This window comes from Haemaphysalis longicornis, unplaced genomic scaffold (genome assembly GCF_048455015.1).
Source record: "Haemaphysalis longicornis isolate Haplotype H1 unplaced genomic scaffold, Haemaphysalis longicornis Haplotype H1 scaffold_10, whole genome shotgun sequence".
In the NCBI taxonomy this organism is placed as follows: Eukaryota; Metazoa; Arthropoda; class Arachnida; order Ixodida; family Ixodidae; genus Haemaphysalis; species Haemaphysalis longicornis.
Window position 1 is genome coordinate 154388038 of NW_027526204.1, and position 247500 is coordinate 154635537.

The window sequence follows — 247500 nt, forward strand, 5'->3', positions numbered from 1 at the left end:
TTACGGCGGTTAGTCCGTTTTCGTTTATTTTAGTCGTTATAGGAACCGGGCTGCCGTTGTATGGCGCCACCGTCGCTTCAGCGAACAGCGCCGCCCGTGGTGATCCGCTCATCAGTAGAATGCCGATGGCGGTCAGCGCAGCGTAGCTGTGCATGGCTTTCTGTCGTTCTTCTACCGTGCGGCTTGCAAAGCGTAGATAACCACAAGGACTTTTTTCCGATCAGTAAATCTTGAAAGTAGAGGTGACCTTGACGCATGCCATGTGTGTTATTACGCCCATACTCTAATTACAAGTAGCTTGAAGTCTCAGCTCGAAGTCCAGAAGCTCGAAGTTTCTCAAAGTCTCAAGTTTCTCAAAGTCTCTCAAAGTTTCTCAAAGTCTCAAGCTCGAAGTCCAGAAGCTTCGAGCTTGAAGAAGCTCGAAGTCCAGCTGGAAGTGCAAGTCCATTCCTTCGTGCAAATTTTTTATGCCTGCATGCGGTTGGCGTATCGAGGAATATATTTCAGCTAAATGCTCCTACAAAGCCGGTGAGTGCAGCCGTTGCAGGAATGCTGCGGCGCTGTCCTTTGGCAGTTGATGACGAAACGGCTTCGTGCACGAGCGACAGGCAGTTGGAAGGTGCCTTCTAAGATTCACCGCAACACAGATATTGTGATAGACGACGCTCCGTAACTTCATTGACTACGGCAGAAACGTGTTTAATTTCCCAGAACTACGTTTACTACAGTAATGGGAAATCGTTTACAGAATAAATACCGCATGATATATAGAAGAACGTTATTGCTTGTCGTGGAAAACCGCATTGCTTTATAAGACTTGCAATGGTTGCTGGCTAGTTGGTTAATGGTTTTTCAAAAAAGCAATTCCTGCGTGGGCGAAGGACGAGAGACAAGAGGGTGCCCAAAAACCTGCCCTCAGTTTCACAACTCAATGTTGCGGTCGAGGTTTACAAACTGCCACCTGCGCTTGAAAGATCATGCACTCCTCCGTCTAACGACGATGGCGGTTTATCCCAAAGCTTTCTCGTGTGGGTTTTCTTGGTTGCCTTCTGGATTGAAACTTTGACTAGTTGAGCTTTCAATTCGACCGGCACGGAGTCTTTTGATCGCAGCGTTTTTTATTTTGACCCTTCCCAATTCCATTTCGCCCAAAGAACATTCAACCATCGTCGTCCTTATACAAAGGGCCGGATGATTTTGCTGTTTAATTTTCAACTTCCATGCACCCCTCTCTAAATCCTAACTGCTTCCAGCGTGTTTGAAATGCGCCTTTGCTGGAGGATTCGTTCTGACGCTCCCCTATTTGAGGCGATTAGTCACCCGTTTTTGGTTTCTTCAGGAGGCATTACAACGACTTTTTAGATACCCTGCAAAGAATATTTAAGCATTAAAAAACACAGCCTGGCGTTAACACCGCCACATTTTTTTTAACTATCGGTGCCAGCCTTTACTCCACGCAAGTGGTAAAATGGGGAGGGGAGGGGGGATAGTTTTGAGTTTGGGCTGTTGAGTGGTTTAATTTCTTTGGCCCTTGATAAAATGACTAATACAAACGTGGGAATTCCGCTTGCGTTCTCAGGTTCCCATGCTGCCACTAACGAAAACCGAAGGCTCAAAGATACAGTTACTGAAATACAATGTAAACTGCTGCGACGTTTCCACGGCCACACAGTAATACTTAAGTGCGTGCGTGCGTGCGTGCGCGTGTGTGTGTCTCTGCTGACGTTTCTACGTGAAACCAATGTGATGTTGTATATATAACTGGTATGCCGTAAGGCAAACTCTCGCAAAAAAAGAGTACGTTACTGTGTGTTAGCGAATAATATATGGAAGTAATAAGCAATAACTGCGATTTTAGACCAATTACCCTGCTTCCGGCTAAAGTCTTTTCCGAGAGTACACGGAGTCATTTCTGGGAAGGGGGGGGGGGGGGGGGGGGTTACCTCCGCAGCTAAGCCCTGGGGAGAGGAGGGGGGTGTATCTAACACCGCCAAACACAACAAATGCCCCCGTATGGGTTGAATTTCGGCGCCAGTTGGCACTCGCAAAGCGTTGTCCAAACGAATCCATGGTGCACAGCCTTTGAATGCCCTCGCACACCGCCCTGGCGCGTACATAACTTCAACTTTAACCTTCTTTTCGTAACTTTGACAAAAAAAAACTTGAACTTTTTATTTGACAGAGCTCCTATGATGATGATGACGACGACGACAACGGCTATGATGACGATGATGATTATGATTACGATAACGACGATGATGATGGTGGCGACGACGCTGATGATGATTGTTATTATTAGTAGGAGGAGGAGTAGTAGTTATTGTAGCATTAGTAGTAGTAGTAGTCGTAGTAGTAGTAGCAGTATGATCTTAGGAGGTCAAGCATACCCTTAAAGAAAACTTGCCTTCGTTTTAAGTGCTCTCTCTGCTCACGTTGAAAATAGAACAAAAGATCAGTCAAAATAACCTCGAAGCGGTATATAGGGGTTATTTCTCGTCAGTGGGAAACATCTCCCAGCAACAAAGGTGGCTTGGCCCTCGCATAAACTTGGAAGCATATCCCCTTCTTGGCAAGTCAATATTTGTCGGCTACCTTTTGGAAATATATCCGGCATAAAAACAGCCAAGCTGATCCTACGAAAACGTACCGTCAAGTTACACTTTTTTCTCTCTTCCTGAAACGCCACAATTGGGCCCCTTGTGCGTCCAGGGGAAGAGGACGAAGATGCTACGGGGCAGGCGGCGGGTGCGCGCGCGATTCGGGGATGCGGGGTGGCCAGTGGCTGCTGAGCTGGGCCTAGACTGCCGTCCCAGCGCGCTGCCACTGGGCCCGCAAATCCAAGTTTGCGCCTACTCGCCCCGAAAGTCAGCATCTCCCGAGGTCTCCCACGGGCAGCGACCCCGAAAGCTTGCTGTCCTGCGCAGAACCAATTTCCAGCAAATAAGGAAGTCAAAATCGCCTACTCACCTCCTGGAAGCGGCGTAGCGACCAACGATGCGGCAAGCGCCAGAATAACAAGGTAAACAGAATGTTCGCCTCTCGTGAGCTTTTGATACGGGAGAGAGATGCAGCCTAGCCGATAGTAAGCTGGTACGCCCGAGTGACAACCGAAGAAACTCGCGTAGCGGCACACTAGCGAATGCGAGACAACCAGACTAGGCACAGAAACTATGCTAGGAATGTTGCTCTTTCTACCTGGTTCACCTTTCCACGGGGACTGTGCCACAAGTACCTTTTAGGGGTCACTGCGAACAATCAGCGCCTTTTGACAAAGTAGCTGTTTGTGAGCTAGCCATGACCTTTAGAAATAAAATGTAGGTCAATAAACTCTCCTAAAGCGAAGACATCACGTGAGATAATACAAAAGTCAGAACTGAAACTCTTCATCTCTGTCGCACTGTGTTGAACCTTGAATAAGATTCCGTTAAGTTAAACTTAGACCGGAAGAGTGGCCTGTTCATTAGATGGCCCAACTGTGAAGCATCCCTTCGAAAAAAATGATACCACCTGATTGCGTCGTGAGAAATCGCGCTAAGTGTATTTTTCCGAAGTCCAATACGAAACGACGACACTCGCGAGGTCGCCTTATGTGCGCCGTTAGTACACACGTTGTCCTGCTTTTCCGAGGGCGGACAACGGTTTGCAAAGTTCCGTTGGCTTCACAGCAAGAACTTTGTCCGTTACACCGAATGGCGGTACACGGGACGACTGGCCGGGTAACACCAAACCCGCCCCCGCCCCATTGGATCTGAATTCCAGATTTGGATGAGCTGGCCAGTTCGCGCATCGAGCAGGAGTCGAGCTGCGGTCGGGCGGCGGGGAGGATCGAGCGACTCGCGCAGGCCGGCCGAGAGTGCTAGCGAAGCTGGGAGATGCTGATAGCGACCATCGTGTCCACGCTAGTGATCATCGCCGTGGTGAACTACCTGTGCGGCAGGCAGAAGAAGCAGGGCTCCCCAGCCTCGCCTCCCCCAGGTGCGCCCAGTGAGCCCGTGAAGGCGCAGGCGACCACGTACACCGTAACCTCGGCGCTCTGTTCTGTTCCCGAGGAGGCCAGGATGGCGGCGCCCAGCATGGCCACTGGTGACGTGCCGCCCGCCGAGGCGGCCGTGCGGGTCGCGGAACACGATGGCGGGGGCGCTGCGCCGGATGACAAGAAGGACGCCGCCAAGGAGGACCCCGAGGTGCTCAGCCAGGGAGAGGGGCTCCAGCAGAGGCCCAACCGCGGTGAGCACGCTTGCGCGGACCAGTCAGGGTCAGAGCCAGGGAGGATTTTTTCTTAAACAATTGAAAAATTACAAAATCTTTGTATACAGAAGGATGTCCCGTAGTCAGAGACTGAATCAGGACCTCTTCTATTAGTGAACATAAAAAAATCTAATCGAAGCAGCAAACAGTAGAACTGAAAAACAAATAATAAAATACATCGCAGGCAATGCAAGGTATTTGACAACAAAGGTATTCGACGAAAATGAAAAGAAGCGAAAATTATACAGGAACAAAAAAAAACAGTGGTAATTGAACATTCCTAAGTAATTGTGAGATTGTTACAAGTTGGAAAATAGTAAAAATGAGAACGCAAAAAGAAATCACATTCATTTGCAGCGATATACAGCCACCACCGCTGAAGTAATTCATCGGCAAAAGGTTTTGGAAATGTTGGCATAAAAGAGTGAGGGAGAAAAAGTATGAAGGTAAAAACGCGAAGAAAAATAAAAACTAATCAAAATTGTGCTGATTGTGGAATGGATGTGAGAACCGTTTTCAGTTCTTTTTTGAATTTCCCAATTTCAGTGTGCGTTTTTTACGCGTACCGACGGCAGAGACGCGCTGCTGAACCGAACCCCAGACACCCACTCCGCACAAACCCCCAGAAGGCTTTCCGGGCAGACAGAGGTAGTCCTCGCGCTCTGCCCGCACAGAAGTGCCCAGACACCGGACAATACCACCAGGAGCACGCTCATCTCTCTTCCGCAGGCAGTATCAAGCTGCGATATCGCGTCTCTCCTGCGCGCTAAGGGCTCCGGGCCAGTGTACATACGATGTATCTAACTTACGCTGCCTAAACTAAATATGAACCAATCGAAGATAACCTTCAGTTTCACTACTGTTGTATGCGATTGCAATTATTTATATTCAGTATTAGTCCAGTCACCATCTGCAGCGGCCGCGTAATAAATGTAACAAAAACAATTTAGCAATATTATGACACATCTCCCTCAGCTGCTAACATGATTTTAAAAAATATTCCGAACCTAATTGCCCCGAAAAAGCGCTATAACGCGCAAAAAGACCACTTGGCGCTACTTATTCCGAGGAAATCGGCCCTGCCAGCCTTTGTGACTTTGGGCCTTTGTCAGAAAGGAAAAACTAGGCCCCATTGCAGTTCTTAGCTAACTCGTCAGCAATACCACGGCATGTGGTCTTGCTGAAGCCGCTTTTTCTTAATCTTGAGGTGCGCATGCGAACGAACGTGGCCTGTATGCAACGTGTTTGGCAGGCTTACGTAAAATTTGATGCAAAGCTTCCCTGTGGCTCGCCGCGATGTCTTCATTTGCTCCAGACGGAGCGGCGTGTGCTTGGAGTGTTGGATAATTGATGTGCGCCCCGCAGGCATCGCGGCCGCCGCTCCCGCTTTGGAGACCTCTCGGTGGACCTGCAACGATTCCAAGATTGCTTCCTTGGATCCGGCTACGAACAGGTGAGATTCTAAGCTCGCACCTTGTGCTGCGGACAGCTCCGAGTCCTGATTTCAATGGGCAAATGCACCGAACATAAGGAAAATGCTCCACTGCGGTGCGCTCTAGTTGGACGCAGCTCAGAGCTCGGTGATAGGCCTCGTGCGCACTGCCGGTTTCCGCGCAGGTGGCTCGTGCAGAAGGTGGTCGCGCTGCAGGCCATGGCGAAGGGCCTGCTCCTGCGGCGCTCGGTGAGCGAGCTTCAGCGGCGTCGACATGCTGCGGCCGCGTGCATCCAAGCCTGGTGGCGAGGCACCCGCTCGAGCCGGCAGTCCGGCAGCTGTGACAGCTGCGACGCCTTCTTCAGCAAGTACGACTCGGTGCTGGAGGAGCCCTACTACCGCGTCTACCAGTCCGGCGAGAGTGAGGTCACCTGGTCGGCCGAGGAGACGGACATGCTGCTCGAAAACGTGCGTTGCTTGCCTTTCCCAAGCAACAGCGCTCGGGCGAGGGGCACCTGCCACCCAGAGCGCCGACGCAATAACGCCGCCTGGCGAGAAGCAGATCCGCAGGAGAGTTGGGACCGTGCAGGCCGGTCAATTCCACGAAGGCCGCAAAAATTCACGAAGTGCAGCATGAAGCACGGCAGTGTAGAGCTACCATTATCACTTGCGCGGTTTACTCGAGCCTATCAGCAACAGTGGTAATTATCACCTCCTAGCGACAGGTTATTCGCTCTTATCAACTAAATGAGCTGCCAGCGGATGTGCTATCTCCGTGGTACTCTTGAACAATTTTCTTTTACGCTGCTACAATATCTGATCACATACGTGGCTGCCTTTCCAATTCATAGCGCGCCGCGCGCCAACTAAAGTCGCCGTAGTAAACTACGGAGTCTGCTGCTGAAATGATCATAAATTGGACTTCAAAAGAGACCCTCCCAATTCCTGTACGGCAGAAAGCGTCGGTATAATTGAATTTATGCATTTTTTATTAGCCTCAAAATAACATGAATTTAACGCGGCATAATGAAATGTAACTAAACAGAGTTACTTTAGTTAGGTAACCTTGCAGCTGTCACACCCATTAAAACTGGCAACAAGAGGCTTGCCGCATAATCTAATTTATTTAGTCGATCCGTCAGTATTTCGTCCCTTTAGTCCCTTCTACTTTAAATGTTGGAAACTTTAAAACCCTAACGTGGTTCAAATGTTATAAACTCTCACGGTTCCTGTGTTAAAACACTACATCGAGAAGTGGCCCATGTACTTGATGGCATTTCGGCTAAGGTTGGGCGGATGGGCGGACAGATAAATAAATCTGTCTGTCTGTCTGTCTGTCTGTCTGTCTGTCTGTCTGTCTGTCTGTCTGTCTGTCTGTCTGTCTGTCTGTCTGTCTGTCTGTCTGTCTGTCTGTCTGTCTGTCTGTCTGTCTGTCTGTCTGTCTAATCTATTCTGCTCATGTATCAACAGGAGGCGGGGACCTTCTAATAGCGTTCTTCTGTGTTACGTGAAGTCCCACTTTGTAAGCAACCTCAAAAACGTTTTTGGTAATAGGCCCTGTCAAATGGGTTTCACTTCTTAAGTTGAATATTTCGAAATTAAATTCCTGATGGGAGGACAGTTCTTATATACACTTTTTTCCGCTTATGAAGTGTTATTAGGTTAACACCTTCACTTCAAATACGTCTGCTTCCCCGCCTGGCGAAGAGTGGAGTGGGAAGTGTACATGGCAGCGTAGCTAAGCCTCAATAACCAGGAGCGCTAGAAGACGACAAACACGCAATCCCGACCGCCCGGTTACGACTGCAAATGCATGCAGAAACGTTTCCCAGCATTTTTTATTGCTTGCTGGCGACAATACAGTCGTGCTTTTGAACGGTGGTGTGGGTTCATTGTCAAGACTGCTTTCTGCCCCCCCCCCCCCCCCCCCTTGCCGTGGCTCACTGCAAGCGGCTACAAGCTGTCCTTTGCTACGACATACATTATCCCAGTCATTGAGCTCACACTCCTGGGGCGTCGCAGCAATTCGTATCGCGTAGCGAGAGTCTTTTTGTTGAACACTTCGTAGCATCTCCAGCGATGTGCTATAAACAAGGGGGGGCAGAATCGCTTCTCGGCCTTTGCTTCCATTGCAGACCGATGACTTCACGGAGGCCGGGTCTGATGTGGACACGACAGTATCACTGCGCTCGTCGCCCAACGACTCCGAGGAGAGCCATCTTATGTTCGGCGACCTGATGAGCGTCACCAACCAGAGCTCGCCACTCAAGTTCGCCGACGTGATGGCCACCATGTGAGCGGCCGCCCTTTCCCTTCAGGGCCCCGAAGGGAATCGGAAAACCGTGTTAGCCTCGTCAAGGTCGTACTTTCGGCCCAGACAACGTCAGGAAGCGGCTTGTTTTCCTTTCACCGGCAGCAGTGGTCACGGAGAAAAGGAAAGGACGTGTTTCCTGAGCTCGAGCGCAGTTATAGGAAATTAGGCTGTACCGTATCAAGCTGGCATTTCTCTCTTTTTATGTATGCCCTGGTATGTGGAAACGTAAATGCTGCGTAGAAAATTGTTGCGACTGACTTATATCATCCGGCATTTTCGTATATTTGTTTGCGCCATTATTGTATGACATACGGAAGCCATTTCAGTTCATTTTTTAACGTAGAGTCCATTATGAGCATTCTAGACAACTCCCGGATAAGCGATTGAAATACGGCTAAGGAAAACGTGCTCTACTATTGTGAAGAAGACGTAATGTGCGACCTTCGATACCACGCTGTAGATTGTGGCGACGCAGCGTAAAGAAAAAAAAAATTCCCGCGCCTTCCCGCGAGGGGAACACGAGTAAATGCAGAGCATTGGGGGTCGTTAACGCCGCGTAAAGTCGCGTTAGGGTGGGTAGCTAGGTCGTAGTTGCGTTGGTGTTGGTTTGGGGTAGAGAGAGGAGAGTAAAGTCGCGTTAGGGTGGAGCGAGCGTCAACCAAGGAAGGAAGGAGCAACGCAGTGACTGAAGCACGAGCGACCGCTAGCCGCTTTATATTTGCAGCGCGCGCAGTAGAGGGAGAGCGCGCATACGCAAGCAGCGCGCGCCCTTCGACGCCCCACCGCGCTGCTATCACGCACCTGTTACACCGAGACCACGACGTAGCGAACGGGCTGACTACGACGCATGCGCGCGCCAGCTGCTGTTGAGAGAGAGGAGGGAAGAAGGAGAGGCGCACCTGCTGCAGACGCGGAACTGTGGACGCCGTCCGACGCAGGAAGAGGCGAGGCTAAGAAATGCTCTGCATTTAAAAAACTGAACTGAGCTGTTTTGCTGCACTGCGTATTCAAGATCAAAAAGTACCGCAAGCGCCGCGGAGTAGACGAGCATCTGAGAGCCGCCTTCGCCTACTGAACTGCACTGAAATGTCTGCTTTGCGCATCCTTGTGTGTAGGGGCGTAGCCAGAAATTTTTCTCAAGGTGGGGAAGAAGGGCAAGAGGGGGGGGGGGCGGATTTGACATTGCACTTCGACCTCCTCTATGTTATTTTCAAGGCATGAAAAATATCTATAATAAAACTAATAACTGACAATATACGTAACCATAACTGGAACTTATAACTATTAACTGAAAACGCATCCCTATTAACTGTCAAGAACGAGGAAAATAAAATATTTCATAAAAACATTTGTTTGCATGTTTCGAGAATTGTCGCAGAACAGCTGTCGCCACTGGCAATTTTCTGTTTGTCTACAAAGAAGAAATATCACTTCAAGAAATATTCAAATGTAGAACAAATATAAACATATATGCTTAACAAACATGGAAGCGCCCGCCGCGGTGGCTCAGTGGCTAAGGCGTTGCGCTGCTGAGCACGAGGTCGCGGGTTCGATTCCCGGACGCGGCGGCCGCTTTTCTGATGGAGGCGAAAAGCAAAAACGCCCGTGTGTACGAGATTTAGGCGCACGTTAAAGATCCCCAGGTGGTCAAAATTAACCCGGAGCCCTCCACTACGGCGCGCCTCATCGCCTGCGTTGCGTCGGCGCGTTAAACCCTACAATCAATCAACAGACATGGAAGCAAAAAACATGGAAGTAGAGAACTAATTCATCTAACACTGCAAAGCATGAAGCGGACATAACAAACGTGAACAAGCAACTAAACAAACAACTTGTGGGTGGTCGTTTTGTTGTTGCTTTGTCATCTAAGAATCTTCTTTTCTTTTTTTTTTTTCAGTTTTGCCCACGTGCCACGATTATGGACAAATATTAACACTTCCGTCTTTTAAGCGAGCATATGGCGTAGCAGCAGCTTGTCAACCGTCGCGTACTGCGGATACTTGCACCAATACTTATACAAAAAATACGTCAAAATGTAGAGTTGCGGTGAAAATGCGAGAAGATATTTGATCAGGGCAACAAAAATGTCACTGGCCACAGAGTACATTTATACAGGAAGCGCATTCTACGTCGTGCGAATTTACCTGCGAATTCGTTGCTTCGGCGCCACTCGTTTTTATTTATTTATTTATTTATTTATTTATTTATTTATTTATTTATTTATTTATTTATTTATTTATTTATTTATTTATTTATTTATTTATTTATTTATTTATTTATTTATTTATTTATTTATTTATTTATTTATTTTGAAATGTTTACCAACAGCGCAAGGACCTTTTCAGGTGGAGCACTGGGTACATGAATATAGGCATAGAAAAGACAACACACAGGAAGGGAAATAAATCAAAAGTGGGTAAAAAGAAATGTGTAGATATATGTAAATAAGGGGAGTGGTCAGAGAAGCGACAACATTTTCTGAACAAGAAAAGCTCGGAGGTCGTGTGAAGAGTATGCCCCAATCAACACAAGCAAGCATAAGCAAGGTGGTGCTTCTGGCGCAGAAACACAAGAACCGAGGGAGAAGTGCTAGCGCGATCTCTCTACAACATGTGCATTCAAAATGTCAAATTTTTCAAGGAGCGTTTAAAAAGACCAATGTCCTTGCAAAAAAAAAAAAGATGTCAATGGAAGATAAAAACACTGTTACAGGCATGTTGGCATCGGTTAGCTGGTGCCAGGCTCAGTGTTCTGTCAACATGAAAACAGCCATGCGGCCGCAGTGATCTGCTTACAGAGCTTACAAGGCAAGGACAGTCAAACTTGGAATGAACGCAGGTAAAAAGAAAAGCCAGGTCACGCCTGGAACACCTAATACATAGTTCATCAAGGTTCAGGAGCTTGAGAAGCCCACCGTGCCTATAATGGCTCACTGGTGAGTAACGATAAAATACGGTTCTAGTGAAGCGCTTCTGAATCCTTTCTAGACGAAGAGACGACGAAGGGCGCAAAAATTCCACATAGCACCGGCAAAGTCGAGCTTCGGCAAAACTAGTGCGAGGTAGAGGGAGACAAAGCATGATCGGTCGGTGAATTGACTGGTGGCCCGGTAAATCACGCCAAGCGTTCGGTGACTGGAGTTGGTCAGGTGGTTCACGTGTGAGTTGTAAAGTAGTTCTACGTCCATCGTTACACCCACCCAAATCACGCACTACTGTAGCGCGTTTTACGGGTACACCAAGAGATACTATAGGGAAATGAGCGAAGCAGTCTTACGAGTATATGATATCACGATAGTTTTGGAGAGATTGAACTTTAAGTAGTTGCTGTAGCACCATGCCGAAACTGCTTTGATGTCATTTTGCAGCGCCGCCCTATTAGGGCACCGCCCTATTTTTGTAACTGTGGCAATAGATCGTTTTGCCGCACGAACAGCGCCGCAGCAGCAAATTCCGAGGTAACTTCGCACTATGTACAGTGGAAGAGACGAAGTCCCAAGTCGTTAGCGCGCTAGTTTCCGGCGGCGGCCCTAGTTGCGTGCAGGTACTGAATCCGCCAGACCTGCTGTGTCGCCCCCGAATCTCCCCTTGTCTGTTTTGAGCAACGACTCTCCGTCGCATTGAGGAGAGTCGCAAAACACCCCCGTGGATGGGTAGGAGTTAGGAGCCTTCGTAAGAGTTACGTATGCCGCGAGGGAAATGGGCCACCAAAGGAGAGTAGGTGCGGTTTCCAAATAGGATTCCCGGTGCTCTAGACAAAATCCTAGGATTGTTTCGAGCGCAGGTGGTTGCCCTGGTCACCGTGCATGACAGCACGACAAAATTTCGGGGTGGGGGTGGGGGCACTAGAGAAGCCCCCCCCCCCCCTCCCCTCTTTCCCCCTCTCTCTACGCCCCTGGTCGTGTGCGGCCAGTCGTGGCTGCCGAGTCGAGTCGAGACACGGGTCGAGGCTGCCCGGTATGTCACGTCGCTTACCTTCGTCGGGATGCACCAGAAAAGCTATTTCCAGGCCGTACTGCGTCCACCTAACACTGCGCAGGAATTGAGGTTCTTCAATGATCTCCCATCGTCTTTACTCTTTAGCCGAGGCCGATACGAATAGGCATGGCGTTACTAGCGGAAGTACCTGAACAGGGCAGCAAATCCCAATTGTGCACAATTTCCGGAGCTCGTTCTTGAAAGGTGAAGTGTAAGTTGTTTATATGCGAAAAAAATCGTGGACACTTTCATAGAACAATGGTTGAAACGCGAAGCTTGTTCCCGAGCAACCTGAGTCATAGTCCAAAATCCAAGCTGCTTTGAGCGCATTCGAATGGCGCGATCTGACAGACGTCGGCTGCATAACGCGAGGGAGCCTTTTCTATTTAGGCCTCAGGAAGAGTTTTTCCTTGAAACTCTTGATACGCCTTCGTGGAAACCTATTGTGTAAGTTGGCTGTCCTGCGACACTGGCTTTCGACCAGGGAAAACTTCTCTCTTCCACCATCTTTCACTACACCCATGATCTTCATCATGCTCAAAGAAGGTTGGCTTTCCTCTCAATGCGTTTCCAGGCAGCGTCTCCATCTGTCAAGCGTAGACAGCTTCGCTTTGAAAACTCTCGCGCCTGCCGGTCTTCGTGGTGCTCAGATATCAGTGGCGTATTCACGCGAACTCTCCCCGACCCTGCCCTAACTTGACTCGGCGGCGTGCGCATGTGCGCAGGAGGGGTGCGCAGGGCTGTGTGAAGATTGCCGAGGGCCTGCACTGCGACGTGTTCCGCGTCCACAGCCCGGAGGGAGTCAGCGTTCTTAAGGTACTCAACGTGGAGTTCATTGTCAAGTACTGGGACACGCTCTACGCCGAGGCACTCATCAGCCTGTGAGTGAAAATTGCGGGAAAGTGGAAAGCAAACTGCTTCGCTTCTCTCTCACCCCTTGTTTATGTTGCATTATTGCTGTTCCCTATGTAGTGAACTCGCCAACTTACGCAAGTGGACCGACTACCACGCAGCTGGATTCTTAGACACGAAGAGGTAAGACGTCTATGTCCCTGTTATCATTCTATTCTGAGTGTAAAAACAAATTGCATCACCAACATACGAATTGGGGCGTGGCATTAATTACGGTATTAGGATCTAGTTAACAAAATACATCAAAAACAAAAAGCAGCATAGCTCCGTCCGCTGGGAGGTGGGCTGGTTGATGGACAGATAGGTGGCCTGTATCATTGATTGATCGGGTGAGTGAGCGAGCGAGCTAGTGAGTGAGTGAGTGAGTAAGTGAGACAAGAACAAATGATGTACCGAACATGGGTGCGTGATTCAGCTAGGCGTCTAGGCATCAGCCGGCGGATTAGTCAACATGTTTATATGCTCAGCAGTTCATAGAGTCCCCGCCACAATCTTTTCTCACAGAAGCCGAAATTGCGCGCTGCGCTGCCCTGCTTTTGTGCGCGCATCGCAACCTACTAGCGGCGGCAATAAAATGCACCCCTTTCGCCGGTTTCGCTAAATCTCGTTTTGAAGCGGCTTCCGTCGTCGCTGACCGTAAACTGCCAGTGGCCGTCGACGGCAGTGGTGTCCTTGGAGCAGCACCAAATGCATTACCGACCCCCGTCGGGCCAGCAGCCGAGCCGAGTAGCGCCCGCCGATGCTTCTTGCCCAAGCCCTCCTCCTCCCACGAATCTCGGTCGCTCGGGCATATATCCACGAGCCGAGCGTAGTCGCCGAGGGATGCCGGGGGAGGACAATTGTTTAACAATTTACGAGTTTAATTTCCGGCAGAGCAGCTTGGGGCTCTCAGATTCGTTGCCATCGCTTTCTCCTTCAACTTGGCCAACCACGCATATGTGGAGGCTCACATTTCCCGAACACTTCGATACTACCAGAGAAGTTCAGCTGTCAATTTCTTCGCTTGGCAACACTTCGCTTGGCAACAACACTTGGCAAGAGGCACGGCCATGTCCGTGCCTCCGTGCCTCGCAGAAAACGGCATGCGTCGACTGCCCCCTCTCAACCCTATTCTCAGCTGTGGTACCAACAGATATGTTACTAACCGCGCCCACATTGAAATAGAGGCATTACTTTGCGTTCTGTGGGGGGGCAGTTTGGAACATCAACACACGCCGTGTGCTTAGCACGCACAAGTATCGTCATCTCGCGGAGCCCGACGTAGCCAGTGACGGCGCACACTCTTGGTTGCCCGCATGCGTGCCATGCCAGTGAATACACCCCATACATTGAGTAAAAATTTACAGCCTCTTCCCAAAGAAAGTTGAAAGAAGCGCGAAAGCCAAAAGGGCGCCCAACCTTCGCTAACCGGGCGTCCAATCTATCGTCAAGCCTTCAAAGACCCAAATCGCAAGCGGAGAGCAAACCCATGCGAGGATTTTTCGCGCACTCAGTAAACGCATCTACGAACGGTCTAAATGCATTCCGTTGCGTGGTTTGTGAGATAAAGGTGTGGCATTGTACTTCTTCTAAATGACCGATGGGTGTTGTGACTTGTCTAGAACCGTTTCCGTTTCGCGATTTTCAAGTGACCGTTCTGGCGCAACGGAAGCCCCGTTTCACGCGCGCGCTGTGTGTCCAGAAACCGTATCGGAGTTTTCGGCCGGCCAACAGGTCCATGGGGAAATGCACCCACTTGTTTTTTGACAGGATGCCATCGTTCCCACTAACAAAACTTTCTCTTTAAAAAGTAGCAGGGTTGAACGTATGGAAGTGTATCAAGGGTGCAACAGAGTTTGATAAACAAGGAGCCAGGGGAATCCGCGTTGTGAAGATGAATCGTCATTTAAACTTTGTCAAGTTCGTTTTTAATTACTTTGTCATCTTCCGCCTGCGCTAACGCTAAATCAACTACGCCACAGGGTGTTCTGCCTGTTGGATCGATATCCGCGGGAGCTGATACAGGCTTGGAAGGACTACACTTCCTGGAAGAGGACCGACCATCAGCACGGACCAGGTGGGCGGAGATGCACCTTCTGGCCAGCCCAGGCCTTTCTTTTATTTTTGTTTGTTTCCCGTAATGCCGAAGTCATTAATTTTCTTACCGCGAATTCTTGTTCATGCCTTTGATTCGTGCGCTTGCGCGGGTTTGCATTTCGCTAATCATGCATGTTTGAATAAAACCAGCACTCTGTTACGAACTGCTGAGGTTCCGGAGCCCCACCAGGCAATGCGTGCCTTAGCCCCTGCCCCTACAGCAAGCACGGTGAACTTTCTGCTGCAAAGTGAATTACCTGTCTTTACTTTACCTTACTTCACTTTACTTTACACTACTCCACTTTATCCTAATTTACTTTACTTGACTTAGACAAAACACTGGCAAACTTTAATAAAGGGGGCGTGAAGACCACATAAATCCTTGAATTATAAAAATATCCTAGATATTTGAAGGTTTCCCCATTTCTGGCTATACGACGTTAGCAATGACGAGAGCAATGACTTACCTAAGATCGCGTAATCAGTGCGTCAAGTTAATGCTAGCTTTCAAGCGGCGCTATCAAATAATAGCACAGGCATGCATACAATCACATCATCGCGTTTAATGGCGGTAGCGTTTTTGCGCGGTCCGCCAATAGCACACAAGAATATCTGTGACGTGATACGGGTAGTGTGAGAAGTGACTCGCTAGTTGCACATGCTTCGTATGTTTTCCTCGCTATTTACATTTATTATGGTCGAACTACGCAAACTTAACCGGATGAGAGGAGGACACATGAGCACTTCTCTCGTTCCGTTAAGCTTGCGCTGTTCCATCACAAGGAATGTATACCAACTAGCCCAGTTTTCGACCTTGTTGCCTCGCTATAATGCTTGTTTATTTATTTATTTATTTTTTTATTTTTTTATTTATTTATTTATTTATTTATTTATTTATTTATTTATTTATTTATTTATTTATTTATTTATTTATTTATTTATTTATTTATTTATTTATTTATTTATTTATTTATTTATTTATTTATTTATTTATTTATTTATTTATTTATTTATTTATTTATTTATTTATTTATTTATTTATTTATTTATTTATTTATTTATTTATTTATTTATTTATTTATTTATTTATTTATTTATTTATTTATTTATTTATTTATTTATTTATTTATTTATTTATTTATTTATTTATTTATTTATTTATTTATTTATTTATTTATTTATTTATTTATTACTGCCACCCCTGAAACAACTGCTTAGGAAGAAGTGGGCGGAACAGATAAGGAGCTAAGACAATGCATGACAGAAAAACACAAGCCACACAAGGCCCTAACAAAAGTTGGCTATACCAATAAAGAACAAAAAAAACGTCGGACATGCGCGTTGCACATCAGAAAACACATTTTATGATAGTACTCAGGTAACAAGAAAAAGTGCAGAAGAATACAAAAGTAGAGCAAAATACTGCCAACAGTAACAGGCAAGCGCACGCTAGGTGCGGAAAAACTGCAGCGATCGTATATCAACCCGTAATTGCACTACGCGTGGAGGAACCGATCCCAGCAAGAGGGGAAAAAAGCGTAACAACGATGCGTGGTGTCCATAAACCCTGCCCACAAATATGCCTCATGTATGAGCAACGTTTTCCCCAATGTTCGATGATGAGCGTTTTTGGCTCCCCATTTAGAATTAACCCTTAGATTATGTGTGTCTTGAAGTGGTATCTTTCGTTGTAACCAAGCCAGTAGTTAGTCTTCATAGTCCCTTTAGCAGCAACGTTTTTCAACTTTAACGTAACTGTGCCAAATTTGCTTCATGTATTTTTAGGCACGACTGCGATATTTTTTCTTCGTCGTACTCATCTCGTGTGCTCTTTTTTTTTCGTATTTGTTGTCGCAGCGCACATTTGACATTGTTTAAAATGCTAAAACGCGGAAATGCGGGTCATAACCTGGAGTGTAAAGACCGCTTTTTGTTATGGAGCTCTCATTTTCCCCAATATTCGATGCTCAGCTTTTGGGTTCCCATTTCTGACTGCACGCCTTTAACTGCTTTGCTTCTGCTCTTAACGAAAGGCTTTCGTTAAATATTTCCTGGCTTCGTCAGTTACAGATTTGCTTACATCGGTTTGTCTTACTTAAAAAACCTGCATTTTTGAAAGCTGGTATTTCACAGCGTATAACTCACTTTGTTACTCTTTGGCGAAAAAAATGTCCCCGCACTCAAGTCCATATGAATGATGACGTCAATGCAACGCAAATATTTTCTTCCACAGGTTTATACCAAAGAACTCGTGTTTTCCTAAATTTTCATCATTCTGGGCACATAGCCAACGGTTGTACTCTTCATTGCGGAAGTTGCAATCACCTGGTTTCTCTCCCCTTCTTTTCATAATATTTGTACTCTTGAGCGCATTCTGGCCACTCTCAGTGAGAAAACCTTCGGAAAGAAGTTGTTTCACACGGCGTGTGTTCATATTCATTTAGTAGGGCTGGCAGGCATGCAGTTTTCCCCGAACCAGAAAGGTAACACGGGATATGCGTTGCTCGAATTTTCTCAAACGACGTATATATGGCCCTCTGGCTTCAGTTAAATTTAAAAAAAAAAAAACTACTCAAGGAATTCGTTCTACGTCAAAGCGAACAAACCAAGCATTGTAAATTTACCATGTGGCGGAATTCCATTTCGTGACCCGAAGGAGAGTGAACGGGGGAGCGCGAGGCGGGGCGTGAGCGCGCGTGCGTGGCTGTTTCAGACGAGCTGGAAGCCGTGCAGCCGTACCTGGTGCTCCGCTCCTCCTACGCTGGAATCCCGCTCACCCAGGCCAAGGTGAGTGCTTCCCTCGGGATCGAAAAGCCGCGCGATCAAAATCCCCGTCAATAAGCCGCGTCAAAAATCCGCGCCTTAGAGCTCAATTAAGGGTAACGAGGGTCAGGAAAGCTGCGCGCGTATCTCAAAGCACTACTCCGCGATAGCGAACGAAGGCGGGAGAAGCTCAAACGATGGTACAGGGTTTGAGAAAGGACGCATTATTTAGGCACGCGCCGCGCCTGCGCAGTGGGGATGCGCAGCGAAAGTCTTGAACGTGCCCCAGAGTTCGGGAGTTAGTGTGTATGCACGTACACGGCCTCCGCGATCAGTAACGGTGCGAGAGAAGGAACAGGCGCATGCCGATGCTGTCCGAGGGCGATCGGCGCAGGAACGAAGCAGTCTCGTGCACACTCGTTGACGAGAACAAGCAAGATTTATTTTTCAAAAGTCATTTCCTCTTCAAAGTGCAGCAGGCCTCTCCACCGCTTCGCTCTACAATTGCCACAGGGGAAGACATCGAACATGTCATCTACGTGTGCTCAGTTCCCGGCGCCCAGGCACACGCACTACTTCTCTATGGAGGCCGCATGACGTTTAACTGGGAGCTGTTTTGATAACTTGGTCGGGTCCAGTTCAGGGGCCACGAGTGACCAGAGCATTTTTGGTGTTCTTGCAGAGCACATGTCTGGAGGAGTCTCGGGGAAAACCTATCGGGATGCGCTGTATATGACTGGGAATATTGTGCGTATCATCCAACGCCTTATTATATCATTTGTTTTCTTCCTACCTGGTATAGCAAGCTAGGCGCAACGGCATGGCTGTCCTTGGTTTCCCCTTTAAATATGATCTCTCCATCTCAAGATATACTTTCGCCAGCGAAGAGACGGAAAGGAAGCAAATGGGGCCTGCCTGCGCACCAGAAACGAACCTGTATCAGGTCGTCCCATAATTTAATTTTCCCGCCTTCGCACTACTCTCGCGCCATTTGTTGGGACCTTTTGTTTGTATTGTGCTTGGAACTGCTCGAGTGGACACATTGTTTTACTGTTTGGTTTTATTTTCTTACTCTCGCAGTGTTTTTAACGCGTTATTTCTTTTTCTTTGTCTTCGCAAAAACCCACCCAGCGAGTATTCCTAAATTAAAAGAACGCACGTATTCGTGGTTATGTATATATATTTGACCTCGAATACCCGTGAGGTTTCTTTTGCGCTGAATAATGGGGACAAGTACCAGCCGTGCCATCGGTTTTAGTTATTTGGAGTGGTCTTGCCCGTATATAATTTCTGTTCAAGCATTAGTTCACCTGTTTCTTGGCCGGTCGGTTGAATCGAGTGAGGCATGCAGACGGAGCAACATTTTCGCCTTACGCAGCCCAGTACCGTCTTGAATAACATTGCGGGCAGCTCGTTCCCCGAGGCGAGCGGGCGTTGAGCGCGCAGTGGCGGCGGCGGCGGCGCTGTCGCAGGTGGAGACGGCGCTGCAGCTGCGGAGCGTGCTGCAGCAGGTGGCGCTGTCGCTGGCCGTGGCCGAGAGCGCGCTGCAGTTCGAGCACCGGGACCTGGGCCTCAACCACGTGCTGGTGAACGAGACCAACTTCCAGCTGGCCCAGTTCTGCATCGGCGGGAAGAGCTTCTTTGTGAACACGTGGGGCGTGCAGGCCACCATCATCGACTTCGCGGCCGCCCGCATCAAGGACTCCGCCAGTGAGTGCCGTCACAGCAGCAGCCGGCACGAGACCTATAAAACAGCACGGCCAAAGTAGATGGCCAGTGATTCCAGAGCAGTAGACAAGCAGAGTGGCGTCAAGAACGGGCACCATTCATTGGCTACTTGTGAAGCAGTTCGTGTCCGTTCCGGGTTCTTCTGGTCCTCGCAAACCAAGAAGCTCGCAGTGTATCAACTGTCCCCCTAAGCGGTCACGGAGTTCTCGACGGGGGGTCAAGGATTGGGAAAATGTGGAGGGGGTGGAGCATTACCCCCCTTATTGTCATACACTGGCGCCAACTGAGAATGAGCAGGAGTTGTTCGTGGGTGGCGCCATAATTAATGACCTAATAATTACTGATGGCCACTTGAGCTGATGCCTGAAAGCGTTTCGTCCCAGTAATGCCAGAAAGTACGTTCAAATTCGTGAACGCAACCGTTCCTCACATGAACACATCTGGAGGTCATGGTGTAGTATCCTGCCGTAATGAGAACACTAATTGCTTGACTGACAGTTCTTGCAGAGGTTATACGGGAAACGTGTTTAGTCATTCGGGAGTCATGAATAGTTACTTTACGCATTTTTTTTTTAAATGTACCTCGGGGATTAGATCAGAAACACGGGTCGAGAGATCCTAGTTTCAAACTAAGCATACAGTGTCTAGAAGAGAAAGGTGTGTCGTTAGGGGCTGATTAGGGGGGTCTCTTTTGCGATGAAAATTTCTGCTGATGAACTCCTGTTGTAAGCAGCGCTCCTGGTGGCCGCTGCTTACCGGTTGGTTTCAGAAGTTTTGTTTGTGAAATTAATCCTTATTTATTTCCCTAAATAGTCTTGTTTCTTTATTTCATGGCATAAAGTTTTATAAAAACCGTCAAATAACTGTTTAGTTTGATTTAAAAACTTATAGGTGGCGCTGGCTGCTACAGGAGTTCTCTTGGGAGCGCCTGCTGCTCCATACAATTTTTTCATCGCAAGAAGGACCCGCGCTCTCCATTGGATTTTCCCCCGCGCGACACACCTTACCTTCTAGTATACTGTACTAAGCGTAACAAGCACGGCTGGACATTTCATGTGATGCGAATTGCAGACAACCAGCAGGTCATTTGCTTAACAATACGGCCACCAACGGATGGATGACAAAAAAATGCGGGGCACTTAAATCTGCTTATGTGCTTTGAAGGCGTAATCCTGGTGATACTTATTCGCGTCTACCATCAACAGGGTGGCTCCGGTTCGGGTTGTACTATTGTGGCGGGTACCTTTTATACACACGTCCATACGTCGACACAGTGGACAAGCAATTTTACCATCTCCCTAGTTTACCGCCTCAGTGCTACAGCAACGACCACACACACCCACCTGTGTACCATCTTAATCCATTTTAATCCGCCTTAATTCCTCCTAATTCACCTTATACCCCGTAATTCTCGATCGATCCCCTTTAAACCCACGTTATTCTGAGAGGCACTTTCCACATATTGTTTGCAGTTGCTAACTTTGCAGCTGTTTGTAGCGCTGGCCGTGAAGAGCACAAAAAAGGGGCGTCAAAAAAGAAGGGGCATATGCAGCCAATCTTGAAAGACGAAAGACTGGAGGCTGTAATGGGAAGACTATTGCTCATCGCCATGTGTGAAGCCCCGGAACACTATTTGTAACATCCGATGGCATAGTAAGCAAACAGTCACCATAGCGATTTAAAATAAGCTACCAGAAGGGCTGCAAAACAGCCGTGATTTTAGTAGTCCTCCATTAGATTACACGATTGTGCCACCAAATTCACAAGAGTTAAAATATGATATTTCTTAATTGCCCACCACCGCCGCAGCCAGTAGTGCCATGCAAACATTTCGCCACACAATAATGGCACCGGAACAGCATGAAATGCTCAGGAGAATTCTGCGCATTCGGTTTCAGATATGGCTAGTAAAATTTGTGGCCCGAACACACAATGCAAACTAGCTGATGAGTGGGGCTAACGAATGCGGAATAGCGGCAGAGAGGAAGGAGCGGTTAGCCTGGAATGTATAGAGCAAGATTAAACAATGAGCGCATGTAAACGCTAATGCTTTTATATTTTTTCTCTGACCTTGCAGCCGGACAGATCGTGTTCTCCAACCTGAGTCAGGCTCACCCAAGAGACTTAAGGCACTCTAAAGTGTACTCCATATACAAGGAAATCAGCAACATCACCAAGTGAGCTTCTTTTAAGCCTGCCAATGCTGCAAGAAGAGGGGGGAGGGGGAGAAACTACTGAGGTAACGTAAGCTTGGTCTCATGATTAGAATTGAAGAACGCCGAGTTCTGTCAGTGGCAGCCTCTGAGTTATGTCACTGAGTTTTGTGTTGCTGAGTTTGGTGTTGTCGACGGTATGATGTCGCGAAACGTTCACCCCTTTCATCTTTACCATTTTCACCTTTGCGTCAGCGCCTTTTACTCCCTCACCCGTTACCATGACTAAGGGCCGCATTCTGAGTCCCTCCTCCGCTCCATTTGCTCCCTCCACTCGTGTGAGGGAAGTATTCCGCAATGCTTATGCACGGAGAAATCGCTTTCAAGGATCTCCTCCACTGGATACTCGAGTGGAGGAAGGACTCAGAATATCAGGGTAAGAAGAGCCTTGGCAAATCGCCCTTGTGAGGTTTGTATTTCGACATAACGTTGAGAAACCTTCACCGTTCCACTCCTCATTTTCTTTTGCGTTTCTTTTCTTTGTTGTTGCATTATTTTCCTCTTTGTTGCTATGGCTAAGAGCAGTTGAACAATCGTATCTAGGCCTGTATTTAGGCTTAGCGTTAGGTAGCCTTAACATTGAACTTAAGGACGTGCCAAAAAAGGGACTCTTCGTACTTCAAGCTGCGTGCATAGGTTGACGTTGGACCCCAAAGCGTGACGTTAGGCCTTATGTCGGGCAGACGTATGCCTGCGCCCCCTTTCCCTCCTTCGGCTGCGATAGGCCGGCTTGTACCCGCGTTCTTGACCGTCGGAGATGTCAGGCTGGCGCATACCCACGCTCGCAGCCAATGGGGACCTTAGGATGGCGCTTCCCGGCTTTAGCCCTAGGAATTTCAGCAAATTCGCGTTTCGCAATACAAGAGCGACACTCACCGCACGTCCTCCACGCAAACGCAAAATCTAAGGAAGTGAAACTATACACCTACACCTCCATTCCCTTACCAGTGAAACGGCCGTTCCTTGCAAAGCACGCTAGGCCTCTTCAGATTGGCATCGCGCAATCGTAATGATACGAAGGCATCTGGATTGCTTCATTGGAATAGTGTTGTGCATTTTCCCGCACAGCATTTACAAAAATTACGTCCACCTCCCCTCGCGGGAACCCTGGTGTGATGCGACGCTGAGGGGGGTTCAAGCGCAAGCGGAGAGCAACCGTCGGCCGAAAGGCCGCCGGAGAGCGGCACACCGGTTATATGCGCAGCGTGCCCGAAGGAGAGGAGACCGCGGAGAGAGAGAGTGCCGCGGCTATGACGCAACACAATGCAACACAATCCACTTTAATCCAATCCAATCCAAGTCAAGCCAAGCCAAGCCAAGCCAATCGAATCCAATTCAATGCCCCTCACGAGAGAGTGTTCGCTATCGGAGAGGAAGGGGGGAGAGAGTGGCTGCGGGCAGAAACAACGGACGCACGCGGACAACAACGGACGCACGCAGGAAGGACAGGGCCGCCGACAAGAGATGCTCTCAGCGTCGCATCTAAAAAGCGCCGCGACTCGCGGGATCCGCGCGGACTTTCCGTTGCTTTTTCCCCCTAATAATATACGATAGAGCTGTTTGGAGGGGAGTCTCCCGTGCCTACACGTGCTCCTCCGGATCCTACATGTGGCTGCTGCTACGCTACGCAGGGGCAACTGGGCGGGCTACTACCCGCGCACCAACGTGGCCTGTCTGTCGCACATTACCAACCAGCTGTACCAGGTGTACCGCAGCAAGTTCATGCGCCCGGGGGACCGCAAGGAGGCCGAGGCCTGGAGCGACATCCACCAGTGGCGCCTCTGTCTGCCCGAGTGCCGGTCCGTCTCCGACTTTGTCGCGGGAAAGTTTTGAGCCAGGGAAGGAAGGAAGGGGCGATGGGGAAAGGAGGGCTCTTGTTGCCTCTCCTCTTCTTTTCCAGATTGCTCTGTCAAGTAATAAATCAATGCCTTCCAAATTTGGCTAACACCACGTTCCTTTCTTACTTCGAAAAAAAATCACCGGTGGTTACGATACTCCCTACTGCGAGATTAGAGGCGCAGCTGCTTGATGTCTTAAATCTTCGGAATACCAAGTCAAAGAATTAGAAATGTGTGCATGTGTGTAGCAAGTCGTGTAGCAGCAGCGGCAGCGGAAGCACCATTCTTGGCGATGTTACGTATACAGCGTATGCATTAATTTACCGAAATTTGTAGGGTCTCTCCACTATACAGCCAAATTCTCAGCAGGAAGAAACTGTAGTGGTCCAAGCAATTCTGGGAAAGCAGGCGATGATAAACTTCGCCTGGAGGCCGACTCAAGCTAGTTATTCTGCAGTCCCATCAAGGCACTGTATCCATCACCAAGATGGAGGGGGCTTCACCCTGGCCTTCGGCCCCTGTCGGGGCATAGCTGCATTTCATCTGTTGCACCCTCGGGGCTCTACAGCATTGCATAGAGGGGTGGGCACTGACAAGCAGTGTATGTCGACAACAACATTTAAACGAGACACTTAAACTAGGACATTGGAAGGTAGCTGTTACCAGAACAAACCGGCGTTGGACTGGCAGTAGCACAAAACACCCAACACTAAATCACACTGGCATATTGTCAACACCAATTATTTATTACGGTTCTAAAACTTCAAGGATCGGCAATGGATGCAGCTGATTGTGGGAGGTAATTCCATTCACGATATGTTTCGGTACAAATGATTGGGAATGCGTGGGTGTCTCGCAAAGAACACTTTCCGCACATGGTCAGGGCGATGGGAAATGCATGGCAGTGGGTTTATCAAAACTGAACGAAGTGGTTGACCCTGTGGGTGCTGCCGCGATTTACGAGGCATCGTCTTGACTCAGTGCTTCACGAACCCTCCTAACACGGCATTGCCATAGTTTTGCCTTGTTCTTTAAAAAACACGGCTCCAATCCACGCTGTGAGGGTGGCTGGAAAGCAAAGCTTTAAACGACACCCACAACGATTGCCCGCGCGACGTCACTTGAATTCAAACACGTGGTACAAGGAGTGAAACCAGAGGTTCTGCCAGGCGTTACCTGGAATTCGCGGGTGCGGCGTCCCGAACGCACCAGCAGCGTCGGCCATGGCCGGGCTGCAGCGGCGGACGCCACCGCTGTAGCCCGGCCGTGATTTGGGAGAAAGAAAACGGAGAGGAGCGTCTTTCGAAGGGTGAGACAGCGGAACCTCGCCATCCTGATGTGCTAGCTTGCGGCTACATCAGCTCACGACACAGGCGCAGACACCTAAGCAATTCGGCATGTAAGCTTAGTGATTCCCATTTATGCCGATTTAAACTAGTCAGTTTAGTAAGTGTGAGAATTGCGATAAAGCTATTTATCAGAACCAGTTGCTCCTTTCGCCTTTTGTAATACTTCTTAAAACACAGCCGAATTGATATTCACCAATTTAGAAAACGGAGTGCCATTCGCGGCAAGCAGTCAGCAAAGGTAGCGTTTCTCTAGCGGCCAGAAGCCTGTATGTGGTTTGTAGATTTTGTTTTCCCGCCCTGCAAAATCCTTAACGTATGTTTGCCGTGCGACCACTTAATTCCGTCGGGTGCTGGTTACACTGGAGGTGCTGTCGAACAAGTTAATCAAGCCATGCGAAGGCAGCGCGCAATGGACGCGAAGCTTCACCAAAACAGGCCCAAAACAACCGTCGCTAAAGTAGACGACAAAGCCGTACCGCCGACGCCGACGCCGCCACCGGCGAGCAGGCAGTTCCGTGCGGGAACGCTGGGTAAATTCGCCGCGCCATCTACAGTGTGCTCCGTGAGTGCTCCGCCACGCCCCACCCCCCTCCCACCCGCAGCCGCCTCCGCCGCTTTGGGAGTTTGTTATCCCGCACGCCGCGAAAGAACCATCGGCTGGTAAAGCTAGAAAGCTTTGCTTTAAAACTACCGACTATACAAGGTCAAGAGCTGTTGCGATCCTCAAATGCATGCTAATCACGTTTTGTGTGTGCGAGGAGGAGGTTCGGTATCTTAGCAGTCGTGAACATTCGGATAACGCGACGAGCTGTAGCTGAACTGACGTCGCTCAGGGCTGGTCTACTGATGCGCAGCATTCTTATGCCGCTTGTGCGGTGTGTGAGTTCTTTAACGCCAATTAGGTCTAGGAGTAGCAAAAGATGTATTCTTTCATTCCTTTTAGGTTTTATTTTGTTTCTTTTCGCAAATTATGTAAATTTATACCATATAGCGATGTAGCGCCTCTACTTAGTTGTTTTTTTTTTTTCGAAGATGCAAAGTGTGCTGCAGAGTTGGCACGTTTAGGCTATCTTTATTCGTATTTCCGATGTTCTGATTGCAGACCGGGGTGTTTCCAAACCCTCAACTGTACAGCAAATGGCACGCGGAAGTCTTTAATCCTAGATGCACTCAGTGCAAGAGCACTGCAGACCTAGTGCACATGGTCGGGACATGCCCTTCCTATAACGACCTGAACAGAGATGCCGAATCTTGGGAGACCTTACTACTCAACTACAAAGCAGAAGAGCAACGCAAAGTCATCGCTCTCGCCCTAACCGCCGCCGCATCCCGAGGAATTCCGGTCGACGGTTAGGGGGATGAACGGGGGTCTAGGCTAATGCCCTCTCCCTCGCCATTTTAGACAGGTGCAAATAAAATCTCTCTCTCTCTCTCTCTCTCTCTCTCTCTCTCTCTCTCTCTCTCTCTCTCTCTCTCTCTCTCTCTCTCTCTCTCTCTCTCTCTCTCTCACTTTCTAATTAGTCGATGGATCTTGGTGTTGGTGCTGGATCGGGATTTGGTGTTGTCGATGAGGTAGGCAGTATATTCCACGTGCATTTGGTACTGACATTGCCCTTCAACTGGTCACAAAACGAGCACCAGATTTGGTGTTGGAGTATTTTGGCATAGTCTTGAGCTTGTTGGGGGAGTTGAGCTATGAGCTACCTTAATTTCTTGTTGTGGCGCTGACATTGCAATCCAGATGTGGAGGAGATGCGGGTCTACGTCAGTGCAGGTGTCCGTGAGGGCTACTTACTGTGTGTGCTTGCGCACAAGTTTGTTGAGTGCTTCCGTCCATGCCGTGATGTCTTTTTCGATAGGTGGAACCGGAGTGGGGTCAGATCTGAATTCGGGCCAGTTGGTGACTCTAGCCTTCCTCCTCCTGGTGGGAGAGTGTGCGACCGTAATTGTAACAGAGATTAAGTAGTGGTCGCTGCCCAATGTGTCCGAAGGCGAGTCCACTGAATGTTTGCTGTGTTGGTCGCAAAATTGAGGTCGGGTGTCGTATCCCGTGCAACACTCGTACCCAGTCTGGTTGGTTGGGTCAAATCGTTGTATAGTCGGACACGGATATATCGAACACGGATATATCGAATTATTGTCTATATCGAACTGTCTGAACATCCCCTTGGAAATTCCTTGCAAAAGTATAGCGCTGTTGTACGCGTGTATCGAACTCTCGATCACGGGCACATTCGATATATCGAACGCTGCGCCCCAAGTGCCCCTGCAAGTGCGCTTCTCCTGATGGCGTGGATGTGATGATGATGGCGACTTCTCCTGCCGCGCTCGGTTTGTGGCATTTTTTCTGCATGCTGGAGTGGTTTTCAGTGGTTGATCGCGCAGGGGGACCCATGTGGCGTGTTACGTGTTTTTGTCCACGGCCCACGTTTCGGAGCCATGGTCACGGAAAAACGGAAGACTTTGGATTTAGAACAGCCTTGTGAACTTATGACGCAGAAGAAGAAGCAAGCGAAGCTGACGGATTTTTTTGTGTGTGGTAAATTGTCGTTATCGCAGTGGTGTGGCTTTGAATTTACCGTGCTGTGAGGAACAAATCGGTAAGGTACCGCTTGTAGCGACTTTGAAAAGCTCTCAGTGATGTGCGGAGTTTTCAGATACGCTTCAGATAGGCATATTTCATATTTCGAATTATCGATATATCGAACTGTTTCGTGATCCCCTCGTAGTTCGATATATCCGTGTTCGACTGTAGTACAAAGCCATGGTTCTGGGAGGCTTGTAACAGAGCCGTCTCCTTTTTTGTGGCTTGTGCGTAGCCGCAGCCGTGGTGTGGGGCGTTGAGATCTTGCGAGCTTCATGAAGGAGGGTGTCGATTTCCTTGAGGCATGCGGATGGTGGGCTGTATATGTTAAGGATGTATACGCTTGGTTGAGAAGAGTGACTGGGGATGATTTCCACAAAGGTGTTGACCACATCTTGAGGAAGATCGTTGGTCTGAGCGGGATGATTGTTGTTTACCATAATGGCAGTTCTGTTTTGGGGGTCTTGCGAGAATGAGACGAAGTTTCGGATGCGGGGTTTCGGGGTGTTTACCTCTTCTAGGGCGTGAATGTCGGGGGGGGGGGGGAGGGGGGATGATGTAGAAGGCAAATTGGTCTTTCTTTCTGTTGTACGATCTGCAGTTCCACTGGTATATGTTAAGGGTCGGCGCTGGTGTGGAAATCGTTACGAGTGACTAGAGGGGGGTAGCGGGGAGAGGCTGCCATCGTCATATGGATGGTACTTCGCTTTTCGGGATGTGCCTAGGGATTGGATCGTGGCTGGGGAGAGGGCGGAGATTGCCTTTTTCAGTTTCAGCTGACGTGCTGTAAGTGCTTCCACTGCGGCGTGTACTCGGTAGGTTGCTTTGGACAGGGCTATTGTAATGGTGTCCAGCGGAGTGTCGAAGCGCTCATCGAGCTGCTCGGGCTCCGGGGATGGGAGAGGCGGGAGAGGAGAAGAGGTGAGAGGAGGGAATCTAGGCATGCCTGAAATACTTTTTGTTGCTCCGAGAATTTGTTTAGGAAGGCTGTTGTGTAGGGGGATAGGGGGGAGGGGTGGTTGTGAGACATCACCAAGTTGAAGAGGTTGGAAGGAAGCAGTGGGAGTGCCGCGTACGGCCGCTGACCAGCTCACCTGGGCCGTGGGTGGGGGAGGATCCGGGACTCCGGCAGGTGGTGCCTGGTGCCACTGCTGCTGTTGCAGACGGGCCAGGAACTGGGCAAGCTGTTGCTTTCGTGCTCGCCGGGGTGGCGGAGTGGGAAGATGCCTTTTGGGGCACTCTTTGCTGGCAGTGTGGTGGGGTTTATCACAGAGTTTGCCCTTTGGGAGACAGGTGTGGTCTGGTGGGGGGCTAGCAGCGCCACAATTGAAAGAGTTTGTGGACTCGGGGTGGGGGCACACGTCCTGGCGGTGGCCCACCTCCCCGCACTGTTTCCACACTTGCGCCACCCGCCTGTACGGACGGCAGCGAATGAGTTCGCACCCCACTATTACGTGGAAAGGTACTCTCGTTCCATTGAAGGTGAGAAGGCTGAAGTTGTCCGGCCCAGTAGCCTCGCATGAATTAGGTAAGGCTTATTGGCAGCAGTCAGTTCGACTATAGGGCGTCATCGTCGATGTCTTTGGGCAGGCCGTGGATCACTCCTCGGGAAGTCCCAGGAGGGGGCTTCACGTAGGCGGTGATTTAGAAGCTGGTTTGCTTGAGAGTGATCGTTGTAATTCGTGAGAGGATGGTGGCGATATCAGGATCTGGAGTGCTGGCTACGACGAGATTCTGCGCCGGTTGGGCTTGGATGGTGACCCATTCAAGGAACTGCGCCCGCGGGAGACCGCTTGAGGTGATCAAACCTTGTACGATGCCTCCCTCGTGCGGTCCAAGCTCCAGCTCGCAGGCCCGTTCTTGGTTGATAGGCGGTGTTGTAATGCGAGTCGGGAAGGCGGGGAGGTGGAATGGCGCGTCCAGGCACGTGAGGCTTGGCTTCGGAGTTGCTGTTCGGTGTCGTTAGATTCTCGGCTCGCGCTTTCGGAGAGCTTGGCGGGTTCGCGCTGCGATCACCTCGGTCCATGGGTTGTGTGGATGGATCGTCCGGCCGCTGGATTCGTCATACCCCATGGCTGCTGTTGGTATTCCGGAGCTCGCCGTCGTGGTCGGTCGGCGATGAGCCTCGGCGGAGAGGCCCGTACCGTTAGTCCTGAAGACGAGGCCGAGCGGTGCTGCCTATTTTAGATGCGACGCATCTCTTTAACTCGCCTTATCCGCCGTAGTCGGCGTAGTCCGCACGTATCTCCCCCATTCTCCTCGCCGCGCCAGCTGCGCGCTAACGCCGCTCTCTCACTGCAGCGCCATGTGCGTTTAGCGCTCGCTGGCGCTCGCTCCCGTCGCCGTGCCAGCTGTGGGTCAGCGCGCGTTAGCGCTCGGTTAAACACATGCGCATGCGCTGCTCTCTCTCATTCCGCTACATATAAACGCGGTAACTGCGCCGCTCCATTCAGTCGTTCCGCCGCCGTTCCACCGCGCTGCTCCCCCGATGACATCCGATGACCACCGATGATTTGAATGGAGACAATGTGGGTTTCCGTTGCGTTTCCGTTATGTTAGCATGCCCATTGTTGTTATGTTTTCATTTTACGCAGCGTGTCCCCCCCCCCCCCCCCTAAGATGCGTCGCATCTACCCATGGTTCCCCTCCCGGGAAGATGGTGTAAATTTTTTCTTACTTTTGTGGTTTTTCAAAATTCTGTCCTACCAATCATCTCCATTTGCGCTATTAGAACGATTAAAGGTGGAACTTCTGCCAAATCGGCATTTTTGTGGAAATGCATGGCGTTACACGGCTTTCGCCTTTTTCGCTATTTTTTATTTCGTATTTTCAACGTTGTTTCACAGACTTTTTCATTTATTTTTTTGGTTTTGGGGGGAGATGTATATGATGCATATTTTTGATTTTGTCGCTCATTTTCGCTAAAAGGTTATTTCTCCATTTTTGTTATTTTTTGGTTTTTCAAAATTCTGTCGGACAATTATTTCCCGCTTACGCTATTATAACTATTAAAGCTGGAACTTCCTCCAAATCCGCATTTTTCGGGGTAATTCAGGGCGTTACACGGTCCCGTCTGGGGGGTACTCGGCAAATAACGCTACGCATTAATAGTGATGTGCGGTATGCATCCTTGCATCTTGAGGCTCCATACGCACTCTTGCGACATTCCGTTCCTTGTCCGTACGATCCAAGCACTTGGCGGGTGTGGATAAACGTACACTTCGCGTGGGCACCCAGCTCCATCTGCTGCTTCGCTTCGAACGCTACTATTCTTTTATGCACAAACGAGTTCCGCTGTTCGGCCTCCGCCGCCGATGGGTACAATCACAGGATTGGGAGCGAACAGCCTGGGTTTAAACACCAGCAAACTTTTTTTTTGTAGCGTAAGCTACATTGGCCGAGGTTGAGCAGTTTCGCGTGGACCTTGAAGGGCCGTGCTGCGCAAGCGCGAGGAGCATTGGATTGGATTGGAGTGGATTTGGATTGGATTCCAATCCAATTGGAGTACGAGTGTGTAGAGAATTGGGTCTGCGCATTCCAGAGGAGTGACGCCATAGCCGCGGCAGACGCACTGGCGCCGGCGCGTGCCCAGCTGTGCGCCTCCGTTGCGCAGTAGCCAAATCTGACGGTGCGCCGGAGCCGCTTGATAGCTGTTTGCGTAGCTCCTGAAGAGCCATGCTGCGCATACGCGATGAGCAGTGACTGGACTGGACCGGACTGGATTGGATTGGAAATCGTTTTAGCAGCAGTAAGCATGATAATCAGCTAATCCTAGACAACCAGGAAAGCTAAGAGTAACCAGCTGAACCTTAGCTCACGCTACGTATATCCTGGCATAGCCGAGCTGAGCCACTGCTAATTTTTTCTCCATGGCCCACGATCTTTTGTTGCAAAATGTCTTCTTAGCCGTATTGTACTCATTGCTTCCGTAAATAAGGCCGGTTTGCCATCTTTTCGGTCGGTGTAGGAATGGGGCGCCGCATATCAACTGGTTCAACCAAACGTTCTGCGTCGCACTGAAGTGCCGGGATTGTGGCTGCCTCGGAACGGAATACCGCCACCCCACAATCTCTCGAGTCACCGTATGTTTCGAAGCAAAGCTTTACTACTCTCGTAGGGCGGTTTCTCTGTCGCGGTAAATTTAGTTTTAGTTTTCCTGCTAGACGTCGCTGTCTCAGTCGATTCCGGCCTCCGTTGACGCCACGCGAAACGTCAGGAAACAGCGCTAGGAATGGAATGCGTTTTTCAATTGGTATTTTCTCTGCAATTGAAGCATCTTTCGCCTTCGAGTAAACGCTGAGAGGGCTTCGGGGCAGTTGAACTTTCGTCTGAGTCGAACTTGCTATTTGCCTTCAGTGTCCCTTTAATACAAGTCTTACAGGGGCGATTGGTAAAATCTCCGTCCTCGTAACAGAAAAAGAACTAAAATGTCGCAAAAGAAAAAGTATGGTGAAGGTCATTAGAGGAGACTCGCGCACCACTGAGCACGTAGTGGCACGTGTTCAGTCATTAACGCTACAGAACGTCACCGCCATGCACAGAATGAATGCGCTGCCTTCCGTGTGACACTTGCTCCACAGATTTCATCGCTGCCGTGTATACTGCGATGGACTCTGAACCGTCTACACCAACAGTATCTGCGAAACATGGCGACATAGAACACAGCACCGGCATATCTGTTCCGAAATTCAACACTCATTCTTTCGAATTCACGTAACAATTAACGAGGGCTTAGCTGTCCTAGAACTTTTTTGCATTTTAGATTTGCGTAATGTACACAGAGCGTAGTCGCGTAGGCGTTCAGTCATGTTTTCCTTTACGGCAAGGCGTTTTCTTCTGACGTCTTGTAGCGCCAGTCGCAAGGCCGGGTATTAGGAATTATTGCAATAAACATAACAAATAAGCCACACATATCAATTCGCCCACCGACGGGCCACGTTATTTTTATGATGCGGAGTCATCAGAATACGAACCAGCGTGGTTTCATTAGCAGTGCGAAGCAACGGCGACTTCTATTTATGCGCCGTAAAAAGCGAAGCAGTTCATTCCTCGTCCTTGAGGAACGAACAGAGCGGTCGCATGACGTAGTCTTCAATCAGCGTAGCAGGCGAGAGCCTCAGAGGCGGCCCAACGTCGCTGGCTGACTCGCGGAAAGCGCTGCGCGAGAACTCCGAGAGGCTGGAGAACCAGAACAGCTGGAACTTCCAGGACCGGAAGGCGTCCCAGACCTCCTGGTCACGCCCGCTGGCGGAGTGACGGTTGTGGGGCTGGTGGGTCCTGTACAGCTTTTGGGCCAGGTAACAGCCGAACAGCACGTTGGTCCTCGGGCAGTGCAAGCTCCAGTCACCGCTGCGCGATTCACGGAGTACGCTACTTAGGACGTAGTTTGGCATGTCGGCCAAGTACGGTGTCAAATCAGCAGGCCATATAGCTCCGTACAAATATACACTAGAGGGAAATTTGTCGCTGCAATCGCGTGCCGTCGTGTGCGCCGCCATAGCAGCTAGAAGCACTCCCCTCCTACATGGCCTGGCTTGCCATGCGGCTTCTTTTCGCTCTTGAAGCCAAAACCAACAAAGAAACAACTTTTTTTTTCTTGCTTGTCTTGCATGAGGCTTCTAAAAATCCGCGGCATATTTGCTATTGACAAAACAACATTAAATATTATTTTACAATGATAGTGGTTTCTTTTGTTTTTGCAGCCTCGGACAACTTTTCAGCCTGTTCATGAGCCATGTCAGGGACAAACGGAACGCTTCTACTAGAGTGACTATTCTAGCCACTGTACTTCTACCCGCCGGTGCATTACGGCACGCTCGCTGAGGCGCGGCTCGCGTATACTATACATTAGTATGAAACCGTATGCTGCAGGATGCTCGGCAGTTGCTGTTCACATCGGATCAACAGGAACCGAATGCGTGAACGCACGCGGGCAGTGTAAAACTGGCCCCCATGCTGCAAATTGAGGCAGTTTTGCAGCAGTAGTGGCGCGAAGACTGGGCAAACAGGGAAGCTTGTGGGCCCACCAAGGCTTGTCGTTGGTTTGGCTAAGTTTATCCGCGGTTATGCTTCAAAACTCGGTCAAGTTTTCTGCGTGGTGTCGTCGTTAGCCCCCATAGAGCAATGAGCACACGGTCATTAAAGTATGTACAACGTAAGCGTGCCCACGGCTTTGCGGTGAAGCTCTAAGAGTAGCCGAGGGCGCAGCGGGACGAGCGTTATTTGCGCGAAAGATTTGAACATCCTTCGGTGGCCACCGTTCGTATTGTGTGGTAAGGCGTGGGGGACGCAAATAAAGAACGTGATTAACGTCGTCGCTTCTCAGCCTTTTGGCTTCTCTCGTTTTGGCATTAATTATCCCCTTTGAATCGTCAAAACTGCACCATTCGTCGCAATAAGCGATAGAGCGAGCCACTCCGTGACGCGTTTCGAAATCCGCGCTTGTACCAATGAAATTGCGCCTCCGACAAGTGGCAACACGAGTTCCGCCCGAGCGAGATGAGGCAAAACTATTCGCCGCGAGATCGACATGTAGGTGGCGACAGCGTCGCGCTGCTAGTGTGGATGCTCCGCTGAGCAGCTCGGAGGAATGCACACTGTGGGCGCGCTTCGTGCCTTTTTTGCGCCGTATGTGAGCATGAAAGGCGCAGACGAGGGTGGTATGCTGTCGTTCGGTTCCTCCACGTTCAATGTAGAGCATGGAAGCGACAATGAGTTTTCATTACTACGCCGAAAAATCGGCGACCCATCGAGAATCTCAGAATGGCCACAATAATGACAATGAACTTGTACGCCGTGGCTCGTAGCAATCTCGATCTTTCCAGACTATGGCTTTGAGCATTCGATAAAAGCATAAATAGAAACAAATCAGGAGGCCTCGATCTCTGGAATTCAGTTTACAATAGCAGTTTCAATCGCTGTCACTCGTAGCATGACGCAGTCTTGCAATTGTGGGATGCCCTGAAATGGTAACACTACTTAACTGCCCAGACATATTTTCTAACAGCTTACGATATTGCCGCGAACCATGCATTGGGTTTGTTTATTTACGTTTTGTTTTTTGTTTTTTCGCCCGACTGCGCCGGTCTGTGTTATCTGTGTGCCAAGGGAAGCGCGTGTTCCAATCTTTATTTCTATGCCGCACGTGTTATCTCTTTCTCTTTTGATAGGGAGAGCGTTTCCAACTAACGTCAACAGCCTAGAATAATATTTTTTCACCTACAATGCTCAGGATGTAAATCGACGGTTCGAGAAACACTCGCACCGAAAGATAAAAGCGTGCAGAACGGACGTGCGACGCGATATTCAATTCCTCGACGCTCGCCTGAGCACGTCACTTTGTTGACTGCTGCTTCGCCGCCTGTGTATTCTTTGAGTGGTTAGGGGAACGCAAGTTCGCTCTAATAAACTTGTTTTTTCTTGAAGACAACTGCGGCGTCTTTGGCTTCGTGGCAATATTTTTTTGTGTTCGAAAGGCAACATAAAATTACTGAATTTTAACCAGCGCAGAGATATAAATGCAACCGTTCTAGATGGTCTTTGCGCGCACCTTTATTTTAAGGAAATTTTAGCGACTCTGACGGCAGGTTTGATAAATAACGGTGTCGGATCTTTCGTCGCAAGTGAACTTGTGAATTAAATTGCTAACGCGCGCAGTACAATCAGCATCTCATGTTTAGCTAGACTTGCAAAGTGACAAGCAGGTTTACAATGTGTAAACCAAGCTTCTGAAACCTCACAGTGAGCACAGATTTTCTGCTGCGGCTGCTCTGTTGACCATTTGAGTTTTTTTTTTTTAATCGAAAAGGTGCCTAGAACAGCGAAGATGTGTTAGCATTCTTGCGCAATGTTGCTTACGAACCATAAAGATGGCAAATAAAGTTGCCCCTTTGCAGATGTAGTAAAACGTTCCTTTTTATTTCTCGTTACGAAACAGCGCAATGGGTTCCCGGTAACTAATTTGTGTTGTAAACTGAGGATGACCTGGCTTTTGTCGTGGCATTTAATTCTTGAAAATTGGTTTAAAAAGGCACAGGTTTTCTGTGCATTTAGTTTGTGTGTGTGTGTGTGTGTGGGGTTCCCTACCTTCCAAACGCAGCGAGAAGAGAACGCATGTAACGCGAAAAGCCAAACTTTGGTTATCGGTATTACTTGCAATTGAAAGTACGCAAGGGTTCATGTTCTGTAGTGCTGAAAAAGCAGTACTTCAACAAGTAGACGCCAGAATTTTCGAAACTGGTTAACCCTATTTTGGCCCGAGATTGCGCAGGCATTGTGGCTCACCTTTTTCAAAATTGTATTGAAAGCGAGCATTGTGGAAAAAAAACAGCGAGTCATGGCACACACCCACCACACATGTGGGCAACAACGTGCATTATATTACGCGATTTTTCCTCCTTCTTTAAACTTAGGTCCGCCTTATTAAGAGGCTAACCCGTGGTCATATTAGGCATTTGGTTATGCTGAGTGAAACACGTTTCTAGACAAGGTGATTCATGTCGAGGATTGAAAACGGGATATATAAAAATGACACACGAAATGCCACAGGACAGATGCAAACTGACAACTGCTTAATTTTACCGAGGAATCCACCCGAAATACTCTTGCGTATCCAAAGAAACGTATTTTAAATAATTCGTAAGATTACCAACACAGTATAAGCAACGACTGTCCAAAAATTGTATTTATTTTCGAGAAGGTACGGGAAGAATTCGATCACACAGACGCTTGGGGGGTAAAATACTTCTCCGGTTATGTATGGGCGATAGCGCACGGGTCGACTGCAGTCACGGTGATTGTTTTTGTTTATGTGTTCTTTCTATAAGGACACAGCGCAATTTTACAAGGGTGTGGCAAATGCACTGGTATGCATGGGTCTTGCCGCTTCTTACCCGTTTCGTGTATTCTTTTATCCTTTAAAAACCCACCACGCCACCTTCAAAAAGCACCATTTCTCCCGAAATAGCAGACGCCTGCACTCATCAATGAAAAAAGTGCAATGTGTCGAAGCGATCTTTATAACACGTTTCACACTCAAGTGGTGACAAAGGCTAAAATGTTTCGTGGAATTGAACCACAGCGTTAACCCGCAACGGCCGCTGATTATTGCGTTTCTAGAGAAAATGCGCAAGCAGAGGAAACTATGTCATTGCCTTCTGCCAAACAAGTGCACTTATTCGTTGTTTATCGTGCAGCACGCGTCTTGCCCCGCACGCAACGTGAACGGGCAGACGACGCGAGAGCGGCATCCACACTAGAAGCGGTTCGTCCCGCCGCCGCCAGGGGCTGACTGTGTTCGATCTCGGGGCGAATAGTAGAGCCGGCGCGCGATGACGTCATCGCTCGGCAAGGTTTTCCTGCGCGCGTTCGCCGGAGCAACCAGAAGCATAAAGAAACCAAGAAACCGCTGTTAGAAACCGCTGTTAGAAACCAAGGATACATATGGCAAACGCGCGTGCTGGGTTGAGGGCAATTTTCGGAGAGCCATGGTGCACGCCTTTTAGTGCAAGTATTTACCTCATCTCTTCGCGGATGCTGCCATAAATGTCCGTCAGTGCGCTATCCTCCCCTTCGTCTTCTGCCCAAAGTGCCTCCGGATCGCAGTGCATTGCATCTCCATCTGTTCAGAAAAGAACGTGCAGAGCGAGAGCGAGGTATGCAACTGGAAGCCACCAATGTACACAAGTACTCGACACACGCACACCTTCCTCGATATTTATTGGCCGCTCTCGAGCCCTTCGTTAAGCTTTGCCTTCACAGAACGTCCCGACATGTGCCAGGAATAGCCTGGACGTTCTCTTCCCCGTAACAAATACTTCGTAGGATAAAGTTCTGAATATTTTAACACTACTTTCTATTAAGGCCCACTTCATTTTGTTTCTGAATGCGGTGTTATGATACTGTCTGTGGAGAAAATGTTCCTTCATTTCGCAGTTGTAACCCTCTGCGAGCCACCTCATCTACCTTCGGGTTGCCGAGATTGCCACAATGTGCAGGTGCACATTGTAAGGTCACACGATGCCCGGCGACGTAGGCGAGATGGTGCAGGTAGGTGGCGTCGTGGGATACATGGTCGTGAAGGCTGCAGCGCTATCCAAGCAGCTTGGCTTAGAAGAACGAAACTGCCTCTGGTCTTTCCCCGAAACTCATCACCCCTTCCTGTACCATATAGACTCTGACCTCACAATGAGGCTTTTAGAGAGGATCCGTCGACTTGAGACGCTTTACCATCGGTTGCGCCTCAACGCAACACTTGCGAGCTCCTACTGACATCGCCTCGGTCAAACCATTATTCCTAATTGGGATAACTGTGGTTTGCCAGAAACTTTTGAGCACATCTTGTAAGAGTGTCCGGCATACAGCCAGGAAAGAAACCGCCTCGCCAAGAAGATCGAACGCCTCAATAACAGACTTTTATCATTGAAAGCTCTTCTTGGACCATGGTCATCTCCATCATCCCACCGAAAAGTGTTAGTTGCAGGTTTTGATTATTTACACGACACCGGCGTCACAGAGACAGTGTAGAACTACATACCCTCATCTTGTGAGACCACCTGGACTTTTACTTCCAGGTGGTCTCACCTTATTTTTTACCTCCTTCCTTTTTCCCTTCTCGTTCGCCCTGCTTCCTTCAGAACCTTTATTCCCTTCGCCCCATCCCCGCAGAGAAGCATGTCAGCGAATACGTGCCAGCTGACCTCTCGGCCCTCTTCTAATAAAGAGCTCTCTCTATATATACGTATATATAATAAGTTTAACTCAAAAATTGGTAACAGAAAAAAACCTGTAGTACTAAACAAGGATAATTTCTCCTAGATCCACGTCAAACAGATGCCGAAGCAGTTGTTGCTAACAGATGCAGCCAGAGGCCAACGCGTTACTACAGACGATGAAGAGAGAAGAGGATATATCTACAAGACACCTTTGGAACATCTTGCCCAACATGCAGGTATCATCCTAACATCCCGATCGGCATCATGCTGCTACCAGATCGTCACACGGTTGACATTCGAGTTTTTTTAGTATCACGCACGCAGCACCACCCAAGAAAACTAGCATACGCTCTTCTCCGTATCACACCGCATGCCCCGCTGGTAGTGCCTTTGGCAAGCATGCGGAAAGCGCACGTGATTGCAGCAAAATCCCCTGCATCATGGGAACAGGTTAAGGAGCCATGAAGAGAAAATGCAAGTTGGTTTTATTCGAAAGATTTCGTGTTTTATAGTGCCCCCAGCGCTTGTCCGGATACAAACGGTGCTTTATTCACTGAGAAATTAAACAATTTAGGTTAAAATTTTGATTTTCCCGCTCAATCGTGCGTTTTCGTGGTCCCAAGTGACATCACGGGAACCGACCGCTCTGCAGCCTAGAATCCCTTCATTCACGCATCCGCCGTACAGGGTAGAGACACGTATACGCTGGCGCCGCCATTTTCAGTTGCTCGCTCGCCGCCGAAGCAAGTCATTGTGTCAAAACCGTGCTAAAATTATCGCCGCAACGCGGTTTACTGCAGAAGTTTGAATCATATTGTCTGTTTCGCGTTGCTAGGTCTCGTGGGAAACGAAAAGAATAACGCGTTGAGCCCGTTGGCCCAATTGCGGCGGCACGGGACCGTTCAAAGGTTGTCTCCACCCTGTACAGCGGTGTTGGTTTGTTCCCGCATTTCTTTACGTTCCGTAACCTAGATGGCACCACCATACCGTGGCAAGCGTTTGGTTTGTTTTTGTCCGCATTTAAACCTGGCTTGTTTTTGTTCTGGGAGAAAATATTCGTTCCCTGAAACAGTGCTCGCTCGACAAATGGGGTCACGTAAGACACCGTTGCTTGCGTCAATCAGCCAGTGTCGTCTGAGACAACCCCAAGCCCCGTAGTGCTGTGCAGCTAAACCAAAGCATGCTGTGCGCAGTACGAACAGCAGAACGCATCAGTACTTCTATGTTTACATGTGCTTTCGTAACTTCCACTGTTTGTCCCATCATTCTTATTGCTTTGTAAAGAATGTTCCCTAAGTTTAAGCGCAAATCGCTCGTTCGTCTAGTTTGTAAGCTCTACCTAATTTTCGTCTGCTTCTGCCAGCCTCCGCCAATCGCAGAGCTTAGCTCATGTGACATCATTGGTTCAGTTGCGGGAAATGAGCTGGTGGGTCGCATGACCATTCCCGTTTTTCCTAATTATGTAGCTTATTTGAGCGAAGTTTACGTTAAAAGTGGTGTCAGTATGATTATAACGAGACAATCTTTTGAATGAACCAAACTTGTGTTTTCTCTTCATGGCTCCTTTAAGCGCCAGGCACAACTGGAGGAAGGAAAACAGACCTGAAAGAGGCGCACTAACAACTGAGCTTTATTCGCTCAGTTGTTAGTGCGCCTCAGTGGTTATTCGCCGAGTGCTGCATTCATATCGCAAAAAAAAGAATAACAGGAAGTGTTCGAGGCCTACGTCATAAAAAAGATGGGGACCGATGTGTCAGCAAGCCTTCAGTCGACCTTCTTGCGAGTGAGGTGGATTATCTGGATGATTAGTTAGGTGAGTGCGGCAGCTGTAATCGTTCTCACCCGTGGTGCAACTAGTATCACATGGCGTTTTTCGTGCCTTTATAATCGCTTTCGGAGCGAATAAAGGTCAAGGCGCTTAACCTGTTCCCATGATGAAGTACCAACTAGCTCGCATCGACACATTAAATCCCCTGCGCTCGCTTCAGTGTTTCACTGAGACTAGCTTTACTCGATATCACCGAGACACTGGAAGCTGCGTACAACAGGGCGTGGGCACGCTGCACACTTCAGCTTTTCAGTTGGCAACATTCTGCAACTTTTTTTTTTCGAACAAGTTTTTTGCCTAAATCTTCTGAAAAACGTTGCGTGGCTAGCGCCGGTAGAAAGCAGTACGGATGTGCAGTTTGTGTGTGCTGCAGATGTGTTAGCTTCAAGATGGAATGCGATGTTGCCCATCTGCGGAAGAAGTTTTACCCCTGCCGCCTAAAACTTCTTCGGCTCGCGCGGCAATTGAGGGATTTGTTTGATCGCGCAAATCACGGGAAGTACGTGCCATGCCACGTGATAGGGCTGTTGACCACCTGCTTAATTTAGTTTTTCTCTCTTTCAGAGAATTCTATGCCGTTTGCATTATTCGCAACACATCTGAATAATTTTGACTTTCGAAGCATTAGCTCTGCGCGACAGTGCACAACAAGCGGCTTTGGGGTTTCGATGCGTCCCCTATATATGCAACGTATTCTGGCAAGAGCGTATATAGTGCCGTGCGTAAAGCGGTCAATCTTAATGCGCGGCCATTTGTTTGGGCTGGTTTACATGGTAAAAATTCAGGTAGCCTATCTGGCTATATCGCTGGGTCGCATTTGACTCGCCAGATAACGCCGCGAGCAATGACCCCACACTCGGTTCAACACGGAGGACAAGACATGTTTCCAAACCCATCATGATGTCTACGTAACGGACCAGAGAAAAATTTTTAAAACAGTAGCTCGCACGCGATTGGGGCAGACGCTACTCTGAACTCTTCTCTCCAGGATGAGGACATCCCCGAGTGGATGAGATGCCCGTTGAGCATAATACAGTAGCTTCGGTTCATCCTTCCCACCCGCCTTTCCCCCACTTTTCCTCCTCAGGTAGCCGGACTCGTGCAGTCCGCACGCTGCGGGTGTTCCCTCTCCCCACTTGTCCTGCCCAACTCTATGAGGCCTGTACGACATGCCGCGCATAGGGGCCGCACTGCAAAAGAAGTTACAAAGACACTCTTCAAGCGTAGTATTGCTATGAACAAGGTCAAGGGTTTGATTCCTCCTGTCCGACAAAACATGTGCTTGGCAAATCACCCATGCCCCGTTCACATGCATGATAAACAACTATAGCAGCCATTCCTACCGATTTCAGCGCGAGAAGCGCCGAAGTTGTGTATGCGTGCCGTGACCCCGTGGTTGTCCACGTAGAAAGCTTTGCCCGAGATTTTCCACTCGATCACTTCATGATTCGATCTCCTGACGAAGATACTGTCCAGGTTCAGCTGACGATGCTCGAACTTGAGCGCCGTTTCAGCCACGGCTAAGCTCAGTATCACTTGCTGAAAGACGCTCACCACTTCCTCGGCACTCATCGCCTGTGTGCGGGACAAAACACCAGTGAGAGGCACGTTTCGACAAGGAAATGCGACATGGTTGAGTACCCGCCGTGGTGCCTCAGTTGTTAACGAGTTGTGTTGCTGAGCCAGAGGTCGCGGTTTCGATTACCTGCCGGGGCGGCCGTTTTCCCGATGGAGGCGAAAAGCGAAAACGCCCGTGTATAGAGGTAGTGAGTGAGTGAGTGAGTGAGTGAGTGAGTGAGTGAGTGAGTGAGTGAGTGAGTGAGTGAGTGAGTGAGTGAGTGAGTGAGTGAGTGAGTGAGTGAGTGAGTGAGTGAGTGAGTGAGTGAGTGAGTGAGTGAGTGAGTGAGTGAGTGAGTGAGTGAGTGAGTGAGTGAGTGAGTGAGTGAGTGAGTGAGTGAGTGAGTGAGTGAGTGAGTGAGTGAGTGAGTGAGTGAGTGAGTGAGTGAGTGAGTGAGTGAGTGAGTGAGTGAGTGAGTGAGTGAGTGAGTGAGTGAGTGAGTGAGTTGGTGAGTGAGCGTGTGAGTGGAGCATATACTAAACTGTGCTCTTCCCCTAGGGCCCTTGAAGTATATTGAATAAATAGCACAATCAGTCCTAATAGACCCTTTGCAAGAAGGCGGGCCACGTTTAAAATTCAGCGGTGGCAACACTGGTGGCTAACGCGACGACGCCATGATAAAGGAAGCGTCGCTCAAGAACGCCGTTGCGGTCACGCGTTTTGGCCCATCGCTTCACCATTCTGCAGCCTCATGAAGAGATTTGTTTGGTTATTTTGTATACGCTGCTAGTGCTCCATCATTATGAGGCACGATTCCAACGCACTGCTGCGTACCTGTCTGCAAGCGGTATGTTTACGTGCAGTGATGCTAAGCGAAAGGTACGTACGACGCGAACGTTTAGCGTCTCCCGTTTTAACTTGGCAAGCAATCTCCAGGGCAATGCGTCTTTTTTTTATACACGATATTGAGAGCTTCGTTTCACGTACTTGCCTCGACTGCCGCCGTTGTCAGCGGCGGGCATTTACCCAGCAGAGTTGTTTCGGTGCGGGCGAATTCGAGCATGCATTCGAGCTTCGCTCTGCACGCACTGATCGATGTTTTGACATTGTGAATCGCTAACGCGCTCGTCTTCCTTTTTTTTTTCTTTTTTGAGAGCTGTTTTGTGGTACAGTTTCACGTGCGAATCAAGACTGCCGAAGTTTTGACGCGAACATTTAGGCAGGAGAGTTGTGTCGGTGCAGCCAAAAATTCGAGCCTGCGGACGTGTTTTGCTCTGCTTGTTTTGCCATTTCAACGGCAGTAGATCGGGAATGCGGTCTGGGATCTTATTTTTTGTCTTTACATTATGCGAATCTTGTTCTCTCTGGGTGTTAAGGGCGCATACCGCGCAGCGACCACGCAGTGCTCGAACTGAATGAGAATCCTGCTTTCCTATAAATCTCGATGTGGGTACGAACCCCCTGACTCAATGCACGAAATGCACTGCTTATGTGACACAGGTGAAGCAAAAACGCCCGTGTGTACGAGATTTCGGCGCACGTTAAAGATCCCCAGGTGGTCGAAATTAATCCGGAGCCCCCCACTGCGGCGCACCTCATCGCCTCATCGCCTGCGATGCGTCGGGGCGTTAAACTCCACAATCAATCAATGTGATACAGGTGGAAGATACATCACATGTTTAGAACTTGTATAACTTAATTGCATGTGTCCTATAAAGTGTTCGAAAAAAAGATGGATCGCAGCAATGGAGACATATGTGCGGGACAATATTTTGCTGTCTGTAAGGCAACGTAAGTTTGTTCGGAACATTTCGTGGAGGCAAAATCAGTGCATTTATGTATGCTTTCGTCCTCTATGCGAGGGGCTAGGAAGTCTGAACAGTCGCAACATGAGCGCTCAGCAAAAAATGGGTGCCTCGTAGTCCATTCACAGAGGCCAGCCGCCACTGAGACTGGGCAAGCGTGCATCGAATAAACACAATTAATACTCGATGACTAAACGAGTAGGCAGCGGTAAGGTTATTGGTTCTTAGTAATAAATAAATCCTGCATTCGTTTGCTGCTGATCGTCATTCGAGACGACGGTATCCCACGCTTAAATTGTAGGGTTTTGTCGGGTATGTCCGGCAACTACCTCGTCGAATAAAAGTGCAGAATAAGCAGCTCTTCAAATAAAGGAAGAGCAGCAACATTATTTTTCCATTCAGTAATGGGAAAAACAACTTTACGAGAAGCACATGCCAGTATTACGCTGTGGCGGACGTTAACTGCCCTGCGTTTGCTGCCTTCCGCTGTTTTCGCTTCCTTCATGATGGCGGCGCAAAATGTTGCCGGAATGGCTTACTGCTCCTCCGCTGGCGCTAGGGCCATTTTGCAAAGGGTCTATTGCGCTTAAACTGTGTTATTTTAGAGGATTTCACAGCGGCTTGTATGAATTACGTCGTCACGGAAACAGCTGTAGTTCTGATCGTGCGTGACATACCCCTCGTAGAATCGTCCCCAAAGGCGGCAGATGACGCTGAGCGCGGGTTCTCGCTCGGGCTCTTCTTACCTTCCTTAAGGTAGGCCGACGGCATCACAGTCCACCATCCGGGAATTTCCGTCTCAGCTTCATTTCTTTTTCTTGGCACTGGAAGCTATTTTGCTCTTATTTTTCCCCTGTGCGTTCTTTCTATTTTTTTTTTAACAGCTGTCCTTCGCATTTTCTCGTCAGCTGAGGCTAAGTGCGAACAATTAAACTCGCTCCACTCAACGTGAAAGCTGTCGCAAGTGCAGAGCAGTGACTCGCCATAATGGGCTGTGCACGCCGTTATGCGCCCACTCTTACCACCCATCACGCCCTTCGCCGCCTTGTCTCATTCCTCGCCTGATGAATTCAACGGAGGTTTGTCCAATGCCATTAAAACTTCCCGCCTTCGCAGTGCTCGCGCGCCCCCTTCCTGAAACTGCGCCAGCGGGAGTTCTGTTCTTTTCGTGCTTGATTTTCACCCCGCACGTGCCGGCGCCTTACTGCGCAGTTTGAAACGCGCCATTTTAAGTGCAGAGCCCTTTAGGGGCTTGCCTTGGGCCTCCTCGATTATCGGTCCCGGATCGTCCGCGGACTTCTCCAGAGACGTGATCCCGCGCTCGATTTTCCTATGTATTCCTATATGGGGCTTCCTGTCGGAGGGCAGTCCTCAAACTGCCTGCAGACCGTCCAGGACTGGTAAATCGAGGAGGCCGCTTGTCGTCGTAGCTCGCTCGCTGGAGCCAAGTAGAGCCACACGGCATTCCGTCGTAGCGGCTTTCGTCGCGGCGTCCCACAGAGAGAGAGAGAGAAACACTTTATTTTACAACTGGGATTTAGGGGGGAGGGATGGCCGAAGCCCATACGGCTTCAGCGACCGCAAGGGCCCGTGCGGTTAGAGTTTCCTGAACCGCCAGGTCCGAGCTCCCCAAGGCCTGTTCCCAGTGGTGGGGCGCGGGGTAGGAGGAAAATGGGTCGTGTGGACACTCACAGAGGCTTCGAAAGCCAAGCGGTTTATATAGTCATAAACGTTCGAAACTCGTGAACCGCTGGCGCTTGTCGTATACATTTCCTCGTTGTTTAGCGCAAAGAAAACTGCGGGTGCATTTGCGGCAAAATATGTCTAATTAACCGGCAGCACCCGCTTTCAATTAGTTAGGAACGCTCGTCGGGCTGGTTTTTACGATAGTAAATGTAGTAAATGTAATAGTAGTAGTGGAAACTTTTATTATGCCCATGATGGGGTCAAAAAGGACAGGTAAGCGCAAAAATTTGCAGTGCAACGCCGGCACGAGCGGGAGGAAAAGCAAGCACGAAAAGAACAGAACTCCCGCTGGCGCAGTTTCAGGCAGGGGGCGCGCGAGCACTGCGAAGGCGGGAAATTTGAATTGCATTGGACAAACCTCCGTTGAATTCATCAGGCGAGGAATGAGACAAGGCGGTGAAGAGCGTGATGGGTGGTAAGAGTGAGCGCATAATGGCGTGCACAGCCCATTATGGCGAGTCACTGCTCTGCACTTCCGACTAGCTTTCAGATTGAGTGGAACGGCCTTAATTTTTTTCATGCACTGCCCCTTCTTTTCGCTTACTATCGTAAAAACCGAGCCAACGAACGAACGCAGGAGCTACCGATTAATTACATATATTTTGCCTCCAATGTACCTGCAGATTCTTTTTTTGTGTGTGCTATACCATGGTCTCTCCGATCGCCGAGGCCATGTCTAAACAACGGGAAGATGTATGACAAGCGCCAGCATTTCACGAGTTTCGAACGGTTATGGCTATATAAACCGTTTTCGAAGCCTCTGTGTTACGCACCTACGGTACGCCGTGTGGCTCTACTTGTGTCCGTTATATCGCTGTGCCACCCGATTCCCGCAGTCGGTTGACATCGAGCAGCGTTCCAGCGATCGAGCTACGACGCCAAGGCGAGCCCCTAAAGTTCTCTGCGCCTAAAATCACGGATACAGAAGGTGCCCGAGGGCGTGGGTAACGCGGTGGACCCAGATCAAGTTTGGTCGTTGTTTCTTACGACCAGCGTTTTTAATTTAAGCTCACCAGTAGCCTTTCCTTTGTCCTCCAAGTTAACTTACGGGTGACCCTTTTTAATGTTTCGAACTGCCGGCGACCACTCAGCGAGCTCAGGTCCCGCGTCGCTGGCTTACCTGCACCGAGCGCAGGGGTTCTCCGGCGTGCTCCATCTGCAAGACCAGGTAAGGCTGCGGCACCTGGCGATCCGCTGCGATGCAATTGAGCACAGTCGCACATACGAGGGACGGAGGGGTAACGGGAGGCACGTGACCCAAATCCATGAAAACTTCTCCGGGTATAGTTTAAAGGAGCACTGACACCAATTTTCGGCGTTAATATTATTGCACAGTTCGCTTCCTTCACTCAACAGAATACCCTGGCTGAAATATGAGCGGCCTGCGACGCGAAGAACATAGTTCAATTGGATCTCATTTATCGCGCCGACGGAGCAGCGCGCGGAGCGGCACTCAGCAAACGGACATCAGCGTGACATCACTCCAGGAGAGGAAAAAGAAGTGACGCGACAGCGCTCGTCAAAAACTCGTGACGTCACTTCACGCGCGCGGCCCCACGAGCGGCGAGCGGGCGCAATACCCTCTCAAGCGGGCGCCGGTGACGTCCGCACAAAGCGGTGAGGTCAGCCAGGGAATCTGTCATATGCACCGTTCGGGATGAAACAAACGATTTTCAGGCCATTCAATGTAATTAACTATCGCGCGCTGAAGTATTTGAAGTGCTGTTTCAGGTTGGCCAGGCCATTAAGCATCGATAAAAGCAAAAAAAGTGTAACATAAAATTTTCGTGTCAGTGCTCCTTTAACCAAACTAGCGCTTGAACGGCAAGCCTAAGAGACAACTTGAAATACCAAACTTGTGGCATTATATAGCTGGGCTGAACATTTTATAAAATTCTCCATTTCGCAACCAACAGAAAATGCCCGGTTAAAAAAAACATGCTCGAATAATTTCAGAAGAATGCAATCTGTTTCATTTACAGCCGATTTGAATGGAGCTTTTCATTATCATCTAACCTTGCTACGCTAAAATTTCAGCCCCTGTCCGAACTCCGGGACCGCGAATCTCTCAAACTCTTGCATATTCTCACAAATACACCACATTACTTATTAGAGAACAGCTGTTTGTCCCCTGATAAACTGAAATCTACTAGAAATAGAAACGAACTCAACTTAACACCACTTCAACCACATATTAATCTATTTAAGTGCAGCTTCTTCCAACGAACAATTGAAAAATGGAATTTACTACCAGGTGAAATTGGGCTACTGCCTTTAGAGAAATTTTGTATCATTTGAACAAATTGTGTGAATTTTTGATTAATTTCATTCGGTATATGTTGTATTTGTTATTACCTGCTGAGTCTGACCATCCCGAAACATCCGTTAGTCACAGTGTGCTGAGGAATGTCTGCGTTGATTTGGGCGGAAAAATGTTTTTGCATTCAATGTTTACGCCCCTTCATCTGATAGCCCAATTTGACTGCCGTATGTGCAAAAAATAAATAAAAGTGTTTCCGTTTAAACGCTTTTCTTAATGCGGCTGCTGCGACTTTGTTTGGTATTACGATCTTGCGTGCGTCAGCATCATTGGCGTAATTAGGGATAGCAAATTCCTGATTAAACAAATATAATTTTACAATAAACACAAGGAATAGTTTGTTGCTCGTGAGGGAGTTGACGTCGTAAATGTACGAAAAAGGGCAATGTTAAATTACAATTTCTCCGTTCATACCGGGCGCTCGGTGTTTTCGTTGTTAAAAGGCCCGTCTCTCTAAGCATTCGTAAATAAAGAGCGTTGCCTTTGCTCAGGGCGCGCATTTCTTTATTTTTATTTATTTATTTATTTATTTATTTATTTATTTATTTATTTTTATTTATTTATTTATTTATTTATTTATTTATTTATTTATTTATTTATTTATTTATTTATTTATTTATTTATTTATTTATTTATTTATTTATTTATTTATTTATTTATTTATTTATTTATTTATTTATTTATTTGTTTGTTTGTTTGTTTGTTTGTTTGTTTGTTTGTTTTTGTTCCAAGATACTAGCAGGGAGGGCTACAGAAGAGATGTTGATAACAGGAATTCAGAAGAATGAAGTTACAGCACGCCACAAAAGCACAGGGCAAGGCATTCCATGGAGTTCCATTGTACAAGGGAAAAGAGATTTTTGAAATATTTTAGTACGGGCGAAGAATGGTCGCACTATCTTCCAGTGGCTCGGTCAGGCTGAAGTGTGGGAGGCAGGCTGCAAATATGTATCACTCTTCAAGCCCATTTTCTTGTTAAAAAGCAGATACGGAAACTTCAGTCTGGCAATACGCCGACGTTTCTCGAGTGGATCTAACTCTAGCTGTTTTTAAATTTTACTAACAGAACCCCATGGAAACAAAATGCTGGAGCAACGCCGAGTGCTGCACACAGATGCACGACACATCAGCGGTGCGGTAGAAGAGACTTACCGCAAAGATATCCTGCTCGCCCATCATCGCGGCGGCGGCAGGCAGCGAACCTCTGGCAAGCACCGGTCAGCTCTGCCGGGTAGCCGTCCCAGACACATAACGCTCTGTTTGGAGACAACGGGTAGAAGGAAACCTTTTCCACGAGCCAGTGCGGTGGCGGGAGGTTTTCCCTCGGCAAAGCTGCACCGAGTCTGCTCTGTGCATGACCTTCGTTCATCGGCTCTGAAGGGGTCAAGTAGGGATTCGTGACCTGCCTCTCTGATTGCGTTGATCTACACAGAGACAAAAAGCCCCGATGGGCGCGCGGAATGGCGAAAGGCTGACTGGAGAAATCAGCACTTTTGAGACAAAGCCCCGCCGGCTTTGATGGCCCTCTCTTTAAGTAAAAGGTTGAAAGAAGGGAAGCAATAATAAGGGGTTGCACTGGAGTCCAGTCGCCTGGCATTCCATTATGCTCAAAGCGCGACTCCCCTTTCGAATGTCGACACTTTGATCTCGCGCTCTCCGGCACCACATATGAACCTGTCCGAAATCGGTTCCCGACGCGCTTACCCAACTCCCAAGTTTCGAGACGTCAATATTTCACGCAAGAAAAGCAGAATTCACATTGTCGGCTTCGTAAGGTGTACTTTTTATTTTATTTTTCAGTTTAAAGGAAAAGATTACTTTGTCATCTTCTTGTAGATTTAGCTCTAGGTGATCTGAGCTATCCAGGGGAAAACTAGCTACTTATATTCCTTGTGGAGAGGCCATCTTTTTTCTGCTGCCTATCCACTGCCCCTTCGTGCCGGTGGAAACATAACCTCGCTTCACTTTAAAACTGCCAACACTGACAATTGATTGATTGTGCGGTTTAACGCGCCGACGCTACACAGGCAATGAGGCGCGCTGGTGTGGAGTGCTCCGGATGAATTTTGGCCGCCTGGGAATCTCTAACCTGCACCTAAATCTCGAACAAACGGGCGTTTTCGCTTTTCGCCTTCCTCTGCCAACGCTGACAAAAGAATTCGCTGATATCAAAGCCCGTGAATTGTGTTTCACCGTGCTTTCAAGACCAGGATCACGCGTTGTGTCCGCTGTCTTTGCTACAACGTACAACCGTGTGTGTTTAGAAGGGCATCTTCTTTCCGTTCACCAAATCATTAGACTGAAAAGCCGTGTCACCTGCTAAAGTACGTGTGCCAAAGGTAGTTCCGCATGCAAAATGAATCCTAACCAGGACCAAATGAAGCAAGGTGCGCTTCGCTTCGTACTCGGTCACTGTCCAGACTAAGGCACGAGCTTCTGACAGGAAATCACGATAGCAATGTGCCCTAACGCCAACGGAAGTCATTTATTGCCCCCCCCCCCTCAAAAAAAAAAAAAGAGCCGTTCCCCTCTGTGAAGGGGGATAACCGACGATGCTGTTTAAAATACACACCCCACACATTGTTAGAGAATGTACGAGTATTTATTTTTGTCATCATTCGGTAATGGCGGAGACTATGGCTTTGTGATTGCTTAACAAAACTTGGAAGTAGTGGCGTTTTCTCCAAGCAGCCAGACATGGGGCGGTGGGCTCCCCGGCATAGAAGCCCATGTGTTGACAGCAGACAGGAATTCCACAACCTTCGCATCGTCACTGCGGGCTACCTAACTATGAAAAGCAAACAAAATTTGCCGTAGTGATATTCCTCTCAGCGGCCACTTGTCACGGGGAAGAGAAGACCATCTTTCAAGATATTATAATGGCATACATCGTAATGTGACGCACATGCCTGGAGCACGGATGAGTGCATTTAGAGCGCACGTATGCATAATTGTAGAGAGAGCATTTTTGTTGCAAATAATTTTTTGAGTAACCCGGTGAACCTTTATGTAAAGCAAATCGCCTTGGTGTGCGCTTTAGTCGGCCACTTTAACTCTGGCTACACGAAGAGAGTTGAATTTAGGAGCCTAAATGACTACTCACTTCTTAATAACCAGGAACCCTGTTGTGAAATTGGCGGCTGTTTTGTCGCAGAGTCCTTGAAGTGCCCTGCAGAACGAGAAAGATTGCTGATTGTTTTAAACATTGATTCTGTTGGCCGCGAGGGTACTTATCTTGCAATCAGCCCACACAGTTCGTGTGCTCTGGAAGAATACTAAAAATATCAGAGAAATATTTAACTGTTGGGAGCATAAGAAGTGGCTAAAGCGCTTGAAGAAAGAGGGCACTGGAGCTAACAGAAATGGAAAAGGAGTGGTACTTCTGTGGACAACACGCTGAGCAAACTTTTTGAAGTTTAGTGTGAGCATATAAAAGAGTTAGGTTTGAAACAGCAACGAAGTGTCAGAAGTCTGTGCAGACTTCGTATGAGTGCCGTCAGAATCAGAATCAGACACATTTTTTATTATTTTCGTGAGTGGAAAAAAAAAATCACACATGTCCACGCCGTTAACGATGCCGAGGGTGCGAAGCGCAGGGACGCAAGTTGTGTATTGCCTGTGTGATGAGCGTCATCGTCCATGCGTGCTGATTCACTCTGAGTTTTAAATGATTTTGATGTACAGTAAATGGACTGTAAATGAGGAGCGCCACCCGAAAGACAATTCGCTTCCCAGTACCTAAAACCCTCGGCATCGTTCACGGCATCTTTTCCCGTGAATTATCGTTAGATAGTTTAGGGTTTTTGCTTTATTTTTGCGTTTTGTACCCTTTGAAATTTGCGCTCTCTGCTACTGCAGTCACCGGCGCTCTCCCCAGATGGCGTGCGGATGGTACTACAGTGTGGATAGAGGGGAACGGCATACTGGGAGAACTACAAAATGGATTCAGACGAGGCAGACGCTTATAGGACAATTTATTTGTCCTAACCCAACGCATAGGGGTGTCAATGGCTCAGAAGCGACCACTATGGATATCATTTCTCGATATAGAGGGAGCCTACGACAACGTAGATAGAGAACTTCTATGGAGCATACTTGAGCGGGAGGGATTAGGCGAGGACTTTATACAGCTGTTGCAGGGAATTTACAATGAGAGCGAGGTGCAAATTACTTGAGAGGACCAAAAGTGCATGGAACCGGTAGTCACAAATAGAGGTTTAAAGCAGGGTTGTCCTCTGTCGCCATTGCTGTTCATGCTGTACATGGCTAGACCAGAAAGAAAGCTTGAAGGCAGCAAAATAGGTTTCAATCTGTGCTTTGGCCGCAAAGGACAGGAAGTGAAACAACATATCCCGGGACTGATATATGCAGATGACATAGTGCTACTAGCAGATAGCAAACAGTGTCTGCAACAGCTCATATATATCTGCGGGGAAGAAGCCACTGAACTGGGGTTAGAGTTTAGCACAGCAAAGTCGGGAGTTCTGGTTTTTAATGACGACGCCCGTAACGAATCAGTATTCGTTCAACAAGCAGCAGTACCGTGGGTAACGGAATACAAATATCTGGGCATACGGATAAACGAAGGTGAGGCGTATCTAAAAACTCATGAGGAGCATTTAAGAATGAAAGGCAAAAGAAACGCCTCTATCATGAAGCACAGAGCACTGTGGGGATATAACAGATATGAAGTAGTGAGAGGAATCTGGAAGGGAGTAATGGTACCAGCACTCACCTTTTCAAACGCAGTAGTGTGTGTCAAATCAGAGATTCAATCAGGGCTAGAAATAAATCAGAGGGCGGTAGGTCGATTGGCATTAGTAGCACACAGTAAAACAACAAATGCGGCAGTGCAGGGAGACATGGGATGGGCACCCTTCGAAGTGAGAGAAGAACACAGCAAAATATGTTTTGAAGAACGACTTAGAAATATTATGACAAGAGATGGGCGGCCAAAGCGTTACGGTATCTTTACATGAAAAGCGTGGACACACAGCGGAGGAAAAGAACCAGAAGGCTCAGGACCAAGTATATGAAACCTGGAAGTGCAGGCGAAGCGACCAAGGCAATAAAAAATGAAGTGAAAGAATCAGAGACGACCTGGAAAAAGAGGATGGACGCGAAGAAGTCCTTAGATATCTACAGGATCGGGAAGCAAGAGATCACAAGAGAAAACTTATTCGATAATACCAAAGGGAGTACATTGTTTTTTGAAGCCCGGGCGGGTTGCTTTCGGACAAAAACGCTTATCCGTGAGCTGGTACAGGCAGAACTATGCCCAGGCTTCGGAAAGGAGCCAGAAGCCATGCGACATATTGTTACGGAGTGCAAAAGTATCCGTCCAGTCCTCAGTGAGGGAGCCATCTAGCTTCCGCAGGCCCTTGGCTTAGCGGAAAAGTGAAGTGTACAGCAGTAGAGGGTAGTAACAGAAGGTTAAAATCTTGGTGGGAAAAGAGCAGAGAACAATCTGGGAAGACATGCTAACAAAGAAGTAAGGCTAGCACAAAAATTTCGTAAAAGTATTTTATTTTTACTTTTATATTATTTTTTATTTTGTTTGTATTTTTTGGCGAGGTGATTGTACAGTGGCGTTGCGACTAAGGCCGCTGTGCAACGCCACCCCGTTACGAAGGGGAAGCTGCTAAGCATCATCATCATCAGTGTGCGCCGCTCACGATAGATGGCGTACAATGCTATGCGCGTAAAGCCCCTTGCACACGGACAACTCCAGACATCGGCACGGACATTTCGAGGTCCTAAAGGGCTTCGCCCTTAAAACGGACCTCAAAAAAAAGCTGCTCATTGAGCAGCTTTTTGTTTACAGGGCCTCTTTTTGCTCACCAAGACGCCTCTATTTTCCTGCTTCGTGAAGGGATGAATTCGCAATCGGCGCTTTTCACGGTTACGTGGTACGAAAGGAGGTGCAGCTAAGATAGTCCTTACTGTTTGCTGAACAAATGGGGGTAGCAATCACGCGGCACTTTTTGGTTGTTTTTTTTTATTTCTTTCTACATTCTACGTTTCTCAACGCACGTTTCTAAGAAGGTAATCCTTGGTACTTCAGTGTGTTAGTTTTGCGGCACATAATAGCTGTTGTGACTTTTTGTTCGACTAAAGAAGTTCAATAGAAATTTTAGGGTGCCTTTCGGGGTTATTTTTTATAAGATAGAATTTTAAGAGGCTTTACGCTGGGCAGAAATTCGAGGATTCCGAAAAAATACGCCCATCTTCCTGCGAGGGAACCCTGATGTGATGTGATGCGACGCATCGGGGGGTTCAGTTGGTCGTAACGTTGCCTTGAGCGTTTGCGCTGACGCTGGTATTGGATTGTGTCAGCACACTCGCTGAAGGGACCGTCGCCTCCATCACGTCTTCATCGGAAGAATCAAGTCAAGCACGGAGTCGTCAAGCAAAGTCACGCGGAGTCGAACGAGAGCGAGCGCTGACTGAACCGCCGCAGCGCGCTACCCGCTTTATATTCACAGCGCCTGAATGAGAGGAGACACCGGAGGAGAGTCGCGCATGCGCGCACTTGCGCACACCGCGCGCGCCGGAACAGTTGTTAACGCAGTGAAGCGCGCCCAAACAATGCGCCAGCTGTGGTATGCTAATGAGCCGGAGTGAGAGTGTTGCACACAGCTGTGGGAGAGAACGGAGGAGGGCTGCGGACGGACGGCGCGATGACGCAGGAGGGACATGCCTCAGAGCAAGAGATGCGTCGCATCTAAAAAATGGACGCCATCCCGCGCTGCGAAAGTGGATGTCGAGCGCAGCTGCTGTAAACCACTACACATGCCGGCGCGAGACGGTATGAAATGTTCTTCGTTATCTCGGCGGGCGTGTGGCTTGCACTAGGCGTCTCTGGCGGCAAATGTAGGGTCCCGACGCATGCGCTCGGCGTTTTGGGCGAGCACTGCTGGGTCCTCCTAGCCTGACGCACGCGCTGGCTCTCGAATGACGCAACCTCCCTCCTCTTTCGAGAGCAAATGCAAACCCAATCTTTACCAGAACACTTGGGGCGGGGGGGGGGGGGGGGGGGGTTCCCATTGTTCGCCGGGGCCTTGTCATCCATGCTGGTTTTGTGGGGTTTTTTTCTTACACGAATACTGAGCTCTATGCTGCGTGCCTGATTAGCGTTACACATGCGCTCGGCGTCTTGGGCAGGGTTTCCTGCCTTGGATTCTTTCTTACGACACGAAATTTCCCGACCAACGAGCAGCTAACAGCCTCGCTGTAGAAGCGCCGTTCCCGTGTTTACATTGGACATAAAATAAGGCTGCAGGGAGCGATTAGTCCAAACGAGCGCACATTGAGAAGGAATTTCGTTGCACACCCAGCTGGGCTCCGTGGTTTCCGTCACGGCCGGAATGGAGATAAGCCAGTCCCTGACACGGTGACAGCGAAAGCGCCCACATGAGAGCTGCAAACGCTGACAGATCAGCGGGGTTGTGATGCCCGTGCTTTTGGCAATGTTTGGTGCTGTTGCATAATGTTTTATTTAAAAGGAAGCTACGTGGGCTTACAATAAAGAAAAGTAACCGAAAAGGTTCCTTGTTAAAGTGGTGATTACGACAGAACTCGAATTGCGTTCTTAAAAAGGTTGTTTTGTCTTGATGGTAATACCAATTTTATCGCAAACGTCGAACAAATAATACACATATAATGAGAACAGGTGAAGCAGCGGTGACCCCTCGCCACTTTCCGGCGATCTTTCTATGACGTCAGAGAATCTTGCTTGTGCGATTGGCGGTCGTTCACCTGCGCCACCGCCAAGAAACATGAGTGGGTAATTGAAGAGGGGCTTCTGGTTCCGTTAGATCGTATCACTTGAATGCCCGCGTGCAGACAACGCACTGATAACTGCGTTTTGAGGGCTGGCCCATATCATGGTACTGGTGCCAGTATCATGTCACTGATGCGGAAAATTGGAAATTTTTGTGATATTTGTTGCGTGTTTCCGTTTTAAAAAGCGCCTTTGTATGTAATGCATCTGACTGAGTTACCGAAGATTAGTTCTTTCAAATTGGACGACGTTGTGTTTCGCCTTCAAGGCCCCTTCAAAATTGCTTTGTCTTGGGTGGGGGTTGTCCCGAGGCAAGCGCATCATCAAGTTCGCTGTTAACTCGGGGCACGTCGTGTTCACCTGGCCACGAGCAAGTTGTTCCTGAGCTCCTTGGCGTAGCGAGCGATGCAGCCGACGCGCAGAACTTTCAGCACGTCGGGATCCCGGAGCGCGCTGATTCGGAACACGTCCGCGTGCCCCGTCTCCGCAGTCTTCACGATGCGCGAGTGCTCTCTGCGTAAAGTGGGTGCGCCGGTTGCGACCAGCTTTAACCCCAACTCGACTTTGCGTTAACTCTACAGCTCTGACGATGGGAACTTTAACCTCGCCTTTTTTAGGGTTTTATGCGCGCAGGGCGCGAGCACGTGGCCACGTGCAGTGCTGGGGTCAGAGGGGAATGCTCCCCTCGTGCTTTGGAGCTGCCGTTACGGGTAAAATAAATACAAACGACATGTAAAGCAGTTGCAACTTAGAACCAGGTTGGCAACCCACACCTGTATAATAGCGGATAAAATTTGCTTCGAATTAATTGTTTCATTTTATGGAAACCTTGAGGGGAGAATATGATAGTTCGTTAAGTGCCCTGATGATGATGATGACGACAACGACGACGACGATGATGATGATGGGGGTGGTGGTAGTGATGATGTTGATTATGTTGATGATGACGGTGATGTGTGGTGTGGTGGTGGTGGTGGTGGTTGTGATGATGATGATGATGATGATGATGATGAGGAGGAGGAGGAGGAGGAGGAGGAGGAGGAGGAGGAGGAGGAGGAGGAGGAGGAATTTTTTTCTTACGCTCCGCACCAACACCAAGTCGATGCTATTAGAGAGTTTTAGCAGTACGTTCGTTACGTTCGTTACGTTCGTTCCGTTGCTACCGGGTTTACCGGGACCCGACTGCGCATGCGCGCGTACGTACCGGGTTCTTTCCGTAGAGTGAGACGGAAAACGTGTTTTAGCACTCCGTAGCGTCGTACCGTTCGTTCCGTGTGACGGCTGATTAGCCGAGTAGTTGCAAAAATCCGCACGCTAAAAATACGTAAATAAACAACGCAGTTTCCCCTAAAGCATTGCAAATCTAAAATAAATCGCGCTCGGCCGGACGCATTGTGAGGCAGGGGCTGCGGTGGCGGCGACGGCACCAGAGCGAGCGCAGGTGACGACATGGTCGCGCGCCGTTCACGTGGAGGAATGGCCTTGGCCTTGCCCGATTGAAGCGCTAGACACATGTACAATTGGTACACGCGATTCGTATGCGACTGATCGTTACGACTGTCACCACGACTAGTCGTACGCGTGAATTTGAGACACATGGCCCGATGCGGGTGTGCGATGCCTCGTCGGCGCCGCTCCGCCCACTGTTTTTGCACCATGGTCAACTACGACGATCGCTGAGCTGAATTTGTAGATTCCGCGGGTTTGTACGCAAGAAATGGATAAAGCAGGCAATCGTGAAGCGTTTTCTGCATCGGAAACAGTCAGCGCACACGCCGGTCGCGCCTGCCAGCTCGGCACACTCAGCGGCTCGAACCGGCGCAGACCACGGTAGCAACCGCTTGTCGCTGTTCTTCCAAATCAATCTGATCACTAAAACGAAGTTCCACCTGCGAGAAAGTAGGTGTTAGTGTGGTGAAAAATTGTGCTAGGGATTGTTCTCGGGGCTTATTTTAAAAGCGGCGATCAGATATATCTGCCGCGATGCAAGCATATGCTGACCGGCCATGGATGCCGCGGCGCGCGGTGCGGCGAGTGGCCGAGAGATGGCGATACCTGCCTCGGAAGCATCGAAACAGGCTACGCAGATGTCTCGGTCACCGGTCGCTCACGGCAGTTGTAGCTCAAATAAAGTTTCACATGCGAGAAAGGGGATGATAGTGAGGTGAAACGTTGTGTTACGGAGTGTCATTCGCAGTTGCACAGATAGCGGCGATCAAATATTCGCCAGGACGCTAAGCCTAAAGTTTCTAACACCCGAGCAAGCCGGTTGCGGGCTCCGGATACGGTAACACGGAAGCAGAGCGCCGGGAGAGACGCCGGCCGCGTACGGAACAAATGGCGCATGCGCAGTCGGGTCCCGGTAAACCCGGTAGCAACGTAACGAACGTAACGAACGGAGCATACGTACTGCTAAAACTCTCTATTGCGCAGTGAGCCGGTAACTGGAACGTACCCGAGCTCTGTTATCATGTCTTGGAATCTCGAGTTACTTTCGTGGGATTCATCGACGTTAGAATCACGGTACAAGCCCAGATAAAACTTCAAGGTCGCATCAGCTTCAGAGGCAAGCAGCTGAGCAGCATGGCTCCGATCTTTCCTTCACTCCGACTCAGCTCTGGGCGTGGCAGGTTGCAAGGAGAGGAACAACTGACTTCACGGCTGGGTTTTGTCCATAAGTAGTCTGGCGGCCGTAGACATGAAGAAAACTAACAAGAAAAGTGGGCATGTGCGATGACTCAAGAGGAGTATGTGAGTGATACGTTCCATTTCTAATGCCTGGGTTACGCGGCAACTCTCAGTAGGCACTTCAACGCTCACTTACAGTGTGCCCTATGCATTTACAATGGGGAACTCGGTAGAAAATTCCTTCAACGGCCTTCGGTGGGCCTTTGAAACGGTCGGCTGGCACATATATAAATCAGTCGAGCTCACTTTTTCGGGAAAAGGCACTCAAGCTTCCCCTATGCGTCGTGCCTTTAACATTCATATCGGCTTGGGACCTAGTGGGCTAGTACAAGAGATACATCAGCATTAACGCCTTGCTACTGTGTCACGTTTCACGGAAGTGGCGACGCGTCTGCGTGCGTCCTTCCTGTCTGTACCTAATCAGAGGGTGTGAGAAAGCGAATGTACCGACATTTTATGCAATACGCACTGAAGGAACAAGCATTGCACGTTTCAATACGTTGATCATGAACAAGATGCGCAGGCAAGGAAATCTGAGGATAGAGAGAGAGAGAAGCACTTTATTAAAGAAGACCTCTAAGCGAGGGAGGTGGCCGGCAGCCGGAGCTGTGCGGCGACCTTCGTAGCCCGGGCTATGATGATCTTCTGTCTCTCCGGGTCAGAGCAGCTCAGCGCTGCCTCCCAGAGCTCCGAGGAATTTATTTGAGGGAGGGGATCATATGGACAGGCCCACATCATCTGATGTTGCACCGTGGCCTTGTCTCCGCATAGTGGGCAAAAGGGAGAGGAATAAACTGCGGGGTGTATGTGATGGAGGAGGGCCCTATTGGGAAGGGATTCGGTCCGTGCGAGCCTCCATAGTCGTTCTTCCGTGTACGTCAGTGAGGGGTGGGCCGGTGGCTATTTGAGGCGAGAGAGGCGGTAATGAGTAGTTATTTCGTTGTAGCTCAATAGGCTATTTCGGGCTGATCTGGCTCCGTGAGAGGCTACGGAGGTGGCGCACGCCCAGGAGGTGAGTGCTCGGGTTGTCGTGTGTGCCACCTCGTTACCCCCAAGCCCAGTGTGGGCAGGAGTCCAAATCAGCTCAACTTGGGTAGTAGGTGGGTTTGGGAGGAGAAGTTTTAGGGCCTGGGGTGAGATGGTACCCGCAGCATAATTTCTAATGGCCGTTTTCGAATCAGAAAATATGATTGAGGGTGGTGGCCGACTTGCAAGGGCTACTGCGATTTCCGCCTCTTCCGCCGTGACCGGTTCTGCCGTGCGGATCGTGAGAGAAGTGAGTGGCGGATTGTTTGGGGAGTTGATGACTGCTAAAGCGAATGCATTGCGGTGCCGATATTCAACTGCGTCGACATACACTGTGTCTGGGCGTATCGGGTACTTTTCAGCGAGATTGTCACGCGAAGATGATGCGGTGTCTAGCGTTAGATGAGTGCATTACGTCGTGGCGACTTCGCTTTTACAATGCTTGTACTAGCGGCAGTGTTCTGGGCTCGTTTTGTATTGTTTAGAGCGGGCTTTCTCCGCTAAGTTTCAGAGCACGCAAGTGACATTCAGAAATCTTATGTGTTTAGGCTCCATTCATTATCATTTTTTCATGCTCCCCAGAGGCAGAGCGAGTGCTTGCGCTAACAAAAAATATTGCAGAGCTCGGCACCAGTGGCCAATGACGCTTTTATGGAAAACAGTGGCAGCAAGGGTGCTTTGAGAAGCACTTACTTGGACACAAAAATAATCCACGCAGTACCGTTTAGAACATACTCACATGGACGCGAATACATCGGAGAACGCTGCCGAAGACGTCTGACCGCAAGCTCTCAGCAGCTCTCCAAACAGGTGCGACGTGCCCATGTTGTTGACAACCACGTCCGACACTTGCAGCTGCTCGGAGTACGTTTCCACCACGTCCTTCACGAGCGATGAGACGAAGTTCTTCGGGCAATCGGGAAGGAATGGGCAGACAGTCCGATTTAGGAATTTCGGGTTTTCATGGCCGACCGCTGAATGGATCGGAACAGGCTCCACGACGCTATTAGAGAGACGCCCTAGGTGACTCCGAATTTGTTGAGGGAAGGGGGCATGGTTCTTTACCCGCATTCAGATGTAAATGTGGTGGTTCGATTTCATCAGTAGATTTTTAAAGACGATAGCCTCGGTCCCTCGATTCAGCCTCGGGATGCTCCGAGACGAAAAGATCATAGAATATTCCTACGTACTCTTTTTCTTTTTAATTTATCAATAGCATGACCCTTCCGCATGCTCCTGACGAAAAGGGACGAATATAAGAAGAGTTAAGCTCAAACAGTAAGAAAAACATGAATGAACAGATAATGAAAAAAATCTGCCCGATAGGGCGCCAGAAATATTTCCAGGGGCCCATCTCCGCACGTGCACCACTCTCACCTTGGATGCCCTAAGCCTTAGGACCTTAGAGGAAATTTTATTGATAAAAGTCCATAGGACATCTTGTTGCGTTAGGTTTACGAATAGAGCATTGTGTCACGCGTTACGGATGGCCAGATTTCCGGGTGGACGGCGTAAGAATGCTTGCGCATTAAATTCGCGTCATTATATATGTGACGCCACGGGAGACAGAATGACAGCGCAGCCATGCAGACGATTGAGCGATGCCGGGACAAGGTGGGGACAAAGACCAGCGACAATAAAGACCCCCTTCGCTATGAGAAAGTAAGCACACGCGCTACAATTCGCTCCGCCGGACGTGGCCCCGACGGCTCACGTGAACTGCGTTCCCATGTCAGCGTTCTGACGCCTATAATCCACGGCGTGATTTCGGTCACAAGGGGGAGGATAGGACAGCAGAGGACATTGCTGGCTTTGCTGTGAAGTCGGCTGTGCCGCCAAGAGTTTCCTTGCGGGACACCTTATCCACCCCTGACAACCTCATAACCTCGCAACAGCAGCTGCGCTGTAAAACAAAAAGACGGAGAAGCCTCATGATTCCTACTTTTTATTGATTTGTCCGAAAAAAATTTTCGTTATGTTTGTTACATTTTAGGTGAAACCCACATTCTAAACAGTGGCGCGCAATGTCGTTCAGAATTTGCCCATGCTTTGTGGCGTCATTCAATGCAAAGAGGACTCGGGTGCAAAGGGAGCGACGTAATTTGTACGGAAACCCTTCATGGGAAGCTTCAGAATGTACACCCTTTGTCAAAATTTTCTAGGCCAATCATAAGCCTTCTGGACCACAAAGAATTCAAAGAATAAGCTTCACCTTTATTTGTGACAAAATTAGGTTATGACAGTAAGAAAGAAAGGGGTTTTCTCTGGCTTTCCGGCATAAAACGTTTCAGCCTCGCTCAGGACGTAAGCTATTGCAAATTGAATTTTTTGCGACCTGCGCACGTTCGGCTCGGACTAAAAAATTTTGACAAAGACTGTAAATTCGGAATGGCAGTGAAGACATCCGATTCAATTTACTGGGCGAAACACACTAGTAAAAATGAACACCTTAAGAAAGCGTAAATGTAAGAAACTTCTGAGTAAAGGTGAAATGGAGACATTCAATATAAAGTGTTAACTATTCTGAATGCCAACCTTGTGCAGGTTGTGGATACAAAGTAAGATCAAAGGCAGTCGTATTGGCATGCTGAGGAGAAACTTTCAGCAGGATTTGAGAAGAGTGAAGAAGGGTAAGTTTTGAGAAGAAAGAAACCGAACTTGCAGTCAGCAAGGGACACGGCGCAGTAGTTACTCTGATGTTCGGCAACGAATTCCTTCCTTTAACAAGTGATAAATAAGAAAGCATAGACGCAGTGAGGTCCCATTTGACTGCACTAATCCAAAATATTCAGTAAGATCATGTTAATTTTACGTAGAAAGACTACGGCTGGGAAGCCACAAGACCACATTCAAAAACGCAAGTGTGGGAAGGGCCGAGAAGTAGGGAGTTGTATTTTAACACATCCAGATTGAAGCATTAAAGATTAGGCGCATTCCTTCTGTGAATCAGAGAGAAAGCTCAAAAGCAATCAAAATTGAGCGTTGGCAGCGGCGATGCGCTTTCACAGAGAAAAAAAATCGTGGTGAGAGTAAGAAAAGTCTGAGGATGGTATTAGAACAATGGTACAAATGTCCTTCGTACAGCTGTGTGTGCGTAAGAAATGCCAGCACAAGGGAAATTTCGAACAAGGCTGACATTTTTGACAAAATTGACAGCGGCGACTAAAGTTGAAATGGAAAGAGAGCTTCATTATGTGAAAGCAGCCGTATTTCGCTCGGAAAACATACTTATAATACGCCCACAAACCCACGTTGCGGTTACATGCACTCGGCAATGGTTGGTAAAATCCTAGGCAGTTTACACATTGCATGTGCCGGCGAGCTGTGTGCATGTGGTGGTGCATGCTGAAGCATGACTGTTCGCTCATCATTTGCGTGTAAATGCAAAAGAATTGCTTGTTCGGCGGTCCCGTTATAAAGACACCCTAACCCTGCCCACCTGCCACCTGGTGTAGCGAGCTTTGTGAAGGCTGTATTGCGAGATATATGCAATCATGGCGTGCGCATCTGATTTAGTGTGTAAGTAACCCGAAAGACAAGCCGAGAGACGAGGAGACACAATCAGGCGCCGACGATTCCTTTTCCCCGAGGGGAAGCCACTGCCTGCCAATACCCACCCCTTCCAAGTCTCCGCGCGATTCTCCCAGAAAAAAATCCCAAGAAACTGCATGCAACATTTGATGGCACAATACGTGATTTAGCTCATAAACTTTTGCAGAGGGTGCAGAAGTTTGGTAAGTTGTCCGCAGGGGGCAGGAGTCGTTGTAAAGCCGTAATTTGCGTAGCCGGCCGACCGTAGGGGCTTACCAAGGCATCGGTGGAATCGTCGCTCTGGGCGTCATACTCAACACTTGCTTCGCTCTCGTCGTCCTTGCGAACTGGCCTGCCAAACATGACGTCGCCGACGATCCGTTCCGGCTCGTGCGCGTCGTTCTCTAGTTTTGGGGCAAAGCCGTCACCACCGTCGTGCTTCCGGTAGGCCCACACTATGCACAAAAGACGTTTTCCGAAGTTTGCTGATTTAGTCTTGGAAAAGTTACGGGGGGCGCTTAGAACTTTCAGAGAAGGTCAAGGCCTAGTTAATTGGACCTTCTGTCGACATGCTTTTGATCTTTCTGATGAAATTTGCGACTGCGCCCGTCACTGCTTGATCAGCCCCCTGGACAGCCTCCTCCGAAACTCGCTCCGCCGCAGGCATCCTGTTCGCCCCCCGTAGGCGGCTCGTTTTGCGCGCTGCTGTCTCTCTTTACGGACGCGCGATTTCCGGCTTTTTTGGACGATTATGTGTACATCACAACAACATCACAACATCACCACGGCTTCGCCCAATCGACCATTAAAGGCTTATCGCCATACAATCTCAGCTAAAAGAATATGGGCCGCTCAAGAAAGACGGAAAGTTGTCGCTCAAAGGCCGCGATAAAGGTGGCCTACCTTCATCGTCTTGTCCGAAGTCGTCAAATGGTTCCCCGAAGTTTTCACCGGGTGCCCAGTTCCAGTCAATCACGAAGGGACCGTTAGTGGCCCTGGTCCTTCTCCTAAGTATGAGGGTTCCCAAATGCTGTACGAAGGTTTTGGCGAGGGAAGCGACGTTGGACAGCAGCCTCCTCGAGGCGTACGCCGTGACAAGGCCACCCACGAGGAGCCAGAAGCCGCCTGTTGGGCTGCGCTCGGAAGCGCCGTGATCGGCTGCTAGCGGCTCGTCTCGGGTCATGGCTGCCTTGAAAAACAGAAAGCAAAGGCCGTAGCCCCGTTGCAAGTCTCGCGTGGTTCCTTTCGGGTCGTGGCTGTACCTGAGAACAAAAAGTGATCGTAGCAGCATTGCCACAAGTCTAACACACGTCACAACAGGGCCGTACCCAGAGGGTTCGAACCTCTCCCGAAATCTTTTCCAGGCAGCGCGTGAGCAATACTTACTGTTGCTTTCGGCAAAACTACCCCCTTCCCGAAACCCATAACCCCCTCCGAAAAAATTTCTGGCTACGGCCCTGTGTCACAATCTGACCGGATGCCATCCGCTATCTGTGCAGCGTCCATACTATTCGTTTCGCGACTGGCAAAGTGCGCACGTGGAGCCAAATTTAAGGAAACCGGCCACCAGTGGAGATGAGAAGCACGAACTAGCGTCCTACATGAAACTTACTCCCTTCGAAACAGCACTCGTCCTTGCTATTCTTTCTTGTCCTTGCTCCTTGTCGCGCTGTTCAATATGGCCTACCAACGAGCCCAATTGTGCAGCTTTTTATAAAACCTCCCTCAAACGATTGTAGTTCGTTGATTCACGGCCTCCGCATGGACATCACTTCCGACACCCTGGCTGACCTCCTTGAAGTTAAACCCCCACTAATTCACGTCCACCTCATGAACCGCGCGTATCATTGCACATTATGGTCCGCAGCATATTATACCGCTGGCGAATGTTTCCACAAGCCATGCAAGTCTCTCAACTTTAGGGCGTCATCGGCCACCGCAACACGTGGGCCCGAACCCCAACAAACCAAGGTGTCCAGCCTGCCGACTAAACAACCCTGTCGCCGACCATCCGTGTTTCCCAATGTGCAAACTGTGTAATCGTTCAAATTCCACGGCAGGCAACACCCCCGAGTGAACAAGCTTCGCCTCCCTCAAGTGGTCGATTCACAACACGAGAGCTGGCCAGCGACTGTCTCGTGCTCCCCCACTGATCCCTCCCGCCCTGCCAGGTGCGTGCTCACCCCAAACGCAATCAAGCAAACGCGCCTACCAGCTATGCAGCTACCCAAACGCAGCTACCCATGTCCTAAACGTCTGAACTGTACGCTCCTGTTAGGCTACTGCGTTTATGAACGTCTATACTGCTAGGCTTCCGTTCTGCAAGCCTCTCGGCTTGTTCAACTATTCGAATTCGCATTACACTCGGCAGCTTCACATCGCTCAAATGTCCCATGGAAGTCTGACGCGGTGTTTAAGCCTAGAAAAGGACAGAAGAAATGGGCCTTACAGAATGGCTCGCAGTCCAACCGCAGCGGAGTTTTCTCCCTTGTTTTGCCCAGCCGAGCAGTTCACATAGGAATGTGCTGAGAATGAGGCGATGTGCTCAGCTTGAAACCCTTAGAACCAGATGCACCCAATGGCAGACGCGAACGGCTTGGCCCGTGACGTCCTGCAATATCCAGCGCGAAGCGGGGATTGGGATGACGGTTATTGATGATGGTGATGTCCTTGAAGAAGATTTTCCGCCTTGGCAGAGGGCAAGGTGAGCAATGCAGTCGAATTTTCCGGTGCCCATTCGAGCCTTCCTGCTCGAGGGCAACGTTGTGCCTCGTCTATACGGCTGACCACTTTGTTGTTCCCCTATGGATCCCGTTGGAGACCACACAAGGACATCGTCCTCATACCGGGCATGCAAGATGGAGGATGTCTAACTGTCAGAAGAAGGGGGAGGGGGTCCTCCACAGGAATATGGAGTAAAGGCTTGCATTTAAAAAAAATGTAACTCAGACTCGCGATTCATCGAAGGTATGGCGATTTGTATAACGAGAAACAAGGTTGAGAAGCGCATAATGAAAGTTGACGGCTTAGTCCTGTGGAAAAAACAGCAAGAGTCTTGAAATCCTCGCCGTCGCCAAACTTACTGTGTGAATTTACGACCTTTAAAAAGCAGTTATTTAGTCTTAGTTTTCTTAAATTAGCAATCAAAGGTCGGCGTCATTCTGGGGACCAGCGCAACATTGCGATGAGCACGTTGAACTTGTACTGGATAAATGGATACGTTAAGCGAATCTAACCGGTGGCTAGCGCTTACTTATTCTGGGTCGGCAAATCTTTTAGATCAGTTAGTGTCCAGGATGCCATAATCATCGTCATCAGCCCAGATTATTTCTTCACGCTGGAGGTTCTCGTCATCACCTACACGAATTCAAAATTACGGAATAGACCCACCCTTTGGGTTGTGTTTTAAGCTGTCTAGCTAGGTACGCATGACACACAGCGGTGTAATTCTTTTCCGAGGTCATAGATACGCTTCCAAAGTCTGGCATTGTTGAGACTGTCGCTTTAATTGGGTTTCGAGTTTATACTGCAGATGACCGTTTGGATGGGAAGGTCCATGTTTTATCAACGACCAAAGCTTGCATACAGAGGCGGTGGTGAAGATGCCATGATGGAGAGTGGCAGGGTTGGGTGCCTTCGTATGGTCAGAAATCAGTGGCTGTCCAATGAAGCAAGGCATGCATCAAGGCTAGTAGGAGCTCGTTGGTAATTTTGGTCTGTGTTGCGAACATCGTTGTGCTTGCAGCAGCGACGAGCCAATAAGCTAGACGAGATTTATTGGCGAGAACCTCTATTGGTTGCACTGTTCCACTCTGATCAGAGAAAGTCACGAAGTCTGCTTTCCAAGACGCCAAGTGGACATTCACTGCTTATCTAACACAAGGGCCGCTATAGAGGTGCACACCTGCTCCTTCTAGCAAAGAGAATCGAGGTTCGCTGCGGTCCATACACAAACCAATTTGAGCGCTCGTCACCCTAAGCGAGCTGCCGACTGCATAGCCCTGCACACTGTGCTGCATAGAATTCGCGAAGCGGCACGCGCGGCTTGCGCAGAAGCCTCTGCAGCACGCAGACACGGTGTTCGCGGGAGACTGTGATAAATGGTGGCGCCTGCAGTGTCGCGCCCAGCCCCCTCCACGTACGGGCCGTCGGCGCGTGCTCTGAGAAATAAAATCCGTGGGAGCGTTAGAGTCGTACCTCTACTTCCACAGCTTTCCTTAGACCATGCTGGCATTAAAAAATGTCCGCACGGCGTAATGCGTTCCGGAGTTCGTCTGCTCCCGCACATTTGCCTCTCCCCAACGTTCGTCCCTGGGCGCCGCCTCCTGCTCGCAGGAAGCTCCGCACGTTGAGGATCAAGTCGGAATGGTTCTCCGCGTGCTTCATCCATACGTGCCGGTGGGAAAGGCGTTCGCAGCTTGGTTAGGCGGGAGGGAATTGCGCATGCTTTCCGTGCTCTGAACGCAAAAGGCTGTCTTTCTCGCTAAATCATACAGACAGACGACATAAGGCTTCCCTTGACGTTCTGAACCGTGAGAGCGCCGGGGAGCCCTTTTGGGCTCGTAAAAGTGACGGGGGACCCCACGGTGAACTAGCTTGGTCCGTGTCGTAATGACAAAAAACTTTCACCTGCAGCTAAAGTTGCCAACGTACTTATTCAGTGTATGCCTTCCATGTATGACTTCTTTGCTTATGCGTGTAATGTTGCCAAACAATTTGCTCTTGCAGCTAGAAGTCCCCCAACAGTACGTGTGACTGGCTTTCCCGCACAGCTGGCCTGTCGTGAAAGAAGCCAACGTTAAAATCTGCGCTACGCGAAGAAAAATTACACCTTGCAGTTACGGAGAGAAGCCATCCTTTGGCATTTCCAGCAAGGTTTAACAAAACAAGAGAAAAAAATGAGGGGGCCCGTGTAATCCCCCTTGAGAACCACTGCCTTAACCTATCAGAGTCCTTGCACGGCAGTGGCGCGTACAGAGGGTCCAGCTCTGTACAGGTCAGTCTAAAATCATTGAAGGAAATACATTCTGTGATTGAGTTCTGTGCTTCGGTTTTATTAAATATGTGGTGTCTTTTATTTGTCATTTCAGACGGTTCAGAACAGCCCCAGAGAAGCTCCGTATTTATTTTATTTGCTCATAGAAATGGTAAGGCTAGAGCCGTTCTGGACTGCCCAAGAATTGCTAAATTGGTAAATAAAATAGACCACTGGTAACGTAAAACGTGTGAGTGGAAGCGCTTGATAGCGTTAGCACGGCAGTCAGAATGAGTGTTCAAAATGTGCATACAGTAGCCGACCGATTTTTCGGACCTGGAGGGGAACAAAAAATAGTCCGAATAAAAGAGCAGTCCGAAAAGTCCGTGAGTCGCAGAAATGAACTTTGTTTCATTTGAATAGGACTGAAGAATTCCCGAATGGCTCCTTGCCTTAAATTCCCCCTTCGTGGGAAAACGTCTGCTGGGATCTTCACGAGCGTCACGTTTTCTTCGAAAGCATTAGACAACAACGCCACAGCGTCAGATATGTCTTGCGTTGACGGTCGCGGGCGGTCGGGAGTGTCAACGTCGGAATCAGGGTCGCTTTGTGGCATCACGGTCACTTGGCGCGTCGTCCGCATGCCCCGCGCACAACACAAGACTGCGTGCAAAATTATGGCCTCCAAAATCAAAGTTCGTTATGCCCGTGGGAGTCAAGCCAATCCCCATCAAATCCGAAGCTAGCCAGGTGGCTTAGGTTTCCAAATGGTGCCGTCCTAGAGTCGGACCGTGGCTGTGTCGCGAAAAATTTTGTCGGGAAAATCGAACTTCTGGCTTTATTTCGTCCGAAATGTCCGTTGTTCATATACGTTACTCCTATTTGACAACCGGCTGTTCCTCTGGAAAGTCCGGAATATCCAGCAAGTCCAAATTTTCAGAGTCCAAAATAACGGTGGGATACTGCAAGTGTCGCTTTTGTATGTTTTTTTTTTTGCCACCGGGACAATGTGACATGTAGGGCAAATTAAGCGCCTAAGTGCAGCAAATTTTCTTCATAATCTTTGACAGTCAACATATTCTAAGCCGAGTGAAAGATCACGCCTTGGCTGGTAGCTCTTGAGGCACTTGCTCGACGATAATTGATGCTGTTTAGAAATGATTCATTAAAGCCATCGCTTTTTTCTCTCCCGCTCGCCTCAGCTGGTTTTTAAGTGCGTCGCCTTTCTTCCGCAGAGCTAAGAAGGCATCGAACGAACAGCGATCCAGGGTCATTGAGCCCATAGAGTTTCATACTAATATCATGTAAGGAATACGTCAGCTGGTGTCAGGTGTGACGCTCGTGTTGACGATGACAACGACGACAACCTCGCGGGAACATACCCACGCAGCACTCGTGCGGGGATTGCCTTTGGTGGGGTTGCGCGAAGAAGCGGCGAGGCACACGAGGGCCAATAGGGAGTTGCCACAACCGAAGAGTGGGGAGAACATAGGAGAACGCCGGGAGGGGTGGACGGAGCAATTTGAAGGAGCGCCACATCCAGGTTGAAGACTCGAAGCCCGCCGGGTTTTCGGGGACCTGGCGCCTTGGCATCCATCCTGGAGCCGCGGCGCGACTCCTGACTCGTGGAGGCGAGCAACGTTGGCGGGCTCCACCCAGGCCGGGGACGAGCCGCCGCCTGCTGCCCGTGGGCGACCGGCAGTGCACGGTTGCATCCTGGCCGCTGCTGGAGGAGGGCGCCATGTCGTGAGCGGCTGCCGAGCAGACCGTTGTATACGAGGACAACGGGGCGTCCTCCTCGTCGACGCTCCGGCGTGTGCGACGCCGTCGTCACCGCCCCGCAACACCACACCCAGCATCGTTACCGGCACCCACGACGCCCTACGGACTACGACTCATCGCCCAGAACGTTCGGTGGGGACTTTTCTGTGTGCTTTCTGTAGATTTGGTATTCCTCGGGGTTATGTACATTTGGCAGAACTTTGAATTGTAATTGGCTTGCGGGTGTAATCTCTTGTGGTGTTATGTTTATTGTGTTTTCCTAAGAATATATGTTTCTTGGTGCCGTTACGAAATTAACGCCCTCGTTTAATTATTGCCACTGCGGCAGGTCCCAGTCGCCACGGAATGCCTGAAAAGAACCTGCAGGGAGTTTTCCCTTCCCCCGCAGCTGAACAGCGTAAGACCCGATGTCCATCCATGTCGTCTCGTAGCGCTCTGCTAAACCCCGACTTCTGCAGAATATTACGGGCTGGCGTAAAAACTTTCTCGTGCACGCAAAGATCAAAACGTGTTTAAAAATGTTATACCGAACGGTTGCTGTTGAAACTTGCTGGGAGCTATGTCCATATGCAAAGGAATAGTTTTACATAGTTATATCATCTTTGAAATTCCGTGTCAGTACTCCTTTAAATACATTTCTGGATAAACGCGTGCTGAGCAAATGTTTCCGGACACAGTTCATTTGCTGTTGCATGTTCATACTTACCGTTAATTTCCTAATAACGCCTGACAGGGGTCATGAAGACAAAATGCACTCACTCAGCTCAGCGCCATCCCCAAAAGACGTCCCTTAACCAAAAAATCTAAGGGATATCGTTTTCAAATTCTGCGTTACTCGCGCGCGTCAACAGTGACATGATAGTGGAACAAAATAACTTAACTTTATGGGCGTTATTGGCATAATCGTCATTGGGTCAATGCAGTCTTCCGAATGAACAAAATCTGTAGTTCGTCTTCACGTACCTAACTAAGAAAACTATCCGCAACCTGGGCAATGCCCATCTAACCATTTTACTAGATTTCTTCAACAACCACTGGACAAACGGCACCCTCCCTCCGCAATGGCGGCACACAGATATATCACTAATTCCTAAGCCCAACAAGCCAATCCAGCTGTCCAACCTTCGCCCCATCTCCCTCACCTCCGGTCTCGGTAAACTCTTTGAACGCATGGTTCACACCCGCCTCACTACTCACCTTGAAGACAACGACCTATTCCCTCACACATGTTTGGCTTCCGCTCACACCTCTCAACTCAAGATGTTCTCCTACAGATCAAATAGCAAGTCATCGATCACCTCAACAAAATTCATCCCAGTACTATCTTAGCCCTCGACGTAAAGGGCGCTTTTGACAACGTCACACATCAGGCCATCTTAGAAGGACTTCGAGAAACCCAGTGCGGTGCGTGTACATACAACTACGTGCGGGCCTTTCTTACCGACCGAACTGCCACCCTTGGCATTGGACCACTTCTATCCGACACATTTCGCACACCTCCCAAAGGAACCCCACAAGGATCAGTTACATCGCCCCTCCTCTTCAACATCGCTCTCCTCAAGCTCCCACCTCTCCTTCAAACCATTCCTGGTCTCCACCATGCCCTATACGCTGATGATTTAACTCTGTACGACCAACGCATCTCCTGGCACACAACAAGATACCATACAACAAGCCATCGACACCATTCTCGCTTATCTCCGACCTCGAGGCCTCACGTGTGCCCCCAGCAAATCAGCACTCCTCATCCTACGCTACCGAGCTCGTGGGCGATCTCCAATTCCCACACCCGATCCTGCTCCAACAATCGGTTCCACACCCATTCCTAAAGTACACACCCTTCGTATACTCGGAGTCCAATTCCATCAAGATGGCTCTGGCGCTGCAGTTCTTCCCCAGCTTCAAGCCACCATCACCCAACTCACCCATCTTATCAAACGCATCACAAACCAACGTCAAGGCCTCAAAGAAGACGATACAATACGACTAATTCAAGCATTTTTAATTAATCGCATCCCATATCCCACCCCATACATTGCCCTCAAACCCAAAGAACGGGAGAAAGTCGACATACTAATTCGAAAAGCTTTTAAAATTGGACTTGGCCTCCCTGCTCAAACCTCTACCGGTCATTTCTTCCAACTCGGAATCCACAACACCCTCGAAGAACTCCTGGAAGCTCAACGCAACAGCCAACTCACCAGACTCCTCCTTACCACTATCGGCCGACACATCCTCCAGGCCCTTGAATACCCGACCCCACCTGCTTCAAAAGCCCTTCAGCGCATTTCATCTTCAATCCGGTCCCACATTACTGTATCCAAAACTCCTAACAATAGGCACCCAGAATTCAACCAAGGTAGAAGGCTCTCCCGGGTTAAGCATCTTCGAGCACAATTACACTTTCACTCCGATACTCGCTACACCGACGCCGCCCTCTACCGCTCACGCCAGGCTCATGCTCTGGCGGTTGTAAACTCAGAAGGTACACTTCTCACCTCCCTCACAACTCTCTCGACATCAACCACCAGTGCCGAAGAAATTGCCATAGCCATCGCCGCTACAACTGGCTCCGAATACCTTACAATAATAACAGATTACCAGCAAGCCTGCCGTAACTCTCTCTCTCTCTCTCTCTCTCTCTCTCTCTCTCTCTCTCTCTCTCTCTCTCTCTCTCTCTCTCTCTCTCTCTCTCTCTCTCTCTCTCTCTCTCTCTCTCTCTCTCTCTCTCTTTTCTTCTTTATTCGGAGATTACCCGCGTTGCCCGAAGGCGCTACAGCGGTGTGGTTACAAGCATGGACACAAACAAATCTTAATTTTTACAGCACACTTCCGCTTCAGACAACCTGTTCCATTCTTTAATGGTTTTAACAAAAAATGATTTAGCGAGTAGGTCGGTCCTGGTACGCAATTCCCTTATTTTGAAAACATGGCCAGGTCTATATAAACGGCAATGAGGTTCTTTAAAGTATCTTTGTTAATTCCTGTCTTATCATAAAATATCTGAAAAATAACAATCGCAGTTTTGGTCGGCGCGAGGAAAGCAACTCCCACCCAAGTTCGTTTTTCATTTGAGTGCAACTACCTCCTCTCTTGTACCGTCCCAAGACGAACCTAGCAACCCGGTTTTCAATTTTCTCTAGTTCATCAGTCAGTGTGACCTGCGAGGGAACCCATACGGCACAGGCATAGTCTAGTATAGGTCTAACACATGTCAAGTAGGCCGTCTTCTTTAAAGGGGCCATGCGGACAAAATACAAGTTTGTTTTACTCTTAAGATTTCGTGTTTCATAGTGCCCCCAGCACTTGTCCGGCAGCAAACGATGCCGTATTCATTGAGACATTAATCAGTTTAGGTTAAAATTTTTATTCTCCCGCCAAATCGTGTGTTCTCGTGACGTCTGCCATGAAGTCACAATGGTGGGTATTCAAACGAACTTCCAGGGCATCATTAGGCTCTGCAGCCTTGCTTACCGTCAGTACTTCCTGATGGCGCTGCCATACTGAGCCGCGGACCGCTGTCCGCCGTTACCTTGTTTTCGGCCGTATTTGCAACTGGTTTGTTTTTTTTTACGGCAGAAAGCAATCTTTTCGCGAAACATGGGGTATGCTCGACAAACAGGATCACGTAAGACATCGTCGCTTATGCCAATCGGCCAGTGTCGTGTAAGACAACTCAAAAGTGGCGGACTGCTGTGCAGCTAAAACAAGCATAGTGCGCCCAGTACCAACGGCACTGCGCATCGGTACTTCTATGTTTACATGCATTTTCGTAACTTTCATTGTTTAACCCCTCATTCTTACTGCTGTAAAATGAATATGCACTACATTTAAGCGCAAATAGCTCGTTCGGCAAGCTTATAAAGCCTACATAATTTGCGTTTGCCTTTGCCAGCCTCAGCCAATCGCACAGCTGGGCGTATGACATCATAGGTTCTGTTGCCAGAGAGAGAGAGAGAGAGAGAGAACAAACTTTTGAGCATTCTAGAGCCGTTTAGGCGGTTGATGGGGTGGGGCCCTCTTCTCGGGCCCCATGTGTTTCCAGGTACTCCTGGCCTCTGGTGATCAGCGCAATCTGTTCTTCCAGGGCAGGGCTGGACAACAAGGTCTCCCATCACTCAAGGTTGGTGTGAGGGGAGGGGGGAAGGGGAGGGGGGTGAACTTGGAAAAACTGCACTCTCCTATTATGTGTTGGAGTGTGCCCAGTTGTCTGCAGTGGCGGGAAGTGCGCTAGTGGGTCGCATGGCCATTCCCTTTTTTCCTAGTTATATAGCTTATTTGGGCGAAGTGTGCATTAAAAGTGGTGTCAATATGATTCTAACGAGACAGTCTTTCGAATGAACCACACTTGTGTTTTGTCTGCATGGCCCCTTTGAGTTCTGCTCTGAAGTCTTTAAATGGCGTTACATAAAATTACGCCATTCCATCTTTCCCCACCACGTCGCTTACATGTGCATTCCATGAAAAATCGCATGAAAACACTACACCAAAATATTTAAATCTAACTTTTTTTACAGGCTCATTGTTTAAGAGGTACGCAGTCTCCATTGGCTTCCGTTTTCTTGTAAAAAAAGTGTGCACACTTTCTATTATATCAATTCATTTTCCACGTAGCACCAATCCTGAACACGTACCAAGTCAGTTTGAAGTTGGGTAACGTCACTCTCACTTTTTATTTGTCTGTACACGACGCAATCACCTGCAAGCAGTCCGGTACGTCATTGAATACTTACTGAAATATCATTAATATAAACTAAGAACAAAAGTGGCCCCAGTACAGAACCCTGTAGGACTCCTGGCGTCACATCAACGTACCCAGAGCTTTTGCCGTTTAAAATGACGCATTGTCGACGCTTACACAAATAATTTTCTATTCGCTTAGGCACAACGGGATCTACGTTTAGTATTTTAAGTTTGTTACAAAGAAATGAATGCGTTACCGTATCGAATGCTTTACGAAAATCTAAGAAAATACAGTAGGTTTATCCCCTTGAATGAATGTCAGATCCCAGACCATGGTAAAATTCAACAAGTAGCGTGGTGCATAAGAACCCCTTGCGGAACCCGTATTGGTCACTTTTAAGATGTTGTTTTCAGTTAAAGGAGCCATGAAGAGAAAACACAAGTTTGGTTCATTCAAAAGATTGTCTCGTTAGAATCATACTGACACCACTTTTAACGTAAACTTCGCTCAAATAAGCTACATAATTAGGAAAAACGGGAATGGCCATGCGACCCACCAGCTCATTTCCCGCAACAGAACCTATGTCGTCACATGAGCTAAGCTCTGTGATTGGCGGAGGCTGGCAGAAGCAGACGCAAATTAGGTAGAGCTTACAAACTAGACGAACGAGCGATTTGCGCTTAAATTTAGGGCACATTCTTTACAAAGCAATAAGAATGATGGGACAAACAGGGGAAGTTACGAAAGCACATGCAAACATAGAAGTACTGATGCGCTCTGCTGTTCGTACTGCGCACAGCATGCTTGGTTTAGCTGCACAGCACTACGGGGACGACACTGGCCGATTGACGCAAGCAACGGTGTCTTACGTGACCCCATTTGTCGAGCGAGCACTGTTTCAGGGAACGAATATTTTCTCCCAGAACAAAAACAAGCCAAGTTTTAATGCGGGCGAAAACAAACCAAACGCTTGCCACGGTATGGTGGCGCCATCTAGGTTCGGGTAACGTAAAGAAACGCGGGAACAAACCAACACCGCTGTACAGGGTGGAGACAACCCTTGAACGGTCGCGTGCTGCCGCAATTGGGCCAACGGGCTCAACGCGTTATTCTTTTCGTTTCCCACGAGACCTAGCAACGCGAAACAGACAATATGATTCAAACGTCTTCAGTAAAGCGCGCGTTGCGGCGATAATTTTAGCGCGTTTTTGACACAATGACTTGTTTCGGCGGCGAGCGAGCAACCCAAAATGGCGGCGCCAGCGTATACGTGTCTCTACCCTGTACGGCGGATGCGTGAATGAAAGGATTCTAGGCTGCAGAGCGGTCGGTTCCTGTGATGTCATTGCAGACGCCGAAGACAAACGATTTAGCGGAAAATCAAAATTTTAACTTAAATTGTTTAATTTCTCAGTGAATAAAGCATCGTTTGTATCCGGACAAGCGCTGGGGGCACTATAAAACACGAAATCTTTCGAATAAAACCGACTTGCATTTTCTCTTCATGGCTCCTTTAAGTGTTTCACTATTCGGGAATAGACAATGTGTTCCATTACCTTGCACAATATTGAAGGTAAAGAAATTGGGCTGTAATTTTCAACATCCTTTTTCGATCCCCCCTTGTGGATTGGAACGACATAAGCAGTTTGAGTCCACAGGTAAAACGCCTGTCAACAAAAATTGTTCATAAATTATCGGATACAGCGAGATCGGTTCAGCACAGCGTCTCAAAGTATATGATTCACTGTCCAGGAAGAAAACCTCAAGGACCAGGAACGCTGCAGGATAGTAATACGAATTGCAATGTGTAATTTAGGCCATGTGCCACGTTCTTCTCTCTCTCTCTCTCTTACACACTCTCTCTCTCTCTCTCTCTCTCTCTCTCTCCCTACCCTGCCACCGTACCGCTTGAACGGGTCCGAAATATATGTTCACTCTAGTTTATGAACCTCAAACAGGAGCCTAGACTGGCTCTGGTCAAGCCTCCTTTATAACGCCTGTGCCTGCTCAGTGCCAGAAATTCCGCCGTTCTCTCTGGTGGCGCCCTAATCCCAGGGTCTCCTGTGTTGGTCAGGGCACGGTCACCATTTGTCTACACACCTGGCAACAATGAGTGGTTTAAAAAAAAGTTGTCAAGGCCCTTTGCCAACAAAAAAGACGTGTTAATATAAAGGTGATTATGGTTCTAGCACTGACGGGCAACTCCTGTTTGAACAAAAAAAGGTACAGAAATTCACGAGGCCAGAAATAAAACCATCTATGGGTGAAGCTAGAACTTAACAGTGCAAAGATGGTCTTTCTCGGACTACCTTGTTCGTTCGTAAATAATTTAACGCAAAAGATTTTTTTTTGCGTTTCCCTCGATTCAGCCAGAAATGTTACGGGTGAGTTTAGTAGTGGTATAGTGCCTAGCCAGTATATTCTAGGCACTATACCACTACTAAACTCACCCGTAACATTTCTGGCTGAATCGAGGGAAACGAAAAAAAAATTAATAGTGGGTTTGTGACCCACTGGGAATTGATTGGTTATTCGGTATGTGATTGGTCAGGGAAGAATGAATGTACCGGGGAGAAGTAGCGAGAGAAACAAGCTAAGTGCATGCTGAATGTTTATCCTAAGCGTATATAGAGGCTTTCAAACACTGAAGCTTGAAGTCGTCATTCTTTGCGCATGCAGCCAGACATTGCCGATTACCGCATCGTCAATATATCTACTACATGCGCGATGGCAACATTTCGTGGAGCAGCGGCTACGGAGAAATAGGGAAGGGATGGAGGATGGTGGGCGCATACCCTTTCGGTGACCGTAAAAAATATTAGCCGCAGAACAAGACTTAATGGACTCGCAAGTAAAAAAGGGGAGCTCAACTGTTTGGACTTCTTGAAACAAAATTTAATTAGCATGACTCAATTATCACTAAACACCGAATCAAGAATCATTATTTTTCACTTATCAAATTATCAACTTATAAACTTTTCACTTATCAACGGGATAAAAGTTAAGTGGCTATTATCGCAGAGACAACTATGAGGTCATGTATACATTTTGGGGGGAAACTGCCGTAGCGAACCCAAAAAGGCAAACATGCAGGCGGAAAAAGTGCACTGAAGGCAGTTGAGTAGTTACGCGATGCCACGCATAAAGATTCGTTCTTTAATACTGGCTCATGAAGTTCAAGCTCGCCGTTTTGCGGACTTTTGTAGCTGGAAGACGCCTTCGTGTAGCAGACGACGCCGAGGTGCGTTTAAGTTCACCTCCGTCTGAAACAGCAGTTTGCATCGGCATGGTCATCAAAAAACATGGGAACTTGGCGCCCCCACATTGAACGGGCTGCTGCTACAGTGTTCTGCAGCAGTGGGTGTCGGGGCGATAAAGCAGGCACAGTAGGTTATATAGGGTGTGGCTCCGAAAGTGGAACTGGATATAATGCTGGCGCTGAGAAAACTACAGACAAAAAAAGTTGAACACAAGGTGGATTAAAAAAAGTGCTTTTAAACCGTCTTGCGTTCACAGCTTCACCGTTCATAGTAAGCTTTGCGCCACAACAGAGCGCGACCGCGAATATTGCAGTCGATGCAGTCTCATCTCATTACCATGGAGGAAGCTCATTACACTTTGTACCTGACTTCGTCTTGGTCGTACCTAGTGCCACAGTATAAAAGTGTCACTAAATAAAGGCGTAGCTTATTTATCGTCTGTAATCGTACCTGAAGAGGGCCGTTTTCTTGTGCGTTTTTTTTTCTTTTTGCCTCTTTGGCAAGCTATTCGTCTAATGGAGCGATTTTCTTTGATGCAAAAAGTTGAACGGCTAAGCCGCGCCATCTTGCCACGCTAAAATGAACAGCTCGCACCCACTTCGAGTAGTCGCCACCAGAAGACAGCAGCGCTCCACCGGCGACTCGGGCAGGTTCGGGAAATGTTCGCGTGGGGTTCGGGGACTGTAATGTCTGCCACAGGCAGTGGTTATTTGAAGGTGCGTGAACTTGGTCACAGGAGACACCGCAGCAACTCGGACCCACAAGCGACCGCCGAAGCCTTAGCCCAACTTCGCCTTGAAGATGGTGAGCACCGCTTTGCATCCCCAGTTCACCCACAGCGCTCTGTGGCTAGTAGTTCGAAAGATTTGGCGGCTTAACGGTCTCCTCGGTGCTAGGCTTAACGAGCTTTGACAGGTGAATCGCGTTTCTGCACTTGACGGTTTTGACGGGACCCTGGCCGCGCAAGTGTTTCCTTGCGTCGGAACGTGACCTACCTTTCGTGGTGCGTGTTTGCCCATTGTTTTGCATAGTTTGACGCACGGGTAAAGCTGCTCGGGCGTGACGGCGAGAACTTGTTTATTAGCGCGGCTGCGGTGTTTACAACCATCTGTACCCACAGCACATTTTGCTTGTGGCTGCGCTACATCACGTAAATTAGCCATCAAGTAAAACCTAGTCTCATGTGCTGAGCAGCCTTTATCCGCCTATTGCGTGGTGTGTGCTTGGTTTCGTTTGAGCTTCGTGCCCTGATGAACTGGCGGCTGGAGAGCATCGCGTGTTGCTGCTGTCATTCTGTCCCGGAGGCTAGAAGCAACCTTTTACGACACCCTGGACGCCGGCTGAAAGCAGTCGTGTTTTCTTTTTCCACGTCTTTGCAAGCGTCTTTCATGCGGGCCTTTCATCTGAACACTTAAGATTGCGAGTTGGGATCCGTTGCGTTATCTTTAGCGTAGTACCCGGATAACACGAACGTTATCTCCTTCAGCGACTGCGCCCAAGTTTTGTGGGCCCCATTGCCTGTGCGGCTGTTGAAGAAAATATCCCTTGTTTTGCTCGGTTCACGGAGCCGGACTGCAGTCGGTTGAGCATGGACGGCGCTCCGAGAGTAGTGTTTCGAGGCGAGGTAGAGAAGACCCACGTTTCCGAAGGCTACTTCTGCCGTCTCCTGGCCGGTGAGCTGTGTTCCGTCGCGTGCTGCCATGTCCTCAGGCGAGATTCCGCAATTGCAGTGGGGGGTGGCATTCCAAATGTGCGTACGTGTGATGGGTATTTTACCCTGTCGGTTTGGCAACCGGAGGCTTTATAAGCATCTTAACTCCTTCCTGGGCTGGCGGATCGCCAGCGAAAAAAGAGGAAAAAAAGACACTGCGTTGAGAATTTCGCGTAGACGGCACTTGCTAGGCTTTATTTTTGTATACTTGTAGGTTGTCTTGGAGTTGTGGACGGAGCTGTTGTTGGTTTTTTTTTTTTTTTTCTTGCTTGCAACATTGCTCCTCCAGCTCAATATTTATTTCTGGTCGGCTTAATATACATGGTGGAAGTGTGGCACACGTGTATGGCCTTAATAATACAATTTATGGCTTCATTGCTTGTGCTGATGTCCTTATCATCATCCTCTTATCTGGTTTCCAAAAACCTCTGTGGTGTGTGTTGCTGGGCGGCTGTAGCCTTAGCAGAGCTTGCACTGCAACTTCAGATCATTTCTGTTTATGAACCCAAAGCACTCGAAGTTAGTGTTTCAAAGGTCAAATGTGTCCTGTACCGCAATGTACTGCAGTGAGGAGATGGCCCAAAAGATTTCCAAGCTTGGTTTCCTGGAACCACAGAAGCACGTACAGGTTATGCAAACAGTGGAGCACACAGCCTCCGATGCATGCTGTGTCATCTAGCTGCCAAGTCTTCCGCGCCCTGGTGTTCTACATATTAAAGAGTTTTGCTTAAAGGCCTGCTCGGCAGTGTACATTGAGGTATGGCTGTGCTTTTCAACTCTCTTCCTAGCAAGGGGCAGGCCTCAGATTTCACATTGCAGGGGTTCCTATCCATTCTGTGGCGTGGGATGTCAGTGATATGAGCCGCCCGTTCATTCTTTTCGGAGCGCGAAGTTAAGTGCAGTACTGTCATTGTGCCTTTTTTCCCCCCATCTAAATGAAAATGGAATCGGTGAAAACAGAAAAATGTATCTCGCATATGCAATGTAGGCCTAAAATTCGATCCTTGCTTAGCTGCGCAGCGATACCAAAAATGGAGCATCGCATGGTCTTGCTGGCATCTCATCTGAGAATAGACCCCTTGCAAAATGGCCCAAATGCTAGCGGAGGAGCAGTCGGCCATTCTAGCCACACTGTGCACTGCCATCATGAAGGAAGCGAAAAGGCAGCAAACGCAGAGCATCTAACTTATGCTGCGGCGTAATGATGCCATGAGCCTCTCGTAAAGTTGTTCTCCCCATAACTGGTTGGGAACATACCCTTGCTGCTCTTCCTTTGTTCGAAGCGCAGCATATTCTGGACTTTTATTCGACGGCGTGGTCGAATGACAGGCCGTACGAGACCCTACATACAATTTCAGTGTGGAATACCGTCGTCTGGCATGATGATCAGCACCAAACGAATGGAGGATTCGTTACTAAGAGCGGATAGCCTTACCGCTGCCTGCCACCACCGTTTAGTCGTTGAGTTTCGTGTCCGCTCGATGAACCCTTGCCCCGTCGTGGTGGCGACTGGCCTCTGTGAACGGACCATGAGGGGCCCGTTCTTAGCTGAGCGCTCGCCTTGCGACTGTTCAAAGTTTCTAAACCATCCGCGGGAAGTACAAAAGCATACATAAAGGCATTACTGTTGCCTCCACGCAATGTTCCGAACAAAGTTTCGTTGCCTTGCAGACAGTAATATATTGTGCCTCATCTCTCGATTACTGCATTCCATCTTTTTTTTTTTTCTCTGGGATCATTTGGAAAGCACGATATGTCGATAGGACACATGCAAAAAAGTTATTCAAGTTATAAGCATGTGACGTATCTTCCACCTGCATCACATCAGCAGTACAATTCATGCGTTGCGTCAGGGAGTTCCAACTGACATTGAGATTTATAGAAAAGCAGAATTCTAATTCAGTTTGAGTATGACATCGTCGCTGCGCGGTACACGTTGTTAACGCCACAAGAGAACGGAATTGCATAATGTAAAGACAAAAAATGGTCCTAGACCGCATTCTTGATCTTGCCGTTGAAATGTCAAAACAAGCGGAGTGAAACACGCGTGCAGGCTGAAATTTTTAGCTGCACCGAGACAACTCTCATGCCTGAATGTTCGCGTTTAAACTTCGGCAATCATGATCTGTGTGTGAAACTGTACCACAAAACAACCCTCAAAAAAGAAAAAAGAAAACCGCGCACTCGTGGTTCAGAGATGTGAAGAAATCCATCAGCGCGTGTAGAGGGAAGCACGAATGCAGGCTTGAATTCGCCTGCACCGAAACAACTCTGCTGCCTAAATGTTCGGCGCTATAACGGTGGCAGTCGTGACCGGCACGCGAAATGCAGCTCTCAAGATGGTGTGTAAAAAAAAGCCGCATCGCCCTGGGTTTTCCAAATTAAAACAGGAGACACTAAAGTTGCGCGTCGTAAGTTCCTCTCGCCCAGCATTGCTGCGCGTAAACGGACCGCTTGCAAAGAGGTACGCACCAGTGCGTGGGCATCGTGCCTTATAATGCTAGAAGAGCACAAGCAGCGTGCACAAAATAACCAAAAATATCTTATGAGGCTGCAAAATGGTGAAGCGGTGGGCCAAAACGCCGTTCCTGCGCGACACTTCCTTATCATTGATCACCGTCGAATGTTCAGTGTGGCCCTCCTTTTTGCAAAGGGTCTATGGGTCACATTTTGAACCAGGTGTTACTTATATATGGATTCTGCAGCCAAATGGCGCGGCTTATTTGTAAGCTGTGTGGCCCATTGTTTGTATTTTTTGTATCCCCCCTGTACATTTGAGGTCGAGTGCGAAATTTCAACGGTTTTAAAGGAGCCATGAAGAGAAAAAAGTTTGTTTTATTCGAAAGATTAGGTGTTTCATAGTACCCCAAGCGCTTTCCCGGAAGCAAATGATGCTTTATTCACTGAGAAATAAGGCAATTTAAGCCAAAATTTTAAATCTCCCGCTAAAATTGAACATTCCGTGACGTGTACAATGGCGTCATAGAGCCGGTCCATGAAACAGATACTTAGTATGTCGACTCCATATAGCACCCACACGCGGGAGTCGATCGAGACGGCGGCCATTTTAAAAATACTAGTAAAACCTAGTGCACCCGCAGCCCTAGTCATGGAATCGCCTGATCCGGAGAACAAAACTCTCGCCGAGGAGCTCGGGCTTGCATTTAACAACCTCGCACCACAAAAGCGCTCAATGCTTTTAAGTGCATGAGCGGCAAGAGTTGTGGGATACGCGGTGGACGAGAAAGCGACCATTACGCGATAGCCACAACAGACGAACGCCCAGCCGTCGGCACCGCTGCCTCGTCAGCCCCGTCGTGACGGACGAATATAGACTGGTACGTATGTGCCGTATTTTGATTACGGTTAATAATAGTTCAATTTCAGTAGCAGTATCACTTATGCCAGTTGGCCGGTGTCGTGTATGGAAAGCCGTTCGAAAGTACTCGAACAAACTGAAGTTTTCAGTGGTTGTAAACTGGAAACGAGCTCGTAACGACTGCAGCAAGCCAACACCATTCGAAACTTACGCGACGACTGGCACTATCTCGTCGCTTCTTGCTGTTCCTTACTCCCCTCGTTTCTATTTTTACCTTTGCTGGTTGGCGATATGACGGCCAACCTCCTGTGAAGGGATTACGATACGAAGCAAGGTCGCGGCTGTGCGTGCTGGAACGGTTCGTTGGCCCCGAAGAGCCTCGAACCCGAAAATTCGTCTGCGCGACGGCGAGATGTCGAGCTCGGCCGGCGCTAGTTTCGTATGCATTGGCGCACACGCTTTGCGAGTTCGTTCGGACCTTCAACCGTTTACTCCACCGTTCTTTGTCATAAAAAGAATGTGCAGTATGTTTCACGGGCATTTAGTTCGCTATGCAAACTGTAAGCCCTGCCTAACATGCGTTTGCTTTTGCCGGCCTCCGCCAATCGCAGAGCATTCCCAAGTGACATCACAGGTTCTGTTGCGGAAAATGAGCTGGTGGGTCGCATGGTCATTTCCTTTTTTCCTAATTATGTAGCTTATTTGAGCCAAGTTTGCGTTATAAGTGGTGTCGTTATGGTTCTAACGAGGCAATCTTTCGAATGAATCAAACTTGTGTTTTCTCTTCATGGCTCCTTTAAAACAACTTGCTGGGCCAATTGGTTCGTGCTGAAGCTTGGGAAAAGACCAGCAAAAAATTAAATGATAAGCAGGTGGCAAAAAGGAAGAATTGGCGTCAGTGTATCTCCCATCTCGTTGAGTGATAAAGCAATTGCAGGGGTGAGACAGCTGCGTTTATTGCGCAGTTTTGATACAAATTGGTTTTCCTGCGCCGGGCTGCTCCAAAAGCTTGAAAATTGCAAAAATTGCGCCAAACTGCTCCAAAACAGTCCGACAGCCGAGGCTTTTAAAGGGACACTGAAGCGAATTTGTCAAGCTCCCGTTTTTGCTTGCACTGCGTAGACTGGCTCAAATTAGCCCACTTTTCATCGTTTATCCGGTTGACAAATCGGTAATTATTTTACACAGCGCGAAAGAAGAAAAACTACCATGCGCGGTTTGCGGCGGCCGCACCAACTAAATCTGTGACGTTGGGAGGAGGGGGCACCGTGGTTGGACGATGCCCGAGGTTAGCAATCAAACAAGTTTCGGTTTCGGTTCTGTAAAACACAACCGGTGGCGTTGTTGGATGGGCATTCTCAATATCTCAGTAATCATCGTACCGCGCTTCTGCCGTGTTGTCAGCTGTAAAAATGCATAAAGATAAGCCTCCTAGGACGGATTGGAATCGTAGCATTCACTAGCCGAAACCTACGCAGTGCATGGACGCCCTCCGCGTACCCGCAGACGCCCAAATGTCATGCGCTTTTGCCCCATATTTGGAGCTTGCCTCACTCATGCCTGTATCGTAAAAAGTGTGTTCGCACCAGGCCAAGGGTCTGTTGATTCTAGCCTGCGCCCACTGCCTGCAAGCAGTCGGTGTTTATGGCAACAGCACGCCAACGAGAACTCGCTAGCGCGCCAGTGCCAGCCTGCGCGCGTTCTGTGAACTAGTTCATGGAGGAATGAAAGCTGCGGCCCAAAAAAAGGTGAACTCAGTATAAAAAACATCGGCGGAAAACGAAAAAGTTAACTTGTATATATATAAAAAAAAAAAACAGCACGCACCCGCGGGGATTCGAATTCGCGACTTGCAAAACACTTGTAATGACATACCCAGCACTCTAGACAACTCGGCCACGGTGCGGGCTCTGCTGACCTTGGTAATATAAGGTATATACTGTATAACCAGTTTACACTTTTATTTAGTTTTGGCATTTCAAGCAGCTTAGGTGACTATTTGTTGTTTCGCGCTCATGCAGTAAGCATCCCCCAAGTTTCCACAATATATCACCTCTAGTAATTGCATTTCTTAGACGGAAAAGCGTTCGCAGATGCGTAGTCGTGCTGCTGACTGCTGTGCTTGTTCGCCCAGCGCAAAAAAGTGCTTCCCGCACCATAGTTTTACGCTGTACGGTAAAAATATCAGTTGATTTTATTTCCTTAGTACCTATATTGACTTCGCTGACTCTTCTCCCGCCTTCAAGAGGCCTTATATTTTCCTACTGGCATACCAGTCAGCGAAGCGTCGCATGTGCGCTTGTGCAGCGCTTGTGCAGCGCTTGTGTGAAGCGACCTTGACTTGGAGCTAGATACAGTGTACGAAATAACCAAGTAAAGAAAGGCGCATTCTTCCATTCGCAAACGTGCCCTGGCTTCATTTCAACTGAGCGAACGAATTGCGACGACCCGTCGGCGGCCGGCGGACGAAACGCTGGGCCGACTGACTCTGTCTGAAGGCCGGGGAGCCGTGCAGTAGCGCAGCCAATTGCGAGCTCGGCTCCTTGCGACGTCACGCGAAAACGCCACAGAAAATGGGCGAGCGTAAAGAGAGGAGGACAGCATTTTCGGATTAATTTTTTTACTAAACAAAATCGTGTAAACGCGCCCAGAGTGGTCGAAACATGGCCTGGGGACTCCGGACTACAATTTGCGCTGGTAATCACGCAATGTTTACATATCACTTCAGTGTCCCTTTAACTCTTCTTCAGTTTTAGTGAAGAAAAGTGCTTACTGACGACATAATTTTCCTGAAATGGTGCTGTTTGTAAAGGTTTAATTGATTGATCATTCAATAAAAAAACCCACATTGCCCCCAAGATAGTTCTTTTGAAAGTCACAATGTCGGTTTGCACATGTTATATTCGGTGCGTTTTCAAAGTTTTCCCATTGAAAAACATTGCAACGTCCTGTAGAAAAAAAATATGTACTGAGGCGACAAACTACTTGTGCAAGTAGATGAAAAAACGACAATTTTTGGAGCTCCGTACCTCCGGAACGACGTTAGTGGGCGCTGCCATCTTTGTGTGGTGAAGATTTGAAAATATGGCCGCTTGGCAAAGCAGTTGCTCATGATTGAGGCATAGTGCTGTTTGCTGATTTCTACCATGGTTGTGGTATGGGGGTGGCTGGGTCTACATTCAATTGTCTGATCTGTTTCGGAAGACAGAGTTCGTCTAAAACAACGTGGTGCCCGCGAATTCACTGTGTTTCGGCCCTGAGTGTGAGGCGCAGTGCGTGCTTGAAGGGAAATTTTGGACTCATTGGGGTATTATAAAACGCTCAGTTATTGCTGCCTTGCGAGCGGCGGGAATGGGACAATCGACAATGCAGAAGTGGCGGGGCAGGCTACATCGCCACAAAATGTTCAAGCAGTGTCCGATTGCGGGACGGGCTATTATTGCAAGCTAGTAATATTGCAATGGTTCATCTATCTGAAGTGAAATTTAGTGCCGAAAGGGAGGTAGCTATACATACCATTGTTACTCACATTATGATCGTAGTGAATGTGCACTGTGGGAATTGAAATGGGAGGGCTTGGGATGGGGTGGGGGGGTGTGCCGACTGTCACGTCGCTTTGCGCAAGCTTTGCCTTGGCTCTACACTTGTGCTTAAAGCCGAGTCTGGGATTACAAAAATAATAATTTAGGCATTCACATGATAATAAAAATGCCTTACGATTGCTTAGTTTTTCAATCCGATATTTTCAATGAAGCTCCACACTATCTATGCATAAAGCCTAAGATTTTAAAAATGGTTTGTTAAAAGGTATTGCAGTTTGTACCTTGTGATACTCTGGTAGAAAAAACTTTATTGAAAGGCTGTTTCAGTAGTACGTATATTCAAAACTTATTAAAATGTGCCCCCCCCCCTTCACTCCGAGTTGCCAAAAATTTGATTTTTGAGGCTTCTAAGATCACATAAGATAGATGTCGTTCTTCTGCTCCATATCAAGGTTCTTCTGCTCCAAAATCGAGATTTCACTGCTCCCAAATCTGATTCAGCTGTCTCACCCCTGCAATTGCCATCCTAAAAGGCTGAGCTTGTTGCTTAAGGCAGTATACTTTATATGGCGTTGGCATTTTTATCAGAAAGTATATGAACAGAAATTTTGTATTCTGCTAAAAGCTTTTGCCCATGCTTTGGGAGTGGATCGTTTGAAGATGTTTCGTTCTTCAATTATGTTAGTCGTAAGACCAGCGAGTGTGTTGTTTCTTCTTTGCTTTGTGTTCAGGTCTTTGTTTTCACTACATTTTTTTCCCCAACCATACAATTCAATATAATAAAGATAAGAACATGCCAAAACAAGAGCTCATGTTTCCCTGCTAGCCTTCATTGATGTAAAATTTAGAGCATAGTGTATGAAGAAAATTGTGAAACAAAGCAACTGTTGTCTTAAGAGTCTCAACACCCAGCTGTACTTGCACCCGGTAGTAGTTGTCGCAGTGATGGGTGGTCAAAAAAGGCATCTCATTTACGAGCTCTTAATGTAGAAGGTTACTTGGCAGGACCATCTCAGATTAAAACCAAGGAACAGAAGAGCTTTAAGCATGCTGGTTATGAAACATTTTTGGCCATAAACTGCACTGAACAAAGGTTGGGGGGCTGGGAAGAAATGAAAGAAAATTGAGTGAAAATAAGGATACAGGAGCCCCCCTATTGATTATAAGCAATAACTTGCAAAATCATTGTGCCGAAAGCTTTCAGGACCTAGTCAGATGTATGAGAGGTGTTTGGTGTGGTAAGAATACAAGTTAAACATTTGTTCTGCCAACAGTTTGTTTTATTTCTCAACAGTCTCCACTGAAGCAACACTCAGGCCCCTGTGCTTCCAACTTTTTAGTCCCACTGCTAAACTAGGCAATGGCGAGTGCAGCAAAGTTTGCACTAACAGCAGTGATGGCTTGCTTTTTGGATGAAAATTTTCTCACACTAAGCCAAATTGGGAAATTTTCAAATGAAAAAATTGGATGGTGCTCAAGTATGGGGAGTACGGGGAGCAGTTCATAGCTAAATTTTTGCAATTTTGCCATTGTGACTGCATTGTCTTATCGTAAGCGCACTTTCTTGTGGGCCATTCTCAGCCATAAATTTCGTTGAGCTCTTTATTCAAGTAGCCCAGTTTTACTGCATCACACTCGCCTGTTATTGTTGTGCCATTCTGTAAGTACTGTATATTGCCAACATGTAAGTGGATTAAGTCGTTAAACTAAGAAAAACAGCGCAAACGACGGGATGAAGAAGCGCCTGTGGTTTAGTCTTACTTTCTTCGTCCCGTCGTTTGCGCTGTTTTTCTTAGTTTAACAATGCACCAACTGGCCCGTCAGCATACCCTTCTGGGATTAAGTCGATTCCCCCAGCTTTAGATCCCGAATCGCGGGGAAAAGGGTGTACACAAGTACCTTTAACAATGGTAAAAATGAAACAGGCCACATTGATGAGCAAAATAAAATGCATTTATTGGGCGTATCTTTGTATGTTTGCGCCGGCAATGATGTTGCTGCCATTATTGTGCACTTCACAAAAGCTTTGCGCCAGAGGCTGTGGGGCAGGCCGTACCAGGCTTTGCATGCCCACCGTGCCACAGGGCTCACAGGTGCCCACTTCATACGCCCCATCGGCGTCTGGGGTTTCCCATCCTGCTCTGTCCACCCTTCGTAGATCATCCAGTCCTCGAATGGCCGGTTCAGAGCCACATCCAGAGGCTGTGCAGCACAGCATCACCGTTGCCCATTGTCATCCTATGCACTCGCTGCTCACCTTTTACTGCGGCAGTCCGCTTGCTTGGCATGTCAAACCAGATGGGTGTCTAGCCAAGTGTGAAGGCATGCTGCACCTTCCGGAAGGGCTTCTTTCTTCTTGTCATAGGCATCAGGTAGCCATTGGCAAACGGCGGTGTGCCTCCTATTCTGCTTTGTCAAGTTTGTTACCCACGTTCTTTGAACTCGCTGCGGGCGATCTTCAACTCATTCGCAACACTGCAAGCCGTCACCTGAATCTCATTGTAGGACGCACTCAGGTTTTTCTCTCACTGTACTTTCACCAACCGGTTATACTTTGGTGGTACCGGCTGGCAATCACGCCGCTTTACTCACTGTCCTTTCACCAGTGGCAAGATACTTGCCCTCCTTCAGGCCCCGGGAGCACATTCACAATCCTGTGCACGCAAAAACTTGTCCCTTTGTTGCCGCCAACTTCGGATGCATTTTTCGGAAGCACCGTAATGGCTAAGTTGTTGGTTGACTTGGCACTAAGAATAACTTTGCACTTAAATGACACATTGTAACTCTGTCGACGAGTTGGTGGCATTTCGATGTTGTGCTGTTGGACACTTCACAATGAATTGCCGACAAAGTGGCAGAGTGCTTGCTATGCCCTACCTGGCATGCTAATACATGCATTGCGAGCGTGCAGCAAGCATGGAAAGTGTGCAGGGACCATGGAACCCAATCCTTAGCCTATGCCAAAGCTGAAGCTGATTGCACTGCTGGCAAGTTTTCATGGCATCAGTTTGGATCACATTGCAGAAAGAGTGTGTAAAACAACTGCTGCTACTGTGTGAATGTATGTACCTCAAATGTTTTGTTTTTCAACATTTGCTTAAATTTGTTCCCCCCCACAGTTGAGTTGGGCTCAGTGTATAAGCCTAACCCCATAAACTTGGCATCCCCATTTTTGAAGAATGAAAAAAAAAAAAAAAAAAAAAAAACGAGGCGACTTGCATGTGGCAATATACGGCAGTACATACGGATTATGGCTGTCCCAAAGAACAGTGGCTGTCACCTTCCAAGCCTCCAGAAAGGCTTGTGTTTCATTTTTTGTTTTTGTTGCAGGCACGGGGGTGGGGGCACATTTTCACCTTGTTCTGCCCACTGCCTTGGCTGCTGGCTGTTGCAACCTAGGCCTGTAGTGGGGAATTCATGTTTCATTCACTGTCCCGCATTACACAAAATCCTACACGTTGTGGTTAAGCATCGGCAGGCATTGCATAGAAATGCCCTTTTGGGTGACCTTCTGGTCCAGAATCAATAGTTGCAGTGTTGTGCTGCGGAGCCCAAGGATATGGGTTCGGTCCTGGCCGTGGTGCCACTTTTTCAAGGGGGGGCAGAAAGCGAAAATGCCAATGTTTCGAGGTTTCAGCACACGTTCAAGGTTCAGAAATGATCCAGAGCCCTCCACTGCGGTGTTCCTCGTAGCCCAGGTGTGGCTTTGCCGCGACTGTAGAAATGGCACCCCTATCAACAATTGTGTGTGCAGACTTCATTTGCTATTCTCATGCAAGGTTTTAGGCACTCTTTCAGTTGAGATGCTTTAGTATCGGCAATCCTGCGGTGCTGTTTAACAATTCCATTTATTTTTTCTCGCGGTGTCTGGTGGGGTTGCCTCGACTGAACATCTGGCGGGCTTCATCTCGGGTCGATATGTGGCCACATTTCTAATAATTCAGCCAAAGCAAAGCAAACAGTCTTTAGCTCCGTAGGACAGTCTTTAAACTTCATTCAACTCTGCCTTGCAGATGTTGATTTCTTAAAAACGGGTTTTATCACTTCTCAGAACTTGACTCACACCATTTCCATGACAAGTTGTGACATGCTAGCTCCAAACACATCTCAAAGAGAAGTTATACGAGGCTTACAAGTGATATGTTGCCTGGGCTAGGTTGAAGAGTGATACTTGCTAGCCATGAAGTCGCCACAAGTGTTCTGGATGGCTGTGATACTCGTGGTTGGGAAGGGTGCGTGTTACATAGAATACTTATGCACAACGGTTTTGTACCTCGACTAAGGATTTTCAAGGGGGTATCTCAGCTGTTCAATTCACGTTGGGTGAGCCATTTTTGGAAATACTTTTCGGACAACTCTGGATGGCATTTTTGTGTTTTTTTTTTTTTTGTCTTTTTCAAGGATATCAAGATTTTTCAAATAGAGATTGGGAGTGCTCACTTTATCTGGTTTTATTTGTTTGGTTAACATACCCGCAGCAGATGCTTCAGTGCAGCCGTTATTTGCTCTCCTCTCTCTGGTTGGGGCTTGGGCAACCCTACTTCGGAAGTAACTGCGTGAGCAGCACCGTTGCTTTGCTAACAAGGAAAGATCGTGCAGCTAAATATGGACAGAAGGGGTTTGGGATCGATGTGGTAATGCCGCATGACTCGTTTGGGAAACCGTTGCAGGTGTCCAATGCTTTGAGGGAGGTGTTTGGAAGCATGGGTGCAGATGTCTAGTGGGGCAGGTGAGGACGGGGCGTTTTGGAGCCAGGTTTGAACAACTCGCCTGGGTCGTCAAATTTTAATTTGTGCTCACTTGTGGCAATGGGGTAGTGTGAAGCATCATGCAATGGAGTGGTTTAGAAAACAGTTTCCAGAAAAGGATCTCAAATCGTTTCGTTGGTAGGGTACGTGCCTGCAAACCTGCAGAAGAGGACGGTGCCATTCTTTTCGACATTAAATGGGAAGTGATTGCACAGCCGTATAATGTTTTTGCATCATTATCGGGCCGATGAAATCATTGCTTGCAACATGCGGCACAATACAACCGACTGGTGCACTTTATGATGGGGATCTACAATGATATCACAGGGTCGACTCGCCGGCCTCCGGGAGACAATACGGGTGGTGTTCCCGGAAGAGCTTGACAAGCTGCTCAAACACAATGCAAACAGTCAAGGCGAGGACTGAAGGTATAAGGATGGACGAGGCATGGACGTGCAGATAATTTTATTTTCACTGAAGCAGTTTGTAGCTGTGCGCCTGCATTGAGGTAAATGTCAAATTTTCCTTCGCAGTATGTACACGAAACTGAAGAAAAGGAAGCAACGTGATGAGCATTGGAAGAGATAAGTAGTGCACCTAAGGACAAAGAGCTGGACATTACACAGACATCTTCCTTGGTGGGGAGGGGGAGGTTGTACAGAAAAGTAACAGCTCGGGGAACGATCGGCAGCCAACCTTTTTACATCGATGCTTAGAGCTTGGATACTAACTTGCTTGGGTCAGCGTAGACAATCCGTGGGGCCCATTTTAAAACTAGCAATGAAGGTACAAATCGGATGATCGTCTTTTTGGCAGTGGTGAGCCGCCGACTACCTGATTGGGCTCTCCCAGGTTCCTCCCCGACTAACCCCGTGCGCCACCGCGATATTTTCCTAGCAAAGCGGTAGCGCGCGTTTCCAGCGTGCCCTCTCTCCTGCCCCTGGGCTCCGCAAGTGCACCGGGCGCTCTTTGGTTCGCACACGGGCGCTGGCCTGTCCCGTGGATTTGCAGCGCGGCGGCGCAACGTGGGCGGGCCGGGGCAAGCTGCTCGCCCGTGTCGGCTTGCCCCGTGTTTCCGGCTCGGGAGTCGACTGCCATGGGCGCATTGTTCCCCGTGTTTGTGCGTGCTGCGTTATCCTGTCGTAAATAAAAATGGCCAGCGCACCGAGCGCTGCTCTTTGTCAAGCGAGATTCTTTATCGATAGGTGGGGCAAAGACGCGTGCAGCGTGACGCTTTGAAACTGTTCATCGCGCCGTGTCTACGCACCTGTGGCTCCCTTCGCCTACGCATGCTCGCTTCTTTGGGAGAGCGTGCCGTACTCGAGACCCAAGAACAATTTTCAGCGTCTCTTTGTCCGCTTCAAAGCTCGATTTCTCGATTCGCCGAGTGGGCGGCGATATGCTGGCCGGTTCGTGTTTCGAAACGCTTTTTCCTTCTGGCCGGTTTAAGCAGCGCCGAAGCCCTTGGCGGCGGGACCGTCCGTGCAACATTAGGCGCCGCGTGCGATTTATGTAGCCCTCGTCGCCACATTACCGAAATGAGAGAAAGAATATATATACGCAGCGCTGGAGTAGCGTTGTCCCTCAACCCCCTGCGTCAGGTGGGTTAGGGCGGACACTTTCTGCGGTTCGGCGTTGGCTGGGCGTTTTTCCGGACTCAGCTTTGCACGGGTACGGCACCGGGGATCGTGTGAGGTCGTTAAAACAAGAAAAAATAAAAGTTTTTCCCTCTGACGTGAGAACTGTTTTTCCCCTTTTAGTTGGAGATCTGTGAGGCGGACTTTTGAGAAGCGCCTTGCTTCTTTGTGCGGGGAATTAGGGAGGTAATTGTTGATTCCTGCCGGGCGTCTGTTACCTGCGTAGGAGGCACCCGTAGCCAAACGCTGCCTTGTGGAGGTGACCCCACGCCAAAATGGCCATATTGATGCACGCAGTTTAGGCCAGCCGCTCCTGGCCCTAAAGCGCACAGGGTTGAAATTTCCCACCGTGCTCGGTAATGCCGCGTCTCTGATAAGCCGGTCTGCGATGCAGTGCGTTTCAATGCTGGCCTTCATTTCTCAAATTTCACTGTTCAAACTTTCCCATTCCGCGGCACAGTGACGCGTTATGGGCACGAGTGCCGCAATGGAGGCCTACACTACAGACGTGGCTATGTTCACTGCATGTTGGCATTCACGTGACACGCACGCACTACAGGCTTGTGCAATCGCGATTCTTGCGACGGCTCCGGTCGGCGGTCGCACAGACCAAATTCCGTGACGTCGAAGAGGCCGAGCCGCAAGGGAGTGGCCGCACCTGTTTTTCTTGATATCTCCGTTACTTGTGTGAAGTTTGCGATGAAATCGGCATTGCTGTTACGGGAACAAGTCAGTATTATTAATGGTCCGAAGGTGTCTTGATGGCCCCTGTCTTAAGCGCCCCTTGCGCCACGTGGCCGCTTGTGTTTGCGGATGCGGGAGGAGGAAGCGGTGCGGAAGTGGCAGACAGGACGTGGCTGAGTCAGGCCCTCTGATCGCGCATCCCTCGAGAGAGGAAGGGGGCCCGTTTCAGGCGCCTGCGCAACACCTATAGTGTCCAGGAGCAGTAACGGGATCTGACCAATTCGCATCGTTCATTAATTAGGCCCTATCGCACGTCTTCGCTGCTTTCTCAGTTGGAGATATTTGTTAAATGTAAATGCCGAATAAAAATGTTACGTGTGTACGCATGCATACGATGTTTCCTTGGCACTTTCAGTCAACAGGCAGAAACTGTGGTACTATCAAAGCTTTTATTTTGCGCCTGTAATTTTTGTGAATTCCACAATTTGGAAAATTTGATAACTGGAGGGGCACGCGAAACCTATTTTTAATAAAACCAGGCTGCCAAGCAGTAACTGTGATTGCATTCTTCATTGCTCAAGGCTTTTTTTCTTTTTGATCGCCCGCGTACTCGGAGTGAATCGCGAGACGCACGCGGGGAAAGCAACAAGGGAGAATATTTGTGTTATGGCCAATAATTTTACTTGCTGCTGTTTGAAATTAAGAAGAAAAGTTCTTGAGGCTTATTTAGTCCATTGTGACCATATGCCTTGCCTTACCCCCCCCCCCCCCCCCCCCTCCCCTCCAGCCTCCTTTGGGGCTCTGCACGAAGTATTTAGCAACGGGTTTTTTTTTCGGGGGGAAAGCGTTTCCCTACAGCTTTTTCTTTTCATTTTTTTTTTCTTTTTTCGAGCTAGCTTGGCCGGCTACATGCACGCCGACCACCTTCAATGAATGACGTTCGGGGTTAAGCCAGTAGTTTTCACAATTAATTGGAACAAACACTGCCTCTGGCGCCGCTGGGCTCTCTTTGAACGTGATCTCACTGTCTCAACATTACGTGAAATAATGGTTCCAGCGGCGGCAGCGAAATGGCTACTCTATCTAGTTGCTGCGGTTTCATCCTTCGTCTAACTGGCGAAAGCGGCCGCAAATAGCCTCCGTAACCCGATTCGCGACCAAATTCTGGCCGCGAAATGAGAGGGTTTTACAGTAGTTCTATCTCAGCTTCAATTGTAAGCCGATGTACCGCTCTAACTGGCCGACAAACGCCGATGCGCGCCGCTCTCGCTCCGACCTCTCCGGCGCTCCGATTGCTCGCAGCGCCCTCTGCGCAGCGCTGTGCGTGCATCAGTGGCGCGGTCATGCCTCCCCATACGGAAGGCGCGGGGACGGCAGACTAGCAAATATTTCTAGGGACCATACTTTTAATCATGTGCATTGATTCCTGATCAGTGTTGCTGACAGAGAAGGCATGTTCTAACCAAGTGCCCGACCGACGGTATACGAGCCGCGGTGCCACGCGTATGTGGGTGCCGGAACATCGAAAGTAGTGAACACTCGCATGAACGGTGCCTTGGGCCCTGGCTCCCCGGTGAAAAAAGAAAAAAAAAAAACATTTGATCACAGTATTTTATTTGCGAATGCCAGTGTGTGAGCACGCGATCGAGAACAAAGTTTTTCGGGCTGATAGGACGCCAGCTGTCGCGCTGCTGGGATGTGTACAAAGGGTGTCGCGCGATGGTTCCTGCGCAGAGCAATCGGCGCATCCAACCTGACAAGCTACCCGTTAATAGCCGCCACCCACCCGCCGGCTGCGTGGGGAACTCTTGGGTCGCGTGTTTGTCCCTACTGCCCGCGCCTTGTGGCGTACCAGGACGGGTCGAGAGTTCTGCTTGGGTTCGCAGCTCCCTGAGATGTTATGCATGAGGGCTGGCTCTCTCCTAGCTTTGGGGCTGCAGTGATTGCAGGAACCGAGGCTGAGAAGTTGACGCGCACACTAACCCCTTTTTGGCCAAAAAGGGTGTAGCGTAAGTAGAAAAATGGTGTTGGGAGGCCATTACACACCTTTTTTTAATCTCAACACCCTTCGTTTTTTGTAGTGTTGAAAGGGTGTGAAAAATGTGGTCAGCTGTTGATTGATTAAGGCTATGCATACATGTATAATTGCCCTGTGAAGTCCAAGAGATCCCCTCATACCCTCCTCTCCACCTCTATAGAAATGTTCAAAAGCTAAAAAATTGTTCGCCTGCAAAAATCGCTCGTTTCCACATACGGTGCTCCTCATGGCCCAAGTTTAGCTTTGGCAGGTGAAATGTCTATCTGAACTTTTAAGATTAAAAAGACTGTATATGCACTCTAGCCTTTTTACGCACTTATTGCCTAAAAAGTCTAGTATAAGTGGAATAAGGGTGTTGGGAAGTCATCGCGCTTTTTTTCTTTGTTTCGAACACCCTAATTTGTAGCTTTACTCTTTTTGTGTGGCGAAAAGGGTGTCGCAAAAAAAAAAATTGAGCTGGGGGTTGACCTAGCTTGTACCAGTCTTGCTAAGCTTTGCTAGGTTTTGCAAAGTTTTGTTAGGTTTCGCGATTTTCTTGCTGCTGAGGGGTGAGCCCAAGTGTAGCCGGATTTTACAAGGCCATTCCAGTGTGTCCCCCACACTGACAGCGGATCCAAGACGGAAACAAGCCAGGTCGACCCGCAGCTCCGCTCTTTCTTCAGCCTTGCACCATTAGTGCACGCTGCGCCAATTTTTGTGTTTCGTTTTAGTATCCCAAAAACACTAGTACCTTTAAAGTTGTATCGTAAGAGGAGCGCACACGCATGCGCCCCTGGTGCTCACACTCGAGCAGTCGCGAAAGCCGGCTTCACTCTTATAATACCCTATCTGCGGTGGTGCACCCTTTACAGGCGGCGCAGTTCTTTTTCTTGGTACATGTTTCTTTTTGCTAACGCCACCGAATCTAACTCAAGCTCTAACAGCTCCGGTAGTTATAAATTATGCCAATTCATATTGTATAATTTAATATCATTAGGTGCAAAACACCCCCCCCCCCCCCCTTGTAGAAAATGTTCAGTCCACCCGTGTAAACGGGTATAAAGTACCTCCGAAGTTGGAGGACCTTTGCACCCTTTTTCTTAGTGTTCAACACCCTAATTTGAAGCTTAACGCCATTGTCGGAAAAAGGGTGTCGAAATAATGAACACCCTTCTTGGTGGGTGTGGAATAGGTGTTTGGTATTTAATTAAATTCTATGACTTATTTAACGTAATAAACACGTCAGGAATAACACGTTTTTGCGAATCCGCATGCTGACTTGTATATGGCCACATTAAAACGCATAATTGCAAAATTAGCGCTAAAATAGCTTATTTTTGCGACAAGCACACCGACTCTATCGCAGGATTTCCCTCTCCTGGCTATAAAAGCAAGGAGAGCAGATGTATTTCTAAGTATGCGCTCAATTTTCTTGCTCAATTTATTTGTGGTCAAAGTGTGACTTGTGTGTGTTGAATGTGTCTGTATTCATGCGGCGTGCTCGATCCGCATTGTCACGCGTAGCTGCGCTGCGCACACCCTTTTTTTAAAGTGTTCACAAGAACACCCTTCTTTCATCCTTACACCAGTTTTTAGCCAAAACACCTTTTAAAGGTGCGTGCCATGGGGCAATATCTTTCCACCTTTTTCGGCCAAGAAGGGTGTAAAAAAAGTTTAGGGTGCACTCCTTTTCAACGGCCAAGGTGTCTATCCACCGCGCTCATACTTCACATTACAGGAAAACGGAATTGATAGCCGATGTTTAATCCTCGCAGTTACATTTACGTTCAAAAGCGGGCGCGCGCATTAACAAATGCGTTCGAAACGTGACCAAATCCCGAGCGGGCCTGTGATGACGATCATGTTAGAGACCAAAAATATGAAAGTGAGCGCGTGTGAAGCGCTCACTAGAAATTCAACAAGCGTCCACCGCGGCGTTGGCAGCGCGCGAATGGGCCTGCGTAGTCGTGACCTGGATATAACTTTTTCCAATATCGAAAAGTGGGCGAAGAGAGCCCCTCTTCCTCGTTTGAGGGATTCTCGCGCCCTTGATCGCGCTTTGTTGGCCGCAAACGAGGTCAGGGTTCCGACAAAGTGAGCGAGAACTGTGTGCGTTGAAGGTTGGGGGCGCATTCGGAGAGAAGCTTGAACAATTCGCGTGCTGTTGCTGCTCCGTGCAGTGCATAATTCCGTTCTGACGTGCTTCACACAATCGACGTCGCGTCTCGTTGCGTTCTTTCGTCTAAGCCGTGTGTTTTATTTTTCAAAAAAATAGTGCTCAACATTTTGCTACTCCTGGACTTGGAGTGGATAAAAGCGGGATAATTTCAGCCACTTAGAATCTTCAACGCGTCCCGAAATTTCAACACACGAGCGATTTCAGTTTTTCCCTCTACCGACGTGCTGTATTTTTCGTTTTTTTCTATGAAATGGGGAACATGGCTTGTAATAGGGTTCGACTGTCAATCATTTAGTTGACCAGTGCCCATTGAATGAATCGACAGGAGTTCGATGATAACAAACAATGCTAGGTTTTGCAAACGTAATTGCTTTTCTTGTCCGTATTGGATAACCGTGCTCGCGGCTAGATTTTTTTTTTTTTGCTTCGTGTGCTTAATTTTGCGTAGATTCTCTGTAATGACTGGTGCACCACCACTTCCAGACGTGTTCGTGATTTGTCACCCTTTATTTGTGCCCCGTGGCAGTATACAGGTGTAACCTCGCTGATCAATCCATTTGTTCTCCGCCGCCGTGGTGCACGTCGATAAACGTATTATTTAACGTTAAATTGCGCTGCCTACAGAGATGTTATTAATTCGATTGAATCTGGCCCGGCAGGAGCACTCCAAGAGCCCCTTTCGGCCTTTGGACCGCAGTAGGTTCAAAATTACCCATTTATCACTTACCAGTAGTAATGAAGGAAAAAATGGCCGCGTATCTGCGCCTTTCGTTGCAAATGTAGACGCAAGACGATAGCCGACGGGCGCCCCAGGCAAGTAAATGTATCCCTTTTCTTTCCCGCTCGCCTCTCATGCTGTTCCTCCCCCGTCTCGTTCCTTCCAAGATAACACGCTAGAGGTTTGCTCAGTCAATTTAAATTTACCGCGTTGCACTGCTTCCAGTCGGGTGCCTCCATGCTAGTGCTGCCGTACGGCGGAGACGCGCGTGAATCGAGGCACCCTACTACAACGTTTATAGAACCACGTTGCCCCACTCCACGAGCGTTTCAAGCGGGACGCGGAACCTATCTAGTCGAACCCATCTAGTGGAACATTTCGTTGCTGTTGCCGTTTGATTTTTTTAGGATTCCGCCAGGTAGCGCGGGCAACAGCAGGCGACCGTTTTCTGCAGTTGGTTTAGTATTTTATTTGCTATCGCAAAGAGCAAGCATCCGTAAATTTTTTAATGAAGGAACACTGCAAATGTCACTCATGTATTGATTTTCTGCCTTATTTTTTGCGTAATGTCTTGTTCTTGTTCAACAATGTTGACAAGTATGAACATTAGCACCGGACTTAGATTTGGATGTGAGTATATACGACTATTCCGCAGGTAATGTTTCACTGGCCGGCTGGCTGAATCGAATGACAGGCGGACGGACAGACACCAAAATTTTCACATTCAAGTAGCCCAAGAAAGATTATCGTCTTTAAAAATGCTTCGGCTCTGGCGTTTTGTCACTGTCAAGTGGTACAGGCTCCTTGTATCGGTTTACTTTGGTCCTCTCAACCCCCCTTTACAATATTTTCACAACTTGCCTCTCCGCATTTCTTCTAAATTCAGTTCACCTCGACATTCTCAACTTAAAGCCCCATAGGGTATTGTGGTACACACCGCTAGGAGGATCCGAATCGTTTGCTTATCTCAGGCGTATACAAACGTAAGGAGTATTGTGGATGTTGTTTGCTTTGTAAAGAATCGCGGCTTCTCCGTAGCCAAAAAAGGCGTCTCGGCTGCCTTCTTTTTTTCTCGTCTTTGCCAGCCAGTGATGAATGCGCTGTTAACGAGCCACTTTGTGTTCTCATTGTGAAGTCGTTTTACTTGGGGCTGCGCGCTGTGCCGCCGAATTGTTTCTTGTCCAGTTGTCGGGGATCACGTGTCGAGAAACTAATGTGTAGACGTCAGTGGAAGACTGCGAGGGCGATGTTTGAGAGGGCTGTTGCACGGGAATTTGTCGACGACAAGGCAGTTATTAGTTTCCCCCGGCCGGCTTGAAGACGTCTGTTTTCACGGCGCCTCGACGTCGGCGCTACAATTCTAGTCTCCTACACCAGGTGGCAGCCCAGTTCCTTCGTGCACTCCCTTGCCAGCTTCTTGCAAAGACGTTTTGCGGTCTTCCTTTATTTTCTTTTTTCGTGGCTGCACGTATGTCGCCGCCCATCCGAGCCTCCTGATCGCTTGCGCTAGCTGGCGGACCGCTCCGGTTGGCCAGTTGGCGCGTGATACCGCGGGCCGCTCACACCAGCGGAGCTCTCTGCAGCGCTGGCGTCGTGATGCCGTCGTTAAGAATGACGTCCTTTTCGCCAGCCACCCGGCGACGTGTGCGCCTTTGAGATTTTCGCGACCACGACGAGGCATTCCTGTTTTTAAAACGGAAGCGTGGCGTCAAGGTGACGCTGCGGGAGCAGGAAAAAAAATCAAATAAAAAAGAACGAGGCGGAATTGTGACGGTGTGCTTCCCCTTCTCGTCGCGAGGGGCGCGCGCTCCGCTTTCGCCGGTCTGCTGGCGCTTGCGAAAGGCGTCGTCTGCTCCGTTCAGCTCTGCCTCGGAGCGCGCATAACCGCGTGCCTGTGCCCGTCGCCAGAGCTGTCATTTCTCAGTGTCGTCTGCGGCGGCTGTGCGGGCGCTTGTTTTTGGTAGTCGCGCGCTGTACGATCCCCTTTCGTCGCCCGACGAGAGTTCGTCCGCTTCTACGGTACAGCTGGAGTTTCCGTCGCCATGGGATATATTCGTTTCGTCCATCCCAAGTCCATGGCCAGTTACCTCGACGGGGGAGCCTGGAGGGAGTGAGTGTGTGGTTGGTGTTGTCGGCTGTGGTCTTGGTGGGAGAGGCACCTTCGAGCACCGACATTTCCAAGCTTGTGTTCCGGAGCTCATCGTCTATGACTTGTATGCTCGTTGAACTGCAGCCGCCGGGCCCCGAACTTCCAGCGTTCGCCAACGGCAAGTTGATCCCCCTTTCGACCGGTTGTGAGCACGCGCGGGGGGGCCTAGGCTCTCTTCGTGTAAACTGACCAAGGCCTGGTTAACAGAATTTGGGGGAATGAGCTGTGTCCCTTCAGATGACGTAAACGTTACCGCGTACCTGGGTGTCTCGATTGACACCTGCCTCTTGCTTGTGCAGCGAGTGTTGGCTGTAGTGGGGACCTACCAGATTTTGTTTTCTATGTGGGTAATACTGCTATGGAGTCGTGTTGTGGAAGGAATTTTGCTACGCATTTGTACGCTGCTCGCCGTGTGGGTGTGTGCGCGCGCGCACCAACTGCGGCATACCCAAATGGGCCGTACGCGATGTGCGTGCACGCTGTCACCCTGGCCCTAAGCCTAAACTACGAAGCGTTTTCTCCCATTCTATAGTGTCGCCTGTTGAGAAGCGCAGCCTCCTTGCTGAAGTCGGCTTCGTAGTCAAATGGGGACACGGCAAGGAGGTAGTCAGCGTCGACGCGCCGGCGCTATCTGTCGCCACCGGCGATGTGCCGTAAGGCAGGCGCCGGCTTGCCTTACGGGTTCGTCCTAAGCGTCGACGTGAGCCAGCGCTGGCTGCAGTGGCGGCCTCCATTAGTTGCTCCTGTAGCGGCCCGCACGAATGTCGCTGCAGCTTCTGTGTGTGCGTTGCAGTGTGCGGCCCCAAGTTGGGCTTTGCTGTGCTTTCCGACAGTCGCATTGCATGGCCTTCCATCGTTCCTTGCGGGCGGGCGCCTTGTCCTCGTATCCGATTGCCAGGGGACGCGTCCTGACGAGGCTGGCGAGAATAAGGAAAGCGAAGCGCGGCTGTTACCGAAACGCGTCACTCGGGGGGTAAAATGCATGCGAGGTGGTTAGTGCGTGAGCTTTCACATGGTTGAATGCCGTCGCGGGCCTACAGGGATCGCAAACCCATTTTTCTGGATTACACCTTTGATAGTGCACATGAAGGACGGCACTTTGTACAGCCAGGAACGCGTAAACAGTGTTCAATTAGTTGAGGGGAAATAATTTCAATCTGACACCAGAAGTAGTGAAAATTAAATGGTGGTGACGGCCGGGGGCTAAACTTGTCATTTTGGCCGCCCCATCACGCTTCCGCTCCTGCAATAGGCTATCGCGTTTCACGCTCAGAGTGAAAGCTTAAAGGGATCCTGCAACACTTACCATCGACTACTTGGAATGTATTTTGGGGTAAAGTCTATTGTCACAGCAATCTCCTCCCGCAAGAACTATGAAAATCCGTTCACTATGACCGAAACTACGCGCGATGAAAAATCGGGCATAAATGTTCCCTCTCAACTCAACCGCGGACAACGCGACGAAAGCTGCGCGCTCTCTCCCGGAGAGGGGGGCGGCGCGGCCTTCGATATGTCACAGGCCGGGGAGTTCCGTCCTTTTCCCCGCAACGTGGTCGCGTCTATTTCCGGTCTGGTGCCACAAAAAAGCAGGCATGGTGGCCTGCTCGCAAGCAAGCGCTCAGGCTGGTAGGGCGTTTTTGGAGCAATAAACGTTTGTTGTCTAGTGGGCTCGTTGAAAGTGGAATATTTAGTTCGTCACTCAACTCCGCGCGCACTCAAAACAAAAGAAACACCAAAAGCATGCGGACAGGTTCAGACATAGAGGAGGTTCATATACAGCACCGACGACGGCTGATCGTCACAGGAAATAACAGAATTTAGCCGCGAAGTTGACCGGCGAGAGCCAATAGGACAGTCAGGACAGCCATGGCCTGATTGACGTCGCAGATGCCATGCCAGGGGTGCATAATGAGGAGAATTGAAGAGAGAGCGGTTGGTTTTTCCGCGTCTTTCACGGCGATTTGCGCGCTTACCGCTTCACGTGCACGTGTAATATTTGGCTCGGGTGTTCCTGGAAGTCTAATCTAAACGTCGCGCAAGTTTACTTGCACTGCACGAAGAGTGTTGCAGGGTCCCTTTAAGCTCCTCCCAAAGTTTTGTGAACTTATTGCGAAGGGGTTTGAATAACCTTTTTTTCATTCCGGCTTTTATTTTGAAACTCAACCCAGGGTTTGGCGATGTTTGTATTGTTGTGCTAGGCCTATTTTCTGCAGTGAGGCTAACAGCCTGCTGAACCGCGCGCACCCACGTTCAGCCCGAGGCATGACAATGCACCCGGTTCGCCCCCCTTGTCTATCAGCCGTCGCCAATCCTCTCGCTTTCATTGCGGACTTCAGGTGCCTTAGTTGGAGAAGAAATGACGGGGTGTGACGGTGGTCGCCTGTCCCGACGCAGTACGTCATGGCTCAGTGGCTAAGGCGTTGTGCAGCTGAGCCCAAAGCACGCGGGTTCGGTTCCCGGCCGTGGCGGCCGCTTTTCTGATGCAGGCGAAAACGCCCGTGTGTTCGAGATTTCGGCGCACGTTAAAGATCCCCAGGTGGTCAGAACTAATCCCGAGCCCTCCACTGCGGCGCGCCTCATCGCCTGCGTTGCGTGGGCGCGTTAAACCTCGTAATCATTCAACATAGTCCCTCTAATAGCTCGACTTTGGGACTGCCCTTCCATCGGAGGCGGCGGTCCGCGCTCGTGATTGACGCGTTTCGCAGTGGCGCGAAGCTTCGTTAGGCTGGCGCTGCTCATTTCCATAATGAGCACGACTGGCTCGGGGCGACCGTGTCGGAGGAACGGCAGACGGCGACGCGCGCTCTGCTAATTGTCCTAATGAATGTGCGCTGCCGAACGGATCGGCCACAGGCGCCGCATGAGGGAGACGGCTCCTCGGACCAGCGCCTTGGGTCCTGTCTCGGCCCGGGTCGCTCGTTCTTCGGTCCTGACCGCTGACCCGGTGCAGTACGCGTTCGCATTGTGCCCGCTCGCTGTAAACTTAAAGAGGCGCGTCAGCTCTCCGTGAAGCGACCTGCCTGTGCGGGCGGCTGATCGCCTGACGCTCAACAGCGTTGTCTGCCTTCTTGCCGCAGTCGGGTCGGGAAAGCAACTGCCGCGCATGCAGCGCCTGTTCAAACAAAGCAGCCGCTGCCAAGGCAAGCCCAGCTTAGTTGGCGTATTTGAGTGCCAGGAAGGGAGAACGGACGGCGACTGGGTTAGGAGGCAACGTCCCTGTCATCGTGCTGAAGTGCCAGATACGCCGGTGGAAACGGCGGCAGAAGCGACGCCAATCTGCCAATGGCGCTGTTCTAGAAGAGCGCCTTGCTTGTCGCCAGACCTGCGCGTCACCACTTTGCCACTGCTCCTTTGAGACATCTGCAGCTCTCGCGCTCATACCACCCTATGCACCACCGGTGGCTGAGCGGAACTCAAATTTGATGCCTTGTGGAAGTCTCTGCTAATTCGCATACGCATGACCGCGTTTAGCGCAACTGTAACCTCGCTAAACCAAGAGGCACACGCTGACCCACCCTCATAACGAATTCGCCGCGTGAGGCGACGCCGTTTTTTTTTTTTTTTTTGAACAGAGGAACTGTTTAACCCGGCCGGAAGTTGTCCACGAGAACAGAAATCCTCCAATTGGGTAAAAAAAAAAAAAACGCCTCGTTTGGTGGAAATCGAACCCGGGTGCCTCGCATTCTGGGCGCACAGCATTATTTCCTTAGGGTTATTCTTAGCGTTGGCTTTGGACGGCTCGTTCGCTCGCGTAGTCCTCACTTCTGCAGCTGAGCCGCTCTTAACAGCGGAGGTGTTTAAGCTCGAGCGTGGTCCGGTGGCGTCCAGGCTTGCGCCACGTGAGGAGCTCGCGAAGAAAACCCAGGGAAACAGTTCACGCGCGTCCGCGCCTCAAATGAGGAGCACAGACGCCGAGCTCGCGAAGCCGGTTGCCGCGGGTTCTAGCGCGTGCTAACGCGGTCCACTTCGGGAGAGATGTGAACGCCGGCGGATGAAATGTGAACGCCTGCCTGTCATGGACAACTTTCAGCGGCAAATTCGAAAATCCATGCGAGACGCAACAGCCGGACAGAGAGAGGGGGGCCGCCAGCTCTGCTGTTTCTCCAGCCTTGCGCGACAGTGCACGCTGCGCCAATTTTTAATGCGCTGCATTCTTGGCCGAGTACCCCCACAGCCAGGAGCGGGTAACGCCCTGCATTTTCGCAATAATGCAGATTTTGCGAAAGTTCCAAATGTAATCGTTAGAATAACGTAAATGCAGATAATTGGTCGGGCGAAATTTTGAAGGACTAAAAAAAGAAAAAAATATTTAGAAATTACGGCAAATGGCAAAACGTATAACTCACGGTATTTCCACAGTATTGAAGATTTCGCGAAAGTTATAATAGCGTAATTGGAGATAATTGGTCGGACATGATTTAGAAAAAAACAAAAAAAAAATGGCAGGAAAAAAACTCGCACTCAAGACAGGCGGCATAAGAATGTTACGCATTAGTAGATAATTCTCCGATTTTCTGTCGTCCCCGTTGCTGATCATCCCGTGCGTGGTACCTTTTGTTCGCCTCGTCGGCAGTGACGCTCTTCGACACGGACATCCCTAATGTCCGTTACGAAGTCTCCTCGGAGTGACGGCGCGGGCGGCTCCTTTTTCTGCCCGTCGCGTTGCATCGTAGTTGCAATGTGCACTGCACTCGAAATTTTTTTACCCTTAGCAAGCGTGAGTGTCGATTTTTTTTTTTCACGCTTTCGATGTGCTTTCACAACCCGCTCCCAAAACGCCCGTCTCAAATAGCTCGGATAAGTTTATGAGCTCGCAGAGCGCTTTGAGCCTCCAGAATTGTGCTGGGTAAGGTGGTGTAGGTTACTGAGTAATTACTGCAACGTATTTTACTCATTTCGTGCCTGAATATTTAGCGCGGGGGCAAATTCTATTTTACCTACACTTGCACTCGGTAGATGGCGCCACCAACATATGTTCTTTTAGAGCTCTACAGGTGATGGCTACAGTATTCTCAAAATGCGTAACACTGGCAAAGCGTGAGTGAAGGATATTTTTTGCACAGTTGTTTTAAGCTTGGTGAAGTGTGACGCTAAGCGCTCGCGCTTCTCTAGTTGTGGCTGGCAACCTTCCTAACGCTTAGTGAAGGTGAAAAAGAGGATTTGTACTTACGTTATGCGGCGTTCTCTCTGACCGTCAGAAATCGTTTAAAAAGAAAGCTGAAAGAATGCAGTAGTTTCTGTGCCGTGATTATGGTCTGGGTAGCTTGGAGCACCCACAAAGCCCATAAGCACGGCAGAGCAAACACTAGTTTCTTTCAGCTTTATTTCTAAATCATATCTGACGGTCAGAGAGTCGTCTTATACCCAGCTGGAGAATGCCGCATCGGCAAGTACAAATGCTCTGTCACCTTCACTAAGCGTTAGTGAGGTCGCCAGTCACGGCTGCCCCACGTTGCGATTGCGGCGTTACTTCTTTGTTATACACGGCACCAAAATTAGTAGTGTTAGCAGAATGAGGGGATTCAGGAGTGCCTCTGAATTTCGGTTGTGTCAAACCGAAGCGATGTTGAAGGCAGTGCAGTACGAACTTTCATAAAGCATCTTGAACAAGTGAACCTACGAATCGCATACAATTAAGCGTGTGATGTGCATTCTTTCGGCGCTGTTGCCAATACGTTTGTGAAGGAAATTTAGTGAGAAAACCCGTGAAGATTACTGCGAAGTTTGAGATCGTGAATCAAAGCTGAAGAACAACACATAACAAAAAATATGAACATATTTTAAATTTGACTGAAGCTTTATATTCCCAGTAACTTATAAGAACGCTCCAATACAGAGAAGACTGAGAAAGACCGGAACTATGAAATAGGCTCCATGTGAACTCTTCATGCCACTTCAAAGCAGCACGTGAACTTTGCTATGAACGTAACTCAGACGAAGTGTACTTTCATCAACAAATCGCGTAGCATTTTGAGCGCCCGTGGGACCACGTGTAACTACTACCCTAACGAGTCCTAGCAATGGCCCGAAATCAGATGGATACGTAACGTCCTTTATGCAATACACACACACAAGTATAGCACCATGGCCTTTTCCAGTGACGTGTGCAGTTGAAACTTGAATTCCCTGAGCTGTGCCGCACAGCAGCTGCTGCACGTCGCCTCGTGCAGTGCACCGGCAAGCGACGTTCACGGGGGAAACCTGGAAAAAATAAGAAGTGGCATCAATATAATATTAACAGCGAAAATGTTTAGCAAATCTTTATTTTGCGTGTCTGCGGTTAAAAATACCAAGAAAAGGTCGAGCGCACGTGAGCGCGTACCTCGCGGTGACCGCCCGGCAGTAAAAAAAAAAAAAAGGCTCCAGTCCACCCTGTGAAGGTGGTTGGACTGCGACGCTGCAAACGGCAGCCGCACCGATTGCCCGCGCGACGTCACTTGAATTCACACACGTGGCTCTGCAAAGGGTGAAGCCGGAGACTGGCAGCCGTTGCCTGGGTTTCGCGGGGGCGGCGTCCGCGTAGCCGAGTGGGTGTAGCCCGAAACAACCCATTCCCGTTTGAACCCATTCCCGAAACGCCCTTCCCGTTTGACCGCACTCTGTTTCAGCCGTTCCCAAAGCACCCTTCCCGTTTCAACCCGCTCCCAAAACGCCCGTCTCAAATAGCTCGGATAAGTTTGTGAGCTCGCAGAGCGCTTTGAGCCTCCAGAATTGTGCTGGGTAAGGTAGTGTAGGTTACTGAGTAATTACTGCAACGTATTTTACTCATTTCGTGCCTGAATATTTAGCGCGGGGGCAAATTCTATTTTACCTACACTTGACTCTAACTCCACTCGGTAGATGGCGCCACCAACATATGTTCTTTTAGAGCTCTACAGGTGATGGCTACAGTATTCTCAAAGCAACTATACAGTTAGTGTGAACGCGTCACCCAAAATGTGAAATATTTAAGCTACTTTAAACGAAAGCAAATAGATGTGAGCAACAAAATTATGCGCGATTCGTTTTGAGACTAATTCACCAGATGTCGTTACTTGCGTCGTTTCGGCCGGATTACGCAAACCGCAAACGGTGTGCTAAAGTGTCCTACCGTTTCCAGCGGCAAACGGAAACTCCTGCTCCGGGTATCCCGGTAAATGGTGACGCAGACACGGTAACGATATGCTAAAATTTTTTACTATACACGGATAACTACCGAAATGTTTGCTTTTGCTTTTCCGCGTACTGCGTGCCCGCTTATGTATTATCCGTAAAAAGTACACGCAAGAGAATACAGCTTGGGGTGTTTTAACGCTTGTATGAAAAAACGTGTGCGAACCATTTCCCCCAAGCGAAAATTTCAGCTTTAGACTTCAATGGCCATTCTTTTACAGGCATTTGCATATAAAGTGACCGTTAGCCACACATTAAATTCTATCTTACCACTGGCTTGGTCCATAATAGTTGCCGCTTTCATAAAATACGTTTTTCTGGAGTTAGCGAGGTTTGGTAATTATATTTCACGAGATATTTTTCTTGCGTAGAAATAAAACAGTAGCCCTGTACTACCCGTAATAAATTAATAGCTGCATTGGTAAAACATCTAACTCAATTTTCGGCCAGAGGTACGGATGCTAAAAACTGGCACTACGGCCAAGGAAATGTTCCATTTTGTTAATTCTCGCACTTTCTTTTTTGTGTGTTTTCCATATAAGCGCATGTGCATTCGTATATGCAACCGTAGGGACTGGAACCATCACCGGTGCCGCGGAATACGCGTGCGAGCAACACGTTCGAGACCGCTCGACCAACGCGGAAGCAGACGGAAGGGTGTGATTTCAGCTGTAATTCACCAACGCTGTACCGGGTCGGACGTAACGCAGCATCCTACGTATTGTTTTTTAATTGGCGCCGCGTATCGCAAAACAAATCATTGCAAAAAGGTTGCAGGTTAAAGGTACTTTGGCTCCGCCAGCCGTAACGTTTTTTTACGGTGAAATACGTGTGACGTTACTTCAATTTAATTTTCAGGTCATGGCGGACGCAAGTGATTTTTGACTTTCGGCTACGTTGGGCGTAGCTTTAATTCGGATGCAGCGTTAATCTCAAAAATCGCACGCCTCGGTCCGAGTCACTCGAGTCGAAAATGGGTTCGTTATTCCGGGAGCGGGCTAAATGGGAAAATACGGAACGGGAAGGGCGTTTTGCACCGGGTTGAAGCAGCAGGGAACAAACGAGAAGGTTCAAATGGGAACAGGCGAAATGGGAAAGGGCGAAAAGGGAAGGTCGTATTGCACCGGGTTGAAACGGGAGGGAACAAGCGGGAAGGATGAAATGGCAATGGGTTCAAACGGGAACCTCCCAGGCGAGTGGCCGAACGCAGCATCCGAGGAAACAGGAGACTGTCTGGCGAAGGGTAAGGAGGAGGAGGGCGGCACGTGCGTCTATGGCTCTTACTGCACCCCCCCCCCCCCCTCACACTTGTTTCATGCGTCGCCGCCAAGGAGCGCCCTCCCCTGCCTTTCCCCAGACGCTGTTCCGTTCGCCGCAAATCTAAACCACGTGAACGCCTTTATCATACATTATGCGGTTTGCACTTCACACGAGGGCGTTGAATGAGCGCAGGCGGTAGACCCGCAGCTGTGTTCGCTGAGTACATCGTCTGTCTCCTCGTTTCTTCGTTTGGGCGTAGCTTAGTCGGTAATACGACGGGCTGTCGCTCCGTTTCTTTATGCGTCACCTGGTTCGATTCCTGGCAGTGCCAGTAATTTCTTTCATTTTGGCTGGCGTTTTCTGCTGACGCGGACACGAAAATTTTCTCGGCTGGTAGAGGTATACTGTTCCGCAGTAAAAACGCGAGGAAACCGCAGATATCAAGTTTCGTAAATTTCGGTCTTTTTCCCTCCCGGGGTCCTAACATTCCTGGCAGTGGGCGGTAGCGCAGGTTGGCGAGGTAGAAAAAGAGTGAGCGCGAAACAACAGCACCCGAGTCTCGGGATGCGCCTCTTGCCGCGTCTAAAGCTATTTTGCATAGCGCGCACTTTTCCGGCCCCCTCCGCCCGTGTTCGGTGCTTTCCTTTGTTGGAGCATTTTGAAGGAACTGTCGAAACGACGGAGGCTCGCGCAAGCAGGGAGCGCCACCGAGGGAGCCCATCAGCCGCCGTCGGTTCCTCATGAGCGCGACGACGTTAGCGTCTTTAACGCCGCCCCACGTTCGTGAGGCGGCGCTAAAGACCCGTCTGCCCGTTTCTTTTTTTTTTTTTTTTTCTTCCGTCTCTGGAGATGCACTGCTCCCGCGTGTGCGCTCTCGCGTGAATGGGGTCCGTGCAATTCAGGGTTCGCACAGGTCCTTGAAAACCTTGAAAACCCTTGAATTTAGAAGTGTCAATTTCAAGGCCTGGAAAGTCCTGGAATTTTTACATGGTCCTTGGAAACCCTTGATTTTTCCGGAGAGAATCAATGGCCCTGTCTTTTCAAAAGAATTTAAAGTGTTTGTCATGGATTATAGGTGTTAGCAAATGTAAAGAAACATTGTAACAATCAAGTTTCAGTCTATTGCGTGAAATTACAAGTTTGGTGGATTTTCATTATTACAAGGCAACATTGGGAGCAGGCACTTGTCGATCCAATCCATATCACGATACAATCCAGTAAAAGCCAGCTTCTGTTCTCTATCTTGCATCCAGTCTGTGGACGCTTGCTCATTGCATGTTCACTGTGCCTCATACGCTCCATCTACGTTTTCTTTTACGTGCAAATGGTGGATGTGTAAATAGTTCATCCTGCCTTCAAGCAACACTTGCTCGATTTAATTTTAGCTGATACTCTTGCTGTCAAAGCAGGAGATGCAGGCAACATTAACTAAGCTTTGAAATCAAACAGCCTCAGAAAAACACAAAGAAAAAAGAAAAACCTGTAAACACCACCCACGAAATAAAAAAATAAAGCTGGGGGAGCATTTACGAACCAGTTAGCACCTATCTAGATGTGCACTAATGTGCTTAGGTATTGTGCAATAAAAAGCTTTTGCATTGTGTTGGAAAAGTTATAAGTAATCCCAGATAAAACATAGATGGGGACCTTGAAAATGTGTTTTCTGGTCCTTGAAAGTCCTTGAAAGCCCTTGAATTTTTGCTTTTGAAGCCTGTACGAACCCTGTGTATTGCTTCCCCGATTTACTATGCTCGGTTACGAGTTAAAAACGGCAATATATGTCATTCCGTGTGCCACTCCGCCGAAGCGACGGCCCCGGATGTCAGCGCGGGCGCGCCCCTTGAAAGGAGATTGCGTTTAATGCGGGTCATCGCCTGCTTTTTCTCACGTAGTTTGTGCGTCGTCGCTACAGTAATTTATGAGTAAATTAGATCTGGACAATCGCTCGAACGACTCGCGTCATGCCGGTGCGCCGCGCGGAGGAACAGCCAGCTTTTCGCGCCGCCATTTTACTTTCTCTTTTGGTCGGCTAATCTTACCGTCGGGCCGGACAGTTCACCTTTCGAACAGACAAGGCGTTGCTTCAGAAGCGCACGAGTGTATTTTGCATCAGCTTGACGTGGCCCTTCTGGGCACGACGGCGCCGATGATGATGACCACTGAAGGTATTCGCCGGCGTAATTGGGCTGCTGCTGTTTGCCTTTTTCAGTAGAATCGATCTTTATTTTGGCAGCAAAGAGTACGATACTAGCACGGTCTGTCGCTGGACTTGATACTAGCATGTCGCTGGACTTGACCTCTGGTACCAGGGAACACTGGCAACACAGTGTCTTCATCAGCGAAACATCCCAAGGACACCTAAACGGACTTTTTGAATAGCGGTACCAAATTTGTACAATGACCAGAGTTTGAAACTATGCCATGTAGCGTACGAACCGAAGGAAGGAAATAAACAAACAAACTTTATGAACACAGGGATGGCGACTCGGCTTAGTTGGAAGCGGGCTGGGAGGGCGCTGTCGAAAAATGGACGCCATCGGAACGAATTCCCACAATGAGGCGAACACCGGTGCTTGGCTGGTCATCTTTCTGCAATGCTGAATACAGCAAAAAGTAGACAGACGGTGGCGGCAATATATCACTTCAAGGCGGGTATGCGGTGACTAACTTGCTTTTTAGTTCAATACATGGACACACTAATGCTCATTACGGGAGAACGATGGTCTGAGAGATTTGGTATCTGCCGTTCTAACATTAGCTGTGTGCCGTAGTTTGTACCGGTTGTGATTTTTTGTGTGTGTGTGTGTAAGAACTGCATGCCCAAATCTGTAGTGTGGATCTGTGTCGGCGTACTGTATGAGAAACGACTCGCGGTCGCCAACTTAACCATGGAATTTCAGATAACCTTCTCCGTGCATAAATTTGACGCTCCAAATAAGGTTTCGGGGAAAATGAGGTGTGGCGACATCGCCCAGAGATACTTTCACTCTCGCAGGTCACCCATCCTTGGCGAACAGTAGCTTTGCCCCACACGAGTTAATCTCCAACGCGTACAAACAGGAAATCGCAGCCGTGAACGTAGCCGATTCAGCAGCGGCGGTAGTGTGCCGGGCGGAGCGACTCAAGGCGCGTTCGAAGCGTGCCGGCCGCGATTTTGGTAGCGTTTCTGTTGGAGCTAATGCCGCGCTCATGGCCCTAGCTCGCCGTCCGACCGCTCGGATGTAGCTGGCCTACGGAAGCCGTCTTCACCGAGCAGACTGGAGGGCCTGGGGTCACGATGTTTCAGCTGTAATCGGTGTGCACCCATTAGTGCGGCCAGCGGTTATGCCGCCAGTTTCCCCACCGCGGACCGTTTTTTTGTTTGTTTGCTTAGAGGGAGACACCCGGGGGCACCGTTATCTCGAACTTTTAATGCGGTGCGTCCGGTTCTGGACGTGTGCTCAGCGGGCGGCGCAAAGTTTGCGTTTTAAAGGACTGGCGCGCTGCGCGTTGTTTGGTTTTGCTCCGGCAAAGTGCCACACGACTTCCGCAATGTCTGTCCCCTCTTCTGGGCTAGCGCGCAGTTTTACGCCCAGCTGAATGTCGAAGTTTCATCTGCCTACACTCTTAGCCAAAAAGGACTAACGGGGCATCGGCATTAGTCCTTTTGGGGACTAACTGCGTTGCCACTAGAATTAGTCCTTTTTGGGACTAACGGCAAGGGTACCAACTGTTAGTCCCTTGATGGTTCAACTGTTGGTCCGCCATAAAGACTAACTGTTGGTCCCTTGCAGATCAACTGTTAGTCACCCCTGTTAGTCGACTGGAGACCAACCGTTGGTCCTCTGAGTATCAATCGTTAATCTTTCCCATTACTCTCCCTAGACCAATTGATGCTTTCAAGACTAAATGTTCATCCCGGCAAATGCTCCCCTCTGGATTAACCGTGCATACTAAAAGACGATGTGCTGGCTCGTGCAAGTACTCCATGAGTGCCTGTCGTTCCATTAGACCGACAATTCAGAAGACAGGAGTAAACACAAGAAACCAGAAACAGTATTTCTTGGCCACTTGTTCATGACAAAGTACTCACGACAAAGAAAATGTTACTTTCAAGCCTTTTATTGCAACACTGTGTGAGCAACATACACAAAAGTAAACCGTACTCTACTCTTTATGTTGGAGTCTTTATTTCGAAGGCCTGTACGGCACACCTTGTTGAGGCGATGCGCCCAGTATGGGGCTATTCCGGGTATACATGGCTGCTATCCTTGGCGCAAGCGTGCTCCACTTGTCTTGAGGTACTTGTCCGTTGAGAGGAGACAGCCATCCTCCGTGACGCTGTCGGCAATGGGCGTATGTCGTCACGCTCCTGCAGGAAATAAATAGGGCAACAAAACAAGTGTTATTCATGGTAGGACGCAAAATTGAGAAAAACGCAGTTTCCAGCAGCCCTAACAAGCATCCGTAAAGAATACCTCAAAAAGCAAAAAGAAGCAAAATCAACGCTTTATGTAGTGCAGCCAAATGTGGCCTGATAATTGCACTGAGTATAAGACTACGGATTAATTAAGACCATGGCCACGGTAGTTAACAAGCGAAACTCAAACATTGTTGTTTTTCCGACTCCAGCAGAAAAGACGCCACTCAAACCAGCAATAGAACCTGGGGACTCATGCTCCCTCACTCAACGCATTGAATCACTGTATAAGGGCAACGGAAAATAGAAAGATTGCTCATTTCTCGCATGCAGGTTCGCTATCATTCTCAGAGGCTTACGTAGCACGAAACAAGGGCCTCTTCCCTCTCTTTCACAAGACATGTAGGGAAAGAGACGCTTCCTGTCAGCACCAGCTCTAAATCAAAATGGTTTGACTGCTATCAAAAATAAAAAGAAAACAAGAAGAAATATTTAATTATTGGAAGAAAACCTGCTTTCCTGCGCTGATGGTGCGGGTTTGTATAGAACAAGGTCATTATTGATTTCTGGCTGTGATGTCGGTGTCGAAGAATGCGTTTTTATTTCAAAAATGTATTAAGAGCCAAATTTTCTCAACGTTTAATAAATTTAACAATGTTGAAGAAATAGCCTCGGGCGAAACAAACAAAACGGCGTCCTCTCAGCTTTCTGCATGGGGAGTGGATATGGCTGCACGTTTTTATTTCCTCTTTGCGGACAGTTCACAGTGAGTTCGTACGTGCACACAAAAAAAAGGCTTTCAAAGAAAAGGGGCAAAAATGTTTGAGGCTGACCACGCTGCGAGCGCTTCGCTACCAGTGAGGGAGCAACGAAAATGAAAAAAAGTGGAGAAAGCTTTCGGCCACGTTAGATGAGTCACGCGAGCGTGCGCCTGCTACTGTGAAATTCATGTGAAAGGCATGGGTGACGGGTGGGTGCGGGAAGGACTGCAGGACGAGAATGTTTCGTGAACGAGTTCCCCGAAAGCCAAACAATTTTTGGGGGGGCGCGTTACTGCCAGTTAGGTTCGCCGTGGCGGCCACAAGGAGGGCCGGTACTGGAAAAGGGGCCATTAGATGACACTGTATTGTCAAAAAAGAAAAAAAATTGCCGTGAGATACATAAAGATTCTACGATTTTGTTAGAGGATTTTTATTACGGCGGTCAGACCGCGCCTTCAAGGAAGACTTCATTTTGCCGTTCTGCTGTGGTCCGGCAGATTACAAGTTCGGGTTCCGCAAAATATGGAAAAAAATGCCTTACTCAGCCAATTTACATCAGATTTTAACCGTTTTTGTCTAGTTTTATTCTAGACGTAGTTGCGGTTACGAGGGTGCAACTATTTTGGCCCTACTCAGCCTCAGAGTGTACGCGTCCGTTGCAGTTCCGGCGTTCTGCCAGATTTCTTGTAATTTTCCTGCTTAAAATATCACGTTTTCATTTAAAATTTAATATGTCTGCGAGTAATTCTTGTGTCCTAACAGCACCATGTTGTTATTTTAGTGTTCATATGTTTGCCTAAAAAGTTAGAGCCCTTCAAGATTCTCGGCCACGTGTTAACCACGCTTTGACATTTCTGGCTATAAATGTATTAAAACTGCAATTTCAAAAGAAAAGAAGTTAGCGGTTAGCTTCCTTTTTGTACGCTGCTCCTGCTGGGACGGTTATTTATGCGGTTGGGCCACTTGTTTAAAGAGAAATTGCATTTTTACTATTTTAGGGTTAAGCAAAAAATTGGGTAAATATTGACCGAAACAAATAAAAATTAGGTCACCGTCGGCAGTAACGCACAGCGAATCGACTGGCGTTGGTTTTAAAAAATAGCTGGCACTCTGACGCTAAGATGCAAGCTCACGAACTTCAAAAAAAGGGCGAATGGGGAAAAGCCGTCGCCGCCGCAGCTCACCTTTCGCACGTCCGTCCCCGCTGGCCGCCGAACAAGTAGAAACAAGTCGGAGGGCCCCCGCCAGGGGGAGCAACAGCAACGTTGCGGGAGCAAAGGGCGCTGTTAGTCTTTCCGTTGGTCCCATTCGCGTCGAGGGACCAACGTTTGGTCCCTTCATTTTGCACACGGCCCTAATCTTGGCGCGTTTGGTCTTTTGGGGACTAAATGTTCCTCGCGAGGCGTAATTGCTGCAGTTAGTCTTATTTTCTCCCATTTTGGCTAAGAGTGTAGCGGAGGATTGGCGAGGTCCTTTATCCATTTAGCGCAAGCGGCCACTGCCGCTTTTGTGGCTCCAGCACGGGCGGCCTCCAACTCATCACTCGCTCTGCCGTGCAGTGACGTCCTTGAGGCACTGTCCTAGCGGCGAGCGCGACCACGGGCCTTTGGCTTAGGGATTCTCGTATTTGTCGTCTGCTTCACTCGGTATCGCTCTTCCTGCTGTTTCTTTACGCTCGGTTGACTTTTGATGCTTGTCCGCACAAGATTTTGCGTGTGCGCAACTTGTTATCACAATAAATACTGTGTGTGCGGAGCGCGAAGAGTCGGCGCTGGGCGTCAGCTGCAGATCTGCGTTCAGCAATCTTTCAAACAAAGGGAACAGCGAGCTGCTAATAACGGACAGCAGCAAAAATGCAAGACCAAAACAAATTCAAGGCCTTCGGGGCTGTCGGCTTTGGATTACGTTTCCCGGTAATCGTATGTAGGGTAAAACCGTTTTTGCAACCTTGCCGAACGCTCGAAAGTATTGCATCAGATCACTTTACGTTGTCATGTCATGAAAATATGCCGTGATGCACTATGGGCCACAAAAAAAAAACAAAAAAAAACACTAAGTTGAATTCCAAATAACCTACTGTGTATAGGTGTGTGCTGGTTTTATACCAGGCTTCTAACCACTATGGAGGCTTATTGAGCAAAACTGAGTCGCGTCTACTTAAATATGCATTACACTGTTCAAACCTGGAGGGATATTTCAGTACATCAGATATGCGTTATAGTAAAACTGCACTCACGGGGAGGAGGAGGAGTAGAAAACTTATTTAACAGTGAAATTGAGCTGGTTAGTGGACGGGGTCCTCAGGGTAAGAGCAATTCTTCAACCCGTAGAACGCCATCCCGAGAAGGCCAGGACTTGCTCTTTTTCCTTGAATGGTTGGAAAACAAAGTGCTGCTTGGACAAATTCGTCGGTTTCGATTCTTGTTATATTAGAAACCGGCACATATAGGATTTATTGGGTTCATTGGCTAGTATATCAAATCTTCAACACCGTAATCATGTCATAACTGTTCGGGTTGAAAGTCAGTTATGATAGCGATGGTTACGATAGAGCTTCAGAGCACAAAATCCGCCTTCGAGTACTCAGGACGACGTTACAGATCCCCAGGTGGTCAAAATTAATCTGGAGCCCTCCACTACGGCCCGCCCCATCGCCTGCGTTGCGTCGGCGCGTGAAACCCTACAATCAGAGTACTCAGGACGGCGTGCCGTAGCACAAACCTTCTCTGTGCATTTGCATGTGAACAAACAACGCACGCTGCGTATATGCACCTTCTTGCGCGCAGCAATAATGAGAGCCAATTTGTTGTATGCCTTACTGCCTGAAGAAAATATCCACATGGACTTTGTGAGCTTTCCCAACATCCCCAAACCTCCTAATAAGACTTTTGTGACGGTGCAGAGAAATTAATGCGTTGGGCAGAGAAAAAAAAAAAACGTTCATCTGATACAATTCAACAACTAAAGAGGTAGACGACAGCCGCTTTATTTCCTGCTGTGCGATGCGCGCGTAGGGGCCCGCTGCTTGGGCCCCGGTCTTCATTAGAGCATCTCAAAAATACTCTGTTATCGACGATCTCTGAGCCCTGAACCTCGCAAATAAGCTAGAAAGGACGAGTTACGCACGATCATCGGACTGATGCTCTGAAAAAAGTTGTTACGAGATAGAGCTTGAAATTATTCAGAGGTGTCAGAAGCTGGCAAAAATAGCTGAATTGCTGTAAATACGCTTTTTAACGCACTAACGCATCAAAGCAAGTGATTTCTAGCACAGCCACTGTTTCCCCCCTCAAGCGGAGTGTAGCAGACGAAAGCGGCGCGAGTCCCTATAAGCCTACGCCAGAGCCAAGGGGCGCCACTCAAACATCGCCAATACGTTTGTTATGGCCTCCGTCACTCTGTTACCCCGTCGGTGCAGCTGTGTTGTGTTCTCAGTGCAGGAGGAGATTTGAGTAGTCTGGGTTAGGGAGGTGTGACGACCAACATCCGCAGCTTGACATTGGCCGCTCGTTCCGTGGGGCTGTTCTGAATCTGCAGGCTGCCCAGCGCCTCCTCCCAGAGCTCTCCAGTGGATATTCTGGCAAGTAGGTATTTGGGGCAGTTCCATATGAGATGGGCCACGGTGTCTTGTGCACCACGTGCAGGACAATTGGGTGAGGGGGCTGCCCCTCCAAGCGCTCCACGCGTCTGCGCCAAGGTGTGGGTCTTCAGTGCCGTGCGTCAGCCGTGTCCAGTCCTGCTGTCCCCACTCTGATAGGTGTCTGGCGTCCTCTTATCTAGTCTCTGTTCCCATGCTCCTTTGCACCGCCATCTGCAGAGGCAGGCTGCGGTTCGTTTGGAGGTACAGGCGCGTAGTAGCAGGTATATCCTATGAGCGCAGGGCACGCTGCAAACGTTCGTGCAACGTAAGCCACTGGGTACACTTCGGGTGAGCGGTCTTCGTGCTTTGTGGCATTTTTTGAACCCGCACAACTCAAGAGGGAGACGCGAAAGAGGCTGTCCAGCAGCGCCCCCGTTCGTCCTTCGCATTCTCAGGGGTGGCTGGGGCGAGACGGAGCAGTGGATCAGAGCCCGTGGCTTTGAAAGCGCCGCTTGTAGCGGTGTAGGCGCAGGACTCGGACGTGTACCCTCCGCCAGAGGAGCGCCTCACTGCAGCCGCCGACGCGCACCGATCCTTGCATTCCGGCGCTCCAGGAAGGGGGGGCGTGTGGCGCCGCTCCCTGGCGGGCTCCTTGGGGCTGCTTCCTTGGCGGTCGGGGGCGTTCGCCCCTAGCGTGCCTTCCTTCAATCGAGCCGCGCAGCGCTGCCGTGACTTGGATGGTTTCCTCGTCTTCCCCTTTCCCGGGCGGTTATTTATGGTGATCGATCGATTTATGCCGGAAGGGAAGCGGCCGTATTGGCGTCTGGAGGCCGAGGGACGCGCGAGGGGTAGTAAGAGCCACAAAAGGAGGGGCGTGCGTGCGGGTGTCAGACCTGAACACTACTAGAGACCAAGCAGACCCGAACTAAGATTTCTTAATTAGGTATTTAAATGCCGAAAATATGACCTTTCTCTCTGTTTTTCCTTTTTGTGTAAGACCAAACAGTGGGGGGAGTATCTTTGTCGAGTGCGAAGTTCGGTAAGGTGCCGAGCCCATCACCTGGCCCCCAATCTTCGTTTTTGTTTTGTTGTATTCCCCGGCTCAGGCAGCACGTACGTGTAAACTGCTGCAGCATTTGCAGCGATATTTTCTACGCGGTCGGGCAACTGCAACGGTACTCTCTCTACATCAACGAGTGCTAGTGGGTGTAGCCCCCTTCTGCGGAGAGACTGGGATAACTGACGTCTTAGGCTATTTTGAAGGTGCACAGGTAGGCTGATGGCACGGGCAGAACGGGCAACGCCCGCCAGCCCAGTCCGAAGTCCAGCAGCGTCGTCGTCCTCTTCTTTCGGCTGGCCGAGTCCCGAGGAACATACCCGGCTGCCACTCCCTGTCGTCTAGGCCTCGTGGCACATGCCCAAACTCGTTAGCGACATTCGCGAACACGTAGTTGGCACACAGCCCGACTTGTAGTTACGGTATGGTGACCATCCGTCCGTAACCAGCCCTGTTTCAACGTGGCCTCGAAAGCAAAGCCTCCATGTAGCCATTAGCTTCGCTAAAGCTAGTCCAAAGTTCTACACGGCGGTTTGGGTTTGTTGCCAGAGGAGCTCGACGTCCTTCTTCCACTCGGGGAATATGCAAATCTTAAGAAATCCCATTTAAAGCGGGTGAATTGTGGTCGTTACATACTTGTTCTTAACTGATTGTGTCCACGAAACCTCGCGCCTGTCAGACACATGTAGGGCCCGTGCTGCAGTGTGCACACGTTTTCCGCCCGGTGCCCGGCGCTCCGAGGAACAGATGAGTCATGAGACGGGCAGCTGTCGGGATGGTGGGAGGACCGGGCCTGGCAGGGGCGCGACGCGCTGAACGCTCTGCTGTGGGGACTGGAATGGTTCTGCGTTCATCGGCCGGGTCTGCTTCGCGTCGGCTCGTCTGGTTGCGGAGGAGTTGGCCGAGTAAAGGTTTGAAATGCCCTCGCGCTTCTATAGGCGGAAATGGGGGGGGGGGGGGTTTGGTACGAAGCCTGGACCATCTTGGTTCCTCTCCACCCCCCCCCCCTTTTTTTTTTTTTTTTTTTGATGAATCCGGGTTTTCAGAGCCGTCTCTTGTTTGCTATTGCCGTCTTCGGCAATATTGTCTTGCCTCGAATTAAGCCCAATGGCTCGCTGGCAAGACCAGTTAGTCAGTACCTTTATGCCATCCTTACGTGGCCGCTAGCCTTTCAGTGGCCCTTCTCGTGGCATCTTTATTTTTGTCAAATATCGAACCGTGTGCACGAGTGGATGCGTAAGTGGGCGCCGGCGCCCCGTCACGCTGTCTCTGCGCGTTGTCGATCGGCGTCTCCTTGTGGCCGGCCGTTGGGTTTGGAGGTCGAGCAGCAGTCGTTGTGCCATAACATTCTTTGCCCTCCCCTCGTTCAAGCTTGCACGGGGTCTCAAAAATAACCGCTTCAGGGGGCGCTTCACTGGCTGCCACCGGAGCGGCCAGCGGGCCAAAAGGGGAGCACGCTCCCGATGCGTGTCTCACGTGCAATCAGAATGGAAAGCAGGACTGCGCGTGCCTCGTCAGCTGTGTCCAAGGACTCGTGGGCGCCGTGTCTAAAGCGCGTCCGTTGTCGCCGAGCAGAACCTCCGGGCCCTCTGCCAAAACAAAGCGGCAACGCGGATCCCCTGCTCGTGCGGCGGCTGTGGACGAGTGAGCAGAGCCGAAAGGGGCCCACCCTGACCCATGGTCGTGGCCTGACCGCTGCTGCTCGGTGTGTGCACTCGGGTGATAGCGACCGCAGCCACCGCTCTGCGACTGCTGCCTCCACAGGGAGCAGCACCGGTGGACGGGACCCATCGCTTATTGCCCGCAATCGAGAATGTGCGGAGGGGTGTGATGCAGATGGACACGTAGTGGCCGTTTGGGAGATTTGCTCTCAGCTTGTGCGACCACGCGACTTTGTGGCCCCGAACTTGTCGCGTTAACGACCTTCAGTTATGAAAACGGCGGGAGTTTCCTTTTGGCCCTGTGCTCCGTCCCGACCCCGTTTAGTTTGGAGCCGGCGCTCTGCAGGAGCAGTGCGCGGCGCCATTGTGTCTGGAGTGGTCCTTTAACGGCCCTGCTGACTAATGGCCGCCGGACGGCATTTTTCGTCGCGGAAGCTGCCGTAGACAAAGGCCGCGGCAAACTGTAGCACACGGCATCGTGGAAGTGGTCGGAGGTGCCGTCATTGTGGTGGTCGCGGGCTCCGCATCTCGGCTCCGTGGAGCGTCGGCCGGCACAAAGCCGCCTCGCTTTGTTTTTCGCACGCTTCTCTAACGTGTTTTCCACTCGGCTGCATTTTTTCCGCGCCTCACTTCGGTTTGCCGCGCTCCGTCCTTTGTTAGCAGTACGAAGCTAGGACACAGTGTGCGGTTAGTTTCCGTGGTGGCCGTAGTCGTGAGCTGATTAAGCGTGGCCTCCGAACAATTCTTCGCTCCTGCTCCTTAGCACACCGCTGCCCACGCGGGCGCTCGTCACGCGCAGTGTCCGTTCCCCTAAACCGATGGCACCATATGCAGGGTGGTTGCTTTCCCGTGTTTCTTTTTGACGTCATTGGAGCAGGCTGCCAGATTCTACCTTGCTTCTGGAGTTTCCGGTAGTACGCCTGTCCATGGGCTTCCAGTTAAAGAAAAGGTCACTACTGCACCCTTCCTTCATGATTTGCGAAGGATGTGCAGTCTAAATTCTCGTCTCGTAATTGATCCTCTTTCTGAGAGCAAACTTTTTTCTCGCCACTGTGCAGCGCATGTCTTCATTTCGGGCATTGGGCCGTGCTCGGTGGCCCAGTGTGCTTTTGCTGGGCTCGTGATCTGGGTTATCTCTTTGTGCATTGTCTTCTCTATTACCTCATCCTGCCCAGCCCCCTAGCTGCCTCCCAGTTTGCGCGGCGGCCTCCCAAAACGCACTCTCGATTGCTATCGCCCTTTGGCGCCTTTCTCTTTCTTTTCTTTTCGTCGGCGCTTCACTGCAAGCTGCCGAAACTGGAGAGGGGGCCTTCTGCTGCTCCTCCCCCCTTGCGGGTCCATCCATCGCCCCACTTTTGGCGGCACCTATTGAGCCGGCACCCTTATTGGCGGGCTTGGGGAGCGAGAGATGCGACGGCCACCTTGCGCTTTCTTCGCCCGCCGGTGGTTCTATGACGCGCTCCTGCCGCGTTCCTCCTGCTGCCGACTGCGCTGCGATTATCCATTGCGCGTCCTGCTTTGGGCGACGCGGCTGCTGGCATAACCCACGGCGTCACTCAGCGGTTGCAACGTACGTAACCTGCAGCAGGCAGCAGTCGTGTGGAAAGAGGCGGCGAAGAATAGCGTAAGGGAAGTTCTCTCCGGTGGGGGCTTGCATCATGTGAAAATCGCAGCTTGGCTGCGCTTCCCGTACCGACAGAGGGCACGGCGGGAAGGGGGGGGGTTCTTGGGGATAGTTAGTCGTGCGCGCTTTGTAAAACGCAGTCGCAGCGCAACTCGAGTTGCGAGGCAGCCCCCTTCGCTAAGCCGGCTAACACCAGCCTATAGTTCATACCACAAGCTGCTTGCAGCACTGCGGAGGCTACATTGTTGTCAGTAGCCTCCGCGAAAGAAAGCGAAAATAGGCGCTGGGGCCTTGCGCTTTCACCTACCGAGAGGGGAGATTGAAAGGCCCTTTCAAAACTCCCTTCACGGTGAATTAGATGCCCCTCAGTGGGCGCTCTGTTGACAGCAATGTAGCCTCCGCAGTGCTGCATGCAGCTTGTGGTATGAACTTTAGTTTACTGCGGTGAGTCAGTGTGCTCGCTCCCCAACGCGCTTAAAGGGGCAGGCAACCGATTTTTGTGCAGTGCCTGTCCTCTGGCTCATGTGACAGCCAGCGTTTCATATGCTGGGATAACGGCGAGGAATTGCTAAATGAACTGGCGGATATGATTGTTCGCACCGAAATTTCTGAAGTCTGAAAGGTGGCGACACGTAGTGTCTAAACGTGACACTACGTTACGTGTCCAAACAACGGCGTTGATTTCATCGCGTGATTCAAAGACCGCATGAAGGAATAGAAAAGGCTGCGCGTTATTGTTTTAGCCGCGGAGAAGTTTTTCAATACCTCTCTTGATCTTCACGCGCAGTTAAGTGTGTTGCCGCACGGCTCATTCTCATAATTGACAGCATTCCTGTTGGTGGGACACGTACGGCTAATATGCCTAGAAATTCCAATTTCAAACCTTCTGGGGCGCTATCAGCAAAGCCGTTTTGGGTTAGGAGCTCTTAGTGATGCCCTTTCATTTGGAACAGAGAAAATATACTCGGTTGTCTGTGCCCTGAAACTCTTCGTTTGGATGAGCGCGCTGCGTGTGTCCGCGAGATTCCCCCCGATTGCGCTTGCCGAGCTTCCTTGCTTCGTTGCTTCACGGGCCGCCCACCCGTCCCATTCGCATGTCGAGCTTTGAAGTGGCCCGACTCGCATGCTGTCGTTATCTGGTACGCCCTTTCCCGGCGACCATTGCTGCTATTCCTGATAGCAGAGGCGATCTGACATGCGCCGAGTAAGCTTCAGTTGGGTCTCCTACCGTGTACCAGGGTGCGCACGGGTGTTACCAAGAAAGGCCTGTAAACTGCTTGTCATTGCACCGAATGGCACCATTGAGCGTTCCCGTGACGTTTTCGAAGGCATTGGGTTGAGTGCCCGTGCCTGCCGAGGAGCACCGCCAGCTGCTTTTGAGGCAGCCTTTGAAACACACTCGTGCCCTCTGGCGCGGCGTCTTAATACCACAGTTTGGAAACAGGGTTTTTGAGAACCACTTCGCGTTTCAAGGAGCGCGTGAGCGAACTTTTAGATGGAATGAATGAATGAAAAAAACTTTTATTTAGTATCAATCACTGGGTTTTTAATACCCTTGCTAGGAGTCGGCCAGTATCCCTTGGGACCTGGCGGCTGCCTGAGCTTGATTGATGATTGTCCGTTGGCCTTCTAGGTCTGAGCTGAGCATCAGAGCCTCCCATGTGTCTATGGTATGTGTGCCATCGGATATTTGTGGGCACGTCCATATCATGTGGACCATGCTTGCCAGGCTGTCGCAATGTTTGCATTTGGGTTCAAATTGACCTGGGTAGAGTTTACTAAGAAGTAGCGGATTTGGGTAGGTTCCAACCTGTAATTTTCGCCAGATTGCCTCTTCCTTTTTGCTGAGTTTGCGGTCGGCATCCGGGTATTCTTTTCTTGTTAACCTGTAGTATTCAGTTATTTCTCGGTAGGTGAACATCCTGTCTTTTTCAGATAGTATGTGTCCTGTGGAAGGAGCGCCTGAGCCTGCCTGGAAAGTGAGTCCTCGGGCGAGCTCGTTTGCTCCTTCATTGCCTCTGAGAGCCTGATGGGCCGGGGTCCAGATTAGTAAAACCTGATGGTCCATGGGGTTTTTGGCAAGGATTCTGACCGCCTCAGCTGATATTCGTCCTCTGTTATAATTGTTTATGGCGTTTTTGGAATCGCAGATAATTACTTTGGTATTTTTGAACGTAGCTGCCAGCGCTATCGCCACTTCTTCCGCCGTTGTGACAGATCTATTTCTGATCGTGCAGCATGCGCGTATGACCATGTTCTCATCGGACGCAACCGCAATCTTGTCTCTTCTGCGATGGTATTCCGCAGCATCAGTGTATAATACATCGCACCGTCCTCCGTACTTTCTCTGTAGCGCTTCAGCCCTGCTCTGTCTCCTATCCTCATGGAATGCTGGGTTCATGTTCTTTGGAAGGGGAGGAATTCGGATATTGTTTCTGATGTCCGGGGGAATATCCTCTTGCGGGTCGTCTGTGGCTTCATGGGGGAAACCGAGTTTGCCCAAGATATGCCTGCCTGCCTTGGTTGACAACAGTCTTTGGTGCTGTGCAATTCTTGCCGCCTCGATCAGCTCGTCTATGGTGTTGGAGACGCCTAGCTTCATGAGCTTGTCCGTGGAGGTACATATGGGAAGTCCTAGGGCAGTTTTGGTGCTTTTTCTAATGAGCGCGTCTAGCTTGTCCTTCTCGTCCTTGGTTAGCTTTAGATATGGTACTGCGTACGTGATTCTGCTGATCACGAACGCTTGAACAAGTCTGAGGAGGTTGGCTTCTTTCATGCCTGAGTTCTTGTTTGCAATTCTGCGAATGAGCCTACTAGTTTGTTGTGCACTGCAGTCTAGACGAGTTATTGTCTCATTATTTCTGCCACTGGCTTGAAGCCATAGGCCCAGTATGCGGATGGTTTGCACTCTTTGTATTTCCTTTCCACCTGCTTTAATCTGGATAGTCGGATTTCGGTCACTAGTCCTTGACCCTGGCGTGTGAAGGACGAAAAGTTCAGACTTTTCCGCTGAGCATTTCAGGCCCTTTCCCGAGAGATAGTCTTCAATTTCGTCCACTGCCGTTTGCAAAGCTTCCTCTATTTGGCCGTCGTTGCCCCTTGCTATCCAAAGAGTCACGTCGTCCGCATATATGCTGTGATTAAGATTTTCTATTTTCTCGAGACGTTCTGGGAGTCCAATCATGGCGATGTTAAAAAGAATGGGTGACAGAACTGACCCTTGAGGAGTACCTCTATTACCAAGGCTTATGGAAAGATAGAGCACCTGAGAGAGATGAAACGACAGAGAACAGCAACGAAAGGTTGGTGTGGTTACCCATGCTCCGCTTCGTGCATAGCGTGCAACGCCGTAGAAGCTACGCAAGTAGTCCTCAGCGAAAAATAAACATCATCACTCCGCTAGGCCGGTGTTCTTTCTAGTTTCGGTTCTTTTCGGTTCTATTACTGCGTTCATAAAAGTAGCGGGCCTGGGTAATCAATCCTCCCATGTTTTTTTTTTTTTTTTTTTCGCTTCTCCCCAGCGCGACTGGTGGCGCGCATGCGCGAAAACGGTCACCACTGCTGCCGCACGGCGAGGCCGACGCGCGTGTCATGTAGTAGATTCTTCTCTCGGACATTATGGGGCTGAAAAAGGGACGCGAAGAACACCAGGGCGAATTGCAACCAGAAATTTTTTTGTGTGCTGTTAGCGGAAGGTGAGAACCTCGTTGGTATGCCGTGAAGCTGAGCTGAACGATAGTACTTGTGCCGTGCGTGTGCTGTGCTTGGTGACAGACAACCTTGTTTGTGTTGTATTGCACGTCGGTGTTCGCGCACGTAACGCGAATCAGTTTGCACTGTGATTGTTAACGCTTTGACTTTTAAAGACGATAGTCTTTCTTGGGCTACTTAAACCGAGAAATTTTGGTCTGTCTGTCTGTCTGTCTGTCTGTCTGTCTGTAACTCGATTCAGCCACCCGGCCAAGTAGAATTGATATTGCGCAATAGTCTTATATACTCACAGCCACATGTAAACGTCTAAGCTCGGTGTATATGCTCATACTTGTCAACTTTGTTGAACAATAACAAGACATTATGCAAATACAAGACAGGAAATTAGTACACAAGGGATATTTACAGTGTTCCTTTATTAAAAAATTCATGGATGCTTAGTTTTTCGATAGCAAATGATATTCTGCATCTACTGCAGAAAACCGCCGCCTCCTGGCGGCATAGGAAAAATCACGCGGCAACAACAACGAAAGGTTCCACTAGCTAGATTCCACGTTCTGCTTGGAACGCACGTGGAGAACGGCCACGCGGCTCTATAGACTTTCTAGTCGGCCGCCTCCATTCACGCGCGTCTCCGCCGTACTGCATCGCTGGCATCGAGGAACCCGGCCTGTAGCAGTGGAACGCTGTAAATTCAAATCGCCTTGCGCAAACCTTTAGTGTGTTTACCTTGGGATGAGCGCGACGGTACAGGAACAGCATGAGAGGTGAGCGGGAAAGCAAAGGGGGCATTTCCTTGGCAAATGTCTACAAAGACTATCGTCCTTTGACGACATTTGCAACGAAAGGGGCAGATACGCGGCCATTTTTTTATGCAGCGGCTTGACTTGGCACTTCGCAATTTGATTTTCGCACGCAAGAAAGCAACGCGTGTCATACAAACCATTGTCGTCGTTAAACGGAGGGAATTTGATGTCTTAATACAATAATAAAAATATAGAAATGAAATAGGCACAAACTATGCTGTCTACGTGGCTGAAAGGAAAGGCAGAAGTGGCGAACCCGTTCGCGTCGTCTGCTCAAAGACGCGCTCGTCTCGCAGCATTCCGCTTGGACACATGGCGCCATCTGAGCGTTCCTATTGTAAGCAAAATAAGTATTGCAGCAGCAAACCTAATAACATTTGTTTTTTTATGTAACACTAGCGAAATCCTAGCTATAATTAAGTTCACTGTATTTGCAAGTTTATTGCTTTGAGCAGCCTTGACGGTGGTGTTGGGGAAACTGTGAAACATGTTTAAGTAGCGTGGTAAAAACGGGACAAAAGTAGAGACCACACAGGACTAGCGCTAGTCCTGTGTGGTCTCTACTTTTGTACCTAGTCCTGTGTGGTCTCTGCTTTTGTCCCGTCCTTACCGCGCTACTTAACCACGTTTCACAGTTCGAACCAACGAGCCCACATTTACGCGTTGGGGAAACATTTATTCAAGTGAAAGTGGTTCGCGCTGGAAAGCGGGAGAAGCCCTCAGTCCAGGGCCCCTGCGGCGGCTGCGGTCCTATGTGCCCGGTCCACCAACTGTCGCTGGCCCTCAGGGTCCGAACTGCACTGCTCGAGGATGGGGGTGCAAATAATGGGGGCTGCAGTGTGGGCGTGTTGGTGGATAGCCCTACTCTTATTGTCGCAGGAAGCGCCCAGTCATGCTCTCCACCCTTGGGAGCGTTTAAACGGTGTAAGTATCGCCATATCCGTGGACGTAATTATCGCCTCCTAGGTTTACAATTGGACTATATTATAAAGAATGCTTTTCTGATCAAACTTAAGTTGAACGTGTTTGCTAAGTTAGGAAAAGGAAAATTGAGGGCAGTAGCTACCATACCTCGGCAAAACTGGGTGCCACTCACTCACACAAAAAATGTTTTTCCTCATCTACCGACGCACTCACACACACGCTCACCAGTCGCCCTCACCACTCGCACTCACGCTCACCGCTTGCCGTGGCCACTCGCACCTACTCGCGCTCACGCTCGGCATTAGCTGTCACCACTCGCACTCACTCGCGCTCACCACTCGTCGTCTCCCCTCGCACGCGAGTGCAGCAGAACCTCCATGAGACGTGAAATGGAACAGTATTAGTGCATACGGTGTCAGAAGGCCATCCAAATGATATTCCTAAATCAGCACGCCACCAGGGAAATGATTGTAGACCCGCTGCGGTGGCTCAGTCACTAAGGCGTTTAGCTGCTGAGCACGAGGACGCGGGTTAGATTTCTGGCCGCGGCGGCCGCTTTTCTGATCTAGGCGTCAAGCGAAAACGCCCGTGTTTACTAGATCTCGGCGCATGTTAAAGATTTCTAGGTGCTCAAAATTAACCTGGAGACCTCCACTACGCCGCGCCTCATCGCCTGTGTGGCGTCGGTGCGTTAAAACCCTACAATCAATCATAATTCTAGGGTGCCCCGTAGCAGGAGCTCAGTGACGGCATATTTCCGAAGCTAAATGCCATCCCGCCACTAACAGCCATCACAGCGAGCGGCTCCTGGGATGAATAGCCAGCAGCGAGTACAAGCGCAATAGTGGCGCTCACCCCGGCAAGCCCCGCAAATGGCGTGAGTGCACTCGCGCGAGTGGTAAGCGCGGCTCACGGCGAGTGGCACTCACACCCGCGAGTGATGAGTGGGGCGCACTGCGCGTGGGGCTCGCACTCACACTCGCTAGTCGGAAACGATGGCAAGGCTCATGAGTAGTGAGTGGGGGTGAGTGCACTTGTGAGTCAGCCTGCCGACCAATTGTAGCAACATTGAAGTATGGCGGGTGAACGCTGAAGCTCTGAACTGCTGTTGAGAAATTCCGTGTGTCGGATCCCGGCGAAAAGGGAGAAGCCCGCGTGTTGAGATTTCAGCGCGCGTTCGAGGTCCCCCCCCCCCCCCCCCCTTTCTTTCCAGCCCTCCACTACAGCGCCCCGTGATTTGAGTGTTGTCGGTGGAAGACTGGCTTTCCACCGGTTAGACTGGCTTTTTGAATGCACTCGCATCTCATTTCAAACGCCGTCGTAGCAAGGGTTCCCGCCACCATTCTGGCCCTTCCCTGGCTGGCTGCAAGCTTGGCAAGCGTCGGCTTGATAATCGAAAGCACAACGGCGGCCGCAGTGATCTGGCACCTGCCGCCAGGGTTGAATGTGTGCAGCCTCCTCCCTTTCGCCCAAAGAGCTGGCAACGGCGTGGCCGCCCTGCGCATGCTGGGCCACCCACTTGCTCTGTCCAAAATGTGGTGCATATGCCAAAAGTAAGGACCCCATGAATATCGCGCTAGCCCATAAAAGCTGCCCCCGTCTTTTCCAAAGAAGTCGCTGCATTGTCGCGCTGCCTGTTCACCGAAGGGCGCAGCACGGTCTCGCATTCGCCCAATAGCCTCGCCTGGCCGCTCAGCATGCACGGGCCACGGAGTAGTCAACCAACGCACTCGTGCGACTGCGCCTGTTTGAGTTGTGGTCGCCGCATCGACCGCCGAATCGCTGCCGCTCGGCTGCCCGTTCATCGGAGCTTACGTCGCCGAGTGCTCTGCGGATCACTGTGCCGTATGAGCTTGCATCCGTCACGACTGCCGCCGGATGTGGCCCCCACTTCCCACAGCAGGGACGAGCTGTCTTTTTTTTTTTTTTTTTTACCCAGTGCGTCTGCGCATATGAGCTTTCGCTACGCTTCTCGTCTACCGCTAGCTATTTAGTGGAGCCCATGTCTCCTCAAACTGTGCTTCTGTGTTGCTCCTTGAGACCAGCGCACTGGCTGATATTCCGCAACGTGGCGCTTTAAAAGGACTCGCCCAGGGTGGACAAAAGAATCGAAGACGTGTGCCAGTGATTCGTGCCGTCCTTTTTATACGGTATCCTTGCTTAGCGCGAAAAAAGTTGGGATGGCATAGGCGTCGTAAGACATGAGATGACCCTAGGGACATGAAAAAAAAAATCCGTAATAAAAATTGCGGACCTCTAAGCTGCCTCCTCCTCTGGTCATCGTGGCGGGCACACGTGGCCGCATCGAGTGTGCCTTTGAAACTGCCTGGTGCCGGTGTTGGCACGGATCTGTGGTCGCCGGGGTAGACTGCGCGGCCCATGGGTGGATCTAGAGACGTTCTTTTGCCTGAACTGGCGCAAATGAGTGCGCACCAGTGCAGAGTGCTACTGAAGCTATATTGCAGTAAAAGAATGAACAGATGCTGTTGAACTTGAAACAAGGGCAAGTTCAAGAAAAGACGAGAGCACTCGCAGTGTCTGCGGGTGTCTCTCTGGGTTTTCTTTTTATACGTGTCGCGCTGCTACGACGGCAGGTGTTGTGCAAGCCCGGCGTTTCCTGTTACACACATGGGCCAGCTAATGGTTCGTTTTGAACACTGCCGCTACTCCTTTGTGCAGTCGCCAAAGCAAGTTCGCTGCTCGGCCTCAACGCCACAGCGGAGAGTCCCAACTTGTGACAGTAGCCCCGGCCGTCGCAACTATTTTTTTTTCCTGCCACGTTCACGCCCCTTTATGTTAAAGGTGTCCTTGTGGACAAGCTCTGCGCATTATTTACTGAAATAGGGGTTGGTTTAGGGGCGGTAGCAGCATATAATGGCACCACGTTTAGCTGACGTTCTGCATCAATCCTGAGGTGCCGTGCTTGTACCAGCTACGGAACGGAATTTTGCCTTGGGACTCGTCTCGCATCGGACCCTACCACTCGTTCTGGTCCGGCTATATACCCTAGGCGTAGCTCGCCTCCGGAAGCTCCCCCACACTGACTGGCCTTACAAACACCTGGCGATCTGATAGCACAGCCCGCGGCCTTTTCCCGTTGCCTCTGGTGCTCCGAGACCGAGGTGTCGCTACAGAGCGGCACGCGGGGCAGCTTGGCAGGCAGGCCTTGGATTTGTCGAGAGGTTTCTGGCCTGCGTTCCTGCTGCGATGTGAGCGGGAACGCTTGCAGGGGGCGCGTGCATTGATTGATCCACTGGCGGCGTTGTGTCGTGCGCGGATTCTTCCTTCTCGTTCCCCGCTGCTGGTCTGCATTCGTGGCTGCATCCGATTCTGTTTTCGTGCTGCCCGAGGCGTTCCCTGGGGCCTGGCCGCACTGCATGCTTTCTTTCTCTGTCTCGGTTGCCTGCTGCCAAACGGCCAAGCAATCGGGATCGATTCGGTCAAGCAGCGGTAAACGAGGTCGCGCTGGGCGCGGCTGCGCCTGCCAGTTCTGATTCGTCTGGACTGCCTTCTGGGCTCTGCAACGAGAAGTTGCTAGCGTGCGTTCCGTGCTCACGCTGCGTCGGTTTTAGTTTTTGTTTTTTTGTGCCCACTAAATGTAACAGGAGATTAACGGGTCTTTTTACAAAGTTGTTAAATACACGGCTCGTGCGCGTCTTATCAGTACTCTTACTTGCTGTACGTATCGGAGGCAAGCATAGGTAGGGCCATTTAATTTAAGCCCGTTCCGCAACTGTGGTGGACACGTGCTCGTAGAAATCCGAACGGTTTTGTTGAGGGTTGACACGTTACGAGTACACCCATCACCTCTGCCCGCTTGACAGTACCTTCGAAACGGGGCTTCCTTGTGTGCTGCCCGTCATTAGAAGGGCAAGCTTCCGTCGTAAAGAGCAGATACAGTGTCACCACGTGTCTCCCACTTGCGTAAATCGACCGAGGGCTTTCGCAAGGGCGCTCCCTGGAAAGTTGGCTTCGGAAACGCGGAACCCGGTTGGTCGCTGCTATTTCCGTGCGAGATCGGCGCGGGAAACTCGGAGCACGTGCACTGGTGCCGGCGTGGTTCCCTCTGGAATTCCTTTTGCTCCTTAGCCCCGGCTTTGAGCAAACCCTGGCTCAAGGCGAAAGTGTCGAGAGAGCATTTGCCTTTTTTTTTTTTTTTTCGCTGCATTTTGAAGCATGCGCGTTCTGACCCAAAACAAAAACGAAGCGCCTGCTTCTGGGAACGAGCCCTGGGCGCACAACTCCAGGAGAGAATCCGAGGTGTCGCGACAGGCGGGGGACGCCGGTTTTGCTGCTTCGTTCTGTGGCGGGGATATTTCAAACCCGATACGGTGCGCAGTCGTGACGGCTTAAAGGGACAGACAACCGATTTTTGTCGCGTATATGTTCACTAGCTCATATGAAAGCCAGCGTTTTATATAGCCCGATAACCCCAAGCAATTTCTAAGCAAATTGGCGGAAATAATTTTAATTTGGCAGCAAACTTCCTGAAATCGGAAGGGTGGTTCGTAGTGTCGAAACTTGACTCTGCAATATGTGTGCCTGTCACGTGACCTGCAAACCTAGCAGCTACTGTAACTGCTGAAACGTTTATTCACTTATTGAAAACCATTTAACACAAGTATTTGTACAAGATTAAATTGTATTTGTATTTCTAAATATTATTTAGAAAATTGTAAAGACACTCCGCCCGCCGTCGCTGGGTTGCTCTCAGTGTGGCTAACAGCCTCCATGCCCAAAATCAACGGCAGCGTTCAGTAAACAGACCCAGTGAAGGAGCTTTGACGATTCTCCCGGGGTCAAGGGTGTTTGTTCTGCCAAAATGTTTGATTTCAGTTTCCGAATACGCCAACGGTAGCTTAAAAAAAAAACAAAAAAAAAACGTCGCGCCGGGGAGAATTGAACTTCCAATCTCCACAACGTGAAGTCAGATCAAACCTATCGTCTATCCCAACAGATGGCGCATTCGTGCAAAATAAACCGTTGCATTAAAAAAAAAAAACACATAACATGAAAGCCTGCGATTCAAACTTTTTTATCTGGGGACAAGTTTTTAAATATCGTTTTTCATTTCGCATACACACAAAAGTATGTTGCCGAGTTACTCTGTCATGGTTGCCAGCATTATTTTTGGGAGGGAACACATACGGCTCGTAGATCTAAAAATTTTGATTTAAAAAGTTTTAGGGCGTTATCAGCAAAACCGTTTCTCGTCAAGGTGCCTTAAGTGATGCCCTTTCATTCGTGATAGAGAATATATACTCGACAAAAATCGGTTGTCTGTCCCTTTAACGCTTCGCCCCACCGCGGTCGCCCTGCTGTGTGCGCAGAGCTGTTTGTGGCCTTCCGAAGGGCCTGGAGCTCCTTACACTCGAGTCTGCTAGAGATACGCAGTCGGAAAGTGGGATAAAGCCTGGTTGTTCACTCATCGTGAGCTCGGATTCCCCGCAATCATCGATAAAGCAGGCCGCCCTTGCTGGCGGCCTGTTTGGTGAACAGGAGCTCGCACAACGGCTTGGGCGGAAGGGGTCCCGCCGGAAGTTTGCGCTTTGCAGTGACATTTCATGAATGCGTGGGCTCGCTGCGCGACGATCCCCGTCCTGGGAGCCTGAGTATGCTCCGCGCAGTGCTAGGCCATCGCCAAGGAAGGCTTCCCGCGTGCCTGGCGCAGGCCAAGCTCTTGTGTTCCTTTGCCTGTGACCCGGCCTGTCTGGCTCGCTGTCGCCGGTTGTTCTGAGAGGGCGAGGGAACAGCCACCGATTTGATTCGCGGCGAAGGGGAGGAGTCGGGGGCGGCAAAGGGAAATGTGACATCCAAGGGAAAGCTTTCTCGCACGACTCCGGAGTGGAAGGAAAAAAAAAAATGCGTGAAGGTGGACGGCAGAGGAATCACTTCAAAGAGCTGAGGACTGTGCCACGATCTGTGGGGTAATTATACAGGGTGCACAGACAAGGAACGGAGCCTTAGTTTTCGCCAATCCCCAAACCACCCATCGGGGACATTGTGCGCGAAGGAACATTGTGCGGCCCCACTGTGTGTCGGTGGTAGTCGACGGTGAACCGGACACGAGGCGGTTCATCCAGTTCAAGAGGACATGAGGCCGGCGCTTTTAGCGTGGTACCTGGAGCCTTCATCGATTCTTGGCCGACCCCCCCCCCTTCCACAAGTTGATGTTGCATAAGTGGGCATGAATGGGTGCTGTTTCTTGGAGGAAGATTAAGCGCACTGTGGCGCCGAGTTGTTAAGCGGACGGCACGAAAAATTGACACACTGTGCATATACAGCGAAGCTGTATATGCACGGTCCGAGGTCTGAAGCCGCCACCGGCGCCAATCTGCATGGGGCAGCCGCTGTACTAAGCTAACCACGAGGCTATGCGTTTGTAGCGCGAGGACGAATTGATCGACAACTCCCAGTGCGTTACAATTGTTCGCCGCCGACTATGTTTCGTGTAGGCGCGAGAGGAAATGCAGCGTCCAAAACAGCTCGAACTGAATTTCCGCAAGCGAACAAAGAACATGGTCCGGCACCCATGGTAGGTCAGACCACCCGCTTAACGGAGGAGAGCGAGGCCCTCTTGCCACACGTGGTGCAGTGGCGGGAGCGTTCCTGTGCGAATGCGAAGCGGGCTCCTTGGAGACACTGCCGCTGCTCCGAGTCATCGTTCCTCCCGGAGGCAGAGGGAACTGGGCCAGTCCCAGTGTCGCGCGGCGACGCCTGTTCGACACACTGCTCAGCGCCGCTTCTGAAGTCCATTCTGTATTTCGACCGCGTTGTACGGGTTCGCTGGTGCAGTGCCTGCTGCAGCAACGGTGTAGGAGGGCTTCCGCGCCGTGGAGAGACGAAGAACCCGGTGCAGTCAGAACGGCGTGGCTCTGTTGTGCAATCTATGCTCGGGCGAAGGCGGGGCTGCAGTCTTGGCGAATGTTCTTCGCGGATCGCCGCCTTCATCGGTTGTCGTCGAGTGGGCCCTTCGCGAGGTAGCTGCTGCGCGTGCCATTCGGCGTCCTTGGGCCGCGTATATCGCGGCGCCGCGGGTGTTCGCTTTCCTCTCGCGCTAATGGGGCGACGCAGCGAGTGTGTCGGCCGCTCTTGTTTGCAAACAGACGGACCCTTGGGGCGTGCTTGGAGCCGGGCCGATTTTGCTAGGAGGGGAAGAAAGGAAGGTGCAGTTACTTGTGACGAATTGCGGTCTTTTTTTTTTTTTTTTTTACTCCGCAACGCTGAACACGTACGCGCTAGGGCTCGCGCATGGCGATTGATGAGCGCTGCTTGTGATCGATTGGTTGGAATATTTCAGCGCCACTCTTTCTCTGCCGGTGATGCCTCTTGTGTGACAAAGAATTTCAGCGGCTCCTGGGAGCTGTTATAACTGCGCTTCGCTACTTCAGTAAGCTTTACGCCGCCAACTTGCACGTGGGGTTAGGAAGGGCGGTAGCTTAAAGCGGAATATAATAGCGCCCGCTCAGAACAGCCACAGCAACGCGTTGCAGTGTTTCGCGCACGGCGACGCAGCTGTCTCTTCTGGTAGCCCATTTGAAGCTTCACGATACCGAGACGACCACGGCACTCCAGCCAGCTTGCGTGCTCGCGAAAACCCCCGTATCTGGCACCTTCCTTGTAACACGAAATCATCGCTTGCGGCCGCTGTTCGCGAGTATTGGAAGAGCGCGCGCTTTTGTGCCGCTCCGTTCTAGCGAGGCAGACGAGTTAGCCTGCGGCGCTGCTGGCGAAAAGCTACTCCCTCCCCCTCCCCCGGGGGCCGAGGTAGTAGACTCCGGAATTGGGCCGGCCAACCTTGACACGGTGCCAGCAAACGGCTCACCCGATGACGCCGCAGTGGCCGCCCCTCGGCGCGCTCCTCGGCAGGAGAGCAGAGCTCGGGCTGGCGTTCCCTAGGTCGGCCACGTGCATACTTGGACGCGAAGGCTGCGGCCCAGTCGTCAGTCGCGTCCCAGACATGAATGCGACAGAATGCGATAGCAGCGCGTCAGATTTCCTAGCGCATCACGAGTAATGCGATGCGCTAGCGTTAACATGTAGCGCATTACCCCTGGTGCGATGGTGGTGCCATACGGTGCCGCATGTCGAAGGTAAAGCAGCGTTTCTGGCGCTTCCAAAGCTTCCGGCACGGCTGGTTATGTTCTTTTTTCACGACTCGCATTTTCTTGCGTCTTACACTCGATTTAGACGTTTTTAAATGCAAAGCTGCGTTTGCAGGGCTTACTTTTCTTGTCGACATAATTTCTAATGCGATGCGCTCGCGTTTACATGCACTTCGAAAGTCGACTTACGCGTCTCAATCCACCCCGGTCTGGCGTATTAATGCGACGCGCTTTCCTAGCGCATTAGCCCGTTTACATGGATGCGATGCGCTCGAAAATTGATGCGATGCGATGCGCCACTTGTCGCATTCATGTAAACGCGGCTAGAGGCCGCCTTCTGCCGTCCTGTCATGCGCCAGCCTTCTCCATTTGCGAGCGGCGCGCACCAAGGCTGCAGCCCGACAAAGTTTGGCATTCCCGTTTTCCGATGACTTCCACTGTCGGGTTTCCAGCTAGAACGGCCCTGGTGGCTGTTGGCCCACGAGCCCCAGGGGGGGACTTTTTCTGCGTGTGAACGAGACGACATTGTCTGGCCGAGTCAGTCTGGCCAGGATTTGCGGAATGCGCTTGAAAGACTCTGCTGGGAAATCTATGCTGCTGGGTTTTTTTGAAGCACAAGAAATCAAAATTACTGTTGAGCAAACATGTGGGGAAATATCAGATGGGCGGGGGGGAAATGTTGTAGCAAACAGTGACTACATCGATCATGGGCGAAATTTCAGTGCTGATGCAAGGCATAAATCAGTCCCATTGGGAAGATGGGCCTGGCTGCATTGGATGAGTACCCGGCGATTTTTGGCAGCGAGCTAACCCCATCACTACAGAAACTAGTGCGCAACCAATTTGCGCTCTCGGTAATGCTATAATGGGCAGAATCTCACTAAGCACCTTGAAAGATGACTAAGGTCGGCCCATGGGAAGAGCAGTGCTGGGGGCAGTGGGGACGAGAAAACAGCGTCGATTAGAGAGAAAAAAAAAAAAAACTCGCTTGGAAGACATTATAGGTGGAGTTGGAATGGGAAAAAGGAATGTGGCTGGGTTACTGCAAATGAGGGGCAACACGTGGACTACTCGTTCAACAGGATAGCTGTAAAAGGGCGGTAAAAGAGATCGGAAAAGACGAAGGACTCGATGAAAGGGTAAAATATTTTGCGGCAGATAATGAATGAACTGGACAAGGTGGCGATGCAATCTGCTGGAAGTACCTTCGCCCTGGCACACACAAGGTGCTGGTCATGAGCGTCGTCGGTGTACGTAGAACAGCAGCAGAGCTGGTTGACCTGCCCGGTGTAGAACGTAGACCTTGGAACGGAAACAGCGCTAGTCTCGTGTTTGTGTTCGTGCCTGTTCGAATGCCGATATTACGGAACATTATCGCCTCTGCCGACGAAAGCGAGGACCCCCCGCGCTCGGGACTCACAACAGCCCAAGAGCAAGACTGGAGACTCACACCAAACCCACCCGGCACAAGTCCCATTCCCCAACTGCACCTTCTGCGCAGCCTCCCGGCCCCACATTCTGTGGGCCTTCCCCCGAAATCCCTGTCCCAGGATCGCCACTGCTGAGCAGTGGAGAGTAGCCCTGGCACCCCACGACAGGGAGGTACAGGTGCCGTCAGAAGTAATTGGAGCACGGGAGCTGTGGCCGAACCGTATCGGAGCGCCGTGCAGCTGCACCGGCGGTAAACGAAAGGGCGAGAACACGCATGCGCGCCTGCCGACGGCGACAGCCCATCTATACTTCGCAAACCACTTCTTTTAACCTAGCTTCGAACATTGTTCGCCGCATACTGGTCTCGGAGATGGCGCTGATAAGGTACACACCTAAAAATATTCGAAAGAAAAACTGTCACTGCAGATTCCTGTGATAGCGCGCCGTTTTTCCGGCAGCTCGCGTGCGCTAGAAGTGCGCCAGAAACGTTGGTAGAAGCGTCTCTGCTATCAGCACCGTCTCCGAGACCAGGGGCCCTATTCTCGACTGCACAAATTGCCGGCATTTCGCCCATGTTTTTTTGCGTAAGCATGACGTAAGCAATCAGTGACGTGCTGCACCTATAGCTATGACGACATGCAGAGTAATTTGACGAGTCACTCATAAAGATCGCTACAAAGGTATCAAATATTGTGCACGAAAGATATAAAAACACTTGGCATGTACTATAAAAATTAAGACGGTAGCTGAGGCTGACAAGAAAAACACATTTCTGGAGGTCACATTTGGCGCCAACACCACAAGGCGATCGAGTAACGTTGATCCAAAAGCGAGCGAAAGGCGGATGTCGAACTAAAGAACATCACACATTTTTTTGCCGTATCTATTTATTTATTTCAATCGCTTTTATTAACATAGCTGGGCTCTCTGCTTCAATGCAAGCTCTGTTGCGTTATCACCTTCCCTGCCGCCACCACCGCCACGCCATCGTCTGCTGCTATGTTACAAGTTTATGGCGTGATCACAGAAAAAGACGGCCGCGACCATCGCTTCTATGACACATAAGAGCAGCGAAGCGCTACGCATGATAACCGCGGAGCGCACCGATGTCGCCGATTCACTCATTCGTCAAGCTCGACTGCAATCAGCGATGTAATGAACTAAATAGTCACTTTTCATTGTTATTTTTCTCTTGAGTTCGATCATGTGACCCAACAGCTTACTAGGACAAGTATGGACAAATGCCATGCATTGGGTTCTCTTTGTCATGGAGAGGCTTGTACTGCCCTCTTATGTTGCGGTTACGCCAAACAAATTATTATTTCATTGCCAAACATAAAAGCAAAATACTGCATGTTATTTGTATGTTCCATGATCGCTGACTTGGAAGCAGTTGAAACTATAATTTGTTTCGGCAGGAAACATGCTTTAAACAGCGCGCATGCGAAACTGCGCCTGCTGCAAATTGCCGCACATTTCGCGGCGCCGTAAGCCGGGGCAATATTGTGCCCTATTTTGCTTGTATTTTGCGACAAAAACAGCCGCCATTTTCAAGCTGTTACGTAGCATTACGTCACTTTTACGCAGGCTGAAGTTTCCAATGCATGACGTAATCGTTCCCGCCAACTGTTTAAATTACGTCACGCCTTCTCAGACAATCATAGAGGGGGTGTGTATTACGAGCAGTATTGTTGTTGAATAGCAAAGACAGGCTTACGTTGTCATGTCCGCCGCATTTTGTCTGGTTTTTCATTGCCGGCCAAGAATTATGCGCCTTTAGTAACGAGACATACGGCAAACTTTAGAACTGGTGTCCGTAGACGACATGAAACGTCAAAATGACGACAACGCACACAACCGCTTTGTCAACCGGAAGCACGTGACCAAAACTGAAAGCCAATCGGAAAAGACTTCCGGAAAATTGCCTGAATTGCCGGCAATTTGTGCAGTCGAGAATAGGGCCCCAGTATGCTGCGAACAATGTTCGAAGCTAGGTTAAAAGAAGTGGTTTGCGAAGTATAGATGGGCTGTCGCCGTCGGCAGGCGCGCATGCGTGTTCTCATCCTTTCGTTTACCGCCGGTGCAGCTGCACGGCGCTCCGATACGGTTCGGCCACAGCTCCCGTGCTCCAAATTACTTCTGACGGCACCTGTACAGACCTCCCTGATCTCGAGGGCCCCCGGGGTCGCCGTTGGGCTGATAACGACGACCGCGAACTTCTCACGCTAGAAACAAGCTCAGTTTAACAAAGTTTCTCTCTCTCTCTCTCTCTCTCTCTCTCTCTCTCTCTCTCTCTCTCTCTCTCTCTCTCTCTCTCTCTCTCTCTCTCTCTCTCGCTGCACGGTTGCCAGACTGATGCACTCCTCGCCCGGTGTCTGTCTTCCCTCGGCACCTTGTCCTTGCATCCCTTGGGTTGGTCCGCCCGTCAGCTATCCTCAGTGGCGTACGCAGGGCGAGGGGTGATTTTTAAGGCGGGACCGCCATTATATAAACCTTCTTCGTTATATAAACTTGCTGTTCTCTATTTTGGATTTTGGCTTTCTCGTCGTTGATCACGCCCTTCGTATTAATTCTATGACATGGAATTTGTGACCTCTACGTGTGTCGTGGGTTCTTAAAAAACTTCGCTGCGCATCCACCTCCACAGTGTCAAATAGCTCGTGATTTTTATGCACTGGAATTTATGATGATATTGATTCTGTGTGTCAGCTAAAGATTGCCTGTCATCCATCTTCCGTCACAATCAATGTGTTGAGGCTACGCGACTTCTACGTCTGCTTCCATCACGAAAGGCAATTTCGGTGCCACTGCTTAAACACAACACAAACATGAAGAGAACAACAACTGGAGGGTTAAGAAGAGGGTGGCTACTACGCCCTTAGAAGTGTTTTAATAACGATATACTTTTTAACTTTCACGTTACGATTTTTTTTCCCCTCCCAATTGAAATCCTGCGTACGCCACTGGCTGTCCTTGTCGCTAGATGTGCTGGCACTGCGGCGCTTAGTTTTCAACTCGAATGTCCGCCTGCCTGTTCAATTCGTGTCGCCCTATTTCTTGCGAGGGCGGAGGGCTCTTTCTGCTGCTGTTTGGATTTGACTTCCTTACTGTATGCTTCGGTTTTGTGACGCATTTGTTTTACGCGGGAAGCGATTGCGGTGGTACGCTGGCATGCGCGGAGGAATTTCCCTTGGGCGAGAATGCCGGCTGGGGGACCTCGTCTGCCCGTTATTCCGCTCGGCCCGGGCCTTGAATCGAGGAGGCGTCTAGACGGAGCGCTCTGCTGGCTCCTTCCTCGCCCGGCGTGCCGCCCCTTTTAGCAGCCGTGCCCAGAGGTCCCCACGTGCCTTTCCACGGTGCGTGGGCGCCGTGCCGAGCCGGAGTTTGACACCGGGGACTTCCACTGGAGGAGGGGAGGATGGAGAGCGCTCCGGCTGCGGGCAGACACCTCTTGGCCTGCGCTTGCCATTTCTTCGCATCGGAGCTTGCTTCATTCGCAGTATCCCGGGGTGTTTTATGACGAGAGCTCCGCTTCTGTGGACGCCAAACTTGGCGGTGATTTCGTCCCCGGCTGTTGCTATGCATAGCTACTGCGCGCGAGCATCGGTGTCGTCTCCTTCGGCGCGACACGAGCGCGCGCGCCGATGCCTTCGCCGTCTAAAAACGGCGCGTGGTGCGCTGGGCTGCCGGCGTGTCTACTCCGGACACACACCGCTCACACCCCCTCGACCTCGAACCGCACTGTTGCACGCACAACTTGAGGAAGCGAGTGCCACCATCCCGCGGTCCAGCCTCACGGCTGCTAAGCCCTAGGGGAGCGAGGCGTTGCCTTTATCACCTCATCATGCAGGTGCGCTTTCTTCACCGCCCCGGTTCCGTGCCCATCGAGAGGCGTCTCAGCCGTCGACTGTAGGCAACGGGGGTACGCGAAGTATAGCTGCGCTGTGTGACCTTGTTTTCTGTCGCTCCCATTAAAGTGTTTCCGCTTTACGCATGCATATTACAGCGGCAGTGTTCCAATGCTCGAATCCCGCATGCCTTTGTCGGTTCAACGCGCTGTGCGGTGCTCTTCAAAGTATTGGCCACTTGCTTTGGGAGGTGTATCGAAGCAATTTTTTGTGCTTCGTTTTCACCGCTTCTTTGAGAAGCGCCTGCATTGCCATGTTGCCGCCGGTCTCTTGCATGTATTGCGAACGTTTCGCCGCATTTCTAACTTCATTCTAGGCACCCGTGAAGTTTACAAAACGAGTCTGTAGCGTAGTTTCGGCAAACATGCTCCTGTTGTACGAATGTTTTTTGCCCGACGAAGCGGCGTTTCCCAGTCTAGAAGGGCAGAGGAGTACGCTGAGCGGGTAGCGATTGGATACTTCTTGCGTGTATGCAATGCGCAACTCGCTTCATGTGAATCTGTTATTAGGTGTACCTTTGTGAAATCAGGCCAAAACCAGGAGAACGTAGCCGTGTACGTCGCTTGCTCGTAACGTGAAAGGGCTCATGTCGTTTATTATTTCTTGCCGCGCTTCACCAGGAGTGCAGTTTGGCTCGCCTCCACGCACGAACGTCCTACAGGCCCTGTTATCATGGAGGCGAAGCGGTCTCTTCGCAGCTTGCAAAACGCGCGCGCACGTGGGCAACCTCGGCTTCCGATGACAGCGATCGGGGAGGCGAGGCATGCGTCCTGTTTATCTCGGAGACACTGAGCGGCCGCTGCTGGCCTCCCGGTGGCCACTGGCGTAGTACGCAGTCTCCACAGCATCGAAATTTCGTTTCGGGGCTGCCTTCCTAAAAAAATAACGCAGCGCTGGCGCCCTAGACGGAGCAGCAAGCCAACGCAGGTGTCCAACTAAATTTGGGCCTTTTTTTTTTCTCTCGCGTTTGACAGGAATACACGACCGCAAACAAATGCAAGCATATAAATGACGCGGCGTTCATGACCGAGGCTCGGCGGTTGATGATGGGAAATGGGGTGGGTAGCGGGCGCCTTAGCTCGCACTGTCCGGCTGGAACTTTGTGGATGGTCATTGGCGCAGAGTCCTGACCTTGCGACGGGCAGCCTTGATCGATCCCCACTAGGGCCCTGTGCGCTGCTGAGCGTTCCATCCGAACTCTAGACGAGAGTAGACGGGACGAGCGCCTTCTCCTGTGGCGTTCAGCCTCCCCCGGTCGTGTGTGGAAGGCAGTCTGATTGGAGCTCACTGTGCTTGTGCAAGGGCGCGGTTGTCGCGCAGTGCGCGTTCCTATTACTAAGCCTGTCGGCGCTCAAGGCTGTGGAACAGGCGGCTCCCGCTGCTGGGCTGGCCAGTGATTAGGGCAGCGCCCGCCGTCCGCCACACATGCCGTCTCACTCGCGCTGCTACGCCTTCCGCCACACTTCTTTCCGCTTCAGGTGTTCGCCGTTACAACGCGCCGTTCGCAGCCGAATTTCGTGCTCCCTTGTGGCTGTCGCGAATTTGACATCATTTGTTTTGGCGTCGCAGCGCCCGAGCTGATGAGTGCCGAGCACCGTGTTCCCGTCTCCACGGGCCCGTCTCTCGTTTTCGCCCGTCCGGTCTGAGGATGGAACACGAGGCACTCTAGAACCGTAGAGAGAGAGAGAAAACTTTATTATTAGATGCACAGCATCTCATTCACTCGCCTTGTCCCTCCGGCGTCGTCGTCGTCGGCGTTGTCCGCCCCTCCCCTATTCTCGCCGCGCCAGCTGCGCTCTCCGCCGCTCACCCCCTCTCCTCTCCGATAGCGAACACTCTCTCGCGAGGGGCATTGGATTGGATTGGATTAAAGCGGATTGTGTTGGATTGTGTTGCGTCATAGCCGCGGCAGACGCGCTGGGGCCGGCGCATCTGCAGTACTCTCTCTTCCGCGGTTTCCTCTCCTTCGGGCGCGCTGCGCATATAACCGGTGTGCCGTTCTCCGGCGAAGCAACATCCACGCTTGGCTCAAACACCTAGAGTCCACGCCGCTTTACAAGTACGCCAACGTCGTCATCGACTGGGACCGGCTTACGCAGTCCCCTCAACGTTATGCGCGCTATAAAACGCGGTCCCTTTGCCGCTCCGCCTATGCGTCGCATCTACACAGGGGTTCCCGCGAGGGGAGGTGGGAGTTTTTTGCAGTAGGTTCAAGGGGTCGGGGTGGCCGCAGTACCACCGATGTCCCCACCGCGTCAGCCGCAGTGATCGGTATAGCACTTCTTCCGCTTCCGCTGCCGCCGGTGTTCAAGGCGGTCAGCCATTGCGTACGCGCTACTAAAGTGCTAATCGAACTCTATAAAAGTGCTTCTTTAAAGACGATAGTATTTACGAGGCTTCTGAAGCGCGAAAATTTTGGTGTCTGCCTCTGTCCCTCGGTTAAGCCGCCCGGCAAAAGTTGACAGAATTCTCGAGCGAGACGCTTATATAGGCCTAGCATTTCCAACGGAGATATTCGGCTTGTTTGAGGAAGAACTTCAATACATCACTGGTGTTCGAGGTGTTCTTTGAATTAAAACTAGATGTGTCCGCGACTTTTGTGAGAGCAAATTAGAATGAACGCGTTGCAAACAAGGCTATGACCGCAGAATACAAACAAGGCTGTCGCGCTTGTGGCTTGACCGGTAGGTCCCAGCAGTGGGAACGCGGGGAAATCGAATTAGGCGAACCTCCGACGGACAGACCGAGGGGAGGAGCGTGATGAGAGGTGGGCGGATGTGACTGTCTATTGATTGATTGTAGCGCTTAACGCGCCGACGCAACGCAGGCGATTAGGCGCGCCCTAGTGGAGTGCTCCGGATTAATTTTGACCGCCTGGGAATCTTTAACGTGCGCCGAAATCTCGTACACACGGGCGTTTTTGCTTTTCGACTCCATTACAAAAGCGGCCGCCGCGGCCGGGAATCGAGCCCGCGTCCTCGTGCTCAGCAGCACAACGGCTTAGCCACTGAGCCACCGCGGCGGGTACGGATGAGACTGTCGTCTCTCGACGACACTTGCAGCAGCTCTAGCAGATGTGCGGCCAATTCTCGTTGCTTTGGATTTATCGCTGTGGCCGGGTGAAGCAGGGCGCATTTCCAAATGTGCTCACTTTGCGAAAGTGCCTGCTGGGGCGGAATTCTCTAAAACGACTGGGCGTCGCTTTGAAACTACGGGGTAGCGCCATGCAAATGCATGTGTTCTGGGGTTGGGGCCATCGCTTTGGGGTGTTTGCACAGGGACTGAGCCGCAGAAAAGCAGTGTGGCAAGGGCGCGAAGTGACACCCACTGCCCCTTGTCGTTTCGCTCGTAGCTTCGCGCCCTTTCCGCACTGCTTTTCTGCGGCTCAGTCCCTGTGCAAACACCCCAAAGCGACGGCCCCAACCCCAGATCACATGCATTTGCATGGCGCTACCCCGTCGTTTCAAAGCGACGGCCGTTTTTTAGAGAATTCGGCCCCTGGTTTCATGTTTCGCTCTCTGTACGCAGTGCGGCTTTTGCTCGACGTTGGGTGTGTGCGCGACTGCGCGCTCACTGCAGTGGTTACTCGTTCGAATTCGAACCTGTATATCAGTGGAATTGACGAGTGGCGTTGTCTAGATGACATAGAAGTTCGCGGGGTGGCAAGCTGTCCTCGGTGGTGGCGTCTACGCTCCTGCACGACGCTGCAGTCGCACCTGGGGTTTACGCAACGCTGTGGCGGCGCGCTATGACGGGAGCGCTCTCGCAGCGGTAGAGGCCGCGACGCTGTCCAAAAAGAGCGTAACCGGCGCAAGCCTCTTGTGTGCTGCGTGGCCCAGTTGTCGCGCGACCGTGACCTTGTCTCGAGGCGTGACGGTAGCGCTTCGATTCCCGCGCGCTACGCGCCCGCACGCACGAGCCGTCTGCTGTGGCGGCCGTGACGGGGGCTTTTCTTGCGGTCTGCGTGGTTTCTCCTCTTTTGTACCTGCGTCGCTGTGCCGATCCGCGACTTCCTCCTCGTGCACTCCCACTACGCTTTCATGCCAGCCGCTGGAAGGCTGGCTGCACACGACAGACTCCGTGGTTCGGACCTTGCGACACGTGGGGGGACGGGACGCGCAAAAAACTGGGGCATCGAAGGCAGTCCCTGCCGTGTGGGGGTGGTGCTCTTTTTTTTTTTTTTTCTTTCCTCTTTAAGGATACGGGCCCTCTCGGCGCGAGACCGACGCGATCAATATGTTCCGGCGGAGTTCCTCGGCGGCGCTGGAATGCGATATGGGCTCTCCCTCGTGGGACTTCATTTTGGGTAGAGCGTAAAGCGGGTGGCCAGCTAGCCCTGGTGCCGGAACGGATGACGCCATCGCGAAATCCCGACGGCGTGGGTTTTCTTCTCTTTTTTTTTTTTTTTTTTTCCTGCGGTGCGCGCGCGGTGATACCTTTGTTTGCTTCCTGCAATTTAACGCGGTAGCCCGATCGGATAACGAATGTGAGCAAATGTTCATTCTGAAAACTACAGCTTTGTTCGCTTCGTGTGGCCAGCAACACTCATCTTCATGTCGCAACCGTACTGACCTCACGTCCCGTTCTAATGCAAGGGCTGCCCTTCTCCTGTTTTTGCCCCTTGTTGCGTGGACAAGTCACCCGTCGATTGAACCCCGCGTCCGCTACACTACGTGGCCGAACACCGGGTCGTTGCATCTCCTGAGGCTGCGTGCCTTGCGACTCGGATAGTTTTACCGTCGCGGCCAGCGTACGCCACGGCGAGGCGGGCTGCCCGTCCCCGCGGAACAAATGTCCAGGCGCTGGCTAGGCGTGCTTTTCGGCGCCTTTGAAATGGACACCACGGGAAGGGGGGGGGGGGGGGGGGGGGGTGCGATTGACGACGTCGTGTGACGTTACCTTGTCGACGTCATTTTACCGACCCGTCGGTGGGTGCTCGTTGTTAGTGGAACAGCCCTTCTAACTACTTTGGTGTCAATTGTTGACGCGGTGAGCTGTCTGGCGAGCTCGGCGGTGCACCTCAACGTGCGAACACGGAAACCGGCGCTAGCTACGTTCACCCTTTCTTCCCTCGTTACCTTGCACCTATTGACGAAGTTTCATTCATTGCGCTTCGTGGGCGCCGCCATGCCGGCGCTGCGGGCTGCGCACGCGGCGCCCTCTGTGCGGCGTCTGCAGCAGCGCCGTGGCGGGGCGCGTCGATCGCGCGCGTCCTCCTCCTCCTCCTCCTCCCCCTCCCCCCGCCCCCTCTTGCCCTTGCGTTCCTGCTGCTGCTGCGATCCGATCGACTGGCGTTGGTGTCGACGGGAATCGGTGCGTGTGGCGCGCCCGATTGTGCGTTGTGCGCGGCGGCGTGCCTGGATGATCGCGCGTCCTGTTACCGCACTGTCGTGGCGGGATAGCCAGCAGCTGCTGCCCACATTCCGCTCTGTACTGGACAAGAATGACCAATGGCGCCTGCCCTGATGTGTGCGAGGACGAGGTGTAGCGCCGTTCCCGCTTCCGCCCCAGCGTCGCCACGGCTGCCGTCATGGGGGAGCGCCGGGCTAAGGTGTCGCGAAGCCGCAGTGCCTTTAGTCTTCGAGGTGAGCCTGCGTCCGAGGGCTGGCGGCGTTGGTTCCGTGGCGAAGAGCGCGCGTGTCACGTTGTCCCTTACTGTTAAAAACAAACAAACAAAAACACCGCTCAAACTAGGCCAGTCAGCCTCTCTAACACGCGCTGGTGTTGTGAAGGGCCATCGCAAAGCCGGGCCGGGAGGCCAGTCAGCCTCTCTAACACGCGCTGGTGTTGTGAAGGGCCATCGCTAAGCCGGGCCGGGCCGTGCGGGTCCCGGGGTGTGCGAGGCAAAATTTTCGTACCGTAATACGTTAGTGGTGGTAAGCTGTGCAACAAGCCGCTTCGGAAGTATTTGGCGCAGTCGTACTCGGTACCGCAAGGCATCGTGTTGGTGTGTCATAGCGAACTTGACGTTCCGGTTTAATTAAGGCGCAGTTGTCGCGTGTTCGTCTTCGTCGCGCAAGTGTCACCCCCGGAAACCAAATTCACGAAAACGGTGTTGTTGGCGTCGACAGTAGACAAGCTGAAATGGTTGGTAAAATTCGTGAGATTGGGTCTTCCTGGCTGTGGCGTGGTTGGCTTAGCCTCTCTAGGTTGCGTTGCTGGCTCAAAAGGCAGGCGCAACAACCGAGGGACGCTAATGGGAGCCACGTTTGCCTAGCTGGTGCATGGGCATGGCAAGATGTGACGGTCGCCTACAGTGTTCCAAAGCTGATCAAGCGACCGTGCCCTCTCGCGTTCCCTCTGCGCACGTGCTGTGGTGGCGCGGAGCGCTGTCATCGCGCAGCCTCCCGAGGGCTCCGCGCCGCCAGCTGCCTTCGCAGCGGCATCTCTCCCTACGGGCCCGTGCGGCGCTTCGGGGAGCCCTCAGCACCCTCACCGTGCGTACCGCAGTGAGAACTGTGCAGAATATGGGCACGTTCTTGACCAACTCGGGCAGCGATTGTCCTCAGACAGCCAGACGCGGGTTCTGGGTAAACCAGGTCCGCTCTGGAAATTCAGATGCGCTTCACGGAACGGGTGCGCGAAAAATCTTGGCAGTGCGCGGTACAACAGCGCCCGTGTTAGTCACCTTCGTCGTCCTTCTGTCTTTTCGACAACCATCGAGCGAGCTGGCGGAATACCCTCCAAATCAATCGCCCTTACGACTCGGGGCCGACTGTCGGCTCGGTGACACCCGAGTCTTCAACGACAGAGTTCGGGCCAAGTCCACGTCCACCGCATCAGCCTGCCCCCGCCTTCTATTGGCACGGTGACTGTGCACAGCAAGTGATCTGAGCGAGCCAGGCACGCGTGCGCCCATTCTGACGTGGTGCCGCTGCTGTACACAGTTTATTCATCGTACGTCGACAGTGCCACGTTAAAGGGACACTGAAGTGATTTGTAAACGTTGCAGGATTACTAGCGCAAATTGTAGTCCGGAGCCATGTTTCGACCACTCTGAGCGCGTTTACGCGAATTTATTTAGTAGAAAAATCAATTCGAAAGTGCTGTCCTCCTCTCTGCATCCTCGCCCATTTTCTGTTGTGTTTTCGTGTGACGCCAGGAGGAGATGGCTTGACTGCGCTGCTGCACGGCTCGTCCGCCGGCCGCCGACGGGTCGTCGCAATTCGTTCTCTCAGTAGAAACGGAGCCACGACACGCTTGTGAATGGAAGAATTAGCCTTTCTTTACTTTGTTAGCTTGTACACTGTATCTACCTCCAAGTCCAGGTCGCTCCACACGGCGCTGCACAAGCGCACATGCGACGCGCTTCGCTGACTGGTACGCTAGTAGGAAAATCTAAGGCCACTTAAAGGCGGGAGAAGAGTCATCGAAGTCAATTTAGGTTCTGAGGAAATAAAAATCAACTGGAACTTTTACGTACAGCGTAAAACTAGGGAGCAGGAAGCACTTTTTTGCGCTGGGTGGACAAGCACAGCGGTCAGCAGCACGACCACACATCTGCGAACGCTTTTCCGTCTAAGAAATGCAATTGCTAGACATGAGATATTGTGGAATTTTGGGGGACGCTTACTGCACGAGCGGTATAAACAGTCACCTAAGCTGCTTGAAATGCTAAAGCTAAATAAGTGTAAACTGGTTATACGTTATATACCTTATATTTCCAATGCCGGCAGCGCTGTCCCGTGGCCGAGTGGTCTGAGGCGCTAGGTATGTTATTTTGAATGTCACAAGTTCGAATACACGAGCGTAGTCTTTTTTTTTTTTAAGTTTATTTTTACGTTTTCGGTCGATGTTTTCTGAGGTCACCATTTTTGGGCCTTAACGTTCACTCACCACGAACGAGTTCGCAGAGCGTGCGCTGACCGACACTGACGCGCTAGCGAGTTCTCGTTGGCGTGCTGAATTGCCACAAGCACCGACTGCTTGTCCCCAGTGGGCACAGACCAGAATCAGCAGACCCGTGGCCTGGTGCGAACACTCTTTTTAAGATACAGGCATGAGTGAGGCAAGCTCCAAATATGGGGGAAAAGCGCATGGAATTTGATCGTCTGCGGTGACGCGGAGGGCGTTCATCTACTGCGTAGGCCTCGGCTAGGGATTGCTATGATTACAAGCCGTGCTGGGAGAATTATCTTGGGCATTTTACAGCCAACAACATGGCAGAAGCGCGGTACGACGATTACTGAGATATCGAGAATGCCCATCAGATTACGTGAAGTGTCAAGCATGTTGTCTTACAGAACCGAAACTTGTTTGAATGCTAATCGTGGGCATCGTCCAATGACGGTGCACCTCCTCCCGTCGTCACAGCGTTTAGTTGGTGCGGCCGCCGCAGACCGCGCATGGTAGTTCTTCTTTCCCGCTGTATAAAATAATTACCGACTTGTCAACCGGATAAACGATGAAAAGTGTGCTCATTTGAGCCAGTCTACGCAGTGCAAGCAAAAGCGGGAACTGGACTACTCGCCGCGGCGGCTCAGTGGCTAAGGCGTTGCGCTGCTGAGCACGATGTCGCGGGTTCGATTCCCGGCCGCAGCGGCCGCTTTTCTGATGGAGGCAAAAAGCAAAAAACGCCCGTGTGTACGAGATTTCGGCGCATGTTAAATATCCTCTGCGTGTGGTCAAAATTAATCCGTAGCCCTCCACTACGGCGCGCCTCACCGCCCGCGTTGCGTCGGTGCGTTAAACCCTACAATCGATCGATCGAAGCGGAACTCGACTAGTTCACCTCGGTGTCCCTTCAGGGCGCCTCTTCTCTCCCCCTGCCCTCCCTTCAGCGTGAACGCGGCGGAGGTTTGCTCACGTCAGTTCACTTTTCCCGCTGGTGATCGTTGCTGTTGGTTTCCCCTTTGATGACGTGTCCTCTTACCAAAAGGGACCCGTATACCCATGTTTTGTACTCTTTGTTTAATACTAGCGCTGCTTAGGGCAGGCAACTATCCGAAGCAATATTCCCCTCTCTGCTTTTCGTCCACCAGCATTCTAACCGTCTTTTCGTCGTCTCGACATCCTTGAAGTTAACTTCCTCTGTGCTACCCTTAAATCCTAGGGTTTCTGGAAGCCGAATATTTCGCTCATGTACATTTGGATGTATACCCTCGCATTCTAACACTATGTGCCGCATAGTTTCTGTTCCTTTTCCGCAGACCACGCATACCCCATCATTTTGTTAATATTTCCCCACAAAGCTGTTAGTTCGCAAGCAACCTGCTCTAGCCTCAAAAAGCAAAGCACTGCTCTGGGAATTATCGTAGAAATTTTCCTTTCTGACGTCCAGTTTCTCAGCCCTGTACGATGTTTTCGCTAACGACGTTTTCGCTTCCATTTTTTCTCTCCTGTTGTTCGTTTCTATCTGCCTTGCCTCGTTTTTGGTTACCTTGGCTGTTTTAGATTCTCCACTCTTCTTTCGGTATTTCATCGTTAGCCTTCTAGTCTTCCTTAACCACTGCGCGTCCACGCTTTTCAAGTATACGTACCTAAAAACCTTAGCTGCCCACCTACGTTGATCCATTGCTCTCAACCTCCTTCCACTGCTTGCACGCCACCTGTTGGATGCCGCCGCGAGGTGTAGGCTTTCTATATTTCTGGGTCAAAGCATTGGCTTTTAATTTTTTATTTGTGTCGCAAAGTCAAGCACGCATCTATTTCCGATTAAGGGAACACTGCCTAGTCCAGTTGATGTTTTGTTTCAAATATGCTTGGTGTGTTGTTCTTCCTGAACAATGGGGACAAGTGTGAAATATTTTTCCGCATTGCTGGTTTGGATATAACTTTCGGTTCAAGAATTGTTTTGGCCGCGTGGTAGAATCGAGGGGGCGCACAGATAATGTGCACAAACCAAAATTTTCGCGTTTGAGTAGCCAGAGAAACAGTATCGTGTTTAAAAGCGTTTATCGTGATGGCGCCGCAGGCTGCTGGGTGTGCCGACCGCGCTGGCGGCATGCCTGGCGAGGAAGGAGCCGGCATTTTCGGTTATGCGAGCAGCGCTTCGTCCGTGACGCCGCCGCCGCCGCCCATGGAGGAACGGGGTTAGCCCATTACAGCTTCGTTGCTGCTCCAGAATGTGTGTCCCCGCCGTCCGGCTTCGCGCCTCGATGCCTCGCGCGACCCGTCTACGAGAATCTCGGGCCTCCGTCAAATTCGCCGCCGCTGCTCTCGGTTTCTTTATTTTGGCTCCCTGGATTGGAGTTTTTCCTCGCCGGGACCTCTTTTGCAAATTCCATTTATGTCGACTCGGTGGAGCTGCTATTGCCACGCAGCTGGAGTGGGCTTTGGCGCAACTTTGCCGTCTTCGTTCCGCGGCCCTCGGTCGGCGAGCGCTGGACTCCCCCTTGGTGTTTTTTCTTTCTGAACCGCGTGCATGAAGGGGGCAACGGTGGCTCTGAGGACGGAAGAGGGGTCTCGGAAGCGCGCTCCACGTGCACCGGGATGAAGGGCGTCCGAGCAGAGTACTGCTTTTTCACGTACAGCGGGAAGCTCACAGTTGCGCTGCGAATTTCGCCACGCCCTCCCCAGCGCTTGTCTTTGTATCCTTCGCTTCTCGTCACGAAGCGAATGCCCGTGAACGGCGGGATTTGTTTTAAAAATCGCACTGTTCATCTGTCTGTCCGTCTCTCGATTCAGCCGCCCTGCCGTAAGCTAAAAGGAATTCTTGAACGAGAAGTATATACGCGCAGAACCTTTCCAAACTGCTGAAATTGACACCATACTTGGTACTTGTCAACATTGTTCAGCAAAAAGGAATTGCCACGAGCCAGCTTCTCCCGTCATTTTCTTCTGTGTCTTGTGGTTACCGCTGGTTTTTATTCCATTCAAACAAATAGCCCAGTCCAACGCCTTGTTATTTCAAAAAGGAATCACTTGTCATATTTGAGGCAAAACACCGATACAGGACTGTCACCGGGAGTACTCTGTAAAATGAATTTTGGGGGTAATTTTCGCGATAGAAGACAAGAAACGCGTTGAAAGGGGTGTTTTGACCCCAAAATACAAGGGCTCGCGCCTCGAACCTGGGCCTTGTAGCTGCATTGCAAGTCCAAAAGTGACGGGAGATTCCAATAGATGAATCACGAGCAGTGTAACGCGAAAAAAATTGAATTGCCACGAGCAAATATCCACTGCATTTATCGTGGGAGTGAGAGGTAGGGGAGAGGCAGTGACGTGTCAGGGCAAAAGACATTTGCAGCGAGGTGAGCGGATCGGCGGCCAGTAATTTTGAGGCTCTTGGAAGGAGCAATGATGACATCGTCCGCCCTGATTGCTGAACTACTGACACATATATCTAATCTTTTCCGTGCCAAAGCTCGTTTTGCTGATTTTTGGTGAAATGCAACGGGCACCGGCATAAATCACCTGTTGCAAACGGCATTTCAACGGAGGGTGCATCCTTCCCACTGCTATGCCAAGTCGCGAGGAAAGCATTTAGCCGAGCCAGTTTGGAGGGTTTTCTGGTGGCTCAGTGGCTAAGGGGTTGGGCTGCTGAGGCCAAGGACATTGCGGGTTCAATCACGGCCGTGATGGCTGCCTTTCTGGCGGATGCGAAAAGCGAAAACGCTCGTGTGCCGAGATTTCGACGCACGTTAAAAATCCTCAGGCGGCCAAAATTACATTGGGAACCCTCAACTACGGCGCGCCTTCCCGGCCGCGGCGGCCGCTTTTCTGATGGAGGCGAAAAGCAAAAACGCCCGTGTGTACGAGATTTCGGCGCACGTTAAAGATCCCCAGGTGGTCAAAATTAATCCGGAGCCCTCCACTACGGCGCGCCTCATCGCCCAGGCGTAGCTTCGGCGCGTTAAATTCCCGTAAATTTAATTTGATCCTCTTCAGTCTTCCCAGTCGTACACCCAAGAGCAGAAGTTTACGAACCACGAAAGCAGCAATTTTGAGCTATTTCTCTGCAGCACGGCAGGCCGGAGTACTACATGGTGGTGGTGGTGGTTGTTGTGGGATCAGGCGGCGTTAGCCTGGCTGGATATGCCGGCAGTTGCTCCGCCCAAGCTCCTCCTAATTAGCCAAATGTAGTGTCCTTTTACCACAAGTTTGCCAGCTCCGTCTCCTCAAGGAAGCTCAGGAGAAGGCGTGACACGTCTCTTCGCAGCATACAATGTCCCCTTGGAAAGACTATGTGGTCCAGAGTGCTGTGTGGGGCTGCCAGCTTTCGAATCGCTGAGAGCATTGCAGTCCGCTCGACATCATGCCCTGGGCAACACATTACGTAGTGGTGTACATCTCCTATCACTGCAAATGACGAACGCAGAGGCGATCGCGCGAGGCCCACCTTGAATAGCCATGCTGTGGTCTTCGCTGAGCCCGTTCGGATGCGGTACAGCAATGTTGCCTCCGATCTTGTAAGCCCCTTTGTGACGCAAGGCTGGTGATAGGGATTTTCCAAAGACTTGAAATGTTCGGCCACTGTTCGCCTGAAGTCGTTCCAGTGATTGGGGGAAACTCTAACTGTCGGTGCAAATTGCAGCGCACTCCGTGCAATCTGATCAGTGGTCTCATTGTCCTCGACGCCAACATGGGGTGAAATCCATTGAAACCGCACATTGAAACTCTTGCTGCTAAGTTCTTGCACAAGCCGTAATGAACGCTGGCAGTCCTTTTTCGTGGGGATCCCACGCTGCAAAAGTTGTAGTGCTGCTTTTGAGTCAGTCAGAATTACAACTTCCTGCGGCTCATACGACTTAAGTTTTGTCAAAGCAGCCGCGATGGCAATGCACTCGGATTCGGTGGAGGACGTGCGGTGGTTTTCATTAGTTCAGTACTCATCTCGCATGCATTCGACAGTTTGTCGGACTGTTATTGGAAGAGAAATCACCTTAAATTGAAAGTAGGACATGTCTGCGCAAAATAAATGTACTGGCAGTTTCGGATAGACCACGTGTCGAAAAAGACTCAAGTTCAGCTTCAAGAAACGTTAGAGGCCAATTTTCTGCGGTAGACCTTCTTTGGTCTTCTCGTGACGAGAAAACGCTGGCTTTCATCGAGTTCCTTGAGAACATTTAGTTGGCACGTGGACGGACCTCACCGGTGCAACGAAGGAAATTCCATCGCGGTTACAGAACAGTGCAGAATTCTACCCTATCCTTCTCTTGCACAAGTGATGTGGCCAGAAGAAAAAAAATCTGCTAAAATCTGTCAGGGCAAATGCAAGTCTTCCTCTGCACGAGTTGCGAAAAGACTCGTTTCCGCACGCGTTATTTTCCCTCTTCACAAGCGGCCCTGTCGCCTTCACGCCCTCGTGACCGCTTTCCGGGGAGGGGAAACGCGTCGCCCTACGCCGCATATGTGTTTGGCCCGATGTGGTATGTCTGCGAGATGTGTGGCCGCCGTGGACGTAATCCCGTCCGCTCCCTGTATGATCGGCGCCTGTGCGAGCTCAATCGAGTTAGGGCCCGTGGCCGTGCTCCTCTGCCACGCCGTCTTTCTCTTCCGATCTGGGGCTCGTATTGATCGAGCGTGCGTGCGTCACAGCGGCGTCTTCTTACTCGGCCCGTGCGTGCGTGACGCCTGCAGATGACGCATCGGCCGCCCCGGATGAACCGGGCTTCCAGAAAGGCGTCTCGTCTTCCTTTACGACACCCCCCCGATCGTTCTCCGGCTGAGGTTTTGATCGTGCGCTGATTGCTCCCGTCGCACGCAGCGGTCAGCGTTGGCGGTCCCCGAGTGGTTACTGCCGAAACGCGTAGCACAGTGCCACGCTGTAAAGTCTGGGTCACTATGCTGCACGGAGTGATATTCGGCGAGACCAATGTTTCATCGCTTGTCTGTGCCTTTCGCTTTTCGTCTGTCCTCGCACTGACGGAGGATTCTACAAGGCAGTACGCAAAGAGCTGTATCGCGCTTTCAAACCCTCTGTCAGGTTTCGCTGTGCTGGCAAATGGAAAGCCAGATCTCGGTATGCGCAACCTTAGGCAACTCGCTATCGCGCTGAGCACGAGGTCGCGGGTTCGATTCCCGTCCGTTTTTCCGATGGAGGCGAAAAGCGAAAACGCCCGTGTGTACGAGATTTCGGCGCACGTTAAAGATCCCCAGGTGGTCAAAATTAATCCGGAACCCTCCACTACGGCGCGCCTCATCGCCTGCGTTGCGTCGGCGCGTTAAACCCCACAATCAATCAATCAACTCGCTATCGCGCGCAGTGACGTTGGAGACACCTTATTATAGCGTGAGCTGTAGATGGCCCATGTTTGCGAAAGCGATCAAGACGCGACAGGCGAGACTTATAGCCACCATATAAGCTAGTGGCTCTAGCGAGACTGTTGGAACGCAAAGCGAGGTTGGCAAAGTGTGCGACTGTCGTGCGATAAACGCCCATGCGTTGGACGGACTTGTTTCTTTGCTCATGATAATGTAGTCCTGGACCGCGCTTCGTTGAGTAGTATACGAGCGTAACGACACCAGAGTGCGCAGTCGTGCAGATGTCGTAGGTGAGTGTTGATGGGGCGCCATCTTTTAGCACTTGTTAATAATACTAGTATCATTAAAACACAGGAGGCAGTGACCGATGAGCTTTCGCTTTTCGACAACCGGTTCCGATTGGACATAGGGCGCCACTCCGTGGAAAACTTTGCCGGCCGCACTTCGTCGCTCTTTCACAGCGCTGGCCTGCCAGGTTGTGTATCTCATTTCATCGGTGCGCCTTGGAAAACATCCTGATCGATGCATGCCGTGAGGACCGCTAGCTACGCAGCAGCAATTGGACAATGGTGTCGGCTTAGCGGCCCGGACGTGTTTTCTAGCGACTGAAGTTCGATACAGTGAGATGCTGTTCGACGTTTGACGACCGCAGTGTAAACACAAGCGCAGCCAACGGAGGATGAGATTGCGGCGATAGCGGAGAGCGAGAGAGCCTTCAGACGGACGGATATGTGACGTCAACAGCGCGTGTCCGGATTTTCCGGCTTGGAGGCGCATCCACACGTGCGGAGCTAAGAGCGGCAATAGCTCATGTACGGTATCACTGCGCCTAAGCGACGGACCCAGGTGTCCAAGGGCGCGCGCGTTTTGAAAAGAGATGGCTATGAAGGCGTGATATCGTCTGCCTTTCCGCACTTAGTTCGCTTGTCGTCGCTGCAGTAGTTTACAAGCATATTAAGTCCAAAAAATAACGGAAATGGCTCGTGCCATGTTCAAAACATTCCCAGTAACGTACTATTTGCGCCGCGCCGAGTAACATCCGGCTGTGATGATGAGGCACAGTTGCAACTTCCGTTGTCGTTCTTAACTTGTACTCGACTATAGCAGACGACAGCGTGGAGGAAGCGGGGGTATTCTCAGCGAGGCACCCTGCGGAACCGGCCCGGTTTCTTTTTCCTTGCTCTCGTGGTTTCTTCCTGTCTTCCGGTGCCCGTTTCAAGTGTAACACTTTCGTATGAAGTATTGAAGTCGGTATTTCACGGGCGAGAAAGCCAAGAACACGGAGCCCGTTTCGACGAGGGGTGCAAGTGCTGCGCCCATCTGCTTTTCCGGCGCCGTCTTGCTCCAAAATGCATTGGTTGGCCGAAACTGCTCCCGAGCGCCGCCTCCATGTGCCCCCAATGTGAGGCAATCCCTTGCCAGTCGTTCTGCACAGGCGCATTCGTCCTCTCCTCTAGTTGCGGGTAATACGCGAGTTTCACCCCACAGCGCGCTGCGTCCCGGCGTCGTCGCCAGCCGTCTTGCAATCATCGCGCTTATTGCCAAAAGCAAAATAGCATTGCGGTTCAGTCGAACACGCGCCTCATTCTAGAAATCTTACCGCGAATGCGCTTGCCCCTGCAAAGTTCAGATGCCGCCGCGCCGTCCAGAAAAATTAGCAGTGGCTTAGCTCGGCTATGCCGGGATATACGTAGCGTGAGCTAAGGTTCAGCGATCCAGTCCAGTCACTGCTCCTCGCGCATGCGCAGCACGGCTCACCAGAAGCCACGCGAAACGGCTATCAAGCGGCTCCGGCGCCACGTCAGGCTTATGGCGAATTCCATTGGGAGAACAGGAGCAAGTGGAGCGAGCAGCCAGAGCAGCACACGGGAGTAACGGGGACGTGTGCTTTCGTTCCGCGAATGAAACATTCTCGCTGCTCCGGGAGCAGTGAAAAGAGGGGGAGGGCGTGATGTCAAGGGTCATGTGACCAAACTTTTCCCGCTCTCGCTTCCCGGAGCATTTCGCGCGCTCGTGTTGTCCGCACGCTGTTCCTCGCCAGTTTTGCCAGATGCGTGCCGGTGGTTTTGTGTCTGCCTTCCGCATGGTGACGAATGAAGAAGCCGAGCGGATGTTCATGTCCATGATAGGGTCATCATCGTATCTCCCAAAAATTAGCTGCGAACGATAACAGCATCCGCCGTCTTTTCCAGATACGACTCTACCTTCGGTCGCTGCTCCGGCGGGGTGAACAGGTGCTAAACCAATCATAGTGCGCGCAGTACCAACAACAGCAGTACGAAGCGGTACTTCTACGTTTACATGTGCTTTCGTAACTTACACTTACCACCATCCTTACGGCTTTAAAAAGAATGTGCCCTAAATTTAAGCGCAAATAGCTCGTTCGGCAAGCTTGTAAGCTCTGCCTAACTCGCATTTGCTTCTTCTGGCCTCCGCCAATCAGAGAACTGGCTCGAATGACATCATAGGTTCTGTTGCGGGAAATGAGCTAGTGGGTCGCATGGCCATTCCCTTTTTTCCTAATTATGTAGCTTATATGAGCGAAGTTTACGTTAAAAAGGGGTGTCAGTATGATTCTAACGAGGCAATCTTTTGAATGAACCAAACTTGTGTTTTCTCTTCATGGCTCCTTTAACCTCGACCAGTGTAGCTTACGCTACAATAAACTTTATGAACAGATGGATGGCGACTAGGCCTAAGTTGGGGGCGGACTGGGAGGGGGATGTTAAACAAAATGGACGACGGTTATAGGTTTCATGCCCTCACTGATGACACGTTCGTTGTGCTGGCGTGAGGTTTAAACGTGTACAGTCTTTTTCAAAATTCTGTTGACCACGACGGCCGTGGCCGGAGCAGGCGCGCGGCCGAGCAGGGGCGCTGCGCTTACCGCTGTCGGCTGGTTGCGCGACTAAATTGAGTGAGGGGGACTTTCGCGCGCTTCCTTTCGAGGTACGGCTGTCGCGAAAAGTGCAGCGGGGCAGGCTTCTCAGAGTAGGCGCACTTTGCTTCAGCGCAGGCACTTCTTTGCCCAGCACTTGTCGCGCCGGACACACTACAAAAGCATGAGCAAAAGTTCCCCTCGCTCTCTTGCCGTGCAACCAGCCGACGGCCGCGCGCCCTGTACGTCCACCGCCCCATTGCGAACTTTCCGTCGTCCTTCGTGGTCGAGCGGATTGGTTTGGTGTGTAACATAGACAGTAAGATGCCTACTACGCAGGTTGGAAAGAAACAGCTCCATGTTGCCCACTAGAATCAATTTCAGGTCCTTCAAGGTTTCATTGGCTAAATGCTGATTTCTCGATCGCAAATTACAAACAAACGTGTTTTGTTTGCACTGTGTCCAGCTTCGCAGGTCATCCGTCTTCACAGAGTGGAAGGGCACTATTTTTTTTCTCTCGCTAGCATTGCATGGTCAAGAGTTGGGGGTAATACGCTAAAGTATTTTTTTATCTTGCTGTGTTTTGTGAACATGAACGTGTCCTTTTTTTTTAATTTTCTGATGTTTTTTTTTTTCCAGGTATGGTATGCAATACATCGTTTACCTGTAGTTTTGGTTTGTCTAGGGTCTTGCTGAGTGTAGAATGAAGGCAAACTTATTATTAGGTGGAAAAAGAAAATATTTCACTTATCTCTAGTCTTTTTTTTTTTTTCGTTCTTTCTCATGTCACTGGCGTTGCAATAACACGAGCGTTTATTTTTTATTCGCCTCAAGTCGAGTTAGGTGTCGTTATCCAAAGCGTTTGGCTATTTTTACGTTTGTTTTATAGTGATGCTCGCGTCAGCTGATTTAGGGGGCATGTTTCTAATTTTCCGAAAGTGTTGTCGCTTCAATGTAAAACGCCGACTAGGAGCCATATGAGTTTTTGTTTGTGTATGTGCGTGTTTACCAGAAATTTGAAAAATGCAAGTAAATTATGTTTGACCCTGAAAATCTGCTCCCGTGCAGACTTAAACTGCTCCGAAATTCGCAATTTGTTGCTCGGAAGCTGTTCCAAAACTACCCTTGTACTCCTTCAAAGCTGCTCCACCACTGTTCCACCCCTGCGCAATCTGTGGCGGGATTGATGTAGACTTGAGGCCGCGAGCGGCGCACCATACAGGGCACAGTTCCTGGGTTCATAGTGAGGATGTCTAGGGTCTCCCTTATTCGCCTGTCCAGAGCAGTTTTGAATCCTCCAACTTCCCAGGTAGAACTGACTCGCGGGGAACGAGGCGGCCCATGTCGCGGCTCGAGGATTCACAATCCGAGCGGGAGCCAGCCTAGTTCCTTACCACGGGGCCCGATCAGCCAGTGACCGCCTGATTACGTATCATGACGTACTCACCCGGCGCATCCCCATCTCAGCCATGAGCAAGCGCGCACCTGGCGACTTCTGCAGGTTCGTTCCTTCCCTGCAGGGCGGTGCTCCATCGCATCCACCCTTCCCTCACCTCATTGCTCCGCATGTGGCGAGCGCGCCACACTGTCCGTCCAATCCCTTCCCTTCAGTCACCCGTGACGAGCAATGGGTGGGTGCGCTGGGTAGCTCCGACACGGGCGTTCAGATCGCCTTGGTGGCACGAGCCATCACGTTTCCCCTAAACCCAGTGGCTCCTCTCTCTCTCTCTCTCTCTCTCTCTCTCTCTCTCTCTCTCTCAGCAGTCCCCAGGCAGTGATAAACTGCTGTCGTGACTCGCAATAGAAATTAAATGGGCAAATAATTATGGAACTGCTTCTGAGCAGTCCGTAATGTCAAGTAAGCGACATCTAAACGCTTGTTTCTCAGGTAGGGTGGGGCGGTTTCGAAGTGCGTTTGGAGCAGTCGCATTTCTTCGTCGAGAAGTTTCGGCTTGCTACCGCAGCGGATATTTGATGGCTGCTTTCCCCAGCGGCACAGATGGATTCATAGCACAGTTTATCACCTCGCTTCCTGCATGTGCAACTTTGTTTTCGCCAAGAGCTTGTTTTTCGAGTGCGGTAACTATAGTTCATATCACAAGCTAGCTGCAGCACTGTGGAGGCTACATTGTTGTCCCCCTCAGGGCGCGTAACTCACCGCGAAGGAAGCGACAAAAGGCGCCGGGGCCTTGCGGTGGAACTTGCCGAGAGGGGAGAAGGGAGTGTCCTTTCAGGACCCCCTTCACGGCGAATTAGGCGCCCTCAGTGGGCCCACTATTGATAACAATGTAGCCTCCACTGCGCTGCAGCTAGCTTGTGATATGAACTATAGCTGCAGCTGGGGGCGGGTTCTGTGAAACAGTGGTGTCGTGTACGCTTTGCTCGTTTCGGGAGTCCTGTGAGAGTGGCAGTCCAAAGAAAAGTTTCGCTCCGCGTGAGGGGCAAAGCGGCGGTTCGCTCGCCCCCGCATTCCTCGCGCACCACGTGGGGTTTTCTCTCGACCGCCTACATTTGGAGGCGTCATGCCGCTCGTGACTTTCCAAGAACGATGCCCCGTGACGTCATCAACCTCTGGCGCGCGGCCGGCACGCCGCGCGCTTGTTTGCTGCCGCCGATGCCTCTGCGTAGCGCGATCGCCTGCAGCTGCTCCCTGTCACAACAAACATTGGGGGAGCCGGCGCTTTCAAGCCGATGGTAGCTTGCGTTCGTGGCGTACCGGCCGGTCCTTGCCGTTTTGGCGAGTTTTCAAGAGAACCAAACGCGAGAGTCCGATGCAACACATTCTTGTTTGCCATTCTAAAGGGCAGTGATTTGCCTCGTCACCTTTCCCCCCGGGGTGCGCCCGTTCTACGTATCCTCACTTTACCAGAAGTGCACACCCTGCCTGAAATACCCCGAGAGGCCCCTAGCATCCCCAGTACATTGCACAAAGTGTGAAGGAAATTAGTACTTCACTTCAAAGGGGCCCTAAATAGGCTTCTGAAGGTCGCCATTTCAATCGCGCAATCGCTAGAGTACCCCTTCACGACAATCTATACCAAATATTACACCTCTGCATAAAGCAGGGGCCGCACAAACACGCAACAAAGATCCTTTCTTTCTTTCTTTTTTTGCTGCCACACTGCCGCGCTCTGACGTGCGACAGACTGCTTGTGACGCACCCTGTGACGCACGAAGCTCTGAACAGTATGGCTGCGCTATTGGTGGGCCCCGTTAAATGCTGTAGCCAATCAGCGTTCCCGGCTCTGGGGGAAACGCGGTTGCGCGCGGCGCTCCTGCACCGGCGGGACCGCACGGCGTATTCGTCCTGCACCGGTGGCACGGACGAATGCAGATCATCGCCATCCGTGAGCTTAGCTGAGTTTGTAGATATAGCGCGTCGTTTACAAGGTATGAATAACGCTGAAAAACACGGAGCGCCTATGTGGGCACAAACGCCCGCTACACGCGCGACCGCGGCAAGCATCTGCCTGCACGGTCGACAAGCAGCCCACTGTGCGGTGCACGCACGATACGGCATACAACGATACAACGCAGCAGCTAAAACTTGTCACCGCCCGCCAGAGCGGGACTATTGCTGAAAATCAGTTTGAAAATACGTGAAAGGGGGTGATAGTGCAGTGAAAGATTGCCCGGGGGATCGTCGTCGTCGCAGCCTCGCAAAGCAGTGGCTGGATAACTGCGGCGAGTTCACCGCGACAGCGCCGCATGCCGAAACGCTAGCGAGCCGCTGTAGTCGTGGGTGGCAATCTTCAATTATTGTCGTTAGCGAGCATGTTGTGTTTGGACGCCCCCTAACTGGCCTTCAAACGCTCGTTTCCGCTATTATAAAACTGACGTGCCGGCGCGGGCGCGGCCGGCGCGAGGAGCCGTTCGATGCGGGCCGGCCACCGACCGACCCCGCTGAGCGGTAGCGGATGTAGTAGGCAGAAATTGGCCGTCGTCTGCTAAAAAAAAGAAAAAGAAAAAAAAAACAGGCGTGACGTACCGCCGAGCGCAGCCAATGGCTGCGCGCATCTCGAACTAACCCTGTTTCTCTAGGTGGTCCTCGCCTGGTTGGTGACGTCACCGCTTCCACAGTGATTTGGAGGCGCGGTGAAAGGGGGAATGCTCCAGGCCTTGTTGCGGGCCCTTTTTAATAAACGATAACTCGGCTAATACTGAACGCTTTTAAACCATTTTTGCGGCAGGACGTTCTTTGAATTGTACTGCAACGATTGCGCACGTAAAATCGCAACCGTTGGAACCCTGTTTAGGGCCCCTTTGAGGTCATTCATAGACAGTGTTGCATAGTTACGACGGTTAATCTGGTGAAATGCCACGGACATTTTACAGCGCTCCGACAGAACTATGTATGGGTGTGGACAAAATTAGCAACGGAGTTGGATGGCAGTAGTGGTGCTTGTTGGGCCACATAAAGTGAATGGAAGGCTGGGCACGTTCCTGCTTTTCTGTATGTAGTGCGATGGCAACTGGAGTAGCTGCCTGTTTTCTGACTTCTGTTGTCTTAAATGTTGTTCCAACATTCTTCTTTATTGAAAGAGCTTCGAGTAGGTGGATATTAAAACCTGTTACTCTTCAAATGTAAAAACGAGCGAGAAGCAGTTATACAGTGCGTTGGAGAGTCCCACCATCGTGCATTTTTGATTGCTTTCCTGCACGAACAATGTGGTTACGCTGTTTTTTTTTTTTTTTTTTTTTTTTTTTTTTTTTTTTTTTTTTCCTTCATTGGGTAAGCCCCCTCTGGCTTAATGCAGAAGTGTTCAAGAGTAAGTTGGCAGTTGAAGCTGCGGGTAGATAGAATTTATAAAAACAAACCGTAGTGCTGGGCTAAAAATGCGGAGCGGCTTTTACGCTACCGTTTTCAGGGGCGCGCGCTCTTCGCGTCTGTGGTCGAGTGGGCAAAATTTCAGACTTCAATGCAGGCCGGCCCGGCAGCCTCAAGTTAAAATCGTACATGGGGCAATCTTTTATTTTATCTATTTATTTTGCATTGGGGGTTTTGTTCCATTTCATACGAAAAGTTCAAGATTCTAAAAAGAACTTGGCAAAATAAAGTGAACTTCCACGGGGAAACTGAGTACAAACAGCCAGTAGGTCTGAGTTTTGCTACAGTGGTTGCCACGCAACTGAAGCGGTTGCGCCGCCGGTCACGTGGATAGAAAACTGTTTATGGCAACCAATAGAGGGCACATTATTTTTAAAATATCGAATTTACAGCTTTGCAAAATAATGTACACAAAGTGCGTCTAACTCGGGAATGTTATAACATGACGTCACTGCTAAATTGCACAGCCGACCGACGATATCACAGTCGCCTGCAGGGCGCCTCAAAACGAGCGTTTCAAAGCCATCTCCTGAATTCCAGAAGCAATGAAATGCAAAGATGTTTTAAATTTTCATTCTTAACAGGTTGCTCAAGCGGATAAAATTAAGCAGAGGCAAATGCATTTTCTTTTCGTGGCCCCTGCAACTCTGAAGGAATAAGGTTCTGCGTGGGCAGGCCTGCACTACCTTCCGAATCATAGCACCCAGATTTGTTGCATCAACTTTGAGTGAAACAAGCAGAAATGTGTTGGCCTTCAAGTTGTGTAAGGGAAATCTGTCTGCTGTGTAGGGCTTTGCTGATTTCAGTTTTACCATGAATTTGACAGACTAGAAGCAAGCGAGTCCTAGTGGCCACAGAATTAGATTGGATGAGCCTGTATGCATTGGCAGTCACTCATACGAAGGCACCTAGGGTAAGATCGAGGGACTAGTTTCCAGTTATTTGCCTTTGCTGCTGCAGCCTAGTTGTGAACAGTGTTCACTGCAGTTTCAGAGACGCTGTTGTGCCCGAGCTGGAAGTAAGGATGCAACCATCCTCCTGACACAGAACTGTGCCTTGAAACTGCATTGATCTGTATTACCAGGCACTGTTGTGTGGTCTAAAATGGTCCTTTCCGGAATCGGCTCCAGTACTGGCAACACCTAGGCTGCTTGTCCTACTACAGGTGGTGCAACATTAGCCTTAATTGCCACCCCTGGCAGCTGTTGGTGGCACTCTTTGAGTGGAGAGGGAGTAGTGTGGCTGATGTTTGGGATGGGGCGGCCACTTGTGCAGGTCCCAAGTGCGGGAACAGTAACATGAGGACCGGCTCGCTGGGCTCCAACTCTCGGCTTCCGCACGCCGGAGGGGGTGCCTCGAGCGGGGGAGCCGTGGAGGTGAGCAAGCACGCCAGCCGGCTGGCCACCCTCAGCCGCCTCTTCAAGCCCTGGAAGTGGAAGCGCAAAAAGAAGAGCGACAAGTTCGAGCAGACATCGCGCAGTGAGCACCCCTCTCTTCTTCTTCTGGGCCGCGGGCAGTGTCCTTCTTGGGCGTACACGACCGGTGGCTTCTCAGTGTAAATAATTTGACCCATTTCTTATCTGCCATTGGTGTGGCACTTAACTGGATAAACTGGTGGCTCAGGGGCTAGGGCGTTATGCTGCCGAGTCTAAGCACATGGGCTTAGATCCCAGGGGAGAGGGAAAAAAAAAAAACGCCCGTATGTCCAGATTTGGGCGTATGTTAGAGATCCCCGAGTGGTGGAATTAATCTGGTGCCCCTCTTCTAGGCGCATAAAACCCTGCAAAATGAGGGGGGTAGAGAGGAGGGCGGCTCGGGAGCTGTCCCCTCCTCACGTTGGGGGGGCATAGCATGACCTGTCCCGTGAAGCCCCTGCTTCTGCCCCTGCAGCCCTGGAGCGCAAGATCTCCATGCGATCCACGAAGGAGGAGCTCATCCAGCGAGGTGTCCTGCTCTCTGACCGTGAGCTAGGAAGCCCCACGCAGAAAGGTGAGGGCCGTTTGCGTTCCCCTTTTTCTCTGTCTTCGAGGGGTTCGCTCTGCACAAACTGTGCACCGGACAGCTCCCCAGCCTTTGCGGTGCCAGGCTGCTGCGGTTACACTTTTGCATGTAGCAGCCTTGCTGCTGAGCCGCACACGATCTCGGTTCGTGGGCTGGGAAGCAGCAATTTGCAGATGTTGCTGGCAGTCGGTGGCAGGTTTTCTCTTTCGTAGCAGCTACGGAAAAGGAACGCCCATGAAGGGGCCATTCTGACACTCCGTCTTGGGTTGAGTTTCCTGTCACCCTTGTACTGGGGATCCTTGCAAGGGAAATAAGCCACTTTAGTGGTGCTCTTGGTGGATTGAGTGATTGATGCCACCCACTAACCTACAGCACATGTTGTTGATGCTCGCAAATTTTAGAGGAGTAATGAGCCACAGCAATCAGCTGCACGCTGTTCACGTGGGTGGGCTTTGGCTTTCAGCAGCACTCTGGGGAGGGGAACATTGCTGTGTATCTATCTAGAACCGAGGCCCAAACCAGGGACTTGGCCACATTTCGTCCATTCTGGTACACCCCTGGCGTTCTGCTTGTAGGCTTCGCTGGCTAGTGTATCTGGGTCCTCACATGCTGTGGGTGGGTCGACTGGAGGAATTTTTGTGGCTGGTGCACTGTTTGGCAGCCTGTACAGGTGGAACATAAGCGCCGCCACGTTGGTTTGCAAGGCGCAGCGCTGGCCACAGAGCTGGACACCAAGAGGTTTAATTGCGAGCCTCAAGGGGAGGCTGCATGAATGGAAAATGCGTGACCTTGGGGACTTCCCTCCCTCGTGTTCTCCCTCGCCCTGGCCCATCCACATTGCTTGCGCTGGAGCTGCACTGAAGGTGCACTCCCACGGTTTTTTGCCTCTCCGTGCCCTTTAAAACACTTCTGCTGCTCATTCGTGCTGAACATTCTGTTGTGGCATCTGCGTCTCGCATCTTGGCTTGGAGGGAAGCTTTTTTTCCCACTCTTCAAGCTAGTTTTTGCTGCTCCCTCCCTCCAGGTTGGTTTCACTCACAGGTGATGTCTCTCGGCTCATGGGTTTTTAGGGATAACACAAACACAGAGGTGACACTCGTAGTGGCGTGAAACCTCGAGTGTCATTCAGCGTTTCGTCCTCTCGCCCTTGTTATGCTTCACTAGTAATCATGTGTGTCTGCTACCAACTAGCTCAGCTTTCTGCCTTAATGTGATAAAACAGTGCATGGAAAAGTGAGTCTTGCTGCAGCATGGGCAGCTCTGATTGGTGAGCATCAATCGCAAACTCTTGCGGAAAAGGCCTTTTTGTGTGCGCGTGTGTGTGTGTCCTTCGTTCGTCCTCTTCCCGCACAAGGTTTGGTGTTGAGCGATGAAGTGTCTCCCTGGTTGTGGAGTCTAGCAATTGCAGTTGCAGCCGAGCACTCGATAACGGTGTGGGTGGGAATTCTGCCCCTGCACTGGAGTTTGGTGCTTTTGCCCGTCCTGCTGCTGTCGGTTCCAGGCGTGCCAACCCTCCTAACAAACGAGCTCCCCCTTTCCCGCTCATTTGGGGCTCCCACCTTGAACTGGCGGGTTATTTTTGGGACGGCCACCCCTCCCTTCGCCTCCCCTCCGCTGCGTGGCCCCGTTCTGGCGGTGACGTGGCTGGCGCCTTAGATTCCGGGGAGCACTCGCCTTGGGCGCCGGCGGATTCGCGTGCCTGCCTGTCGGTCGGTGGCTGCTGAGTTTGGTCTCTGTGTGTCGTCTGTCAGGGGGCCACTTTGCGTCTGCTGTGCTTTGCTGCTGGTCCGTCTCTCCCTGGCACCTCCCGTGGTCGGTCCATGTCTCTGCGGTACGCCGCTCGCTGTGTGCGCTTGCCCAGCTTCGCGGCCCACCATGCCAGCCTGCCGACGTGTTTGCCTCGTCCCTGCTGTGCCCAAAGGCTGCACAGGGCTTCCAAGGCTCCTAGGGTAGGAACTCGCACTTGTCCCTGGGTCAGCGGAGCCTGCCGCCCGTTCACACCCGGCAGTGGGGGTCTTTCAGTTTTGCTTTTATTTTCTCCCTTCCATTGAGCCGTGGTAAAAATAGATGCCTCCCCTCCTCCCACACACCTTTAGCTTGGGAGTGTTCGTTTGTGACATGGTTGGCACTAAATTTTGCATGCTTCTTTCCAGTGGGAAAAAATATCTGCGTTGAGACCCTTTCCTGCTCTCTAGCAATGCAACTTTCTTTTTTGTTCCGCCAAATTGCCTAGTCCTTCCTTTGAGCCAGTAGCCTACCCTGCCCATGGCATTTTTAGGCGCCGTGAATGGCTTGTAGTAATTCTTCTTTGGCTGCTCGGTTATGCTGGCACCTGGCAGCAGTGGGCCGTGTTTGGCAGCTCTCCTTGCACAGTGTTGTCGCCGGGCATTTCTGATGTCTCACTGCTAGAGGTGGTATTCTGCCGAGTTTCTCCTGCTTCAGTGTCCCACCATGCTGGGGCCTTTATTAGCCGTTCACGCTGCTTGTCATCTCGGTTTGTAGCCTGGCACTGTGTTTCCACTAAAGAGGCATCGATACATGAGCCAAGGTGCTGTTGTATGCCTGCTCTGAATGCTGCCATTATGTGGTGTACTCCCCACACAGTTTCTGATGCAGTTAATTGTCTTTGCTTACCCCACCACTAAGATTGTCTCCCTTGCATGCTGCAAAGAAAAAGTCGTGCCCCTTCGACTCGAATGAAATTTGCTTCGGTTACATAAGCTACACACTTGTCTTTCGACTGGAGCAGACATGCTTCCACTTTTACAAGCGAACACCCCTCTGTGTTCACATGTTTTTGCGGTAGCTGCGTGAATGTACAGAACCTTGTTACCCACGCAATTACTCGCACTATCTGTTTGAGGGCACCATGCCACTGTGCCCAAGTGTTGCTGCACTCCTCCTCACTTCGGTGCTTGTCCATCTGTGGTCATTGCGCCTTTTCCCCTTCACTGCCTTTCCCCGTGCTGTCGCATTCAGGGAGGCCGCTGTTCTCCTCTCTTGACGCTGTCCACTTTCTCTGTTGTGCTCGCCAGTGGTGCCCGTCCCTTGGGGCCTCCTCCTCCTCCTCCTCCTCCTCTCGTTCTGTGCTGCCCATCATCCTTCCCTGCCTCGCACACTGCTGCTTCCCCCCGTCACTTTGAGCGGGGATCAGCAGCAGCAGCAGCAGCGCGTCCTTCCCCCGGCCTCACCGTGTGCCTTCCTTCTCTTGCACCGCCTGGCATGGCCGCACTTGCAGGAGCCCCTCCCTCTCCGACCACCCCTCCTCCTCCACCCTCCCAAGCCAATGGTGCTGTTGTTGCCCCCGGCGAGTCAGAGCCTGATAGCAGCACGCCTGTGATAGCGCCCTCCTCTTCCCCCCCCTCTGGGGGGGACCCGGACCACCCCAGTGAGCAGAAGCCCGCAGCAGGTAGGTGGCAGCCTCGCTTCGGCAGTGGGGGGGCGGCAACTGCTGATGGGCGGGCTCAGTGCCTGTGGCCCTGCAGGCGGAACGGCCCATTGCAGCGACCAGGTAGTGTCACGATGGGCGTCCTCGATTATCAGTCCCGGATCGTCCACGGACTGCCTGAGACGCGATCCGGCGGTTGATTCTTTTTATGTATTCCTATGGGCCTTCCGGCCTGAACTTAGTCCTTGGACTGCCCGTGGACCTTCCAGGACTGGTCAATCGAGAAGGCCCAGTGGAAACCAATGTGGTCTACGAAGCTTCGTAGCTGTGACCACGAAGGAGAGAGTAGCGGCACCTGATGGGTGAAATGATAGCAGCCACTCCAAGGATGTGCAGGGAAATGCCGATTGTGGTGGCTGCAACAGATGCCACTAAGTTGGCGCTTGTGACGTTATCTGGCTGCCCTAGGAAGTGCTGTTTCTCCTCCCGTCTTGTGCCCTGCAGTGGGGCCTTCTTCCCGCTCCCACTGCTTATTTCACTTGCAAGATCTGGAGTGAATGGTAGAAATGCCCTGGCACCAGCTGCCTCTGTGCACCCTACCAGCGCACTCTACCAGAGTAACCGAGTCTTCTTCCCTACGCTTCATTTCTCTCTACACACAGGCAAACGCCTTAACTGCTGGAGAACTCGGATAGACCTAATAAATTATACTGTGGACGATGCCGTCCAACTCTGTATCATCCAGAAATGACGTGAATTTTGTCAGCACTGCCATTTCGAGGGCATGCACTGATAAATAAACCTTTACGGGGCTGAAAACTGGGCAGCACCCTGGACGTGTAGCGTGCCTACATGCGGTGTACTGAAAGAGCAGCATGCACTCACTGCGGCACAAAGTCAAATCCCATTTGGATCGCATCGAGTGCATTGGAGGGTGAAGCTATCGTGCTGCTGCACACTCTTGTCTCTCCAGTAACTTGGGTGGTCTTCCAGTCGCCACGCAAAGAAAGGCTTCAGGGTACCGCTCTGAACCTCCGCCTTGAACTGTGCAACAGTGCAGTGCATTTGCTTACGTCAGCAAGCTGGCTAACCAAACGAAATGCGGAAATAGTGGACAATCTCAGTTGTGTCCGTCTCACTTGGGCATACACATTGTAGACCACTTACTTCATTGGTTTTGAAGGCTTTTGGTCGTCAGACTTCTCGAAAATTCAACTTGGCGAATAAAGTGGCGAGCTACTGGACAGCCGTCAACGAGGGTGCCGTGCTTTTTTCCGAGAAGAACTCGTCTCATGCCTGTGGCAAAAGACTCAACCAAACCTAAAAATCTAAAAAATAATGTTCTCCGTTTCACATTCTCTGGTTGACAATTTAGTGCAATATCAATCCAATGATAAAAATTGAAATACTATATATTTCTGGAATGCTTGAGTTACACCAAGCAAATTATTTTTGTTGAGCTTTCCGCTGCGCAGCAAAATGGCATAGTTCAACTGTAGCCTTGACTGCATAGTCACAGAAAGTTGTCTGCGGCAATGGCTGCTGCATTGTGCTGATAGGGTTAGTGTAGCTGGGTCAACTTCAGCTGTGGGTGCTACATTTCCAGGGTGTGCAAAATGTGTGTTGAAATTTTCAGTGCACACTATAGAAGCACAGATGGTGTAAATTAATTCCTAGCCCTTTGACTTTGGTGTGCCAAATTGACAAGGTCTACTTTCAGTGCATTGAACCTGTTGGGATGGGGGCCCAGCTTACTTTCTCTCTTGGGACAGGGTTGCGAGCCATCATTCAGCCACAGAGTTTCTTGCAATATGCACCAGAGAGGAATCTGGCGCTAGCGTCCATGCGGCTCACATCAAGGCCGTCTGTGTCGTCATGGGCCACCCTTAGATCATGCGTTCGCCTTAGTTCCATCATTGGCTTGGGTTGAGGCGTTTTAGTGGCCGCAAATTCATATATAGTTCCACAGAAATGCAAAGAGTGTGTAATTGTATAAGTACAAAATAAAGCATCCTCTATTAGAACTAAGGAAATTGAAAGTGAAGCGAATTCTTTTTACCACGGTTGTGCATACTACTCTGCAGACTAAGCTGGCAATTAGCAATAATGTAAAATTTTGGGAGAAGTCTCATTGAAAAATATTTTGCTAATATTTAAACAATAAATTGTTTGAAAAGTTCAAAGGTTTTATGTGTGTACCTGTAAGAACATCGCCTTCGCTATAAACCAGTTCACAGACCGTCTGCTACAACTTTTGCAGCGAATAATTTCCACTCGGTCAAGATGCCCGCACACTGTGAACATATGCACTGCTACTGCAATAAAGAGCGAAGTGCGCGCATTCCTTACCACCGAGGAACATGTCTAACCCGCCGCGGTGGCTCAGTGGCTAAGGCGTTGCGCTGCTGAGCACGAGGTCGCGGGTTGGATTCCCGGCCGTGGCGGCCGCTTTTCTGATGGAGGTGAAAACCAAAAACCTCCATGTGCACGAGATTTCGGCGCACGTTAAAGATCCCCAGGCGGTCAAAATTAATCCGGAGCACTCCACTAGGGCGCGCCTAATCGCCTGCGTTGCGTCGGCGTGTTAAGCGCTACAATCAATCAATAGACAGTCACTCCGCCCTCCGGCCCTCCGATTGGAGCGGCGAGCCGGGCGAGCCGGCGAAAAACGCCGGCCGTGCGGAAGCGGCAAACACAAACTCGTGACGTGTTTGGATGTTGTTTATTTACAAAATATCCTCGGGATGTCGATTGCGCGTGGTCCTCTGCTGGCTGCTCGGTTGCGTTTCGCACACTTTAAAATTGATTTTAAATATGTTCTAGGCTGTATTCACCGCTGATATTTTGCAGATGATGTATATGTGTTCACACGAATCTATCTCTGAAGTTATCTCGCCTTCAAAATTTTGTGTCAGTACCCCTCGAAAGGTCCCCACATAGTCAAAATTAATCCACAGCCCTCCACTATGGTGATCCTCATCGCCTGTGTAGTGTCGGCGCGTTAAAACTCGTAATCAATTAAGAAACTTGACGCATTCAACGGCAAAGCGCCGTGTGCAGCCCACCCCTGCTCCATGTGGGCTTGCCAACCAGCCTTCCTGGCATTTTTGTGCGCCTCCCCCGCTTCCAGAGTGCTCTTCTCTCCTGTCAACAGGACTTTTGCTCGTGCACCCCACTGCGTTGCCCTCACGTGTGCTGCCAGCAAAAGTCCTGTTTACATTGCTCAAGGTTTGCACACCGAGCGCATGGCAGAAGCTGCCACAGATACTCCCAAAAGGTTTCAGGGTAAAGGCTGTTGCAGTGCAGAAGGTACGGGGCAAAGTTGTTTTCCTGGGGCGACTATCTCTGCTTGCTCCCCGGCGTTTGCACCACCTGAAAGCGGGCCGCGCCTGAATGCACCTTTTTCTTCGGTTCTAACTACACACTGAAATCCTGTTGCTAGCCGCTGCACACCCCTGCCGCAGCGGCTCAGTGGGCCAGGCGTTGTGCTGCTGGGCCCAAGGATGTGGGTTCAGTCGCAGTGGCCGTCTTTGTGGTGGAGTTGAAAAATAACCACCCGTGTGTCGACATTGCAGTGCATGTTGAAGGCGCCCGAGTGGTTGGAAATCATCTGAGGCCCTTGCCTACAGCTCTCCTCATAGCCCTGGGGTAGCTCATTGCATAAAACCACCAAAATTTGAAAGAAAAAGAAATCCTATCCCACTTGTACGGTTCTGAGCTGCAAAACTAAAACTTGGAGCGGGGTTGAAATGCAGACCTGCTGTTCACCAAATATGTTGAAAAGGTGTTTCACAACATTGTCTGTGTTGGGATGCCACACACAAATGTGCACCTATGTGTGCACGTGTATGCACAAATGGGCATAAACCAGAATGGAAGCTGCGCCAGAGCGTAGGGCAGCCTTGCGCTCAAGTGGCACAGGCAGACTCAAAAAGATGCAATTGCTTGGCATGTCATTTTGTCCGATTCACTGCCTTGCTGTGGATGGGCAGTGATCGCATTTCAAAACTCGGCCAACATCCCACTTGTGGGGCCCTGCATTCCTGGGATGCACGTCGTGGGCAGCATTCGCCTTCAACCCGCCATGGGGGCTGAGTGGCTAAGGCGGTGTGCTGCTAAGGCCAAGGACATTACGGGTGTGGTCCCAGCCCCAGTGGCTGCTTGTCAGATGGAGGCAGAAAGTACAAACACCCGTGTCGAAATTTCAGTGCACGTTAACGGAAATTTTGAAGGCGAGATAATTGGAGATTAAATTGGTGTGAACGCACATACCGGGTGCATTAATTGCATTTTAATTGCATTAAAAATCGTCATCTGCACTGCTTACGAGAGCAGCAATCAAATATCCGCCGCAGTGTCAATCCTAACACATCTGTAGGTGGACCTGTAGGCAGACCGGCCGGCTCCTCCCAGCGTGCATCCCCACCCGCTGACTCGTGCGTCGTTCTCTAGTTGCAGCAGAATTTGCACTTGTGGCAGCACCACGTCCACGGTCCACAGTCTCTTTTTAATTAAGCGGCTGACGAGATCAGTACGTATGGGCATTAGCAGAAACTACCGTTCATGCCAAATTGACAGTGCTATTGCAGCTCTGTCTGCTCTGTGATATCCATCCAACCGTCACGTGGGCAGCTTTGTTTATACCAAATCCAGCCTTTCGCCACACCCTCCAAAACCAAAGCTGCAACTGGCCGCATTAAAAATGTCTTTAATTAAACAAACGTCATGGGCTGAAGCAAATGAGGTTTTTAGACGTGCTAAATAGGTCATTAGTAGGGATGGGCGAATGTTCGGTATTGTCGAATATTCGATCGAATAGCTCTCTATTCGTTATTCGCTTCGATCCGAATGCAGGTATTCGATATTTTCGAATTATTCGATGCTCCCGAATAGGCAGCTAAAAGCCAAGCTTTTCGGTCAAGCTTTCCGAGAGTTACCCCAGGCTTGGCTCAAGACCCACCGACGCGGACATTTCTATTATCAGTGCTGGCACTGCCGAGTTGCTGCCATGCCTAGAGGTTCGACGAAGCTCTCGGCCGCCAGCACACTTAAGTTAAAAAAAAAAAGGCGGCACTGAAACGACACCGCTCCAAACATAGCGGCACCAAGCCAGCAGACTTGTACAGGCCGCCATTTTGAATAGGCATGCCGCCATTTTGAATAGGCTCGCACAGCACGGCAGTACGCCGCACTAAGCGAGCCTATTCAAAATGGCGGCCAGCCACTTGCGCTTTGCTTGGCTACAGCCGAGGATACTAGTGGCTACATTACTTCTTTTTTTAGCGGAGCTTCTAGGCGGCGCTCAACTCTGCGAGTTTCTAGGCGGCGCTTAAACTTGCGAATGAGCAGCGGGCGGAAACTGCTGCACCTAGAGCATGTGGCGCAACAGGCATTTCTTCATTAAAACTTGTGAATACAGCAAAGGAAAGCTGTGTGTAAGATTTTGCAATAAATGTTCAACTGGTAATAGTTTTACACAATGCTGTGCCTACGTGAGTTCTAATTATTAGAAAAAAATGTGTACATTAGTCAGGTCACAAGTTGCTCATTTGTCTTTGTGATTTGCAATGGGCACTATTCGAACTATTCGATTCGAAATTATTCGACCAAATCACTATTCACTTCGAATTCGCTTCGAACCTCAAAATCTATATTCGCCCATCCCTAGTCATTAGCTACTTATCGCAACCAAAAAAAGATGCAAAATTTTTGTGTCAGTGCCCCTTTAAAGATCCCTAGGTGGTCACCGTTTATTCAGTGCCCTCCACTATGGCGCACGTCGTGGCCCAGGTGGAGCTGGCATGCTAAATCCCATAATTGTGATTGGAATAGGGCGTCCACCTTCACTAATGCTGCACGCACTTCTCCGAAGCGCAGTGCCGGCGCTGGGTGGCCAGGTTGCTCGTTGTCTCGCGGTTAACTAGCGTCGAGTTCCGCCACTCGTGGAGCAGAGATGGCACCAAAAGCGTGAAACGAAACAAGGCACTGATTTTTGAAGATGCTCCAGTTGACTGCTGTAATCTGTGTGCAAGGGGCTTTGGTTATACAGCAGGGCACTTGTCGTTGCGCCCAGTGGTGGTTTGCATAGTGCTAGTCACTGCTGGCGTGTTAAACGAGGGTTGACTGTGTGCATTTCTTTAACCTGAACCTGTAGTTGGTCTTTTGTGATTTGTTTTAATGCCAGTAAAGGGGCGAGGGGCAGGGTGGGCAGAAAATTGTTTGCTGCCAAAATTGAAAAACATTTTTCAAATCACAGCGGACAAAAAACATTTGCAATAGTATGTGTATGGCCACCACACAGCTGAGCTCCTTAAAACAGACGGAGCACTTTAGTACAGCACATTCTGCTGTGTTTCAGAATTGCCAGTCTACAGGCTGCTGCACTATCCTAGCGTTGGCATGAAAAGGAAAAAAAAACGCATTGTCCTGCTGACTCGCCTATGCATGCTCACCTGAACTATCCTTAACTCTTTCGTTACAACGGAAAAATGGCTGATTTTGAGTTCTTCCACAACTTTTTTCCCCTTTGAGCTGCTGGACACATTTAGCATTGCTAAGCACGGGATTGTAGCTTACAGATTACTCTCTCAAACACATTACAGCACTTTTACAAAAAGTACAATTATGTGTAGTTTATTGGTCAAAAACAAAAAAAAATGCACAAGAAAGTATGCACACAATGTATATACAGTCGAACACGGATATATCGAACTCCAAAGGGATCGTGAAATAGTTCGATGTATGAAAAATTCGATATAAAAAATATGGGCTCTGAAACCTCACTATGGCAGACGATCACTTACCGATCGTCGCATTCAAGAATGACAACTAATTCCGCACTCACGACGCAACAGAACGCTTTAATTCCGTGAAAAAAAAAATCGCTGATCTTGGCCTGCTTCTTCGTCCTGGAAATGAAATTAAAGACTCTGGTCTCGATCTTCTCGAGGCTGCACAACTAGAAAATTCTAGGAGTACGCTGCGCTGCGCCTTCGCACACCATGCACAACACGCACGTAAAAGAAGAACAGCGCGCACGTACCACAAGAACTTTGAAGGTAACAATTCCAAGGCTCCCTGAACGGACTCCAACAAAGCGCTCGCGATGGTCATCTCCGAGAGAAACAGTGATCCCCGAAAGGTGCGGGACAACTCGCCAAACAGCAGCAACAGCAGCAAAATGCAAAAGAAGGAGGAGGCCGTCAGCGCCTTCATTCTCTCTTCCCTTTCCCGAGACGACATCGGGGGAAGACAGACCCAGAGAGAGAGAAAAAAAAACTATTTTCCGGCAAGCCGGGGAACGTACGCAGCCGAAAAAAAAGGACGTGCGCAGTAGGGGCGTCCCTACCTCGCACTGTCACATTTTCCGAGCGGTCGGGCTTGTGTGCCTAGAGAGTTTTAGCATACCGGGCTCCGTCCGCTAACGCTACGGCGACCGGTAGCGGGGCCCGACTGGGCAAGTGCAAATTCGTTCCGGTAGGGGGGATAAGTTCCACGAGCCAGTCTTCGCCATGCCCGCACATTCCTCCAAATCCTCATCAACCTCAATCGGGGGTGCAGCGACCGCCGAAGAGCACCTTCTAGCTCGCGCGGCGTTCGATATACCCAATGTCGGGAAAAATACGGTTCGATATAAACGTACGAATTCCTATACTTTTACACAGAATTTTCAAGGGGATAATTTATGAGTTCGATATAGACAATAATTCGATATACGCATGTTCAATATATCCGTGTTCGAGTGTATGTGATAGTACTGAGCCTAAAATTATTTTCGGAATTCTAATATATGCAAGTTGTTCCTACATTCCTAAGCTATGAATCAATATGTACATATCAGCGCTGTCCACCAAGTTTTGGATTTTTGCGGGCTCGCCAACTTAGTGGCCCTGACGGCTGTGCCACTTCTCGAAGCCACTCAAGAGTAAGTTGGTCTCTCTAAAATGGGAATCCAAGTATACTTGTTTGTTTCCTCACACAAAATCCGTATCAGTTCAGAGGTAAAAAACAAGAAAAATCCAGCGCTCTTCAGAAGTGGTGCGCGGTGCATTTGGCAAAATATCTTCGCCACACGGTGTCCAGACCCTACACATGAAAGTAAAACCGCAGTCGTCAGATAGGAAGCAGGTTTTGCAAACGAACCTAACCTGGCAGCACCTGTCGAAGTCTGAGGCTTTTGAATGGGAGAGTCTTCATGAGAACTAAAGTCTGACTAATCCGCATCGTTGCTGGAGTCGCCACTGCTGGTGGGGTAACAAAAATCGGGCAACAGCAGCAGCCGAAGTCCCTGCCAAGTGGACGCCATTTTCACGCAACTCGCTGCCATTGTGGGTTTAAATTGCACACTCGGCGCCATCTCCGCACGCCAAGTGTCGGCAAAAGATAAAATCAAAAGAGTTGTCAATAAATACGCCAGATGGTGTTTGTGTCCGATGGCCTTTGGCGCCCTAAGGAAAGAGTTAAGCAACACCAATCGGTGTTGGATTGTTTTCACAGAAGCCAGTAGGAGCAAACCTGTTATTTCTTGCCTGTTGTGAGGAAACAAACCAGGCTCCTGCATTTTCTTGGGGAGAAAAGCTTACCAGAGGCATTCTTTCCAACAATGGGTGCTGTACTGGCAAGCGCCATTGTCCATGCACCAGTGAACTGTCGTTGGCATAGTAGAAACACTACATAGCTTACCCTGGTTGTGAATGAATAGATGAAACAATGCCTGCAGTCAAAAGGGCTGCCTTGATGCGGTAGTGTGGGATTCATAACCTGGGAAGTGGTGGATACCTGGCTGGAAGGTTCAAGAACAGTGTCGCTTTATTAGTGAAACAGTAACTCCGTTTATGGCTTGTGGAAACTGTATATATAACCAGCCCTCTCTAAACTACGTTTGTTATGTTGGCACTAAAAAAAGGTGTGGATTTGCCGACCATGCGTGTCTAGTAGATTTCATTAGCATTTATGGCCGCGCTCACATTCCAAATAAATTTAACAACAAAAATACCTAAGCAAGCTAAGTGTAGTTTAGGGCTTTAGTCCCATTGTTCTGGGGCTGCCTCTAAGCTTGCTTTTTGTAGTTACCGCAAGAATCTTTAGCGAAGTTGAATGTTGTCTCTGGCATTTTTACATTGATTAGGTGCAGTAGTTCGGGCTCCGACTTTCATACCTGGCCTTTGCGCCCAGCATTCCTTGACAAAACCTGGTGGTAATTGAGCAAAAACACTGTTGTGAAAGCTCTCCAACCAGGGGTGGCTATATTCAAGTACAACTTTAGATCGACGACGGACGTTGCCCCTGTACCTCAACACCCCAGCCGCTGTTCCTCTGTTGCACGACGCAGAGAGTACTTCACTGTGTACTTTGAATGGGACACCAGTCGTGTCTGGGATTTTTTTGGGCCTCAACCTGATCACAGTTTACTGCAGTGGCGACAAGCAAACTGCGTGAGAAAAAGCACACCTGGCAGGCATGAAATGAAATCTTTCAAAACACGTGTGTCGACATTTAGGTCTGTTGCTTCGATGGAGTGATACACTGCATGACCTATTGTTGTTCATATCTGGTACCCAAGTATAGCTGCCTTGGCACACTTGTAATTGGACGAGGTTTTAGTGTGGGTGAAATTTTGGGGGGGCATGGAGCAGCAAGATTGTCGGGTGTGCAGGATTCGTAGTCCCAAGCATGTCGCTGTGAGAGGACGTAGGCGCTGCTTTTTCACACAGCCTGCCTGCTGTTCTTTTTTGTTTTTTTCTCCGGCCCCCTGCCCCCCACGCCCCCTGCCCCCCGTGCTGCCACCGTGTCCGTGGGTGTGCGTGTGAATGTTGTGCCGCCGCCCCTGCACGGTGTGCCTGCTGCCCCCTCCCCCCCCCAGCAGCAGCGGCACCACCCCCGATCCTGCTGGACATGAGCTCGCTGTCCCCCGTGGGGCCCCCCCCTCACGGAGGGGCTGGGGAGCACCCTGCCCCCTCGCTGGAACTCCTGACCCTCTCGGCACTGCCAGAGCCTCCTATAGCAGTGAGCGAGATCGGGCCCATCCCGCCCCCGCCCATGTTCTCCAACCCGTCGCCCACCCTGGGCCTGCGCTTTGCCGAAGGTCAGTGGCCACTTCACCACCACGGGTGCCCATTCACTCGCGTCCAACCTGTGGGAGAAGTGCACGTGCAGCAGGCCACCCAACATTGCCTGCCAGTCTGGCCTTGCTGAACCACAGCACTGGCTGCGTTGCATGGGTGCTTTTGCCTCGAGCCCACTCGGCATAGCAGTGCAGAGGGGGCCCGCTCTGCACTCGCACTTGAGTACGAGCCCAAATTTGTTGCACCCACTTGTGCTGAAACCACATTGTGTCTGTGGCCCAGAGACTACAAGCATCACACTACACTATGCAAGCACTGAACCGGTGGCACTCAGTCTGCCGGGGGGGTTTGGCATCGAGCTTTTGCGTGCAGCTTCTTGGCAGAGGGGTGTGTGGATGCGGCCTGTACGGGGGTGCGGCTGAGTTCGTGCAGTCACGTTCTGTGTCGCAAGGGATGGGGGCCAAGTGTGACTGCGCCTGTGTGGTGCGTGTGCAGTGGCTTCGAGCCTGAACCTGCGGTTTGCCGCCATGGCGGAGCGCAATCGGCAGCTGGCAGCGGCCGCTGGTGACGAGCCCTCGGGGCCCCCCCCTCCGGCGGCCGCCGTGCTCTCCCCCTGCGCCCAGCAGCAGCCAGTGCGGCAGCAGACTCCCCTGCCGCCCCGCCAGTTGGTGCCGCCTGAGGGGGACGAGGAAGACTCGGACGACTCGGCCGCTGCCGCCGGCGACGCGGTGGAGCTTCGGCTCGGGCTCGACTCGGCTGCCGCCGCCCTGGTGGAGGAGATCCCAGCCAAGGAGCCCCCCCAGAGCTCAGCCCTGCCCCGCAAGAGCGCACTCAAGAAGCAGCAGGTCAACGGGGCCCACGCGACACAGCAGCAACTCTCGGCCGCACAGGCCAGGTAGCCCCACTTGTCCTGTCTGGAGGGGGGCAAGATTCTTTATGGCTGCTAATTCAACCAAAGGGGCCGTATGGACAAGATATAGGTGTGGTTCATGGGAAAAACCGCTTGAGATTCTTTGAAGCCACTAATTTGAACCACTTGCCCATATAATGTCACTGCTGTCCATGTCACATCACTGTAGTACAAAATTTGAAAGTTTTATATTATGTTGCGTATTTTTCTGGGGAAAAAAAAAAAGACCTTTTGTGGCTTGGTGGAGTTACCAACGGCTAGTTCTTTCAACTGAGCAAAGTTGTATTTTCTCTTCATTGCCCCTTCAAACCTTGGTGTATAACTGAGCCATAAAAACCGGCACCATTCTTTAACTAAGATTTGAACTTGGGCTAGTTGGTTTTGTTGTGTATTTTGGCAGAAAACGGTGTGTAGACTCGTGTTTGCAGCGCTGACGTTCGGGAATCCTTTTTTCGTCCTCGTCTGCATGCAGTTTTTCGTCAGAATAGGCACTTTGTTTTGCTGGGATGAAAATTTGTTGCTTTGTGTTTCTGTGCCTACTACAGTGTAACCCTGATAATACGACCTTTAGGAGACCACGCAAAAGCGTCGTATGACAGCGGTGTCTTATGATCGGGGGTGCAAGTAAATGCCAGCCTAGCAGACAGTCTTATGTGACAGGTAGACGAAACTTATTAAAACTACAATATTTATGTAGTACGTTCTTGCACAATTACGAACCTGTAGCTAAAATCCCAATTGAAAAAAAATAAACTCCCATGAGTTCTAAGCTCGTTGGCGTTGCTGCTACCGAGTAGCGCCTCCAGTGCCTGCCTGCTGGCTGGCGTCAGTTGAGCAAGGGGTCAGGACCACCTGCAGAGCCTTGCGCATGAAGCAGTGTCAAACAAGGGGTCAAGAACAAGGATGAGGCCGCCAATCAGTGTGAAAGGGGGAGCAGGCACCAGTTTGTCCCCTGCCCTGTGTGAAGCGGGCCGTGTGCACCCGAGCGTCGTATAATCGGCCTTTGCAAGGCGTCCTTTCTGGAGGGAGTTTGCCAGGACAGTGGTGGTCCGTCTCGAGTATAATGGGGGTTGCACTGTATGTAGGAACATTGCCAGTGCACTTGCCAGTTGTGGGGACATTCGGAAGGCCTTTCATTTTCGTCTGAAAGTATCATCTGCGACCTCTGTTTGCGTCTGTTTCGCCATCGGAGATGGCCTCGCACTGCATTCATGTGCCTACCGGAAATGCATCGCATCTTTCTGCCCAGTCGAAGCAGTGTAGGGTTGCAGCACGTCCATTGTGCCAAGCTCTTTTGGTTCCCTTCCCTTGCCGTTGGTGACACTGCTGGCTCCTCCAGTGGGTTTTCCAGAAAAGCATGTCCCGCATTGGAAACATGGAGGAAGCACCGTTGTTTGTCATTTCTTGCCTGCCACTGCTGACGTCCCCGTCCCTGCACTCAGTAGTCGGAGTGGGCACCCTGCCAGCTTCGGGATGTGGAGGGCACACTTGGGAGGAAAGCGGGCGGCGTGCGAGGGAGCAGGCGGAGGGCTGAAGCTCCCTCGGGGTGTCCCAGGTTGCGGCCCACGCGCATTCACCTGAGCCCTGGGGCCCAGAGTCCCCTGCCTCCCGGGTTGCCACTGCACGAGGGCACCAACAAGGAGAACCAGTGGCCACCCCCACCCGCGTCTGGCGGGGGGCACGCCGCGGAGGACGACGACGAGGACGGACCCATCAACTGGCGCGACTACTACGGGGACGACGAGCAAGGTACGACCGCTGCTGGACAAGCCGGCCTGCCTAGTCGCACGCAACCTCTTTCTTTGCCTCGCACTAGGAGAACTGAACTAATAAGCTTGCAGGAGGCTAAACTGACCCAAAGCATAACGAATCGCCCTTATTTTTGACAAGAATGCATCCAATTGACCTAAGAGATCATGCTGCAGGGGTGGAACAGCTGCGCCATTGAGCGCCAAACTTGTTTACGTGTGCCATTCTGCGCCGAACCGCCCCTGTTGCGCCAAAGCTGTTTATCAGCGCCATTCCTGCGCTGCAGAGACCAAATTGAGGCGCGAGATAACACTGCCACGATGCTCTGTGTCTGAAAACTTGGCTGAAACATCATGTTTCAAGTCTGTGATGGGTCAATTTCATTAAGAAGTGGCAATGGAAGTTGCCTTTTGCTTAGCTGTAAGGCCGCAGGCACTTTGCACCTTCTTCGCCTTCACTTTTTATTTATGTCTCATTAATTTTTGCACGGTTTCGTTTGCCGGTGCTGGCCGCTGCGCCACAATCAATGGAAACTGAGCAAAACCGAGTGGAATAGTTTTGTCATATCGCGAATAAATACTTTTCTTATGTGGAGGATGGTCCAGCAATAATTACGCCTTCTAACAGGCTCCCATTACATGGTATGGCGTACGTTCGTTGACTCTAGACACCCCGTGACGGGCGAAGACAAAGCTATGTTCTGCTTCGCACGCACTGAAACCGCTGTTCGATAGAAAAAATGTAAGCAAACACATTGTTTTACGGAATGCCGCCTTGAGTTCGACATGAAGCGAGGCCTGTTATGTGATCTCCTTCGACTCTGCACGCGAGGTTTACCCTTTGACGGTGATAACCCGGCACACTCGGATAAAGGTAGATAACTGCGCATATTGTAAATTGCTAGATATTGTATGGGTACTACGTCCCTGGTTCAGAGTAGGTTGTGGTGCACGGTAGACGTAGACGTAGGTTCAGATTCAGTAGTTTACAAAAGCTTTGCCTCTGTAAGCGGCATTCTCTTGCTGCATGTGTTCTTGGCACCTGCTCTCCCCATTGCTGCAGCCACGTTATCACATTTCGTCCCATAAAAGGCTCAAACGAGAACAGATTCACTGTTAGAACTGAAATTTAGCTTCAAATAATTGTCCCACCACGAGGATGCCAGTGGTAGCGTGCACTATTTAGGTAAAATATTTGCACAAAGCGAGGAATCGTTCAGAAGCATTCGGACCAAACAAAATGCCTGACTGCGCTTTGTAAACAGTTCAAGCTTGCGGTCGGCACCATTAGTCCATGACCTGTTCATTTATAGTGGTGCGGGAGCAAGTTTCGCCCGCGTCATCAGCTCCTCTCCCGTAGGTGCAGGTTTGTTCTCGTGGTTTCACCGTGACAAACGGCAGTGGTCTGTAGCTGCAGCTGCCTGCGTCACTTATCCGAATGCAGCCAGAGCTATGTTGGCACACGTGGCGTCTTCGCTGTGCATTTTGTGTTTGAAAGACACTTTTTGCAGTTCAGGTTCGTCAGTGGCCACACAGGCCTCTCGAAAAAGTGCGTCAAATGTTGACGAACCATGGTGTGTCACAATCTTGTGGCGCATTCTGAATGGTGGGCTTCTACTGGGCTTCCTTCAAAGGGGCCACCAAGACAAAATGCAACTTTGTTTCATTTGAGAAAGCTAGCCTTTGATAATTCAGTCACCTCTAGTCCAGCTATGAAAGATTTTTTCAACTGAAAGAATGCACGAAACGTTGAAAAGCTTTTGAACTTTGCGGTGCAGTGTTGTAATATGGGCTAGCACTAAAAATGTGGTTATGAGTGTGGTAACTGCTGCTTAGCTGCATTCAGGTGATGCGATCAAGGCTCAGCTACATTGCCTAATCATATTTCTTGGCGATGGGAAGCGCAGGCAAGATTCTGTGGCGTCATAGACGAGGGAGTCTTTTTGACGAATGAAGCTTGTGCTTTGTCTTTGTGATTGCCGTGTGCCCGTGCAGGCCGTCTGGCGGCCAAGATAGCGCGCAAGGACTCTCTGGCCCTCAAGCTAGCCCAGCGGCCTGACCGGCAGGAGCTCATCGACAAGAACATTCTCCAGATGCAGTCTGACCGCGAACGACAGGAGTCGCGGGAGGCAGTTGGAAACAAATTAACAAGGTGCGCCTCACTTTTCGGTTACTTCCTTTTTCTCGTGCGTTGCAATGTTCACCTCCTCCGAACATGGTGGGTGAGCCCTTGGGTGAGGGAAGTTCTGGCAGTCTGGACTCGCTGCCTGCAATGAGAAATTGGGTGTGCCCCTTCTTGTGAATGAGAATTATGTTGGCGTTCTTCCAGTCTATGGGTACCTTTAGAGTTCTTAAGCATTCTGAAAATAGTGCATCAAGTTTTTGCAATCCAACATCTCCTCCCTCCTTTAATAGATCCACATTTATGCTGTCGTCACCTGCAGCTTTAACACTTTCCATGCCTTTAAGAGCCTTGTCAACTTCGGCTTTGGTTAATTGTGGGACTTCATGAAAGATCGGTTGCAGCGACAGCTCTGATGAGTGCTTGAGCCAACAGGAGTGCCAGTGACAGGCAGGAACCGGAAATAAATAAAATGACAGTTCTGGTGAGCTTTGCATGTTATACAAAAATCAAAGTCCCAGGGGATCGCGAAATGGCTCGGTGTATCAATAATTCAAATATAAGATACACCTATCTGAAGGTTATCTGATGACCCCACACATCACTGAGAGCTTTCCAAAATCGTGACAAGTGGTAGTTCACCCATTTGTTCCTCAAAGCACGGAAAATTTGAAGCAGAGTGCGACGACCACCGCACTTTATTTCACACGGAAAAGGTCTGTGAGCTTCGGTTGTTTCTTCTGTGTCTCACAAAGTTCACCAAACTGTCTTCAAGCTTGCGAATAACGCACAAATAAGATCCCACGCTGTCCATTGTGCCACAGCAGCCGCGAATAGCGCTGATGCAGGCTCAGCTGCAGTAGGCAGTTGGGAATGCAGCTGTCAGGGCCGCTAGTAGAGTGCGCATCTTCGGCATCAGTGATGTCCACCACAGCCTACACATCGTCGTCAGCACTTCAGAACTCGTGTGCCGCTGTGTCATTCGGGATTGCACATGGGAATGCTGACAGCTCCCCAAAGGCAAACTCTATTGACCTACGGCTGAAAAAGGTCAGGTGATCCTGTGGCAAAACACTGAGCTTGGAGTTTGCAACACTGAAGTTTTGGGTAGGGGAATATTTCACAAGTTGCAGAAGGCTTGCTGCACCAAACTTTTGCTCCTAGTTGATGCCAATGGACCACTGTCCAGGGCTGTAGTCTGTAGACGTGTCTGCCTTGTGCCCCTTTGCAAGGCCCCTGTTGCTGCCGTCGTTGCTCAAAAAGGCAGCGGTTGACTTCTTGAGCCGTTTCGGGTCCTTCTAAGCTGCCTGCAGCGCAGATGAGGCCCGACGTGACGCTCTCATTGGTAGCTGCGGAGGTGACGCTGAGCAGTGATGCGTGCTGGTTTTGGGACTTGAATACTTTTCAAAGCCTTTATGTTCACCTCGAAAGGAGTGATGTTGCCAGATCCTTCATTCTTGGTTACGAAAAATGCTCATAACGATGTTTGCAAACCGAGCACATCACCTAGAGTTTTCACGGCGAGTCCGTACTGCGTGTCAGCCTTCCTCAAATCCGGCGCCGCCAGCCTGCACTTGCCCAACTTGGCATGCGCAAAAGGGTCTCTCAGCATCGCAGTGTCCACGAGGCAAAATCTGTGCCGGATTCTTCCTCCGGGTGCTTGAGATCCACTCCGAAGAAGTGGAAAATTCGCTGTGTTTCTGACTTGGTCTCCATGCCACGTTTGATCTTGTCTGCGTGTTCCGTATGTGCGGTGATCTCCTCAACTGCATAATAGCTTGTGTCAAGTCAACAGGACATGCTTGGACCATGTCTGGACTTTGGAGGTCGTTGGTCTGGCGATGGGACGGGGGACGCAATATGAGGCGGCAAACAATTTTCATTCGGCTGAGTCGAGCGGCCCAAAGTCGCACCACGTGGCTTTGGGTTTGTTGAACGACGCTTTCGCTTCCCGTACGCATGACGGGTCGTCTTCTTCAAACGTACGTCTCCTGGCATCAGTCGCAAAAGTCTGCGATGTAAGAATCCGAAGAAACCGCAAAAATATCTAGCAGAACTGCTCTAAGCGACCGCTGCACCCGAAAAGTGGACCCTGTCAGACGTGCATAGTAGATGCAATGATGGCGAACATTAAAACAAAAAACAAAACAAAAAAACTGTCGTAGCAGTCGTGCCATGTAATGGGAGGCGTCATATGGCAATCTCAAACCGTCAAACCGCACGCGCGTGCTCCATCCAATCAGCCCGGAAGGCGTCTTTGGAAAACTGGCAAGGGTGGTTGCTCTACTCCAGCGATGCCATTTTGATATGTCGCAAAAAAGCAAAGAAACAAGCTTCAAAATAAGGCCAAGATGGCGGCGATTGGTCGGCTGCCTCGCACATGGCATGCGTGGGAATTTGAAACAACTTTTGCTGAATTCGGGGCATTTCGTAGCCCCCCCGAGGCGTTTCAAAACACGATTTCCCGATGGAATTTAGCGTTGATATGTTGAAGGCAGCTGCTTGTAGGTACAATTGGATTTTCTCAAAATTAACATTTTGGCCATTTCTAACCATTCTAAGACCCCTTTGATTCTATCAATGTCTGGCAATTTGGCAATGCAAAATTCTTTAATTGTATCCCATAACTTACTTTCGGTAGTATTAGGCATATAAGCAGAATGAAAACTCTGTGTAGGCATGAAAGTACAGGGTGCTTGTGGCCTAGTTTGTGTTTCACAGAGTCTGCATTAAAATTTTTCGCTCATTCTCTGAATACAATCTTGTTTTAACTGAACGGTCATACGTTTTGAAGCTCTCTCAGCTTTTGTTCAATGACCGGTGATGCGTTATTTGGGGAGAAAGAAGCGAACAGAGCTGGCACTTCTCTCACTTGCACCATTGCAGTCTAGGTGCTCTCACGTTTGCCTCGGTAGCTTTTACGTCTGCAAGCCATGGCCGACGTTTCTTTGACTGAGAAGGCTGGCTTTCAGTTTTATTATTTGTCGCTGGCCAAATGAGAAATGCTTTTCACCGGTCCAGCGGCTGTTGTGCCCGCCTACACTGGACACCCAGACTTCGCGCCAGCCGTGAACGAAGCAGCGACAAGCGCCGTTTGAAATATCGCGCAAGAGCGGGGGCTCGGCTTGGCGTAGCTCAAGCGGGAGCCTTCTTCTCACCTGGTCTGGCGATCACGTCCATCTCGTATTCTTTTCTCTCACGTGACGCGCCAACCTGGCGTGAAATACACACTCGCTTCCCTCACCCGTCTTGAGTTGTCTTCATGGCTGAAGCTCCACTTGGCCCAAACATGACAGGGTGCAGTGAACGAGTCTAGTTCACTGTAACAAGGGTAGAGCTATGCGCGCACGATTTACTGATTATTTACCAACGGCGCTCCCAGCGAACGCAAGAGCACAAGTTCAGATCGTTCGGATAACGCCCTGCAGTAAGTACCGTAACCTTTCACGGGCTATGAGGTTTGAACCGGGTGCGGGCGCACCTTACTGATTGCAACATCTGCGCACATAGAATGGACTAGAAGCTCAGGTGGGTCGATTAAACACCTGCAGAGCATCTTTTTCCTTTTGCAGCTTCCTTCCTGAAATATTGCTTGCAGAAGCTCGGGTGTTCACCGTGGTGGCTTATTGACTTCGCTAATTGCGCACCAATGTTTTTCTAAACTGAAACTAAGAGCATAATAACTGACATGATGATTTTTTTTTTGTATTGCATCAGCTCACAGACACCTTTAATTTAAATTTATTTCACGTGCTCTGTACCTCTGAGGCTCCTTCCCAAGAGACGGGGACAGGTGTGCTCCATCCTTTGTTGGACGTCGCACCGACAAACGGGAAGCTCATCCGGGTCGTGCATGCCTTTCTTCCCAGCCTTATCTTGGAAGGGACTGTTCTCCAACCACCCAAGTTCCTCTTCCAGTAGAGCACTGCCCGCGTTGTTTTGGCATTGAAGTTCTCGTGTCATTTTTGGGAAATTGCTTTCGAGAGAGCAACGCAACAAGTTTCCGGGACAACAGGACTCCAGGGAGTAGGCTCAGCATGTGCTCAATGTTTCGTATTGCCCGCCTCTAGCACCTTTGAAATCCGCTCGAAAGTGCAGCAAGGAAATGTCTGGCGGTGGAGTGTGACGCGCTGCCTGCGCCGGGCCTCCTTGCCTTGCAGGAGGCTAAGTTTGCGTCCGACGCCTGAGGAGCTGGAGCAGAGGAACATCCTCAAGTGTGAGTCTGGGCAGGGCCCCCCTCTGCCCGTGCGCTGGCTCACTGTGCCGCCCCTCCGTTGCAGTCCAGACTGCGGAGGAGCTCAAGAAGGAGAAGGAGCAGAAGAAGAAAGTGCTCATACGCAAGGTGAGTGCGGGGGCTGCCCCCCACCTCCCCCCCATGGTGCCTCGCTCACGCTCTGCTGCCGCCGTGCCCAGCTGAGCTTCCGGCCCACCATCGAGGAGCTGAAGGAGCGCAAGATAATCCGCTTCAACGACTACGTGGAGGTGACGCAGGCGCAAGACTACGACCGCAGGGCCGACAAGCCGTGGACCAGGCTGACGCCAAAGGACAAGGTCAGGCGGGGCCCAGGCCCTGGCATAGTTCATTTCGCTTGTGCGCATTTCACTTGTGCGAGTCCCAAAACGGTCGTCATCGAAGGAGTAGTGACACGAAATTTCAAAGCTGAGGTAACTATGTAAAATGCTTCCTTTTTTATCGGGAGATATCTCCCAGCAAGTTTCAACAGTAGCCGTTCATTATATGATATTCTAAATCCATTTTAGTCTCTGCCTGCATGAGAAAGCCCAGAGCAGGACAGCATGGCATCTGCTGCTTGCCCCAAACTGCTGACGTCGGGGCTGCCGTGACGTAGACAACGCGCTGGCTGCTGTTGGCGCGTGCTGCTACACTGTCTGTACACGTCATAGTTTTGGGACTGATGTCATGCGGCCTGGGTGCGGGAGATGGTGAAGACTAGGGCCACTAAATAAGCTACGCTAAATAAGTGAAGACCTCAGCCGGTCTGGGCGAGCGCATGCGCTCACTCGTGCGTCCAGACTAGCAGTGGTGCAACAAGAATGGTGATGTCAGGTGCTACCTCCTGTCGTGGCGGCCACTCGGCGTTCGTTTTGGCGAAACCGAAACTGACACGAATAAACGACGCCGTAAACGATTGTTTACGCTCCGATCGACCGTCTAATCAGCCATTCTATGATTAGTGGGCTAATAGGCACCCATAGCAGCGAAAAAAACGTAACATGAAAATTTTGTGTCAATACTCCTTCAAGGTGTCAAAAAAAATGTCTGCAGTGGGGTATTGTGTGCCAACAGTGTGAAGCGCCAAGGTTTAACGGCATTTGTGGGTACTTTCAACTTGACGTGCAAGTTTGAAACTGCCTGGCAAATCGTTATTCTCAATGCCAAGGCTTCCGAGCGTTCTGAGCAGCCTAATTAATGAGGTTGTATTGGCCAACACCTTCCTTGGAGCCCTCCGTTCTGGGACAGCCCCAAACCTCGCACAGTGTTGCTGACATAGCCCTTCAGGCAGTTCCATTCTTACAAAGGCACTAATGTGGCCCAACTGCCTTTGCAGTACGGATTAGCCCAAATCTCTCTCTCTCTCTCTCTCTCTCTCTATATATATATATATATATATATATATATATATATATATATATATAGATATATATATATATAAGGCATTTTTAGACAGGAGTGGCAGCAGAATGAATGTCAGCATCAGCTGCAGAGTGAGCGTGTTTTCAACGAACTGCAAGACGCACCCCAATGAGTTAAAAATGCCCTGCAATCCGTTATAGCTTAACCCGCGAATATCAAAGCTTTGTCACGAATTTGCCGTAAAAGACGTGGATGTAAAAGAGGTAAACGATGTAGCTTCTCAGTGAAAGTGCATTGGAAGAATGCCGATCAGTTGTGATGAATAGGTCTCTGTATGTTGTGCCTCAGGCCGTGCAAGGGCCTCAGCTTTGGAAGGGGACAAGAAGCATCAGCTGTGACTCCTGTACATGTCACTGATGCACGGGCAAAGGCAAAGGAACGAAACGTGGCCCCGTAACTGTGCTGCCATTGTCACAGGAATTGGTTTGGGTTTGGCTTTAAACCCTAAAATAGAAAACTCATGCAAGTTCACAAGAGACAATGATGCAACCATCCATTAGGATGCAACCATCCCCCTCTGAAGATTTTTTAACAGATTTGATGTCACAACCGAACAGGGTGAACTCTACCACGAGGTCAGTGTAGCGCAGGGAAGCAGCAGGGAGGGAGGGAGCGAGAGCTTTATTGCGCAACAATGTGAGAGTAGTTCCTCAGTCCAGACTGCCGTAGCCCTGGTCACAAGCAGGAGCTGGTCCTCGGGTCCACAGCTTGACAGCAGTATCTCCCACTGCTCAAGGGAAGGGGTTTCGGGGGCGGGAGGTCCGAGTTTTTTGTGCAGTCGAATAATGCATGTGTCAGAGTTCCTGGTTCCTGGCAGAATTTACACTTGTCAGAGTATACTGTGTAGGAAAGAGTAAACGCATACGGACAACGAGGGGAAAAGTGCCTCCTTGAGTGTGATTTCTTGGCTTTTGGTCAAAGATGTGTGAGGACTGTCTCGTGGTTCAGTAGTATTGGGTGATTTCTTGCCAGGTCAGGAGAGGTGCGGAAACAGTTCCGGTCTCGGCAAAATGGTTGCCCGTCAAGGCAGAGTGGGTGGGATTCGCACAATGTCCACCCGATGGGCAGGCGGATGTTCTCTCAGAAGTCTGCATGTGGCGAGGACCACCCGTCCTGGCAACAGCCTGTGGCAGGTGGCTTTGGAATCGGTCAATATAATCTTGGAGGTGGTTTGGATGAGGGCGAGCGCTATAGCTAATTGTTCAGCGTCCAATGAGGAAGTTGTCCGGATTGAAGCAATGGGGATGAGAGCGTTAGAGGTTACCACTGCTACCACAGTTTGGTCATTTGGGTAACTGGCCGCACCTGTGTAGATTATGTCGGATAAAGTTTTCCGTGGGCTTTGCTTTGGGCTTCTCTATGACCAGGGTGGAGGTCTGGGTGCATACTTCTGGAAAAGGGGTGCACAAAAATGGACTGGTGCCAAGCGTCTGGGAGGTGGGTCGGCTCAGAGCATGACCATTGAATATTCCAAAGGACCGCACAGCCTGCTTTGGCTTGGGCAAGTTGAAGGCGTTGACTGGAAAGGTGTCCTCGATGAGCTCCTCTGTGGTATTGTGGAGCCCCATGCTAAGTAGTTTGGCCGTAGACGTACTCATCGGGAGACCCAAAGTTTTCCAGATGAGGCAATTGAGTTTGTCAGTGTCTGTTCGGCTTGGGACAGTATATGGCGCGACGTGAGTGAGGCGGGAGATGGCAAAGGCCTGAACGAGCTGAAGAGTGTCTTTTTCTTTCATGCCATGTGGCGGTTGTTGATGCGACGAACCATATGTATTACTTAATCAGTCGCTTTACAGAGGTTGTAAAGTGTTTGGTCATTTCTGGTGTTGGCTTGGATAGCAAGACCCAGAATCTTCAGGGCTCTAGCTATGATAGTGTGTCCGTCGAGGGTAACATTTTGTCAGGGTCGGAGTTCAGGCTGTGCTTACGAACTATGATTAATTCTGACTTTTGAGGAGAACAGCGGAGGCCATTGGCTCGGGCATACGCATTCATTGTGTCCGCAGCACGCTGGAGAGTTTCTTGAATGCCCCCAAGAGAATCGGTGCCCATCCACAGGGTGATATTATCCGCATAAAGGGCATGTCGAAGGTTGGGTATTTGCTCTAGGGCAGTGGGAAGGCCCTATGTTAAATGCGATGTTAGAGGTCATACAACTAGGGGGTCCTGTGGCCAGAGAGGGGCAATCTGAAAAAAAAAAAAAGCTTGTAACAAGCACTTTTGATTGATTATGAGCTTTATTGTGCTAATGCTACGCAGGCAATGTGATGCGCCGTAGTGGAGGGCTCCGGATTAATTTTGAACACCTGGGGATTTAACGTGCGCTGAAATCTGGAACGCACGGGTGTTTTCGCTTCTAACCTCAATCAGAAAAGCTGTCATGCGTACGAGATTTCTGCACACGTTAAAGATCCCCAGGTGGTCAGAATTAATCCTGAGCCCTCCACTACGGCACGCCTCATCGCCTGCGTTATGTCGGCGCGTTAAACCCTACAATCAGTGAACCAGAAAAGCTTCCGCCACGTCCGGGAATCAAACCCGCAGTGTCCTTGTGCTCGGCAGCACAACGCCTTAGCTACTGGGCCACCGCGGTGAGTTGTAACAAGCACTTGCCACTGGTTCGTGTTTCAAGATTTGCTTGCCCACCGGGTGGTGCCTGGTGAGTGTCATAAGCTTCTAAATGGTGCCTCAAGGAGCTTCTTCCCCTCGCACTTCCGGTACATGAGCTCTCGGGGACCCGTCAAGGCAGAGTGGCCTTCGAGAGTGGCTGACTGCTTTCCTCCTGTGCAGGCGGCCATACGGAAAGAGCTGAACGAATTCAAAAGCATGGAGATGCAGGTTCATGAAGACAGCAGGCACCTCACCAGGTTGGTTGCTGTGCCTCTCTTTGTTTTTTTCCCATCAACACTGCTCTCATGTTTACACCTTTCTTTTATCTCTCTCGGGATTTCCTTTGTTTCAGTGATTTCATGCGAGGCACGGGTTTCTTCGATTTGGTGATGTGTGTCAAAGTAGGCCATTATGTTGTACTTTTTTTTTTTTTCTTTTCACAACCGAAATATCCCTGTCTCAATTTTAAGTCTGTGTATGGTTTGTAATAAAACCGATGGGATTTAAAGAGCGAAGTTGCTGGAAAAGGCAGGAGGACAGTTCACTTCTTGTCGCAACATTTCCTTCTGGAAACGTTTTGTAAGGCAGCAGAAGCTGCCAAGAAAGGAGGAAACGGCTGCAGTGAAACCCCCTGAGCCTGTTTTTGCCTCGGGATATTTTCCAAGGCCGGCTGCTCGAGATGCCCTGTCTCCCTCCGTGCCAGGTTTCACAGGCCTTGAAGCTGGGTCTTCCCTTTGCACGGGGAGCGGAACGAGCCAGCGCCCGAGGGGCCCAGGGACCGACAGCGGCAGACCACGCAGCTAGTCCCCCCCGGCCGCCTCCCGTGCTGGTGGCAGCAGCTGAGCTGTGCATCGCCATGTTTTTGACCACGCCTTGGCTCTGGCCGGAGCCACCGGTGGACGCACTCCTGCTGCGCACACGCTCTTGCGCCCGGCACCGCCCCAGCGAGGCCGTCGGGCACGAAACGAGGGCTCGCCGGCACAGCACCAAGAGGGGCAAGGAGCAACTCCGATGCCGCTGGACCTGTGGCTGTGGGTCAGTCCGGCCTCCTCCAGTGTCGGAGAGGAGGCTTGGTTGGGTTGCGGACGCGCTCACGAGTCAGCCTCAGGGCCCATGTTGTGGGTGCACCCGCGGCCAGTGGCGGGGAACTGCAAATGGCCGAAATCCCCGCCCGCCGGCCAAAGTGTGGGTTTTCACCTGCCACCCGAGGCCATTCTGAGCACTGCAACAGGAGGCACCCGCGCACTGCTGCAGCTTTCTTCAGGCTTGCCCTCGCAAGTGCAGCAGGGAAGTGGAAGAGTGAAAGTAGGGACACTTCCCACGACTACTGCGTGGCATCCCCGTGGAAGGCGGCGTGTGTGTGCGTGTGTGGTATTGTTTGGGGGCTTTTGGCCGTCCCCAGGCTGGACCCGGGGAGTGTGTGTGGGCTGTGGCCTCCCCCCCCCCCCCCCCCGGCCTCCCGTCAGCTGCGCGTGCCAGTCCCTGCACGAGCGGAGGTGGCGACCCATGGCCGGGGTCCAGGGGTGGCAGCAGCGGGCCAGGGCACACGTCCGTTGTTCCTCGAATGTCTCGCCACACTGAGGTGGGGGAGGACTCGTTCATTGGCTGCGCTCACTCTGCAAGTTGGAGCTGCCGGGTAATGTGCCTGCAGCCAGGCCCCGGAAAGGAGGCTTGTGCAGTCAGCAGGTTTTTCCAGCATTTGTGAGCGCTCTGTTTAATGGAATGTGCAAGTTGTGCATGCGTGCATCGTCGGCCACAGTATTTGCAAATGTCTCGTAGCGTGGCACATTCATGCAGTCCCCTGTTGTTGTTTTTTCCCTCGCGTTTCATTGCAGGGGAAAAGTAATTGCAGCTCTAGCAGTGATGCAGGAGGGATTGGAATCCAGCTGCGACTTGCTTTCGCTCTTGCCCACAGGCTTCATCCCCAGGCCCTTGCTGTGGAGAAGGGGGGCTATCATATGCAAGACGCATAGTCAAACTGCACTAATGGATCCTTTAAAAGGTGCTCAGTTTAAGCCACAGCATCGTGCAAATCTTGGTTCCCTGAAACATGATTTTCATATAAAGTTGAGTAACTACACGGCCAAACTTAAAAGGGCATGTATCCATAACTACCGCAGCGGTTGAGCGATGATTCTGTTGTGAGGGCTTTGTGCAAAAGGGGGTTGCAAACCCACCACGGGGGGCGGAGCTTAGATGGGGCCTCTGAGGTAGGGGCTGACCATTTCGCTTCAGTTGCTCTTTTTCTTTTCCCCCTCGCGAGCAGCGAAAAGGGGAGGGTGTCACCGCAAGTTCCTTTTGTGGCCGGAGCTTTCTACTTAATGTGTTGTGTGCTTGTCCTGTGTGGTTGCTTTGAGACCAGCGATGCCTTTGTGATCCTTGGTACTACGCTGTCAGCACCCCTGTTCTGCGTTTGCAACAATAATTCAAAGCGAGACTATGCAATGGTCAACAGAGGGGGGCAGCTGGAGGGAACATCGACGAGGCGGCACTCTGCCTCTCATTGTTTGTACCGGGACGGCTCAGAACGAAGCGTCGTGTGGAGCAATTGAACAAATGAGGTCACCCAGTTTCCCCGCTTTCGTGGGCGTTCCTCTGGAGCTGATTTTGGCAAAACTTTGCTGCTCAGGCAAGCCTCTCGAGGTGTTGTACATAGAATGTTGGAGCGTGTTTGCTGCAGCATTTGTATATACTTCATGCATGCGTCTGTTGAGTGTCCTGTGCGCATAGCAGCCGTGTCATGTGCCCAAGCATGTGCAGGCAGGGTTTTTTCTTGCCTTCAACTACTAGTGTAGACACGTGAACGAATTTTTACGAGCTGTTTAGCCCCCCCCCCCTATATTGTTTTAATTGCATCACATTCTTTTCTCTGTACATAGGTCGGGAACAACTCTGTAAATACTGTATATGTGCGAAGGCTTTTTTTAATTGTTTTTGTTGACGAAGAGAAAAGATGGGGGAAGGATGGGTTTTTTTTTTGTGTGTGTGTGTGTGTGCGTGGTTTGTTTCACTGCTTTTTTTTTAGCCCAGTTGCTGTTTGAAGCCCAAACCTGTGCTGTTTATTTCTCCCAATGTTGAACACAGAAATTTTAGTGCATGCTTTATACAATTTTTTTTATGTTGCGTAGGAACTGACAGCACTGCTCATTAATACAGCAGTGGACTGAACCCATGGAATGGAATAAAAAAAAAGAAGATAGAGGTGTTGCAATGCAACCTTTGTTGTTTTTCTTTCGTTTTCTCGTTCTCTCTTAACGGTGGGGCGTGAAGCAATAGAATGAGAAGTTGAATCAGCCCCTGGATGCAAAGGGGTCTGTGCTATGCAAAAGAAGTCCTCAGTTCCGAGATACAAGCACCATGGCTGGGGGTGTGGCTCAAAATGGCAGGGACGAACTTTCTGGCTGCCTTGTCTGGTCTGTGAATCGGGCAGCTGTGTTGGGCCGCAGCATGGAGGCAGTGCCAGCAGCAGCATTCTTGCAAGGCCAGTTCGTTCGAGGGGGCGCGTCCCTGTGCGATGGCTGGTGGCAGGAGGGCTTGGGCACAGGTGCATTCACCGTCACCTGGCAATAAGCTTCTAACGCCTTGCCACTGCTTGTATCTCATCAAGCGAATTTTAAATGCGGACACTTAAAAGGGTTCCTGGAGCACCTTTTGCCGCTGCTGTGGATCACGCAGCAGCCCACGGGGTCTGTTTGTGAGAATTTCACACCGGCCGGGCAGCATTTGGTGCTTTGGGCTGAGTGCCTGGGTTTCTTCCCACAAGGTGCCCTGTAGGTGTGCTACACTGGCATTTTGAAGGCTCTCGGTAAACCTCCAATGGCACGCCTCTGTGTTGTGGGCCTTGAAGACCATCGAGTCAATGGAGGTGCCCCTGAAACTCCCACGAGAGTATGAAAAGCCACTAGAATACAAAACTTAGTCACACGTGCAGCAGTGCTATTAGCATAGTGCAAATAAAAAGAGCAAACCTGCCAAAGAAAGCCTGAACATGAATAAATATAATTGAATGCTGCTTTTGTATAATCTGTCATGCATTGTGCAGGGATTTATTACTCAGACCCCAAAGGAAGACCAAAACAATCCATTCGTCAGCTCGATGTGGAGATATGCATAACTGGCAAAATTTCTGTACAGGCAAAACAGCCCACAAACGTGCGTTGGCTGCTTGTACAGGCAATAAGTGGAAGGGCCATATCACATAGCAGGCACCGCTTCGATTATGATGTGTTAATGTGGCATGAAGGATGGCAGAGACTCCAAATCAGCCCATAGATGGGTTGGCTGACTTTGCGGCATAATTGCGAGCTTGGTGCTGCTTGTGAAAACTTGTATTTGGCTCGGATGACTTTGGGTGTATAACCTGACAGCTGTGAGGGTGTAAGAAATGTGCTTCAGGAACCCTTTGGGCAAATTGTTTATAGAGTAAACAATGCATCTCGCACTAAAACTTGTCTCAGCTTTTTTGTTCACGCATAAGACTTTGCGTCGATTAGTGGAAATCATATGCAAAGGAAATGGCAATGAAAGCCTCCCTGTGGTTTTTTTGGTATTTCATTGTGTCTGCATGTGTTGCATAGGAGGCCACTAGGAATGGGAATGTTAACGCTGTGGGCAAGGATGCAGCAGGGAACACTGTGCAGACCAGGGAACTTCCAAACGGTGGGCTGCTTTGTGTGTGCACGTGCGTGCGTGCCTTAGTGTAGGCACGATAGTGCTGCACTGAGCTTAATCGAGGCTTCTGTGAATGCAGGAAATGGCTGTAAGTTGGGGCAGTTTTTAACACTTGCATGATGTGGTCGCAGAGGGCCCACTCACGAGAGCTCTTCGGTTTTGGGGCATGCGACAGTTGCCCAGCTTTTTCTTCTCCCACTCTGTGAAATTAAGTGAGATATAAAAATTCAGTCTTCCATCATCAAATGTTGCATGGCTGGTGAAAATTGAGTGGACATTTCACAACAAACGTGCAGCTGGGGGAAGAGAGTGGCTGAGGAGGCTGCAGCCCTGATCAGAGAACTTGCCGGATCTGGAAGGGAACAGGAACCCTGCGTATAGTTGGGCTCTTTGAGACATGACGGCAACGTATGCCACCGACGTATCTGCTGCCTTACTTCCTTTTCAACCAGAATTGCATTGACCAACTTATGACGAGCCTTGGGCCTGCATTGGCTCGTCAGTTTCAATGTGCACAAAAGGGAAGTGTTCAGAGTTGCCTGCTGCTCCTTGCAGATCTTCTTCAGTCCTAGTGGGCCTGTGAGACTGCACAACTCGTCTCAAAGCAGCTTCCTGGATGGGGGATGGGGGATTTAAGCTCGCCATATGGGTCATAAGTGTTGGCATTGCTGTGAGGCCAAAACAACTTCAAGGACTGTGGCCCTCATTTTAGCCACGAAGCGATCTGATCCGACATCCATCATATTGCTCTTGGGTTGTCGGGAACAGATCAAAAATGAAAAGCCACGACATTCGGCTAGTTAGTGGAACAACTCAGTACTTCACTTAATAACAACATACTATACTGTGGTGCTAGTCTTTATACCCGTGAAAAAAATTGACAATGAAGGGGCACTGGTAACGGGCTAGCCATACATATTTTTGAACGAATGCGTACCATTGCTAAGTAAATAGAGGCAGAGTAGGTTTCCTATAAAAGCATTCAATGGAAAATAAGGAAGGGGGGTTAAAATGCCTGCTGTAATTACATGGTTGCACACAGGGTACAACAAAGTTGGAAGGTTTTCAAATGTATGGGTTACTCTAATATGTCACTGCTACAAACAGTACTGGGGCTGCTTTCCAGTGATTGGCTCCATTAGACAGCTTGGTGGCATGAACGTGAATAGCCTCACCGTACATTACTAGGACTGCCGCCAGCAGAGACCAGCAATTGCTTTAAGGGAAGTCAAGCTCTATTTGGGCAGTCATCTGTATGTCTCCACTCTTCATTTAGTGCTCATCTGATAAATGTTCCATCAATGCCTGTGGTGGCCTAGACACACAGCAGGCATTGTCACTTGGCAACTTTTTCTCAAAGTATTTACTCACTATCTTGGGGAGTAAATGCCTGGCTGCATTCAAACTTGGCAAGCAGTGCACAGGACAAATTGCTTTCATTGTGAATAGTGGCTGTTGAAGAAGTTGTGCTGTGTTGTAGATGCTCCCTGCTGGTTTTTGATTTCTGGGTTCGATGCATGGTCATGGGGAGGGAGGTGGCTAAAAATGTTCAGTCCTGAATGCAGCTTATTGCCTGTTCCCTCAGCTTCTGCGCAGCACGCATGTATTGTATTAACTGTTCCTGTCCAAGGTAGCCTCATTTTGGTCTGCTGGAAGTGGACTTGGCCGGTTACCAGAGGTGGTTCCCGACGAGGCGCTGTGCCTGCTTGCAGAGCCTCTGGGTACTGGTGCCGGTTTGCGGATGACCAATGTGGGTGAAGGAGGGGGAAAATGATATTTTGCCTGAACTGTGGCACCATAGACAGAATTGAACGTATGCTACAAGATGCTCAACTAGCTACGTAGCGCCCCATGGTGCAACATCTAATTTGCGTCAAGTGTGATATGTAGCGGAGGCTGGAGAGGAAGAGCTCAGAACCCTTGGTAACGATATCTAGTCTAGTTCAGGGACTCTCCCAGTACTGTAGTGCACCTTTATTTCTTTGTGGTGTGTTATCGCGCCCGAAGGAAGACTACTGCCAGCAGCGGCTGCCTGTGGGGCTGTCCACTGAGATGGCGAAGGTGAAGTTGTTTCCAGCCGCCATATTTGGTGGGCTGTGGGGTGCACAGTTTAGGGAAGCAGGTGATTTCGTCACATTGCCGGCTGTTTCACTGTGACTTGGCACGCAACGCGGTGAATAAATGTCGTCGTGGTGAGCGTTTTGGAGAGGGGTCCTGTTCCATTTTGCTTCCATGTGTGCTGCTGAATCCTGTGTGCGGTCGTGCCGATGTGGGGGCTGCTGCTGCAGGGAACAGCAGTGGTCCACTCATCTCGTCGATCTGTGACAAGGGCAGTCTTGGGGGGGGGGACGGTGAGAGGCTTCTTCTTCGATTCTTAGAGGCCTCTCATTGGTGTGTGTGCAGCAGCAGCGCTGCAGGGTCCTAATCTTCGGGCTGCTGTTGGTAGCAAGCATGAACATTTCTTTGTTCATACCTGCTTAGACGCTGCTAAGTATATCCCCACCTGCTTTCTTCCTTTGACATCTGCTTTTCAGTTTACTGGTGCATTTCCCTGAAATCTTCCCCTCACTTGGATTTGATTATATACTACTATCACGTTTTAATAAAATGAGCTCCTTGTTTTTTCTTCCCTTTCTGTAAGCTCTGCACATGTCATTATTTCAACGCCACTTGTTGACATTGTCCCACGAGCTCACAAGGCTGACTACAAAATTGCTCCCACAGTCTACATCACGTGCATCTGGCTGATTGGCCAGTCGGTTGATGTGGGGATTCTTGGTGACTTCTGAACAAAGTCGCCCTTGCTGTTGATTACATGAAGGCACTTGAATGTGGACACACTCTCCCTCCTGAAAAGGCAGCCCTGCCAAAGCTACACTGCGACACATACTGGGCACTTCTTTTTTTTTGGGGGGGGGGGGGGGTTTGGAACATGGCAGTGCCCAGTGTCACTGCTTAATTGACAGGCACATTTTTAAGCTTTCCAGGTTGCAGCAGCCTGGCAAACAGAGGGGCTCCGGACAGTTTATTGAACACCGGTTTAATCGAACGCCTTTTTTCAAGCACCGTTTTGTTCCCTCTCCGGGGGGAGCGCGAGTAGGCCACGGCACGGGGTAGACTGCTACGACGTCGTGGCCGCGTCTTCATAACTGCAGGCTCTCAATAAAGTTGTTCTCTCTTGTTCAAAATGTTTTTTCTGCCTTTTCATTTGACAAAATTTGCAGGACTTCTTTCAGTTTTCTTATGCTATGTGATCAGAAAAGCTTGTCTCTAAAGTGGGCCTTTATTATTTACCAAAATTTGTAGTATTTATAGTAGTTACCTTTTATTTCCTGCGTGCATTTTCTTTTCTTTCTTTCTCTTTTTTGATGCGCAAAGTTTGTCTCCACAAATTGTTGCTCTGCTCATTGCGCAAGTGGAACTGCTATAATGCACCTTTCTCTAGTCCTCCCTCTGATCTGCACCATACCACAGCATCGTAGCATACAGGCTAGAATGCCGTGATATGGTTCGTACCCATTTTTATACTCCACTTTTGTCTGGGAACATAATTCTAATTAGTATTTTCCCACGTCTGTTGTACAGAAGTGTAGCACTTTTTGGCGCTTGTGGGTCCAAAGTAAAAAATCTCCTCCGATTTCCGGATTCCTAATTCTTTATCGGCATGGAGTTTAATTGCTAAGAGGTCAATAAGCTTTGTGCTACTGTTATCAACGCCTCGCTTAGATCGAACGAGAAAAAAGTTGGTTACAAACTTAGTCACTATACTGCAGATTCTTCGTTTTCATCTCTTGCCCCCCTCTTTGCACCTCAGCATGTCACAGGTGTTCAGTCCACACATTTTTTTTTCCTTTCAACGAAACCTCCATTCATGGTGCTGTCACGCCATCGTATGCCTGTGTCAGAACTGTGCTTCCGGAGATGGCTAACTCCCCTCCCGTTCTTGTGACCTCATTTCCTCCAAATTGCTTTTCAACACATTTTTGGTGCTGGAGGAGCGAACTAAGGTGTTTCCAGGTGTACCGCACAATAGCACCGTCCGAGCAAAGAGTTCTGCCACGAGGCTAGCTTTGGTCGCGCAGTATTTGCCTGGGGCAATTCGGGGCAGCAGTGCAGCACATGATCAGTGCTCACGGCCTCGCCACCTCTGTTGGGGCCTCACTTTCGCAGTTGCAACCCAGCACCCCGGTCATTCACATAGCACTAATGTCCTTGGTAGGGTATTTCCCCAAGATGCAAATAAGGTGACCACGTGGTCAGAGTAGGAATCGTGTGCAAGCCACATGACTAAAAAAGTTGAAGGTGTTGACAAAACCAACCGAAATACACCAATGCACACCTAGGAAATATTGCACACTGGGATAGGGTTGCTAATATAGTGGCAAGTTTTGTAATATAAAAAAATTGAAGCATACATGTTTGTGAGCTAGTATCAGTGAACACAAACAATTCTAAAAAAAAGGGGCTAGGAAGCAATGAAAAGATGGGAAATATAGTAATAATAATAATAATAATAATAATGTATTCACTGTACATATGCAAATACATGATCCAGCCCGCATAAGCGTGTGGGGGTCGCTTGTGTGCGTGGCTGGGCAGCCCAGCGAATCACAGTTTGTGATTGAACATAATAAATATACATATAGCCATTTACAACCAAGTACTACATTTCCAACATAAGAAAATAAGCTCGATAAGTAGGAACACGAGTGTGGGAACATACAAGACGTGAGAAAACACTGCAATTAAGGAAAGAAAATAATACAATCGTTACATAAAGGAATGCAAGCTTGGTGTTCAAACACAGTAAGAATTACAAACGGAAGAATGGGAAACTTTATGCATCAGCACATGAAGGCAGGTTCGTGCATGCAATGCACGGTAGAGACAATATCAAATGAATCTATCCACAGATTATCCGCAGAAAATTGAAAATCGCAGGGAAAGCAGCAAAACTACACTTTTGATGAAACAGACGCAGGTGTTTTGATAAAGTTGCATTTGATAAAATGGTGTTAAAATAAACTAAATGGAAAGCAGGCTGCTGATGATTGGGTGCTTGATCATAAGCATGAAACTGCAGCCTTTGAAATAAGATGCTTGTCATGCCTGTCAAAAGAGCATTTTCAGTCTGTGTTCTGCATGCGCAAATGTGAGAAATGGGACCAGTTTTGTTAAGCTTATTGAAGGCATTGTCAGTTGAGCGGAAATTGAACTAGCCATAGCAAGAAAACCATCGTAGCATGCTATTGACAGTCAGCTGTAGAAAACATATAGGCAAGTGCAGGACTAATGGGGGGGGGGGGGGATTAAGGAGGGAATCTCTTTTAAATGTGCATAAATTTTGAAGGAGGGAGAGGGACTTCTGAAATTGCGAGGACCTCTTCCAAATGGAAGTGGTGGTGGAGAACCTCTTCCGAATGAAGGTGCTGGCGACTGCAGTGGTTTCCTGCAGAGCTTCTCCAAAATAATTGTGCAGAAATCTTGCGTGACCGAACTGAGGGTGAAAATGGCTCAAAGAAGGCATATTTCATTTTATTTTGACAACTTTTGTTGGACAAGTAAAGAATGGCAACACCTCGCGTAGTGCATCACTGCATGGAATCGATGGACCTGAATGTCAATGCGGGTGCGTTACGAGGGAACAGACGTGTCGGGCAAGGCACTGGTTGTCGGTGCATTGTGGCTTTAGTGCCATGCGGTGGTGTGTGGCTGGGGAACCACTTTGTCTGTTGCTGAAAGAGGGAACAAGGGTTCCTGATGACCGCCCAGCTAGCAAGATTTGCAGTGGGCTTCTACACCTTGGAAGAAACACGCGACCATAGTAGCAATTTGGGAGTGCAGTCAAGGAGGAGGCAGGAGAGGAGCTTACCTCCTTGCCAGTTGGCGTTGAAGTTGACTCTGAGGTAGAAACGAGGTAGAAATGATGCTAACTCAGAACCCCGTGTGTACTTTGCTTCCAATTTACTGCCCTTGCCTCAATCGGGTGCTGCGATGTGACGTACGTGTGTCCTCCATGATGGAGAACTGAAGGAAACCTGAGCACCTTGGTTGGAAACATCTCACCACAGTGATCTTTCAGCTGCACTGAATGTTGTGCTTGCTGGTGGGCATTCTGGGCGGCAAGTGAATGCCCTTACGACGTGTGGGGCCTTGGTCACACAGGGGAGGTGGCAGCACTATCAGACCAGCCACAATTATCCCCTACATGTGGATCACTTGGGAAGGATCGGTGCTTCTACAGTGTCTCACTGCATCCAAGAGTCTCGGGTAAAGGAGTGCTTACGATTGCACAAAAACAAGCAAGGACTCAGAAGAAAACGCAAGGTGAGCACACCAAAATAAATAACACGGGACTCGAAAAGTGCACTTGAAACTGTACTGCACTTGAAACTGTACCACTCCGGATCCCTAAATGTGCTTTCCACCAACAGAGTGGCGGTGTTGATATTCTTCCCTCTTATGGGTGCACGCTGCTGCATTGTTCCGTGGGTTGTACGGGGGCAGCTGTTCTTGTGTATGCAACGCTGTGGAGCAAGTATTAATTTGCCCAATCAGTTTATTCACACATGTGCAGTTGTCTCAAGGATTGCACCTATTTTATAACGTTTAAAATGGAGTAAAGTCTTACCGGTCTAGAAGACAATTTTGTTGGTGTAGGGGGCTACGACACTGCAGCATGGAACATCAGTATGTTGTTTTATTTGCTGTTCCAAAATGTTATGCTAAGGTGAAATCGTACCTGTGAAAGTTGTCTCGGAATGCGGAATTTACATGCTTGAAAAAATATATGCTGTTTGACTACAAGTACGTAAAGATGCCATGAAGACATAATACAACTTTGTTCAATGGGAAAAAACTAGCCTCTGGTTACTTGCTGAACTCCATTTTAGCCCCTTATTAACCGAAAAAGATGTGCAATATTGGGAAACTTCAAAGTTTTGTGCTATCATGACTTCAGCAGTGACATAATGAAGCTAATGCTATAAACAGCGAAGTGTAACTGTACATTAACATTCAAGTGGTGTGACAAACATAACTGGAGGCACCACTACAATCGTGCTGTCACAAATCTTAATGGTGGGTTTGTCCAGCGGCAGCCAGTCGCTCTAGCAGGTCCCTTCGACATCATACGGCCCTGAGGAGAAAATGGCAGGGGCTCCATCTGTTTCCCCCAACGGCTAGGTTATTTGTTTAAAGCTTGCAATACACTGGTGACATTGCTATTAGAACAAGCAGTCTTTTGAACGAGAACGAGCCAAAGTTTTACACTGTCTCTGTGGCCCTTTCACAGGGGCAGTAAATCTACATTTCATTCGAAGTACGGGAATGTGGTTTTGCACCCATTGCCTTGAAACTGCAAGGCTGGCACTGTGCAAGGGAAACCAAAGTGGGAGGGGGAACTTTTCTGCCACTCGCTCCTCATGGTGCAACCTACGACTAGGCTTCCTGTGCACTCCCAAGATGGAAAAGGAAATGGGCTTAAACAAAATGGTTTTACGCCATGTGTGCTGGACATGCATATCAGTCCTTGGGCCAGACACCTCTGCTGCAAATGTAAATAAAAAGAAAAAAGGTCGTGGCATAACCTTGACTGGCTGCGTGAATAAAAAGAAAAAAGGTCGTTGCATAACCTTGACTGGCTACGTGTTGTTGCGGATCTGGTAGCGTGACCGGTGGTGGCGTACGTTGATCCGGAGTTGGGGCAAACATTGGGGCTTGTAGGGCGACGAAAGAAACTTTATGTACAGATATCTACATGGCGTTTGACTGAGTGAACAGGCTTTTTCGCTCCTGCGCGCAGGAGCTTAAATACCCAGGTTGGGTCCACCCCGTTTCCCCCTTTCCTCGACTGACGTCAGTATGGTCCAATCAGGGGCGCCCCGGCTGACGTCCACCCACTCACAAAGAGATGGCACTTTGCACAGGTTAATAATGTTCAGTTGACTCCTGATGATGCAATGGTTGAAGCTCCGGGAAGACGCCCTGACCCGGTCGATAATCCGGCGTGGAGTACTCGTTGAATAGCAGCGTCTCGAACCACAACAAAGCAGTCCCCCGCTGACGATTGCCCCCGGAAAAGCAATGCTGCACTTTGTAAATCCCTCCCTGCCTCGCCGGGGGCGGGGGGGAGCTGCGGAAAGCGCCTTTTTCAGCAGAAGCGTCCCTCTCCGCCGCGTCATCGCATACAAAGTCGGGTCGCTCCAGTCGGTGTTGCTCCCCATCGATGAGGGTAGGGGAGAGGAAAACTTGCGATAATGGGCTGACGGAAGCGCTGGGTGACTGAACCCGATTGCATTGCAGACGGGCGTCGTAATGTCAATACGCCGATCGTATTGACCAGCGCAAATTGTAGTCCGGAGTCCCCAGGCCATGTTACGACCACTCTGGGCGCCGTTTACGCGATTTTATTTAGTAGAAAAATTAATTCGAAAATGATGTCCTCCTCTCTTTACGCTCGCCCATTTTCTGCGGCGTTTTCGTGTGACGTCGCGAGGAGCCGAGCTCGCAATTGGCTGCGCTACTGCACGGCTCCCCGGCCTTCAGACAGTCAGTCGGCCCAGCGTTTCGTCTGCCGGCCGCCGACGGGTCGTCGAAATTCGTTCGCTCAGTTGAAACGAAGCCAGGACACGTTTGTGAATGGAAGAATGGGCCTTTCTTTACTTGGTTAGTTTGTACACTGTATCTAGCTCCAAGTCAAGGTCGCTTCACACAAGCGCTGCACAAGCGCACATGCGACGCTTCGCTGACTGGTACGCCAGTAGGAAAATATAAGGCCTCTTGAAGGCGGGAGAAGAGTCAGCGAAGTCAATATAGGTACTAAGGAAATAAAATCAACTGATATTTTTACCGTACAGCGTAAAAATAGGGTGCGGGAAGCACTTTTTTGCGCTGGGCGAACAAGCACAGCGGTCAGCAGCACGACTACGCATCTGCGAACGCTTTTCCGTCTACGAAATGCAATTGCTAGACGTGAGCTATTGTGGAAACTCAGGGGATGCTTACTGCACGAGCGCAATACAACAAATAGTCACCTAAGCTGCTTGAAATGCCAAAACTAAATAAAAGTGTAAACTTGTTGTACAATATATACCTTATATTACCAAGGTCGGCGGGGCCCGATACGGCACCCAGTGTTGAAGATTTCAGGCCTATCAGTCTGCTATCAACAGACTACAAAATCCTATCCCGAATCCTGTCCAGACGGCTCGAGAAGGCCCTCAGCAGTGTGGTGGGACCACATCAGACATGCGGATTCAGAGGCCGCTCTATAAATACCAACCTACACCGCATGAGGACTGTCTGTGAGGTGGCGGAGTCAGGGTTTTTTCCCCTTGCTGTCTTGCAACTCGACCTCAAAAAGGCCTTCGACCAAGTAGATCACGCCTTTCTGTTGATGCTCCTCCATCGGTGCGGGATAGGGGACGAAATGGTGGAGTGGATCAAGATCTGCTATACTGAAATTACCACCAGCATCATTATGAATGGGGAGGTGGGGAGCCCCATCGCCGTGAGAAGGTCGGTCAGGCAGGGCTGCCCCATGTCCCCGATTCTGTTTGCATTATATATAGAGCCACTTTGCAGAATGGCAATGGCATCGAAGTCAGTCAAAGGCTTGGTTCTCGGCGACGAAGAACTAAGAGTCCTGGCTTACGCGGATGATGTCGCCTTCGTGTTCATCGAAAGAACAGGTGAGGGAGATCGTCGCGCTCGCGCAATCATTCTGTCGGTTTTCGGGTGCTCAGCTGAATCTTTTTAAGTGTGAGGGAGCATGGCTAGGTGAATGGCCCACCAAACCATCACAGCTCTACGGAGTCCGATGGAAGGAGGCCATCACCCGCTACCTCGGAGTCAACCTGTACTGCGGCCGAGCCATTGCCCCCCGCTGGCAGTCAAAGCTGGCAGCCGCGGGTGGGAAGTTGGAGCCCTGGCGAGCGCGACACATCGCCTTTTTCTCAAGGGCACATGTTTGCAATGCCGTGTTATACCCGGCCGTCCTATACGTGGCCAGAGTATCGACCATCGACGCAGGCTCAGTGGCCAAGCTACACCGGCTGTTCGCAGTATTCCTCTGGCGATCCACCTACGAGCCTATGCGTCGCACTAACCTTTTCTGGAGTCCGGAAGCGGGTGGCCTCGGGCTTGTTAACGTGGAGCTCAAGCTGACAGTGCAACGTTTTTTGTTCTTCCGGGATCGTCGTGACGGTTTCCTTTGGGCTGCTCTGCAAAACGTAGGCTCCTCACATTTGGCCCCTTGGCTCCCAACAACAGCGGAGTTTACACATAGTAACCGGGCAACGGGCTTTTACAAATTAAGAAGCGGCGGCAGCGGTGGCCCTCTTGCAGGGACTGTTCTCTTGGGAGTACCTGTGCGGAGTGGCCCCGAAGAAGTTGTACTGGGACCTGGTGGAACAGATCCTTCCACCCCCCATGTATCGCTCACCACCTCTAGGGCGCATGAAAAGTGACGTCCTCCGGCGAGTGCGGAAGCTCCCCATTCCTTCTGGTTCGAAGGATTTCTTCTTCCGCTTTCACACAGGGGTTCTACCCACTAAAACAAGACAGGGGGAGAGGGGCTTCTTTCTTCCTGGAGGGACCAACTGCTTGTTGTGTGGAAGGAGGGAGACGGCAGAGCACGTCTTTTTGGAGTGCAACACGGCGTCGTATTTCTGGGACGAGCTGCAGTGCTCTTTCGACATGTACTGGCAGCTCACCTGGATGAACTTGAGGTTCTTGGAGGCGGCCTCAGGGCACCCGCTCCTCCGTGACTGCGTCCACGTCATAGGTCTCCACTCACTATGGAGGGCGAGAGTCGACGTGGTTGAATGTGCCGAAAACCCGCGGCCGGCGTGGAGGCACTGCGCCTTCTGTACAAAGTGTACAGAAGGCGCAGTGGGCAGTGGCCGCCCTTGACGGGCCCGATTCAGACACTGAGCTTCGCGACTCACTGGCGCGGGGCTCACGAGCCCTCATGGAGTTTAAGGTAGAGCAGCAAAGGAGATGGGACTTGATCTGAGGGCCGGAAGCGGGACAGCACCATGGGCCACTTCTGCCCACTAACGACTTCTACGCCCAACCCCTTGCCCCTACTTCATTACCGTTTACTGTAAACAAATGACACCATCGCCCATTTGTAAGTGTTTCTAATAGGAACCACGCCAGCACTACGTGGCTTTGCTGGCACTGCCTACGAAGAGTGTCCACTCCTCTGGCGAAACACGCTGAATCTTGTCTTGGCTTGTTCAGTTCCCGAACGCGATTATTTGTCTGTGTGAGCAAAGGATGTTACACTGTTCTCTGAAACCTCTGTAACCACTTCATCTGGCCCTGTATGTATATCTGTAAATAAAATTACTGTTACAAAAAAAAAAAAAAAAACCGTCCTGTGGCCGAGTGGTCTGGGGCGCTAGGTATGTTGCCGCACGTGTTTTCCAATTCACGAGTTCGAGTCCCCGCGGGTACGTGCTTTCTTTTTTTTTTTTTTGTAAGTTAACTTTTTCGTTTTCTGCCGATGTTTGCTACATTGAGTTCACCTTTTTTAAGTGCGAATGCACTTTATAAGCGACCCTGAATTCCGTTGACCGCCGTCCGTCCACATAGCAACAGCTGCGGGTGCGCGCGCTCCTCGTCTTCCTTGGCAACGGGGGGAGATGGGCGCGCGCTGCCTGGCCGCTGACATGGCACATACCCACGTGGGGGATTGGCCAGGAATCGGGCGTGAGAAGGGCTAATGCACCCGCTTAAGGAGTACTGACACGAAATTTCAAAGCTGAGATCCGCTCTAGCAATCAAGTACAACGACAACACAAATAGGTGTCTGTGAATAAATGCATCTTTCTTTCTTTGTAGTTGTGTGTGTGTGCGTGATCTCTCTTTCGCGAACATTACCGAACCGCGCAAATTCAACTCGTGCATTCGCACTTTCACATTCTTCCCCTCGGGGAAATGCGGGGAAATTTTTGGACCGCAACGTTCATGGCTCCACGAACTAGTTCACAGAACGCGCGCAGCCTGGCACTGGCGCGCTAGCGAGTTCTCGTTGGCGTGCTGTTGCCATAAGCACCGACTGCTTGCGGGCAGTGGGCACAGGCCAGAATGAACAGACCCTTGGCCTGGTGCGAACACACTTTTTACGGTACAGGCATGAGTGAGGCAAGCTTCAAATATGGGGGGAAAGCGCATGACATTTGGGCGTCTGCGGGTACGCGGAGGGCGTCCATGCACTGCGTAGGCCTCGGCTAGTGAATGCTACGATTCCAAGCCGTCCTGGGAGGCTTATCTGTATGCATTTTTACAGCTGACAACATGGCAGAAGCGCGGTACGATGATTACTGAGTTATTGAGAATGCCCATCCAACAACGCCACCGGTTGTGTTTTACAGAACCGAAACCGAAACTTGTTTGGTTGCTCACCTTGGGCATCGTCCAATCACGGTGCCCGCTCCTCCCAACGTCACAGCTTTAGTTGGTGCGGCCGCCGCAAACCGCGCATGGTAGTTTTTCTTCTTTCGCGCTTTGTAAAATAATTACTGATTTGTCAACCGGATAAACGATGAAAAGTGTGCTAATTTGAGCCAGTCTACGCAGTGCAAGCAAAAACGGGAGCTTGACAAATTCACTTCAGTGTCCCTTTAAAACCTGTCACATGACCGGGCTGTACCGGCCAAAAAAGCTCGTTTTCTGTGTAGGCCTTCAGTCGCACTTTTTCGCGCAGACCTGTCCTGATTTCGGTCTAGACCATCGGGATGGCCTGGATGGCCACCGGTTTTGGTTGCCTTGACCGGTGGTCATCGTGACGAAAGGTACACACGCACACGTTGGGCCTCCTCGCGGCTCACTCGCGGAAAGCACGGAAACAAAAAAACGGGCATCTCCACTAACGTGAAACCTGGGGAGGGGCGAAGCATGCAGTGTATAAGTATGTTATTAGCGCCTTGGCGTTTTTGCCCACAGAGATGAAACCATTTGGGGGTGAAGATATACAGATTTGCCTTACAAGTCTTCTAAGCGCAAAGCGTTCTAGCGCGAGGCGTTGGAGAAAGAGTGTCCCGGTGTTCTGGTACCGTGACTACATGGAACGATGACGCCGACAGCCCGATCCCTAAGGGGCTTCGCACACGTTGGTACACACATGTAGCGCTTTGAAGACACGTAGTGGCTTGCGGTTCTGTTTCAGTGTGGACGACTACCGCCGCCTCGGGGAGAAGGAAGGAATTAGCCACGCAAATGCGTGGCCTCCGCTATTTGCTGCCGGCGGCGCCGTTAGCCGATCGCGGAGGCCACGGCGGTCTAACTCCGTATCTTTGTTGACGGACCAGAAAAATGCACCGAAGCATGCCACGCGAATGCCGATGCCTACCTCCACGGGCACGCACATCCAGTTGGAGTAATCGAAACCATCACAAAGGCCGCCCCTCCCTCCAAACGGGCCTCCTCCCCCTGTGGCGCACCGCGTGCGTTGGCACTACATTCCACGCCGGCCGCGGAGGTAGACGCAAACGACTGCACCGCACTAGAGGGAGCAGCGCATCGTGTCGTTTTCTGCACTGTCAGAACGGACGAGTGGGCGAGTCGGTACATGACGCCTATAGTAACAGCGCACACAGGCAGGCATCTTCACTGAAGCGATTGGCCCTGCAACCGGAAGCGTGCACGCTTCGCTACTCTTGTGTCCAGCGTGCTTAAATTTGAACCCGGAAGCGCGGTGCGAAGTGGTGCGATTGTGTCCTCTCATCTTGGCCTTTTCGGTTTATTCCCTCATTTTTAGCACTTTGAAGCCCTAAAAGCCCTACATATGCGCTATTAGCGCAAACGTGCTTGCTACTTCTGTAATCAGCATGCTCGAATTACACCCTTAGGCCTTAGGGTGCAGACGTAACTCCCCCTTACCTGCGTATAGCAAATACATAGCGGTAGGACATCAGCAGCAAGTGCTCGAGCTTCTTCTCGGTGTCCTTCGCGCTGCTTACGGCGTCGTGCCTTGCGTGTCACGTGTCCGACCGACGCCAAATTTAAGTCGGCGGGTGTCACGTTAGCTGCGCGGAAGCTGGACCGCAACGGCAGCTGTGGCACCATATTGGCGGGATCGCAGCTGCCCATTCTTCTACATTTTATCAATGAAGCATGGCGAACAGGCTCTATCCTCCCTGAGTGGAAGACTGCTAACATTCGCCCCATCCCCAAACCAGGAAAATCACTTGCTTTGAACAGTCTACGCCCAATTTAACTTACGTCCTGTGTTGGAAAACTGATGGAGCGTATGGTCCTGCATCGTCTCACTTGGCTTCTCGAACATAGACAACAATTCTTTGACTGGACTATGACTGGGTTCCGCGCTCACAGGTCGACACAGTATACAATGCTGTGAATTCCACAAGAGGTGTCTGCCATTCTTGAGCAAATCCGGATACTTACGCCTAGCTCCCGACTGTACAACTACATTCACAATTTTCTGACCACACGACTTCACTCTCTGGTGTTAGAGGACTACCGCCAAACCCCCTGGACTCCTACCAGGGGCGTTCCTCAGGGATCTGTCCTTTCCCCTACACTTTTCAATTTAGCACTTCGCCCCCTGCCTCGTCTGCTTCATTCCATTCCTAATCTCTCCTTTGGACTGTACGCTGACGATATAACCCTGTGGTGTCCTACAGGCAGCCAAGCTGAACTGTTCGACACACTTCAGGCTGGCATTGATGCTGTCCACTCTTTCGGGTCAAGCGTAGGACTCACACTATCTCCGCAGAAATCTGAGTACCTCGTGGACGAGCGTTTGCAGGCTAAAGCTAGCGACCAACGTTCTCAAATAGAACTCACGGTTGATGCCACCCCTCTTCCACGCAAGGCCTGGCTCCGCGTCTTCGGCTTTGACCTGCAGGGTGATGGGAAGGCCTCACAGTGGCTCAATCGATGTAAGGTTCAAATTACCCAACTCACGTAATCGACCGGCTGACCCGACGTCGCCGAGGGCTACGAGAACACGATATTACACGACTTGTGAACTCGATAATACATACTCGCATTCTTTACGCCCTGCCATACGTAAAATTAACGTAATCGCAGCGATCCCAGCTTTAGCCGCTCCTCAGGCCTGCCACCCGCCTGGCTCTAGGGGTACCTAGATACGCTCCCGTCGCTAAATTGGAGGCTGTTCAGCCGTTTGCGTCACTGTCAGATCAGGTGGATCTTCATTTGGTGGCACAACACACTCGTCTCCAGCTTACTTGGCAGGGCCGTCTTCTGCTATCCTCACTTTATTACGAGGTATCGTCCTTACCGGACATTACAGCGACATACCCCCCTTGGTATCCCCTCCCTCGCGTAACAGTTCCTACTATTCCATTTAATGTATCCGCAACCTCACATCCAGGACGTCGTCGAGCTCGAATATGCACTCTTCGCTACCGCTACGGTGATCTGTCAACAGTTACGTACACAGATGCCTCTTCCTCCACCAAAGACGCACGCGGGGTCGCAGTAGTTGTTCGTCCTGCCTACCCGCCCTTGCAGAAAAGATACTCGAGGCTCAAGGAATCACTGACGCCATGTTATCCTTAGACACTCCTGGTAACCACGTGACTCTCAGCGACGGTCAGGATGCTCACCGCTTGTTCCAGGAGCAGTTGCTTCCCATCAATATGATGCGTACACTCCACACTCACCTGGTCAAACACACTGGTACTAGCTACGTGCTAGACTGTTCCCGGTCACGGAGGCGTCCCGGGCAACGAGCTGGCGCATCAGCTCTCCCGTGCTCCGTCCCAACCGGAAGACTCGGAGACGCCCTGGCCAACCCCTTCCCACCCATCCACGCAGGAGCGACAAGCCCGTCTACATCGACGCCAGACTGTGCAACAGTTAGTCAGCAATAGGAAGGCTGTACCGTCTCCCTCTCACCTGTTATCTCGGGCAGATGCTTGTCTTATCCGGCAAGCGCAAACGGACACCCTTCCAAGCCCACACATACTACATCGATTAGAAGGCCATCGCAGCCCTGCACGGTGCTCTAGGTGTTCTGGCTTTCCCGATACGCCACATGTTCTTTGGGACTGTTCTGCTTCGCAACCATCACTCTCAACTCATCTTAAATCTCTTTCACCTCCTCCCCCTTCCCTCCAAGACTGGCTCGCGCCACCGCAAGGACCGCACCGAACTGCCTGGTGGCGAGCTCTGGTGGCTCACATTCGTCAGGTCCTCCCGTCTGTATAGATAATTTTTTTCGTTCGGAACCCCGGACTTCGGGAATATGTGTGTGTGTGTGTGTGTGTGTGTGTGTGTGTGTGTGTGTGTGTGTGTGTGTGTGTGTGTGTGTGTGTGTGTGTGTGTGTGTGTGTGTGTGTGTGTGTGTGTGTGTGTGTGTGTGTGTGTGTGTGTGTGTGTGTGTGTGTGTGTGTGTGTGTGTGTGTGTGTGTGTGTGTGTGTGTGTGTGTGTGTGTGTGTGTGTGTGTGTGTGTGTGTGTGTGTGTGTGTGTGTGTGTGTGTGTGTGTGTGTGTGTGTGTGTGTGTGTGTGTGTGTGTGTGTGTGTGTGTGTGTGTGTGTGTGTGTGTGTGTGTGTGTGTGTGTGTGTGTGTGTGTGTGTGTGTGTGTGTGTGTGTGTGTGTGTGTGTGTGTGTGTGTGTGTGTGTGTGTGTGTGTGTGTGTGTGTGTGTGTGTGTGTGTGTGTGTGTGTGTGTGTGTGTGTGTGTGTGTGTGTGTGTGTGTGTGTGTGTGTGTGTGTGTGTGTGTGTGTGTGTGTGTGTGTGTGTGTGTGTGTGTGTGTGTGTGTGTGTGTGTGTGTGTGTGTGTGTGTGTGTGTGTGTGTGTGTGTGTGTGTGTGTGTGTGTGTGTGTGTGTGTGTGTGTGTGTGTGTGTGTGTGTGTGTGTGTGTGTGTGTGTGTGTGTGTGTGTGTGTGTGTGTGTGTGTGTGTGTGTGTGTGTGTGTGTGTGTGTGTGTGTGTGTGTGTGTGTGTGTGTGTGTGTGTGTGTGTGTGTGTGTGTGTGTGTGTGTGTGTGTGTGTGTGTGTGTGTGTGTGTGTGTGTGTGTGTGTGTGTGTGTGTGTGTGTGTGTGTGTGTGTGTGTGTGTGTGTGTGTGTGTGTGTGTGTGTGTGTGTGTGTGTGTGTGTGTGTGTGTGTGTGTGTGTGTGTGTGTGTGTGTGTGTGTGTGTGTGTGTGTGTGTGTGTGTGTGTGTGTGTGTGTGAGAGAGAGAGAGAGAGAGAGAGAGAGAGAGAGAGAGAGAGAGAGAGAATAAAGAACAGAACACATAGAACACAACAACATAGAACACATAGAACTCAACAACATAGAACGGAGCCGTGCTTGCAGTGGTGGAAGGAAGTGCAAGACAAACTGTCGAGGATGCTGGGTGCATCCCTGGGCATCATCACGCTGCGGGAACGATGTACAGGTGCCGTCAAAAGTAATTGGAGCACGGGAGCTGTGACCAAGCCGCACAGGAGCGCTGTGTAGCTGCACCGGCTGTAAACAGCAGCAGCAGAACACGCATGCGCGCCTGCCGACGGTGATAGCCCATCTATACTCCTCAACCCACTTATTTTAAAGGAGCCATGAAGAGAAAACACAAGTTTGGTTCATTCGAAAGATTGCCTCGTTAGAACCATAACGACACCACTTATAACGCAAACTTCGCTCAAATAAGCTACATAATTAGGAAAAAAGGAAATGACCATGCGACCCACCAGCTCATTTTCCGCAACAGAACCTGTGATGTCACTTGGGAATGCTCTGCGATTGGCGGAGGCCGGCAAAAGCAAACGCATGTTAGGCAGGGCTTACAGTTTGCATAGCGAGCTATAAATGCCCGTGAAACATACTGCACATTCTTTTTATGACAAAGAACGGTGGAGTAAACGGTTGAAGGTCCGAACGAACACGCAAGCGTGTGCGCCAATGCGTACGAAACTAGCGCCGGCCGAGCTCGACATCTCGCCGTCGCGCAGACGAATTTTCGGGTTCGACGCTCTTCGGGGCCAACGAACCGTTCCAGCACGCACAGCCGCGACCTTGCTTCGTATCGTAATCCCTTCACAGGAGGTTGGCCGTCATATCGCCAACCAGCAAAGGTAAAAATAGAAACGAGGGGAGTAAGGAACAGCAAGCAGCGACGAGATAGTGACAGTCGTCGCAGTTTCGGAATGGTGTTGGCTTGCTGCTATTGTTAGGAGCTCGTTTCCAGTTTACAACCACTGCAAACTTCAGTTTGTTCGAGTACTTTACAATGAAATTTCGTTGCAACGTTTTGAAATGCCCATGTAGTACGGGCAAATCGTCGAGGGAGTGCGACATCCCCGCCGGTGAGGAGATCTCCTTTCAAGTGCTGCCCAACGACAAACCTTGGCGAAGCAAGTGGCTACGTTTTGTGAACTTTGCAAACGGAGGAGAAAGAGAGCTAAAGGAAGTACGAGTGTGCTCGCTTCATTTCCGAGGAAGTGATTACGGCAGGGACCCTTACGTTAGCTCACTCCTGGGACATGCTGGCGCTCGTCGCCGACTTCGTCAAATCGCTCTGACCTTGGGGAAAAAAATACCGTAAACACCGCGCATTGACGCTCGTATCTTTCTGGTCGAAGCAGAGAGCTCGCGCGAACGGCTTTTCATACACGACACCGGCCAACTGGCATAAGCGATACTGCTACTGAAATTGAACTATTATTAACCGTAATCAAAATACGGCACATACGTACCAGTCTATATTCGTCCGTCGCGACGGGGCTGACGAGGCAGCGGTGCCGACGGCTGGGCGTTCGTCTGTTGTGGTTATCGCGGAATGGTCGCTTTCCCGTCCACCGCGTATCCCACAACTCTTGCCGCTCGTGCACTTAGAAGCATTGAGCGTTTTACTGGTGTGAGGTTGTTAAATGCAAGCCCGAGCTCCTCGGCGAGAGTTTTGTTCTCCGGATCAGGCGATTCCATGACTAGGGCTGCGGGTGCACTAGGTTTTACTAGTATTTTTAAAATGGCCGCCGTCTCGATCGACTCCCGCGTGTGGGTGCTATATGGAGTCGACATACTAAGTATCTGTTTCATGGACCGGCTCTATGACGCCATTGTACACGTCACGGAATGTTCAATTTTAGCGGGAGATTTAAAATTTTGGCTTAAATTGCCTTATTTCTCAGTGAATAAAGCATCATTTGCTTCCGGGAAAGCGCTTGGGGTACTATGAAACACCTAATCTTTCGAATAAAACAAACTTTTGTTTTCTCTTCATGGCTTATTTTAACGCTTCTTCGAGCGTTATTCGCAGCATACTGGTCTCAGCGACGGCGCTGATAGCAGTTGCGATATCTAGCAGCGTCGCTCACACACTTTCAGCGCACAACAGCTGCTGGAGAAGCGTCGAAATCGCAGGAATCTGAAGTGACAATTTGTCTTTTCTAATATTTTTAGGTGGGTCGGCCGTCAGCGCCATCGCCGAGACAAGCATTCTGCGAACAACGCTCGGAGCCGCGTTAAAAGAAGTGGATTGAGAAGTATATAGGGGCTATCGGCGTCGGTAGGCACGCATGCGTGTTCTGCTCCTTTAGTTTACCGCCTAAGCAGCTACACGGCGCTCCTATGCAGTTCGGCCACAGCTCCCGTGCTCCAATTACTTCTGACGGCACCTGTATTTTTTTAACCGGACTATTCTCAATATTTTGTGCGCGGGAAAGCAGCCACTATTCGGCATGTCGCGCCACCAGAGCTAAACAAAATAGGCGGGTGTGAGCCGGCAGCGTGTGACGTTCCGGCTACTGTCACACTTGGATGCCTGAAGGGGAACGCGAAGAAGTTAAGCAACAAGGTGTGACTATAGATCACGTGTGCTTTGGCTGGCCAAGGCTCCTGCTCTCAGTTGAGGCGGGCATTGTTTTGCCACTGGCTGCACTGGTGGCTTGACTGCGGGGCCCAGGGAGGTGTCACGTTAATGTACCATCTGTGAAAGTTTCGAGTTCAGAGATGTGGCTCGGCAGTGCGTTCGCCGATCACTCTGCCATTAGTAGGCATAAACCATCACACTCAAACCTGTGCTCACTGGTAATGCAAGTGGCGTGTTTGCTGTGCCCCGTGCTGCTTTCTGTCGTGCGCATTTAATTGTATACCTCTAGGACAGTTTCAGTGTACGCTACGCCGAAAGGAGTCTTGTAGACAGAGCGCAAAATTAGAGGCATGTCTAGCCGAGAGATGGAACGGGGACGAGCGCTAACATCCTCGGTTTGAGTTTGTCTCCGAAACTCATTTTGTACCATGTGGCCACTGTTTTCGGGGCAGACAACACTACTTTCACACTGGCACGTGCTCCGATCTTTTTGAAGTTGCGCGATAAGCCATGAATGTGCGGTGCCACGGCAAGCTTATGCAGGGGTGTTGACGAATCTTGTGGAAGGGATTGCACTGGGATATGAAGAGATGTCACCAACAAACCCAACTTCACACTCCCGTCAACTGACAGGAGGCTACAGCTGTTCTCACCACCACCACCAAAATAATGCGCTCAACTGAACGTACAAGTTGGTTTGCGAACGTCCGTGTATACATGGGCATTCACCAAAAGGGGCATAAAGAGAACTAATTTTCGCTGGCTGTCAAAAGCGAGCTTCACTTCTCGTTGCAGTCCTTAGCCATTTACGCGGCGGCCGAGGCGTATAGTGTCCTTACCATAATGTCCATGGGTCCTGGGATCACGCATACACCGTTCCACGGGGGATAAAAAGCGTCCGGAGTAAAACGTATAGTACTGGGAAACGGGACCTGGATTAATGAATGTCGTACGCCTTGTCTTATCGGAAACACAGGTGCTTCAGGGGGGCTCCGTGCTTTGGCAGGTGCTTTATTGTATACAAGTATTCGCCGTAACGTTTAGTGTAGTTACGTGGGTGCGTTTAACGCAAAATCAAAAGGCGGTCAGTTGGCGCTCCGGCTGGCACTCACGTCAACGGCTGCAGGCGGTGCTGGCCTGCAGCAGTAGTTCTTTATTATATATTCGCAGAAATATCTGGGCTAAGAGTGAATGTTGCGAAGGACCGGCGTGACGTGGCAGCTTGTGTAGCTTCAGCGCCACGCTCTATCCGACCTTGAATCCGAATTTGAAGACTCTTCCTCTCCCGAGTCTTCGTCTTCATCGCCGTCTTGCTCGCTGCCGATGCTTTGCTCTCCCTTGCCCGGAACAGAGCCGCTGATGGAGCGCCGTGGAGGGGCTACACCGGAAGTAAAGCCCGGGCCGATGGAGCGCCGCTGGGTGGCGAAGTCTCGAGGGAGTCCGGAAACGACAGAGCGGCGTGGCATGGCCATGTTTAAAGGCAAACCGGGCCCCCCGCTGATAGAGCCACGTGTGCCATCAGCTGGTTGCAGCGGAGCGAGGTACGGGCCCTGTGGAGGCAGCATACTTTGCCTCCTTAAAACCTCCAGCGACTTCCGGCGGAAGACAGAGCCACGTGTGCCATCAGCTGGTTGCAGCGGAGCGAGGTACGGGCCCTGTGGAGGCAGCATACTTTGCCTCCTTAAAACCTCCAGCGACTTCCGGCGGAAGACAGAGCCACGTGTGCCATCAGCTGGTTGCAGCGGAGTGAGGTACGGGCCCTGTGCAGGCAGCATACTTTGCCTCCTTAAAACCGCCATCGACTTCCGGCGGAAGTCCTTAAGGGCCCTGTGTATCTCCTTTTGCACCTGCTCTTCTTTTTCGGGTCCTTCGTCGCCGATGGGTTCCAGAAGCGTGAGCTTCACGCTGGGCCTTCGCAGCAGCTCGCTATAACCCACCACGGGCGGGCCATGAATCGTGCTCCGGCGCCGTCCAAAACCACCTGGCTTTCTCGGGTGGCCGGGCGTTGCGGGTTCGCTGATGGTGATGCGCCCCTTGGCTGCATGCGGACCCACGCGGCGCATCGACGTACGCAGAGGCGCCGAGGTGCCCGTGGCCGGAGCTTGGTAAGGGGCGATGGAGTAGCGCTTGGAAGCGCGCCGGCTCAGTTCTTTGAGATGTTCGTCCACGATGTCCGGCTCTGGCTGCGAGCCGCCGATCTTCAGTCCCGCAAGCTCGGGAGGAGGAGGCTGGTGGCCCCAGAGGGATCCTTGCTCTGCCGGCATTCCGCCTTCGGCTCCCGCGGGTGGCGACTCCGGGGGAAGTGGTTCTATCTGGAGCAGCGGTGGCGCTGATGGTGGCGGTGCCTTGAGCTCCGGCTCTGGCTCCGTGCTGGAAGCGGTGGACTTGCGTCGCCCCAGAAGCACCTCCATCCGTCTTAACTCGTTGGGAGTCCGTCCCAGCGCGACAGACATGCGGCGTATGGTGGCCTCCCGAAACGCCCGCGAGCGCCGTGCTCTGCTTGGGACCTTTTTATCTTTGGCTTTGCTCGCCTGCATTGGGGTTCAGTGCGCTGAGAAATACGCGGAATGAGGCGGAAACAGACAAACGCGAGGTTTACGGCACCGCAATTTTTCAAGTTGCTTTGTTTAGTCTATCAGGAATTCTTCGGCTGGAGTAACCACTAACTCACTAACAATAAAATTTCGTATTTCTGATGTCTCTAACTGGACTCGGCCTGGTCGTTTTGATTGATTGATTGTAGGGTTTTAACGCGCCGACGCAACGCAGGCGATGAGGCGCGCCGTAGTGGAGGACTCCGGATTAATTTTGACCACCTGGGGATCTTTAACGTGGCCTGGTCGTTTTCATGGCCGCAATAATATGATGTGCTTAGGGGCTTCATTTCGCAATGGTCGCTTCCTTAACATCATTTGCAACCTCGCGGATCTAATTGTTTCGCTTCATTACGCTTGTCGTTCAAACATAGCAAATGTCTAGCCCAGTCGTGACGCTTCGTGTTCAACAGCATCTGTGTTAAGCATAACTTTTCATGCACACTGGAAAACTACTTGTGTCGCTACAATGTTTGTAATTCATTTTATGCGCTATTTTGAATCCCCGCCACCAATTTTCCGCATTGCGGCGTCACAGTGCGGACATAATTTTTTTACTTACATCCGATCACGATGGCCATTGCCTTCTGGCTTGCGACGCCCGATTAGCATGGACGTCGCATACAAGCTGTGTTGCTCTTTTTTTTCAAAGCTACATACAGCTCGCCGCAACACATGCGCGCACCTTTTTCAAACGAATTCGTCGGGGGTATGCAGCTCATTTGCAGGAACAGCCACGCACGGTCAAAAAGCTAGAGAAATCCTGACAATTGCCTAATAAGGCGCGGGCCGTCTTGTGACGCTTTTCCGTTCCACCAACGTAACTTTTTCTCGGTGGCACCGCCAACCCGAACAGCGCCGTTTTCTTTGTTTGGTCTGTGTCTCAAGACCTATCTCAAGCCACGCGTTATCACTAGATGTCTCCCGCGCAGCCCGGAGCACGCCGTTCGAGCGTTATAGACAAGCCTTTTGCTGACTGTACATCAAAATGATCGATGTCGACACCAGTTTCAACCTTCCTGTGCTTTGCTTGCACTTTACAAAGCACAAGTACACGCGGCGCCACCGAACGATCGCCACGCAACACCGGCATTACGCCCACCGCAACTCGGCGACTGGATGATGATGATGATGATGATGATGATGATGATGATGATGATGATGATCTTGCGGTTGAACCCTTTAGAGCGGGCGGGTGAGAGATGAGATATTTACCCTAACATGCATATTAAACTACACTCACAGTCTATACGCAGAGCTCAGGACGCGTGAAAGCGCAGTGGCCGAAGAACCGAAGCCCATCGTCTTAGTCCTGCGCCACACCACGACCCATGTGCAAAGGGTCGCCCTCTTTCACTATTCAAGACGGTGCTTTTTTTTGCGCCACAGCGCGCATGAGCTCCTCCTCGGGCAGCCCTAGAGCAACATGCAGCGCCCCCCCTTCCCCCCTCCCCACGTCCGTGCTGTCCGGTCCAAGCCGATCACACTGGAGGACCACATGTTCCACCCGTTTGCACCTCACTCGCACGCGCGCGACACAGCGGCACATTCTCCACCGAGTTGTCCAGCCCCTTTTGCCGCAACAGCGTGTGGAGTCCCCCGCCAGAGCCTAGAAAAGGAGCGGGCTGCCAAGTCTGTTGTCATACAGCTGGACAGCCAAGGCCCCCGTGGCGCGGCGCCATCTGCCCGCACTCAAGAGAAGCGTAGCGGAGCGGCGAACAAGATGTGGTCGCGCGGCCGGCCGCAGTGCCAACACCCAGTGAATGTTCTTACGCAGTGCTCCATACTTAAGGGTCCTGGTTCAAATTAAGCAAAGAAAATGGGCGTAGGGGGAGACGCATTAGGGACAACATCTGGACCATCCTTTAACGGCCTGGCTGCTAGCAGGCCGTAAACGTAACGGGTCGGCCAAAAACTTGTTTGAGGAGTGCACTGCGAAAATTCGGGGGCAAGGATTGGACGCAGCTAGCTCGTCACAATCGACGTGAATGATGATGATGATGATGATGATGATGATGATGATGATGATGATGACTGGAGGGGTTGGGGTTCTTGAAGGTGTACTGACATCCCAGAGGTAGTAGCTACCCGGCTGCACTGGACGCCGTAACACCATGGCGGCCTCCGCATGTGCATGGCTGCGGACTGTATACAGAGTTGATTTTATTTGGATGCGCGGTTTTCGCGCTTTCCCGCATGACATGGTCGTGCTCGGAGGAGATTTTAACGCTCAACACAAGCGTCGGCGGGTACCGTTGCTAGCGTGGACGCGGGTGACAACTCCTCGAGGAGGCGGAACTCCAGCGGGTCAAGGACGTTAGTCAACCCATATCCGGCGCTCTGGGAACCCACGACAGCGTGACACTAACCCTGACTTAACTTGGGCATCGCCGGACGCCGAAACTCGGTGGTTTCATGAATAATATCAGTCCTTGCGATCAGGCTAAACAAGCGGCACAGATTAAAGATTCAAGCCAGATTGCCGTTTAGTGGGAAAAGAAGCGCCCAAATTTCAGCCCCCCGGATGGACAGCGGAGCGACGGAGCCGGCTGTTTTCTTCCTGAAGTCTTTTCTATCTGCCGGGGTGTAGGTATCGCACTCATTAAGCTTCACTGCCGATTCTGGGAGCGAGTTCATCTCTCGGCCTCAGTTTGTCGCCAAATCTAATCGTAGAGCTGCACGTCGTTGCCATCTCGCCTGCTTATCGCTAGCATATTGAGATTCAAGCTGTAATTCTACACCTTGCCGCAACCACTGGTAGGAAACCTTTTTTCTCCTGATGTCCTAGTAGCCATTTTTTTACTCGGGATCACAACAGGTGTCAAAATTGAAATTTCGGATGTCCCATTCAGGAGCCTCTCGCATTGACTTGTAACGGACACATCCCCGTAGGCAAACACACACACTTCTCCCAATGCGCGTTTCAGAAGCTTCCCATTGTCCCCCTTTGGGAGGGAGAGGGACGCACAAGGAGGAGGAGGAGAGGGTAGAAATGCAGAATAAAAAATGCGCGCCAATTGCACCTGTGAAGGTGGTTGGAATGCGAAGCTGTAAACGACACCCACAACGATTACCCATGCGACGTCACTTGAATTCACACACGTGGCTCTACAAAGGGTGAAACCTAAGACAAGTGAAATGCACTTAAAGGGACCCAGAAAAGCCTTTTGTAAAAGCTACAAAAGGCCTGTATTGTCGCGTAGCACCAATATAGCAATGCAATGCCGTTGGAATTATTCATCTACATTCAGTATTAGCTGCGCCAGAAGCAATTAAATACACCTCTCCCCCCTTGTCGATCGATTCCTCCTCCCTCTCTGCTTCTTTCAAAGCAGCTGGAAACACTGGGAATAGTCATGTAACATCGCGACGCTCGACATCCGTTCTGCGCTAGCTACATTTCTAGGGACCATACTACATTCCTGCGCCTGAAGGCACGCGTTAATCGCCAAGGACCCGGCTTTGCCTTTGCACAGTCTGCAATCGTCCGTATCTTTCGCCTGATGGATCCGGACCTCAAACAGCGTCTTTTCTCATCTATATCCAGATACAGAGGAGGCGGAGCGCTCGTATCGGAACGTCGCTGCAGAAATCCGGTACTCTACGCCAACTCGGGATCGCGCAGGAAGCAGGAAGAGCAGCCGGAAACCAACGGCAGTGACGTCGCCGGCGGCCGACTTCGCCGGCGATCGGGCGAATCAGGGGGCGCCTCGCCGTTGCGTCAGCCGCGATCGGCTCGCTGCGGCATCGCGCTCATCGGCTGAGAAAGGCTATCTTCAAAAATTGTTTACAAATTATTCGTACAACGTATGGGTCTCACACTTGGCTCAAAAATCCCCCGTTATGTGTTCTACCACGTGAATGCATTTGATTGCTACCTTCACAAAGCTTTTCTGGGTCCCTTTAACCACACGCTTTATTACTTCAAAGATATTCTTTGCTAAGGTTAAATCAATGCCCTATTCATGAACGGTGGTTGGTTGACTTGTATTGGTGAGCACATGAGTGGAACCTCTTTTTTCATAAAATTAAAGGAAGCTCAATCTCGGTGTTAGATGATCTCACTTCCCCTGTCTCTGTCGCCGCGGACGAATGCGATGATATCAGCGGCAGAGGCAAAGGAGAAGTGTGACACCATGCGTTGGTGTGAGCTTCCTTTAATTTTTGAAACTACTAGCGCATGCGCAAGGCGCGCACACGACCGCGACACGTGCATTGGGCGGAGCGCACAGCGGTGCGAGAGGTCGCGGGATAAACCCGCAGATGTGCTCGGTGAGCGCGTTCAGAATGAGTTGGCCGCACATAACCAAGTTATTCAGACCTATGGTGGTGACCTGGCGCGACGCAACTGGCGCGAAACGTGCGAAAGCATCAACGGACGTCTCCACCTTGCCAGAATTTGGAAGATACTTAAAGGTCTTCTGGGGCACTCAAGACCACAGCATACCTTGACGAAAATCCAGCTTACCTTACAACTGGGGGATGAAGAGTTACGGAAAGTGTTATCCGGCACCTTTTACCCACGAACGACGGTGCAGGACTTACCGCATTACACGGCTCACAGTATTTCTGGCATGGACTCTGATTTTACAGCAACAGAACTGTCTTTAGCACTGTCATACATGACCAAAAATACTGCTCCTGGATCGGACGGTATCACCTACGCCATGTTGCGAAATCTTTCTGACGACCAACAAATTATACTGTTGGAGTTTTTTAACGAAGTATGGCGCAGTGGGAATTTCCCAGCACAATTGCAAATCGCCACCATCTGCGTCATCCCGAAACCTGGTAAACGACCGGATTCCATTTCGAATCTGAGGCCAATTTCGCTAACATCATGCGTCGGAAAAGTATTGGAGAAAATGGCCCTAAATAGATGCGAATGGCACTTAGAACAACAAGCCCATCTGCTACCGACGCTTTTAGGATTTCGCCGCAACGTATCGACCCAAGACGCAGCACTGTTGATCAAGCAGGATGTCTTCTTGCGGGGAAGCAAAACCCAAACCCGAACCATAGTGGGATTGGACGTCCATAAGGCGTTTGACAACATCAAACACCCAGAACTTCTGGAGAAAGTATACAGCACCCAACCAGGCCAAGGCTTCTCAAACTACATACGCAGCTTTCTTACCGATCGTCAAATTCAGATTCGTGTAGGTGCTCCCACAACTACCCGTGCAACTCACCCGCTCACGCGAGGCACGCCACAAGGGGCTATACTCTCGCCTACTCTTTTTAATGTCGCACTCAAGGATCTCCCACCCCAACTAGACGAAATCCCCGGGCTCAAGCATGTTACGCGGATGACGTGACGCTGTGGAGCACACAAGGAAACCCAGGCGAACAGCAAGAAATCATCCAACAAGGTATCAACGTTGTCACAGCATACCTTGACTCTCTTGGTCTGAGATGCTCCCCAAAGAAGACCTAATACATAGTAGTTTTGGACGACCAAACAAAAACAGAAGAAACACGACGCCTCATCCAACTCACGGTGAATGGTCAACCAACACCGCGAAAGCCGCACTTACGCATCCTGGAATTTTACTGGCAACAGAACGGTAGAGCAGACGTATGGGTGCAACGGACACAACAGCAGATAAATCATATCGCAAATATGTTGAAAAGAATTCCTCACAAGATCGATGGCGTGAAGGAAGCAGAACTCACGCATTACAGAAGCCCTCGTATATACCAGGATCATGTACGGGCTTCCATACATGCGTGTCACGGAACATCAATTCCACCAAATCAATAATATCTTGAGACGCATAACACACATCACACTCGGAGTCCCCAGCTATGCTGCAAGTACTTTTGTCGAAGGCACCGCCATTATCCGACTCATTAACTTATCCGGCTCATCATGCACCAAGAAGCACAGTCTCATCGTACATCTAAACAAGGTCGTGCCTTGCTGGAGCTTATGGGATACAACACTGCCAACCTAGCCGTCATACCACTCACCGCACCACCACGGGACGCCATCCCATTTATCAAGGTAAAACCCATACCTAAGCATATGAACCCCGAAGAGGACGCCGCACGACGAGCAGAACGCACCCGCATACAGCAACCCACCGATTCACTTTCTTACCATGCCGACGCCAGCTTTACGGCTGGCAAAGTAGTCACTGCAAGCATAGATTCTTCTGGCAACGCAGTCGTTAATCATCACCACGACGTCCCTTCTGCGGCGACAGCGGAAATGCTGGCCATAACGCAAGCCATTACTCAACATGACCACCAATCAGAGAGCATTGCCATTCGCTCTGACTCGCAAGCAGCCCTGCGGGCTTTCCTTCGCAACGAACTGCCTCCAAATATACGAGCTGCGCTAGCTGAGTATGGACAGCTCCATCCTCATATCTCAATAACTTTAGGATAGACCCCAGGACATTAGGCAATGCTCGAGTCCACGATAAAACCTCAACGGCCTGGTGTTCCGAAACTTCCCAGGCCTGGCCCGAGACCTACTTCCCGGCATAGGACAGGAAAGAGCGCCGTCAGGAACGAAGAGCGTATATGAAAACACTCCGAATAGACCGCAGAGAACTCCCCGGACCACCTGATTCTCTTCCGAGGAAGTACACGAGACTCCTAAGGCAAGCACAAACACACTCCCTACCAAACGACTACACTATGCATCAAATACAGAACAATCCAGGCAGACCACATTGCCAAGTGTGCGGCTGCATACCCACACTCACACACACTTACTTACTGGACCTGTTCCAGAGCCCACACACCGCAACGTCGCTCACTACCTCATCCCATTTTTTCCTGGGAGGCCTGGGTTGCCCACCTCGGCAAGACGACCTCTTCGTGGACAACTCTCCTTCAGCACCTGCTCACCATCAGGGGGGAGGTCGTTTGATCTCAACCTCCTAGAGCGCGGACCCGGACATGCATCGTATTAATAAACGTTTACTCTCTCTCTCTCTCTCCCGTCTCCGCGTGGGCTTGTAGCTTATCGGCAAGACAACGGGCTCTCGCTCCGTTTCTGTATTCGGTCCAGGTTCGATTCCTGGCGGTGCCAGTAACTTATTTTAAATGCAGAGCATTTCAGTAACTCACGATGTCACCCTCGTTGACGTCCGTCGTAGTCCGCACCGTCGTTGTCCGCACCCCTCCCCCTACACTATATAAAAAAAAAAATACTAACCGGCGCCTGGTTTCGATCCCTCGACCCTGCGGGCGGAACGCAATGTACATGGTGCTCTACCCACTGCGCCACAAAGCCGACACACAGTGGGAGGCTACGAACGCGCCTTATATCCTTGACTCATTCAAGCTACGTCAAGAAGCTGCTGATACAACGCATTCACTACCACCAACTCCCCAAACACTACACGTTAACGCAATACACCCACCCCCTATGCGACGCATTTACTCGAGTCCCCCTCGCGGGGAGATGGGCCCAATTTTTTATTTGTCCGCGCGAGTTTTCTGTTGAAAGCAACGGTCGCGACACAGAACCCTTGGGGGATAGAGGTAAAAGTTGGCTCTAAAATGGGTGTTTTACGCGGCGAAGCCGTGCGTGGGTGTGAGGCGCGCCGTAGTTGGAGAGCATCGAATTTAGACAACCTGGCAACTTAACGGGCGCCGAAATGTCGGCAAAGAGAAGTGGCGAGCCACTCTGCCCATCCGCCGCGGGGTCCTGTTGCTCGCCAAGGTCTTGACAGCTCCTCGCTATCTTTTGCGAAGATCGGCAGCACACCGCATACACAGTTGTGTCATGACAGTGGTGATGATTTCTCGTCATGGCATACTTTATTCACATGGGCACACGTCACACTCTATATATGGTTAAGTGAACTGTAGCGACGCAGGAAGTGTGAATCCCCTACAGATGTCAGCAGACTGATGATGATTACTTTTCTTCAAATTAGGGTAAGCTGCGCGCGCGAGTAGCCTGGGAGAAGGCCCTTACATCGAAGGGCTAGGAGGACAGGCAACCACTTTTACTGCGAGGCAGCGTATACATTTAACCCGCCATCGTGTCCGCGTCAGCAGAAAACTTCCAGGCTACCACTGGCTGCACCCAGCCTACACAGGCAAACTACTGGCACCGCCAGGGTCCGAACCTGGGCCCTAATGGAGAAGCGGAGCGAGAGCCCGTCGTCTTGCCGACTAAGCTACGCCCACACGTGCAGACGGTGGCCTGTGGAAGTGGAGGGCGCTTTTTGGAGGCGGCACATGAAACAATAGTGAGGGGGAGCCAGTAAGGGAGCCGCCCTTCTCTTCGAAAGACGCTCCTCTCCGTTCTCTTTCTGCCCTTCCTTTCACTGCTCTTCCCTTCCCCGGCGAGACCTCTGCTGAGAAGCAAAACTTCGCCATGTCACTATTACCCGCTCAATAAACTCTTCTCTTCTCTGCCGACGCTGCTGCGTTCGGGACGCCGCCCCGGCGAATCATTCCCAGGTAACGGCTGGCAGAGTCTCTGGTTTCACTCTTTGTAGAGTCACGAGTGTCAATTCGAGTTACGCCGCATGGGTAGTCGTTGTGGGCGTCGTTTACAGCTTCGCAGTCCAACCACCTGCACAACGTGAAATTCTTTTTGTGGAGTGTACTATGTCCTCTAGCTCACATGAAAGTCAGCGTTTTATATAGCGGGTTAACTGGATGAAATTTCTAAATAAATTGGCAGAAATTATTTTAATTCGGCAAGATCCGAAACATGGCGCCATGTAGCGTGCAACAGAACATTGGCGCCGCCCTCATGGGCACACACGGTGGGCAGCCGAGCAGACGGCCCTGGTGTTGTCGCGGAGAGACGGTGACTTCGTGGCGGTGAACATGAACTGTTGCGGCGTCGTGAACTGTGCACATTCTTGCGCTAATTGCCCGCCTGAAGCGAAGTTTTTTCCGTTTTCAACACGGCCATGCCTTCAGGACCAGCGAACGCAATGGATATGCTGTGTGCGCTGCGTGAAGTAAGTGGTTGTTGACATCTTCGTCCCACTATGTCCGTGTGCGGAAGACGATTGTAATTTTTTTTTTTTTACCTAGAGCCGATGGAACTGAATGGCAGCAATCGAAGTGGGCAAGAATATGCAGTCCCGACTTCGTTGGCGGTAAACCATTGACGGATCCAAATCGTTGTCATATGCGCCTACGATTTTCCCGCCGGTCTACCACAAAAGGCCTACGATCGCTGGAGACAGACTTCCGTTATAAAAGTTCACTCTGTTTCCTCTATACCTTCTTATCAGCTAATTATTTTCGTGTGTGGGAATCACGTAAGCCGTTCCCAGCTGATAGAATGAGTGTGCAATTGGTTGGCGACTACGAGCATCACTGTTACCCCCTATGGCGTCTCTACTGCGTGGAATTTGTTTTTTCGAGTCGTCGCGCTTTTCGATCACTCGCTGCAGCCTGCGAGCAACCGTATTTATTGATCAGCTGTACGTACCGTCGTTTACTAGCGACAGCGACAGCGCACGCCAGCCAAGTCACCGATGCCAATGATTTGGGTAAAAAAAAAAAGAGAGTCCGAGGGGGGTACTTGCTTGCCAGCTGTGTCGCGTTTGGTGCGCGCGATTTGTTTCGTTCTTGTTCATTGCGCCGAATGAAGAGTAAGCACAGCTCTACTGCACACAAACAACCAACAATCTTCTTCTTTTTGTTTTTATGCTTTAATATATCGGTGCGGTGCAGGAGAAAAGAAAAGGCCCAGTGGAAAGGGGGCATAGAGCGCTCATAAAATTTCGTAAGGTGTTCTGACACAGAAATACCACCCCTGGCTAAGACCCCTGGTTAGAATACACTTGTTGCGCGTAATGCTCACACGTGTAGGGCGTTTTTGCAGAGGTTGGGCGTGATGCAAAAAAGACAACCTAAAAGGGCATGCCAACTTCAACTATCAACTTCATCTATCAACTTCAATTGGCATGTGCGTGCTTTAGAACTGCTTTCATTCCGCAACCTTTAAATATTTGGAACGATAAATCTGCACCGTGAAGCTAATAACAAATACTATTTGCGAAGTATTCGTAGTTTCGAATATTCGCACACCCTTGCTTTTCCCCCCTGGCTGGCTGGCTGGTTGGCTGGCAGGCGCTTTGCGTACAGTTTTCTATCCACTGTATATCCTAACGTGGAAGATTGAGCAACTTGGTGAGGCATGACGAAAACATAAGCAGCGCGAAAGGTGAGTGCGAGAGTTGTTAAAGGAGGATGTTTCAGCGTTTTTATATTAAGAGCGAAAGTCCAACGCTTACACCCGTAAGCAGCAACGAGAAACCTAAACCCGGTGGTGTACGGTAAATCGGGGCGGCTAAAAAACACGCAAGTCGGGACTTTCAAGGTGGCGTCCGAGCGAAGTAAACATCTTTCCCGTTACGCATATCGTTCAGCTGAACGCTCACTTCGTTAAACAGGCTTGAACAGAACAAAAACGCGCTCTTTCTTTATGAAGACAGAGCGCGCGCTGGTTCCCACGCACAAGGACACCGATAGGAACTGTTTGTATTCGCTAGACGAAGATGGACGGACTACTTGCGTCGATCGGTCGCGTTAACCTTCGCTAATTTACAATGAGGCAGCGCTTAAAATGGAATAATAGTGGTTACACGCATGAGTTGTGGCGGCGTAAGCCTCCTTGTTCACGCTTGGCGTATGCAGCCACCCTCGGCAATTAACGGTACAATGTGCGCCTTTTTCTTCACTGGAGCCAATAAAAAAATTGGCCGCGTATCTGCTCCTTTCGTTGCAAATGACGTCAAAAGACGATAGACTTTATCGGCTTTTGCGAAGTAAATGCCTCCCTTCGCTTTACCGCTCACCTCTCACGTTGTTCCTCTTGCGTCGCGCTCCTTCCAAGGTAAAGACGCCAAATGTTTGCTTAAGTCATTTTAAATTTCCCGCGTTCCACTGCTAAAAAAACCGGGTGTCTCGATGCCAACGCTGCCGTACGGCGAAGACGCGCGTTAAACGAGGCGCCCTACTTCAACGTTTATAGAACCGCGTTTCCCTACTCCACGTGCGTTGCAAGCAGAACGTGGAAACTATCTAGTGGAACCTTGCGTAACAGTTGCCGGTTGCTTTCTTAAAATGGCGCCAGAAGCTATTGGCGGTGAGCTCGACCACGGGCGGCGCTGCGAAGCGCGCCTCCGTGACGTCGGCTTAGGGACTCGCATTTGTCGTCTGCTTCACTCGGGCTCGCTCTCCCTGCTGTTTCTTTATGCTCGGTTGGCGTCTGGTGCTTGTTCGCACCAGATTTTGCGTGTGCGTAACTTTTTATCATAGTAAAACACTTGAAATCGCATACACCAGCTGAAGGCGCTATTTAAAGTATAATTTTTGATACCGCTGCGAAAGAAACATTGCCGGCGCCACCCCAGTTTTTGCAACGCCGGCCCTGTGCGGAGCGCGAAGAGTTGGAGTAAGCGTCAGCTTCAGTGTTCAGAAATCTTTAGAACAAAGGGAGCCGCCAGCTGCTAATAACCTACATCAGCGAAAAAGCAAGACCAAAACAAATACCAGGCCTTCGCGGCTGTCGGATTTGCCAGAAGGCATTACGATTCCCGGTAGTCATATGAAAGAAAAAAGTTTTTGCGACCTCGCCGAACGATCGAAAGTATTATATCTCATCACTTTACGTTGTAATAGCATGAAAGTATGCCGACATGCACTATGGGCCGCAAAACCTTTAGGTTGAGTTACAGATAACCTAGTTTCACTAAATAACCTTATTTAGTGACACTAAGATAACCCACTGTGTGTTGGTTTTATACTAGGCTTCTAACCAGTATGGAGGTTTATTGAGCAAAACGAGTAACGTCTATGGTAAAGTACAGTAACATTATGTTTGTTCAGACCAGGAGGGAAATTTGGTACATTTCTCACAGCCTTATCTCCCCAATATTCAGATATGCGACATTGGGAAACTGCGCTCAAGAGTAGGAGGGGGCGGAGGGGAAAACTTAATTTACCAGTAAAATCGGACTAATTAGTGGGCCGGGTCCTCAGTCCAGGACAAGAGAGTAAGAGTAATTTTCTTGGATTCATAGAACGCCATCCTGGGTAGACTAGGATTAGTTTCTTTGGAAGGGGTAACAAGAAATAAAGAAATCTTTGGAAATATTCGTCGGTTTCGATTCTTCTTATATATGCACGTATACCATTCATTGCGTTGGTTACCTAGTATATCACACCTTTAACACCGTAATCATGTCATAATTGTTTGGGTTGAAAGTCAGCTCGTTATGATAACGATGGTTACGGTAGAAATTCGGAGCTCAAAAGCCGCCTTCGAGTACTCTGGACAAAGTACATTGTCTGGAGCGCGATCGCGGTGGCGTAGAACAAACCTTTTCATTTTATTTGCATGTGAATAAACAACGCACGGAGAGAACATGCATCTTCTCGCACGCAGCCATAAAGAAAGCGAATTTGTGAAGAAGGAAATGTATGCCATACAGCCTGAAAAAAAAAAATATCCACACGACCTTTGTGATCCTCCCCAGCATCCAAAAACCTACTAATAAACGTTTGTGACGGTGCGGAAAAAATAATGCGCTGAGCACAGTAAAACAACAACAACAACAACAAAAAAACATCAACCTGATACAAGTCAAAAACGAAAGAAATAGGCAGCCGCTTTATTTCCTGCAATGCAATGTGCGTGTAGGGGCCCTCTGCTTGGCACGTAGCATTAGACTGTTCAGTCTTCATCAGAGCATCCCAAAAATATTGTATCGAAACCTACGAATTTTGAATAATTATCGAGGTGCTCTGAGCGCTGAACCTCGCATATAAGCTAGAAATGACAAGTTGCACACGATCTTCTGACCGTTGCTCAGAAGAAAGTTATTCTCTCTCTCCTCGTGTGTTGCAAACTTGTGGGGGATACAGCTTGAAATTATTAATGTGTCAGAGGCTGGTAAAAATACCTGAATTACTATAAATGCGCTTTTTGATGCACTAAAGCATCAAAGCGGATGGAGGTGGTGGTGGTGGTAAACTTTATTCACAAAGGTAGGAGAGGAGGGGGTGGGGTCAAGGGTGGAATCCTATTCGCCGCGAGCTCGACATGTAGGTGGCGACAGCGTCGCGCTGCTAGTGTGGATGCTCCGCTGAGCGGCCCGTAAGAATACACACTGTGGGCGCGCTTCGTGCCTTTTTCCCGCGCTATGTGCGCACGAAAGGTGCAAACAAGAGTGGTATGCTGTAGTTCGGTTCCTCAACGTTCAATGTATAGCATGGAAGCGGCAGTCAGTTTTCATTACTACGCCAAAAAAAGCGACGACTCATCGGGAATATCAGAATGGCCGTAATTGTGACAATGAACTTGTACACTGTGGCTCGTAGCAAGCTCGATCTTTCCAGACTACGGCTTTGAGCCTTCAATAAAGGCATAAATAGAAACAAATCAGGAAGCATCGATCTCTGAAATTCAGTTTACAACGGCAATCTCATTGGCTTTCACTGGCAGCATGACGCATTCTTGCATTTGTGGGATGCCCTGAAATGGTAACATCACCTATCTCCCACGACATTCTTTCTAAGAGCTTACGACATTTTTTCTGTGTTCGAAAGGCAACATAAAATTACTGAATTTTGATCAGCGCAGGGATATAAATGTAACCGCTCTAACGGGTCTTCCAAATGAAATTTTTACGACTCTGAAGGAAGGTTTGATGAATAACGGTTTCGGATCACTTATTTACGGCTTTCGTCGCAAGTGAACTTGCGAATTGAATTGTCAAAACGCACGCAGTACAAGCAACATCTCATGTTTAGCTAGATTTTCGCAAAGTGACAAGCAGGTTTACAGTGTGCAAACCAAGCTTCTGGGACCAAGTTTCTGTTACGGCGGCTCTGTTGACCATTTGCGTTCCTTTTAAAATCTAACAGGTGCCTGCAACAGCGAGATGTGTTTGCATTTTTGCGTATAAGGTCGCTTACGAACCCTAAAGATGGCAATAAATGAAGTTGTGCTATTGCAGATGTAGTAAAACATTTCCTTCTTATTTCTCGTTGCGAATCAGCGCAACGGGTTCCCGGTAACTACTTTGTTTTGTACACTGAATATCGCCTTTGTCTTGGCATTTAATTCTTGAGGATAGGTTAAAAAATGAAATTCTGTGCATTTAGTTTTTTTTCGGGAAGAGGGGGGGGGGGGGGGGGCGGTCCTGCCAACGTTGCAAGAGCAGCGAGAAGAGAGCGCATGTAACGCGAAAAGCCAAACTATATGGTTATCAGTATTACTTACAATCGAAACTACACTAGGCGTCGTGTTCTGTAGCGGTGAAAAAGCAGTACGTATTTTTAAAACTGATTAATCCCCTTTGGCCCGGGATTGTCCAGGAATTGTGGCTCGCCTTTTTCAAAATTGTATTGAAAGCAAGCATTGTGGGAAAAATTAAAAAAAAAAAAAACAGCGAGTCATGGCACACACCCCTCACACATGTGGGCAACAACGTGCATTATATTACGCGTTTTCTCCTCTTTCTTTAAACTTAGGTCATTAGGCATTTGGTTATGCTGAGTGAGACACGTTTCTGGACAAGGTGATTCATGTCGGATTTGAAAATGATATATATGAACATGACACACGAAATGCCACATGACAGGCGCAAACTCACAACTGCTTAATTTTACCGCAGAATCCCCCTAAATACTCTTGCGCAGCCATAGAAACGTATTTTAAATAGCAACTCGATACAGTTGAATAAATGTTTATTCCTCCTCCTCAGTATAAACGACTGTCCAAAAATGGTATTTATTTTAGAAAAGGTACGAGAAGGACACGATCACACAGGCGCTTGCGGGTGTAAAATACGTGTCTGGTAATGTATGGGCGATAGGGCACGGGTCGTGTGCAGTGTAAATGTTTTTGTTTGTTTCTTCTTTCTATAAGGACACAGCGCAATTTTACAAGGGTGTGGAATTTGCCCGCGTATGCACAGGCCTTGTCGCTTCTTACCCGTTTCGCGTACTAAACTTTTATCCTTTAAATAATCACCACGCCACCTTCAAAAAGCACCCTTCGAAGTTCCCGAAACGGCAGACGACTGCACTCAACAATAAGAAAAGTGCAATGTGTGGAAGCAATGTTTATAACACGTTTCACACTCAAGCGGTGACCAGGGCGAAGATGTTTCGTGGAATTAAACCAGCGCATTAACCCGCAACGGCCGCTGATTATCGTGTTTCTAGAGGAAATGCGCAAGCAGAGATAACTATGTCATTGCTTACTGCCAAACGAGCACACATATATTGGTTGTTTTGTCGTGTGCAGCACGCGTCTTGCGCCGTACGCAACGTGAAAAAGCAGACGACGCGAGAGCGCCATCCACACTAGGAGCGGTTCGTCCCGCCGCCGCCAGGGGCCGACTGTGTTCGCGCTCGGGGCGGGCCTCCTGCGCTGCCCAGGGGGCGCTGCGCAAGCGGCTTCAGGGCAGTACTTCCGGGTAGTACAAAACTGCGCGGGTCCCATAGGATCCCGTGTTGACAGAAGCAAAATAAGCTCGACGCTCCCGATTATTTTGCAACGTGGTCACCAGCTCATCCCCGACGCGTCAGATATATTTCAGCGATCAACTTGGCATTAGGGGAAAAAGCTTTGCAGCGCTAAACACGTTTACAGCGCCGACGAAAGTGCCGGGACCGTTGCGGCGTCTGTTACTCGCAGGTTCACCGATCGATGGTCGTACGAAGTGAAATATTAAGTAAAATTTCTAGTTTAAACTAATACTCTAGGTGACAAAGACTTCTCAAAAACAGCCGATCAAAAAAGAAGAGTGACTCAATCGGCGATGATCGCGCTTTAAAAAGCCAGCGAGTCCGACGGACCGCAGGCTCGCCTGCTGCGGTGCGCCGCTCTTTTGCGTACCTGCACACTATGCGTGCGCTTTCAACAGTGCTCGTTTGCGTCGCCGTTACGAATACATGGTGCAGCGTTAGCTTGCCGTTTTGTTGCGTGTCTCAGTGACAAAATGCCGCGACCGTCAGAAGCGTGAAATCTGTTTTCGATTCCGAAATTAGTGGCCGTAAAACAAAGTTGTCGGGAGAACTAAGAGGCCGCTTGCTTTCCTTGTTTGCTCTCACTTTACTTAATTACGCTCTTGCAGCATACATTCCCAGTTCGCACCTAATAGCCTAGAATCAGGGTCAGCAACGGCTGAGTTCCATGCAGCCTGTGCACAGCCGAGGGCTGGACGGCAAATAGGGGGGGGGGGGGGGGGAGGAGGAGGAGAAGGGGGCTTTGAATGCAAAGAGAAAAAATTCAGCAAATTTCTAATAATATTTGACAATAATCTGGCGAAGTGTGAAGATGGGGGGGGGGGGGGGGGCAATGCAACTGGAGGAAGCCACTTCTCTGTTCTTGTCTCGCTGTCTAACTCCATTTGAAGTCATAACTGGCGTGTCGGCGTACGACCCCTGCACTAGAAAACCAACACAGTGAGTGATGATCGTATAGAAATATTCGGGGCCCCGCGCCGTGTATGCGGCTGTGTTATGTGATGTTATAGAAGTACACATCTCTGCAGGGCGTGTGATTTGGTGCGTGTTTTGCGTCCTTTAATAGCGCTTAATTGGTTTATTTAATTGGCGCTATTGCCCCACCTACTCGCTATGTACCCTGCCGTTCGTAAATCGTGCGGCGTAAAACGTTACGCAAGAATCATTTAGTTTGCGAAAATACGAAAAAAATTTTTTCACTCGTTTCAAAGGCGGTGCCAGGCCAGCAGTGTCAGCTGAGTCGGCTGCGCAATTCTTGCGTTCGCTTGCATGCTCCCGATGAAGCAACATTTGCAGTTACCTCAGGATGTAAGATGAGCAGCCTTCCGTGTTTATGCTACTCGTGAACTTTCCTTTGTCGACCGCGCGCAAGAAGAAAAAACTGTAACTGTCGTCAAACAGTTAAACCACCCGACCTGGCGATATACTGTCCCACGCCGCGACCACCGCGACAGCGCGCTCAAAAGAAAGCCGACAAATCGGCTTCTTTTTGCGGATATTATTTTGTTTAGCCTCTGCAGCTACTTTAGGGGCTATATCATACAGTATGCAGTGATTTAAACACGCCACAAAGCGCCACAACCAACTTTCACTCTGGCTTGTAATTGAAAACACATGGAGGGCGGCGAGGGTCGTCTGCTTTTGTACTACCCAGAGGCGTCGGCCGCTAGGGGCGCTGCATGTCGCCAAAACTCCAGCGCAGGAGGCCTATTTCCAGGACTCCAGTGGCGAAAGCCCCTAGCTTGGCTCTTTCCAGCAGTTCTCGCTGACTGGAGAGGTCCGAGGTGGACAGTGCCGCTTCCCAGGACTCTATTTATGTCTTGTAGTTGTTCTGTTGCCATATGGTCGGGCAGTTCCATATAGTGTGGAAGAGGTCTGCCTTCTGATGGCATTTCTGGCATTCTTCGTTATACTTATCCGGAAACATGAGCGCTAATCTAGACTTATGTGGGTAGGTATTTGTCTGAATTTTCCTAAGATTTCTGGCCTCCTCTGCGTCTAGTAGAAGATGAGGTGTCGGCATTGTTTTTCTGCTTAGTCGGCATAACCGGAGTCGGTCGGTAGCCGCACTGTATGGAGGAAGGGCGTATGAATGCTCAGACTCCCCGCGGTCCATGATTTGCCTCGCGGATGGATGGATGGAAAGGACTTTATTGTGTAAATCCTGCAGTAGGTAAAGCCCGGTTGACGGGCCGACCTCAACGTGGCCGTGCGTTGCATCCTCTTGGGCAGCCCGACTCGACAGGAACCCCTTTGCGGAGTCCGTGCCTTTCGAGCGCCTTGAGAACCTGCTGGATGGCCCACTCTTGATCCGACTTGTTGGTTGAGGTGATGGCGATTTGGAGATCTGCGGGGTATTCTGTGAAGCTGACGCCGTCTTGTATGGCTGCACAGTCCCATAGGATGTGCCAGCGATTGGCCGTACCTTGTTTGCAGATGTCGCACTGTGCGCTCGGATAATCGTCGGGGTACATGTGATGGAGGAGCGCCGGTGTGAGGACCGACGCAGTTTGGAGGCGTCGTAGGTGTACGGCTTCTTCCCTGCTTAGAGATTTGTGGGGTGAGGGGTATAGCTGGCGAGCAGCCCTCATGTTCTTGAGGATTTCTCCATATCCACTCGGTGAGTCTTCAGCCGCCGTCCACCATTCCCACTCCGGACGGGCACTTGCGGTGGGGGCGCGGTGGGTGAGAGCGCGCGCTTCCCTGTGCGCCGTCTCACTGTGGTTCGGTGCATACGGTGAACAATTTCCCGCATGGGCGGGGATCCATCTTAGTTCCTTGCGTAGGCCTGGCGAGATTGCTGTTCGCTCTACAATGCGGGCGGCTTGGGGGTTGATGCGTCCTCTTGCGAAGCCGCTACGTCGATGCGGCCGAGTACGGCAACGGCCGTTACGTGATGGTCGCGATCAACGCCTGCACGGGCCAAGCTACCCAAGCCGCCAGCGCATGCTGCAACAACGCCACTGCGGCCGAAGAGTTGGCTATCGCCCTCGCCATGACCGAACCGGACTGCCTCGCGAGGGAGTCCGCTTTTTCATTTCCTTCCAGTCCCTGATGGGCCGGGGTCCATATTATTTTGTGTTTGCCTTTCGGTGTCAGATGCATTATATTCTTTGCTGTTTTAGGAATTATTCCGCAAATTAGGTTTCTAATTGCTCTCGTGGAGTCAGTAATTATGGTGAGATTTTTTTTTTGTGCTCGCCCCACCTTATGGCCATTAGGATGGCGGTGGTTTCGGCTTCTTGTATGTTCTGTTTGTTGCTCATTAGGAAGTCTAGAGCTTTCCCGTCGCAGTTGACTACCACCGCTGAGGCGTTGCCACGGCTGTTAGTTGCAGCGTAGGTGTAGACTGTGTCCGGGTCTTTGCCGTATGTCTTCCTTATGTATCTTGTTCGTGCTAGTCTTCTTCCTTTGTTGTATGTGGGATTCATTTTTCGGGGAATCGGTGCAATTTTGAGGCTTGCTCTTTGTTGAGGAGAAAGTTCTGTCGTTCTCTGTATGTACTCTGAGTGGAGTGAGTACCCGGCTCTTCTCAGTATTTCTCTTCCAGTCTTGGTATTCAGCAGTCGTTCTTTCTGGGCTTCTAGGAGAGTCTCTGTGACCTCCCGAAAGGTGTTGCACACTCCCAACTTGTAGAATTTCTCATTTGAGGTGTATATGGGAAGACCGAGAGCTGCCTTGTAGGCAGTTCTGATGAGTGCGTCGCCCCTCTCATGTTGATTTGCGTCGATGTGGTGGTACGGTAAGCTGTAAGTAATTCTACTCATGATTAATGCTTGCACCAGCTTGAGAGTGTCTTCTTCTCTCATGCCTTTTCTTGTTATTGTGATTCTTCGGATGGCTCTAGCCAGTTGTTGTGTTGTTTTCTTTAGCTTGTCCAAGGTGGTGGTGGCCTTTGCCTAATATTCTTATCGTTGGTTTGGAGAGAATGTTTTGGTTGTCAATTACTACGCTTCCAGAGGGAATTTCCTCGTTGGAGGGTCTTATTCTAATGAGTTCAGTTTTTTCCGGGGCACATTTTAGGCCATTTCTTCGTATTGGCTTTGTAGCTCGTTGATTGTTTCTTGTAGGATCAGTAGTTTTTCTGAGAGGGTTCCACTTTTGGTCCAGATGGTGATGTCATCTGCGTAGATTGATTTGCCGATGTGTTCTTTCTCTTCTAATTTCTTGGCTATTTCAATCATTGTCAGGTTGAACAGCACTGGGGAGATGATGGCCCCTTGTGGAGTTCCCCTGTTAGGCATTTCGAAAGGTTCGGATCTAGTGTTTCCAATGCCAATCGTGGCTGTTCTGTTTGACAGGAAGTTTCTGATGTAATCATAAACTTTCTTGCCGCATCCTGCCTTTTCAGCTGCCTTCAATATTGCCTCATGCGATACGTAGTCAAATGCCCCTTTCAGGTCCAGGGCTAATACAATTTGATCGTAGTCGTCATTGCGATTGAAGATGTCGTGTCTCAGCTGTAGAAAGGCATCTTGAGTGGATAGTCTACTGCGGAAACCAATACGCCGGTTCTCGTCCGATCAAAGCGGATGATTCGTAGCACAGGCGCTGCTGCCCCTCACAAGCGGAGTGTAGCAGACGACAGCGGAGCGAGTCCCTAAGTTGACGTCAGAGCCAGGGGGCGCCACTCAAACATCTCACCGCCAATAGCTATTGGCGGTGAGCGCGAACACAGGCGGCGCTGCGAAGCCCGCCTCCGTGACGTCAGCTTAGGGATTCTCGAATTTGTCGTCTGCTTCAGTCAGGCTCGCTCTCCCTGCTGTTTCTTTGCGCTCGGTCCACGTCTGATGCTTGTCCGCACCAGAATTGGCGTGTGGGTAACTTTTTATCATAATAATAGGCTTAAAATCGCATACACTAACTCGTGGTATCAATTAAAGTATAGTTTTGGATACCGCTGCGGGAGAAAAATTGCCGGCACCACCCCATTTCTTGCGAAGCCGGTCCTGAGCGGAGCGCGAAGAGTCGGAGCTAGGCGTCAGCTTCTCAAGTAAGCATTCGAACAAAAGGAACAGTCAGCTGCTAATAACCGACAACAGCGAAAATGGAAGACCAAAACAAATTCTAGGCCTTCAAGGCTGTTGGCTTTGACAGAAGGCATTACGATTCCCGGTAATCCCGGTGTTTTACCTTACATAAAGGTAAAACAGTTTTTGCAACCTTGCCGAACGCTCGAACGTGTTTTGTCACATCACTTTACGTTGTCAAGGCATGAAAATTTGCCGACATACACTATAGACTGCAAAAACTGTAGGTTGAGTTCCAAGTAACCCAGTGTGTATATACGCGCGTGCTGATTCTATACCAGGCATCTAACCAGTATGGAGGTTTATTGAGCAAAACGAGTCACGTCTTCGTTAAATTTATAGTAACACGTATGTTTGTTAAGACCTGGAGAGATATTGCGGAACATTTTGCACAGCCATATCTTCCCGATATTCGGAAATGCGTTATAGGAAAACTGCACTCAAGAGGAGGAGGAGGACGAAGAAAGGGAGGAGGGGAAAACTTTATTTAACAATTAAATCGATCTGGTTAGTGGGACGGGTCCTCAGTCCAGGTCAAGAGAGTAAAAGTAATTTTCTTCAAATCATAGAACGCCATCCCGAATAGAATAGGATTTGTTCTTCGCGCCTGGAAGGGTTGTCTTCTCGTTCTTCTTCTTCGGCGGTTCCCCTACGGGAAGATGACGACGGTGGTTGGACGCGAACTTATCTCGTGATGGATTCTTTGGTTGGCCAATCCCTAGGGGCATCCTGCCACAATCAGCATCAGAGGCGCTGCGGACGGGGCTGGTTGAGCTGCAAGGCGCGTGGCGCTTCCCGCCACAGCTTTCCCACGGGAAATTCAGAATCCCCCTCTAAAGTTTTCAGTTCGTCGTTTCCGTTGACGTTCAGCTTCGCGTGCCTTCGTTGTATCAGTAGCTTCTTGACGTAGTTTGAATGAGTCAAGGACATAAGGCGCGTTCGTAGCACTTGCTCCTATCCCGGATTTGTAGCGTAGTGGGAAGAGCACCGCGAACCTCCCGTTGCGGCCAGAGAGTCGTGGGATCGAAACCGGGCGCCGCTAACTATTTCTTTGGTACTGACTACAGTGACGGGGCCCGTCGCTTTAAAATCTGCACTACAGTGACGGGGCACCCTCAGCCGATTAGCCGCTGTATGTCGTTCAGCCGCTGACTACGGACGCTGTATTCCGTGGTTCGATTCTCGCATCGTGTTTTTGTGTGTGTGTGTGTGTGGCCGCATGGTTAGCGTTTTGTAACAGCAAAACAATTCACGCGGTGAGAGCAGTCGGTCTTGGTTTTTTACTCAAGCGGCCGAACCGCTCCCGCTCACTGGAGCCAAGGACGACGTAGCCATCGCCAGTTACGCCCGATGTCCTGTAATTATTACCAGTGATTAATAATTAACAGTGACTCTGGCTAGTCAGTGAGCGGAAGCGGTTTGGCCGGTTAGGTAAAAATCAAGACCGACTGCTCTCGCTGAAATATTGTGAAGCGGGCGTCGGGTGGCGGCTTGAAGATACATTCGGATAGAGCTAGAGTTAGTCCGACCATCTGTAATTATTAATAATGATTAATAATTATCAGTGATTCTGGCTAGTCAGTGAGCGGTAGCGGTTTTGTCGGTTGGGTAAAAATCAAGAGAGACTGCTCGCAACGCGAGTTGTGTTTCCTCTGGACGGAACTTAAGGGGGCCCCGTCACTGTAGTGCAGATTTTAAAGTGACGGGGCCCCGTCACTGTAGTCAGTACCATTTCTTTTTTTTATAGTGTAGTATCGCGGAGCTGTGGGTGTAAGGAGGAGAGTTGCGCATGCACAGTGAGCGTGTGGACGGCGCCGCCATCAACGACGGAGGACCAGGCGAGCCTAAGAAATGCTCCGCATTTAAAATACTGCAGGGAAGCCTACGCATTTTGAATACTTATCGAGAAGCTCTGATCGCTGATCCTCGCGAATAAGCAAGAAAGGACGAGTTACACACGATCTTCTTACCGATACTCTGAAGAAAGATGTTCTCTATCTCTTCGTTTGTTGCAAACTTGTGGGGGATACAGCTTCAAATTATTCAGATGCGTCAGAAGCTGGCAAAATAACTGAGTCGCTAGAAATACGCTCTTTAACGCACTACAGCAACGAAGCGGGCGATTTCTAGCCCAGGCACTGTTGCCCCTCACAAGCGGAGTGTAGCAGACGACAGCGGCGCGAGTCCCTAAGCCGACGTCAGAGCCAGGGGGCGCCACTCAAACATCTCACCGCCAATAGTGGCGCGGGCGACAGCAGGCGACGGCGGAGTGACTTATTTTTCTGCAGTTGATGAAGTATTTAATTTCGCAAAAGTCAAGCATGTTGGAATTTTTATAAAGGAACACTGCAAATATCACTTCTGTATTAATTTGTTGTCTCATATTTGCATAATGTCTTGTTCTTTTTCAACAATGTTGACAAGTATGAACATTACACCGGACCAAGACGGGTAGATTTAGCTGTGACTATATAAGACTATTGCGCAGGCGTTGTTTTGCTTTGGCCGGGTGGCTGAATCGAGTCACAGACAGACAGACGGACAGACATACAGACAGACCAAAATTTCTGGGTGTAAGTAGCCCAAGAAAGACTATCGTCTTTAAAAATCCGGAACAGTCGATAGGGCGACATCCAGCCGGTTGGATCGCACTGTTCGCCATCTAGCAGGCGGCTCTCTCACCGCGGGACGACGCCGGCGCCACAGAGTTTCTCACTGGCGGCGCTGCCCAGGCGGAACAGCGCGCCCTCTTCAGGTGTCGCACGCTCCCTGCGCCGTTTCCACTGCAATGTCCGACTCAAAAACCGCGCAAGGAAATAGGAAGGATGCAGCCCATGTCTTGCTTCAGCTGGGGACAACGCTACGTCTTTTCATCTCCCGTACAGTTGCCGCATATGGCTCACGGCCATGGTTGCCCGCATTTCTTTTGGCAACACAGTTGATCTAAAAGTTCCGCTGTCAGAGAAACTGTTTCGGTTCGAGCGGTGCCCTTTCGCTCAGGGTTGACTCCCTGCAGTGAGTGCACCCCCGCGCAGGCGGCGGCCGACGCGGCACTGGCAAGCGCAGCTAGCTCGTACCTTGTGCAGGCCAGCGGTGTCCGTGACGAGGAGCGAACGGACGCCTCGTTTCTGAAGGAAGTCGAGGTACTTCTTGAAGCGCTCGGGCTTGTCTGGGCCCCATGTTGGCTTCGCACGCAGTGCCGTGCCAAAGTCCTGCGTCGCACGGCCTGTCTGTACTTCGGCGTGGCGTCTTACAGAACACCTCTCGCGTAATCATTTTGAGCTAAGGTGTCTGTAACCTCGGTTAGGGTTCGGTTAGCGTTCCGGAACCATTTTCCATTATGTCAGCGCATGTATTTAGTTACTACGCTGAACTACCACGCACTCACGCTTGACGCACAGGCTAGCGATAGTGCAGTGATACGCAGAATTCTATCATCATCATCATCAGCAGCAGCAGAAGCATGAGCCTATCTACGCCCACTGCAGGGCAAAGGCCTCTCCCATTATTCTCCAATTACCTCGGTCCTGTGCCAACTGTGACCAATTTATCCCCGCAAACTTCTTAATCTCATCTGCCCATCTAACTTTCTGCCGCCCCCTGCAGCGCTTGCCTTCTCTAGGGATCCACTCTGTTACCCTTAATGACCAGCGGTTATCTTGCCTTCGCATTACATGCCCTGCCCACGTCCATTTCTTCTTCTTAATCTCTACTAATATGTCCTTAACACGTGTTTGTTCCCTGACCCACTCCGCTCTCTTCTTGTCCCTTAATGTTACACCTATCATTTTCCACTTCATTGCCCAGTGAGTCGTTCTCAATTTAAGCTGAACCCTCTTGGTGAGCCTCCAAGTTTCTGCCCCGTAGGCGAGTACCGGTAAGATGCAGCTGTCATACACTTTCTTCTTCAGTGACAATGGTAGGCTGCTATTCATTATCTGAGAATGTCTGCCGTATGCACCCCACCTCATTCTGATCCTTCTAATTATCTCTACCTCATGGTTGGGATCTGGGGTCACAACTTGGCCTAAGTAGATATATTCGCTTACCACTTCCACTGCCTCGCCACCTATCTCAAACCGCTGTGCTGTCCCGAGGTTATTGATCATTATTTTAGTTTTCTGCATATTAATTTTCAGGCCTACGGTTCTACTCTGTTTGCAAGGACTGAGGCTTGGGCCTGTTGGTTCATGACTTGAAGGAGAGGAACAGCGCAAATTTGACAGACACGAGGACATGTCAAATTTGCGCTGTTCCCCTCCTTCAAGTCTACTCTGTTCATCCAGTGCGGAAAGCATGCTTTGCAATTCGTCCCCCGAGTTACTTAGCAAGGCAATGTCATCAGCAAATCTGAGGTTACTGAGGTATTCTCCATTAACCCTTACTCCCACCTGTTCCCAATCCAACGTTCTTAATACTTCTTGTAAACATGCTGTGAATAACATTAGAGAGATTGTGTCTCCTTGTCTGACACCCTTCCTTATAGGTATTTTACTGCTGTCCTTATGGAGGATGATGGTAGCTGTGGACCTATTGTAGATATCCTCTAGTATTCTTAGATAATGCTCACCTACCCCCTGGTTCCGTAATGCCTGAATGGCTGCTAGGGTTTCGACCGAGTCAAATGCTTTCTCATAATCTATGAAGGCTATATATAGGGGTTCAGTATACTCAGCGCACTTCTCTATCACCTGATTGATCGTGTGAATATGGTCCATTGTTGAATAACCTTTACGGAACCCTGCTTGTTCTTTAGGTTGACTGAAATCTAAGGTTGCAGAAATTCTGTTAGCGATTACCTTGGTAAGTACCTTGTAGACGACTGACAGTAAGATGATCAGCCTGTAATTTTTCAAGTTCTTCATGTCACCTTTCTTATGGATTAGGATGATGTTCGCGTTCTTCCAAGATTCCGGTACTCTTGCCAGTTTTTCAAGTGCAATTTCTCCACCACCCTTCAAGAGGTCTGCTGATATCTGATCCTCACCAGTTGCCTTGCCGCCTTTCATTTCTTTCAAAGCTTTCCTTACTTCTTCGGTCGTTACTGGTGGGATGTGTATCTCCTCTGAACTACTTTCTCTTTCGGCATCATCCTGGATGTCCCGGATACTGTACAGATCCCTATAGAGCGCATCGGCCACTGTGACTATTTTATCCCTATTTGTGATGACATTGCCTTGCTTATCTTTAAGTGCATACATCTGATTTTCCCCCACGCCAAGACGCCTCTTCACAGCTTTCAGGCTACCTCCGTTCTTTACAGCGTATTCGATCCTCTCCATATTATACTTGCGTATGTCAGCTGTCTTGCGCTTATTGATTAACTTCGAAAGCTCCGCTAGTTCTATTCTGTCAGCTGCGGTGGAGATTGTCATGGTTTGCCGTTTCCTAATTAGATCTTTCGTGTCTTGTGAGAGTTTGCCAGTATCCTGTCTAGCCATAGTGCCCCCGACTTCTACTGCACACTCCGTGATAATACGTGTAAGGTTGTCGCTGGCTTCCTGTGTCGTAAGCTCGGCTTCCTCGTTAAGAGCTGAATATCGGTTCTGCAGCGTGATCCTGAAGTCTTATACCTTGCGTCTTACTGTTAGCTCATTTATCGGCTTCTTTCGTACTAGCTTGTTGCGGTCCCTCCTCAAATCAGCCTAATTCGAGATCTTACCATACGGTGGTCACTACACCTTACCCTTCCGAGTACTTCCACATCTTGCACGACGCCAGGGTTATCGCATAATATGAAGTCTATTTCATTTTTATGCTTCCCATTCGGGCTCCCCCAGGTCCACTTCCGACTCTCCCGTTTACAGAAGAAGGTATTCATTATGCGTAGGTTATTCCGTTCTGCAAACTCAACTAGTAGGTCCCCCCTGCTATTTTTACAGCCGAGACCGTAGTTCCCAACTGCCTTGTCTCCAGCCTGATTCTTGCCTACTTTAGCATTGAAGTACCCCATAACTACTGCATACTGTGTTTTTGCTTTAGCCATTGCCGATTCCACATCTTCATAGAAGCGTTCCACTGCTTGGTCGTCGTGGCTGGATGTGGGCGCGTAGCCCTGCACCACCTTGAGCTTGTACCTCTTTTTGAGCCTAATTACAGAAATTGAGCGGAATTCTATATTGCTAGGCAAAAGTAAAATCTGTCATTCCCGTGGGTGCAGAAAACCATTTCGGCGCGAGACTACGCGCATGCGCGAAAGAACCAGGTAGGAGACGAGTCAGAACTAAGGGGAGATAGATTGTCTGCATTTATAGATGACGTACAGGTGCCGTCAGAAGTAATTGGAGCATGGGAACTGTGGCCGATCCGCATAGGAGCGCCGTGTAGCTGCACCGGCGGTAAACGAAAGGTGCAGAACACGCATGCGCGCCTGCCGACGGTGATCGCCCTTCCATAATTCTCAACCCACCTCTTCTAACGAGGCTTCGAGCGTTGTTTGCAGCATGCTGGTCTCAGCGATGGCGCTGATAGCAGAGGCGCTTTCTGGCAACGTTGCTCACACACTTTCAGCGCATGCGATCTGCTGGAGAAGCGTCGCAATCGCAGGGATATGAAGTGACAATTTTTCTTTGCTAATATTTTCGGTGGGTCTGCAATCAGCGCCATCGCCGAGACCAGTATGTTGCGAATAATGCTCGAAGCCACGTTAAAAAAGTGGTTTGGGGAGTATAGATCGTCTATCGGCGTTCGCAGGCACGCATGCGTGTTCCGCGCCTTTAGTTTACCGCCGGTGCAGCTGCACGGCGCTCGTATGCGGTTCGGCCATAGCTCCCGTGCTTCAATTAATTCTGACGGCACCTGTACTCTAGCATCTATCAACGCTGGCAAGGGGGAACTGCGCATTGGAGGGAGCGAAGGAGCGAACACGAGCATCTAGCAGCCAAGCGGGCGCGCAGCGAGCTACGCCTGAAGCACAGCTCAGGCGACTACAGCGGGCAGGGGAGGTGCGGACGGAGCAGCGCCGCACGTTATTTCGAAATCGGCTTTGTTTCGTGCACTCCTTCAACTGCGCACAGATTGGCTAGTCACCATTCTTTACAAAATGGAGGGGCACTGAATTTGTAGGGCGCAGCACTTTGGCGGTCGCTACTGTGGTTTGGCGGCGGCGTCAGCATTGTAACCGAGCGAGCGAAGACAAAGAAAACGGCGGGGGAAAGTGTGGCGGAAGTGTGAGGGGGAAAGTGGCACGCCCTGCTATGGCGTCACCTCAGGCTTTCACCGCTTTCACTGCCTCCCCCTCACACTCGCCATGCGTCGCCGCCGTGGAGCGCCCTCCCCCTCACACTTTTGTCAGGCGATCCTGACATTGGCGCGGGAGGTTTAAAAACGATCTGCAAAACATACTCGGAGGCGCCGACGCGCTGCGGGATAACGGCAGAGTGCGAGATAACGGCAGCCTTGCGTTTGCTGATCACGCTATCACTTCCTGAGAGGCAGCAGATATGCACCGTGACCGAGAAGACTGCAGTTCGTGTTGCGCACAAATCTCGCGCTGCGCACAAATTTTGCGTCAGGGAGTATAGTAATCGTCAGTGATTTTTTAAAAAAACCTGGCCGTAACCATTTTCTGCACATTATTATTATTTTTTGTTCGGAGAGTTCTGCGTTGTGGATGCGTATGGGAATGCTCGGCCGAGATTTGGTGCCTGTGGCTGCGAGCGTACATGCACCTTCGATATGTCGTGCAAGAGTCGCAAGCAGGAGCGTGGCGCTTATGGTTACCACTTGTCTTCAACGATACGCGACGGACGCAACAATTAAGGACGAGAAACGGCGTAGAACGCATGATCTGCCAAGAAATCATCTGGCATAGCAGCCACGTAACGCGCTCCTCAGCCAAGCCAAGCTACACGGGAGACTTACGAAGTTGGCGCCGTAGAGCGTCCAAAGGGCGAACAGCGGTATCTGGAGAAGTCCAAAGGCGGCCACGCCCCATCCGACCGCCTTGCCGACGAACGGGTACTTGTAGCTCTCGAAGTGCAGAGGTGGCTGCTTGCGAAGCACGCCGTACACCACCTGCATCTGCAGTGCACCGGTCGCAAGGTTAAAGGGCGAGACACGGGAGCGGTAAAGGGGGCGTTTACGCACGCGCTTTCCGTCTCCAGAAACCGGTCTGGCAGCGGTGGGAGGGAGCACGCATCAAGGCTGCAGGGCCGGTGGTGAACACGGAAAAAATGCGTGCGGAAACGCTTTGTTCTTCGCACATGTGGCGAGCTTGGAGCGCTCGCATCCGCCGCGCTCATCGCACACCGCAAGGCCCGTAGGCACTCCGCACTCACATGGCCGTCCCGAAGCGCCGTACTGGGCGGCCCAAACTTCCGAGCGCGTAGTGGGGTACCCCGCTTTGAAGCGGGGGAAGCGATGTCGGTGACGTCTCCAGCAAAAGAAATGAAAAACTAGCGAGAGTACAGTGTTTAAAAGTATATAATCCGTTCCCTCTGCAAATGGGCGCACGCGAAGCTGGACTTAACTGAATACGAAAACCACCGAAATTGAAACTCAATGACAGCATAACAAAACTGAAAACACTTCTGCGAAAATCAAAAGGCTATGACCGAAATGAAACCACAAAGCCATCTATCGACCAAAAGAAAACCCTTTCTTTTCGCTGAGCTTTACCCGAACGCAAATGTTTGGTACAGTCAAACCTCCTCAATACGTAGTCGGCCGGGAACGACGTTTAGGTACGCACTTAGCGATGTACGTATTAACTGCCGATGCCAGTTCAGCGGCTACTTACCGACCGGAAAAGAACTACGACACGTTGCTCTCGGACACACACACCCAGGCAGGCTTTATTTGCGGGTAGGCAGCGGAAAATCCGTTATCTTCACTTGCCGCCGTGGTGGCATCTTCGAAGTCGGTAAAAAAACTTGGCAGTAATGAAATTACAGTAATTAAATTACTTTTTGCTGTATTGAGTAATGTAATGAATTACTTTGGAGTGTTTTTAATTTAGTAGCGAAATAAATTTAGTAACGAAATAAAATAACCGTGCCACACGTACACGAAAAATTGATTGGTTGATTGATTGATTGATTGATTGATTGATTGATTGATTGATTGATTGATTGTACGGTTGGACGCGCCGACGCAACGCAGGCGATGAGGCGCGCCGTGGTGGAGGGCTCCGGATTAATTTTGACCACCTGGGTATCTTTAACGTGCACCGAAATCTCGTACACACGGGCATTTTTGCTTTTCGGCTCCACCAGAAAAGCCGCCGCCGCGGCTACACAAAAAAAATGACATTAAGGGCTTAATTCCTTGAGTTTTAATGCCATTAATTCGCTGCTACACGCAAAAATTTAATGCCATTCACTCTAATGTCATTTTTGGTTTAAATAGTTCCGCACAACTCATTC

General features: G+C 50.3%; 3 protein-coding genes across 11 annotated transcripts; 2 read left to right on the plus strand and 1 right to left on the minus strand.

Moving 5' to 3' along the window:
- The first annotated feature begins 3556 nt into the window (after positions 1-3556).
- LOC144158017 (serine/threonine-protein kinase haspin-like) lies at positions 3557-23496 on the plus strand. The gene is made up of 11 exons (XM_077688706.1): positions 3557-4227; positions 5614-5701; positions 5866-6148; positions 7816-7973; positions 12697-12852; positions 12944-13006; positions 14845-14939; positions 17673-17746; positions 19195-19432; positions 21528-21627; positions 23295-23496. The coding sequence occupies exons 1-11, from the start codon at positions 3873-3875 to the stop codon at positions 23494-23496; spliced, it is 1812 nt and encodes a 603-aa protein (XP_077544832.1). The 5' UTR covers positions 3557-3872.
- Positions 23497-77779: 54283 nt separating this feature from the next.
- Positions 77780-193781, plus strand: LOC144159693 (phosphatase and actin regulator 1). Of its 9 annotated transcripts, XM_077691345.1 has the most exons (14): positions 77784-77936; positions 79411-79600; positions 163342-163545; positions 163957-164055; positions 167306-167476; positions 177318-177539; positions 178015-178414; positions 179985-180178; positions 182173-182329; positions 186460-186515; positions 186580-186641; positions 186713-186850; positions 190746-190822; positions 191269-193781. In XM_077691345.1, exons 3-14 carry the CDS (start codon positions 163365-163367, stop codon positions 191282-191284), a joined length of 1773 nt encoding a protein of 590 aa, XP_077547471.1. In that variant the 5' UTR covers positions 77784-77936; positions 79411-79600; positions 163342-163364; the 3' UTR covers positions 191285-193781. The 9 variants fall into 9 exon arrangements, with proteins under 9 accessions (XP_077547465.1, XP_077547466.1, XP_077547472.1 ...); XM_077691339.1 differs by lacking the exon at positions 79411-79600 and having other exon boundaries at positions 77780-77936; XM_077691340.1 differs by lacking the exon at positions 79411-79600 and having other exon boundaries at positions 77780-77936; positions 177321-177539.
- Positions 193782-240813: 47032 nt separating this feature from the next.
- Positions 240814-246262, minus strand: LOC144160158 (uncharacterized). The gene is made up of 3 exons (XM_077691755.1): positions 245999-246262; positions 241213-241347; positions 240814-240918 (listed from the first exon to the last, which is right to left on the minus strand). The coding sequence occupies exons 1-3, from the start codon at positions 246155-246157 to the stop codon at positions 240814-240816; spliced, it is 399 nt and encodes a 132-aa protein (XP_077547881.1). The 5' UTR covers positions 246158-246262.
- Between the last annotated feature and the right edge of the window lie 1238 nt (positions 246263-247500).

Excerpts from the sequence above, each read along its gene's own strand:
- LOC144158017 (XM_077688706.1), top strand. The coding sequence starts at position 3,873 with ATGCTGATAGCGACCATCGTGTCCACGCTAGTGATCATCGCCGTGGTG. Across the intron at positions 6,149-7,815 it reads CGGACATGCTGCTCGAAAAC|ACCGATGACTTCACGGAGGC; the intron begins GTGCGTTGCTTG and ends CTTCCATTGCAG. Across the intron at positions 7,974-12,696 it reads GCCGACGTGATGGCCACCAT|GAGGGGTGCGCAGGGCTGTG; the intron begins GTGAGCGGCCGC and ends GCATGTGCGCAG.
- LOC144159693 (XM_077691339.1), top strand. The coding sequence starts at position 77,792 with ATGTTCGCGTGGGGTTCGGGGACTGTAATGTCTGCCACAGGCAGTGGT. Across the intron at positions 186,642-186,712 it reads AGAAAGTGCTCATACGCAAG|CTGAGCTTCCGGCCCACCAT; the intron begins GTGAGTGCGGGG and ends CGCCGTGCCCAG. Across the intron at positions 186,851-190,745 it reads GGCTGACGCCAAAGGACAAG|GCGGCCATACGGAAAGAGCT; the intron begins GTCAGGCGGGGC and ends CCTCCTGTGCAG.
- LOC144160158 (XM_077691755.1), bottom strand. The coding sequence starts at position 246,157 with ATGCAGGTGGTGTACGGCGTGCTTCGCAAGCAGCCACCTCTGCACTTC. Across the intron at positions 241,348-245,998 it reads CGCTCTACGGCGCCAACTTC|GACTTTGGCACGGCACTGCG; the intron begins GTAAGTCTCCCG and ends CGTGCGACGCAG. Across the intron at positions 240,919-241,212 it reads ACACCGCTGGCCTGCACAAG|TGGAAACGGCGCAGGGAGCG; the intron begins GTACGAGCTAGC and ends CGGACATTGCAG.